General features: G+C 41.7%; 2 protein-coding genes across 8 annotated transcripts; both read left to right on the top strand.

Annotated features, from left to right (window-relative positions):
* The first annotated feature begins 50,721 nt into the window (after positions 1 to 50,721).
* CABCOCO1 (ciliary associated calcium binding coiled-coil 1) lies at positions 50,722 to 98,672 on the top strand. The gene is made up of 8 exons (XM_038141336.1): positions 50,722 to 50,780; positions 57,665 to 57,777; positions 60,657 to 60,844; positions 63,864 to 64,008; positions 68,132 to 68,204; positions 94,625 to 94,684; positions 95,066 to 95,206; positions 97,853 to 98,672. Exons 1-8 carry the CDS (start codon positions 50,763 to 50,765, stop codon positions 97,892 to 97,894), a joined length of 780 nt encoding a protein of 259 aa, XP_037997264.1. The 5' UTR covers positions 50,722 to 50,762; the 3' UTR covers positions 97,895 to 98,672.
* Positions 98,673 to 123,829: 25,157 nt separating this feature from the next.
* Positions 123,830 to 250,898, top strand: ARID5B (AT-rich interaction domain 5B). 7 transcript variants are annotated; one of them, XM_038141725.1, is made up of 10 exons: positions 137,165 to 137,312; positions 137,485 to 137,745; positions 150,587 to 150,812; positions 183,911 to 184,141; positions 215,511 to 215,623; positions 221,855 to 222,059; positions 224,419 to 224,471; positions 231,375 to 231,472; positions 243,780 to 243,978; positions 247,885 to 250,898. In XM_038141725.1, exons 1-10 carry the CDS (start codon positions 137,292 to 137,294, stop codon positions 250,036 to 250,038), a joined length of 3,561 nt encoding a protein of 1,186 aa, XP_037997653.1. In that variant the 5' UTR covers positions 137,165 to 137,291; the 3' UTR covers positions 250,039 to 250,898. The 7 variants fall into 7 exon arrangements, with proteins under 7 accessions (XP_037997655.1, XP_037997653.1, XP_037997657.1 ...); XM_038141727.1 differs by lacking the exons at positions 137,165 to 137,312; positions 137,485 to 137,745 and adding an exon at positions 123,830 to 123,939; XM_038141729.1 differs by lacking the exon at positions 137,485 to 137,745 and having other exon boundaries at positions 137,173 to 137,312.
* The last annotated feature ends 15,223 nt before the right edge of the window (positions 250,899 to 266,121 follow it).

The raw sequence follows: 266,121 nt of genomic DNA, 5'->3' as shown, positions 1-266,121 counted from the left end.
ATGGCTAGTTGCCTTCAGTTCAAGAAACTTTGAAGATGTGATTTACAATATTCATAAAGAAATAATTATAGTTATTAAGCTGGAAGAGACCAGGGATGAGAATGGGTCATAAATTCAATGTGAGTCAGCAGTGTTGTTCTGCTGTGAAGGAGGCACACTGGGATGTATAAACAGACCTGTACCATGCCAAATTTCAGTTATTTCTTCTGCCTTCATTGGTGCTGGGAAAAAACTCACTAAACGACTCTAATTCTAGTGATTTTCCAAGGGAAAGCTGACAGGATAGAATGTCTGGAGATGGACAAGGCTGCTGAGGAAAGAATAAGATACCATCATTCAGTGTAGAGAAAAGAAACTGAGGGGAGATGGAAGTGGCCATGTGTTTAGGAATAGCCTGTTCACCAGTCCCAAAGCAGAGGGAAGGAAATAAAAGGCTTAAAAAGGAAAAAATATATGCAATTAAATGTCTGGAGATGTATCTTGCTAGGAAGGACAGTGAAGCACTGAAACAGATTGTGTAGAGAGATGTCCATGTCGCAGGCTTTTAAGCACAGATTAGGGAAACATCTGTCAGGGATGGCAGCAGTCTAGTTGATCACTTGAGATTAGAAGGCTGACTAGATGATCTCTGGAGGTTTCTTCAAGTCTTACCTCCTAGGGCTCTAAGGTTTGTTTCTTTATTATCCAGCCATTGTCTTGAGTCTCTAAGGAAATTTCTTGCTTAAATTAAATCTGTTTAGTTTTACTTGCATAGGGTTCTTAAAGAAGAGGAAATCGTTCTGCTTTCTCAATGCTTGACTGCAAACTGTGGATAATTATGACAGCCTTATAAAGAGATCACCACAAGTGGCAATTAACATACATGTTGAAAAAATGGGAATGATTTAGTCGTACATGTGAAACAAAAATTTTTTTCCAATTCTGTCTTAAGTGAAAGCCTAACTATTGCTGATCATATTCAAGAGGGGAAAGCCAAATCTTTCAAAATATGATCTGTGAGAGAAGGTACTAGCTATAGCTCAGTAAAGGTGTGAAGGAAATGGATAAAGGAGTGAAAAAAACCAGAGTATAAAAAGATTAGCTCTCTAGTAAAGAGCCAATATGATTGCAGAAGCATTAAAATCCCTGCAGGAGATTTACTGAAGACTCTGCCCTGGATTAGAATTTGATATAAAATAATTTAACTGAAGTCATACAATTTCTATGCCATTTGTAGCTGAGTTAATAGCATATGTTCCTGGAGGATTACAGTCAATGATTAAGGAAATTAGGTTTTGTTTGAATTTAATTTAGTTGTATAAAGCTGCTACAATAATTTACAGCTTTGATATTTAATATTTAATAACCCAGATCTTAAAAGAATCTGAGGTATAGCAATGTCATCATATATTGAAATATTATCCCCATAAGTCATTTATATTTGCTAGTTGAGAGGAATGTTCATCAACTAGATGGGCTAAAACAGCTAAAACAGAGCTACTTGATAAAAAAACCAATGCAGTTTTATAGGTAGTGGTAGTGAAATTTTTCTGTATCTGTTATCCAGTAAATCATAATTCACTTAGAGAACTTCTCAATCTCAGTTTCAGTCTTCATAAGATTATAACCCTGATAGTTTTCTTTTATCTAATTTCCTAGCTTTTGGCTTTATGAACATTACAAATCCTGTCTGTTCTTTCTTATGAGCATGCTTCTGCTGCTCCCTCCTTTCATTTAAAAGTAAAATTCTCAGTCTCCAGCTTAGCAGGGTACCCTGTTTCTGTTCAGAGAAAAGGAGGCATGTAAAAACACCCTCATCTGAAAATCAAGCCCCCAGTATTTTCAGGCACCTTTCTATTTGCCACTAAGCTTCTAAGAGCCACAAGGCATGGTCCAAGTCCCCTCTGTGCTGAGGCCACCAACTGCAGAATCCAGTCACAAAATATTCTTGTGTGAGCTTATCATCCAAAGTGCAAACATGCACCTATGAAGGAACAAAGCAAAAGGCTTCCAACTGCCAGCCTGCTCTCTCCATGCTTCCCTCCTTGTGCTTGCAGCCCTTTGTCTCCTCCTCTATACCCTTTCCTAGGAGGGGAGGACCCATCAAATGGTTGGCTGTTTTGGATAGCTACCACCTGTTGTGGGCCACTGCCTTCCAAGACTCAGATCTAATAAAGGAGGGTGAGTTTAGCACGGACTTCAGCTCATTCTTAGTGCACTGTGAGTCCAGGCTTTCAGAAAGGAAGGTGGAAGCACTGTCTGCTTGGCAGGACAGTTATGAGTGGCCATGGGTCTGCCACAAACACTGGGGCCCTGGCTGGAGTGTGAGGTGCTGTGAGCTGGCAGAGCTCCACTGACATCCATTCTGCTGCCCTGAAATATGGCAAAGAGATGTGTGTTTTCCCCTCTGAGTAAAGCTGGGGGAAAGCATGTCAGCAGTTTATAGCTCCCTACATTTATACATCTCTTCTGCTGGTTTTATAGCTCAAAAAAAAAAAAAAAAAAAAAGCCCTCTGGAAGGACCATCTTTTTCTTGAAGAACAGAAGGAAAAAAATGTTTCAGGTATTTTATTAGGATTTGTAATTTCTCCTTCAGCCTGGGCTCTATTTCTAGGAACACACAGTAGTTCTGCAATTGTGTATACTTCAAAGAAGAACAGAAGCAGCCTTGTTCTGCAGGCACTGTTTCAACCATGACTGAGGTGGAAGACCTAAAGTTACAGTGAAAAACTGTCACATTTGTCCTCAGCAAAGAGAAGAACTTTACATTTTTGGCTAGGAATCCTTGACTTGTCTTCCCAGTCATTCTCTCTCCTGTTTTCCCATGTGATGAACTGACTGGAATAATATTGTTCATGTTTGGGGCACAGACAAATGGAGGCTGGGCACAGGTTTCTGGTACAGCTATTGCCAGCGAAAAGGCCAAGCTCCTCTCACAGATGGAACATAGGCAAAATACCTCAGGCTTTAGACAATGGTTGTCAAGATAAGCTGTAAGCTAAAAACTGGTGGCACTGTTTTTGTTTACCCTCTGCATAGTTTTAACAATTAAGTTTTTCCTCCATGGCCTGAATTTACTGGAATTCCTATGAAAGTGTTTGTTATGGCACCCAGCCTAAGCTAATGAGTCTGAAGTCAAGCCAGTACAACCTGTGTCTCGCTGCAACTTGATTTCTTGGATGTGGTGTCTTGCTAATTACAATTATATGCCTCTGAAAACCTCAATTCATAAGCAGGAGGTATGAAAAAATGTATATAAAAGATATACATAAATCCCCAAACCAGTACTGTTTGGGCTGAGTACCTAGGTACATGTATTGGGCCAGCTCTCACAAAGCCAGGCTGTATCTCATCAGGAGACTCATGAAAGGACACCAGTTCCTCATCTGTACCTGATAAAATGTCTTTTTTTTAATTTGATTTTTTTATTTTCAATGATGTACAGGTTGTGTGTAGGCCTTTGCTATGATCTGTGCTCAGAACAGTTAAACAATGGTGCTTGGCTATGGTCCTAGCAAGCCACTTTCTTCCCTGGTGATATTGGGATCCAGTGATGATCATCTGCATGTATTTTTATGTATATTTTTATATACCTATATAGATTTTTGTCAGTCCCTTGACACACGTTCAGAATTTAATGAAGAAAATAGTCATGAAGCTGTGTGCAAAACTCCATAATATTTTTATGAGCTAATTAGTTAAGCTGACTCTGTACTGGAAGGAGCTGAAAGACAGGACTGTACCACAAAAAAGGTTGGTAGATTGGGAAATTACTTCACAAATGCAGCCAAGGGTAGGGGGAGCACGTAAAAAAAACAACTCTCCCATCTGCAAAAAACCCTGCTAATCATATTCATCATCACTGCAGTAGGAATATAATGGCATGGGTCTTTGTCTGAGAGCACAGCTTTCATAAGCCTGTCAAGATGGTTAATTATGGTCTGTTGCACTGGACTGCCACAACCTGCAAAGAGAAAAAAAAAAAGTAGTTAGATACTCCTTTTGAACTGGAATAGTGTGCTGACTTTCCTGTCCTCTTGTTATCAGTGAAAACTTCCTAAGGACAAAAATTTCCACATTTTTGTTGGTTGCAAAATATATTCGGTTTTACAAACAAGCTTCTTCCTAAAGGCTGCAGTTTCTGAACAAACCATCTGCTCAATCATTTTCTATCCTGGCAAAAAGAGAGGCTGAGTGCCAGAATTTTTTTTTCCTGTGATGTTTACCCATAAGTTATTAATACCTATCAGACACCCACAGCGATCTTCAAACTTTTTTGTTGAGTAAAACAATATTGCTGACTTGTCTGACAATATCCAAAATTGAGTGAGCATTGTTTCTGATCACCCCCACTGTACAGCTCACAGTGCCAGTTTGTTTATAAATAATGTCATCTGTTGTCTTCTCTTGAGTGTTTTATCCCACTGACTATACTTCTCTCATCCTTTATTTGAGACATCTGTCTATGCTGGTCCTGGTATGCATAATGACTTGAGAGATGTGAATAAAGAGAGCTTAGATGGTGTAATAGGCACATCCAAATATCTTCTGGAATTTACACTCCACAGTGTCACAGTGTGGTCCTAATGGTGTTTAAACTGCTTTGAAGTCAGATGTCAATTCTGAGTACTGCTGATGGGAAAAGCCACTTAGGAAAATCCAAAAACCTACCACACACAAAAAAAACCAACTAATGATCCCAGTGAATGGCTACTAATTCTTGTGGATTTGCTAAGCCTGATAAAACAGTGTTTGAAATAGGAAAATTTTACTTGACAGGAGAATCTTCAGCATCTGGCAAGAAATAATGAGAGTTTTTCCACTGAGTTTTGTAACTAGTTGCTGACTTTCCCCTGTTTACTATATACTAGTAACAACATTACAGGGTTCAAATGAGATGGCAAAACAAAGGGTCTGTAGTGATAGGTCTGGCATGTGTTTATGGCAGCTTTATCCTCAGACTCCTTCAGAGAAAAGCTTAGCACTATATCTGAGTATTTACCCTGCTAAACAACAGTCATGGGGCATCAAGCTCAATTTTTTAGAGTTATTTTATGGTAGTGGTGGTGGTTCATTTTTGGGTTGGTTTATTTCAAGAGCAAAAATTAACTATTTTTATCCCACCAAAGTATTTTAGTTACACCATCTTCTGTGAAGTTTCTCAGTGGGGCAAGATAGTCCTGTTACTCTTTGAAAAACCTCGGCTTAATTAATATTCTCCAGTAGTTCTGTGTTCTGGGGGTCTGGTTGGGATCTACTCATCTAGTGTCCTTACTTTAACTTTGTAGGAATCAAAGTTTATATAAATGCAACGTATTTTTAGAAATCCTAATAGTGGATTATTTTTGTCAGCAAGTGAATTGGAAAACAGAGGCTCTTGTAAAACAGGATTCATAAGATCCTTTCAGTTCTTTATTTGAAAGTCCCTTTCAGGGTCTCAAGGACAGACAACGTGGTTTTACTGTGCTTGGAAGAGTGTTGAAAGAACTGAGGGAGGTATCTTCTTCACAAAAGGAACTTTTTTATTATTTTTGACTGCATCAAGTAAAACCAAAATCTTTTAGAATAAGCCCATTACATTGCAGGTCTCAGTGTGTCAGCCCAAAGACAGAGCTGCTACATTCACAAGTGCTACAAAAATGTGCACAATTAGAGTTACATCAAAAAACCTCGTGTTAATAATTGCAGCTAGTCTGAGTGGTTTGAGTTTCAGGGGTTTGTTTTAGGTACATGAGAGGGGGGTTTTGGGTGTCTGTTTATTTGGTGAGAGTAGGAACCAGAGAAAGAGAGGTGAGCAAGGATGGTGGGGGCCTGATCAAGCTGTCCCAAACCACTTTTATTACACAGAGGTAGTATAAATCATAGTAAGGTATGAACAGTGTGAACTGCAGTCCAATATGCCCACAAGCTCAGGATCCTGATTTACAGCACTCTGAGCTGAAGAGATTTTGCCAATTCTTTCATTTCCATGGTGAATCAGGAAACATTTAGTACTCTTTTTGAGCATATTTTGAAATCTTGGGCTTTTCTAAAAGTTTTTATAATACTGGCAGGAGAGGCCTTTGCAAATCAGATGTTCAGAAATCTTTATTCTTTGAATTCACGGACTGTGTGGCTCCCAATTGTTGCAGCAAGGAATGTCACCTTGCATGACTCTGGATTGCCATGGCTGTTGTAGGAGTCAGATAACACTTACTCAGCACTGGTAGATACAGAGAAGTACTGACCAAAGTGACCCAGTGGTGCTCCAGAACTGGAAACTGCCTGCAGTGTGCCAAACCTGGACCACCATTGTGACAGAATGGCACGTGAGCATAAAAATCATAAATTTTAAATCATACTTTGAGGAAATTGTACTTTGAGGAAATGAAATACATGTGAATCCTGTCCATACTGTGAGATACTGATGTTGCAATATAGTAGTTCTGGACTGGGTCCAGTTTCTGCAGAAATTTATAAATATATTTAACTCATTAACTAATCTTTGCCTTGACAGGAGTTCTTTTTCTCTTAATTGTCCCATACATGTTTGATGGCAACAATGAGCTGCAAGTCTGTGAGCTGTCATGCACAAAGGAAATGGATTCTTTCCAAATATGCATTTCTGGAAGAGGAAAAGTTCTACCAGAAAGAGACAGGGTTTTTTAATTTATTGTTGTAATTATGAGCGTGTTTATACATTGATAGGATCGTAGTATGAGGATGCATTTATGATTCTCTTTTTTTGTCATTGTATATTAAGAGCTATCCTGTGGCACCATTTATTTCTGCACAGTATGTTTAATGAAACTTAATCCAAAGGATTGAAAGGTAGTGGGACTGGGATTTGACTGGAAAATAAGATGCAAACTTGAATAAACCTTTTGTGTGTTGCTATGGTCTCCAAGAAGCCAGGGAGAAAGATGGTGTACTAAATGCAGAAGTTAGGTGGTGTTAATGTGTAATGAGAGGTCACCTAGAGATAAATTAGGATAATCAGAATTGGCACAAGTTGAAACAGGCTTCTGTAAAGGAAGAAGTGAGCCTGGACAGCGAGAGCTAGACTTTGAAATCATAGAATGATTTGAGTTGGAAGGGACCTTAAAGATCATCTGGTCACCAGCTCACCACCACAGGCAGGACACCTTCCACTAGACCAGGCTGCTCAATGCCCTGTCCAGCCTGGCCTTGATCACTGCCAGGGATGGGCATCTGCAGTTTCTCTGAGGAACCTGTGCCAGTGCCTCACCACCCTCTCAGGGAAGAATTTCTTCTTAATGTCTAGTCTAAATCTACCTCGCTTCAGTTTTAAGCTGTTCCCTCTTGTCCTATTACAGCATGCTCTCATTAAAAAGTCCCTCTCCAGACTTCCTCATAAAATGACTCATCTGCTGGTGCTCCAAGTTCAAGAATCTTCCAGTGTGCTGACTGGACATGCATTCCTGAACTTGAATAACAGTCAGTTCCTGAGCCTGATGAGCAACCAGAAAGGCAAGATGCAGCTGAGATTTCAGATAAGGCAGAGTTGAAGCTGTGTTGGAGATGTTGAAGGGCAGATTTACAAATGCAGCAGGGACTGAGAGAGGGCAGCATTGTATGGTATGATGTCAGTAGTGAAGCATGAGTTAATACAGCCAGTAATAAATGTAGCACATTGTGCAGTGTCCTAAAGGGACATAGTGCATACTCTGGAGGATGTGGATGAACTGTCCACCCATTCTTGGCAAGCTCTTCAGTTTTGAAGTCCTACACACCAAGGTTACAAAACTGAACATTTAAAAAATGAGGCATTTGGGAACTGAAACCGGAGCCACGTTATGCTGTACATAAATATGATTACAATCAGAGTTGAGTAAAATAGAGTAGAAAGAATTTGTTTCTTATAATCTGCAGTCACTGGCTCTTCCATTTATATTTTGAGGAAGTTACCCAAACAAATTAGAGAAATCATGGGATTACTGATTCAGTGGTGGCAGAGATGTTTTACAAACTCAGCTGGGGTGGCAGGATTGGTATTTGATGGTGGTTTAGTGTTTTGTTGGCTGGTTGTTGTTTGTTAGCAGCTGTGCTGCGGGTTTGTGCAGGCTCTCAAACTCATCCTTTTCCAGCTTTCTTCTCAGAAATATAAATAGCTTTTTTAGTGTCAGCTTTTTAAAAAGAAAGTTACTTTCCTTAGTGCACCTGGCTTCTTCAGTCTGTCACTACCAAAACTTTGTGAGGGGGGAGGAGGTTATGTCCACATTTACCATTGATGCCTTTTAGCTTTTAATTTGCAGGATTATTGCATTCCAAGAACAGGATTTTCTTTGTTTTAAGAATAAGATATTTATACTCTGTTGTCCATATATTGTACACCAATAAAATTTGGAAGAGGAAAAATGTCACAGTAAAGCATATTAAATAAGGGACATTTCATGGAATATGGAAAATATCATAAGTCAAAGTAACTGGTCTTGAAAAACTGGCAACTGCTATTGCTATAAATACAGCTGTACCAAAGAGGTGGAAAAAGACGTCTCCATGGAGGTATTTAAAGGAATTTTAGTACTTCTGTCACTACAGTAACTATATACCATCCACAGGTGCAACTGTAAAATGTTCATGTGGGATAAAATAGCTAGGTAAAAAATACCAAATAATGGCACACAAAAAATATGCATTTTTCTTTCGCAATGTATTTATTGTATAAAACATACTTTAAAATAATCTATGTCTGTGACAAACTTGCAGGGACTTAAATTAGGATTTTGAATGGATTCCTTCCATTTCTTGCATTAGCCTCCAAGAGCCTCCTTTTAATGGACTTTTGACCTGTCTTGTACTTACATGTCAACATGTTTGAGCCCTTGCAGCAGGGTGGGCTGAGCTGACCCTTAAATGTTCTCAGGGATCTCTTCTTGACATGATGTCTAAGTGAGCAAAGCTACCAGCACTGGCAGATCAGCTGTGTGCTAAAGCTTGGGCAGACAAGCCACTGCTGTGCTCTGATGCTGGCTACTGGATTAAAAGCGGCTTGATGCATTGCTGTGTTCCTGTCTGAAGCCAATGCTGAAGGAAGCTAAAGGTCAGACTAAAAATATGTTGATGAATCAAAACCTTCTTCTGGCTCTTGAGGAGATGTCAGCCAGGAAATCCCAGAGAGTGTCTGGAGCAAAAGAAAAAGAGCACCTGGGGTGGCTTTTCTCCTTGCCATGGATGATGCTGTATCCCTCCAGGTCTTCAAGGACAGACCTGTAAGCCAATGTTACATGTAGTGAAGTGATCAGTCACCGTAAAATTATAGGCTGAGCCTGCATTGCTAAGCTAAAGACCAGTTTTCAGACATTTCCTTAAAAAAATACTCCTGGCCAAGTTTTAGATAATGTAATTGAAGTTTCATATTGCAGTTCTAGAAGAACCCTGGACTTTGAGGGGCGCTCTCCAAGCTTAACCAATTCAGCTGGTCTGAGGTGGTCTTGGTGGGCACCGGTGAGAGGCTGTACTTCAAACTAGAGCAAAGTCTTTCCATTCCAGTTCTTGGCCAGCTGCTGCCTGCAGAGGACTGGATGGGGCAGTACTGTGGAGGTGATGAACACTGGTTGTCTCTTCCTCCATGTGACCAAACATGGTGTCCCACTACCCTGCCGTGCCACTGCAGCACGGCACAGTTAGTGGTGAGGGACAATAGATGGGAGAAGGTAAACCAGAGATGGGTGGCAGGGATTCCAATCGACCAGCTGGGGAATTTATAATTTGGAAACTCCAAAGAGCACCGGAGTCTCCTCACCCCAAGAGTTCCCAGAGCACATCAAGCCTATCTTCACTCCGCTGACTTATTACTTAGCATTGAATCAAGTTCAGCCCCTCAATCCTTCTATTCAGAGACCCATGGCTTAGGCTCAGGCCTGCTAGAAGGCAACTGACAGCTCTGGGCTTGACATCTTTCTCTTCAGACCTGATGGAGCATCCTTATGATCAAGAGGTCAGTGCCAGAAAGTAGACTTTGCAAAAGGGGCGCTGTAAGAGCATGTTATAAATTACCCCAAGGGCTAGGGACCTTCAGAGATCTCATCCCCCATTCCACGTGTAAAGTACATCTCCTTGGTCGTGGTTTCCTCTAAGACAAACATGTAGCTGTGTGCAGGTTTTTTTGTTTAAATTTCCTACCAAAACAAAACACTTCACTGCAAATGCTTTCCCCCTTGAGGGATGAGAGTACTAATGACACGTGACAGATGTTAGTCATGGTTGCTTTGTACACTACTGGAAGGCACTTGGGTACCACGGAGATGTTTATAGCATAAGAAGTTTTAGAATTATGCAATTGGAGCTTATGTTGGTATTTAAAGTTAATCACTGGCTTTCAGGTTTTTAGCCACTAAGTTGACAATTATTTTCAAGCCATGTGAAGGACAGGTCTCGGGTAGAAAAATGAGTTATTTTTCTGCCCCATATCAGTGCATTAGTAATAAATCATTTAAGTTCAAGGGAACTTGAAATCCAGTCCATAATGGTGAGGTATGAGAAGTGCGTGCATGTGAAGGGGGAAGAGCAAATTCAGTGATCTACTGATGTCTCTCATGTTCTTCCCTGGCCCACTTGCAGTGTTGATAAAGATGCTAATGGGCCTCTATTGTGCATGTATCTATTTTGATAACCATAATGCAGGGGAAAAAAGCATTAAGTTGAAGTGCTGCTTCTGCAGAAGAGAAGAATATTTATTAAGCTGTTCTACAAAGGACAGATCTGGGCTCCCAACTGAACACTGGTTTCAGATATTAAATTCTAGATATTGCACACATGGCATGACCCTTGTCAGGGAGGAGCTCAGGGCCTGTAATTTTCACCTGATCCTACAGTCATTGGACACTACCTAGGCGAATGCAAATACAGGCAAGTTCCTTAGCATCCCAAAGGGAACTTTCCCTCCTAGTCACAATTCTTGCGTACAATCAAGTCCATAATGCATCTCTCTTTCCCAAAGCCTTGTAAAAGATGATGGCTTAACTACTAGCTAGCAGATTTCAACTGTCACTTTAGTCAAAGACATACAGCACACAGTTTTGCATGCCTCAGCAAGAACATCTGTTTGGCAGCTGCTTCTGGTTTCAAGTCAAACCTCCCCAGTTACTGAGAGATGCAGATGAGAGAAGTTAGCTGTGCTTTGCTTCCACTGGTGTTGTGTGATCAGCTTACCAGTGGGACAACCAGTAATGTAGAGAGCACGCACCAAGCGTGGCTTTTAAGCTGTTAGAAAATGTGCAATTCCACAATGTGGATTTCTATAAGAAAACTGAACGTATGCAGAAAGTGTTTCCAAATGTGTTTGAACTGATCGCTTGTTTTCAGGTTTTGGGGATATAAGACCTCATCCAGTATCATGGAAGAGCCCTGAGTATTTCTGTAGTCCAGGAAATATCAAAGTACTAATTTAAATGCCTTGCAAAAAAGCTATATGTTGCACATAGAATATTACAGTACTTGTTGCTATTTGTATTTGTTCTTTGTAGGAAGAGTTATGTCTGTAAAACGGCATTGGAGATAAGGACTTGTTGCAGTATAAATTTTGATTTTATCTTGTTACTGCATCTACAAGGGCTTGCCACATGATAAAAAGATTTCCTGGATCCTGGCATGCACCACAGTTGCTTGAAAAGCATAGAATTAAATGGTTTGTGGAATAAACGGGGAGCTGAGATGTTTTTAGAAGAATAGGAGTTGATGTAGAGGATTTGCCCAAAGAGCAGCTGGGTAACAAATTCCATTGTTCAGTTCTTTGGCTATTGTAAGAATGTGCTTGTTTTTCTGGTTTTTGCTAACTTGTTCACCCAGTAGCTTGAGCTCATTTACCTCAGTGAGTCTTCTGGGTGCACAACAACAGCAGAAGTGGAAAACAGGTACCTGAATGCAGCATCTCCCACTGATTTTCAGCCTCCAAGAGAAGTACTTGCTGCTAAAAGGAAAGTTCAGAAAAAATGGGGGATATAGATATTGGGATTGGGCTTCAAACTACATGAGATTAGGGTATATGATGTCATTAAAGGTACTTTAAAACAGTTTTCTCTGAAACTAATTAGCAAGGGCTTTTAATTGGTGGGGGCATATTTTTAAGGACCTCTTCTTTAATCTTTTATGGTAATCAGGCTCCCACATTTACAATTCAGCAGTGTTCCTCATACAAATAACCAGATAAAATTCTTAATTAGATTATAGTGACTGCAGGAAAAAGTTGTTCTAAAAGTGAAATTACAGACTGTTATGACTAATGCTGTAAAAATTAGCATAAAGTAGTTCAGACCAAATTATCCCTAAGAGTTTGCAATTAGGAGCACCTGCTATTAGTGCACTTGCTAAACTTTTATCAATTAATCATTACCTCCTCGAATAACAAGAACAAAACTGAATGTTGTGAATATTGTAAGAATGATTAATTGCTAGTTGTAAATTGCTGACTAGCTCCATTATTACTTCTACTTTAAAGACTTTCAGAAACGTGTCTATCAGTTTTATGAATGCATAAATTACACTAATGTACTTGGTATCAGTTGGATTTTTTTTGTCCTACTTGGCTGGTAGCATCTGTTCTCAGATTTAGATAAGTCAGACTTTCAGAGTGTGAACTGTGTAATAGAAAATTGTTTTTACCTTGGATTTCTTTTTTCTTCTTTTCTCTTTCAAAATGGACTCTAAACTCAGACTCCTAAATGCTGGGCAACTAAATCAATGACTCTATTAGTTCTTTTGTGTACTGTGTACAGGGTAATTTCCTCACCTGAGGATACTGACCTTTGACATCTGGAAAGATATTTAGTGTTGTTATCATCATTGCCTGAACTTACCTGTTTGTTCCAGCTTTGTGGTGCAGCATTGTCCTGCTTATTTTTCAATATATAAATTAACACGTGAGGGAGTATTACAACACTGAAGTGTAACTAAGGGGGATGGTTTAGTATTTTGTTTTTCAAGAAGCCTCTGTTTTCATGGGTCCTAGGCATTCTGAAAAGGTCAGTGGAGTAGAATACTAATGAATGGTTCAATAAATGATGTTATTTGAAGCATTTTTCTTTATTTTAACTGGGAGTTAGAATAGATGTTAAATTTTGCCAGTTCAGGAGTGCTTTTCGTCCTGTGTAATCAGAGGCATTGCAGCTTTAATGTGAATTGAAAAAACCTAAACCAGAGACCACAGCATTACTGCTGTTGAGTGAAACAACAGCAGGTTGCCAAAATGCATGGTACTATGTTACCACATTCCTAAGAAATATACAAAAATCTGGAACTGATCAAGAGTTCAAGATCAAAATAGCTAGAATTGTTTATCTTGGCTGTTCTGAGATGAAGTCACTATATGGATGGAATAATTCTAAAGTGCAGCTTGTGAAAACTCTCAGAAATTAAGATTTTACAAAGCTGGAAAAAGATTAGGTTGGAAATCAGCCAGCAGGGGAAGCAAAAATTCAAAAGCTAGATATTTTTGACATGCCTCAGAGATATAAAGGGAGACGGTATGGGTGAAAGACTTTTCTCATTCCCAGATCATCTGAGCTGTAAGGATGAACCACTTTCTAATAACCCTTTAGCTTCCTAGCATAAAGTGTACCTGTCAGTTAAGTCTATGGGTTTCATTATAGTGCTGTTGAACAGGTAGTGCAGGTAAATATTGCTTCAATTACTTAGTACCCAAATGGAGATAACACAGGAGCAGCAGAAAACATGTAGCTGTCGCTTAACTTAGCACCTGAAATGTTCTCAAGCTTAATCACCTAATAAATGAGATAATAATAGCCTTTGTCCAAGATGTTGCAATCAAGCTACTCGACACGGTGATTCCTCCTGGGAGCTCTTGGTGAGCCAGGCTCACTGCCTCTCCACAAAGTGCCCCTCATTCGGAGCACTGGGCTTCCAAGCCCTGCTGAAGTGAATTCTCCTTTGTGATTAATCCTGCATTTCATGAAGGAATGTGAAGGCAAATACCATGCTGATGTGAGGCACTTAGCATGTTTTGATAATATAGATGCACAATTTTGAGTTATTCCATAATACAGTTATAGAAGTTACTCTAAATGAAAGTATTTGACTGAGAGCTTAGACTTGAGGCATGTGAACCGTGGAGGTGCAAAGTGGAGTCCTGTGGGGGAAGCCTGGCAGTCATCAGAGCAGAGGTGGACATGTAATGCAGAAGCACAGTGAGGGAGTCACCAGCAACACCCTCAGGAAATGCAGTAGTCATTAGATCATTTCTTCTATAATTGATAAATGGGCCAAAAGTATAGTTTCAGCCAACAGCAGTGAAAATTACAAAGCATCTAATTATGAACATGCTCAAAATCATAAAGATTTTTGCTGTTTGTCTTGCTGCTGTTTTCTTACTTTCCACCTTAAAGGTCAGGTACTTTTGACAGATGAAAATTTTCTCACCCTATACCTTATCAAGCATAAGACAAACTGAATTTTTGTGTTTTAAATGAGCCATTTGTATAAGGTGGCCGTGTGCCTGCCTTCTTCTTTTCAGTAGCCTCAGGCTCTTGTTTTCTGCCTTCCTCCCCCTGTATGGAGCTCACTTTTTCTCTGCACAGCTTGCACAAATGAAGCTGGTTATGTATGATACCGTGCTCGAGCCTAAGAACAATCCCCTTGTTTCCTTCAGTATACTTTAGATCCCACTCATATTTGCCAATGGCGCAAGTAAGCAATAGCTTTGGTCATGATGGGTGACTATCACCATAATTCTTACTCACCTGTAGCTGCTACCACACTAAAATAAAAGAAATTGGTGCTACTGGCTTTGCTCAAAAGAGGAAAACAAATCCTAAATCCTTGGGACAGGTGCTGAGCATAGCAGCAGTGATTTTAAAGAAGCTGCAGTGATTGACACGAGTGGAGTATGTAACCACATAAGGATATCTAGGTCGCCAGGGAGCTGATGTTTCAAACACTCCTGCTAGGCATCCCCTTTGGCACTTTGGTTGGCCTAGTTGGGGAGCAAATAATGAGGAAAAACAGTGACTCGAGTGACAATTGTGTAGCACTTTTCTCTCTCTGCTTCTCTATATTCACACAAATCATCAAATATTTAGTTTTAGCCCGTTCAGTCCTTTCTCTTCTAAACATAAGGCAGGAGGTGTCACAAGAGTAAATGTCTCTCATGAGAGTTTCAGCATTTCCTCATTCGGACTTGGTTGAAAGTTCTGCTACAAATCCTGTTCTTGTAATACTGCCACTTTACCAAACTTACCAACACTTTACAAAACAATCAAGATTCTTAAATATTTCCCCAACAATTTGTAATACAAGTTCATGTTATTTTAGTTTTTAGACCAAAGAATGCAGCTGCTATCACTTAGGTAAGCTAATTCTCCACATTTTGACTACTGTAGGCTTCTCTTTTTAAACTGTGCTGCCATGTGGCTGCATTTGAATTACACCCATAGCTCATCTGGAAAACTGGGCATGAGAACTGTCCCCACAATGCAGTACTAGAATGTGAGCTGTGATTCACTTTGTGTGCATGTTAGTGTGTGTGATTCATATTTAGGGGAAAAATCAACATAAATGTTGGTGGGCACATATCCAACAAACAACTTTATGTGCCAATGCTTTTCTTGTTCAGTTCTGTTTCCGCTGATCTTGCAGCAAGCAGGTGAGCGACATCTTGTGCTCCCCCAGCAGACCAAGGGATCCCCTCTCCTGATGTTACCCCAGCACCTCCATTTCAAGCTCTGATAGGAATGCAACTGGAATCAGAGGTAGTTATGGTCCTCAGCTAGCTGGCTGTGCATTCACATCAGAGCTGCTTGGCAGAGGTCAGAACAGCCCATCTGTGTGCTAGACTGCTCCAACCCAATCTGCTGAGGAGGATGGGTCCAAACCAGCAAGGACCACAAGCAAACTCTTCTGCTTACTCAGTATCAAGGAAAAATGGTTGTACTTCACTGGTTAGTGGAGAATGTTCCTAATATATGTGTGTGTGTGTGTATATATATATGTGTGTATATATATATATATATGTGTGTGTGTGTGCGCGTATGTGTGTTAACATTTTGTAAATCTAACCTTTGGAATTCTTTCAAAAACTGCATCGCTGTTTGGATCAGCTTTAGATTTATACAAGCAAGTCTTCTGTTTTTTATTGTTCTGTACCAAATAACTGTTAGCTCATTTTGCCTGAATTTAATGTCATCACAGAAGTTGGAGATTATCAAGTTTCTATGTGTTTTGCCAACTAGGATAAAAGCTATTGTGTCACTTGATAGATACTATGGAAAGTCACAGAAAAGTAGGAGAATCTACAACCAAAGTTTGCACATACCCTCCCAGATATTGAAGCCAATCAACTGCAGCACACCAAACCCTAAAGAAATTTGTCTGCTACCCTGCTAATTTTCCTTGGGGCTGAATGAATTAGTCTCACAATACTACCCTTTCTGATCTTTTTCCTGTGATAATTTAATTGTCAAAAAGTTGGTTTTTTGCACAAGGTCTCTTGGAGATTGTCTGTTGCTCAGTTTAACTTTGTCAAAATTTGTGGGAATTTGAGGAGATCTTTGAAATACTGTTATAGCTAGGGTGCATTTCAAAGCCTTTAGTGACACTGCAGAGACTGAAGTACATGACTCACTGAGTAAATGTGGCTCATGCTAATTGTCTGGGGACCTTTGTTCTAGTAATACATTGAGTTTCCTGCTCTGAGATCAGTTTAGTCAATAAAAGTCTGGTTTCTTTGAATGCAGGAAATAAAACCCAAAACTGAATATCGCTATAATGGACATCTTAGGAACCTCACAGAACAAATGAAATTAGGTTACGGGCACAGGACTTGTTACAGGGGACTGACTCTATTCCCTTCTTGAAAAGTTGTTTCAGTTGCACAAATGCAAGTGTTAAGTAATTGCTTTGCATCATTTTTCAGTACAAATTGGTCTCATTAAAATTGGCTGGTGAGAGTCAATATGGCCAACTCTTTTAGAGAAATATGTTGCTGTGTGCAAACAAGCAGTCTCAGATCTGCCTTTGCTGGCTGGCAAGGCAGAAACGGGATACCATGCAACACTACATCATCACTGCCTACAGCTCACTGATACTGCCAGACCTCTGAAAATACCCTGGAAATGGTTAAATTCACAAGGATGAACTTCATCCCAATGTACCCCGCAAGCCATAAACAGCAAGAATGCTGTAATTTCTCAGATGAAAGGTAAACTGTGGGGAGTGCTGGCATGATTTATAGATCTTGATTTGTGTTGGCAAAGGGCAGCATGTCTTTGTGTCATGTATAGGTTGTGCATATCTGCAGAAACAATCACTATTTGAGTTTACCCTGTGTTCCAGAGTAGCTCCGTGCTCCGTGCTGTTTGCCTTCAGCAAACATTCTCCACTGGTTTGCATTAAGTATTTCAGTGATTGATAGTTTTCTTGTTCAAGGATTGATAAATGTGAATCTGCTTTTCATCTTGGCCTAAAGGGACCCTTGATGGAGTGGAGCTTTTGGGGGTGTTTTTTCTATAAGCTTTGAAAAGAGACTGAAAGACTTGATGATGAGTCGCTGGGGAACACGATTTATAATGTGTGGCTTGGTCTGTCACTCGTTATGCAGCATAATCAACTAAGTGACCAGTTCAGATGGGAATAAAATCACTGGCAGTTTTCTCAGAGAACATGAGAGGATGAATATCCTTTGGCAGACTCTTAACCAAGCTCCAATCTGAGAAACAAACGATGCTGTCTTTATGAGTGAAGAGCAGAATCATGGTCGGGTAGAGAAATGGTGAAAAAGAGCAGTGCAGAAGGGGCATCTGTGTGCAGACCAAAGCAACTCTTTTGCCAGGTCTTCAGTGATAGCAGATTTTGACATCTTCACTAGGAATAATGGTTTGAACTGTAGAAGAACATAGCTGCAAGGTTAGATATGTGTGAGATCTGTGAGTCAAACCAGCAGGGACTGTCCCAAAAAACCCCATGAAATATGCAGACCTTGGAAAATCTGAATATAGTTTGGAATCAATGTTCAACATAAGAGGAAACTCTCAACTAAGAAACTATGAAGGCTTAACATATAAGTGCTTATCTACACCAACATATCCAGGAAATTTTTAGCAATGAAAGTGTTAACTGAAAGTGAACAGCATTGAAAGGAAACAAAAACGGCATTTAGTGAAGAGGATTTAAAGAGGGCAAAAATCCATTATGAAGTTACCACAGTAAAAATCAAACCTTTCTGATGCTCATGTAGCTTTTGCATCATAAAAATGTAAATGAGGAGTATTTATTGCTAAGCCACATTAAAGACTCAGCTAAACATTAAGTACACTGCTACACCACAAAATAAAGTTGTTCATGTCACCGGTGGAGAAACAATGGTAATTCTTCAAGCTGAGAGTGGCAGCTCTGCCTAATACTTGTAACCTCTTCCTTTTGCTCTGGTGGATTCTGCTTTCTCTGGTGGCCTAAGAAATCTCATGTCTCCTCTTGTGAATCAGAAGAGAAAAAAGCAAGCAGAGAGGTGAAATAGTTGGTTACACACATGAAACAAACAGTAAATGATGTAGCTGCTGGGGCAGTAGCAAAGTTGGAATATAATGAAATGTTTTGTTTTAATATGCAAATAAGATAAAGCATAAACAAGAGGGCCTGACATGAAAACCTCCCTCTTGAAAGGGAGGTAGGCAGGGGTGGAGAAAGAGGGGAAATGTCTGACAGGTGGTTGTGTGTGGGAATAAAGAATTAGAGCAGCTGAACCAGAAAACATAACATACATGTGTTTCTCACTTCCCAAATGAAGGGACGCCTTTTCAGGTACTGTTTGAATGGCAGTGATTAAAGAGGATTTTCAGGTTAAATGCAACTACTCCAGTGTCCTGCAGACAATGTTGGATATGAATTTGTAGTGGGTATCTTGCCATCTACTAGATAGCACCCTTGTTTGCTGTGGAAGGAAACAGCATCTTTTGAACCCTTTAAAGTTGTTACATAAATGTCACAAGGTAAAAAAAAAATTAAAGAATAAAGTAGTGATAGGAGCTGTAGAAGAAATTATATACAACAGGCTTCTCAAAAGATGCTTTTGTTTTGTATAGCAGTGGTATTTGAATTTTTGAAAAAGCAGTTTGCTTAAAATATCAGATCCAAAAAACCTTTGGTGTGGAATGTTAAAAATGCATTTTTAAAAAAAGTTTCACAGTGAATTTTCATTTGTGGGCCAGAGGTTATTCTGATATTTACTTGATGTGAAACTAAGTGATGAGCTGTTTTTCATTGCAGGAACAAACATTGTGATCAAGGAAAGGAAAACCACATCTGCATTAGAACTAAGTAGTAGCTGCTGTTATTGGCTCTTTAAATCCAACCCAAACAACCAAAAATATTTCACCTATTATGTCTTACTCCAACAGGGGCGCATGTTATATCTGCTATTGTTGGCAAGCTGTGAAATAACATTTGTAGATCAATTTACATTACTTTAAGCAAAGTATTTCCAATAGATGCTTTTAAAGATAATTTCATTCCAATCTGCTTCTTTATCCTCTATAGCAAGTTTTGCTAAGATGTTTTTATGCTGGGATGTGAAGGCAGGCTTTGCTAAATCCAGCATTGCTAAGGACTCCACATACACTGATTATTATCAGAGATAAGTTTAATACTCCAGAAACCAGGGAAGCTATATAAAATGAAACTGGGAGATGCCACCCAACCCTTAAGGCTGTGAAGAGAAGCAAAATAGTAATATGCATGTGAAACACTCAGTTGGATTCTCTGTGGGTTCAGGCAAGAATGGCCAATTTGTTTTGCACACTTTGTGATATCTTTGTTCCCACAGGGGTAGTGCAGGGCTGGACACACTGAGCTGCCTTTGCACATCCCAGCACCTGACCCCGTAACCTGATATTTCCTCTCCCTCCCCTGAGAAGGTGCTGAATTTTTCCCCGCACAGTGGGATCGCTTTTTTAGGGCTTTTTTTTTTTTTTTTTTGAGGTTTGTTTTCTTTTGCTGTTGTCCTACCAACAGTTCAAGCCTGACAGGAGTTTCCATATTAGGTTATTGGCCGTTCCAGATTTGAACCAGTACTGTCCCAGTATTTCAACTGAACTGTGACCTGTATCTTCCCATACGCAGGCTGCTCCTCAAGACTCAAACAGGATGAATGTGGGTTACCTAGTATGCTATCATCCCATTTTTTTCTAGAGAGTGAAATTTTACTATATATAACACAGAAAAGTGGGATGGAAGTCGTGTTTCAGGAATTTCTTTCTGCAGCCTTTTTTTTTCACCCTAGCCTTTACTACTTTCCAGAGAAAAGAAGCTAAAATGACCGAATAGAATCTCTTTAAACCTTTAATCAAAGTATTAGAATGAAAACAGAGAACTTTAAAAGTCAGAAGTCTTATCTGCAGGAAGCAGCTAATATCATCTATTCTTTAAAAAATTATTCATATCAAACTGTTGGAGCAAATTTTCTTTGGGAAAGGAATTGAAACAAAGTAATAGTGTGGAGCATTTTACAGAGAGGCAGAGTGGATGCTAAGCAGCTGAATGATTATAAAAGATATGAGCAGCAGTGGTTCAGATCTGTGACCTGCCATTTCATCTCAAGATCCAGCAAAAGCCTCTTCTTGCTCCCTCAGCTTTGATTTTTTTTCTTTTTTTTTTTTTTTTTTTTTTTTTTTAGCAGGAACTAGGGAGCAGAGCTAGGGGTAAGGATAGCAAGCTGCCCATTTCTCTGGCAGCCTTTCATTGCACAAGCAGCAGATTCTGCTCCTTCCAGACTCTGTGGGCTATTTGAGTCTTGTGCATTGGAGGGGAGTGGGGGCTGCTGCAGGAGGCCAGGCAGAGCACTCGGCACAGGAAACAAGCTGGGAGATACCAAGTCCTAACAAATGCAGAGGAACATGGGGCTGTGTGTGTGCAGGAGGGGAATGTAGGCCAAAGTTACCGATTGTTGCCTCAAGATCTTCAGTAACAGACAAACCAGCTCACGGAAAGGTGGTACTTAAGCAAATACCCCAGTACTTTTGGTTTAATGCAGTCTGTATTTGGGTAGGGAGCACCATGCTGAACTGGTTATTCTAAACTTGTATTTCATGCACTGCAGCTTAGGCAGGCTAGGAAGCAGCTTGGTAATGCCACATGAAATATCTTGGCATATATCTGACAGCTCATTGGGAGAATATCCTGTAAAATTGATCACCTGACTCCATTACTCAAAAATAAAATTGAGTTTGTGTAGTGAGGTAAACATTGGTGAGGGTGCTTGAATGCTGTTACAGGAAATTAAATCCTCTGCATATATGGCAATATTTATTTTACATTTTGTGTGCTTCAATAGGAAATGAGCTCATATTTATCTTCACTCCGTGGCAAGATGAATTAAGCTCCAGAGCAAGTACAGCATCAGTCTCCAATGGTTTTCAACCTAAAAAGCTGTATCCCTGAATCCCTGTTGTCTTGCCTTACATTTATGCTCCTGCATAGGATGGAGAGGGCAGAAGCCCTTTAAGATGCCTTTTCTGCTGGCAGGCTTACTTGCTGCAGTATTGTTGAGGGATGAAAGGGGAAGTAAGAGTAAGTTATTCCTGCATTTAGCTGGAATAACTTGCCCTCTTGACTCTCCTCAGATGTTTGACCAATAGGACTTTTTTGTCTGCATCTTCAATATCATCAGAAGTAAAAGTTGTAATATATTACTCAGACATTGGGTAAACTTGTGACAATTCTGGACATCATCTGGATACATGAATGAAATTGATGTTAGGTCTCACTAATCAATCTAAATAACACAATAATACTAAAGAGAAGAAAGAAAGCCAACTTTTAAAACTTATTTTCTTCCTTTCTACATTAGGATCTTCTTTCTGCATTAGAAATTAATATAATCTGTCTTGATCTGGTCCTGCTTAAGTGAGCAGCAAATTGCAGGGTGGACTGGAATATAAGGTGTGTTTTACTTTGTGTCTTGAACTCATTTATTTACTGCACTTTATTCATCATTCATATGACCACAGTGCCCATGACTTGAAATCAACAAAACACAGTTATCCTGTAGAGCAAAATGTGCTGGAGGAAAGTTTGCAAGTTTAGACCTTGTAAGGGAAAGAAAACAGTGAAATGAGAAGTGTTTCTAGTGATAATTGAGTAATACATATTTGTCATATGTTAGAGTTGAGTGACCTTTTTTTCCTCCTAACTGTAACACTCAGAAATGTGATAGCAGAGAAATTATCTTATCCTGCTTCTTTATTCCTAGCTCAGTAGTTGTTTGGGTTCCACAATTTAAAACTACTTTCTCCCAGAAAACCCTTATCTAACATATGGCATTGTCTCTGCAGTGACTGAATGCCTCATGAGCATAGAGTGACTTTATTTTCACAATAGCAGCACCCTGAGCTGAGAAAATTTTCAACCCTTCTAACTGGGTGGGGTAGAGGGAGAGAGAGGAAATGAAATGCCTTGCTTATTTTTCTCAGCTAACTGCTGCTGAGAAGCCTGTCTTTCCTTCCATTGTCTGTAAAGGGCTGTGATTTTCACAGACACTAGGAGGATCATCTCTCTGTTGGGCGAGGAAAGCTGGTTGGGCCATTGGTGATGTGACGCACAAAGCCAGCAGCACATCAACTTTACTTTGAGAAGTTAATATTGAGCCTGGTGATGGTATGGACAAATAGGGCTGTAAGGTATCTAGAGTTTGAGGCTCAAAATGAAACTGGAACATTCCAGTTTAGCTAAATGTGGTGTTACAATCAAATGCACACCCTTTCTTCCCAGCAGCACCTGCTGACCAGTATTTTTCCTAACATTTTCTTTCTTCTACTCATTGTATTAAAAACATACCTTAATTGACTCTACATCAGAAACCTGCCCTGGTGCTTCAGTAACCACTGTCATCAGCACAAGAGAATGAGTCACCTTGTCCTGGCCATGTGCAAGTGTGCAGAAGTGAGGTTCATGTCCCAGTCACCTTTGGCCAAAATGCTGATGTAGCCATTGCATCCAAGGACACATCTGCAGAGATGAAACAGCCCCAGTGGAATATTCTGCATGCTCTTGAAATTGCTACTGTGAGGTCCTTTGACCTTCCAGAGCAAATAATCTGGCCAAAAGCCTTCCTGTTGCCATTTTAATCAATCTGCTGGGAGAGGCGGCTCACCAGCTCCTTGAGGCCTGTGGTCCAGGACTATTTGACTGCATAGCCAGTGTTTATACACAGAGTCTTTTCTGTATAAAAATGTGAACACTCAGCATCAAATAGGTGTAATTAAGCACTTGGGGTTTTTTCCTGAAAGCTCTAAGTATATTAATAGATATCCAAAATGTATTAGAAGCAGGGTATGCATGTGTTTCTGTTGTGCTAACAACAAATACTTCATTCCTTTAGGCCTCTCTTTCTCTTCAACTTTTCTTTCCTCTTCATAGCAGTTCTGAAGCATAAGGCAACTGTTTTCCAACCTGTCTGTAACCATGGTTTTAGTTTTTTGTTTCCTTTGCTAATGAAAAGAAAAATCAAATCAATTTTATGAAGCTGCTGGTAAAGTACAGAGAGCATTTACTGTAATTAGGACATTGCTTTACAGAAGTGATCTAAAGAATTCTGTTAAATGTCATTGCTCTTAGCAAAGAAACTAAAGAAGTTGAAATGGAATTCTGAAAAGGAGAGTTGAGTGATGTGCTTAGCTGTTCAGTCATGTTGACTGATGTACTCTTGAGCTGTGTTTTAATTTAACAAGTTGGATTTTCTTTCTGCAGTAAAAGATTAGGAGAAGTCTTTGCTCTAAACCAGGTAATTCCACACTTGCCTGCTCTTTGTTTAGCAGCTGTTATGCCACCCTCCATTCATTCTGGCAGTTGGCACAATGCAGATAATAATGAGGTATGTGATGACAAATACTTTCATTGTCTTATTTCTGGCTGATTTCTTATGCCAGATTGTTCAAACCAAAGTAAACACAGTGCTGATTAGAGTCTGATTTTTTTATTCTTTTCAAGTTAATTTTTAAGGAATATAAATTTCCTTCAGAATATGTCTGGTCCTTCAATCTTATCTATAAGGATATAGCCTGTATCATTAATTCATTGGAAGCTGGTGCTTATCCTCTTGCCTTTGTTGATTGGATTTGCAAGATTGGAGCCTTAATAAGAACCTGTGTCTTCTGCAATGAGGAAACATTGTATGGTGAAGATCTGCTCATATATAGCACCATTTGGGAATTAATCTTGCAATCAAAATGAATGCAGGATTAGCTCTGAAACCTTTCTTCTATCTGACACACACTAACCTATGTGTCTAAGAGCCAGGCAGCTGCTTTGGGAAAGTGGAGTCATTGTTCAGTTGCTATGAGCTGGTAAATACACAGTGGTAAAGGCTTGGCCCTGGCTCTACCCTAGATGCAGAAATGGTGAAGGAAAACCTGGGCTGCGATTTGAGACAAAAGTTCACAGTTAATGGACTCATTCAGACAAGGTTTTTTTTCCTGCTTACTCATTCACCATGCCTGTTCTAGGCCTGCTTGAGTTCCTTATACCTTGTCTGCACATGTGAAACCCCTCATTCTGCTGAGAGGAATTTAACTTCCTTCCTTCCCTCCATGAGTGAGATTGTATCCTCTTTTTAGCACAACTGTGTGGTCACAAAGCCCCTGAGCAATGCACAATGTGGAGGTGGTGATTTTGTGTTAAATATGTTATTTTTTTTTCATCCCTTATAGAAACATTTCCTTAGATGGGGAACTGTCTGAATTTTGTGACATCAATTAAATGCTGGTTGGGTTGTGAAGGAACTTATCCCCATAGACAGAGAGTATAATACTGAATATATCAACTCAGTCTCTCCTCGATATGTGCAGAAATTTGAAAGAAAAGGATCAAGCAGTTCTTTAACGTTCAGATCCTGAAATCAATAAATTTTCATCTGCCTCCATCGGCCCTCCCCCACTTGCTACTTAAAGATCTCTAAAATAGCTTTAGACAGAGAACTGCATTGTAGTATTTTGGACTCACCTGGTTTGAGGATAAAGTACACTCTGCAGAAGAAACAGGAAAAGAAAGTGAAAAGAACACAAAGGCAAACATTCAGTGGTGATCAAATGTGCCATATTTGTAGACAGAATGTCAGGGTGAAATAGATTATTATGAAAGCTTGAAAATCTGGCAATTTAAAGGAAAATAAAAAGTATTCTTGAGAGCTAAACATTGAAACTTTTTTAAAAAGGGGCTGGTGTTTTTATGAAAACAACATCTGGCTGTGATTGCTAAAATTTGATTGCAAAAGGAAAAACTGAATGATGTTATCTCACACTGATAGACATTTAGAAAAACTGGAAAAGATGGACATTAAAAAGGAAAGTTAGACAGATGTAGCAAAGCAACAGCTGTTGGAGATGGACAAGCTTTCTCGGGGGACCCATTGCCAAGGAAATATAAGAGCCTTATTCTGATTGCCTGCTGCTATAAATCAGCATTAGCTCCACTGAAGTCAAACTTGTCGTGCCAGTGCAAAACTGGCATAAGATCAGAAATAGGTAAGGAAAACAAAGTAAAATAATAGAATATGGCAAAGTTATATCTGGAATCTAATTGGTTTGGCATTTTTGTCACATGTACCTGGCTTTGTAACCATATTTATTTTTTATGATTGATGAACGCACTCAAATATTAGCAGCATGATCATATTCCAGGTGGTTCACTCAGAGGACTGTTCTGGACACAGGGAAAGGAGAAAAGAGTAGGGACAGGTTCAGGTTCATCCTCTCGTGCAGTATCTCTGTTAGAGAAAACCAGTGCTTACATATTCTGAGGGATAAATAGGGGTAAGATGGGGGCAGAAGGAAGATGACTTGAGCCTGCTGTGCTTCTCACCTTCTTGAAGGTCCTCAATAGCTGTTTCCAGTGATGGAGCATGGGTGTTCCCCAAGCCAGGACTGAGACATACCCGAATCCCCAGCCCTGGAGCACTCTGAGCTCTGCAGCCCCACAGTCTCATGGCAGAGCCATCGGTCTGTGGTGAGCTGCTCGGGCTGGCAGCAGGAATTGCCGCCTCCTGCTGCTGTCAGCAGTTACAGACCCAGTGCTGAGGCTGCTCCACTCAGTGCCCCCAGCGTGAGGAACTCCCTGCAGGCATGAGCTTCATCCCCAGCTGTGGTAAAGTAAATAAAGCCTACAAGGAAGAAAACATGCTTCCCAGCCAGCCTTTCTTATTACATTTTTCCAAACAATTTTTTTTGTTTATAGAGAGGTTTTATTTTTCACTCTAAACTGTGACTGTATGTTAAGGGCGAGCAGTTTCTTCACACCTTTCTTAACGTGCTGTAAAGAGCCTGGGTGGAGGTTGCTGTGTTCTGGTGAATAATCCTCATCCTCTACATCATGGACAAATGCTGGCTGCAAGACAAAGAGCTGGAAGTGAGTGTGAGCAGATTTATAAAGTTGTGGGAGGGGAAGGGGAATATGGCAGAATCAGGAAGGGACAAAGTATTGGAAAATCAAAATACATTTCCAAAATAATTTTTAAGAGGCTGTTGTTAATGACAATGTTTTAACACAGTGTTTTGTTTCTGGGTGAAACAGAAAAGGATATGCTCATAGCCCCTGATGCAGTTCAGGAAAAGGGAGCAGGGATGGAAATGATTAGGAGAGGGTTGATATTGGGAGGACAATTTGCATGATCTGCTTTACACAGAAATCTTGTATTGGTAAAGCTGAAATCAGGACATGTGCACACACGTGCCAATTCAGAACAATTTGCTGTGTCTTTTTTTCTGAGGGCTGTAAAACCATAAGGATCCCAGAGAGAGCAGCCCCCCAGCACAAGCACAGAAACACAGCTGCCCCAAGCAGTGACAGCTCCCTATAACTGGTGTCCACAAGCGTGGTGTACAAGTGTAGAATATAATTTCATTCCCTTTTATCTGCTCTCAGAGAAAACACAAGATTAAATAAGTCTCACCACTGCTAACTACTGGCTAACAGTAGAAAGGATGAATGCTCTGCCTCCCTTTCTCATCAGGCAGTTAACTGCACGCATCCTTTGCCAACCACATGTACTTTGTGCTTCAGTAAATTTCTTTTAGTTGAGAGGAGTAGGAGTAATGTGGTTCATCAATCGGCCTTTTATCCTGTTTCATCAAAATTCTTAAGCTTTCTTTCCCCTGGCTCTTTGATTTGTTTCTGAATCTTCTATCTCTTCCTCTCAGACCTATTCCAAAGAGCATGCTGTACAGTGCTTTTTTTCTACAGTAACCAGATTTATGGGATTTAGAGCATAGGGGGATCTGCTTTGCAGTGACTGTTAGCCCTTGGGTATCAATAGATGGTTTCGATGTGAAGGAAGAAGCAAATCTGTTCACACGTGTATTGTGTGTTATTGTTCAAAGTCTGGTCTCGAGATCAAGGGGGTCACCCAACTGAAATCCCATAGCAGAGCTTTTTTGCTGTACAGCAGAATAGTTTCCAAACAGATTACTGGCCCTGGCAAGAAATAGCAAAAGTGTGTTCCAAACCTTAATAAAAGCATCTTTTTCAGGAAACTAGTGTCTTCCAAGTAGTTCTGAGGTTTTAGTTGGTAAGGCAAAAGCACAAAATTAATGTCCTCCCAGTTTGGATTCATTTATGCTAATTGATTTTAAATCTGTTTTGTGGTATTAGGAGGCCTGGTACCTGGTTAGTTGGTTGTTTAATTCTGTCTGCAAATCTGCCATTCCTGCTTTCTGAATTCAGGGATTTTTGGTTTAATGTTTATCACTTTTACAGAAATGTGCCACAATTGGGGTTTTTTCCAGCATAGGGTATACATGTGGGAATCTCTCTATTGGACATCTCAGTACATGTCCAGTGGCCAGATGTAGATAGCCCAGTGTGCCTCTCCCCCCACCGAAGCTGATGCTTTCCAGTCTGGAAATCCCAGCCAGCCTTCCACTCCATGGCCCTGACACCAAGGCAGATTGCTGGAGCTGGCTGGCATCCAGCAGTTTTCTGTGCAACCAGGACTGCCTCTTTCTGTAGATGTAGCTCTACATGACCTTACATTCACACTGTGATGCAAGTAAGCCATTCTGATAGGAAACATTATTCATACAATGTTTCAAGTCTCTGTATTATTTCTGATATTGCACATTATGTTGTGATGATTTTTTTTTTTGCATTTACAGAAAACTCCTTTTCTCTTTAACTGTATACCAAATGTACCCATTCTCAATGAATTTAAACTTGTAGCTCACTTGGCCTTCATAGGAATATAAAGAAATGGTGTCTGCTCTTGAAGTAAAATTTCAATATTTGGTTGCAATTCCAGTTTATTACAGCGGGTGTCAGTCATAAATCCTCTCAGACTTCCATCCTTAAGTGCAAAGCTCATCAAATGACTGATTTCCATTTGCTGTGTTTATTGTTTAAAAGCATTTAAAATATTCTAGAATATTATTAATAGGTTTTAAGCAAAAATTCAGCTTCATTACATCAGACTCAAAACATGCAGATGAATCTTGCCAGACCTATGGTACATTGTCACTTAATATTTAGAAATAGTTTATCACTTCTTGTGTTCTCTGCCACATACTTGAGATCTCATTCCTTCCAGAAAGCCAAAGATTTCCTGATTTCCTGTCTGCTGCAGTCACAGGGAGTTGGTTTTTTTTATATGAGGGTAGCAATGGATATGATGTCAGATTGCATTGGATACTGCAGATTGAAAGGTTATCATTGGGTAACTCACTTACATGATAATCTAATTAATATTTTTTAAATTTTTTTTTCTTTTTTTTTTGTGGCAGAGCCTACCCCTTTTATTCCTGAGCAATGCATCCTTGAGCTGGACTGGAATCTTGCTCATATTTAAACATTAGCTGATAATAATTTTATGCATCATGTAAACCTTTACATAATGAAGTGCTTTGGCATTCATCTCATGCAGTAATATTTGCTTTTTGATGACAAGCTAAACTGTCACTGGTGTGTGTAGCATTCCAAATGCCCTCTACCATTACAGCCTGATTTGCTTTGAACTGTGTGGTTGCATTTAAAATGAATAATATAATATTAAAGCACTTATAAGAAATGGCAATAGCTATTTCTAATGCTTCTGAATGCTTAGTCCTTCCCAACTGGAATATCTGTGGGTTAAGTGTGGGTTTGATCTAAAGAAGTGCTATTTTCCTATTGTCTCTCAAAGGACTTTCTCCCTGTTATTCCACAAGTGAATTTGACCCTCAGTTTGCAAGTCCCCATTCTTCTTTCCTTCTCATATGCAATGTTCTGTGACAATAGAAATACAATGTTCAACCTTGGTTTGTCTTGTTAACAGCATGTGGTTAGAATATTATGCTGCCATTTCAGTCACATTTTTACACTTGTCCCCTACTGTCTTGGCCGGTTGCCAGCACAGTGATTTATGCTTTGTTTGCCTCCAGATGTGATTATTGCTTTTCTTTCCTGGATGGGCTCTCTGAAAGAGTTCTTCACACATTAAAACGTTGAAGCTCTTAAATCAGGGACTTGCTTAAACTAATTTTCAGTCAAAATGAGTATAAAAATTCCTAGAGGAACAGAAAACACCTGGACGAAATTTTGATTTCAATAAAAATTGAGAAACTAAGATGTCTTGACTTTAAAATGATGATGTAGGCTATTAGAGATTCAATATAACCTCATCTATTTAAGTGCAGCCCTGGGCTACATTTTCTAGTCAAGGGAAACTTTTCTGTGCTGCTTAGTATGTTTAGTGAAAACTCACACTTTTATGGTGAAAAGACAGCTTAAACATAAGATTTAAAAAATTTCCTTCTTCTTTTGCTTTAAAAATTACTTTAATGCCTATTTTAATATATGTTGAACTTCAAGGAAGTTATAATTTAATATTCCCGATCAGTGCTGCATTCAGAGCACTTAACCTTACAAATATATTCTGGTTCAAATAAGACACCCTTTCCTTTACTTCCCCAAGTATCTGCAGAAAATAGTTCACCTAAACAAGTTGAAGGATGAGCACAAAAGTAATAATGCTTTAGAGGCCAAAGCTAAGAATTTTGAATTAAAAAAAGTCCTAGTTTTTATCCTTGGATTCAGCCCCTCCTCCCCACTCCCCATACTCTTGAGTTTCTCGCATTTAAGTGTATGTTGCCTGTAACTTCAGAATGAATGATAGACTAGCATAGTTTTCCATAAGGTGTCTCAAGAAAATGCATTATTAATTTGGAGTAAATGTTGACATCTTTGTAGGAAATGGCTTGGATTCAGACATCTAGCAAATGAAAGCATTATGTATTGACCTACTGTAATTTGCCAGGATGCTGGTAACTTCATATTCATTTGTCTTGGTACCAGTGGAGAGAGTATGCATATAAAACCAAAACTGCTTGTGCTGTATCATTTAGAACAGTACTCCAAAACCAGACAGGAATCACTGCAGCTCTAGCTAATCAAGCAGGATGTGTTCCAGTTCTGCTGCCTTTAAGTACATGGGGTCAACATGTGTTCACTTGAGAAGACTTCTTCACTTGTGTAGCAGCAGGAGGCAGATCACCTGTGCAACCACAAAGAGGTGGTGCAAAACTGCCCCACCAGTGACAGGAATTTGTGCTTTCTGCAGAGCAACTGGACCAGTTAATCTCTGAAAGTCCCTCCCCCAAGGCAAAAAAGGCTTTTAAAAATTAAATAAATAACTGGAGAAAACTATGAAATAACAGTGTGCATGTCTAGCTCAGATTCTATTTATTAACAGCAGAACTGTGCACCACTAATTCTTTACAATGTGTTTGTGCTCCCTTCAATTACTTGCTGAGAGCCACTCAGATCCAGCCCTGTGTCATTGTTTGTATTGCACAGGAACGTGAATCAAGTCTGTCACACTTTTGATGTGGCTGCCAAGTCAAAGCACAGTCATTTTAAGTACTTAGCAAAAACCCCCTCCATGTTTTCTGCCAATGAAGACAGAACAATTTTTGCCCCTTTGCTTGTTTTTATCACTCTGTGGAAGATTCATTTAAAAGTGACATTTATTTGTCAGGTGAAAAAAAAAAATCTTTTCAGGTGTTGTTTTTAATTATAGATTTTGAGATTTACAAAGTTCACATTTTGTTTTTCATTTCAGGACATATTGTCTCAAAAAAGCATAAAGTAAATATTATAGCCAGCATTTCAGTTTTGTATTTTCTTACCTTGGTAGTTCCTTTTAAAATTCCTCTATTTGTAAGGAATCAAATCTAGCAGTTCAAGGAAGCAGAGGACAGGTAGATGTGTACTGAATCCCAAAATACAGTTAAATACAAGCTATCCTAATCTCTTTATGGCAGAATATTAAGCTGACATTGTCAGTTTAATTTCATCAAAGGCATAAATGTCCTTTTGCCTCAGGGACTCCAGGAAAAGGTATTTTCAGTTTTGGTCATTATGCCAGGCATAATAGTCTCTTTTCTGAATTGGTGTTATGGGCTTCACATAGGAAAAGTAGTAGCATGCAGACTGCAGTATATAGAAAAAATCCCTGCACTTTAATTTGGGATGTCTGTAATGGACAAAAGCTCCAAGACAAGATAAATCTATGGTAAAATTCCAGCCCTGGAAATTAGGTGGTCTTTGTTTCTGTATCTAATACTGTTAATCTGGCAGTTTTCTTTGCACCTTGGATTTGGTTTTGCACTCCTTAGAGTTCAAATCAGTCCTAACTGAATAGTTGATGCCAATGTCACAGTTTAAGACCAAATGACAGTGCAGAGACTAAACAGATTTGGGTATCAAAGCACTTCAATCATAGATTTATGTGGTTTTTGAAATGACACGTCTCCCCTGTTCTGTAGAAGAAAAGGCACAATCCAGGAAAGAAATCAGTGAGTTTGCTGAATTGTTCCAGCCCTGCCACACGTCCTCCTTTAGCTGTGACCATCCTCTTCTGCACAGATGTCCCTGGAGATTGAAGCCATGATCCCAAACCCTTCTGCAGGGCCGTGTGTCCCCGGCTGCTCTCTCTGCAGGGCTCCAGGCAGAGTATCCCTGATTTTGGCCTGCCTGGTTCTCGCACTCAGTGCCTGAGAAGTGGTTTGCTGGTGCTCACAATCTGCTCCTCTCCAAGGTAGGTGATTCCTCCACTTTCATAACTAAATTACTGCCTTATGCTGTAGGATTGAACTGCTACAGCAGGTTGTTTTCTTTAAAATATGTCTGCAGTGAATTTCTCAAACCTCTTCACAATCGTTCTTTAAGTGTCAGGTACTAAACCTTGGAATTACTGAACTTAGATTCTCACCTACAGCCCATTTGTCTGATTCCTAATAATAACCATCAACAGTTAATTTTCTATCTCCCTTATTACATTTAAAACAAACAAGAAGTTTACTTCATTGCTGCTGCTGACATTGGCCATAAAGCTCCAGCTGTAAGCTTAGTGCAAAAAATGAAATGAAAATCAACTGCATCAACAACCACCCCCACATCCCCAGCCCCACTGAAACAGCAATAAGAAAACCTGTGGCTTTGGAGAATGCAAAGATTTCTCAATTTGATTTGATACAATTTATTTCCAATAAGTTTCACAGTCAGGAGAAAAATGTAAAAGTTGCTCTGTTTAGACCATAATAAAAAAAAAATAAAATTTAATGGATTCATTTGCATTTTTCTATCAGTTATCCATGATTCATACTTACCTCTTGGAATGCAATACACAGATGAGTCATACAGAGAAACAGCCTCTGCATAGGAAATTACACTGTCGTTTATAAGTAACATTGCTTTCCTGAGCTGAAACAAAGATGGGCCATGGTCATCACAGATAAATCCCCACTGACTTGGAGCACTTGTTTAGAAAACCCACTCCCCTGTGTGTGTGTGAAACCAGAGCCTGACTCGGAGCATATGGAGGAGCATGCAGTGACTAGCTCCCATTAGCTTTGGGCATCCTGGGAACCTTTCAAGATCACCAGTTCAGATAATTTTTTTTTTTTTTTTTTTTTTTTTTTTTTTTGGAACATGATCTATTAAAGGACACCTTGCACTTTGGTGTTCTGACTGAGCCTCCTTGCAGGGCTGTTCTTCCCTTTCTTGGAGCCCTGTGTACACCTGGAGTCGGGCAGTCAGGCCTCAGCCTCCTTGTGTGCTCCTCCCTTAGCACACACTGAGCAAGCTTTGAGAGAGGCTCGGTGAGAGCAGCAAAGCCAGGAGCATGTGCCAGGACAGGGTGCCTCGGGGTGGAGCTGCCCGTGGCACAGCCAGGGGCTGTCATTCCATAAGGCAGGGCAGCCCCAAGAACTGTGGCTCTTGAAGCACCCTGCTGAGGAAGGTGGAATTCCTACTCTTGTAAGACCTTTGATGAAGCCATGTCCCCTGTAAATTAACATGTCCTCCTAAAATTTCTGGAGGCTTGTGCTCTTTTTATGAGATCATCATTCAAGACAGAAGGAATGAAGTCCAAAAGCTTCCTAGTTTTTCCAGGTTGCTCTTGAATATTCCCAAATGATGGAAATAGGAGAGAGAGAGAAAATATCATACCAACAGCATCTGTTGACTGCCAAATGTGTTGTAATTCTCTGGCCTTTTAAATAAATGCTGTTCATAAGCGTTGCAAAGCCTGCAAGGGGAGGAACTAAACATACCAAGATTTGAAGACCCGTACTCAAGAGGCTGAATGTCATTGACTGTGAGCTCTGATTTCAAATTATGAGTAAACCAGAAATTTTCCAAATCTGGAAACACAAGACTGCACACCTTTAATCACTGGTATACAGTGTACCTGATTGGTATTTTCAGAGCATCAGTAAAACTCACAGAGGGAAAACAGACATGAAAACTAGAGTGTATGCATGGAATATCAGTGATTATGTTATATATGCATCTGAGATTTGTACTTAATTCAAGTCAGGATCTAATCCAGCTCCCATTAAGTCAGTGGGAATTTTGCCAGTGAAAACAATAGTAGCAGGATCTGGCCAAAATAATTTAATCCACCCTCTTCAGCTGCTGTGCTCACAGCAAGAATGCTGCCATTAAGAAGTTTATATGGACATAAATATTCACTTTAATTTCCTAGAGTTTGTCTACTTGCTTAAAATTGCATTTGTGATTAAAAAAAGAGCAACACAGTGTACTATGGCAGCATTTTAATCACTCTAGGTTCAGGAATAAATAGAAAAACATCTTAAATATTTTATACAGATTATATTGCAATCTTGAGTTAACAATTTATTTTGGAGTTGTTTATATCTTTTTCATTCTCTGTTGGTTTATTTTTCTTCTGTTGGTTCAGGTTTCCAAGCTACTCTGTAAGAGTGATTGCGATGGGTTTGGAATTTTTCCTCCTATAATCCCATTCTGGAAAATTGTCACAATGCATGTTGTGTCACTGAATTGCATCTTGCCTCCTGCTGTGATTCTGTTTCAGGAGGAGGAAAAGTTTAGGGCTGTATCATACTAATACTATATTTAATGGACTGCTCTAAGCCTTTGAAGGATGCAACATCATCATGGGGAAGTCTTTAGCAGCTGAAGTGTTTTTGAACAGTATCCAAAGGTTATTCCTGCTCATCAGTGCTGCCCTCTCCCCATGAGCTCCATTAGGAGCTGCACTGACTGGGAATTGCTCAGGGGCAGCTCCTTGGCTTAGAACTTCCTGAGGGAGAACAAGATGCCTCTTCTGGCTTGTGCCCCTGTGCATGGCATCTTTTCTGAGCTGACCACCCTTAATACTTCTGCTCTGTGCCCTTCTTTTGCTTCCCACTGCAGGAGCAGCAGAGAGCCCTGAGCTGTGAATGCACTGCAGCTGCAGTCAGCCCTTCTCAGAGAAGGCCAGCGCTGATGTGCTCCAGTACAGACTCCAGGATGGCTCAGGAGTGGGGAGAAAATGCTGTTCTGCTATTGGCAAAGAGCTTGGGAATCCGTAGGAGCTGACCAGGAGTGGTGATGGGGGAGCTGGGGGCTGTGGCAGCTGCTTGTGCTGCTCCCAGGACACTGCCTCTCTTTACAGCCTGCCCCGTGTGCCCCTGCAGCCCTGGTGCAGGGATGGGGTACACTGCTCCTCCCGGCACTGCCACTGAAAGCATTTAGGATTTGAAACAATTGTCTCTGGTTTGTTTCTCTGCCAGCTCGGCACTGAGGGGACAGAAGCCAACCGGACAGAATGCACGTGGTTGTCATTTATGAGTAACCAGGTCTAAAACAGGTCTTAAAAGCACCTTGCACTGAAGGTGGCCATTTCCTGTCCTGGCTAACTTCAGTGTGGATATGCATATTGTCCATGACTCCCAAACTTTTTTCTCCTGATGCCCCCACAGCCTTGGAATATCAGCTTTTCCTTCTGTTACTGTTGTTGTGGTTTGACAGTGGCCCAATGCCAGGCACCCACTAGAGTCACTTGCTTACCCTCTCCTGCTACAGCTGGGCAGAGGAGAAGGGAAAAAACATTAATGAACACTTTATGAGTGAGATAAGGACCAGGAAAAATATTTCAAGGGGCAAAACAGGCTCAACTTAAGTTGCAAAGTGGATTTTATTGCTAAAAAAAATCAGAGGAGGATAATGAGAAGTAAAATAAGGCCTTAAAACACCTTTTTTCCCCCAGCCCCTCCCTCCTTCCCACCGACAGCGGAGGGAGACAGGGCGTGGGGATTTTGGTCAGTTCATCAGAGATCCACGGGGATGCAGAGATCCACCCACAGCCTGTGAGTGTGGTGCCCACGCCAGAGCAGGCTGATGCCTGGAGGAGGCTGTGATCCAGTGGGAGAGAGGGCCCTGCTCCCAGGCTGGAGCAGCCTGTCCTTGGAGGGCTGCACCATAAAGAGTGACCCATGCCACAGCAGATTTGGGAGGACTGCCTGCCCGTGGGTGGGACACACATTGCAGCAGTTTTGGGAGGATTGCTGCTCGTGAGAGTGGATCCATGCTGGAGAAGTTCACTGAGAACTGTCTCCCATGGGAGGGACCCCACGGGCTCACAGGGGAAGGACTCCTGTCCCTGAGCAGCAGAAGAAAATCTCGGTGATGAACTGACCAAAACCCCACACCCTGCCTCCTGCACTGTCCGTGGGAAAGAGGGAGGGGCTGTGGTGGAAAAGGTGTTTTAAGGCCTTATTTTGCTTCTCATTATCCTTCTCTGATTCTGTTGCAATAAAATTCACTTTGCAACTTAAGTTGAGCCTGTTTTGACCTTGAAGTATTTTTCCTTGTCCTTATCTTACTCATGAAGTGCTTGTTAATTTTTTCCCCTCTCCTCTGCCCAGCTGTGGCAGAGGAGGGTGAGTGAGTGACTGGCATTGGGCCAGTGTCAAACCATGAAACAACTCACTAAAATTTCAACTCTTCTCCTGCCCACCCTCTGCTTTTTTTCTCCTAGATGTATTTTCTTCAGTCTCTCAAGCCTTGAAAATCTTTGGGGGTTAAACTAAGGCAAGAACATATTATGCATCCATTTTAATGCCTCCTTAAGGTCCCACAACAATGTCTAATATTGTTGTTCTTCTTGGGCAATGTAAATTTTCTTAGTTTTTAAGACCAAACAAAAGAAATCCATCTGGGCACAGCCTGGTGCAGGCAGAGGAGCCCATGTGGGGCAGTAACTGTGGTTAACACTCTGTGTACTGGCTGTGTGTGGGTGTTCCAGCTCGTGACCCCACTGAGAGATTGACTATCTCCACCTCCTCATAGGACAAACTTTAAATTGGGTTTGCTCTAGGTTTTTTATTCTTTTCAGTCCTTGGATCTGGTCTCAGTGATGGTATCCAAACCCTTCTCTTTGCCAGTCCTGCTGACTTTGGTATTGTGGCTCACTTTTTCTTTCCCTCATTGTCTAGTCTTGCTTCCTAGGACTATCTCTGTACAGCAGTATAGAGATATGTGTATTAGTTTTTGGGTTTTTTTTCTTTGAAATTAATAATATAAGTGCAGAGGCTCAGGAAATGTTTGGATCATTTCACAGTGGATATCTGAATCTTATTAGTGGGTAGTGAAGGTTACAAAATTCTCATACTCTCTCCTAAAAATGTTTAGGAGGATTTTATGAGTGCCTCTGCAAAACTATTTAATTCTGTATTCTGACTATCTGGTTATAAAGTTGATTGTATATTAGATTTGGTTTATGAAATAGACAGCAAAATTCAATGCATTGAATTAAAATCCTGAATAGGAAATATAAAAGCATTCCTCCTGGATATTTTGAGTTCAGTGCTGTGACTGAACATTATTTTATATTTATATTTGGTGAATTATTCATTCCAAATAGATTAATTATAAATATGATTTAAAAAAAACCCCAAGATCTCCCAATGTATAGCTGCTTGATTGTGGGGGTGGGTGGTTTTTTGATTATCTAATCTATTGAGAGAATCCATGTGTCTTTATTATACTACTTAATGGCCTGGAAACACATTACAACAGCATAGTAGTTTATTTATAGCTATATAAAGTTGAATTACTTTTAATGAGACATTTGCATACAATTATTGCAATCACACTGAAATGGAACAGCTACTTCAGCACATTTTTGAGACTTTGGCTCAAGAACTCTGAGGATTTCCCTTTGCAGCTGCTGATAAAAGTAATTTTTTTTTACCCATGCTCCACACTGTGGTACATGCTCTACCACTGTTTCTGGAGGGAGGGAGCCCATGTTGCTCCAAATTAAACTGTTAACACTGATTCCTCAGAGAAGTCCAATAGGCTCAGTGCAAAATATAAGCAACTAATATTTTTATGGATGTCAGTTCTCATAGTAAGTCTGCTTTCTATTTCAATTAATATTTTGCATAAATCAGTGTCTCAGTAAAATAAGCAACACCACACTGAAAAGAACACAAGGCAACTGTAATTAAGCCATATGTTTAGTAATGTGCTGAACAAACAATGGAAAAAATTACTCTTTGGTTACTAAATCAATTGTAATCAACCTCATTCCGCCCACTCATCCACCTCTAGGAGCTGATAATACCTTTGTAGATATCAGGAACAAATCCAGCAACTAAATTAATAAAGCAAAATTGGTAGTTCAGCTACATGTGTCAGCACAAATGCATTGCTCCCTACAGCTTTATCTCTACAAACATCTTTTGCTCCCAGAGGGCACTTAAAAATCCATACTGGTAAAATAAATATAAAGAAATTACTCAGCTTTATAATTACAGCATCATTTAAGAATTTCTCTGCCTTTTGCCAAATGGGTTGAAATATGATGGATTATTGCTAGCAAACTATTTATCTCCAATAGTCGAAGACAACCTATCGGCTAGTACTGCTTTAATTTATACCCCGTGAATAAGGCTGTTGGAATATCTGGTTTGCTGTCAGGCAGCTTGTCAAGCTCACAGTGATGGCCTGAGAGAGGGTATTTGTGGCACTGGGGCTGCCATCACATGGTGCAGGATAGCAGCTCAACGTGCTGCTGCCACTTCAAGGTCAATACTTGATAGCATAGGGTCATCTGTATCAAACCTTCCCTCACAGATGTGGGCAGAGGCATTTCCTGCCTACCAGAGTCAGGGGGAAGATGCAAGGGATGGGTTTAACATTTTCTGGAGCTTGAAGCCAAAAACATTCTTGTTAGCTTGGCAACTGGTCATGGCTGCTGGCTGTTCTGCTGTGGTGTGTCACTGGTTCCTGCCGAGAAAGAGTGGTGTTGATAATTCGGAAAGCATTGGTGTTGATAATTCGGAAAGCATTGCCAAAGTGCCTGCTCCGTGTCCTTGTGGTCTCAGTAAGGAGCAGGGCAGCATCCTGGGCTCAAGGCAGCCCCGCTGTGCCTGTCTGAGAGCCAGTGTGAACAGAACTAGAGCACACAGAGCCCTGATTCATTTTAGTGTGTGTAACACAGGCACGGCTGGAATACATACACGGGCCTTTATAACCCTTGGGAGCTGCAAAAAGGAGATGTCAGCTCGGTTCCCAATGGCTCTGGTTTGGTTATCCTGCAAATTGCAGTATTCATGTATGGCAGGAAGTGTCTGGGAATTCATTTCAGGTGAAGTGCACAAAGGTAATGTGTTTAATGCTTTTATCTTATTAACCTGTGACTATTAGTCAGTGAACTATTTAAAGAGCTAAGTGCTATTTAACAATAAAGGACATTTGCTCACCAGATATTTAATAGCCTTCAAAGAGTAGACATGGCTTATGGGCACAAAAAAGAATGAAAAGAAGAAGCAAAAGTCTCTAATTCCTGGGTTAAAATTCCCTGGAGGTGTTTGTCCAAAGAAGGAAAATCCAGATTCCCGGAGCTCATTCCTAAAGAGAATGTAAAACTGCATTACTTTTCTATATTTCTTATGTAAGATTCCACTAATCAGGATTTCCTGGATTAAGGAATGTCAGCTAAATCTTAATTTTTTCTTCCCACAGAGTAACGATTATTAAATCCAATAAATATCTCCTAAAAAGTATATATATATATGCAATGCTAAAAGTATCATTCTTAATGTAGGAAAAAAAGCTTTACAGCTTTACTTGTAGTTTAGAAATATTAATGAAATAATTTTTAGTAGAACTTTGTGAACTTAAAAAATATTTAGAAAGTGTGTACATTTATTACTTAATTAAATCAAGGGTTTGAAGGAAGTGGAGACAAATCCTGAAAGAAAATTTAAGTTTGCTGGGAAGGTTTCAATACATATCTTCAGTGATTTTTAAAAACATTTTGAGTTCTAAGTTACATTAGTGTCTTAATGATATTGAAAATCTTGAGTGGCTAGTTTTATATGAAAATAATTTTTAAAAGACATTAGTGGTTTGAGCAAAACCACAAAAATTAGTGAGAATTTAAGAGCTGGAAATGAAAGTTCTTATTTTCATTTTTTTAAATTACTCTGCTGTAACCAACCTGTGCTCATTGGACTGACTTTGCTCCAGCTTTATTTACTCCATAAATATACAAATGTCATGATATGTCAGTAGGTCCAGCTTGGAATATTGCACTATAGGGTCCGTGGATGATGATGAGACATCACAGACATCACTGGACCTTATGCATCCAAGTTGGCTGAAAAGCCAAGTGCAGCAGCAAGCTCATGCCTCCTGTTCCTGGTTTGAATGTTTGGGGATAGAAGCTACAGTAGCACCTAGATAAAAACAACATGAAACTACAGAGAAACCGCAGTAGCATGGAAGACTTGTCAGTGGCTGTGGCTGCAGATCTGCAGTGGGAAGTGGAATGGGACAGGTGTCCTACAAAAGCCCAATTACTTCTTTCAATGTTCTATTGTAAGTAGTCAGAATAATAAAGGGTATGCAAATAATTCTGGCATTGGAACATCTTGGAATTCTTTTAGCATACCACTGCTCTTCTAGGGAATTATTTGGGTGCAACAATGTGGATTCTGCTGCACCGAGGTGAGACAGGTTTACTGATGAGAAGCAACTGGAGGACTCTTGATGAGTAAGTATATCTGTCTCTAGTATATTGGCAGTGAAGGCAAGGGTTAAAAAAATCCCAACAGTTCCCAGCAGACCTGAAGTCATTCCAGAGTGAGTAGCAGCCTACTGCTTCTTGCATTCCATCTTTTCTTTATTGGCAGACAGAGAGTATGGGAGATACAGTGACTGCATGAAATAAACCCTGGGGTACCAAACGGACCATGTGGCCGCTTGTTTGAGAGCTCAGTTCTGGGAGCTGGTGGAAGGGGTCACATCTTATCTGGTGTCGTTGGCTGGCACAGGGCCGTGTGTCCTGCAAGCGATCCTGGAGTGTTACAATGACAGAAGCAATGCCAGGGGGGCTCACGCAGCTGAAGGCTGGGAGGATGAAGGGGATGTGTCAGCCCTGAGCCAGCTGCCCTCCAAACAGCCAAAGCTGCTTCAGTGCTGCTGCCACGGCACTTGAGGAGTGTGTGCAGCTCTACAGGGACATGGAGACACTGGCTACTGCTGGAGAGGGATGCTGGAGGAGCTCTTACACCTTGCTCTCTGGCATCTGCTGGTGGCACAGCTCTGCTCAGCTCTCTCAAACTGCGCTTCAACCCATTTAAATCCTTTGTGTCTTACGGTGGTACAGGCACTGTACTGTGCATGAGGGATGCTCAGAGGAATGTCTGAGTTGCCCCATCTGGGCCAGTAGACTGAGATGTGGGGCATTGGTTTCTTCCTAGGAGTGAGTGGAAGCATTGCCCTCCTGAAATTACAAAAAGCTTGGTGGTCTTACAGTGTGTTTACATACATTTAAAATAGAATGAATCAAATGGAAGTAAAAGATAAGGAGAACAAATGTGGACTTCATGAAGATTTATAACATGTCAAAACTAGGGAGAAAAATTCGCTGTAATGATCTAGCAGATGAAAATAAGTTACTTTGCATTACTAATGGACAGTTTATATTGCAAAGCCACTGTCCCATATTGCACACATTATAGAACCTCCTTGCTATCTCAAATAGATAAATAACATTAGTACAAAGCCAAGAAGATTTATAGCATGCATGAATCTCTCTCCATTACTCTTTTCTGACTAAGTTTCTGTAACTCTTTCTGTTGCATATGAATCACTTCACTGACCAAGCTAATTCATGGATTAACTCCCTTGGCTCCAGTGGAAGTACTCCAAAGATGATTTTGAGGTGTACGCTAAAACAGGTCATAGAATGAGTAAATGGATGTTATAAAACAAAGTGCTCGTGCTAATTGGCAATGGCATCATCCCATCAACCCCAAAGCAAGTGGATTGTTCCTAGCCTCTGTTACAGATATCTATTACAGACAAGTCATTTCTTTCTTTTCTTTTTCTATTGCTTGTGTTCTAAAGCAATTAGCTCCTTGGAAACTATTTTTCCTTTCATCTGGAGACAAATGCTATTTCGGCTTATGTTTTTATAGTTACTACCTAATATGACTTTGGTCATTCTGGTAGAAATGTGCTGTTGGACTTGGACTGTCTGTCAACTTCCAACTAAAGATCCCAAAGCACATGGCCCATCTTATGCCTCCCAACACTCAGAAAGTATATAGGTAATTTTATAGATATTTGACAGACAAGAGGATTTCAAATTCTGTCTTGTCTGGAAAATTCTAGTGGGTTTAGAGTGCTTGCCTTTTGGGAATGTTCCTTGCATATTGACATCCCAGATGTTCCTTCTGGTGGAAACCTGAGCGTTGCTTGGTGGACTGTGCATCTAAATGGACTTTCTGTTGTGGGTGGAGGTTACATCAGTGCACTGATGGTTTTGTATGGGCCTTGGTCTGCTGCAACAAGCTGTTATATTTCTCGCTAACATGTGTTTCACATCAATGCAGAATTAGCACATCATCACACAAATGATCAATGCTGGGTTCAGTCCAGGAAGGAACCAAATTTAAAAGGAAACTGCATATGCACGATTTCAGATTTTTAAATGGGAGCTGCTGCTAAAAGGCTCATAGAAAAATCCTGGCACATATTGAGGTAAGAAAAATGTCTTTACAGTTTTAAAATTTCAGATCAAATTTTTCCAGAGTTCTTAGCAGCATTAATCAAGATTTTTAAAAAATGCCTAACTTGTGTTAATTATGCATGTGTAATGGTCTGGGAAATGAGGAAAATCTTAAAGTGATGAGAAAAGAGTTTGATGTCCTATTTAATATTTAAGTTCATTGACACCTCCTGCCCCCAAAATTAACAGAAAGCTAAACTGCGCCTGAGCTTTTTAAAATGCATATGGACTGACACTGAGTATGAACATTTTCAGTCTTAAAGGAACAAAACTGAGAAAATGGCAAGCAATCAGAAACAAAAGTTACATTACATGCCTAACTATTGTATCTATAGTGGCCACTACTACTGCCATTATAATACACAAGAGAATTTGAAAGCATTTAGATTTGCCTTTTCAGCTGACAATCTGCCGCAGGTGCTGTGCCATTATAAATAACCATTCAGCTGTTATGTGTTATTGTCTAAATCACCATTTTGAACCTGAAGTATAAGCTGCACAACCCATAGATCAAATCTAAGAAATTGGCTCTTGTTTGCAATGTAGTTATTCTAAAGGAAGAAAATACCCAGTAAATCAAACTCACAAAGAATTTTAATTACGTTACTTGTTCCTAGGAGCAGTATTACAGTTTTACATTCCAACACTGTGTGCATGGGAAATGTAATACACAACACCTGTTAACAATACATACTCTGATGAATGCTTGGCTAAAAATTGGTGTCTGATTTTTTTTAATTATATAGGGTGGAGAGAAAGAAGATTGAGTCCATTTTTTTCTGTAAGCAGACAAAAAGTGTCTATTTAGTGTAATGATTTATGTTTTACTGTCAGATGAAATCACATGGGGAATTTTTTTTGGTCTAATACAGCAATAATTATGGTTGCTGTATCATTATTGCATGAGTGATAACAGGATTTACGCATAGCAGCAAAAGGTGTAGGTAGCCCTGGAAAAATTGTTTCCATTATAATCCCCTACTTGCAGCCTCTGATTTTAATTCTTATTTGGCACCAAAAATTTACATGGTTGAGTTCAACTTTAAAAAATGCTTTATTTGGACTGTATTTAATTTCCCTATTTACAACCAAACTTTTCACTGTGGCTGTGAGAAAAATATTTCTCTGGTATGTGTATAAAACACCCAGTTACAGTTAATATTTTGAAACACAGCAGAGGCAGTGAAAATTTAAATAGTCATTTATCAAGAGTAATGTCTGGCTTGGGTAACATGCAAAAGGTAGCTACCAAGAAGGAACGTGTGATGCATGTGCTAGTGTAAAAGCAAGAGGTAGAAGAAAGATTACATTGTGTGTGATAAACCCAGGAAATAAAACTTAGAGTCAGTTTTGTGTAGGAAAGCCTATAATCATCTTTTGAAGATTAGTCTGGTTTTGGAGCTGATCTTCTTTTCATCAAAGGGAGTATGAAAATTTACATCAGAAGAAGTGAAGAGGCAGAAATCAGAGGTGAAAGAGCATCCCAATCCTCCATTTTGGGGACTTTCCATTTTTGCTGCCGCTGAGTTTTAACTGCTAATTTTATAAATAAGTAATGGCTCAGTTCTCCCATCCTCGCTCTGGCTGAACTCCTGTGGCTTTGCCTGTGGATTGCTGAGCTGCTGCCCTGCTCAGGTGGCTGCAGTGCTGAGGTAGGGGAGCCCTGACAAAGATGGCAGTGGGCGGGTGCATCGCTGCTTCTGAGCACACGAAAAGGTTGAACAGAACAACTGGAAATATCGCCCAGGCAGCCCACAAAGCTGTGTGCTTCCGAAGACAAATGTTTTCACTGCAGGGTTCCCAGGGAACAAAGGGAGTCGTGGCCTTTACAAAATACACAATTGGTAGAAATACTTGTATACAAAGTCTGACTCACAGCTCATGTAAAGAATATGACAAACTTCTTAGTCTAATTCATTAACTCTAAATAATGTCCTTTCAAATGCCATCCCCAGAAGCAGTTTCTATGGGAGCTATTTTTTATCCTTTTGCCACAGATTGTTTTTAAAGAATTATGGGAAATGACAGCTGTAGAACTAAAGTTCAGTTTTTCACAGATGAAACTACAAAATGCATGGAGTAATGTAATCCAGTCAGACAAGTGAGTAAATTATATCTTGGTTGCAACAATGCACCACTTGCTGAATATCAATAAGGATATGTTTCCTTCTTTAGAGTAAAAATATTTGCTGTTAATGTAAACGGTTCTGAATGTCCCTGGCAGTATAGGCACAGATGCCAAACAGCATTAAAACTGAGCAGAATCTCATATATTTTATTTGCGAGGAAGAGGAAGACGGCGTTCACAGATGTTAAAACAAGGAAGATGATTCCTTTTACATTGCTTTACCATAATGAAACTCCATTAACTTCTATCATCTTCTTTCAAATTTCAAGTAAATGAGAAAAGCATAAGCTCCAGTTCAAGGAACACTGTCAAATAGTGCACTCAGTTTTTTCATTCTCCTTCTAAATTTCCTGGGATAAGTACGTGGGTAACTCTGCTCCCTGTGTACCAAAATACCCCTATTCTCCATAACCCAAGTCACAAGTGTCAGCAGTGTATATATAAGCTGTGCCCCATTTTTCTCTTCCTTTGAATTTTGAGGTCCAAGATACTGAGGAACTCAAGAATGGGTTAGACTAATCAGAATTCCACTCTAAAACAGGCTAATTCTGCCTCACCTAAATCAATAAATTATATTAATAAATACCTTATGGAAGTATTTGACCCCTGTTCTAGAAGAAACCCATAATGTTCCATATGACATCACATGCAGAGCTCGTGTGCAGTTGAAGTGATATTCTTAGCCCAAATATATGTGCTGGCCTTGGGTCCTCTGCTCAATGAGTTTATATTTTTACAAGAAGTAATATACTTAAGCTCTCTAGAGCTCTGCAAATTCATTTTTTACATGCAACTACATAATCTTTTTGGAGTGAATATGGACATTAACTCCTCCTTGCAGCTCTCTATAAACATACGCTTGCACAGCAGATATTTCAAATTCAGAATCCAGGAAGGAAAGTGCTCCCAGGACTGACTACTGAGTTATATACCTTTTTATTTTAATGTACTTTGCCAAGATGAGTCCATAACCTCAAATGAGTCAGGGAAGAAAAGGGGAAGGGCAATAACAAACAGCTTCATCGTAATTTTAACCCTCTTGCCTAGTGATCACAAAATAACCTTTATGCTTACATATTTAAGGAGACTACATGGACACGTTCTTCCTGAGTGTGCTCATCCACTCCTTGGGATTTGTACTCTGTGATTCCACAAGGAGAAGACACGTGACACCAAACCCAATTTATTACTTGGATCTGGTGGCAGGGACACTTAGGATATATTGCCAGACTGCAGAGTGACACTTTTTACTCTCTTGGATAGACCTCTTTCTGTAAAATGGAGATTCATTTGCTATACTGACCCTCCAGGAGTTGCTGCTGTAGTTGGGATCCTACTCCAAGACATCACTTAAACATGATGTTATTATGTCCCAGTAATTCAGGCTTGCCAGTCCTTATTAAATAACTAAAGAAATATTGAGACAACTTGGAAGCTGTTTGTATAGTCCAACAAACAAACAATTCACAAATAAACAAAAAATGCAGTCAGCTTTAGTATACAAGACAACTTTTGTCTTGAGTAACTATAGTCTGTCTATTAAAATCCCCCTGTAATTTCAGCTGGATGTATTTTTTCACTTGCTGCCCTAAATTGTTATATGTTATTCTAAAAGCTGGTTAACATCACATGGAGAAGGTGGCAAAAAATCAATAGAGCTTCACAACAAAGGCCTGAAAGGAGTAAAATATGAAACCTATGAAAGAAATCATGTTCCCATTTGGGGGCAAAAGGGCAAGGACAATGGAATCAGTGAATTTATATTTTTTCTGTAGACTTTGCTGTGTTACTAAGATGTAATACTTCATGCAGTTGTGTCTTTCTATCTTCTTTGGTCTGCCAACAGAACGAAACAGTAGTTCAAACGGAAAAGTCAAGTTTTCTCTATCAAAATGAAATTTCAAGAGAGTTTTCCCAGAAGATTAATGTCTCATCTTTCTCATAGAGTAAAATATACTCCAGTTCCTGTAAACTTTCCAAGATTAACAGTAGTTTATATCTTTAGAAAAGATACAGAGTAGGTGGGAATCTGAGCTCTAGCGGCTGTCTGAAGAGAGAATATATATGTATGTACTTTGTAGTACCAATACTTAGGTATACATTTAATATATAATGTTTTATATAGAATATGAATATACATACTCCTGTATTTTAAAAGTTTTGTTTCTATTTCCAATTATAACTTGTTAAATTATTCTTTCTGGTGGTTTCCATCACTACATTAATTGGCAAATTCTGTAGTGCACAGCATGTCCTCCTGAAGAATGCAGCTCTCTGCCAATGAAACAATTCTCTCAACAAATCCAAAACCCTACAGTAACCTTATGTTAAATTATTTGTCCGTTGTCACCTGTGTACTCATGGCTGTATAAGACTTAGGGGACTTAAGAGTCACTCAATGGTCAGTGCTCTTCTTTTTGTCTCTTGTCTTGAATTTGGGACTTTTGAGTGGATTGTTCTGGTTTGCAGAATAACTTTGAGGAGTACTTGAGTTCTATAGAGATTTTGGGGGTTTTTTTATCAATTGGTGACCTTGAGGGTAGGTAGTTTGAAATAGCTGTGCTCTAAATTATCCATATTGCTTTATCTTATGTATCAGGTCTCATAGTTTAATTTTTTGTACTAAAAGGTATTTAGAGGGGAGAAAAGCCTAAGCTTTCTTAGTTCATACTGATGGTGTACTGCAAGGTTATACACACACTTACATTATTCCTACAATTCAATACACAGTAAGGAGCTGTCTTGAACTACTGGATTAAATAAATTTCTATTTCTGCTTGAAGTTTTTGTGGGCAAGAAAAAGTACAGGTCCCCTGGAGATGGGTTATATGTTCTTTTAAGTAATTTTTAGGATTTCTATGAACCTCAATTCACTTTCTTGGCAGTAGATGTAGCAGTCTTCTGGCTATGATCAAGAAGAGAATCAGTCTAAAATTTGCTTTTATCCTACATTGAGCCACTTCTCTTTATGGTGAGAAGATAATGGAATCATTGATTAAATACATGTTTTACTACTTTCATTTCTTTGTATGCATATTGTTTTGAATAATTGAAAAGTTATGATTTGCTACATTTAACTTGGACTTTGTTATTGCTGGGCAGAGTACTAACATTACAAGTCTCTCAAAATCACTGTCAAATAGCATGGAAGCTTTGCCTACCTATTAATTAAACAGGTGGGGAGAGATACTGAGCTGCATTGTGTTGACAGTGAGCAAAAAAGAAGCAGCATTTCTCCCCAAGTAACTCAGAACTCTGTCTATCCTGCTGATGATACACCAAAGCAGTTATCCTCTTGTACCTGTATCTCATTTTAATTGGACACTGCCTGAGAAATGGCAGAATTATCTTTTTGTTTTAAAAACAAGTTTCCCTGACAACCTGGGATTTATGTTTTTCTTTTCCTAGTGCATAATCATGCCCAGAATTTTTTTTCTGAAGCTGTGGATCTATATATGTAAAACAGAAGAACATTACCTAGAGGGAATGCTGTTCCCTGGACAGAGTATCTGCGAAGAATGTTACAAAGGAGCCAGGAGGGGATGATTAATTACTGTGTTAATGCACTCATGTACAGTAATGCACAGCTCTTTATTAAGAGTCACGTAGCACTAATGTCCTGTTGCTTTCACAAATTACCCATTTGTTACTAGGAGGGTCAAACCCAAATACTGTGTGCAAGTCCTCCACATATGCCCGTGGTTTTTTCTCAATTCTTGTACCACAGGGCATGAGTATAAACAATTTTTTGTCATGAGGGCTGGCAGCCAGGAGAGCTATATGTCCATCTGATGTTGATGTAACAAGTTAGGCTCGGCTAGGAATTTCCGTCTGCTTTTCATCCTGAATTTGCCTATGGCTAATTACTGTGCCTGGTGATGCTTAACTAAAAGTGACTGGAAACGTGTTTGCAATTGAACATTTTTGTAGGATCTCTGTCAATAGGAGGATGTTTCTGTGGGCCTGTTTTGTGTTACAAAACCTTTGCTCTGTAAAAGGCAACTTCTGAAAATTCATTCCTTTTCTTAAATTAATAAGTTTCATTTACTCCTGAAATGCCAGGATGTCTGCAATGAGTAACAAAATCAGACTGAATCACCTTGGTTCCTAAAACTTTGGAAGACTCGTTGGAATATTTTGGAGCACCTGCTGCTGCTGGATGTGTTCCAGTTGCAGGTGGCCTGCACTATCAAAGCTTTGCTTGCAGCTGTGACCTTTATTCCCCTTTTCACATGGACTTGTGTGATGCAGATCCTGCTCCCTGCCCAAAAGATGGAGTATCGTGATGAAAAGTATTTCTGCAAAGACAGCCGTGTAGTTCATTGTGCAGAGAGCAGTGTAGAATTGCTATATTGGTGATGCTTCAGTGCATAATTAGCAAAACGAAAATTTAGCAATTCAAAGAAAATTAAGGGGAACAACCAGCTCTTTGCCCAGCCCCTGTCAGGGCTGAGTGTTAGTGGGCTGTGTGGTGGTTATCTTGTACAGGCTAGAAGTGGCCCAGGCACCAGGAGCCTAAAGAACTTTAATCAAAGAGAGATGATAAAGAAGTGTTCATTCCATGATGCTCATGCGCTGAGCGATACCAGTCTTGGCAGAGCTTCTCCAAAACCTTAGCTCTGGTTGCTTCTCAGACAGATAGAAGAGCACTTACCATGTAAAGCCAGATTTTCAAATATGTTCTGCTTAAATGATATACTTCAAATATTAAACAACAGACACTTTCAGGAAACCTTTACATCTAACAGAACTGCACCAGTGGAGAAAGAGCTCTGCTGTTCTCTAACCTGGGGTCTCTTAGACGATTAGAAATCATAGGAAATCTACCATGGTTACCTGTAGTAGGAAAAGACTACATCAGCATTTTACGTTTAGTATTTCTGTGTTGCACTTAGAAGTTTTGCATTTGAAGGAAATCAAAAAGCCACCTTAAATATTCATGTGCACATGAATGTGGTTTTGTAAACACGAAGGATCCACATGAAATTAGACAGCATGTCTTGATGCGATTCTTAAATCCTTTTTTTTTTTCTATTTCTAAGCCTTCTGACACCAACTATCTAAAAATCTAAATTGAAAAGTAGGAAGTTTAGGAGCTCACAACTGGAAATGTGGTTTGAGCTTCAATCAGTGCTCAGCTTCAATCACCTGCTCAATTCAGGTTTTGTGTAAGAGAGAGAGAATTCAGTTCTTTTATATTGAGCAACAGAAACAGAATTAGCTTTTTCTAAAGGCTTTAAGCCCCCAAGTCTTTTACATTGAAAATGTTCATGGAAGTCAATGGGCATTTTCAGTTCCAGAGGAATGCAGGGTTACTTCTAGAATCTACCTGTTACCAACTAGACAACAGTAATAATGAATGTACACAATGTTACATTGCATCCAAATATCACACTTAATTCCCCAGTTTTAACACCTAACTACGTGCAGTGCTTGCAGCTCTGAATAATTTTCTTATTTGGTTAGATTTATATATACTGTAAAAGGGGCAGTAACACAGCTGTGCAGCTATCAGCCACGGAGCACAGCACAAATTGTAGGAATTCACAGTGTGGGCTCTATTTCTTTAAAATCCTCAGTGTGGGCTCTATTTCTTTAAAATACTATGAATAATTCTACACAACGCTGCAGGATCCAGCTCTCTGAACCTCAAAGATTTCTGACTCCTTTTGGAAGCGTGATTGGTCTACCTGTGTCAGTGAGGGTCAGGGTGTTTGAGCAGGAACAGGAGCTACAGTCGTGTTGAATCTCACACTACACATCACAATCTTAGTGGGTAATGGGCATGTTCTTGTCTCTTGTGCCCCAGCTAGGACACAGGTACTGTACTTTGTGGTTCACACATTTTAAGAAACTGAGAATGACAACCTTCTGAAGGTGGCAAACTGCTCCAAAGCAGTGGCAGAGCTTGAAACAACTGCAGAAAATTCCGGGAGGCCTTTGCTTTATGTAGGGCACTGCAAAGAAGGTGTTTTGTCCTACCAGCTCCCTCAGCACATCCAAAAACTTTGCAAAGTAAGTTACCTCTTTCTTTGTTCTCATTACTGTTCACCTACCAAATGCTTGCATTTTATTTGATATTGCGGGTAATTGCTATTACTCTGAATTACTGCTGCTGCATGCAATACAAAGCTGACAGAGAAAATGTTTCGACGTTGTTTTACTTCACTACAGAGTTCGTTAAACGAAAAGGAGCAGGCGCTGGGCCGGCCGCGGCGGCAACGCGGCCGTGAGGGGCGGGCCGGGCTCTGAGGGGGGCGCGGGCGGGGCGCGCTGAGGGGCGGGCCGGGCCCTGAGGGGAGCGCGGGCCCGGCCCTGAGGGGAGCGCGGGCCCGGCCGTGCCGGCGGCGGGCGGCCATGGCGGACAGCGGGCAGGTAGCGCCGGGTCGGGAGCGGTTTGTGGTAAATTGTCCGTGCAGAGCTGCAGCCAAGGGCCACGAGGATGGCTGAGGGGTCTGGAGCATCTCGCTGGTGACGAGAGACTGCGGCACCTGGGCTTGTTTAGTCTGGAGGAGATTGAGAGGGGCCTTATCAATATATTTAAGTGTCTCAGAGGTTAGGAGGATGGTGCCAGTCTCTTTTCACTAGTGCCCGGTGACAGGAGGAGCAATGGCCATAAACCACAACAGAGAAATTTTCACCTCAATATGAGGAAGAACTTCTTCGTGTGGAGGGTGGCAGAACACTGGAACAGGCTGCCCAATGATGTTGTGGAGTCTCCATCTCTGGAGAGAGGCGTTTGGAGACATTGCAAACCCATCTGGACGCGTTCCTCTGTCACCTGCTCTGGGTGACGGACTGTATTACCTCGAGAGGTCCCTGCCAACCCTAACTAGTCTGTGATTTTATGTAGAAAAGGGTGTGGTGTTAAAAATGCTGTGTGTGCCTGTAAATATATATATATATATATATATATGTACATATAAAAATACACCCGTGTCACTATCATCACCCAGTCAGTTCAATGGAGTGACGCTGCCTGCCCCGGCGAGGCAGCTCCTCCAGCAGAGACTGCGGAGCCTGGGCTAGCACAGCCCAGCCGGGTCTGTCCCTCACCCCTCTCACCTCACCCGGCGCTGCTGCTGGTGTGTGCCTCCTGCACCTCTGAGCTCCCGCTGCCTCGCCAGGTGTCACTCGGTTATGGACTCTCCGTTATAAATGTATGGTTATTTCTTAGTATGTTGGGTTTATGTGGCTTTGGTCGTAGGGAGCTACAGGAGTGGTTTCTATGAGAAGATGCTGGAAGCTTTCCCATGTCCACTAGAGCTACTGCCAGACAGCTCGAGGACACCCACAGCTGGCCAAGGCTGACCTCACCAGAGACAGAGATCTGGGATAATAGATTTAGGAAGGGGAGGAAGGAAGCCATACAACAGCAGCTGGAAGAGGGGGATGAGAATATAGGAGAGTGAGAGTCCTGTAAAACACCAAGGCCAGCAGAGAAGGAGAGGCAGGAGGTGCTCCAGGTGCCAGGGCAGATTCCACTGCCCCCCATGGTGACACAGCTGTGCCCCTGGGGCCCATGTAGGTCACAGTGGAGGAGACACCCATGTTGGAGCAGTTCATGGAAGACTCCCTGGTAGGAAGCACTCTATGCTGGAGCAGGGTTAGAATATGAGGAGTCTTCCCCATGAGGAGGCAGCAGGGCCAGATGCAACACGTGATGACATGACTACAGGCACCCTACCCCATCCCCCTGTACTCCTGGGGGCAGGTGGCAGAGAAAATTGGGAGTGAAGTTGAGCCTGGGAAGAGAGGAGGGGTGTTTTGAAATGTAGTTTTTATTTTGCATTATTCTACTCTGATTTCATCGCTAATGAATTATTTTTCTGCCCAAGCCAAGACCCTTTTGCTCATGACAGTAATTGGTCAGTGACCTTTCCCTGTCCTCATCTTTTCCCACTAGCCTTTTGTTATGTTTCCTCTCCCCTGTTCAGCTGAGGAGGGGGCTGACAGAGAGGCTGTGGTCAGCTCCTGGGCATCCAGCCTGGGTCAAACCACCATAGTGGGCTTTTTTGTGGTGGTAGGAATCTCCTGATTTTTGATTGTTGAGGAAAAGACTTGTGGTTTCCTTTTAAAAAGCACTGGGGGGGCGGAAGCAAGCTTACACTTTCCTTCCAGCAATATCACAGTTGTATTTCTCACCTTTCATTGCTTTAGGTAGCTGAAGTGCTCTGGAGGATTTTACAAATCCACAGTTTGCATTAATATTTGCTTTATTTGCTTGTCTTTGGCCTCCTCCCTGTATTTTTCCCGTTTCCTTTTTTGACTTGGTTGACAGAGGTGTGGTTTCTGACAGGCAACTCATTTCATGCTGCTTGTCAAGAGATATAAGAATAAAATTCATTGCTCCCAAGAATGTATGGGGTGTTGCATCAGCTCAGAATTTCTCCCTCCAGCCTGTCTATGTAGTTGTAGCTACTACAAGATAATTTTCTTCTGCTTGAGCTGCTTTGTCGTCTCCACTGGCCAAGAAGTTGCCGTGACTGTTGTGGGAGTGATTAAGCGCCTTCAGCCCGTGTCATGGTTGTGTCTTTGTCAGTACAAAAGCTTACCATTTAGGTTTCCTTAAATAAATAAACCCTCTTCCAAGTGAAATGTGTTGCTAAGTATTCTAAATGCTTTATGAAAAATATATGCATCCTTCACAGTGCGCTCCGTTCGCGCTCTCTGTAAATATTTTGGCAGTTGGAGCAGCGTAACACTGGGGTAATGCAGTCAGATCACAGTAAAAGGATACAGGGTGTGCTCTATGGGACACGACAGGCTGTCAAAAATATATTGTACATCTGTTTGAAATGTACCATTGAAATTTTTGTCGTTTCTACTTCATGGCTCTATAAAAAGAATCTTTAGAGGAATTCAGTGAACTTTTTTTTTACGTGTTTTCTGTTCCATGTGTATTGAAGTTTATTCTACACACAGTAGCTTACCTTTGTGATATTTCTGTCTATCCTTTATGATTTATTTTTATTGGAAGCTATGTGGAATTGTGTGTTTTTATGAATCACTTTCTATAGTCTCTACTTTTAGCTGAAGGTAGCTTAGCATGGTCCATATATAAGGTGTAGGAAACACTGTATTCCGGTGCTGTTTCTTTATATAATTTCTTACATTTTGAGACAATTCCTTTTTATTTAAATTGAATATTTTTATAAGTGTTACAGCTTGTAATGACTTTCAGCAGAAGGTCTGTTAGAAAATCTCAATACTGATCTTATCAAGTCTTGGTGCTGCTTTATTTTTAACCACATTTTTCTCATAAGTGGTCTGCAGCTGTGAAAACATCAGTAAAATTTATTGTCATCATACATTTGGTCAGCCATAAATCATGATATATGGACTGTGACATTCTTGAAACATATTTTGTTATTAAAAGGACACTATCATGTTTATAGTGTTCCTTGAAAGCTTTCTTTGCCTATAGGTTTTGTCTTTTGCATTTGACACATCTGCATATTTCCATTTTGAAGGTAGTTGGAATGGGTGCTGCTATTTTTATTTCCTCATTTGTTTGATGACAAAAGAAATGTTTATGACTAAAAATAGCAACTATTGATCTTAACTTCCCTTCGTGGGAGCGGACAAGTGGGGCCTTTTACAAACAAACAGGAACAGTGAATGTGTTTCTGTCTCTGCTTTAACTATTTGTGTAGAAAGCTCCAGGATTTTCTGCTGCTACTGAAGCATTTGACAACTTGATAACAAAATGTGTATAATAATACAAATAACAGCCTGTGTTGCTGGTGTAGTTTGGTTGGGTTTTTTCCATTCCCATTTTGATTAAAGTTGTAACTGAGACATAACGTTCTTCCAGGGTACATCTGCTCTGCTGTCAGCCCAGGCAGCGCAGCTGAGCTTGCTTCACTTGAGCTACTGGAAAGTTGAGTCCAGTCTGATTTCCCTTGTAGGGTGAGGACAGCAGGATCTTGGGTTCCTTATGCTTTGAGTATTTGCTACGCTTGATGAGATTTGCTGTTCCCTGTGTGTGTGTTTTTGGAAGTCATGATTTTGCAAAGTGTGGTGGAGTATTGTCAAACAAATGCAAATGCTATCTTCAACCACTGCAGAAGGCTCATCCCTAAGGACAAGCTGATTTTTCTTCAGGAACGCTGGTGCTCCTTTCAATTGCTGTGTTTCAGGGTTTGGCCATTCTGGAAAGGCCCTCACCAAACCTGTAGGTAGTGGGGCATTTTTCCTAGCCAGGGGAGACTCAGTACAGGTTTGGGGTTTTGAGAGTTCTTTCCCACCCCTGTAAACACAAAGGTTTTTTGCAATTTGCTGTTTAACTTTATCACTCTGCTGCTGCTATTTCGTACTTCATGGTAGTTTGTGAATGTTGACTGAGAGATTTAGGAAGATCTTACTCTTTTGTTTTAGAATGTCTGGTTTGGTGTTTTGATTTGATGCTGTTAGCAAGGGATGCCCACAGCATTTGGAGTAATGTGCTGAACAGCCAGAACCACATTATGCATTCAGAACAGCTAAAAAGCCTTCAAAGGAAAATTGAACTGTAAAAAATAATTCTCTAGTAGCGGCCTGTATTTAAATAGGCAGTCTGCTGCTGGGAGTGGACGTTGGTAGGATTGGTTTCAGGAGGTTTTTTCCTGACACATGAAGACAGCATTGCTAGAATTAACTCACCTTGGATTACCTCGGTCAGTCACTGCATTTAACCCTAAAATGAACAGTAAATTCTTTGACACCAGTGAACGCATATAAAAATAATCTCCCAGTATTTTCAGTAATGATTCAAGAGACAAAAGTAATCAATCAAAATAACTGTAAGCTTTTAGTCAGGTGTGTGTGTGTGTAGGTTCAGCCCAAACAGAAACTGTCTATAAACACAGGATTGTTTAAATGATTTATGGACCTTCAATACTTTCTTAAATTATAGAAACATTGTTGTTGATTTAAAAAAAAAATTAATCATGTGCTTTCACTCCCATAGTTCCTCATCTGTCATTTGTAACAGTATTTCTTCTTATCTGATACTTGTGCTTGTTATAGTGGACATTGGTGCCCAAACCCTGTCCTTATCATGTGCATTAACAGAACCAGTAATACATTGGTGGGAATGTTGCTGCCGGGAATGTTGTTCCAGCCTCAAGGTGATGAAATTGTTCTTGGGAATCATTCACCTTGCCCTGTAAACTGTTGTGGTTTGATGTGCAGATTAGAGAGCCTTATCTGCAATACTGAGTTAAGCAGCTGCCAATCTCTTCAGTTTAAACTGCAGCTTGTAAAATATTAGCATTTGCCTTACTAACAATTACGCCCAGTAAGATGTTGACTGACTGACCAGTCATATGTAATTTATATAGTGGTGGTCACTGTGAATACTAAAGTATTCTATGTATGGAACATCCTAAGGGAAAGTGAGGGAGGAGCATGAATTCAGTTTCCAAAGCATTAATATCAGTTACTCATTTAATTCAGCCCCCACAGTGCCACTATAGGACAGCTTCTAAAGAATCTCATGTTCAACAGGTTTCTAACACCACTGCAGAAAAGAGTTTATTTTTTTTTCTTACTGAAATATGTCTTTCAATGATTGTATATTAGCAGGTAGTGCTATTGTTTTTTCCCTGCAGCTTCAATTATAGCAGCATTACTGATTGTAGGAGTATTTTTTATGCTGTTTAAATTACTGCTAATAAAAGCAAACTAACATCATGCTTTTAACTATGTGAAGGAAGCCTTCATTTATTTCATTCCTGTTCTTATGAGATATTGTATCTGAGATTGACTTGTTTACAGCTGGGAACAATAATTTTTTTTATTAAAGTAAATGTGAAAGTACTCAAGTACTTAATTAGAGAAGAGAAAATTGTCTGTCCACTGAATGAATGTTCTTTGTTGCTCAGTCTTGTTTTGTCCCTCGTGTCTGTGGTGGTTCTTCAGCTAGTCCCAGGATTTCAGTACATCTTGTAGCTCGGCAGCAGCAGGGGGAGTAGTGTAGCTTTATTTGGGGGCTCTCCTTGACTGGCGCTGGCGTGAGTTGGTATCAGCTCAGAGCAGTGCTGGTCAGGCTCTAAAATCAGTGTGGCAGGAGTTCTGCTTTGCTCTCCCTGTACGAGCTGGAAGCAGGATTCTGCAGGCTTTGCCTTGCTGCACTTGTCTGAACCCCGGGTCCTGCACACGTACAAGTGTACCTGCTACGAGCAAATGGTGACAGGGGTTTGTGTGGTCAGGCCCAGCAGACTCCCAGCAGGAGGCTGGAAGGCATTTTGGGACTGGTTCAGCTGCTTGATCAGAGCTGGGCCAGCACCCAGCAGGGCTTTGTCCAGTTTGGTCTGGAAAGCCTGCAAGGATGGAGATTCCTCTGCCTTTCTGGGTTAGCTATTCTAATGCTTAAGTATTTTCATACTGAAATATTTTTCCTTTTGCTGCCCCATTGTGGATCCCTTTCAACAGGAGCACGGTCCCATGACCATTGTCGCTTTTCCCCCTGCAGTGCACCTCTCTGAAGGGGCTGCTTCATTTCACTCCTCACTTTGTCATCTGCATATTCTACTGTGAAACAGTTTAAGGGGATTTTTTTTCTACTGTTTTTTGCATTTCATAGATTTCTCACTGAAATTTATTTTTTTTTGTCAATGACAACACAAAATATCATCAAATATTCCTATTTTTTCGAAGGCCATTGCATTGTTAGTTCATTCTCAGTTTGTTATTCCCTGAAACGTGTGCATCTTTCCTAGGAACAGTAGTGTCAGATCCTTGTGTATTATTCTGTTGCAGAAAACATCTTGGACTTTTGTTTGGCTAGGAGAAGGAGAGAGCGTAGACAGTAAATTTGAAAATGCAATCAAGTACATGGTGGAGAGCAAATAACATAGTAATATTCATGTATTCTCATAATATGTTTAGGAGAAAGTTAATTTTAAAATTTAATTACTGTGCAATGCAGTATCGTGTTGGTCAAATTTAGATTCATGGATTCTTTTGCACCTTTAAATCTCTGTTGTTTTTACTTGGAAGTTAATGTAATCTTGTGCAGCACATAATATGTCAATGTGTTCCCATATGAATTTATGATAAAAATACTATATTCCATGTATCTGCCCAGCTTTTCTCTGGTGAGAATGTGTTAAGGTATTGTGTTCCTGCTGTATAATTACAGCTCTCTTGCATTTTTGGCATTTATTGAATTAATCCCTTGCATAGCTCCTCAATATAAAAATGTTATTTAAATAAGTTACTGACATAATAAAATACACATTTTTAAAATTACATTCCTGTGTATATGTGTGCAGGATGAAGTCCGAGATCAGGATGATGGAGGTGGAGAAAAGACTGCTCCTAGGACATTTCTTTCTCTTTCCCAAATAGCTGCCTTGTCAGAAGAAGATCTGGAAGGAGTTGAAAAGTAAGTAGCAGTGACAGCAATGCTGGAACCCATATAATAACAAAATAAAAATTGCAGACTGTTTGTTAGATTTCTTTTGTGATGGTTATGTCATTGGTCTTTAATTGTTCAGTGAAATCATTGATATTTAATATTATTCGCAAAAGATGGCAGAAACACATTTGATCTCAGATCCAGTCTGGTTTACTGTTTTTCCTGTATCTTTTAATTTTGCTTAGACTCCTTTTTTTCACTTATATTTCACCTTGTTGTGGTTTCTGAATTTACAATAGCTTTAAATACACTGCAAACAAAATACTAAGATGTAAGTAAGAACAGACTGATACTGAGCTTTTTTTTGTGAGTCTCACTGGGTAACTTTTTTTGCTAAAACATTCAAGATTCTGTATTGTAACATGAGTTACCGAAAAATCAGAAAGGTCTTGAAAGTTCAGCAAGGGATGGAAAGCTTAAGAAGGCATTAGTAGGTCACCATTATGGTGCTCTGGGGAAATTGGAGGCAGCCAAAGACTGCTGATGTCAGGCTGCCTTTGTCTTTCCTGTACCAACACTCTGCCTTGTTATTAGTGTTTAATAGCAGCTAAATTTAGGAGGCCAGGAGTTCAACCTGAGACTCCAGATTTATATTTGAAAGATGGGACTTTTCAGAAGTGCAAAAATCATTTCGGAGAGTTTGTGTCTGCTAGCGGATTCTTAGGGAATTGAAAGCCAAAGGGCTGGGCCGCTGGTCTAGTTTGGGAAGGAAGAGGTGGGGGGTATATAAAATCCAGCTTTGTTCCTCTGAATAGGTAACCATTTAGTAGAGATTAAAATATTCCTGAAACATATTCTGTTCTTCCTATTTGTCACTATTCTAGGGAGAAAAGGCTTTTCTTGGATTTTTTTTAAAGAAAACTGGAAAGAAAGTTTGCCACCATCAAATAATAATAGAAAAAATTCTCTGCTTTCCTGTTTTCTCTTGCACAATAGCCCTCTTTAAATTTAAAGGAGACTGAAGTGTACAACTCATGGAGACTAAAATGTGCTTAATGTGCACAATTCTTTGTGCAACTTTCTCATCAAGATTAAAAAGAAAAGCACTGAAAGATCGTATGCTCTTTTAGTCTCAGCTGATCACATATGTATTTATATATACACGCTGTACAAGGGGAATGTAAAGTATATACTGCATCTGACTGGAAGGAGCATAGTTACAGGGTATTTTATGCACACTAAGCAGTTTAACAGCAGCACTAAAATTTTGTTTAGCACAGTGCATTGTGTCCGTTTACAAGAGCAGTTTGAAGGCCACAGCTAGGGTTAGAAAATCAGAATAGATCTGACTGAGTCTGAGAGTTTTGATGTCCTGCATTCCCATCTGTTAGGGAGTTCTGTACTGCTGTCCATCTTGGTAAGACTTGAGCCCTAGGAAGAAAGAAAAAGCAGGGAGGGTAACTCTGGGGTCTGTAACTGCCCCATCATTTCGCAGGCATGTACAGATACTGTTGTCAGTGACATGCCTTACAGAATATTGGAAAGATGAGCACTGGCATTGTTAGCAGAATCAGAGAAAATCTAAATCCCTGAGAAGCTCTGATTATGAAAACACAGAGTTGGCAGAAGCTTCAGAGAGAGAGGATATGGACTGTTTCAAACCTTGGAAAGTTCAGCTGGCCATGTTCCACTTCTATTCCAGGACACAAGTTAAGTGTTTTTAACCGACTTGCATGTGTGCAGCCGTACAAATTTGTCATGCAGAACAAAGGAATACATGTTTTAAACAAAACTGATTGGATTATATGCTTTACTCTGTTACCTATTGAGGTTTTAATTAAAGAAAGAAACTCATCTCTTTTGACAGCGTATCTGTACTGTGTCGGGTAAAGCCCTGAAAATCTAATGGCTGCAATCAGTAGGTCTGGGATTAATGTCCTTCTTAGGAAGGAATGAGAAGGCAGCAGGGCTTGGGAAGACCTTGCTTTTTCACGGGGGAGTAGAAACTCTGATCACTGGCACCTGTGTCCTCAGCTGTAGTTAAGAAGCCAAGGATTGCTTTAATGTAAAACTTAACTACCTGAGACATGGCCAAAGTTACACTGGCAGAATTGAAACCAAGTCCTAGCCCCAGTCCCCTCTCTTCATGTGAAAAAAGCACACAGTTATAAAAGATGTAGCTAATTCTGTGTTTGGATAGGGTAGACATAAATGTGTCAGCAACAGTATGGCCTCCTACAAGGGAGTGTATTTTTTTATAAATTTTGCAAGTTAAAGTAAGTGGAAAAGTTTTTATTGCGTGCCAGTAAAATGGGATAAGGCTCTTTTTAAATGTTTTGACCATTATGGAAGTGCAATTTAAACTTCTAAATATTTTAGCTACTTTCAGTAACTATGTATTATATTATTTACATGAATTTTCAAATGTAATTTTTCATCAGAGGCCATATGAAAGATAGTCTTGAAATGTAAACGAGACCTTATTACTACTGTAAAACTATCTAAATCAGAGTGAAAGCATGATAGTGGAAAGTGGAAATGAATTGTGTCATTTCATCCCACAAACCAGTTCCTGATTAAACACTTTTTTTCCCTGGAATTTTCAATGTGTTTCTCTTTGGTTTTATAATGCTCTAATTTTTGTTCTTTTGTCAGTCATATCTTAACACTTCAATAGTTTTTAGTGAAACCTGCAGGTAATTGTTTACTTTTTGATATGTCCTCTGATCATTAATGCAGTCTAGGAATTGATGTAGCTAAATTCAAGAAATTATGTACATATGCACGTATGAATAGTACAGCTACTAAACAAATGTTATGGATATAATTGCATGCAGACCAACTAAGACTTTGGAATCTGTAATTTATTTATTTAATTTCATTATTTTACTCTGCAACTTTTTTAGGAAGATGATAGAATTTCTGAATCTTACACAACTAAAGACATCTTTGAAAGAAACTATTTTGCTGAAAGAAACTATTTTGCTAGATTATTATGCTGCAGGATTTTGGTGGGCTAGAGAAAGGAACTTCAGTCTTATCCAGATCTCAAGATTCATGGAACTATTAAATTTCGCCTTGGAGAACCTCAGCAGTAAGTATAATTAAGAATTGTAAAATAAATATCTGAAGTGGAAGGTAAGAATGTTTCCCAGTCATTTTAATAAAGTGATATTTAATTACATGTAATTGTGGAATGATTTATTTATCTTGAATGTTGCTATGTTAGACCTTGTGCCTGAAAATAATTCTTACTGTCAGATCTCAAGTCTTTTGAGTAGAATATTCTTCATTCTTTGTTTGTTCAATATGTTGTTCAAATGGTCCAAGTCCTGAAGAGACCTTTTCTTTGCAGTGGTAAAATAAATAATAATTACTGTAGAGTGAGAGCAAGGAGCTCTTGAATTCCAATTCCAGCTTTCTCAGTGACTGACTCACTGTAGCCTTGGGCACATTTCTCTGCTGTTTGAGATATTCAGTACATCCTGTAGCATTACAGCAGGTGAATTACATTTTTTTTATCCTCGGAGGTCAACTCTCAGCTTCCTGTATGGCAAATGCTGCACTTCTGGCATGGAATCTATGTTAACTAAGGACTGGTGATGGAAATAAACTGGCATTGCTGCTGAAGATGAAAAATGGCAGTGAAAGGACTGTAGCTCCTGTGGCTAGGAGGAAATTTGCCACAAAGCATGAAGCTTGGTCTAGTGGGAATGAAATAGCCAGAAAAAAAAAATTGGTAGCACTGTCCTCTAAAACCTTCTTTGTCAGAGATTCTAATGCTTGTTTAACATTCACTTTGAAGGTGATTATGTGGAGAAAAGTCCCTCCCAGAGGAAGAGTGAAAGGACTCAGCAGTTTCCTTCAAAAGAGAAGACGAATATTTTAAAATCAAACTCATAACAGTTATTGTACTCTCACTGTAATTTAGTTCAAGGGCCTTTCTGACTTGGAATTTTGACAGAATATGTACGTGCTTTATGATCATTGGAATTCCAGTTGTCCTTCCTGTCTCCAATGAGAAAGTATCTTAACATATGCTAACTATATTACTATAACAATGGAGCACAATGGAAACCCGTCAGAAATTAGCTTTATGAGACCTTGTAATACATGTGTACACAACAGGCTGGTAGCACAACCACTTACTAAAACTGACTGACATTTTTCAGGAATGTCATCGTAGTTGCATTAAGCTTTGCCAAACTTTTAACTCTTTAAGCTTAAGAAATTTTCCATGGCCCTGTCTGCTTTTGGTGAATTTTTATGTATAAAGTTGCAAGTGAACCAGTTCAGTGGAGACAGAGGCTGTGGAAAAAAAAACAACCAAACTATTTTGTGTCTTTTTTAACAGGTCAAATGCCCCGGTGCTTTGAAGTAAAGATAAAGATTTGGCAAGCAAATGTTGTGAATTTGCGTTTTGCTGTCCCGTGAAAATCCATTTAGATTTGGCTAAGATATACATGGTTTTTAGAGAAAGAAAATGTAGTTTTTAAATGCTTGCAGGAAACTTCTTATATTTGCGTCACAGCCCAGGGCTGAGATGAATTTTCTTGTAATTACCAAACATTTCAACTAAAAGCAAAATTCTGATGTCTTCTCTATTAATGACCCTTTCTTTTCCTTTCCCTGCGCTGGACGCAGTCAGCCTGGAGAGTTAAGCTGACTTAGCCATCATAATAGCAAGAGTAGCGTTGATCAGGAAGAATGGATTTAGAGAAGGAGGGTAGTGGAAATGCATTTAAGTCAGGTAAAACAGCAAGGAAAACTGGAAGCCTTGCTAGATGGGAAGTCAGAATGAGTTACATGATTTGATTCTCTTCTATCCATTCAGGGTAAAGTACTCCTTACCTCGCAGAAGTGCTGCATGGGTCTTCCTAAGACAGGTGGTTGGGACTGAAAATCAGGTGTGCAGAGGAAAGAGAAAATTTGGATGAGTTGGCAACAGACTCAGGGTCTGGGTGATCCTGTTCTGTGCCTTCACTTTCCTACAAAGGGTGATATTTCTGGTTCTGTTGCTTTTCCTCATTTCCTATGGCCTCTATTTCCTCTGCATTCTCTGAGTTTCTGTCTTGTCCCTTCCCATACGGTTATTTATATTGTGCTGCCTCTCTTACTGAAAAGTGAGGTAGAATTTTCAAGCCTTTGATTACTGTACCACTAAAGGGCAAAACAATAAAAGAAAAGAAGTATTTTAAGTATTTTAATTTGTTTTCTGTACAAAAAAACCCAAGGAGTGTATCAGTAGAAACATAAAACAATGAGGAAAATAAATCTATTTCACCACTGGTGGATATTTCCCCATTTTTTTCTGTAGATTTTTTTAGCCATAAAATTAAAAATAAATTGTATTTGAAGCCCTTTCTTTTTTTAACTTCCGATGGTTCTAGTGATGGCAGACACTGTGTGCAAATCATAAAGATGAATTCTTTCTTTTTATAGGTTCAGCAAGCACTGGTACATTTCAGATTGACCTCTTTGTAAGGACAGTTATCAAACAGAATTTAAATTCTAATTCCAACCTGTTGTGGCATTTGGTTTTGATTTCCAGGGTAAAAATGTAAAGTAATTATCTGGTTTGGAAGGATGCAAAAATGTCTCCAAGTTTGATGATACATGCAGGGTCTTATGCATATTCATGTTTAATCTATTATGACTGTAAGCACTTTAAAATATTCTTCACCCTTTTTAATATCTGTTCCTGTACTAATGGCTTATGTTGCAAGAGGCATGGTCAGAAGAATAATCTTTTACAATTCATAAGGAGTAGGCTATTCTAAAGAAAAACATTCTCTGCCTCTCAAATTTGGATATTATTCTGCCTGTGGTTCTCTCAGCATAGGTAAGAGGTGAAGCTGTAGTGTCTTGAACACCCATTATTATGGTCCTTCCATTGTGAAGGCAGAGCAGTGGTTTTGCAGTGAATTTTAATGGACACTTTAGTGGTGACAATAATGGCAATAGAAGCATTTGACTGCTGTTGGCTTTTAAATTTTTAAGTGGTAGGTCGTAACTAAAACTTCAAGAAGTCTTATAATAAAAATGGGCCAAAAACCCCCATCCCACCTTGTCATGTTTATATATGGTTTTTGTTCTTTGGGATTACTTTGCAGGCAGACATATGACCTTGGGAGATAATTTAAAACAACTTGAAAAAGCAGTGACTGGATTAAGCGAAACTGAGTCAAAAGAAGGAGGTGACGTGAATTTATTCAGCATTGACCAAGCCAAAGCAGTCACTGATTTCTTGTTTGCCAGGTATTTATTTCTACTGAATCTGTTTTTATTTCATTAATCTAATATAGTGGGGAAATGACTGATAACAGCAACAATAAGAACAACAACATCAACAATTTAAAAATTATTATGTTTTTTACACTACTACTACTACTAGTATTTTGCTGTTATTTTACTGGATACCTTCCTACTGTGCCAATATACTGCAAACACCAAACTTTAAATAATGAAAAAGAAGAGACAATATGCAAGGAGCATTAAAGATCTGGCCTCAGATGTGAAAGCCCAAAAAGTAAATTTAGACTGGAGGTTTATGAAAATATAAGATTATGCTGAAAATATTCCTTTTGGGTTTTGTTTTAAGTGATAAAAGAAAACAGAGTGATGCATGGGCAATAATCTTGTTTTGCTTTTAAAAGCTACTTTTAGATTCCATCTGAATAAAATTGTAGCTCTTATTTATCTTATTTAGATCTTATCTTGACTCTGTTACTCTAAGTATTTGTATGGCCTTGACAGTTATTGTGGACTGAAGTGATTTAAAGTTTTGTACTTACAGAATTAAGTACTGATCATATAGGAGTCATAAAAACGTTGCATTTCAAAATCAGCAAAAGTCCAGTATGTGCGTGAAAAGGTTTTGTGGCAGGTCTCAGCTTTTAAACAGAGACTCAGAAAGAGATGCAAACAGCCGTACATTCATTATTTATTTGAGAAAAATACTGAGTCTGATAGCAACAGTATAAAGTTCTGACTGTGTAGTCATGTGTGCACCCCATACACCCCATTTCCACTGGGCTGCTGTGGTTAAGGCAGTGGCTGTACTGACGTACCCCTGTTTGCAGTACATGATGGGCAGAATGGTTCTCGAGCTGTTTAACCATCCATGAATGTCAGGGGCAAGGAGATGGAAAATTAACAAGTTACTCCTGTAGTCTATGCTCATCCACTGCAGCTGTAGCCCTTCAGCCCATTTTCTGACCCAAATGGGGATGGGGGGATTTGTGGCAGATGGGCATAAAAATTGAGGAAGGTCATGGCTGATCCATATGTAGATTTGCTTGGAATTTTCTGACTTTGCTGTAGGAAAAGTGTAACACAGCAAAGTGGGAGTTTTTAGAGTGTTCTCCTGAGTGCAGAGAAGTATTTTCTCTTGAGGAAAGGCAAAATACTAGGGTAGCTATTGGCCTTCCAGTTTAGAGTACTTGGATTCAAATGGGGATTTAAACCCATTGCGGGCAATTTCTCTTACGATCGGGCTATAAAATATGTCTCTTTCTCCTACTGTCTGATTTTTTTCTTTCGTTTCTTTTTCATGGAAAATATAAAACACTTAAGATTTTTCCCATAAGAAATGGGAACATCTCTTTAAATCTCAAATTTCTGTAGTCAAGGCAAAATAATGTCCTGCCAAGTACTAGCCCTAAACTAAAAGGAAACTTGGCATTTAAGATGTCTCAACTCCTTTTAGTTCTGCCTTCCTGTCTGTCTTTTGTATATTTATATGGAACAAATGTTCTTTCCCAATAGCATGTCTATAACTCTTGTGTAAATTATCCATTGAGAGATATCTTGTCCATGAAGTAATTCCTTCACAGTCGGAAGAATTTCATCCAAGAGATTAGGTGCTCCATCCTACTTTGAACCAAAGTATTAGCTGGGCAGGAATACAATCAAGCTGCAAAACCTTTGCAGCAGAATGGTATTTTGGCCACCAGATATGTGGTTGTGTGTCCAAACTGCTCAATTTTTTACAAATGGGTGCTGTGGCGCTGTCATCGAAGTGCACACATACACTGAAATGTATCATATGTGTCCAGTTTATGCAATCCATTATTTCAGTCACTGGAATATTTTTTTTCTAAATAAGAATGGAATTGGCACACTTAAATAGGTGTGTTTTAAACTTTATAAACTCAGAAATAGTTTGAGTTTTATTACAATTCAAATTAATGTATTAGTTCAGTACATTTTTTCTTGTTTAATTTTAAATGATAAGCCTGTAGCTCTTTTTCTACTCAAGACAATATGACATGTTGTAGTTCAGATCACATTTTTACAGATGAGCTGTAAGCCCACGGGATTTATAGTGGAAACAGGGACAAATACTTAACCACGTTGGCACAAACTGTGCAGCAGCTATAATGACACCTTCAGGTTTGGTGGAAGGTGACAGTTATCATCTTTTTATCTTGTCTCCTTGGGCAAACACACATCAACATAGCTCCTGACATTTTCTTTTCAGGAAGCAGTGGAGCTGGGGAAATATGTCGTTGTTAATCACCTTCAGATTCTCATATGACATCATAAGAGGGCCTATTCTTAACAATATTACTTACGCAAGTAAAATTATTTCTGTGTAATTGCCAGAAACACTGGTATGGAATTTTTTTAATTCCTCACATCAAATTGAAACAAAAAGGGGCATTTTTATAATGCCTGATCAAAGAAAGAAAATGACACTGTTTTTTCTAAATAAATGCTGATGTCTGATTTATGTCATTTGATTTCAAGACCATTAAATGGAGAATTGTTTTCCTTCATACAGGATTAGGGGTGCCAGGTTGAACAGAGATATTTTTAAAAATAAAGACATAAAATTCAGAAATGTCAAAAATAATTACTTATATTTGTGGGTATATATTTTAAATTACACATCCCTGTAACATAGTCCATGAAGAATATCAACACATTTGGAGGGGAGGAGAAAGAAAAGACTTGACTTTCAGGTACTGTAAATCTGGCTTATTTCAAAAGCACTAGGATAAGAGAAAAAATTTGAAATATTAATTTCTGCCAATCCAGGTAGAAGGATATATGTCTTATTTCCTGTGTGTCTGTGATATTCATAAAATATTTTTGTCTTTTTTCAAATAATCCATGTTTGAATTTTACCAAATTACAGGTGTGTGTGAAAGGGGACATATATTTCCATAAATCAGTGAGTCATTTCCAGGTTAAGTCCTGAACTCTCCTTAAACATGATTTCTGTGTTTCCACTGAAACATGTCAGGAATTCTTCGGTGAAGTGCTGCAATAAAAATGTACTTAAATGAAATTGCAAATACCGTGAGAATTTAATTAATTGCCTGTGTGCTTTGGGTTTGGGGGAAAGCAGCCTCTGGCTGATGGCAGCCAGACTTCTTACGTGGGCCTTGCCAGTACCAAGCTGAAGGTATTGCTGACCCAGCTGATGGTCTCCCAAGAAAAGAGCCTGGGTCCTGTCCCCAGGCAGAAAGCACAGGAACCAGTTACAGATGTTCTGTGCAAATATCGCTGTACCTTTCACAGATACAGCAGGCAGGACAGCTATAAATTCTTGGAATCATTCTTCAGCCTGAACTTGCTATGAAATCACAGAGCAGTGTTTTAAATCATATGTCAGAATGATGTGACAGAAGCCAGGAGTTCTGTATCATAATTGTAAGAGAAGAACTAATTGTAATGGACTATGACAAAACTTTTGGTTAAACAAATGCTATATCATTGATCATTAGAAAAGAAAACAAAGAAAATTATTTGAAACATGTGAAATGGAAAGCCATACATGTTTAAGGAAGATAAATATTTTAGTCCATTGACAAAGTCTATTTAAAGTTACTTTTGTTGTAGTACACAAAATTGCTGTGTGTTAATCTAGTTTTTTAGTTTTTCTTTGAGGAAATACTACACTGATTTTGCAAAGTGACCTTGAGAGAATAAATACTTCTATTCTTTATTGTTTTGGTGTTCCAAGATCAAACTTTCTCCCTGTACTGGCAGCCCGTCCCAGAATCTGAAAGCTGATTTGGCTTTGTTTCCTTCTTGTCTGCTATTGCTGATAATAAAGGCATAAGTATCCTGGTGATTAGTGTTTCAGGAATTACTTTTTTCAGAGGAGAACTTTGTCTTCTTGGAGTTCAATTTCATAAGGACTAAGTGGATGTATTTTTAAGTGTCACAGTGTATTTTCTACAGCCATCTGATAATAAATCCTGCAAATTAAATATGCTGCTTATTGTTTTTGAAGTTAAACAACTGTTTCTTTTTAAAATTTGGACTGTTACCATGCGGGAGGGTACCTCTTAGTTTAACAAAACTTGTAATATTGTTACCTTTCCAAAAAACTTACAGCTGTGATAGTCTATGTTTTGTTGTTTTTCAGCTTATTTAAACACTATAAAGCATTTGAATACCTCTTCCATGGTCGTAGAGAAGAGCCTGTGATAAGTAATGAGGTGAGTCATTTATATAGATGGAAGTCATTATGCAGAGTTCCTTAACGAGTGCACCATGGCATATGTTTTATATTGCTCAAAGCGACTTCACGTCAACATCCCTGCATTACTAACGTAAAACGGCTGATTAAAGAGCGCCAGTTAGGGTGTTTTGATCCTCATATTCAAAATTAATTTGGGATCTGAAGAAAGTGTAAGTGCATTGCTTGCTTAAGTCGTTAGTTGTGTTAAATCAGGAACACTTTTGTGTAGGTATTTGTAAGTTGATGCATGTAATTTGAATTTGCAACGTGAGTCTGACTCTGCTTTAAAATCAGCAATCAAAATTGGAAAATGTTGTGTGCCATGCTAGTCTGACCACAGCCCTAATAGACATGTATGCATGTGCATGTACAGAGTTCTGTTTCTACTGTATCCACCAAGACTTAATTATACTGACTCTAAAGAAAGAAGCAAGCCAGACACTGAGCATTTTGAAAGAATTCAGTTAACAATAGTGAGTGTGCATCACAGTGAACTTTGTCATGTGTTCTAACTTACATGTGAAAAATACATAAGAAAATGTGTTGATGCAGAACGTGGCCTTTAATCAAATGGACAGGTTAAATTAATCAAATAAACCTTCCTTTAGCCTGACTGTGCTTTTTGAGGATATTTGTTATTATACATTAAAAAATATTTCCATTTTAAATTTGTATTAGGAGCCAACTGATTGCCTGGAGGGGCACAGTAGTGTAATATTTTTGATGGTACTTATATTTTAGCTTATCAGTACACAATGAAGTTAAAATTAGCGCACTGGAAAAATTCCTTTACACTTTCAGCTGGTATTTTGACTCTGGTGATGTGGGATAATTGCTTTCCATGTTGCTTTTAAGTAGCCATATTATAAAATTACTTTTCTTGACATGGTTGCAAATATTTGGAAATTATTCTTGTCATTTACAAGGTGGGTTAAAATTCCAACTGTGATGAAATAGGTGACAAAACTGTCAATACAAAGGTAGAGCAGAACTTCAGCATTACTGTGTTAGGGTGGGGTAACTATGTTTTGTGGGCATTACTATGTTTTGTGTTAGGTAATCAGACCAATGGGTGGTTAGCGCTCCTAAATTGGTAAAATCGATTTTAATGAGGCTTTGATTAAGTAATTCTTGTGTAAACTTGAAGGTTTCAGACTAGCTTTAAGGAAATGTGTTTGTGTTTCCTGAAGACTCCTTTCTCGGTGGGTGGGATCATTATGCACTGTCCCAGCTGCAGGACAGGGATTGCCCTGGGCCGGCTCTGGAGGGAGCACCACCTCTGCTGAGGGTACCAGCACCTCTGGGCAGCGGTAGGAATGGATTTCAGGGAATGACTTCGGTGATGATCCATTCAAGCAACAAGTGCTATCTACAACTGTCACAAAACCCTGCAGGGCAATCTTTAGCTGTAACTTTTTTACGGCCTTTTCTTACCTATGCTGCCACTACACTTTAATCCATCTCTTTTGTATTCTGAGCTACATGGCAGAGAGCTTTTAATTTGTCCAACTACACTCCAACACCCAAGAAAATCAATACTTATATTCTGTTAGAGTTCATTTTGATAGGGTGATGCATTGTTCTTCAATAAGTAAAAGTTTAAGGTATTGAAGCTGCACATACAAATTTATGGCATTATTTGCACTTGCTTTATGTGTTAAAATGTGAGGAGAGATGAACTCAGCACAGACTTCAAGTTCTTTTGCTGTAACTTTATTTAGTAATTCTTATGCATAAAAGAGATCATTACTTCTATTTTGCAGTCCCTTAGATGAACAGGTTTTTGGGCTGCCGTGGTTTGGTGTGTGTGGGTGTGGCAGGGACACACCTGGGGTCACTTGCTCTGTAGTGCATCTGCTCAGGGAACATGAGATCAACTGGGAAGTCCATGTGCTGAAAGTTGATAGTAAATTTGTGCTGAAAGTTTGGCTGCTGTCCTGTTATGTAGACCAGTGTCTTACTAAAAAAAAAAAAAAAGGCCAGTGCAGACACTCCACAGCCCAAAGCTGGATCTGATCCTGACTCTAAGCTGAGTGCAGCTAATGCCTAAGAAGTTTTCCTTTAGCTCCAGCAATAAAAGCCTGCTCTTTTGGAACAGGACACTCTAAATTGTAATGGCCAGATTTGTCCAAATAACAAGAACCACAGTGTTCCAAGAGCTTAATTACAGCATTATCTCCTTTTGCAAATGAACACTTCGAGACGAGTCAGTGAAATGACTTGCTTCAACAGAATTGATTTGCTTCTACTGAAATGGCTTTAGCTCAGCGAGGATGTGTGCCGAAAAAATTACCTATGGCATAAAAGCCCAACACCCCCAGGAGAAGATCTGCTTCTTTAAAAGAGATACAGCTATAGCAAATAAAAGCTGTACTCAGTGTTGGAATGGATATCCTTTTAGGGAAAGCACAGTGTGTGGTTTCCAGAGAAATCTTACAGTGATGGGTTGTAAAGTCGTTGGAATTTTTTTTTTCTCTAGCACAGGCAATTATACAGTGTTCTCAATCAAGTTTCCTTTTTGATCTTTCACTGCAGTTATTTCCAAATGACCCTGTCATTTCCTGTGTAGAATAAAATCAGACAAGAAAAGGGAAATGACTCAAAACTCAGATTATGCATACAATATCTGTGGTCGTGCCACTTAACAAAATGTAAGTTATTTAAGTGTAGCACATAATTAGTGCGGCTTCACAGTCTGATTAATATTCTGCATTTGATGCAGCTAGCATAATAAAGCCACTTCTGTAAAACACAGGCAGTGTTCAAGTCTTAAAAAAAAGGTAACAAATGCCAGAGTAATTTAAATATATATTTTTTTTTGCATGGGCTAAAGCCTTTAAACCTCAAACTGCCTAAGGTGATCATATTGCCTAGGAAAAAAAAGGTTAAAACAGAAAGACATGAATGCTTGGTTAGATGATAAAACACACATCACACTTCTAACCTACTTTGACAGTATTTAAAATTTAAAACTTGCCTTTCTAGCTATCAAATCCCTTACTTCTCCTTCATTCCAGATCTACAAAGACCTATATATTATGTATGCATGAATACCTGTTAGAAAACATGACGGTACAAGGAATTGCTGAGGAGTGTTAAGATTGCCAAGTAAATTCATTGCTTTTTTTTCCCTGTTACTATTACGAGCAGTTCCCCCCATTTAGAATGATTACAGAAGAAGCTGTGCTTTAGCTGTTCTGTGGCTGTGATCCAAAATAAAATGCAAGCAGTGCTACCATACCAGAGTTCTTCAGGAATATTGCTGTTAAAGATACTGTTTTTTCCCTTCTGCCTGTTCTGGACATTTTGCTCTCTAGCTGTGATTTAGTACACCTATATTAGCTTGCAATTTCAAGGAAAGCAAAAGGAGTACAGACTAAATATTGATGTTCAGGGAGTCAATGGAGCAATTCCTATTAACACGTCAGATCTCAGAATAAAGGTTTAAATTGTTAATACATGAATTTTATTCTTTTCTATTTCTGCATTTAGTTAATTTATTTTGCTTTGGTAGGATGATATATTACACAATATCCTGGAAATTTTTTTCTCTCATTTACAAATTGTGCCTTATACTGCAGTTCATGGTTTTTGCTGCTCTCTGTTGTGTATTTTTGGATGGTATGAGGCTAAGGTCTTTTGGGATTATGTCTGCTTTGAAACATTTCCTAATAAAAATAATGTGGTTGGTAAATCTAGTTTTATTCCTAGTTGCTTTAGCCAGCCTGATGGAGTAATCTGCTATTTTATGGCCCAGATGACTAGCTACATTCTACATTTCACTTCTTGAAATAGTAGTGTACAATGTAATTTTCTTTAGAGATGTCATAGTGGGTCAGGTTGCAATAAAAATATCAAAGATTAAATTTAATGGCAGTGCAGATTCAGTATTATAGCAGTCACTAGATATCATCCTCTGTACTTAGAGTTCCAAACTAGTTTCCATTAATGCTTTCATTCTATGTATTCCCTACTTTCTGAAGCATTAAGCATTTGGGCTGTGTCTGGTCCTTATCCAGTTATGGGTTGGGTTGTTTTGTTTTTTTTTTACCTTTGAACAAAATCCCTTCTTTGTTTGAATTTAAGGAGATGGATAGGAAGAATATGCTTTTTGAAAGCTAATAAAGCTTTTTTTTTTTTCTGATGGCAAAAGCTCTAAATCTGGGACTTGACTTTGATACGTAATCCTTATTAGGTGTTGCATGTTTAGATTGGTTAATCAATCATTGTTTAAATGAATTTGCTCTGTGACTTTTTGAGAACTGCATTTTAGAGATGTATGAAACCAGAACATTTCCATAGGCATATCAGTTCACACTACAGAAACTCATTCCCCAGCTAATGGAGTGCTTTTCAAAGCCTGCAGGTTTCAGATATTTTTAGTGCCTAAAAACCAGTGAGTTGATGTTTGTAGCTTTGTTTTCTAAATATCACCATGGCAAAGACATCAAGAGGAACATAGGACTGGAAGGGATGTCTTCAATTGTCAGCTCTCATGCTACTTTCTCTTAGGGAAACATTCATAATCCTCTTCAGAAACCTGTCAAACTCCAGTTTAAAAAGTTAACTTTTTTTTTTGTCTTTTCTCCTTCAGTTAGGAAGTGCCCTGATGCCTGGTTTCTGTTATTGTTATAAAACTTCAATTTCTGATCTGGGTGTATTCATGACAAGCTTATGTGCATTTGTCCTTGTGACAATTTGTGCTGGTATTGACCTTTAGCTCTTGTTCCATCCCCAGTGTTTATTTTTCTAGTGCATAAAGAGACAGCAATCTTATTGTCAGCCTTCATTCAGCTAGACTAGAAAAGCCAGCCTTCTCTAATCTTTGCTTTAAAGGTAGACTTTGACACACATATGCTTACATCAATACCAGCTTCTTGTCATCCTGTTGGCCTTCTTCTGTAATTGTTCCACTTTAAATCAGTTTTGTTAGAACATAAGTGACCAAACTGACATAATATTGTTGCTGAGATAAAAGCAAGGCCTTGTAAAATATCAATAGTGCTTTCTTTTCCTCTGCTGGGAATAGCCTATATGATAGGTCCCAGAAGCATTTTATACCTGTATCGTGTGCCTATCTCACTGTACATCTGCTGTTCTAGTTCTCCTTTGTTACTGGATTTTCTGGCTGAGGTACTCCCAGTGCACTATAGGCTTTAAAAAAAAAGATGTCCCCACAATGTCACTTCCCAATTTGTCATTGAATACAAGAGTGAATAAACTTCAAGGGCGTTCAGTCCCATCTGTGTGATATTCCTGCCTACTCATAAATTGATCATGTCTCTCACATTGCTTTTGTCTAGAAAATTATTTATTTAATAAACTATGAAATTAGTCTGGCATCATTTATCTTTGATAAATTGATGTTGTGTTACATTCCATTTCTCTTTAATTTCCATGCTTTTATTTAGTTTTTCCTTCAAAACATGTTCTTCAAGCCTTTGCTGCTATGAAGATCAAAACTACAGCTTCAGGAGTAGGTTCATTATTTTCTGATTGGGGATGTTTAAAACTGGTACTTGGTCTTTTGATGTCTGAGGGGAAATTTTTGATGTCCATTACAGAAGGGTGCCATACCCAAGTCCAGATTACTGAAGTAAGCAGCTGGAGAGCCAGTGGGTTTTTGACAAAATTCACAGATATCCAGTCCTTTGATCTTGGGGCTTGCTATGGCTGTAACCAGACATCTTGAAGGACTTGTGATTAGTCTAAATGAAAAGTGGAGTCTGTGGGGATTGTATGCAGTGCTACTTCAAATATTTAAGCATCTGTTGTCTAGTAGAAACAGCCTTTGTTTTCCAAAGATGGTGTTGGTATACTCATTTGTCAGTAGGGGAGCTACACTGATGCTTAGCAGTCCCATTTCCATGTAGGTCACATGCTGATGGTCTTCTAATGAACTTTTAACATTCCTGAGTTTTGGTAGCTGAACTGCTCTGCCCTAAGAGCTGGTGAGAGCTCCAGAGAGCTGGTGGAATTCATAAGCCAGTGCTGAGTACTTTTACAAGGCTTTAGAGAATGATTAACAAAACGTTTTTTAAATTATTTTCTTAGGAAACATCAAATACAAACCAAGCCTGCTTCTTAACTCGGTAACATGCGTGAAGTCACGAAAGAAAAGAATTCAGGCAGGACAAGTGCCAAATAGCTGACATGGGCTGTGCCTTCAGTGTGCTGAGCACCATGGTTCTGACCCAGCCAGCATCTCAACAAGCGCCTCTTCTTAACAAACTGGGAACTTTAATTATTCCATGGACCTATTCACACACACAGAATTAAACTGAGAGGTGACTGGGGTCACATTGCTCAGCACCCTGGAGGATGAAAAACTAAACATGCTTGAGAAAAAACATTGAGGCTCATGATCACTTTAGTTCAGTTTTAAAACTGACAAAGCATCACATTTTTGACTGTATGATGTTAGAGGGAAAAAAACTTAAATTCTTGGCAGGAAGACAATTCTGGAACTCTGCAGGAATTAATATATACACAGATGTGCTCTGTGAGTTTTTTAATTATTTATTTAGAAAGTGACTCGATTTCCATATGTATGGAATCATGTGTGTGTTTGTGTGTATGTGTTTGAATGTGTGTAAGCATACACAGTTGTGATAAGAGCAGTAATGACTTGTTTATTTGCTGGAATGCAGGTCAGCTAGGAATTGTAGGCTTTGATTGGAAGGATAGTCAGTACATTGATGACAGCCTGTTTCTGCTATTCATCAGAATGTTCTATGTCCCAAATGATGAAGTGCTCTATCAGAAGACTACAGCACATTTAAAAATGGTTATCAATCAAGATGTAAATTTTAATAGAAGACATTGGGTTTGGCAGAAATGTATTGACTTGGAGGAATTTTTAAGTGGTTAAGCAAAGTAGCTGAAGACAGACTATTAGGATATGAATTTTGTTTTACTTTTCTAGTATTCCAGAATAGCTCACTCTGTTGATGCCCTTTGCAAATTCTACTTGTTTAACTTGACCAGCATGAAAAAAGGTACTTGGAGCTGAGCAGAGATTGGTAATTTTGTTTCATAGGACAATCTGAGAATTTTGCAGTTTGATTTTATTCCAGTTTAAAACAAAAAAATAAACACTTAAGAGAATTGATATTCTTACATGTCTGTGTTTAAACTCTGACACAAAAGCAGTGCTTTTGAAGATCATTTCAGAGCCCCAGCTCCATCATGGCACCATATGGTATAGTTGGCTCTGCTGGAGCAAGACCCTCACAATCTAGGGATCCTCAGCTTGCCCTAGGGCATGTTGCTGGGGAGACAGGAATCTAGAAAACAGGATTCTTTATCAGCCAGTGTGGCAAGCCATTGGAAGGGCTTTGTACATAAGCTGGTGAGAGCCAGGTAGGTCGCTGCTGGCACATTGGCAGAAAGTTATTCGCACAATAGCTCATCTCTGGGAAGTTCAAAGAACGTAACTTGAAAGGAATCTGCTGAAAAAAAAGTAGAGAAACATGTTATTTTGAGCCCTATGCATTATGTCTGCTGCAGTACAGTGCTATTTTCAGTGTTAAAGTCTTCCATGTAATGTAGCAGGGATCAAGGAGTTATTCAAGAATGTGCCACATTTTGTTTATGTTTTGGTGGTTCAAATTTAGCTGCCCTTTTTTTAGAGTTGTTTGCCAGAAGGTACCATTTTGGTGCCTGTACAGTTTGACTTACTGGAGATTGGTTTTCCAGAGCAATTGCCCTATTTCCAAGATTTCCTGCATCATTTTTGGTAATTGGCAGACAGATGCATGACTTTAAAGTACAATTAACAACTGTTTTGTACCCATTACCTTTATCTGCAGCTTTTTATCATCTTGAAAATCAAATTGTTTTCATAAAAGTGTCAGTGGAATGGGCAAGTGATGTAATATTTCCTGGGAATGTATCCCCCCGGGTGAATATTTAAGTATCAAATTCATACATCTTGTGACCTTATGTTATGAATAACATGTTGACCTTATTCATATAAATAAATAGCATGACATTTCTTTACCATGATGATTTATAATCAATATACGTTTTAATAAATTTTCATCCGTTTAGTTGATGTTATGAGGACAAATGTAATCCAAGTCTAAATAACAGACAAGTTTTACAATCCTTTAAAGTTCCTTTTTAAAATGCACCAGAAAGTTTGTGTCTTCTAATTCCACCTTGAATTTTACAACTTGTCATAAGTTTCAACATAAAGTATTTTTACTGAACATCGAATCTGATGTATTTGAATATTAATTCATAAAACATTATTTTGATTTCCTAGAAATATACTAAGCTCAGCAAAATGTTGTGTTACTTATTACAAAGCTAAGTTTTATAGGATGTCTTGTTGGTATTTGAGGTAACTTATATTGCTACTTAGGTTTACATTTAATAAACCTTAGCTAAGAAAATTGTTTAAATTTCCAAGGAAAGATAATAAATAAAATGAGGGCATCGAATATTAATGTGAACCGTGCCTTTATTTTGTTAAAGCATTCAAAATTAAATAGTGGTGGTCTGTTAACAATCTAGGGCTATTTGGCAAGTCTCTAAACTTACTCAATAATCAAAACATAAAAGGACAATGGAAACTTTTCACAATAAAAGAAAAAGGAGTTGAGTACAGAAACCAAACAAATTATTCTCTGCTTTTTCTTGGTAAGGAGGTGAACTTTATAGGAAGGGCAGCAAGCTCTGTGTTAGTGTTGCCTTTTCCTGCCTTTGTTATAAATTACATCTGTCTGTGAAGAATCCTCTCCAGTAACTTCGTGGTTCATGGCTACGGGGGAGGTGTGCATGTCTATCTGGAATGGGGCAGAGAGAGACAGATTGTGGGGGAGCCTTTTCATTTTACTGGTTTGTTTTTCACTGAGGAAATGGCAATTCTAAGCATTAATTTGCCTTGCTTACTAAATATACAGATGGATAAAATTCCTAAGGATCCAGCTGTGTAAATAGAATATTAACAAAACAACTGTTTTCTTCAGCATTTGTATTATTTGTTCTTTGAAGCTTGCTAGACTTTTGGAAGACTTCAGCACCGTTTAGGTTCAGTGTAGTCATTCAAAATGTTTTTATTAGGGATTAAATGAGGAAAACATTTGGCAAAGGGATGGAGTTTATCCAAAGCATAATGTTTGATTCTTTCATGGGAGTCTGAATACACTGCAACAATATTGTAAGGCACCAGAAATACGGGAATAAGCTGCCAAATGGTACTGGAAGAAGAGCCATATACATACCCAATATGTTGGGTGTAGTGTGCTCTCCATGCCCTCCTCCCCGGCACCTGGTGAGCAAAGAGACCAGGCTAAGGTAGGCCAGATGTGGCAGTGCAGGGTTCTGGCCCCTTTGTCTCCTGTCTGCATGGTTTCCTTCACCATTTGATCCCGAGGCTGGAGTCATTTGCAGGCTGCTAGCGACAGAGCAAGGTGGAAATTCTGTCCTTCCAATCCCTTCTTCAGTGTGGGCTGATAGCCAGCTCCCACCAGCTCCAGCCCCCTGAGCCTCACTCTTTCCTCTTCTGATTTGGGAAATAGGCTCCCATCTGCCTCTTCCATCAGCCTTAGCTAACCTCGTGCTGCCTGAGTCTCTCACAAATCCACTGTGTTTCTGTGGAAGCTGGGACTTCATTATGTGTTTCAAGCACTCAGAAAACATCAAATAGTTCGACTATCTCCTCAGGGCAGGCTTTAAAACACAGCAGCTGGAGCCTTTTGGTGTTCTTCACAATTAAGATTATTATCTAAAATATTTTTTGGTTTGGCTTTCCACGTGTGCTGTTGAAAATTTGATAGTGAACTCATCCTGAATATCCTCTTCGCCAACTTGAAGCAAAGAGAAGAAATACTTTATTGTTTATACTTAATGTTTGCTCTTTCCTACTTGTTAGAGTGGGCAGACTATTTGGCTGACCTTGGGAAGCTTATATGGTGAGTGTTCAGCCTAATTTTTTTTTTTTGGGCTGATTTCATTCTTAATTTTTGTCCTGTGACTGCAAAGCCTATGTTAGAGCCCGTGTACATTCTGCAGGGTTACATTGCAGATGGTGTTGTGTCCAGGATAAAACCTAAACAAATTCAGATGGTTTTGGCTGAAATACCTCAACATTCTGCTTTCTGCTTTTATGACAAGTGGTCCTTTTGACTTTTTTGGTTGGTTCTACAAGAATCCCACAATATTTTAAATACATATTGCAGAAAATATTGTTACTACTCCCACAGAACAGGTCATTCTGCATGAATTACCAGCTGATACACATATGACTATTTTCTCAGTATTAGAATTCCTGTGTTTGATGTGTTATTTCTGTTCTATTCAAATAACACTAGGTAAGGAAAAATATCTCCTGTGCACTTGCACTGCCATTTATTTTGACTGTGCATATCAAATTTGGCTTGTGAACACAATCTAAGGAAATGACATAGATTTTAAGTGATAAAGATGAATGTTGCATGCTTCATTTATAGGAAGGCCATCCAAATATGGTCGCAGAGTAGTGAGAACATCCTGTGCTTGACATGGCTTGAATTTTGCATTGATCAAGGCTGTGGAAAAGTTTCAGGCATTAACAGGCTGGAATTCAGGTCTGTTTCTAGATTTACTGGACAGCGTGTGTTGTGAAAAGATGGCAATACATTGCAAGCAATGCATATATCTTATATAATAAAATGAAAGAGTGCTAGGGGTGTTCCTTAGAGATTATTCTGCTTTGAATATCTGCTTTACATTCTCTCAGCGTTTTTCTTAGCATTCATTTTGTATTCATGGTGCCCATTTATCACTTTTGTCTCTATCTGTTATACATTTAAGATCTTAATGATTTTCTTTTGTTCTAAGAAAGATATTGTGCCAGCTTTTTGTATTCCTCAGGAATTAGGATGTAGTTGAAGACTTACATTTGGAGAAATGTTAAATTACCTATAATGGTCAGATTTCCAATGAAGTATTGAAAAGTTTTACTCTCACAATAGACTGTTTTCAGTTTTTAGTGTTACTGTTGTCCTGGCAGCTCTAGATTAAAAGAAAGTGAGGGCTAGAGCCCAGGTAGCTGACTTTGGGGTGGGGAGGGGGGCGGGAGGGGATGGTTGATTTTTTATGTGGCTTTTTTTTTTTTTTTTAATAATCCTACCATTGGTCCATTGTGGTGCCCTGCAGTGGAATTTCTAAAAATGTCATTATGTTTCTGTCAATTTTGAGAATGACCCCTTGAGTCTGTTGATATTGCATGCATAGAACTGTGCACTGAACCATTAATTTCTCTTTAATAATCATGTTTTGTTTAAGAAATCAAGAAATTGTCAAGGTGGAAGTAAGGAGCCAAATGTTGCTTATTTTGCCATGACAGAGATTTTATCTTTTGTCCTTCCTCTTTGCTTGCAAACAGAGCTCTCTGAATTACTGAATGTAAAATTAATATCCTTTTCTTTGCAACCCTAACACGGCCAAACACAATAGATGTAGTTAAAGACAGGATTTCAGTCTTATCTCTGTGTTTCTGAACTACTGCTGGTTTGTCTTCAGTTCCTACTCTTGTTATTCATACTGGTTTTATTGCAGTATATTTAATTGTCTCTTTGTTCTGATCAATCCTCAGTTAAATGGGTAAATAATAAAAGAAAGGGGGTACATAATCAAATTACCAGCAGTAATTGGTCAGTCCAAGCATTACTGGAACTTTATAGTGGGCAGAAAGAACAGGGCTTTGGTATCAGAGTCAAAAAGGCCAAGCCTTTAAAACTGACAACATAAATACATTGCTACATTGGCACATCTTTGTGAATTTAAATTACAAATTATTGTGCATAATCAGAATCAGAGCAACTGGAAAATCATGCAGCATGGATAGACTTTATTAATTTTGAATACAAATGAAAGATATTAGACAAGCTTAGAAATCTGACAGACTAGGAGAATCTTAATATTCGACAAGTGTAAGATAAAATGAGACTTTGTCTCCTGGATTGCTGGGGTTTTTTCTTTCTTTCATAGTAGTGGAAACATTACAAAAACTAACAAGCAGCAAACCATATGCATTAGAATGAAATGTAGAAGTCTCTGGTAAGGGAGCTTATTTGGGTAATGGGAAAGTTTAAAGGTTATACATTAAATGATCAACAGGGCATTGTGTGTTACACAGGGGACTGAGTTGCTCTGGGAATTGGGAATTAAGCCCTAAAGTTTTGCAGAGCTTGATTACCATTTTAATACATTTATGGCTTTGCAGACCATAACGTGAGTTGGTTTTGCTTCATTTTGTAGTAAACCAATACAATTAAGAAGATAAATCTGCTTTCTTCCTTAACATTTATCTGTTAACATACTAGCAATTTTAGTAGCGAAATAAATTGCTTAGTCAGATAGATACCAATAACTCTAACCTACACAGACATACAGAATTTTATTTTTTTAATTTTCATTTTCTCCTTCCACCAAATCAGTTGGAGAAGAATGGACAAAGAGTAAAGAAAAGGTAGCATGACTTAACAAACGAAACCCTGCTCTGTGGAATTCAGTTACATAAAAGGTCATTTTTATAGATTTGTGCTACTTAGAGGATTCTGCCTGTCAAATCTGATAAGATCAGTATGGTGGGGAAAAATTAAAGCTGCTCATGAAGAGTACACTAAACTTGACCAATGCTACAATAAATAGTTGTGTGTCAGCAGGGTGTTGCAGCTTTGTGTTTTAGCTGGCTTTCAGGTTGACTCTGTCAACTACTTCCCAGTTAAGATCCAGTTTACTCAGGCTGCGTAAAATCTTTGACGTGACGCTAATGTGCTCCAGAACGCTGTCTTCAGGGAACAGTAATTTCTATTCATCAAAAACATCTTGAATTTAAAAATTAAGGAATTTGGGATGGTGACTATTGGACAAATTTTTCATGCAATAATGCATGAGAAGGCTTGTATAGTCTGTCCTTCTGTTACTGTTGTCAGGTATAAATTTTGAGTGAGCTGCTAAGATTTACTGTTCAATTCATCTTTCCTCAATCCACTGTGCCCCAAGTAATTTCAGAGGAACTGCTAGGATTGTATCAAAAATAAACACTATATTATCATGGTGTGTGAGGTGCAAAGTTTGGCCTCAAACTGAAAACTATTACATCAAAAATACTCTCTAAAATGAAAACATCCCGTATTTACAGCTGTAGAAAATACTGCTACAGCTTTGTGATGTGTGGGTGTATGTGTAAGTAGAGTAGAAAGTGCTGTGTTGATTATCTTGCGGGTCATTCCCAAATAAGACTTAATTTGAAAACATTTTAACTTACTGTGCTTTGTGTTTTCTGTGGCGATTTAAGGAACCTAGTTAGTTTTCAGCATTAAGAGAAGGTTGCTGCAGTACATCTGCAATATAACGGGAATTATATTTGTTAATGTACTTTGGGAGCATTTAAATTCTAATCACGCGGACGAAAGGAAATTTCAAGTGATGGCAAGTAAATTTAAATTACACAACAGTAAAGACTTTCATACCTTTGAAAATATTTCAGCACTGGCTTTTTTTTTCGCTTGCTTTGATTATCCATGATCACAGCAGCAGAATTCTATTGCTGTTGCCATAATTTCTGAAGCATAACTGTGCTGACATGAAATATGTATATATAGGTACATTTGCCAACTTGTTTTAATTTTGTCGTTGGCTTTCCACCTCATATGTTGGGAGGGGCTGCTGATCAGCGCGGTGGCTGAAGGAGAAGGCAGAATTGTTGCAGGAGAAAATGAAGATAAGCAGGCAACATTTGCAGAAAAAGTAGGCACTTTTTCTGTGGTTTCAGAATCAAGAAAATAAGATTTCCATCCCATAAAACCTGTCTCTGTGACCTCTGGGAGCCCTCTGTGGCCATGCAGGTGCGAGTGGCTTACAAGCACTGTGTAAGGCAGGATTTTTATGCCACATGAAATTGTCAGCCTTGCCCTTGTTGAGCAATCCTCTGGATCAGGTCTCACAAGCTATGTATGTCCAGTAATCTAATGGATATAGCTTGGCTTCTCCTGCAAGCTGCATCTTGACTAAGGTAGGAAAATGCAGTACAAGATATGTAGTGACTGTGGAAGGGGAGGACAATTCTTTCCAAGGAAGAATTTTCCTACCCTTCTCAAGCTCAATGTCCTCCTACCGTGAGTCTTTTCACCTCTTCAGCAGCACCTGCTTATTGTAAAAAAAAGAGAGGAAAGAACTAAGCACCACTGTGACCAAAAATAAATTCCCCTTTTTTTTTTTTTTCATTTCTGTGTTTAACCTCTGTTTTTTTAATCATATGCACAGCTAGAAAAAGGGGATGTGCTCTAGGAACTTCTCAGCTATAAAGCAGTGCAAATTTTTAGCTAGAATCATGCTATCAGTTGGAAGTAAACAAGAAGTCTGCTTATATATTTAATTATTTACTAAATTTTGAATTATGCTATTTTAATTATGTTAATCAGGCAGGCTCCAACATTGCAAGCCTTAGGGCTTGAAGTGCAATTTCAATTCTTTGTAATAAATTTGCTGAACTTTGGAAAAAGATGAAATGGCTCAGTATTAAACATTTGCTTGATTTAAATTTTACTAAGCCATGCACTTTATAACTCATATTATTTCAGTGCAATGTACAGCCCCAGCAGGACAACCATAATAGTAATTGTGAGTAAGTGTTCCTTTTGTACACAGGTTTTGCTTATAAACTTCATGAACAAAGGCTTGGCTATTAAGGGAATGGTGAAGATCTATTGTGCCTTGCACTTCAAGGTCATTGGTTCCAGCACACATCATTAAAGACAGAAAGTTAACATCTGACTGGTGCTTCATAACATACATTAAATGAGTCAGTGGTGTCAGTGGAGACAGGGAAAGGAAACAACCAGTTCAATTACAAGAAAAAGGGTAGGATTAGTGCACACCTCCAAAAACGGGGAGGAATCAGGAGATGCCCGAAGTACTCCTGTCTTCCCCTGCATGCAGTCCCAAGGGCTTTAGTCTTTCTTCAGTCTGGAAAGGTTGTAGCCACCCTGCTTGTTCTCATTTGATGGCATGAGCTTAATTGAGTTGAGCTGGGTAAATACTTAGGTGGAAAAAGATCCAAGGAAAATGCAGGTAGAAGATGGTTTGATGATGAAGTGAACCTGGTTTGGTGCTGCACAACAGGCTCTTTGAAGGGAGCTGCCACACTGATATTCTGGCCACTGGTCATTACCTCAGGCATATAAATCACAGGCAGAGAACAGTTGGGCATGGTGTCCTCATGACTGCCTTCGAGTGAGTAATTACAGCCTGCCAATGGTAATTCCCCAGAAAAGTTAATCACATGAGGTGCTCTCTCTTTGATCAGTTGTGCAGTGTGATTGTTGCTTAAGGCTCTTTTAAAGAAGTAGTTGCTTTTCAGTGATGTGATTCCTTTATGTGAGACGTTTATGAACGTTAGGTGTGTTTAGAGGAAGGAGTTTGTGGAACATGGCAGTGATTTTTTTTATTGGACATTTAATATTTAGTTGTCAAAAATGAAGTAAATCACTTCTGTCTACTATAAAAAGTGCATTCTTCTTCCTGCAGCTTTTTCCCTTCCTTTGGTCTTGTTGTTGTTATTGTTTGCTTTGAAATCTGGGTTGACCCTGGACCCAGGACGTCTTTACTTAATGTAAATAGGACTTAGTGAAAGAAATTATTTCAGCCATTATAAAAGAGCCCTGTGACATTTCCTCGGTGGTACCTTTATTCAGGAACAGACCAAAGGCAGGGGAGGGGTTAAACAAAAAACTTCCTATAAGTAGTTCCTTTATTAATAAGCCCCCTTTAGAAAACTTTGTGAGTAAGAAAGAAAATAAGGTGAGAAAAAACAGAGAAGGAGAAACTCAACCTTCTAGACAAATGAACGTCCAGAAAAAGAATAGGGACATATGCAACCCTGGCTTGGTTTGGTTTGTTTCTTTTACCCTTTAGCCCTTGTTACTTGTGTAACATAAAGTTTTTATACCTTTGGAAGATTTTTTAGTCACAGGTTTTTTTTATAGTTTTAATATGAATATATATTGGAAATACTCAGTAATATTTTACATGTAATGTGGGACTTTCTTTTTATTCTCAACACTTCACTGAAGCAGAAAGCATTTTTGGAAGAGCTCTTACCCATCTGAGCCACTGAATTAGTCTAATGTCACAGTTGTTAATTGATAAGTGGTTTCACTTAATTGTAATGGGGAAAAGCCAGTGGAAGATTTTGCTATGGAATTTTATGAATGAAATTGTGGTTTACTTTTAAATAAGTATGCAGTGTTTAATGAAGTGATCTCTGGAACTTTTTGTGAATATTTTATTCAATAACCTTAGCCCATGGTTTTTTTATGCAGAAAGTGAAGTTCCAACTGTCTTTTTTTATATTTAAAATGTCAAAAGCTTCTGTATAAAAATATATTTCAACCTCTAGGTATTCAAGCATTGCAAGATTATTATTTATTTTCATAAATGATTCTATCTAAATCCACATAATAACTTTTTTTTTTAAAGTAGACTGGGGGGGGAAACATGCATAGAATATGTCAGCTCTTTCCTGAAAGAAAACACCTTGTTTATTTTGCTTCCAAATTCGAATAGAAAACTTTTTTGACATAAAAAGCAATTAGGTTTTAAACTTCTTGTCATCTCTGTTAGAAAATTACACAACTTCTAAGTAACTAAAAAAAATAAATCTTCAATCTCAAGTTATGGCAACCTGTGATGTTTAGTTGGAGGATTTTTAGGATTTAAAAGAAAAACAGCAGAACATTTATATTTCAAAATATTAGTGCATTAGCTTTATTGGGAAAAGCTGAAATTGTTCAGATGATGTCAGTAAAACAATTTGGACTACAATTCCCGGAATGCTCATGAAGCTGACATATCTACATGTTCTCAAAAAGTCATAATCCATCACTCTGATGCTAGATCGATGGATTATGACTTTCTGATGTCAGATCTGTGAATTAAGGCTTTTTTGAGTACAGCCTGCTATCCAATTATTGCCCCTGTTCATATATTATAAATCATTATTCCTTCACCAGGTAGTCAGCAGTTTCTATTTCCTGAAGTTTCAGAGCCTTCTTTTTTTAGCCATTGTGGCACTCCCATTGAGCAATCAAAAATGGAGAGCGCTGACCTGAAAAATAAAGCTTCTATCACAGCAAATTGTTGAGGGAGCAACAGTCGTTTCTAATTCTTCTAGTTTCTGTTGAAACCAATCTCATCCCCTTCCTGCACAAACAAGCAATGTAATAAATTAGTACAAAAGTCAGCAGTTGGCACATACTGACTTCATTTTTAAGTGCTCATGCCTGAGTTTCTTAAAACTGATGCTTTCTTCTGAGAAGTTTCCATTTTTTTATGTGAAGAAAGATCAGCTTTTGATTTAAAGCTGGAATTTGCCAGTGTGCTGCCTTAAGTGACTGTGTCTATTAGGTGCTGTTAAACTCAAGCTCCTTTGAATGAATTATTTATAGAGTAATAAACTTACCTCTAATGTAACAAAATGTATGATAAAAATAAAAAATGCTTTACTGTAACCAGTTTAGGTGTCAAATCAAAACACATTTAGAACAATTTTATTAAAAGATACTCAGAAAAACAAGGGGAGTTGTTTCAGGACCTATCGTGCATTCAGAAAAGTCATTAAATGAAATGTAATCATGCTATCGTGGAGAGTTATCTCAACAGATTTCTCAAGCTTAGGGAATTTAGGTCTGGTCTGTGTGGATGGAGAAAATCAATAGTATGATCTTGTTGGGTTTTATTTCATTTTGCTGTACTGATATTCTTCATTAGGATGCAGTTTTCACCGTAGATGGCTGTGCATAAAATATGCCCAGTCAGTACATTGCTGGTGGAGTAGTTGTCAAAAAGGATGGTAATCGATGAAAAGGAGCGTGGTGTAATGAGTGTAGTAAAATTCATCTTTATTAACTATTTGTTCTAGTCCTGTGACTGTTGTGAGAGAGCTGTTATAGTGCTGGCTCGTGCCTCAGTTTCTCCTTTGGGTGGCCACATGGATTCTAAAATCTACGTTCCAAGGACGGTTTCCTTGGCACTCTCCTGATAAACAGGTTTGTGTGCCTTGTGTTACCGCTGTTGCTCTTCAGTCAAGGATGTTATCAGAAACTATATGAGAGAGTTTACAGATATTTTGCATGTCCTGCCATTAAGTAGTTGGGGGGGGCAGTTTGTAATATTTTAGTATAAGGGGAAACATTGTCTTGGCATATTCATCTCATTCCTTATTGTTTATTTCAGGAGCTCTGGTCATTAATGGCATCCTTGCTCTCACCTTCCTTTTCCTGTTACCTCTTTTACATTTCAGATTTTGGCCACCAAGACTTCCAGGGTGCTGCAGAGCACTGGAAAGAGGTGTTTTGTTGTGAGAACAGAAATAGTTGTTCTGTGAATGCCTCTGCAGAAAACATTATTTCAAGGACAAGTGCCAGCGCAGGGATGGAACTGGGGCGGGGCTCCAAAGCCCTCCTTTTTTCAGATAGCCCAGTTCTGCTGGTGGGGAGTCATGAAGCTCCTTCTGCCACCCACGGAAGTCTGCTCCAACCCATTTTCAAATTTCCTGTAAACTGCAGATGCCCACTAGATGGAGACATAATATTTTGTACACCGGTGGCTATACAGATGGTAATCAAACCCACCAGCTGCTGCCTGCGCGTTCCGGGCACCGCGCCAATTTACTGGCAGTATGTCGACTGGGAAGCAGACAGTGACACACTTTGATCGAAAAGCTTGTATGATGATTTTTTTTTTGTTGTAATATTATTGTTTTTTTAAAAAATGATAAAAGAGATCAAGATGTGTATCTTGATCAAAGGGTACTGCTGTCTGCTTTCCCATCAGCAACTTCTAATTTATAGAAATCAGATTGCATGGAAGGCAATCAGCAAAGGTTTGAGGTCTTTCTTGTTCTCACTGCCAAGGCACGCTGACAAGTGAGAAAATTAAAATCAGAGAAGGTAGGGAGAGAACTAGTAAAACACTGGTTGAAATATAATTATTTAAAGTTCACCATTTTAATAATTTTAGGGCTGTTTAAAAATCCAGTTAAAGTGCTCCATTTGTCATTCACTTGTATTATAAGAACACCTCAGTGGAGAAAACTCTGATTTCAGAGGAAGTGGGTAGGAAGGGAAGGCTGTCCAAGAGCAGTGGCAGACAAAGGCAGGAGGTGGGACCTCTTTCCAGCGTCAGGCAGTGACTGCTCTTTACTGTACCAACAGCAAAGTGCTATTTTTCTGTTGTCAGACTTTCTCTGCGGGCGCCTCTGGGCTCTTCTCGTGCCCTTTTTGTTCTAAAAGGTGGGGGGGGGGGGGGGGTAAGTTCCCCTTGGTTTTTGGAATCTTGGTGCCTTTTTTTCCTGTTTAGGTAAAGCCTGAAGTCTGTGCTTGCTGAACTAAGAGAAATTTGGTGGGGCTCCACTCTAGGGGCACACAGGCTGCTCTGAACTGGTGTGTGCAGAGCAGGAGACACACTGGAGATTCACACATGCTGGAAACAGGCATGTCTACATTAGAAGGCTTTTTTTGGAAGTCTTAGGGCTGACCTAAAGCCCTGTGGAACAGTAAGAGATATTGCTGCATCTTGGACGTAACACCTGGAAATAACAGTCCAGGATAGTGCCAGCAGCCGTCTGACTCTTCCCCTAGACACTCAGGGGTGCAGGAGGAGCACGTGGTGCTGGTAATCGTCTCTGAGTTCCTACAGTGACCATTTGAATAAAAAGGGAATATTTCATACTTCTCAGCACCAGGCAAGCCAGGGACCCTGAGTGAGGAAGCCAGCTCTCCTAGGTTCCCCTTGGGAAAAGGCCAGAGAGCAGGCTGTGCTTGCTGCAGTCCAGGGCAGGTACATTAAGAAATTTTTAGGTTCTTAATTTATCTTAGTTGACTTAGTTGACTGTCTCTCAGGAGAGGCAATTGTCTTTGCACTTCCTGCAAGCAGGGGTTTAGGGGGTTGACAGAGCCCCTAAAGCAGGTGTGATAAATACCAGCCCCCCAAGCAATTTAATTCTTATAGGCCATTTTGTTGCCAAAGGCACATGCTCTCGTGCAAATTGGTTTTCTGAGAGTAAGGAATTGCAGTAAGTATTTATAAAATGTTTGAAGCGTGGTCCCAGAAAGAGGTACAAAGATGCACCTGGCCAAGTTTTGTTTCACATTTTTATCATAATGTTTTCAGCATTCATATTGGTTCTTTACTGATAAAATAATGTAGGAGAAAGATGCACAACAAGTGTAAAGCTCCAGCCTGATAAAGGCGGATGCCACTGCCTGTTGTTCATTGGGTTCAACAGGACTTACTTTTATGGTTTTCAGATGTGATCATATGAGTAATAAAAGGGCCTTCATTTTTTAAAAACATTTGTAGTTTGAGATAGGTGGTTCCTGTGGGAAAGGTGGAAAGGTGCTTGTGGGGTTTTTTTTGTTTGTTTTTTAAATGACTTTAGATCAGTGTTGATTATGATTGTACAGCCAAAATAGGAGCTGGCTGTTCTTTGCTTGCTCCATAGCCCCTTGAAGTGGAAAGGGGGGAGTTGATACTTTGAAGAGTCCAGACATGCAAGAGTTGCACTTACAAGAACAAATAAACCAAATTCATTCGCCCCTCCTGAAAATATCTATGTATTTTTTAAAGGGTTACATTAGCCTTGAGTATTTAAAATGATGACACATATCCCAAAAATAATGAGTTGCTTAAAAATAATTGTTTGGTTCTTTTTCCTTGCAGTCTAGTTTTTGAGCTTTCAAGATTCATGTTTTCAGTCTTCCCTCTGCAACCATAAGAGCTAACTTTATTTTTAAATGAAAGCTGAGATTCTCTTGTAATCCCATAACTCTAGGAGATTTGGCAATGCTAAATGCAATGTGAATTTAGAGTGACCATTCCAAGGTGAATCATTTAGTGATGTGTCCTCAGCACTGAAGCCAGCTGGGGATTTTTTTATGTCTTTTATTTTGTCTTTCTAAATAATCTGCAAATTGGCAGCAATAATTGGAAGCTTGGTGAAAGCAGTAGAAGACAATTGCAGCCTAGTAAAATCAGGGGGTTTTGTTGTTGGTTTTTTTTTTCCTGGTATGTTAAGATAGATTCTTACAGAATCTAGGTATTAAGGGCACTCTGCATTAAGATATCTCTAGAGAGGAAGGCTTTGGTTGTTTTTGTAGAAGCACCCTTTTCTACTCAGTCAAGCATTAAAATTGGCAGCAGCTCCTGGAGTAGCAAGAAAATCCTGGTTGTCCTCTTGTAGTTACTGAAAACAGTAAGAGGATATGTAAAAGCTTTAACTCCAAGGAAAAATATTTATAACTGTGACATTGTGTTTCCTTACAGTAATTTATGGGCAAAATGTAGGAAAGGAGGAACAGAAGCTATAAATAATATTTCTTATGTAAACATAATGGCAGTAGCAAATTCTTTTTATTTAAAAATTAATATTGATGTTCATTAATATAAATTACCACATTTCAGATGACTCTGATGTCCTTGAGGCCAGATGTCACTGACTGATTTACAGTTTCCTGGCGGGAGGAGGAGATCCTGTTTTGTCAATGTAGGCACCAAATTGCTTCAAATAGCTATTTTAGACTAGATTCTTTACTAATGTATTGTCAGCAAAGTCGATTCCCATCACAGATCAGAAACATGGAAAACTCTTTTAAAACATACTGACTTGGATTTTGAAATGCAGGAAGAAGAGCATAAATCCTACCATAAAGTCTACCTTCTGTCTCTTTTAGGAATAGTGGTTTGAAAGCTCCTGCCCAGGAACATGCATAAAGAATTTCCATGTGCATCATTAGCAACCGGGGAACATCCTTCGGAGGCAGAGTTTTAGGCCCTCATTGATCTTAATTCTACTTTTAATATTAATAAAAATGCGTGTAGCAAGGGGCGTGCAAAGGAAGCTCTGCTACCTTAGTCACACCACAGAGATCAGATATCTGGATTAAGTTTTTGAGTGCTTCGTAAAATCCTTTGGTCCTTTGGACCTCATGTATTCCATTGCTGCAGAAGAGGATGGCAGATGCATTTGTAGAGCTATCAGCAGCCTCCCAGGAGCCTCCTGTGGGAACGCTCATGGGCGATGCCTCCACAGGCAGCTGGGGTGGATTTGTTGTGTTTGCATGTGCTGGCAGGTAAAAGGGGAGGGATTAAAAAAAGCAGGCTGGTTTGAGTCAGTGCATCTCTGTCCATTAGGTATTCATTCAAATTCAACCACATGAAATACAGGCATCCAACAAAACACCTCTTGTAAGTGCCTTTTATTGCAGCAGCTGAAATTCAGCGCATTTGTAGGTGTGTGGCCCGCCATGCTTAGCATGAATAGCAAACTAATGTAAATCCTGTATTACAGAGTTTGTTTGATAGCAAAGCTCGCATATATATGAGAGAAATCTGTGCAGGCCTCTGGTAGGATAAGGTCCCATGACATACAAGTAAAAACTGCACAGGTGATATGAATATAGAGAATAATGCACAAAGAACTCCCTTTTTGAAACTCGTCTGCCGTTCGTATAAATCAAACCTGTATCCATTGAAAGGCTTGGAAAGATGTTACAAGGCTTTAGAAATGGTCCATGGTAAATGTGGGAGCTTTTTTCCAATCCTTATAAATAATTATTTTCCTGGTAAGGTAAGTTTAGCTGCAGAGAATTTATGTTAAGACTGTGTAGAAAGGAGTACAGAATTTCAAGTAATATCAAGCTGAGAAGGTGGTTTTAAAATATTTCTGTGATACAAAAGCCTTCTATCAAGGAGGCAAATGCATCACCCCCTTAGTCTTTTCTCTCTGTTTATGAAATAAGTAAACATAAAGTCTGAATTCTCATTTTCATCAAGTACGTTAGTAAAGCCAAACTGACCTTGACCTTAGCTTTGCTAATTCCCAAACTCTGATATTTATTCCTGGAGTAGATTGTTCCCCTTCATACCACATACATAAATACTGCAAACCTTTCCAGTGCCTTGAATTAGATTGTAAGTAAATAGCTAGTTTTAATCTACATAATATTTTGAGAGCAGACATTCTGTGCTATGACTATTAAGATATTCCTAGCAGCCATTTCTATAATACTAAAACCTCTTATATCTATTATTAAAAGTAACACTATCAACCAGGGCTTATTATAAGCCACAGAAACTTTAAATAATAAAATACAGCATGGATAAAATCTGCAATAATAGTAACTTCAGCAAAATTAATTTAAGTAACAGATAACATCTGGGAGAAAATGCAATGGTATATTGGTAAGTTATGCAAAGCTAATTTTATAATAACTACCACATCTGTGAAACTCATCTATTAGAACGCTTTACCAATCTTCTTTCCTGTTATTATTCTGTTTTAGAAATTTCCCCGTGTACTATTTTACTGTCTTTTCTCTGCCTATATTTGTAAAAAGGCAATTTGCTACCTCTCAACAAGAAAAGTGTGTGAGTTCATGTACAGAACAACACAGGGCTTTTTATACGAACCTGTCTTTATGCAGACTCGTACCAGAAAGAATTCCAGAGCAGGGCTGTGGCACGGGGCTGTGCTCTGAGAGCAGTGTCTGCTCCAGCTGCCCTTCTCAGCCGAGCCGGTGCCCCTGGGCTGGGGAGGTGGTGCTCACCCATCAGTCCCATGGCAAGCTGTGCTGACTTCCCCGGCCAAGCGGCCTCCTGGCACCCCACCTCACCTCAGAATTGATAAGAACAGTGCACCTAATTGTCCCTTCAGTCTCTTTCAGAGCAGCTGACACTGATATGCCAGCTACATTTGTGCAACTGCCTCACAATGTCTTGATGTTTGAATTCCCGTGGACCCGCTGGACCGCAGTGTGCAGGAAAATATTGCCAATTAATTTTTAAGGCATTATCATCTTGCCGAACTGTTTCTCACATTTCCATAGTTATATTGATTCAAGAGGACACTTTGAGTAATGCGTCTTTGTCATAGTGAATTATGCTCACATAATGACAAATCTTCAGGAATTAAAAAAAGGAGAGTGAAGTTTTTAATGTAGGTCAGTGGAAGTAATTCACCATAAATTTACTCAGTCTTCAGAAACTAGCAACATTTTTTTTTAAAGCCTCTGTAACTGTATAAAACTTACTGTGCCTCCTCCTCTGTTTTTAAATAGATTTTACTACAGAGCCATTGGTGCTATTAAACATGAGGTTTTGTTCAAAGGAAACACAAAGACTTAATTGTATTTTTTAAAGGAAAGTATTGCATCAGAAGGATTCATTTAAATACGTTTGTTGGCTTCGGGCTCTCACCACAATTCATTCGTTCTAATTTTCCCCTGGACTTGTTAAGGACACAATGTATAGAAAGGAGCAATGCAGAATGGCATTTTTAGGTCACTATATTTTGGCTGTAAACTGTAGTCCTGCTCATAAACTTGTTATTACTAAACAAAAAGCTTCATATTCTACACTGAAGTTTCACAGTCTTTAAAAAAAAAACTTTTGGCTGAATGTTGGGACTATTATGGCTCATTAAAGAGACTAGTTCTGCTGTAATTTAGTTATTTCTTAATGATCCAAGGGTTATTATTAGACATGGAACAGATGAGTAAAGAATGGCTCTCTGTAAAAAGACGCAGTGAAGTAAAAATATTATTCAGAAAAACAGAACCTCTGAAAATCTTATCCATGCAACAAAAGTGTATTTGATTGGCTTGGAATTGGTTCTAAAAACATGGTCTATTTTTATTACATAATTTGACTTTGTTTTTTTTTTTAGTTTGGACTGGAGAGAATAAATGGAATGATAATTTAATCTAAATCAAAAATACATTTTTACTGAATAGGTTACTAAGCAAAAAAATATTATTTTAAGGAAACAGAAAGTAAGTTTGAATTGTCATCCACTTCAGCTAATATTTTAAATAAGAAAATATAAGGTAAGAAAATTGAGATAGTTGCTAAATTTAAAAAGCTCCATTTTTTTTAAAAAATAGAATTTGAAAACAAAGTGTCTTTGTTTTTGAAATAAATATAATTTGAGTCAATTTTTTCATTTTGATTCCAAGCACAAACTTTCTGACTATTTCTTTTGTGAGTATGTAGGCACTGACAAAGTGCTGAAAATTTGAATTACAAGTGATAAAGGAAAATGCTTCTATAACTCTGTTTTTGTCCTCAGTTATAATCTGCAAATCTTTTGTCGGCCTGTTAGGTTCTTATAAACATGGGCTAATGCTATCTACCTACTTTACTGAGCTCACACGTAACAGGGAACTTGGAGGTAGTGACAGAGTCCAAACAGAAGTTCTGAATAGCTTTTAGGGCTACAAAAGAGATTTTTATTGTAATGAAGTGGCTAGGTCTAACTTTGTATTTTCAGTTCACTTCTGCAGATGTATAGAAGCTTTAATGTTTTCAGCATGTTAACTGTAGCAAGTAACTAAATGACCCAAATATCAAGCTAGCTAGAATTTCAAAAGTATGAGGAAATTAATTTATGGGAATTGCAATTACCCTGATGTGAATTAATGTCGTTTACTTACACCATCCAAGCAAAATCCTGTTTGTAATCGCTGACTCAGAACTGGAACATCTGCCTCGTATTCTCGATGGGCACTTCCCCTGTAGAGGCCCCAAACACACCATTTCAGTGCTGTACCCTGCTCCTTGCTTGCTTTAAATGCCTTTTTTCGCCCTATTTGGCACAGATGTTTTCTGTCATCCATTTTTTTAAAGTAGGACACAAAGCCTCGTCCCTTTCGAGGACACAGGGCTGTCTTCTGCATCACTCCTGAGAACCTGAGCATGGACTTGGTGCTTCATGCAGCTGCTCCAAGTGGGAAAAGCCATGCCCTTGTCAGAGCATTCCTGGAGCTGCAGGTCCCATGGTCCCCCTCTCTGCAGTGAGGTTCCCACGGTCACAGCAAAGGAACAAGAAGAAGCAGCAAAACTTGGACCATTAGCAACTCTTAAATTATAGTTACATATTAAAATAGTTTCCTTAGGGCCTTATTTGATTTAGTGTCACTGCAACTTCACTCCAACTGATTCCTTTGATACTCCCCTGCAATTCTAAACTGCAAGAGTGTCCCTGTTCAGAAGTGACAAATTTGCAGTGGGAAGACAGAATGTTACCTAAGCACTGTGTTTTCTAAACGTAATTATCCACATGAGTAAGAAGCTGTAGTGTTATGAAATTATGAAAATCATCTGTTCTTTCCAAGCATTATAAAGAGGGCCCCTTGAGATGCAACTAGAAATTAAAGCTGATCTAGAATAATTTTCAGAATGCTTTCCAGTTCTGAGCACCTGGATAGTAACAGAAAAGATATTGTTTTTTGCTGTTTGCCAACCATGTCATTTCCATTAAAAAAAAAACCTGCAAGAAACCTCTGAGCAATAATTAAACATAAATTACTTTCTTCTTTTTTCTTTTTTTCTATTTAATACTACCAGAATGAGACTGAACTTGACCAACCTGCAGTTTCCCCCTCAGCTTCAGCAATAGGATCTCAGGTACAGTTTTGTTCCTTTTAGTTTATTGGGGGGGAGGGGGCTTTAAGCTATTTTTCTATGAATTTCCATTGGATCTCAGTCACTGATGGCATTTATTCTCTAGAACATAGCGTGCATTCTCTTCTAAGATTGAATGAAAAGGCTTTTAATGCATTAATCAGTCAGCAGAGGACATTTATTTGAGTGAGCCCATCTGGGCTCTCGCCCTGTGGGAGGATGTGGCCTGGGCAGTGTGAGACACCCACGATGGTCTCTGTCAAGGCAGTGCTTCCCAAAAGCAGCTTTGTGTGTTGTTGCCTCTCTTTGTGCTGGTGCTGCTGGGTCTCAGAGAGGGCTGGAGTGGGTTCTAACTCAGTGTTTCCTCTGGCTGGTTTCTGCTAGAGGTCTGACCAGGGGGATTGCCTGCAAGAGCCCTGTCCAGAGGCAGTGTCTTCCGAGGCGGATGCTGTAGCTGGAGTCACTGCTGAAGATGAGAAGTCTGCAGTGTGTGAAATCCCAAATGAAATTATTGGCAACCTTGAGGTACTATTACTAGAAAGCTATTCACTAATTCTGTCTATGGTTAATTAGCTAGCTCAGACTTAATGAATATAAACTGTGTTTGTGCTAAAGCTGGCAAAAAGCGCATCCATATGCTGTAAAAATGTGAATTAGCCTCTATAAATAACTCCTAGTTTAGTCAGCTTACATATGATAAGATAAAAAATACTCAGTAATATGACAACATATATCTTCAGCCTTGCTATGTGTCAAAAACACAGGCCAAATCCTGCTCTCAGTGATGTCAGTGATAAAATTCCTTCTTAGGAGTTCAGGACCAGCTGCTGTGCTGGAGTATATGCAATGTGTGCTTAATATAAATTGTTAGATGCATCTATGTCACACATCCTTCAATTTGTGTAAGAAATGACTCACTTAATGCCAATTTTAGGCTTTGTCTGGTAGGTGTGTGACTACACAAGAGCTGCCTTAATGAAACAGATCAGCTGTCAGTGTGTAGTCTTCAGACTCGGAGGGGTCCATGATTTCTTTCTGTGAGGTTCGTGGTGGGGAAGGAAGCTGCTGTCACTGGAATTAACAGGAAATGATTGAAAGCCTAAGAACAGATTTGCTAGAACTGATTTGTACCAAGGAGCTGCTGGAATTTGGTCTTACTGGCGACAACCAGGTGGCATTAAGCACTTTGAACTTCAGATACAGCATGTTAGACACTATTGACTAAGCAGCAGTTTAATAAATACCTAATATTATCTGAAAATACTATGGTATTGGTAAATTGCTTTACTTGGACTATGCATTGGTAAGGAATATGAATTAGAATTATTAAATTAATTCTTATATGAATTAGAATAGATTAGCTCATTAGATCAATCTATTTGAGTTCATATTCCATTTCATTATGTCTTTAGAAATGGGAGGGAATCTCTGGCCTGTGTTATCTCATTCCTCTCCCTATCAATAAAAAAGAGTAAATACCTGTTTTTCACTTGACCTTCATGCCATTAACATCAGTGCTAAGAGGTTTTTTCAAGACTGCACAGATGAGGAAAATGTGCTTTTTTTTTTTTTTTTTTGTAACTCTGGTTGTATACAAAGAAAATAATTTCCCCAGAGGTTTTAATTCTTTCACCAGTGTATCATTTTCACCTGTTTTCTCAGCTTCTTGACCGTCCCAAGAAATCTTATAATTGGATTTTTACCTGATTCATGCTCAAACTCATACCATTTTTTGTTACTTGTGAAATATGGTTTCACAATCTGCATTATGTCTCAACATATGCATTAACAAGGCAGCTGTTGCTCTAATTGAGTCTAGAAAATAACTTTTAGTCAGGTATCACGGTGCTGACTCTCAGTGTCTCAGCAGCCACCACAGCAAAGTGGTGGCAGATGATTTTCAGTGGAGGTAGGACCAGAGACAGAGGTGTGTAAAAACTGGAGAAGAAAAGGCATCTGGAGAGGCTGGGAGTTGATTAGCCTAGAGGATCACTGTTCCAGCAACCGAGTATACCCATCACATAAAGGGATGAAGACATATTTGTTGATACTTGGATTGAATATGGTAAAGACCATCTCCAAAGATGAAAAGTTGAGAGAGAAATTCCAGCCTTTTGGTTCTAATCTGAGCTACTGAGAACTCTGAAAACATTTCAGCTGTGGTTACCCATTGATATATTAATAGGGATTTCTAGGACTGGCAAGCCACAAAGTTCCTACAATGTCAAGTTACTGAAGTGCTTCTGGTGCAAATCCATTTGCTTTATCAAAATTACCTGAATTCCATTAAGAGTGTAACTCAGAGTTTTGGAACAGTTAATGTAGAGTCTGTAAAAGACCCGTGAGCCTGTCCCAGTTGTTTGAACAAAACTTTATGACTCTTAGAAATACTGTCATTGCACTCCTTCCATTTCTCTTGTATTTTTGCAGTGATCAATGCTCATACTGAAAAATATACATAGATTACACATAAAACACCAGTGTTTGTGGCCTTTTTTCCAGTGATCCCACATTTCCAAATGCCATACAATCAGAGATTGCAATGCATTAGCACTGCCAAAGATTTCATTAGAATACATCACAACCCCTGTACCTTCCCCACAAACGTTACATTGCAAATTAAACACTCAATGTCTACAGCAGTTTGGATTTCCAGAATGAGATGCATATTCATAATTGTGTTTGTAATTAAGACAGACAAGCAGCATCACAGAAATACGGTTTTTTATTGTTCATTCTCAGTAATGCTTTTTAATTCCAGCACTGCTTCAATAAAACACATTACACTAGAGAACAAACATCTGCAGCAAAGGCAAACAGTAGCAACAACCAGGTCCCAAAGCAATTTTTCTGATTTGGTGTCTATTGGTAAAGGCTGTCTGAGAATACAGGAGAATTAGCCTATCTCCCAAGACGAGGTTACGTGAGGAATGGCTGTCCCAGATCACTTCCTGCTCGCGGCAGCCGTGCCATCCATCGGAATCGTGCGCGGCAATGTGATAACGCGTTATCGCGTAAGGACAGACGGCAACACCGTTCTGTCTGCAAAACAGGAAGGTGTGGAGGATAATGTCTGCCTTGCTGCTCCATGCTGTGTCAAAACCACAAAGACAATGTGCAGCCTAAGATAGCTCCATCATAACCACTTCTTTCTTCTGATTTTCTTTACAGGCGGACTTAAATGAAAAGCTGCAAATACAGGAAGACGCTTAGACTTGGAGAAGAGAAAAATTGAAAAGTCCTAAATAGCCAGATAAGAAGGGTGATGCTGGGTTTTGCAGGAATTGGGCAGTAGGGGATGGCACATACAGAGGCTAGCTCACTACCTGAACCAAATTTTTTTTGTTACAGAGGAAAATGGTTCTGTTAACATTTACCTGGAAGTATTTCATCCCAGTTCCTCAAATTAACGGTGTTCTGCCAGCGTTGTTGTTTAGTTTAGACTGAAGTTGAAGATAGGACACAGTAAAACATATTGAAGTTCAGTTTATTTCTGAATACAGTTCTAAATTCTAACTTTAAAAAAAAAAAAAAGCTGCAGTTTCATTCTCCCAGTTGTGAAATACTTAACAGTTTCTGCTTTACACCTATGGTTTTTTTCAGGAAATGTTGCTACAAGGAAAATACATAGAGGGAAAACATTATTTTGAGGCACTGTAGCTATAACAAGGAGAGAATTTAATTAACATGTAATTACGCACCTTGCACTGTAGCTATTCATTAATAATACGTATGTTATTTTGTTTTAATTTGCTTCCTAAGCTTTTAAAAAAATTTAATAGCTTACACTTCTTTCTTTCCACTGTATTAAAATTGCATAACTGAAGAGTTTGCACTTAAGTATTCCAAGAAGAGTTTCTTTAGATTTCAGTGGTTTATTTTCTGGAATGCATGTATCCTTTCATCTGAGAATGTTTCCATATTTTGTCAGACATTATAGAAATGTTACATGCTCAAAAGGAATCCAACCAAATAAACGACCTCAGAAGAACCGGTTGAACATCTATGTTTCAGACTTGCAGCCTGTATTTGTTGTGTCACAGAACTCTGTGCCCTAGAAAGCATGTGAAATACAAGTCCTGCTTTGGAGCATAAAGGCTGGGTTGGATTGCATGTTTAGTGGAATACATGAGAAACAGAGTATTTTATTCATTGCATTTCCATATTTGTTTACCACTAAGCAGAAAGTTAGATTTTGTTTCATTTCATACTCATTTTTTGGTGGTGGTAAATGAATAAAATTTGCAAGCCTGACTCAGCCAGTCCAAAGAAGAAAACAGCTTGTAGCAGTTCTCCTAAAAGGCCTGATTTGATGCTGCCTGACTTTCAGGGGCTGCTCCTGGTGGGCACAGCGCTGAGCGTGCAGCCGGAAGGGTCATTCCCATGGGCCCAGCAGGATGTGGTCCCACAGCTGACACCCAGTAGCTGTGCCTGGGCACCAGGAGCCTGGGTGTGCTCTGCAAAGTGCGTGCCCAGCGTGGGCACGGAGCTCCTGCAAAACAATGGTTCGCTGGTTGAAGGGACAGGGCATTTTACTTGGTCTCGTGCACTGAGAAAAATTCTTCCCCTGGTACATGATAAGGAGAAGTAAGGCCTGTAATGATTTGCTTCCAAGTTCTCTTGATTGCTGTTTCCGGTGCTGGCCAGAAAACTATTGAGAGCTTCCTTTCAGCCATTAAAAACTGACTGTACTGCTTTGAGAAATGAAGGAATTATTGAGGCATTATTAGTTTTACCTTTAAAAAAATATTTTGGTTCCTGGTTATGTTCTTTGTTGTTTTATTCCCATGAAATATGATTTTTTTGTTAACAAAACTTTCTGAAATCAGAATGTCCTTTATTTTGATACATAAATCCATCTCCCAAGACATTATGCTAATGTCACCATTTCCCTGGTTTTGAACTAAAGGTGAGAACAGAACTTTTGGAGAGAGCTGTCCATATGACAAAGAGTATTTAAAATACTTCTTAGTGAAAATGTGTCATTGGCAATTTAGCATTGTTTAGCACTTCAGACCTAAATCTGAGGGCTGCAACATTCCTGCTGTAGTGCTAAACTGAAAGGGACTAACTATGGTTTATATTAAGACCAATGCTAAACAAAGACTTTTGCCCATAGCTCTTTCTCCCTCTCCCAGATTTTGTCAAACCTCTGGGAAATTTTGAAGTGCTTTGAAGATGAGAAATAGTACATGAACCTCAAGTATTACTGTGATGATTTGTTAGCAGTCAATCTTAGTACATATGCATAACAGCTGAGGTAGTGCAGAAATCCAGAGTGAAGTCCAAATCCCACAAACTGTTTTCGTAACCAACTTTCTGCTGAGCTAAATAATGCTACCAATAAAGAATAGACCCTGGAATTTTTTGAGAGTGGGAAGGAGGATGGTTAGGAGCCTGAGGGAGGGAAGATGAGTAAAAGGTAGACATAGCATCTCTCTAAGCAGTCGGAGTGTGAGTTCTGACACAGCATATGAACATCAAATTGAAGAATTCTTTAATGTCTTCAGAATGTTAATATGAAATGCAAAACATCATGCTTTGGATAGATGGGTAGGAACAAAATGTTCAGATGCAATATGGTGCATTAGGAACAGTCTCCATTCTGTATTCCTGGCTTTCCCATTGGTTTAAATCAAGCTTGCTGTTTCTCCAGTCTCTCATGTCATGTTGAGTTACTGCTGTAGTCATCTCTAAAAATAATTATGCTGTCATTCCTTGGACCTACACTTGAGGCTTTGCTATTACTATCTTTGAGCTTTTTGGGGTTTTTTTGCCACACTGTTGATCTAACAAAGTTCTTTACAATGCACATACATAGCATAGCTCTTATCAGGTTCCCACCCTACAGAGCTCTCAATTTAAAGCAGATAGATCTTGTAGAAATTAAGGGAAGAGATGTTGTGTTCTACCTTGTCTGCCAGAGAAGTTGTGGTTTTCCAGGGGCAGAGGACAGGTGAAACAGGATAGTTTCTCCTATATAAGGTATAATATTGATGCTTTTTAGCATCTTCATGGCAAAATCCTGGTCTGTGCTAGCATTTTATAATGAGACAGTGCACAACTAGTAATTATCCTCTGGTAAAAGAAAAGCTCTATTTTCAGGCAGTGCTTTTCTGCATTACACTGACAGTGTGATGGAAGTTTAGATAGGAAGCAGCTTTTCTAGTAAGAAGCTGGCTTGAAAGTGATGGGAGAGGAGACAAAAAGAGAAGACAGTTTTTTACCTGTTTTATAGTTTTTTGTCATGACCTTTTCTGCTCAAGCCTTTCTTCTCCTCTTTTGCACCGAATTTTGATTTGAATTTGAAAATTGCCACACTGTTTCTTTCCTAAAATTGTAACTGGCATTCCTAGAAAAATTGTTTTCCTAGAAAAGCCACTGTGCCTAGGCTTCAAATTCAGCTTTTTGTAAGTGAGAATAAGACATTTTCTTCAATAACCTACACTGCCAACCTGACCACAAAACATGGGCAAAGTCAGCGCTGGCCTGTTTCAGTCAGGCTCTTCAGCACATGATCCAGCTGACCACTCAAACATGTTCATCCAGATGGGCGTGTTGTACTTACCTGAAAAGCCTCTGGAGCACAGGTTTGGTCTTGGGCTGACCCAAAATGGGTAGAAGAGAGACCAACAAAGTTCTGTCAGCTGGCAGTCTAGGGAGGGCTGTGTTCAAGGTGAAATCCCCTCTCCTTCTCCACCACCCTTCACAAGGAAGTGACAGCAGTGACAAAACACTGTGCTGCTTGCCGCGAGCAGCTCCAAATTGAACGTTTGGAATGAGCGTTTCAGCCCATTTTGTGTGGCGCTTTGAGTGTGCAGAGCAAGCTTTGGGCTCCAGCAGTTGTGGATTCAGATCACATGTACCAAAAAAAAAAAATCATCAAAGGATAGTTGCAGTGACTCATATAATTGCGAGTCCCATTCAGATGCAGAGCCTTAATGAGGACATGGAATTAGTAATGCTGCAGAAAGAATGGAATGTAAAATATTTCCAGAGTAGAAACAACCTGACATTTTACACAGTGGACTGCTTTAAATGCAGTAGTGCTGCTCTAAAGCCTGTGCTGTCCTTGACTCAACAGAGGCTGCACTAAACGGGAGGTTTGTTCATGCACAGTTCTTCACTCACCAGGCCTGCTGGGAGTTGTGTTTATTTTTAATGTGTTTGTGAATGTTTCTGCAGCTGACTCAAAGAACAGAAAAGGAAAAGGTGAGTTGTTGTAAGCACACCACCCAGATAGGGTAGAGAGAACAAGAGGGGAGACCTGTGGCCTTGACATTAGGAGGGCTTGAGGAAGAATGGTCCAAGAAAGTTGTTCTCCTAAATGAGCATGGTACTTCTGTGTTCCTGGAGAAAGGCTGGTGGAGCTGTATCACTTCAGGATGCTGATGTGCATGATCATTCATGGTGGGAGCCTCTGGAGGTTGCTTTCAGCAGCTTTTAAGGTGAGCCTGTTCCTCTGGTGACTGCAAAGGTGGCATCAGGATTTTGCCTCCCTTCACTGAGGTTGGTCTACATGAGTATCTCAAAAGTTTTCATTTCTCTCTTTCCAGCCATTTCTGAAGATCTTTCATACAACATTTTCTTGACATTTGAATCTTACATCTTTTAAACTTCAGCCAAGACAATTTTCATGTCTATTTTTATGATTGCATTGACTGTAGCATAAAAAATGTCTTATCTAGGTAGAGGAGGATCCAATTATCCCAAGTATCATCCAGCCTTTGGCATTGGCTGTGGGAGATGCTTAGCAAAGAGCATCGGAACAGGGCATCCTAAGGGCATACCCCTTCCATGGACTGGTGCTTTAGGAACTTGTGGAGCCAGAGTATACACCCATGGATTGAAATCAGAGTTTGTCTAGTCCTTTTTTGACCTCAGCTGTGCTCCTGCCCACCATACTGTTCAATGGCAATAATGAGTTCCTCACTGTCATTTTTGTGTTGTCAATGAGCTCCAGCTGCAGTGGATACTGAAGGCTCAAATTTCCTCAGCTCGGTGGCTTTCAAGATCCTCAGCTGTATTGGTGGCTTGTGTGTCTTGGGAGTGGATATCCAGGAAGACACTGACTTTTTGTGTACAGCAGGAGCAGCTGAGACCTAGGTAAGAGAAAGCATCTGTCAGTCTCTACAAGACTCAGCCAGCATTTATGCCCTGTTACTGTTTGTCACTTCTTTTTGTGCCATATCTAACTTGGATTAATCCTCCTGAGCAGAGATGCATCATTCAGTCTTCATCTGTGTGTCAAGGGACACACAAGTGGCCCTGCCTGGACAGAAAGATACTGACAAAGGGAGGAAAAATGACCATCTTTGGTCAGTCAGGCAGACAGCAAATAGTTTGCTATTCTAATCATCAAAGCAGCAAGTTTCCTTGGAGCATGTAAGTCGTGAATTACCACACAGCTCTGAGAGGAAACTTTGCCCTTTGATTGTTTTCCAAAGAAATGTTCTCAATTTCTTTACTGCCAAATTCATATTACAGATCATGCTAACAAATTTTCCCAAGCCTTCTTGACCTTCTCCCTCCTTTCCAGTAGTAAAAGAAATTTCACTCATGGCAGGGAGATGTTGAAGATTGCTAAATTTTGCTGATTTAGGAACAGAGTGAATGAAACAAGCTTAAAAATATGTAGATAGCACATTTCAGAATGCAGTTAGCTCTGCTGGTAAGGAAAGTGAAACTTGTGGTAATTCTGCTGTTTGGCAGTGTGTTAGAAAATTGCCTGCTAATGGGTAGGTGGGGAGGCTGCACATGCTCCCTTATGATGATGGCAGAAGTGTGTGTATGTCCCTGGGAAGCCCTGATTTGGGAGGATACTGGTTTTGGTTTATTTTTCTCTTTATTTTTCCAGTAAATCTGTGCCTGTTCTCACCGAAGTAAGACAAGGTCTCAACAGCAATGCTTTGCTTCAAACAAGGTGTTTTACGTTGATTGGAGCCTGGGGGGCTCAGTAGCAGCACTTCCTCTGTTACTGACTCGTTTGTAAACAGCAGAGTGAGCCTGAGAGGCCTCCAGCCTGAGTTAGGATTTTGGGGTGTTTTCTGAATGATCAAGGTGAGAGGAAGACACCCCTTTGCTGTGCTTCCCTGCTGTTGGCAGTTTTGGTATGCAGCTGTCACAGGGCACTTTCGCCACTAACCCCAGTTTTTCATTAGAGTTTTCTTACCCGGCATCTGTCTGGATAAAAGAGGGATGCAGATTTTTGTGTTGGTTTTGCTCTGAGACCATTCCAGCCTCTTTTTGAAATTTCACATTTCAACTTAACAAATTGCTGGATCATGCAGTTCCGATGCCCCAGAAGCCATTTTCAGTGACATACTACAAAAGCAGGACTGATACAGATCTCCTGACTGCATTTCAAAGACATAACTTTGAATGACAGGGTTGCAGATGAGATTTTAATTCTGTAGAACTCAGTGGAAATATGTTCATTTGCTACCAAAGCCTCTCACTTTAATTTTTTTTTTTAATCTTCTACTCTAATTTTCTGTGAGTAATATAGATATGGGGGCTGATCTTCTATTGAAGTAGGGGGATCAATTATTCAAGTGAATTCTGCTACTATCAATGCCAATATTTCTGTGAAATTATTATTATGTAGGGCTACATGAAGGTATGTCTTTGTTATATATGTCAGCTTTCAATACTGTCTCCCAAATATAAATTATGAGGATGAGTTTTAAGCCTGTGATCTCAGTTTTACTAACTCCCTACTCAGACAAAATGCTTCTTGATCTCACTAGGCATATTTACTGTGGTGTGACTCGGGTGTGCTGGGGCTGGGGCAGCAGCAGCAGCAGCCAGTGAGGAGCTGGGCAGGAGCCAGGACAGCCAGGATGAGCCCCGCTACTCCCACATGCTGAAAGGTGGCTGCCACACCACGGGGGAGCCTCACTTCTGCTGGGGGTCTTCTCTGAGCAAAAACAGAGTTTTAAGCATGAATCCATCAGGCTCAAAGCAAGAATTGGGATCTGTTTGCATATCCCTGCATTGCGTTCTGAGCAGGTTAAACGTGTGCCTGTGATGGTGTTGAGAAACAGAGTGATTTAGATGGATGCACATTATTCCTCAGCTCTCTGTCAACAATCAAAAATGAGCTTTTGGATTTATTAGTTCCCAATCCTGCACCTATCTTAAATCATTACCATATAATAAGGACTCTATATGGTGCATTGTCAATAAAACCTAATATTGAGAAGATTACCAATCGTCTAGTGCAAATGGAGAGCACTGTAAATGATTTAGAGAATACGTGTCAAACGTTAAAGCTGTCTAATACCTTCTAAAGTAGGTTGATACTCATAAATCTAAGATAAACGACCTGTAAAACCACTTAAGAAGAAATAATACTCATTTAATCAGGCTTCCAGTGGAAAGACTGGGTAGGAGAGCAATTCATAAGGAATTATGAAATCTCTTCTAATTCAGGACTTTGTTGATACAGAATGCATTTGAAACATACATTTGATAAGCAATTTTGGTTACTTGAAACTTCTGTTGTAATAGCACGAAATTATGGCCCCACTGAAAAAAGAAAAGATCAAAGGGCATTTCTTTTATGGTTTATTGAGCTCTTATTTTTCCAGATTCAGCACTGTGTGTATCAGATGGAGATATAAAAAGTATTCATTGGAATTACTATTTTGCTTAATTACAGAGATGTGGTGTTGGGGTGGCTTGTGTCGGTGTGGCTGTCCATACTCACTGATAACAGTAGATTCATTATGGCATTTCCCTGGGAGGAGCAAGTCATCATTTACTGGGACAAGCCTGGTAACAAATATAGTGAAACAATCTCCATGTTTTCACAGAGCTGAATGGTAACTTGCACAAAATTGGTCTGTTGAGTTTAGTGGTTCTTTTTTACTTCTTTTTTTCTGCCAGACCCACTCAAAGAATGGCTAAATGTATGTGGTGGAAAAATTAGGTCATGATTTTCACTACCAAAAGTCTGATCCTCCAGTTCTTGCGCAGACAAAACTTCCATTCCCTTCAATATGTTTTTAAGGCCACTTGTTAATTCCTGTTCATTCTTTTGGCTCTGTGAGTGCCCAGAGCTCAGCGTCACCGCCAGCATTTATTAGAAGTTGACGCAGAGCTTTTCCTGAAGCGACTGTAGGGGTATATTTAGCCATGGAGCAATCTTTCCAAAGAGCACTGTGCTGTGACTCATGTGACTCTGCTGCTCTGCTGACCCTAGCAGACTTACTCATCGTTTACATAGTGGCAAACAAGATCGGGTTTTGGCTTGATGCCATATTTCCCTTGATGCAATAAATGTGCTGCTTGCACATGCAATTTTACTTCAGTTCACGTTTTTGAAGATAAACTGGGAATCCGACTTCTTTTGTCTTACTGTGAAAAATAAGGGTGCTTAACTGCTTCTCTGAGTGGAATTGGTGAATGACGTGCAAATGCAGCTCAACCCTACATAACTTGTTTGTACTGCAGAAATAGCCATGGGATGGCATAGTTATGGTTAAAATGCATTATCCGTCACTTCTTTCCTCGCTCTCACAGAGGGCAAAGCATAGAAGCGAGCACACCTATGCAACGGCTGTAGTGTCACCCACTCATAGCAGTGGTGTTTGGATTGGCTGGGTTTGTAATGAGCAGGGGGGGCAACCTTGGCAGCACATTCCCACTGGTGAATTTTTGAGATACTGAAGTCTATCTGAAAAACAGCTTGTTGATTTACTTTCTACTTTCTTCTCAGCTGGCATACAGAGTCATTTTACTAAAATACCTGTTCAACCGAGCATACATTAAAGATCATTTCAGAAATCTGTCAGCCTCAAGAATATTGCTTTTCCATTTTCTGAGAATACCTTGGAGTAACTGGCTTTGCTACTCTGAAGCAGAACAGCTGTTGCATGTATGTGTTGTATTTGCGTTGTGTGGGGCAGGGTATTTGTTATTAGTTCAAAAAGAAGAAAAAACAGAGGCAACAGCTGGACTGACTTTTACCTGGTGGTTACAGGATCTGTTGTGTTTTGCTGTTGACAGAGAGCAGAAGAAAATTCACACATGATTGAGAGCAGGAGAAGCCTCTGAGAGCTGGGAGCTGAAGCCTTCCATCATGTAAAATGGCTTGTGAAGGGTGAAATTGCTTGGAGCTGATCAATTTTTATTTAGGTGTCAGTGCTTTTTAAAATCTATGGGTTTTTTTAAACAAACTCCAAGGGACGATAGAAGGAGGGTGATGCTAGATAACTGGCTATTAGTTATTTTATGGCAGTCCAGTAATAGTTATTTTATGGCAGCCAGGTAACCAGTTAACCAGCTATTGGATGGCAGTTAACCTGGGAGATGCAGATGGGATTGGATGAGGTATCAGTAGTCTGTGTTGTTGAATCATGAAGAGCACTCGAGAGGCAGTCGGGCTGGGGGCATCATGCACCAGCTGCAAACCCAGCCCCAAGGGGGCCTTAGCAGGGCTGAGGACCTGCCCCTCCTCTGCCACATGTGGGAGACCCCCATTCCTCACTCACAAGCGGGCAAATCACACATGCACTCCTCAGTTATAATTAAATTAAAATCTTGCTAATTTGACAGCATACCTATCGTGTTCTATCCTAGCAAGAAACTATTATTTCTGCTTTTATTCTTTTTTTTGCTTGAATCCCAAGCTATCAATGGCTTTCAAAGAAAAAGGAGGGTTTTTTTCTTCAGAAAAAAATCTATTCAAATTATTCATGATTTCTATCAAGAAGGAACCTTTCCTCTTTCAACTAGCAAAAAAAAAAAAGGGGGAGTTTGATCTTCCTGGAAATCATTTGAGAACCTTGTACATTTCTTTCCAGAACTAAAACTTTCTTACAAAGCTTTGGATATTCAGTGGAATAATGCCTATTACATAATTGAAGCTCAATACAATACCTTGGGGCTAATAAAGGGTCTCCTGGTTCCATAGAAAATGTAATAAATCATAATAGTTCTTACTAGGACTAGGCCAGGCACAAATTACAAAGTTGCTTTTGAAAGTGACTTTTGGCCAGAAATACTCTTGGACCAAAATCATTCTCTTGACTGTCAGGGGGACATTTTCTTCCTTTAATTTTCAGCCTAGATTTTTATGTTGATCCTGCACACTGAATAAAATCAAGCCCAACAGAGCTGCTACTGCAGCTGTTACAGCTGCAAATGTGAAGAAGGCCATTTAAGACAACTCTGTTTCACTGACTATGTTAATAGGAAAGTATGCAGATTGTATTAAAAATGGCTTGATATGTCTTTATTGTGTGGTTTGTTTGATTTTTTTTTTAAGGAAGCAAAAGATTCTGCAGTATTGAGTAGTTTATTAACATTTCTGATCACAGCTCTTTTACTTGGAAAATAATTGTTCTATTGTGTGCTATGAAGCTGCCTGTAAACAACTGGCAGAGGAGTACACTGGTTTGTATTCTCCATGAAGAAAAAATCAAATTCAATTGATTTATCAAAGGGGACATTCTTTGATGGAAGGGAACCTTTTCAAACTTTATTAAAAATATTGAATAAACCATGAGTGATCAAAGTTCATAATCTGAACTCCTGCTTGAATACAGTAAACCTTCAAAATAACTCATAAAGCAGGAGATGAGATGTCTAATAAAAAGAAATGCTCAGAATAGCCTATTTCCAGACCTCTGTCGTGCTATGGATCTTGGCTACGCCATTGCAGTCCCACTGATTTCACTGGAGTCACCCTGTGTTTCCACTGGAGAGGCTGGTAATAAGAATTGAGCCCTGAACCTTTTTTCTGTGACCAATTCAGAAGTATCTGTGAAAAGACTGCCTGTCTCTTCGTTGAGGGTTTTTCCCTCATTCTGAAAGAAGAAATGAGATTGCAGTCAGCAAAGCTGCACAGTGATTAAAGATAATCTAGGTATGACCTGCAGGCTGAGTGACTGTCCCCTCTGTTCTAGGAGGAAAGCAATCATATGGCCAAATGCAGGATGGCTGGTGGCAGTGAAGACGAGTGAAATGGAAATTCCCAGAGCTACAGAGAAAACAGAACTCAAACAGGTGGGATAGCATGGCTCTGTCTTGCAGTCAGCACTGAAATCATGGGCCCTGTGTGAAATACTGTGTGTAAAGCTCAAGTGTGTTAGAAAATAAAATGCTCATATTCAGCAGCAAGAAAAAGTTGCTGGTATTTTGATGTAAAGAATAAAACAATTGAGGATAATAGGATAACAATAACTGAAGGTATACAGGCAGTGAGTGAGGGAAAGGAAGCAAACACACTGATGGATCAGGACACAGTAACCTGATGTCATTTCAGCTGGGTCGCAAGGAAGAGCACACTCAGCATGTCCATATTCCAGGCAGAGGTGGGAGGCTGGGCTGCACCTCACAGGGGGATTTTCACAGCCACACCTGACAGGGAGGTGGAGGTGGGTACTTGCTGCCCGGGCTACCCTCTGGCTGGAAGGTGGGAAGGAGAGCTGGGAGAAGACGCCTGCGGGTGCCCAGCACAGCCTGTCAAAGACCTTTGCTCTGAAGGGAGCAATTCATAATGTTTTTTTGAAGTAGCACCTCAGGCCAAATAGAAGTGAAAAAACCCAAACCAACAAAAAACCCAAACCAACTCCCACCCTGAGAGCTTTTGCGGGGGGTCTATCAGGAAAACCTCTGTCCCTTGTGGATTCTTTGCTCTGGAAATTAAGCAGAGAGATTTGCAGTGAAGACCCTTTGTCAGTCCCCAACCAGGGTAAATATAAAACCTCTAAAACTCTGATTAGTTGTTTGGGTCAAAAGAGATCATATGCTATAAAAAATCTGCCTTCCTACATGTCATCCCATCCTGTGCAGCACTGCTGTGGAAAGGGCTTATCCTAAATACTCCATTCTGATATAGCAGCACATGAAAAAAAAAAAAAGACACTTTATTAAAAAAAAGAAGCTCTTTCAAAGAGTGACAGATGAATGTAGTGACAGATTAATATAAATTTTAAAACCTGAACATTATCCTCTAAGGGGAAAAAGTTCATAAATACAGGTGCAAAACAAAAATTGCAGAGCAAAACCTCGGACAATACCTTGCACAGAATCATTTATTAGGTCTCTGTAAGTGATCATTAACATGAAACTTGCATTTAAATCTAGTATTCAACCATTCCCTTTTATCTGCTGGCTCCGTGTGTTTGTGGGAGACAGTGGTCCTTCAAGCTGCTTTTTTCTCACTGGAGTGAATGTGCAGGGGGCATAGGTCAGAGAAGGGAATTTGAATAGCCCTGTTTCAAGCTCATCTCTCTGATTCTAGCTTAGACCAAAAGAGGAAAATTATTACCTCTTCTGTAGAGCTGAGCAAATTCTTTCCAAACCAAATAAACCCTCGGCTGTCCCGTCAGCAGTACAGCCCTTTGGGTCAAAGCACAGGGGAGCAGTGTGTGAGCTGGAGTGGGCTCAGGGGTGCACAGAAATATTACCTTCATTTTCCCGTGTGGACGCGCTCTTTCTGGGATGTTGGCAACAGCATGTGGGCTGGCTGCATCAATTATTTACTTGTGCTGCTATTGCCAAAGCACCCGAGCAAGGGATTTCTAAACTAGCCCCTTGTATCTGCTGCACGGTGGTGTGTGGCCATCACTGACATGGTTACACTGGGAACTCAGCTCGGTATCCTGGATTTCTGATGAAAACTGTTGCACACCTGGAGTAACATCTAAAGCCATCTCCTTGACCTAGCTCAGGGAGGTTGGTAAGATATGAAATTGCCTCCTCTCTCACAAGAATGTGGCTCACTGCTTCTCTAGGCCATGTTGACACCTCTTGACAAGTGTGGGTTGATGGCACAAGTATAATATTCATTTCGGAGGCATCCAAAACTCTGAGTGCTTTTTTCCATGTATATCCCTTTGTGGTGCATGCCCAGCTGCCCTGCAAGTCTGCACTGCTGATTTCAGTGAGAGACAAAAGAGATTTCAAACTGAAAGGAGATATTTTAAATACAGTCAGGAACAACATATAAAATGACCTCAAACAATCCCACATAAAGTCCTTTGTTATTTTCAAAGCACTTTCCCAGCTTGACACCTTTGCTTTTTTATATCCAATATAAAATTCAAAATGTTATATTCCAGGGCAGTACATGGATCTAAAATATAAATGTATTGAAACCCAAACTACCTACCTTTTCTGCTACTGCTTCGAAACAGGACCTGAAATAAACTCAGTGTAAAGATCCAGAAAATTATCAAGAAAATGCTGCTTATCAAACTTTTGCTCCCTGCGGTCTTGTAAATAAAGAACTTCCCTGAAGCAAGGATGAGGAGCTCTGATAGCAGTGAGGAGCAGCCTGGCTGTGGGCAGCAGCTCCGGACTGCTTGGGGATGAGTGTGCTGGGATGCCTCAGGTGTCCCTTGCATGGCTCAGAACAAGTCAGCCCTGCTCCTGAGGAGCAGGGCAGAGAGCTGGAGTGAGGAAGCTCAGTCCCATCTCCCAGGAGAACATCCAGGTTTGCACAGTGAAGGCCAACACAGCCCTGCAGGGCCTGGCAACCCCTTCTGTTTCCTGACACCTTTTTCTACAATGCAAAAGGTCAGTGGAAATGGTCTGTTGTGGTTCTGTGCCCAAAAGGTTGATGTCTGGTTGCTGCTTTCCCTACTGCTAATTGCTGCTTTTAAATGGCTTTGGAATTACCTCACAGTAACTGCGTGTAGGTTTGGGGCCTGTGTGTACACAGAAGTTGAAGTGAATCAGCTCAGAGATGTTTGGAATAGGCATAGCTGGCAGCACACAGCAAAGCAAATGGCTGGGTGAATTTGCATCTTGTTTAATACATCAAAAAAAGTTTTAAGCTGTGACTTGTAGAAGTCAAGCCAGGAACAATAAGCTTGTCTGGAGAATTCTGGTCTTAGAAACGAAAGGATATGGAGCCCCGTCCAAGGTAAATATTGACATGACTCAGGATGAACTAGTAAAACGTTTAATGAAGCTGAAAATAAGGCATCTGGGATAGATGTTTATTGTTAAAAATGAAACATTCAAGCAAAAGTAGCATAGTGATGATGGAGGTTATTCATAGGGAAGCCAAGTCGGGGAAACAGCATCATCTGAAAAAAACTGACTCCAGCTATTTGTGAAACATGGAAAAATGTTAGAATTATAAGAGAGCTAAAAATGTAGGTGAATGGCAAACAGTTATTAAGGATATTCAGAGTGGATTTTGGAGACTGAATCATACCAAGGGAGAAATTACTAAGGTGTCCAGAATAACTCTATTGGCTTTGACAGATTTCTTGGTATTTGCCTTTGTGTAATTGAGAGTTTACTCCCTTATGCCATATGAGGACGGAATATTAAGAAACCTGGAGGGAAAAAAAGCACTTTCCTTCGTTCCAGTATCATTCTCTTGATGATAGAGAATAGGTCACATTAACTTCACAAGGCGTTTCAGGAACACATTAGGAGCTTTTCCGTTTCATGCAGCAGGAAAAGAAACAGCCCTTGCAGAATGCTGCGAAAATAATCAAAAAAGTTCCATTGGACTGGGCATGGGAATGAATTGCACCGCTATTTTGGAAGTCTTACACCTGAGTCTATGGTGTTACTGGAATGCTCTGTGGAAAAATCTGTGGCTGGGTGAGGCAACACTACCTTCCCATGCTCACCAGGGGTGGAGATACTGGGGAAGAGATGCCAGGAGTTGGAATTGTACCAATTGTACCAATTGTACCCATGTACCATGCCTGTAGTTGCAGTGGCACAAATGTCAGTTCAGAACTATCTGGTGATGATGCACATGCAGCTGCAGTCCCCCAGATGGCTTCCTAGTACAGTACAAGGGCACACATCCTTCCAGCCCCAAGGCACAGGATAATCCACACAGCTGACCATGTGGCAGAAGGAGAGGCAGGGACACAGGAGAGGCAGGGAGGGATGCCAGGGAAGACAGCAACTGGGAGAGACTGCTGTGCTGAGGCAGTGCAAGTGCCCTTGCTCCTTGGCTGCTTCTGATGGATTCAGGAAAACTGTAATTGTGTTTGGCTCTGCACCATCTCTCAAAGCCTTTATCCAGGGACAAAGTGAATGCTACAATCTCTCTTAGTCCTCCAAGCAGTCTTTTGGGAAGCTGGGGTCTAAAATAATTGAAAACTTAAAGCATAACCATCAACTTCTTGGACTAGATTTAGAAAATCCACAGTCAACCCATCCGCTTCCTTCATCTCCTGTTCACTGAGGAGGTTTCCTTTGGCCAGGCTTCTTGTCAAGGCCACAATCAAATAGTAGTTGATGGTAGATTTTATTACTAACATAAACAAATAGCAGGTTATTTTGTTATCGTCCCAAGCTTCAAAGCTGGAGCTGATCCTTACATCAGTGGGCTCTACCAGTACTGACATGCAATTGGAATGCAAAGGGGATGTTGGTAATATAAAACATATGTTGCTTATGCAGATCACTGAGCGTCACATCAGTGCTCTCTGCAAAGCACCTCGGCCTGTTGATCCTCCGGCAGCCTCAGCCAAAATAACCCAAGAGCTGCACATTCTCTGAGCCACTGCACAGCAGCACAGCGGCATCCCAAAGGATGCACAGCCTGGAAAAGGATGTTGACACAAGCAGCAGATATGTAGGATCATGTGCTGGCATTGCTGTTTGAAACTCAGTGCAGAAATGTCTTCTCTGGGCGGAGCAAAGAGGATTTAGTGGGTATAAAAGCACATCTAAAGCAAATAAGGGATTTTTATTGTCATTTTCCCCCACACCATTTTATTGGTTTTGTGCTCATAAAAACATTAGCTGATTAACTCACTATCAGAAAGGCAAAGCTGCTAACCAGAAGCTGTGTGCAATATACATGCAGTGCCTTGGTAGTGGTAGGGTGAGATTTTTCTTTTCTGGCTTCCTTACTTTTAAACCCTGGCCAATATAACTCTTTTCTGTCATCATAACGTTTGGCACTATTCCCATATGTACAGACTGCAACATCTGCAAGTTTTAAAAATTAATATAAAGTTCTGTAATTGTATAAGCCTTGCTCATTTTAATGGTCCTGAATGAGCAGCTCTGATGCGGCCGAGACGCAGGCAGCAGATGAAGTGCTCTGCCTGTACTGAGCAAGCTGCTCCAATGGGGCAGGATGTCTGTGTAATTGGTGCTCGTGTGGGTGACGATCACAGTGTAGGATTGTGCTGTGGAGGAACACAGGATGGACTTGAGTTTCTGGCAGACAGAAATTCAGTAAGTTACCGGTAAGTGCAGTCATGGGTGCCAAATTGCAAACTAATCACATTAGGTGGAGCTCACTTCTGTCACCTGCAGTCCATGGGGATCCAGCATGAAGGTGTGAGGTTTCACTTTGTCCATTTTAAAACCACGTTGTACATGGACATGTAGGTGACCTTTCATGGATCTTATTGAAAGCCATAAAATGACTTAGTCATTACCTACTCGGGGTATGTTGGATGTTTGGTTCAGTATTTCCAGGTTTATTGAAATACAAGCACTCAGCAAGCAGTTTTAGGAATGCTTTACTTTTCCTGTGTGTATATAAAACCTTAGAGAACTCTCTGATTGTGGCATATTTCAGCATAAAGGAAGCAGAAATAAAATCAGGCCCTATAATTCATGTATTCAGTAATGGAGAACCAAAGCAGGAAGAGACAGGTGCTTTTCTGAAAAGAACGAAAGATCTGAGCAGCTGATTCATGGTGAAGTAATATGCTTTTAGTTGAGAACGTTTATTGTAGCTGAACCTCGTGCCATCCCTTAAAGCCAATATCTTAGATGAATCAGCAACTTGCAAGCTTTATCTCAGCTGTACCAATAGAGTTTATAATATTGTTCTGTCAGTGCTATTTATACATCATCACATGGCTGACTACTCCAGGCTGTGCTTTTTTTACACAGCCTTGGATGATGTCACTGTGGAGTAGGCAATTGTACTGAACAAAGGCTTTCTTCAGAGCCGCAACAATTAAAGCTGACTGATGGCAGAGTGCAACACCGGAGCCATGGAAATACAGAAACAAGCTCCCCAGTGTTAAGGTAGCTCTAGAAGGGCTTTCAGTCCTTCAGGAGCTGGTCCCACTGGGAAGTTACTTGAAGTGATGTCCTACAGCTGTCAGTGCCCACCTGGCCTTGGAAATGGGTAGGGAGCGGTGTGGTCTGAAGCCTGGAGCTGCCAGGGAGAGCACTCACTAACCCTGTAATTGTTTGGGGAGGAAAGAAAGCGAGCTCCTCCAAGAAGGAAGATCTATGGATCCATTCTGCATCATTCACTAAGAGAAATAGTGTCAGCCTGGAAGCCTGCAGCCTTGCCAAGAGTGTCTTCCAAAAGCCAGGGGACTGGTATCCATTGTAGTAAGAAGCAGTGAAAGGATCTACAAATTATTTGTAAAGGAAGAATTCAGCACCCTCAGTTGATTGCCCTTTCATCTGTGATGTTCCAGTGAGCCTGAAATTCTTCACTAGATCCCTATTCCCCAGTGCATGGTGTGCGTTTCCAGCTGTTTATCTTCATTCCATAAGGCCAGCAACATGTCAACATCAACAGCTGTGTTCTTCTCATCTGCTACTTGTACTGGAGCTCTGAGTTTAACCACCACCGCTGCTGAGCAGCGCTGTTCGGACACGGTGTGTGTGTAACTCTGCCCTCGAAGCTGCTTCTCAGGAGCTCTCTCTCTCTGTATGTCCCCCAGGCAAGCTGTGACAAGCACGTCACTGGGTCACAGGAAAAGAGAATGTTACCCCCCACCCCTGCCTGTGCTTTGCAGAATGACTGCAGTAATGAAGTGGTTTATTTCAGAAGTGCTTATAAATTGGACACAATTACTGGCTGCCTCAGAGCTGCAACATGCTTATGCTGCAGGTTTTGACCTCTCTTGCTTTGCAGACCTCTCCCTCCATTTTCTACTGCAGGTTTGGACTCAGGTGTGGAAAACTGCTGTCAGCAAGGTTGGTTTTTCCCCATTAAGTTTCACAGACTCTCCAAGTACATTCCACAAACCCTCAGAGACCTGCATTTCCAGGCAGGAGAGCAATGGCCTACTCCTAGGGACTGGTCTAGTTGCCTTTTGGCAGTTACAGTGGTCACCCCTCTCTAGGCAACGGCCCTTCCCAGCTCTGACAATTTTTTATCCTCCCCTTACAAATTGCTTCTTTCCAAAGCCTCCTTCCAAAGTTTGGCTCTGCGCAAAGCATGCCAGCATCTGATAAAGGCTCAAAACAGAAACAGAATGGCATAAATAGAAATTAAGTAAATTAGGAAGATGTGCCAAAGCAGCAAAACTCTAATGATAGCTGTGGCTGCATGTGCTTTGCAGCTTCCAGTCCCTGCTAGAGTGCCAGGCTGCCCCTCAGTATTCCTGGGAACATATGCAATCCACTGTGTCACTGGCATTGCCTGCTCCACCTTGGACTGCATCTTCTCCCAGACTCTCTAGAAAGCTGGGGTTCGTGCAGAGAGTTGGTGCCAGAGCCCCAACCAAGCCAGCAGCAGCCCTCTGTGGCTGGATGATTTTTCCTCACTTGCTAAACGGTGCTTGTGCCATCTGGTCAATGCAAACAGCCTTATCCTGTCTCCAGCCACATTTTGTGGAAATTGTGGTCTACCTGCGTCGTCAGCTCAGCCATGATACTATATGGTTTATTTCCCTCAGGAACCAGAGGAAACCTGGGCCAGATTCCCAGCTGGTGAAAATCAACATGACTAAGGTGAAGTAATTTTGGGCCATCTGATAGTCTTTGTTAATGGCCAGGGCTGGAAAGGTAGAGCACATCTTTTGCTGCTTACTCATTATTGATGCTGTTTTTCCATGAGACCATTGATCGCAAGTGAACAGGAGATAGATATGTGAGATCTGTTCTCCTAAGCAGCAGAACAACAGAGGGTTCCAGGCTGAGATCCTTCCAGAAATGGCTGTGTGTGGTGCTGGCTCTGCTCAGGTAGCCCCGAGTCCCTCAGCTGGGCTCCCACCACTCTTTCCCACAGAGCACAGCTTGGTCCCTCAGAGCTATGCTGGAGATAACCTAACCCAGCTTATGTTGGTCTTGTTTTTGAACCCTGGTTCTCTTTATTCCACAAATTTGGACATTCTTAGTTTAAAAATACAGGTAAAGTTTTAGAAGACTTTTGGGATGAGAAGAAAATGTTGAGCTAGTTGAGAAGGGATATAATGCCTATGCATATGCTTTTGGCCTTGCTGAGTATTGCATTCTGGGGACCTATGCTTTTGAGGGAGAAAACCTAGAAAGGGATGTTTATTAGATCTTGGGCAGGATCTTTCTTGCCTTTTGCTGCCTCCTGATGCCCTTCCTCGCCAGCTTGGCTTGCTGGTCTGTAGGAGGGCTGGCTCAGGGGCAAGGGAGGGATAAAATTTGCACTTCTGTGAACAGCTGTTGGTCTGAAGCTCACAGGAACTGCCAAGTATGAGCACAGTCAAACTGGAGTTGTTCTTCTGTGACACAAAACAAATGGTGAAGATCTAGAGTGGTGGTTTAGAGAGAGATAATGTCTCCTGTCAGACCAGCTGACACGCTCAGGAGAGAGGGGACGAGGTTTTCAGCACATGGGTCTGTGTAATCAAAAGGAGTGCACTGAATGAATGGGCCTGGAGTAAGGGAGGCAAAAATAGAACCAGCCATCTGTCAGTACACTACAGGATGGCTAATTGGGAAGCCTCAGTGCTCAGCTGCTGAACGTCCTGCCTGGTTTTGTCACAGAATCGAGGCGGCCGTAGCAATCTCTCCTCGTGGGCTGGGCACAGCTCAGAGCCATGGGGCATCGGGGTGAGCTCCCCCAGTGCACTTCTGCAACACAAGGGGCCCTGTTGTGTGTGCCAGAGGCATCTCTGTCCTGAGGACCATCATCTTCCTGTGGTCAGGCAACAGGAGAAGTCCTCAGGACAGAAAAAGTAGGGAAGGACTTGAGGCAGGTTCATAGCTGTTGTCTCCTGCATGGGCAGGAGAATTTTCTTCACAGCCAACAGCCCAGCTGCAAAGGCTGGAACAGAGAGGAGGCAGCCCAGCTGGATCTGTTGCATTTATCCAGAGGAGATCCTAATGTTACTTTGAGATGTTACCTCTGCAAATGGTTGTCAAACATTATAAATATATATGTAGCATGTATGTATGCAATGATTGATTTCATAGTCACCACACAAGTTGGAAACATTGCTAATGTGATGCTTATAGACAGGAGTTAGTCCAAATTAAAGGCAGGAAATTCCAAGGTATTGTTCTTATGGAAGCTGTGACAGCTGAATTATATAGGCTTGTTAAGGAACTAAAAATAACCTCATTCAGAGTAGATAAAAGCATTATGTATGAGCAAGGAAACTGAATTACAATTGCACTGGGAGCCATAAGTCTGAATATCTTGACTGTTGTGTGCAGTTAAATGGAAACTCTACCATGCTGTTATATTAATTTGGTACTTTTTTTTTTAGGGACAAATATTCAAATTCTTTACCTTAAAACCCAGTGAAGGCAATGGAGAATTTCAAATACAGAAAGATTCAGACATGGGGATTCAATGTCTGATTTGTAAAGGTAGGATAAACTTCCATCTTGGTTGTTTCTGCTGTCATGATTTGGTGGTCTGTGTAACTGTGGGAAGCATCCTGTATTGCCTTCAGACTCACCAGGACAAGACTGCAGAAAGTAAACAAATCTGGAATTAATTTCTCGCTGATCCCAGCCTTTTCTGGGACAAAAACCATGGCAGGATCTCGGAGAATAGAAGCCTGATCTGGTACCATCCACAGCACCCCTCAAGGCCACGGTACCCCTTCCCACCACAGCACGTGTCTGCTTGCCAGCAGGGGCACTGCCAGGCTGTGTCCCACCTCCCACAGCTCTCCCTCGGGGTGACCCCTGGGATGAAGGAGCGAGGTGTGTGGCTGCCATCAGCCATGCCGCTGCACCCTTGCAGATGCCAGGCAGTTGGCTTGGCAGGAGATCCCGGGGAGCCCTTTGGGCTGAGGAGAGCATCCTCAGCCGAGGTCACTGCTGCCTTTGTTTGGGGAGCACTGAAAGACACCCTGGGGTTCTGGGCCTGCTGTCTCTGCTTAGTCCCCATCCTGAGGGAGCATCCTGGCAGACACTAACCTGTGCTCCAGGCAGGCAGAGGGAAAGCACGCCTCTGCTGGCAGATCTGGGATGGGATGCTCTCCATTTAGCATCAAGCTGAAATTTTACAACATGAAAATCTGATTAAAACACATATTTCAGCTGGCCTTTCTTCATCCAGTATTTGAAACCTGGCATCTGTGTGCTGGCTGCACTTCTGAGACCCAGTGGAGCAGCTTTTGGAGGTGGGCTGGGGCTGGACTGGGGCTCTGCCCCAGATCTGGCAGAAGACAGTGGCTGGGTTTTCCACAGTGGCTATCAGAGTTTTTCTGTAATTTTATTGCAACATCTCTACCTTGCCATTAGTTTTCCTACTCTGAGACAGTAATTGGTCTACATTTTGTTGCCACAACATTACTCACCTGGAATTTGAGACATTTTGCTTCTGCTTTGCTTTGTTTTAATCAGACTTGCTTGAAATGTCATATTGAAATGAGAAAAGCAGCAAGGCTGTAGAAATCTCAGCCGTAGGCTGCAAGGCAGTAACTGCATACAGAGCTTGGCAGGAGGCACTGGGACTACCTGAGAGTACCTCTAATTGCCACCTATAAATATCAAATATCAGTATGTGTAGAGAAGGCGAGTGCAGAGGACAGAAAATAGTTTTACTCTATGCTGTAGTATGATTCATGCTTTTAAGATCAAGATTAAAAGTCTCTGTTAGGTTCCAGACTATGATTTTATTTTCATTTACATCAAAGGATTTAAGAGCCTTCAAACCCCAGCATTTTTAAAAATAACTTTTAAGCATACTGTCTGGCAATGTGAGTCCCAGTTAGCATGGAAGAAGCCAGGTTCTCCTCATATAAAGCAAATAACTGAAAAATCTGAATTAAAGAAATACCTTGTCCTCAATTTAACTCTGACAGCTTGTATTATATTTTTGTTTCAGGAAAACGACTTTATGAAATGTGGGCCCTTGTAGCCAGGACACAGCCCTGGCTGATTAGCCCTACAGATCAGCAGAAACCATGCGCCATAAAAGCCTGTGCTTTTATGCAGGGTTCAGAGCCTTAATTTGAATTTTTGGGCTTGTTTATATTTCAAAAGCAAAAGCTACTGAATTGCATATTGAAAACCACATTTCAGGGCAAGTATCCTCAAAACACAGCCCAGGTTTGATCAAAAGGTTCTCAAGTCTGCAAACCTTTTGACAAACCCAGTGAATGTTTACACTTTCTAAGTAAACTCCAAATTATAGGCTGGCATCTTGCTATCGAGTTTTTTCAGATTTTCTCTCTCTTCCTCTCCCCCACACCCCCTTACCCTCCCCATTCCCCCAGATTTTACAAAAATCCAATCTGTCCTTTGGAACTGGACTTTCAAGATGGGAATTTTAATTTTTTTATTAATAAACACATGAGCAGGCACAATAAATAAATATCTACGTGCAAGCAAAATATTGAGCTGTATTTGTAAAATGCCAAATAAAAAACAGTTTTGTATTTTGGCTTTATTTAACGTCCATTCCTGTGGATCAGACTGCACAGAGTTCACTTGTCCAAACCACTAAGATAAACCTTACCACATATAGAAATAGATTTTAATTACAGAGCAATAAATACTGTATCTTTTTTTGCCGTATGCATTTTTCTATCAGCAGACAAAAGCTGACATTTATTTTACTGATAGCCCTATATTTCCCCTCCCGCTACCACCGCAGCAGAATTTCCCTTGCCTAAGGAAATTGAGAGGATCAGAGCACATCTGATGTTCCATTAATTTAAAACGGCTGCCAGGACTTGCATATTGTAGCAGCTTTAAAGTGATTGAATTTGGATTATTTCAAACTCTGGAAAGTCCTGCCTTGCCTGACAGAGGTGTCTTGAGTGACAAAATAAAATATGAATATGTCGTGTCTGTACGTCCTCATCCTCGCATGCAGCATTGCAACAAGCACAATAGAAGCCATGGAAAGAACAGCCCTAATTTTTCTTTTTTCTTTTTTTTTTTTTTTTTTGGTAGCAGGCCCCTTTTTTAAGCTGTAGCCCAGCTAAGTGGAGACACCTGGTGTTTGCTGCAGCAAGTTCACTAAAAATACGTGAAAGGGGAGGAGGAGACTGGGGGTGTCTGGGGTGCCCTGCCTGGGACACGGCCAAAAAATCCCTCTCCCACAGCAGGGGCTCCCCTTGTGAATGCAGCCCTGCCCTGACCACAGAGGGGCTGCTACAGCCCGGCTCTTGTCCTGGGGGGAAGCTTCACCCTGTCAGGTGTTAAATAAAACACCAGCTTTTGGGCAATATCTGTTTTGTAATGCTTAGTGGGTAGCTTATGCAGCATAATTCCAAAAGCAGAAAAAGTTTATGCACGGCCAAAGGAATATTAAAGTTTCACTACAAAAGAAATATTGTGGCTGCCAAGGCCTGATTACTCATAAACCCCACAGCATTATCACCATCCATCACTGCCGAGCTTTAATGGCCAAACTAAAAGGAGAAACATCAAAGTGGGGGGGTGGTGTCGTTGTCGTTTTTCAAGAGTAAGATTCCCTAAATATAGGACCAATAGTAGAGCTCGGCATATTTTTTGACCAAAAAACTTGAAAAATCATTCAAATGAATCACAAAACATATGTTATGTTTTGCTGTAAAAGCCATGAAGTTTGTGCAGTGCTCTATTATGGTGACTGCTTGGCTTTTCATGCATTCCTAAATTACCATGTAATCTAAAACCTTGTTTTCAGCTGCTCTATATTGGAAAGTCCCTTGCAATAATCAGGATGATTACAGGCTAGTGCAGAGAACAAAACTTGTTTGTATTATTGCAAATAAAAATGTCGTTTATCAGAAATTTTACCTTTCAAGGGAAAAATAAAAATAATAATAATAAACTTTCTCTTTTCCCTGGCTGGAAGTATTTTAAGCATGGGATTAATTTTGGCCACTCTACGACTTAAAAACACATGGATACTTGGTATAAAAATATGTTTCTTTCCTGTAGGGACTTGACTCTAATTGGTCTGCCAAAACTATCTCACAGAGATTTCATTGTCTTATCTACTTACATCATCTTAATGCGATTTTATTTTACTTTGTCAAAGTCATATTAATGTAAATGTGTTCTTGATAGCAAACAGAGTTCTTTTTTATGCTAAACAGGATTCAGCTGACTCTAATAAAACAGCTTGCAATCCATTAGACTATAACTGTAATATAGTTATTTTGTTTCCCAAATAAAGACCGTGTCAGAAAGCTGTATAAGGATTTTTGTCTTGTTTTTCCACAATAATTGCTTGGGTGGGGTTACATTCTGATCTTTAAATGAACAGTATCGCTTGGAACAAACACTTCATATATCTTTTATCTTCCTCTTGCAATACAGTTCTGAGTTTTCTTTGAAAATGCAAAGCTACTTTTCCAGATAAGTCATCAAAATGTTTCCAAAGTATTTTAACTGCCAGATTAACTATATCTTGAATACAAAGATAGATGGCTTACATTCTTTATGCAGAAATCCTGCCAATGCATAGCAACTAGCAACAAATTAATTTCTTTTGCAACAGTGGGAAGGAAATAAAAAAAAAAGAAACCCTGCTTTGCTATGCAAAGCTCAAAAAGGTAAATAGATATTTAAAAAGAAAATAAGGTTACCCGTTCTGAAAGGGTAATCTGTAAGCAAAGAACAGAGGATTAAACATACATTTGCTCTCTTTACAGAATCTGTGTTCCAGCCTTCTCTTAATATATTCAGCTAATTAAGGACTGCGGTGACCTTGTGGCAGATTCTGAAATCTAGGAATGTCTATTTTTTTTTAATTTTATTTTTATTTCTTTTAATGCTCCCTCTCCCACAGAGCTTAATACAATCTGTTTCAGGTCAAAGTCTGTTTATGTCAGCAATGTTCATACTACACAACTAAAATGTTTTAATGCATTTATCAACTGAAAATATTGCAAACATTTCATTTCCTTTGATACAGACACAAAAAACCCTCTGCCTTCATTGCAAATTCTTGTTCATATGAATCACTCTGAGTAATATTTGCTTTAACTTTCGTGTGGTTCTACAAACAGCCTTTATATGGCTGGACTTCAAAGCTGGTAGAAATAAAGGTTAGAAATGTGATAGGAGTAATCTATTATTAGGCATGAAACATTAAACCACTTTTAGTTATAAGCCTTAAAACCTGAATAATATAGATTTTTAACTTGCTGCATATTTATTGTGTTTTCAGTTAGTTAAGTCATTTAGCATGGAGGGACTGTTTGGAAGAGAAATATTTTCCATAGGAACACAGACCACAATTGGGTTTAATTCTTCCTAATATTTAATTTAGAAAAACTGCAATATGGTAACAGACATCTCATATGTCAAAGCTGAAATACTCTGCTTGGTGTTCCTTGCAGTGTAAAATTAATCTCTTACCAGCACTCTGACCCGAAAGGCGGGTTTTAGCGAAACAGGCATGGGGTGATGGGAGGGGTGTGGGAAGGGAAGATAAAATCTCCTTCAAATAGCAGGGAAAGGGAAAAAAATGAACACGGAGGAATGTCACAAAGTTTGCCATTGACATCCAATGACATGAGCTGATCCAGTCGTGCGTGTGTGAGGGTTTTCTTTGACCAACATGCCCCACACCATTCGCATTCATCCCTGTCACCCCACAGGGATTTGTGAGGTATCAGATCTGCAGGGGGACGTTGCTGAGGAGGGATGTGCCCATGAGCCCTCGCCTTCACCCCTTCACTTCCCTTGAGGAATTCACGTGGTCCAAGAGGAGCTGGACAGGGAGATTGCCATGGCTTTGGGGGACTTCAGCCTGTGCAGCCAGTGGAGGCTGAACAGTGTTGTTCTTGTTCTTGGTTAGGTTTGTGTACTAACACAGGAGCATAAAAATAAGCTAAAAACATGTAACAGTTCAAGCCAAACAGGTCAGCCAGAAATAAACTACCATTTTAAATCCAGAATTTTAAATCTTCATGAGCCTGGGAAAGAACAGGGAGGCAGCCTGGGCCCAATCCTGTTCCCAGTCCTAGCAGTGGGAATTTTAACATTGACAATACAAGACACATTGCCCTTTTCTAAAAATCTAATTTTGTTTCCTTAGGTCCAGCTCTGCCAGCTTGCCATGGCTGGTAGAGCCCTTTCCTGGTGGGTTCAGCGACAGCACAGGGACGTCGGCCACCTCTGTTCGTATGGCCAGGGACACCTCGGCAGTGTGGAGAAGGAACCCGCCGCATCCTGTGGAGGGGGTAACACCCAGATTTACAGCATGTGTCTGGGGCAGGGGGATCTCTGAGCTGCCCTGCTCTCCCCTCGGTGTCACAGGGGTTTGAGGGCTTTGGTGGCTTCCCTTGCAGCTGCCCGCAGGCCAGGCACAGTGGGAGAGACTAGGTCCCACCTGGGCCAGTTCTAAAGGTTTTGGGACCTTTAGAGCAGCAGAGCAATGTTGTGAAATGTGTGAAACAGGAGAAGACAAGCAAGACCCCTCCAGCGAGGAGTGGGGAATGGCTCACTCAGCGTCAGGGAGTGGAAAACTCTCACTGTTTATGTTTTGGTCAGTGGAAGAAAGGGTCACACCCATCCATCTCATTAGTATAAAAAAGCATTAACACCATAGTCCCCACCTTTTCTTCTCCCATGCTTCTCCAGAGCACCTGGTCCTGTGCCAGAGGGTTTAATAGGTTACCCTGCAAAGCCTGGGACCATGGTGTCACACAAGGTTGCGCATTCCCAGGAAGTGTATGTGCACAGAGCTGTAACAGACGCAGACTGAGGAGCGATGGCCCCGGCTGGCAGTGCCGAGAGGTGCTAATATTGCTGGGGAAAGTGAAAACATAATTGAAACCGTTTATTTTGGGGGGCATGCAGGACACAATGAGGTAATATCTTCTGAGCAACAGATACCTGTAATTCACCTATCCTGCTCTTACAGACTTTTAATTTGCTCTACAAATTTGGCTAGTTGCAGAACATGTAAACACCCAGAACTGTACATGGCAAACCATTAAACATTAACTTACTGTCAACTTAAAAAAAAAACCCACTCATGATATTAAAAACATAAGGGGAGAGAGATGCCAAGCTAGTGAATGAAGCCAGCTGACTGCTGAGAAGAGGCTACGGGGTTTGCTCCTTAGCTTTGCTGTTTTCAGTAATCTGACTCACTGAGATATTTTTAGACACAGTAACAAGTTCCATTGTTAAGTAATTTTTCATTTGAATTTTTCTCAAATTATGCTGTCCTCTTGGCCTGCAAATCCCTTTCTTCAGCAAGGCAGTGCTGCTCTCCACCCCCCAAGGAGGAAGGGGAGCTATGGAGGACTCTGATGATTTGGACCACATGGTGGAACAAGATAGATCTCAGCGTCAGGTTGGCAGGATATTTGCCTTTCTTCAAAGGTCTCCAAACCCTGCAAGATTTTCTTTGATATCTCTCCAAAGGGATTTATCAGCATTGGGGCATACATTTGTTTAGATTGTTCCTGAAGGGTGGGACTTTCAAAGGAGCAAAAGGATGCCAAGTGCCAAATTCTCACCAAGTTCTCCATAAAGATTTCCTTAGCTTCCTTTGAAAATGCTAGCTGTGCTCCCCATTGCTCTGTGCATCCCTGCTGGAAAGGTGCCCAACAGTACCCTCACAACGTGGGCACAAGGGATACAGGAAAGATTGTGACATTTTAAAAAACAGGAGGAAGAACTGGCCTGAGAGAGAGGAAATGCATGAAAATGTGCAGGTTGGGGAGGAAACAAGGAGGGAAATGGAGACCAAATTCCCTAGACCCATCATTGTTTGGGTTTTTTTAATTCTTCCTCTCTGCTTATTACTTCTCTCAGGTTTTCCCTGACATGTTTTAGTTAAAACAAGAGATGAGCGTCTATTGAGATCATGGGCAGAACTCGGGCCCTGCGACCAACTTGTGCTTGTGCTCTGGGCTTGAGACACGTCAGAACACACACAGGTGACCTGACGGCGCCAGGCATTAGGCTGGTCCCCCTCAGGGCTCCCGTAGGAAAAGCAGAGGCTGTGCCCTAGGACAGAGCCACAGGGAAGTTAGAGGTTTGGCTACTGGTTGTCTTATGTACTTTTCATGAAGCAGGGGCCAAGTCCTCCCTGATGGTAATGCACTGCCTCAGAAGTAAGCAGGAGATCTGCAGGGAGCTGCATAGAGACATTCAGGCCAGTAGCCCCCAAATAACAAATGCACTGATGTCCAGGCGAGGACTTCCAGAGCAATTTGTTCTCCTGCCCTGGGGAAAGGGCCTGATGAGTGCTGTTTGGAGTGGATGTCAGAGAAGGAATTTTTATTTTACAAGTTAGGAGATACAGAGGCTCTTTCTGATCTGTTATAGGTGTGTTAATGATTTGTGAGCTGCAGCAGAGCTTGTGGTCCTCTGGTTATTTTGCAGGCTGAGGAGATCCTTCCAAGTTCTCTAATACTGGATTTGTGGTCATGTACCTGGCTGTTTTTTAAAAATGATAAGTACCTAGAGATTGCTGAGAGCCACAACATGTCTTAAACCTAGTTTCTCCTTAGTGCTTGTTGGTTTCCAGATACAATTTAAGATGTTGATTTTGCCCCCAAGCCCCCCATGACTTAGTGTTGCAAAGAAAAGTGGTTCTGTTAAAATTTGTCTTATATAATGAGCTAAATAAACCTCAGCACATCCCTTCTCATCCCATGTTGATCCAAGGATTAGATGTCAGCTCCCTAATTCAATGAGGACAGGCACAGACCTGCTGCAGTAGCTCTGCCCAGTGCTTTTGAGGGGGTGAGGGCAGCAGGGTGCAGAGGCAGAGAGGGGGCAGGAGCCCTTGAGTCCTTGTCTCTTGCAGAGAGCTGGAGGGCAGAGGGAAGAGCCTGGAGAGACTCCCAGTTTGTCACTGGGGCATTGAACAGGGCCAGCAGCCAGCTTGGGAAGTCCTCGGATCTCAGCCAGCAATGGCTGTTGAAAGGAGCTTCATTAGGCACTCCTGACTGTAAGTTTTGGGAAATCAGAGTTTCACTTTGATTTATTTCAAAAATTCAGCTACCAAGAATAAAATAAGGACCTCTCATATGTGTTTTGGAGAGCTAATAAAACTTATTTACGTCTCTGCGAAGTCCTTTGCCATGCGCGCTTAAATCAGCATTGCAAATCTATCCGAACGTGGCGCTCTGGCATCAGCCTCCAGATGACATGTAACATGTCTGCGGTTTGATGGCCTTCACTCAAAAGGCTGGCTACAATATTTTTATATTTAGATTTATTTTTGGAGTTTATGGTTGAAAGATTTCGGCTCTGGGCAGCGTTTCCCATGGCTTTTAGCAGCGGCACTTGCAGTTGTGTTTCACGTAATTAAACAGCCAACAATACTTAATGAAGAAATAAATAACATCAATAAAGTAGTAAATAATTATATGCAGGCAAACACCAAAGACATTATCCATCAGGCAACAGCTGTGAGCATTAGTTTTGATTAATCAATAATGTTGTACAATAGGAGCAGGAATGCTGGCCAGGCCTCTGGGGGAATCACCAACGCTTTTCTAAGCAGCGAGCATTGTGATTTTAAGCAGAACTTTCAGCAGAATCTTTAATTAAATGTAACAACCAAGATCTCCTCCAGCAGCATTGCTGCACTTCTTGTAGCCCACCAAACAGCTGGAGTTTAACCAAGACTGTTTCAGGAATTTTCTATATCTGGGAAGGTTTCTTGGTACGTCTGTGTTGGGAGATGCCAGTAGGGTACCATGTCCATCAGTGAAGGCACTGTTGGGCCAAGGGTACTTTGGTGGGATTTGGTGAACCTCCAGGCAAGGGACCAGCAGTGCCTGGCTTGTGCCACCTGGGATAAATGAGCTGGAACTTTTGGCTCTGCCTTCAGCAAGGTGGCAGAGGGCATGCTAACAAAATCAGCAAAGTCTGGTTCATCTTTATCTATACCTCCTGGAAGAGGAGCCTTAATGAAGCTTCCAGGAGGAACAGAGCTCCTCCCAGGCATACCCCTCTCGCTGAGCATTCTTGCCACCAGCCCACTGAATTCTGTGGCACCTCTGTCTACTCAGGCAGCATCCCTGGCTTGTGCTGAGAGGTTCCACTGCAATCAGCCATCCTATATATTTTTCCCCCTTTAGTATATAAGAGCTTTAAAAGAAAGTAAACTATAGAGAAAGGCTGATCACAGCACCAGATCCCAACTTAGATAAAAGGCACGAGGTTTTATAGCTATTAAAAGAGAAAGAGTAGAAGGGACAGGAAGGGTTTCTGGCATGTCAGGGACAGGTTTCCAGAGTCTGCACTTACATCTTGATCGTTTGTCCTCATGAAACCAAGTGCTGATGACTTCTTGGAAACTGAATAAGCAACAGCACCACATTGCTTCCACCATGAGTCCAATGCTGGGGCCATCTCCCCACCAGCGGAGATAGGAGCACGAGAAGGGAGTGAAGCAAAGGCTGTAGCTTGGCTTGACTTGAACAAAACAGATGTGCAGACCCATTCCTGAAGGGTTACTTTTATTCTCTGAGATGGCAGATGCACGTAGGAATTTTGCAAGCATAAGGCACGTGGGTTTGTTGAGCTAAAAATGGCAAATCTCCAGAGAGAGATGGACAGGGAAAGCCCTTGGCTCTTGTTTGAGAAATGGAGGTTTGCAGAAGGCAATGGGGGAAACATCCACGTGACTTAAAAACTCAAACAGTGCCCAAAGACCAATCTTGAAGCCTTTTTTCCCAAGCCTTCTCAGCAGGAAAACCAGGAACAGAAATCTCACATGGTAATTGCTGATAGTGCAACAAACCCCAGAGGATTTCCTTACCCACTTCTCAACATGCAGGCACTAATAAACTCCTGTGTTAACATTAATATTCCTGATAGTCTCTGTAGGCTCCTTCTCCCAAACGTGAATCTCATTAACATCTGCGAACCCAGAGTAAATTGGTGGGTGTTTAAAGGTGTATCCTGTAAACTGGGGGGCTGCTGCCTGCTCACAGCCCCTCAGAGCACCTGCCAGCTAGGTATGGTAGCACTGACTGCACTTCTGGAGTCTGGCATGGCAAGTGGGTACTGCCAAATCTACACAAATCTGGTAACGTCTCAGATAATGCCAAGTGAAAACCGCTCACATTTCTCCTTCAAAATCAGCAGATATGATTATGGTCTCCTCCCTCCCCTGTGAAGGATATGTGGGGTGTTCCCAGGGGCACAGAGCACACATGTACATTTCTCTGTGGATGCTAAGGCTGGTGAGGACAAATTGACTGTGTTTCCTGCAAAATAAAACCTCGGTTTCATGTTTTGAAATAATTAACGCAGTGTCGGTAGCCTATAAAACTCATGGCTTTTCCTTTCCTTAGAGGACAGGAAAGCATATCAATAAGCCACAGGTAAGGGTGGGGTTTGAAGGTTTTTTTAGTTATATTTCACATTCTTTCACAGAGTAACCCTATTGGCTTCTTCAGGAGCAGTATTTATGGCATATATTAATTTGTTCAATGAGATAAATTAAAAAATTACAGATACAGAATAAGTTTTTGGTACAATATGGATCTCTTTCCAGGAAAGCAGCATCTTAATAACAGATAGGGTATGGACACAACTTCAGAATAAAGACTTATTCTAGGTCCAGGTTTAAAGTACCTGAAATACTACTTTTTCCTAACTGGAATAAGGCTTCTGCAGACCTTTTCTTCCCAAGCAGACAATATTTGGCATCTTATGCAGTGCATCAGATAAGATAAGTGGATGATCTTCAGGTATTTCTCTGCAGTCCTGTTATTCCTGCTTAGTTTTATTGAGATGAAGCTCTGGATTCCTAAACTTGGGAAGGGCAGATCTCATCAGGCCTCCTCCTTTCTTGCTGTCCTGAGCCTGTGCTTGCCACTGACTCTGCTCAGAATGAATTTTCCCTTGGGTTGCTGTTTTCTGGTAATTTTGGTAGGGGTGGAAGCGCTGCCACCAGGCACGGTGCCCAGCAGCCAGCTCTGGCCTCCCTGTGGCTGTCACCAAGGATCACGCTGTCCTCTGGTTTCACCAAAATTCAGGGCTTGGGAGTGAGATCTTTTTGAAGGACTGCAATTTTTAGATCCCTTTTTATTTCTAAGCTAGGTAAAGCACCTCTCTAAGTCATTATTCAAATGTGGCATATGTTTTGCTGTGAATTTTCAGTGGAAATCTTTCCAGTGATTTTCAAAATAAATGAGACTTTGCATAGTACCTTTTCCATATTTAACATTGCCTTCCTGGCTTTGCAGCCAAGGCTTCCTTTTAAAGGCATGTGCATGAGATTATGCAATCGTAGTATTCCGGATACCCAGAGCAATTAAAATAAATCAGGCTAGGTATAATGAAGATGAGCCAAAGCATCTGTTTCTCAAGAGGATTTAAAAAAACCCCACCAACACTATCATCCCCAGGGGCCTGAATCCATGGTGGTTAGACCTCAGAGATTCTTGTACTTCAGAAATGTGTCCAGCACTCACTTGGACAAGAAAAGGAGGAGCTGCAAAGGAGGAGAGGACTCTGGTATGGCAACAATTCCTGCTCCCTGGAAACAGTGGATGGACAACCCCGTGTGTTTGGCAAAGCTGGACTTGAAGATTAATTCCATTTCCCTTCTAGTGTTTTAGTTTGACGTGTGTACCTGGATGGAGAGGAGGAGGAATGATTTCTGCATCCTCTTCAGTGTTTACCACTTACATTTTGTGTTTATAACCTGTAGTTATTGACAATGGTGCCTCAGCAGGAGGTGCAGAAATGTCCACCCCCCCTGGGCAAGGGACCACAGTGACCTGGGACACTGTAAGACAAGGATGCTTCAGGCCATAGAGTTGAGGTACCAGGAGCTATTCTGATTTGTTTTCCCCTCCACTGCCACTTGGCACCAGATGCCAAAAGCTGTTTTCAGGCAAAACCAGGAAGAGGGCAAAGTGTGGGGCAGTCTGCAGCAGGTTGTCTGCTGAGCTGCCTTGCTTAGGTGGGATGGCTCAAAGACAGCTTAGCTAAAGGTTAGATGTTGCTGAACTGTACCAGATGATTAACTCATTATTGTTGTGACATTTGTAGCTCAGGTAAAGGATGAAGATGTGGGAATAACTGCAGAAGAGACTGCTAGTGCTCACCAGGAAAAAATCTGCATGCAAAGGAAAGAGCAAGTTGGTGGTGGTGGACACTCCAGCCCTGCAGGTAGTCAGGGGACCTCAGGAAGGCTTTCTCTGTGTCAGTGCATCTCATTCTAGTGCTGGCAAGAAAGATCTCAATAACTAGGAGATCAACATCCTTGCACAAACCAAACTGGGGAAAATGGAAAAACTCAATCCCAAAACAGATGAGCAAGAGTCATCATAAGCACTTGGGCATTAGGAAGGCAGTCAAAGTCAGTAAGGAGGTGAAATCCCTTGCTTTCATATGATGGCAGGGCAGAACAAAGCAAAATTTGAGTTTGGCTGGTGCAAAGCCCACTTTGCCCTGACTTGCTCCCCACCAGCACTGACTGCTCCTTCTGAGACAACTGCTCACTGTCCTCTGGGGCCTACCAAATTTCTTTTTAAAAAGGATTTTTCTCAGAGGAAAAAAAAAAGAGAAACCAAAACCAAAAACCACCCAAAAAAACCCAGCCACAACAGCTCAGACCTGCAAAGTGGAAAGAGGTCAGCTTGTTTACTTAAACCGATTTAAATCTGGCACACTGAGAATAGCAACTTGCTTTGACCACTGACTTGGGTAAATATGGCCTGGCATTCTTACGGCGATATTTCCAGCCCCAGCCATCCCAATCATACAGGGAGATATATATATATATATATAGATATATATATATACACACACACACACATATATGTATATTTTCACTAAAAACAGTGGAGGTAAATTATTTGACAGGAGCTGGATGTGAAATGGCTGGTGAGCATTTCCTGTGCGTTGTTTGGAAAGTGAAGCCCATCTAAAGTCCTGCCACGCAACATCCCCTTCCAAGCTTTATGACTATAAAAGAAATCTTTTGGTCACATTTAGGAACATTTCCAGTGTAGATTTTTTTTTCAGGATTTGGTGAGAAGGAAGCTATCTTTAGCAGATAAATTAGCATGTTTTCTGGAGTGATCCACACAAGAAAGGATAGCCAGGGATTGCTTGCTGGACAGTATCGGCATTCCAGCTTTGAAATGACAATTCAGCCCTTGTAACATGAGATGAAATGATCTCCGTGGCCTCGGCTCCCTCTTTCTTCCACAGCCATCCACGCTACACCACACGTAACAAGACATAATTTTACATAAGTAGAAGGCTGTGCTCTGAGCCAATATACGAGTCGTGCCTGATTGAATATTGCCATTTCAGAGCCACCATCTAATCACATTTTTCAGGCCGCGTGAACAAAATAATGTTGTTATAATTACACAGAGTGTTTGTGTGTATGCGCGCATGTGTTTTATACATGTATAATGACATTAGGATGATAATATAGCTGTTTCTATTAGCTCAGTGGTATTAATAAGGTATGACAGAAAGTTATTTGATACCATTTGAAATCCCACTTGCATTTTCATATTGCTCTCAGATGTAATTCAGGGACTTGATTTTTATGAGTTATGGCTCTGATGTCACTTGTATTTTTGCCCGTAATAGGTCCCACTGGAGCAAAATTCATCAGACTCAATTAACAGCATCTGAAAAGTGTATTTGGTTAGCAACCAATCAGGCAGAAATGGTGTGGGCTCTGTTTTAGCTGACCCATCACTCTGTGCCACTAGATGAAACCAGCTTTGCAGGCAGCAGTTAGCAGCCGCTGCAGCTCAGTTACTGTGAGAGTAAAATGACTATTTTTGGGGCTGGTCAGCTGCTGGTTCTTCCTGTCCCATGGCTGCACCCCTTTTATGGGTCTCAGAATACTCTGCAGCCATCCGGGCACCCTTCTCCTTTCTGCATATGCAGGTGATGTGTCTCACCAGTCACTATTTTTGGTGACTGGTGAATATCTTGATACTCAGTGATGGTTATTTTCTTTAAGCAGCCTGGTCTGGGAGCCCTGGGGCGATGGGGCGCTTGTTCCAGGTGAGCTGCTAGCAGTGCTATGGGGGAATTAAAAACACAATGCCAGGGCAACAAAAAGAAATGCAGGGTAAATGAAAATAATTCCAAATGCACCTACGAATTGAAGACTGGGGTTTGAAAGCTGAACTCATTTTGGGTTTTCTGCTCGGTTTGGTCACTTATTGGGGCTGGTGGATCTTCTGAAGGGAAGATAAATGCTCTGACTCCTGGTATTATTAATGGTTTGAGCTGGTGATTCGTACATCTGATCTAGAGGGCTCCCAAAGTGAGAGACTGATCCCAAAACCTGCTGAAGTGAACATGGGGCCTTACACCAATTTCACAGAGCTTTGCATCCCATCCCGTGTGCCGAGCGGGAGCAGGGGCTGGCATCACCCTCACAGCCCCTGCTCCCGCTGTGACTCTGTCTCCCACCCTGAACACTCCCCATAAAACTCCTCCATGTCTTAAAAGCCTGGAAGGGAAAAGCTGTGAGCTGTGAGAGAATCAGTAAGTGGCCCGGAGCCCCCCAGCACTGCTGGCTGCCCCCCCGTGCAGGCACAGCCCCATCCCAGCATGGATCAGGCTGTGTTCCCTTCCAAGCACAAAGCCGGGCTTCAAGGCTCCAATTGCTTCCTGTCTCCCAACATGCCTGACCACAACTATTTTTAATTGTAAGGCATGAAAATAAGGTTATTTAATGAATTAACGCTTCAAATGCTTTTGGGTTCAACTTTGGCTGTTTATTAGGAGCAGCCTTATTTTGGCTTCCATGCAGTCATTTCCAGCTACCACTCTGTTTGATCCCCATCTTATTTCCTTTGTAATCTACTGATCTTCTGTTGGTATCGTTGCTGTGTTTTATGGTTTTGCATTACTTTATTGACTCAGTATACTGTAGACTGCTTTTTTTTTTTTTTTTTTTTGTCCCCTCTTCACTGAAAATAGCCTTTTATGAGAAGCTTAAGCAAAAGCCTGGAATGTCCAAAAGAAGGCACAGAAACATTACAACATTTTGCACATTTCTTTTGGCCAGAGAAAGTTACAAAATATTCATATGAAGAAACTTATTCAGTGCCTGCAGGACAAAATCCAACTTTTGATAATATGTGGAATTTCAATTTCTGCTATAAACAGGCTCTGTATTTTTTGTATTTATTATTTTGAAGTATAAAGAATTTTCTGGGGGGGAGGGGGAAGGCTCCTATAAAATTGATGTCAGAGCAAGGATGAGTATGCATGCCCTCACTGCTGGGAATATGTACTCTTCTGCACTGCCACAGCCTCTGCTGCTATCCTATTCCAAATGGTACCGACATTAGCAATTTAAACAGGATGCTGAGGGTCCTACCAGCAGCACCGGATGAAGTGACACCAAAGGCTGGGGGCTGGAGCCATGGGGATAGAGGGTGAACCCTCCTTTTGTTCATGCTGGGCCCTTTCTCCTGCCCCATAGACAACGAGCTCCTCTGCAGCTGAAGGTTGGGAGGGGATCCTGCAGGAGCTCAGTACATGGAGCAGTGACTTGAGCCATCCTGCATAACCCCAGCCTCCCAGCGTGCTGCAGGGATGGATAATCATCCCTCTGCTGAGAGGACCAAGCATGCTCTTAGCTGGCTGTTCAGCCTCACCACCTTCTTCACAGAGGTTATAACGCCATGGCTTGGAGGGATGCTTGGAGGGAGACTGTGGCTGGAGGGAAGGATGGGACCCGGCAACCATCAGAGCTGTGGGTGATGCTTCATGCAGCGGGGAGGAGCTCAGGGCTGGCACAGAGGCTGCCAACAGTGCCTGGGCCCCAGCTGCGGGGGTAGAAGCAGAGGGATTTGGGCACAAATGAAGATGGGAAGTTCTCTTTGCTACTTGATTATATATTGTGGGAAAGGAGCAGTCCTACCTGCCTGAGATAAAGAAAACGAACAAACAAATACAAACCTGTTTGTGCCCAAAATATTGTAACAATGGTTTGAGAACTGTTTTATCTGTGTCAGAATATAACCCTGATTAAACATGCCAAGGTCAATGAAAACAAAGGTGAATCGCAGAAGAAGCGAATGTAATTCTGGCCAGGAATTCACTGGGGGTGAAATGGAGCAGCACTCCGTGTTTTGCAGGGACGTGTCAAGATGTGGGTCTCACTTGCGTCACCTCCCATACCCTGACAAACATCCTCCAGGGGACTGAGCTCCCAAGCACAAGACTTTATTGGCCAAAAAGGCTGCTATTTGCAGCTCTCCTGAGCTGTTCTGCTGAGTTTGCCCACCCAAGCCATGCTGCTGCTGGGTGGAAGCCCAAGCAGCAGCACCCACTGGCTTCCTGCTGTCCTCAACAACATCCCAGCCTGCCCCCAGCGTTCTCACCGCCGTGCCAGCCGTGAGGCCACAGGCCGGACAGGCACTCGGGGCATCTCCAAAGGATGAAAGGCAGGAAAGGTGAAACCTCTTACAAACTGTAAGGATTTGGTAATTGCTCCAGAGGAGCCACCAGAAAATCAGCCTGCCCCTGGAAAAGCACCAAGCATCCCAGCCAGGCTTGGGCGCTGAGGTTGTCAAGATGAATCCCTCACCTTCACGGCACCGGTGCGAACCTTGCCCAAATTCCCGTGCCTTCTCCGTTCCTGCTACCCGGGGCCAAGCAAGCCTTACGCCTCACGTAGGGGTTCCCGTCACCGAACATCACGGCTTGCAGCGGGGAGGGCCCCTCGGTGCCAGCGGGATCTGCGCTCCGAGCGTGTCCCGCAGTCCGGCACCGCTGTCCCTCTGTCCTGCCCCGCAGTCCGGCACCGCTGTCCCTCTGTCCTGTCCCGCCGTCGGGCACCGCTGTCCCTCTGTCCTGTCCCGCCGTCGGGCACCGCTGTCCCTCTGTCCTGCCCCGCCGCCCGCGTTTCGACCGGGGCAGCGGCTCCCGCTAGGGGGCGCCCCGCCCGCGGCGCCGCCGCCCGCACTTGTTGCTGCCCCCCGCGGCGCGCGCTGTGTCGTGATGCACGCGGCGCTGACGTCACCGCTGGCGTCATTATTAACGATCTCGTTCATTTATTTATTTATTTGCTCGTTTGTTTATTTGCTTATTTAATTATTTATTTGTTTCCGCATCGCGGCGCTCCGCCGGGGCGGCTCCGAGCCTGTGCCCGCCCTTGCCCCCCTCCCCCTGCGATCAGGGCCTGCGGAGGGGGCTTGGGAGGGGAACGAGCCAAAAATTGGGAAGAAAGTGCCACTGCTGAGGAAAGCGCGGGGGGACACGCTCCCTGCGGAGCCACTCTGTAGTGCTACCTCCCCCCCTTGCCCCGCGGAGCCGGGGCTGGCTGCTCTGGCGCGCAGTGATGGAGTCCCGAGGAAAAGGGGGAGAAGGACAGAGCTCCCCCAAAATGACCCGCCCGTCCCCGTCCACCCTGGGGGTGAGCGAATGGGGGCTCCGCGGGCGCGGGGGGCCGCGCAGCCCGCCCGCCGCGGCAGCATCTACCTGCGGGGATGCAGCTCCCGGAGCCCCCATGAGAACTTTCCGTGCCCGGCGCTGCGGGGCGGCCCTTGCGCCGCTCCGGGCACCGAGTGCGAAGCCCGCGGTGCCGGCCGAGGCTCCCGGCGGCGCCCCGAGCTGCCCGCCTCAGGATAGCGGAGGGTGCGCGGGACGCGCAGAGCCGGCGGCTCTCCCCGACACGGGGCGCCGCCGCAGGGGGCGGGCGGGGCGCAGGTAAGGGGCCGCCCCTCTTGGCGGGGGGTGCAGCCACCTGTCCGCCGCCCCGCGCCCCTCCGCGCCCGCGGAGCCATCGCCTCGGGCCCCGCGGCGGCAGCCCCGGCACGTGCCGCTGCGCGCCCGCGCCCGCTCTCTGCGCGCATCGCCGCCGCCGCGCCCCCCCTCCCCCTGCGCTGTCTGTTCCGGCCGAGCCGCGTCCCTCCGCGCAGCGCCATGAATATTGATGTGTTTATATAATCGATAACCCACTTTCCATCCCTTCCCGGGGAACGGCGATAAATAAATTAGGGACGCGCCGCCCGCCCTCCGCGGCCGCCGGGGGGGGCGGCAGGGGGGGCGCAGCCCCCGCCGTGCGCTCCGCGGCTGCCGGGGGTGGGAGCGGGATCGGGCGGTGGGAGCGGGCGGTCCCGCCGGGCGCGCGCGGACGAGCAGCGCCCCTCGCGCCGCAGGAAATGGTCTTTATATTAGACATATACGGGCAGGTCCTGTCAGATCCGCAGCGCGCCCGCCCGCCCTTTCGGCCCCCCAAAAATCGCCGAGCGCGGACAGGGGCCCCGCCGCCGCCCCGCCGCCTCCGCGCCGCCCCCCCGAGGCCCGCCGCCGCCCCGCGGCATTTTTGCCGGGCCCGGGCGGGCGTCGGGGGCCCGGCCGGCGTCGGGTGGCGCCGGCGGCGGGACGCGGCGGGGCGGCGGCGGGGCGGCGGAGCGGGGGGCGGGCGGCGGGGGGGGGCGTCGCCGCGCGCGGCGGGGCGGGAGGCGGCGGCGGCGGCGGGGCGGCGCGGGGGCGGCGGCGGCGGGGGGCGGCGGGCGGCGGGGCCGGCTTCGCCCTGCCAGGACCTGCCGGGCTCCATTCACGCCAACAAGTTTGGGAGAATGTTGAGTTCAATCGCGCCGGAGCCGCGATGGAGCGCAGCGCACTGCAGGTACCGCGCCGCCCCGCGCCCCCGCCCCGCCCCGCGCCCCCCGCCGCCGCGGAGCCCCCTCCCTCCCTCCCGCGCTCCCCTCCCGCCGCCCTCTTCCTCCTCCTGCCCCTGCGCGGCGCGGCGCGGCGCGGAGCCGGCGCTGATGCCGCTGCCGTGTTGTTGTTCCCCGCAGTGGGTCGGCGCCCCGTGCGGCTCGCACGGCCCCTACGTCTTCTACAGGGCGTTCCGCTTCCAGCGCCGCGGCGGCGGCCGGGCGCGGGTCCTCTCCCTCGGCGACTTCTTCTTCGTGCGGTGCCGCGCGGAGGAGCCCGCCTGCATCGCGGAGCTGCAGCTGCTCTGGGAGGAGCGCACCAGCCGGCAACTTCTCTCCAGCGCCAAACTTTATTTTCTCCCCGAGGACACCCCCCAGGGCAGGACCAGTGACCATGGCGAGGTGGTAAACGCGGCGCCGGCCCCCCCCTTCCCCCGCGCCCGTCCCCACCTGCATGCCCGGGCTCGGCTCCCCCCTCTCCTGGCTCCCCCCACCCGCGTCCCCCTCCCCGCCGTGCGTGGCGGGGCAGCGCGGAGGGGCCGCGCCGTCGGGGCGCACCGGTGCGCGCTGACCGGGAACTTGTGCGGGCGGGGGGAAGGAGGGAGGGGGTCGGGGTGCGGGGCGGCCCCGGCCCGGCGGGCAGCGGAGTGTGTGCGGGACTCGCCCTGTCCTTCTGCTTCCTTAACAAAAAAAAAAAAAAAAAATAAAACCAACAAAGCAAAAAAAAAAACAAAACAAAAAAACAAAAAAAAAACAAACCCGAAAGCAAAACACAGGGAAAAGCGGGGAAAAAAAAAAACACGTTGGGGGGATTTTGATATTGTTCGGGGCTTTTTTTAAGTATTCGATATGTTTAAGAGGGCGGAAATTACGAAATGGAGGCAGAGGGAGATCAAACGCTCTCTTGCTGGCAGGGACGTGTTGAATAAAGTGATAAATGACAGGTACGGGAATAATACATTCAAATAACTTGCAGATATGCCTGGGCGTATTTCGGAGCCGCCGCGCTCCCGGCGCAAACGCGCTGCGCGCCGGCACCCTCCGCCGGCGGCCGCGCAGCCCGGGATGGGGCCGCGCAGCCCCGCACCGCCCCGCCCCAGCCCCGAGCCCTCCCGTTATCTGCTTTTCAAATTCGCTGCTTCAGTCTGTGGTCTGGGGCGGGGGACGGGTGCGGGGATGGCGAGGGTCCCCGAGAGGGGCTGGAGACCAGGCGGGAGGGGGACGAGATGTTTTGGGGGAACTTCTGTTGGAGATGCCGGGGGGGTGGGTCCGAGGGGGGGCTGTCCGCAGGGGCTGTTTTCGGAGGCACGCGTGGCTGTAGGTGCCGGCGTAGCCGTGTACCCGCACACACGCGTACGCAGCCGAAACGCGTCTCAGAGCCGCCTTCGCTCGCTGCCACCTCTTCACTTTAATTTTCTGTGCGTGCCGCTGAGATAAGGGAGCCTTTTCCTAAGAATCAGGGAGATGACAGTGAGCAATGGATGCTCTGAAATTGCCCGTGGTGACTATTTAAAACTGCGCCTCTGCGTGTCTCGTGTGTGTGTAAAATGAAAGATATTTGGAAGGGAGGGGGGTGGGGAAAGGGACACAAATCATTTTAATACGCCTTAATGATCAGCTCATGTTACTGTGGTAGGAACATCAGAGAAAATTAATCCTACCATTACGAGTAAAACACTGCTCCGGTACGAGAGTTCTCAGCTGCATGTACCTTCCTAATAATACGCACGATTTTATTTATTTTTACATGCAAACACCGCTAGTAATTAGCCGTGTGATTATACTTGTGCATTTCATTGCAGCTTTAACTGATGTCATTCTGCATTATTCAACCATATGAAAACAATTTTCAATTAAGATAATGGCACGCCTTGAAATTATGCAAATGCCGGCCGTATTGTGTAGAATAATTATGACAAATGTAAAGCAGGTAAAAAGTTTCCTAATGCAGTTGTGTTTTACACCCCGGTGATGTCATTTCCCCTCTGGCCTAAGTTAGTCATTCATTAGCAGAGTAGCAGCAGCAGCAACAGCAACAGCTCTGAGTGATACTTCTCTGGCAGGGAGCCTACAGAAACCGGCACTGAGAGCCAGGGCCTAGAGAGGGCAACATAACACTCCCATTAAGAAATGTACTTTGTTTTCACTTACTCCATTAACTTGTTTATAGACATAGGAATGATTTTTTAGGATCGATTTTTAATAGTTTGGAACAATCCGAGCAGTGCTTGGGGATGTGCAGGCAGCAGAGAGACAAAAGGCTGGGTGCTGGCTGGCTGGGGGTAACTCTCTCTTTGAGGGGCAGGGGCAGCCGTTTCCCTTTGGCACCCCGAGGTGCCAGTCCCTTTGGTAAATGCCATCCATCTTGGTCCCCAAAGGGGCAGCAGGGCCGCCTCTGGGGTCGTGGGGCTTCCTACTCTGGCCTGGGCCCCTTCTGCAAGAGGAGATGCGGCTCTCGAGTCAGATGCGGCTTAGAGCCATCAGAGGGGACCTTATTTGTGGTGCGGGATTGCTGATGGGGTAAAATACCTCGTTGTGCATTCAGGGAGTAGGGATGGAGTGAGCCGGTGGTTAAGCACGTATTGCAAACCTGTGGTGTCCGAGGCAAAGGGTGACGGGACGCTCGCTGCCACTGAAATTGCTGGGGAGGGGAGCAAGTGGCTGAATTGCAGGCTTGTGATCGAGCCCAGCAGAGATTTAGGCACGGTCTCCAGCAGCTACCTGCGCTAGCGGCGTGATTAATAGAAGCAGCTGGCTGCCTGTTTTCCGTAACAGCAGCGCTGACACTATGACAATATTCAGCTAGTGGCTGTAAGGAGGGAGGAGAAGCGAGGAGGGATGTAATGCTTCTGTTACTCAGAAATTTCTGATGGCGTATTTTATCTGATTGCCAAATGTTTGAGCTAATCAGCAATAAGTGTAAATATAAGTCTTTTTATAGCTAGCTGAATTCATCATCCAGATTCAAATATAACCCTGACTGCTGCTAAAACCGGATGTTTCCATGCACTGCCCAGATCCAGGGAAGGTTCAAGCCCAGGTGTGCCTCCGCTTCAGTACCCTTCTTTCCACCTAAGGCTCAGCATCCCCATCACCACAGTGGAGAAACTCCCTTTCGATGCCAGGAGCTGACAGAGATTGTTTCCCGGGGGCTCTCAATGAATGTGAACATGGGATGGGGCTGCTCATATGCAGCAAGTATGGGTGCTTCTGACCCTGATGCTCATTGCATGCCAAGGAGACATGCGTGGAGAGGCTGGGACCAGCTCTGGCATTACGCTCAGACCAGGGGTCTTGCTGTAGAGACACTTTTTTAAGAGCCACAGGGCCTTTGAGGCCACTGCTAGGTGAACTAGAAGAGTTCATGCTACTTCACTGAAAACTTTGTTGCTGCGTTCAAAACACAGCGGTCTGGGCACGCTGCTTCCCACCTCACCATCAAGCCTGGACACAGCAGCAGGTGCAACACTGGCCGGAGAGCAAGAGCAGCCTTCTCTCTTTTCCCTCCAGTAGGGAAGAAGTGATTCTCTTCCGTCCCTACGGGGCCATTGCCAAAACGGAGTCTTTTGGTGGAGGAAGTCACCACCTTGCCTTGATTTTCTCATTCACTCTGGTCTGGTGCGTTCCCGTGTCACCTTCTGCATGGGCTGGGAAGATTTCCTTGGTGGCAGGTGCCTCACACAGGAGTCAGAACAGGATGCTTGGAGGCCTGTGAAGATCCAGAGGGAGCACCTTTAAGGGCACCCCATTGTGTTTGAAACAGTTTCATGGGGTGCATGTGTAAAGCAGGCCCCCAGCTTTGCTGGCGCCCAAGTGTGAGAAGCTGTGTGCTGTCAGAAAGCGCCTGCCCGGGCCCCTTGTGCCTGGTCCTGTGGCATTCAGGGGGCACGAGGTGGGCTCGCCCTCCAGCTCACAAGGTCTTGGCAAACCCTCCTCCAGCTCATTTACTGTTCTGTGCTCCGAGGGGTGGTGTGGGGTTGTGAAATGACTGACCTTTGCAAAAGCAGTTGTAGAGCAAAATGCTTGTTAGTGCCTTGTGCTTTCATGTTTTTAAAGGTGTTGGCATTAGTTAGACTAGGCTTAAAAATACATTTCAAAGTTAGCATCATCAAGTCCAGGGATGGTATTTGATGTGATGCATACAATTCCTAAAAAACCCTAAACAAGCAGCTGATTCATTTTGCATGGTATGACATTCCCTGCGTTGCCCTGCATCGTGGTGAATGCTGCTTCACTTGAGGCTGGACTGGCAGTGGGGATCTGCCTTTGCTTCATTCATCAGCAGCAAAGTTTACTACGAACTCATGTTGATTTCATCTCTTCTCCCAAACTGGGGATCTGATGCAATGCCTTTCGCCTTGCAAATAATCCTTACTCATGCAAGTAATTTACATGAGTAAGCGTTGTTCATACAGAGGAGAGGAGAGAGCTAGTTTCCTGTAATTATTTCCCTAGAAGTATTTTGCATTTTCAGACTAATTGGGGTAAAGGAAAAAAAAAAGAAGTCGCTCCATAAATGTGTGTCATTTATAACCGCAGAAGAGATTCTTCCAGAAACTTAAGGGAGTCAGTGGTTTTGTTCCCTCTTCATTTCGGGATAGATGCTGACAGCATCCCTCGAAAGCCTGGTTCATTTTGTAGGGGCTCTTCACTTGCAGGGGTCCTACCCCAGTGCCTAAAGGTAGCATAGGTTGGCCTGGGTATGGTGTCTTATATCAGCAATGCTTTATTGCCACCCCCCCAGAAAAATGTGCTACTCCCTTTTCACAGTAATGGATTTTGGGTCTTTTTACAGACGTAGGAATCTGTACACTCTTATTTGAAATGAGAATAGCCTCGTTTTAGTCTCCACGGTGTGTGCCTTATGCTCATATCTGTCAACACTGGTAATGGCAACACGTTTCAAACATGCAGATTATGATTATTAAAGGGTGCTTTAAAAATCATGCTAATAGCATCAATCTCCAATGTACACTTGTTCAAATTAATTCAGCTTTGGAAATCAGGCACACTGTAATAGCAGTGTTAGAGAAATGGCATTTGTCATAAAATATCGTGGGTTTGGTAATTGCATATCCACTCTGTATATTTTTATCTCTCTCGCCACCAGTAGCGTAAGCTGGCAAAGGAAGGACAGGGCAATGGTATTACTCAGAGAAGCCACATGTTGCTAGCCATTAGCCAGCAATCTGGAATATCTGGTCATTTAAGGCAGATTCCTTTAAAAAAAAAAACAAAAACAAAACAACTCAACTTTTTATTTTATTTCCTTTCTTCTTTCCCTCCCCTTCCCTGTGCATTCAGACTGTAAAATACACCCACTGCTTTCCAGAGTTGCTGTTCCCAGTCTGATCAGTGGCACTAAACATTAAACTCTTGTCTTTGGAGAATAATAGGCCTCACATGGTACACCCTCAAGCATGTTGAGATACTGTGCAGGCTGGAAAATAAAAATGTTCTAATTGTGTCTTTTAAATAAGCATAGGAGTGAATTAATTAGACTATATTTTGTCTTTAGTTGCTTAGTTACACAATAGTATTCCTAAGCGCAAGTAAGATAAATTGGCTCTTTTTGTGCTGCTTGTCCCTTAATCATAATTACTGTATTGCTCAGGAGAGTAACCCATACATAGATTTTGCATTTTTAATAATATTCAAACAATATGCGAATGATATAGAAAGTATGTTCTGATTCAAGCTCTCGTATGCTTTTATTCGGGAAGAAGTTCTACTGCTATGGGAGCAATATTTGCATTAGTTGCTCAGAGATGTAGTTCTGGGAAATACATAATTGAAATATTCTTGCAATGCTTGTTCTGGCCCTTTCATTCGCATTCAAAATAACAATGCCTTAAGTCTCTGAACAGTCATCCACTCTTGATTTAAGAGCTTTTTTTTTCTTTGTGTGCGTGTGTGTGTTTGTGCGTGTGCGGTGTGGGCTCACACCCAGCGTTAACCCTGCACAGCCTAGACACTCGCGTGATTCATGGTGTTGTATCAAGTTGAGCTTTTTATTTGTAGCTAAAATGCAGTCAGAAGGTCAGATGAACATCGGCATTTTATGGCATTAATCCAATGACCTTAATGCTTGGCAGGCATCCATGTTTCTATGCGAAGGTGCCAGGGTTATAGATAATAAAAGAGTTTGTTTTCATTTTCTGGATATTTTAATCTTTCTTTGCAAAGCCTAGCCTCGGATTTAGGGGGCTTGGGGCTACTCCCGGGGGCCAAAACTTTAATGTCTTACTGGGATGTTGAACGTTAGCTGCTAATGATGGGCAGATTGATACAGATACTGAACAATGGAAGGTTCTGGCAAGAAACCCCCTAGACATGCTCAGTGGATGTATGTGAAAATTGGCTCCATTGTTCTGCTGTATGAAAAGCAAGTAAATTATTTACAGATATTTGCTAATTAAAGCACATATTGTTTTACCAGCACAATAGAACACAATATAACAAAAGACAAAAGAATAAGCTTGCATAATTTAAACCTGCTAATGCCATGTACTCCTTGTTAAGAAAAAATATAATTATGTAATCTATGAGGAAAGCTTCTCGTACTGTAACTGTAGTAGGCAAAATTAGGAATGAATTGCTTGTCAACTTGCCTAAACTAAAACAGCTCTTTGGGATCTGTGAGCTATCTGAAGGCAAGACATTTTGACTGAAGCCTATTTTCTATTTGGTCAGAACTTCTATCTGCAATGACAGATATAAATTCAATTTGAACCTCTGGCTGGGAGTGGGAGGAGGGAGGAAAAAACACCCCGGTCACAAAGGAGGAGGCTCGCAGTAGAAATGTCATGTCTAACTGCTCACAGCCATGGCTCTGTGCACCCCATCTCCACCCCACTTCTGGCCCTGAGGTACCGGGACCCCAAAAAGCATCCCGCAGAGACATGGTGGTGTTCTGCCCCAGGTCATTTTGCGTGTCTCGCTTTGGAATTACTGAGTCATGTGGAAAATGCTGCTTGCTAATCCAAGGGAAAGCAAAAACCATAGGACTTCACATGCTTCAGCCATGTCCTTTTAACTCGGTGTTTTCTGTCGGTTTTGGACCCTGGAAGAAGGGATGAACACATCAGTGTGAGTTTCAGACAGCTCTGTGCAGCTGTGCTTAGGCTGGGGAAATACCTGTCACCTGAACTTAACAAGATCATTGTAGCCCTTTAAAGTAATTAGGAAAGGATTAACAGATGAAAGCTTCTGCCTTGGCCTCTTTAAAATTCTCTGGTGGGCCAGGTAAATTCCTGATCTGTGCATGTTTCCCTTCTCAAGGCTCTCCCCATAGGTTCTTGGGTGGAAAGCAGTGGTCTCTGTAGGTCCCTGTATGTAGGCACCTCCAGGGAGCAGGTCAACACCCCAGCAGTCCGTTGTGCTCCACAAATCCTTTGGGACACCTCTGTCTGCCCTGGGCTAGGGGGTGCATGAGGAGATGGCACCAAATGAGGCACTCTGAGCAGGGTCAGGGGAAGGAAAGCTGCCCCTGCCTGTGCCAAGCTCTGCAGCCTCTTGTGAGGCTTCCCTGTCATTCAGTGATCCCACCTGCGGAACAGGAGGAGCAGTTCCCACTTGGCAGAGCTGTGCCCTGGTCCCCAGGTCTGCAGCATGCTCACAAGGATGAACAGGGGAGTGTATGGCAGGAGAGTCCTGCCCGTGTGCCCTGTAAGGGAGGCTGAGCAGGGCACATCCCAGAGCCCTGGAATGCCAGGGCACAGCCAGTTCTTTAGCTAGTTTGTGGTCCTGCGGTCTTAAAAACTTTGTGTATATTCCCAGCCCACTGCTGGCAGTAGGGAGACAGGACTTTGTACTCTAGGGGAAGTCTCTGAGAGCAAATCAGCCCGGTACAAGTGTTCTCTGCCTCTTTAGAGCTGGGTATGGTCCCTGAAAGAAGTGCTGCTTTTAGGAGATGCTTCTGGAGACCTGGGTTCAGGTTCCTGAGTGACTTTGGGTGGGTGGTTAGGGCTGAATTGAGATGACCTGGTTTCTGCTGCTGTCCCAGAGCCCTGATAGTATCTGGATGGCTGAGAAAAGTTCTGGACTAAAGACTGTGATCAGGACCTTTTGTTTTGACTGGGCTGTCAAACAAAGCTGATGGTACTTCCCTCAAACATCCAGGTAAATGCCTTCCTCCAGGAGAGGTGCTTTTATTGGCAACAAGCTGCCTCCTTCCCTTCTGCATGTCTGCACCATGACCTCCTGCTCCTCAAAGGGGTCTCGAGCAGGGAATGGGATTCCTGAGTCAAGAGCTGCCCTGTTACGTACACATGGTATTGGAAGGTCCTTTTCACTTAAATTGCAAAAGCCGTAAAATATATGTGGGGTGTAAATAGAAGGATAAGGGAGGCCTTTATGCCCAAATGAAATAACAGTTCTGTTATCCCTGGTGAATGCAGTCCGTAAGAGTCACACTGTATTTTTTGCTCCTGTGGATGAATGTGTTTTCATCAGCAGTGTACTGGGTTGTAAAATACGCATCCCCAGCTATCTACTGCGCTAAAGATTTCACAGAAAAGGCTTGAAGATGTTTTCTAATGCAAATCATACTGATCAGATAAATGACATGCAGTGTCTCCTGTAATTATCAGCAAGAGTTTTTTACAGTACATCTCCTGTTTCTCTCTAGGCCACACATATTTGATGTTAGGAGACAGCCAAGCAGGTGTTTGACTCGCTCATGCCCTCCAGAATTCCTTAAATGACCTCTGGAAGTACTGGAGTGAAAACAGTCTCAGCACGTCAAAATTTTGAGATATCTCAGTTGCTGTAATTCTTTTAAGGCTGCCTCAATGTCTCTAAAATATAAATCTTTCCTAGTTATTGGCAATGAGTAAGGAGTTGTGATGTACCGTATGTGGGTGTGCAATCAAGATGTGTGACCTCTCTGTGCTGCCCTGTGAGTCCCTGCCTTGTAAGAGTTAATTGTAAAAAATAATTATCTGCTTTAAGCTATTATAACTACCTGACCTGTTTCCCTGAATATAAGCATTTCAGCCATCTGCTGAGTCAGGCAATATAGCATTCTGTGCTTTCACGAGGCTGTGATGGTTGCTTAGACAACAGTGACATAATATTTAAGCATAATGGTTCTCGAGAAGATGCTGTCCTCTTCTCCCTGGATGACTTCTCTGGAAATGCAAATCCAGTTTGCTCCTAAAAAAACAGGAGTTGGATGAGAAGGGTTTGTGTCACCATCTTTCTTAACCATCTCCCCATTTTCTACTTGATAGGTGAAAGAATTGTACTGTGCTCAGAAGTCTTATAAGACATGCTAAAATTACAGGCTGACTCAATAACCATTTTTATAGAAGCAGCTAAAAAAGTGCCTTTTCTATAGTCAGTGCTTATTTAGAGATTTAGACAACATTGTGGCTGAGACCATTGGTCCATTGGGCCACTGACCAACTGGTCAGGTCCACCAGATAAATCTCATTCCTGAGCAGAGCTGAAATCTCTGCTGGTTGTTTTCTCTTCTTGCTGTAGCAGGAAAAAATGGTAATTAAAGACTTAACTGTGCAATGGAGACCTCATAAACATATCACTTCAGAGCACAGCTAATACATGATGAGTTGATTTTGTATAGATAGAGATATATATGCACTGTTTGCAACGTGGGTGGTTTTTCATGTTTACACAGAGATATAATTATGAGTGACATGAAGGTTATACAGCGGATTTCTTTAATCTTCTAAAGGTTTGTTAGTCATGTGTCACCGTGTACCTGGTTTTTATTTTTTCAACATCTGTATTCCTTTGTCATCTCGTTGAAGGGGTTTCTTTAGAAGGGCTGTGGCAGCAGGTAGTGGTTGATACCACAGGGGTACAGGAGCTCCTGTGGCTGGCAGAACTCTGCAGGTCCCAGAGCAACTTTTGTAGTGACACGAAGCTTAACCAAAAAGGAGAAGGACCCTTTTGTCACCTACTGCTCTAAAAAACCCCGCAAACACCACAGCAGTTTGGGGCTGAGCGCTTGGAAAGGTTGCTGGGGAATGTGCGAAAGCGTGAGGAGGCACACTGAAATGGCAGAGCTGGTGAGGTAGTTGGGTGACCTCTGGGTGCTGTGGCGGAAGGGCAGATGACCTCTTGTGTCAGCAAACTGCCAAGATGTGGGCAAGACAGCCCCGCTGGAGCTGCCTGTGGCTCGGGCTCCTCCGAAAGCAGAGGCTGGAGCCACCTGCCGTGCCTGGCTGGGTGACAGTGTTTGCACGATGAGGCACCGGGGTAGAAGTGCCCCTGGAGATGCTGTCCCACGCTGGTGAGATCCGCACTGGCACAGAGGCCTGCGGGCTGAGCTGCAGCGCTCGAGGAGTATTTGAGGAGTTGGGAAGAATGTGGACAATTCTGCGTGAACTGGGTCAAAAGCGAGCGGTGAGGGGAGGGAGCAGGTCTGTCCGGTCCTGCTGTGTGACGGGCGGGGCGACCCAAGGCCGGCTCTGGAGGGGTTCAGGACATTTTTCATTTCCCGCCTAAAAGTGAACTAGGCCGCGTTTCCCTCACGCCGCTGTGGGGATCGCTGGCAGTACCAGGGGGGGACAGGGATTTGGGGGCCAGCCTGGTGCCCTGGGGACAGGGCTTTGGGGGCCAGCCTGGGGCCCTTGGGGACGTAGCTGCTGCAGGGGTGACCAGCTGTCCTTGGGGACAAGGCTGGTGTGGAGGTGGCCGGGTGGCCCTGACAAGGGGCCGGCAGCTGTGGAGGAAGGTTTAGCCCAGAGCCCTTGTCACAGCACAGGGACAGCGTGGACTCCTTCTGTATTTTGTATTTGTGCAGGGCTGCTCCCTGGTGCCATCCTGGGCACCCCTTTGCACTCTGTGCCTGTATTTGGATGCTTGGTGGCACTTTGCAGAGGGCTGAGGGGTGGCAGAGTGGCGTTTTTGCAGTGTCTTTGTTTCCCTGGCCCCTCACATCCGTGTGGGGATGCTGAACACCCCAGATTCCTGTGGTTAGATGTGCTGCTGCCACGGGAAACTCATGGCTGAGGTGTGCTTTCCCCAAAAGGTCCCCAAAAGGTCCCCAAAAGGTCCTCTGCTCCTGCCTCTGCACTTCTCCCTCCATGGCAGCCTGGACAGAGTGCACCAGTATCGTTTCACCCTTGATCCAGTAGGGCTTTTTGGGTGGTTTATTTTGTTTTTGTTGTTGTTTGTTTGTTTTGTTGTTGTTTTTTTTTTAAATTCGGTTTCTTTTTCCTCCTGTGTGCAAATCATGTGCGTGTGTGCGAAGGTTATATTCTCAAAAACAAGTTTATTCATTGATGATGTAATAGTGATTGTACTTTTCTTTTGGTTAATAAATTGTCTGCTCGGCTTACTTTGTATGCCAGCCAAAATTAGTCATACCAGTTCTTGGAAAGGATATGAAGAAACTAGTAATTGAAATCATAATCATTTGATCATGAGAGCTATTTGGAAAATAATATTTTAACCAGAAGCATGTCTGGTCTCCAAGTCAGGTTTTTGTTGGTTTTCTGGTTTTTTTTTTTCAAACTGCTGCTAAGTAGATTTCTCTGGTATGGAATATTAGAAATTGTGTAGTAGCTGGTGATGGTATTCGACACCCTAAGAGAGGACTTCTTCCAGAAATTGCTGAGACTGTCTGCAGGCAGGCTGATATTTATATATATGTATTATTTTTTTTCCGTCCTGACATTTAATAATCACTATGTAATAGCTATAAAATGCATAGCAACTACAGCTTTTTTATTTCAAGTGGATGGTGTAATGAAATTGGGTGAAACCATCCATTGAAATTGTACTTTGTAGTACCCAGTTCTTGTTTACAAAGTATTGACGTTTGTCATAAACAGAGATTTAAAGCATCGCTGTTATTGTTTGTTGTTTGGTGGAGGCTCTTATGCTGTGCAGCGATAAAGGAAAAGATTTTATTACAAGCTTGCTTAGCATATAAACATGCTGTTCACTTCTGACCAAATATTTGTTACTGCACTAAATGTAATGAAGGTGCCTGCTTATAAAACAGTTCTGTATTATATAAGGAAGAGTGGAATATCAGATCTGGTTTTTTACTAGAATTGCTTCAGGTTTTGTATTGTATGCGACTTGTCACAATAAAGCTTTTTTCTTTTTTTTTTTTTCCATTGAGCAGTATTTTATTTCCTGAGGAATGTGTTCAGTGGACAAAAAAAAAAACACACAGAGAGAATCAATCGTGCTTTTCCCTGTGTTTAATAACTCAAAGAATTTCTCTCCCCTTTGTAAATACCTTTGTTTATTTGAGAGAAAAATTGGATTCTGGTTTATTTATTTCAAGAACCTGTAACCTTATTTAGTGTTAGAAATGTGTGGTGGGCAAAGTGTGGTGTACAGCCAGCTCCCGTTACAACATAAATTATTTCTGCTGTTTTAACAAAAAAATCTAGAGTGTATCTTGCTGGATATGTATGTTTGTTTGTTTATTTTTGAGGCTTTCTTGATCCCTTGCTCAGTGGAGTCAGCTGTAAAATATTCTGCTTATTCATCATGACTGAGAGGAGTTGATTGTTTCCTGGAAGGTTAAAATCCACCAATTAGGACTGTTTAATTTGAGTGTATGTTCTGGAGGCTAAACTGAGTTTAAGTGCTCTTCTTAGAATGTATGTTTTAGAAGGGGGAAAAAAAAATTACAGTCCTGATCTTGAAAAAGGTTTTAAGAAACATGAGAATGTGCAAGTTTCTTTTGGTGGGAAGCACATTTATGTAGTATTTCTTTTGGGATTACATCACAGTTTTATTTAATTTTAAGGACAAAAGTTAAATTCAATATTTGTGTATAAGCCAAGGGAAAATGTACCATAAACATAGGAATTTTCTGGTGAGTCAGAGTTCCAAGAATCTGAGATTTACTTAGTCCATTTATTTCAGGACTAACTATAACCATTAGTCATCCAGCCATGAATTTTTACATTTGCAGCTAATTGCACCTAAAAAGCAAACTTTCCCTCAAGGCTTTGGGTTATACAGAATGTGATTTGGCAACCTGCATCTCAAATGCCTTTTAGGATCATTGCCCTGGTCCTAGAAATTGTCTTTAGATGGTGTATATTTGCTTCAAGTAAACAACTAATATTTTTACTAAGGTGGCAAGAGAAATAAATTAAGCACTAGCTATTCTGTGATACAGAAAAATTACTCAGCCTGCAGCAAGATGGGCTTTTGCAGGAGTCAGTGCAGGATGATATTACTGGTTTCTCAGTCATCGGGGAGCCCAGAGTGACATGTTGTATTCTCATCTGATCACTTCTTGCAGGATGAAGTTATTGCTGTTTCAGAAAAAGTTACTGTGAAGCTTGAGGACTTGGCAAAATGGGCGCAGTCCGATTTCTCCAAGTGGAAGTGTGGTTTCCGGGCTGAGCCGGTCCAGCCCATGGATGTGGGGAAGAATGGGCAGAAAGAGGCCTTGACGAGATACAGACAATCCACACTGAACAGTGGCTTGAACTTCAAAGATATTCTGAAGGAAAAGGCTGACCTTGGTGAGTATCCCTTACTTTCTCTTGTGGGAAGGGGCCTGTGGGAGAGTGTCTTTTGGGAACAGATGAGCCTGATCCTGCCATGCCATTGCAGATTCCCAAGGTATGTCTGAGCCTGGGGCAGAGGTGTGGCGATGAGATACCTGTGTGGGATGAGTGGTGGTAGTGAGCTCATCTGAAGCTCCTTGCAGACTGGTGTGGGGTAACACGGTGATACCTGTCTGTATGGCCCCGAGCGCTACGGCTCAAACCCTGCCGATGTGCGTGCAAATAATTGGCACAGGCTCTCCCTGGGGCTCTGCAGGCTGGGTGATCAGGTCAGAGCTGTACACTGTGGGGAGAGGAGGCTGACATGTCTTCCTGAGGCCTCCTGTGACAGGCAGGGTTGAGCAAAGGCCTTTCACTTCTCATGTCCCATCTTCCAGACGCTCATAGGTGCTCCTGGTGCTTGCCCTGACTGTACGGTTGGCTCTGTGTCGCGTTCCGTAGGGATGTGTCCCTTCCATGGTGTTTCCCTGTCAGCTTTATGTTGCTGTAGGGCTCTGCGAGCACCCCACTGTTGTCTCCCCACACAGACCTGTGCTTTCTTCCCCTGTTTGTTTTCAGAAAGGGAGTTGGTAGCTCTGCTGCTTTGGATGGCTTGCAGCTGTGGGACTGCTTTGTTGCACAGGCGCTCACACCTATAATACCTGTGGCGGGTTCCCAGGTCCAAGGGAGATCAGTCTCCTGTTGGTAGATGTGCCTGTTTGTGGTATTAGGACCTTGGATGTGTAACAGCTGTCAGAGATGGCACTTTGAAGTGCCTACCAGGGACATTTCTCTCTTCTGCCAAGTTTTTAGAATGTACCATGTTTGAAGAGCATCAAGTTTTAGACCATAATATATGAAAAGGCTGAGAAATTAAGAGCTAATGCATTTGATGACATGCTTTTGTATCTATGTGAACAGGAGTGCAGGGCCAAGTTCAGTTTTATAGTGTCATGACTAGGTTGGCATCGAAGCCAAGTTACATGAAGCTGAAGATCTGTCTTGGAAGATTTATCTTCTGCATCTCATTTTTCTGATCTTATCAAATGGTGAAGTGATTTTGTCAATTTCACATGTTGCCATTAGCTATGTAGGTTGGAAGATTAAAGTACAATTGGAAGTCGATCTTGTTTTTCATTGCATGTCCAAGGAAAAATTAAGCCATGCAATTCTTTCTCTCTTTGCTTTTCTCTGTGGTTTCTCCTAGTTCATAATTACATGCAGTAATTTTCTCTGCTATTGCCCTGGTATCTTTACGCACTGCATTTATTTGCATTTGTTTGTTGTGTCAGAAGAATCTTAATGTTTTTCAGACAGAACTTTTGTGTGCTAATGTTTTCTTGTTTTTGTTTTCAACAAACAAAAAACTCCTTGTGGTAAGTTATGAAATTGCTATTATCTACCCTAGGAGCCAGAGAAAATTATCTTTAAGCCCAAGGCTTATAGTTGCATGTTAAGCCTTTCAAAGTAGGGGTTATACTGAAAACGCTCATGGAATGCAAACTATATGGTGTAATTTTGATAACCCCACATTCTGATGTTGCTCATTTTCAGTTGGTGGCTCTGGCTTTGTTGTTGCATTGGATTGGTTGGGGTTTTTTTCAGTAGAAAAGGGAATTTCGGCTAATGTTTGGTTATGACTGCCTTTATCTTGATAATGACTGGTTGACAGGAGCGAAACCAAAGGTTCACAAAGACCTATAGCCGACTGGATACATTGATATAGACAATTGATTCAGCCTATTAAGGGAATCAAAGAAATTTCTTAAATCTGGTATTGAGATGACTTTTTTTTTTTTTTTTTTTACCATTTGAAAGAGCCAAGAATTTAGTCCTGTTTTGCTTCCTGGATCTGACACAAAAACTCAGAAGAGTGGTGATCTTTGAAGCTGGTGGAGCAGTCCTAGTCGGTGTCCTGTAGGCAATCCATGAGCTCAGGTGTTTGTGTCATCCATGGCCTTCAGTGCCCATGAGAGGAAGAGGATTTACTTCTCTCGTTCTGAGTGGTTGCTCAAGGTTGACATTGCTCTGGGAGTTGTCATGTCCCTGGTTGGAGGCAGGGGCATGATGTGGGGTGTCTGAGGTGTTTGAGCTGCTGGTGTTGTCTCTTCTCTGCTGCCAAAGGGCAGCTTTACTGCCTGTTAGGACATGTGCCCACAGACCTTTTCCAATACTCAGCGTCTTGCCAACAGAGCAGCGCTCAGCTGCGGTGACCAAAAGATTTATTAGCAGTCACTTCTGCAGCAGGTCTCCAGCACAATGGGATGGGGCAGTGCTTTAAAATAGAGCTGTATACTGTAAAAGGAGCACAGTGCACTGTCACGCAAAGGCCCCTCGCGTGATGCTGGTGTTTAACCCTGGCTGTAGATGAGGAAGTTGCTGAACCAGGTGTTGAAAAGGCCTAGATAAACAACACGATCTTCTGGACCCCTTTTTTTCCCTATCAAATGGCATGTTTCCATTACAGAAAAATCCCATGAAAGTGAGTAGATTCTGTAGCTTTTTCTACTAGATGTTTTTGAATCGAGCTCTAGAAGGTAATAGGAAATTATATCCCTAGCAAAGAGCTCAAAAAAGCTTTACAGAAGAAACAAAATCAGTTTTCACACATTATCCAGGTGTGGTGAGGAGTGGAATAACCTGGATGAAATGAAAACATGGCTGATACAGAACCAGAAAAGTGTCACTGTGCAAACATACTTAATTAAACACGTTACTGCTGGGAGAAGGGCAGCTTCAAACAACAACCAAGCCAAGTGAGGCCTCGTGTGAGCAGTGTCCCTGTGCCTTGTGTTCAGTGGCACTTGCTTAGCCAAAACTAAGGCAACACCTGGTTAATCCACAGCCTGTAGAAACCATGAACCTATAATTGAAAGTCGACCCTAATCCAAACAAGCTAGTTCTGTCTCCTTTTTTGTTCTCTCTTCCCTCGTTTTTGTTGTCTTCCCCCTCTTTCCCCTCTTTTCTCTTTTTTTTTTTTTTTCCTTCTTTCTTTTCTCTTTGCCATTCTTTTCTGCAGAAACTGTTGGGTTGGGTTTTTTTCCTGTAAAATACTGTTGCTTTTATCACTAGTGAATTATGCAGAACTTTTCCTTAGGACTGTATTAAATAAAGGATCGTGCAACAGCATTTTTTTTGTGTGAGCTTCAAGATTTCAGCCTGAAAAATGATTTTAAAGAATTATTTCTTTCTGCCTGTTGAGATATTTATGTTATACATTCTGTCCCTTTCTACAAATATGTCAATACTGAATGCTAGCAGTTTATGTCTTAAGACTATTTATAGCTTTCTGAATATTTCTTTCAAATGTTGAGGAAAAATAAAGAGCAACAACAATGCAGCATATAAAAATAGAGTTGCTCAGGAATGTATTATTCATAATGAACATAAGAACCTGTTTTTCCAGAAGAATTGGTCTGATAAAATCATTCACTACTGAGGCCGCTAGTTATTTATTTTTGTCTTTAGAATTATTTAGGGAATTTTTCTTTGTAATAAATGGACTTGTATACCCATATTTGGTAAACCAGTGGGAAGTCACCAAATGAGGAATTATTTCATTTTACAAAATGTTTAACAACTAAGCAATGTAAACACTATCGGTTAAATATGGCAAAGTTGCATATTTGTATTCCTTGGGCTATAGTTCAAAAAAAATTCAAATTATTTTATATAACATTGCTTCTTACAGACTTCCTTTAAGTGAAGTATGAAAGCTGCAGTGTAAGCTTTATTGGCCTATAAATATGTCATTATAGTTGGACTACATTTATATGCTTTGGATTGTTGTTTAAGCCAAGAAAATATGTCTCTACAGGTTGACTTTTTATTGAAACCCTTTGAGGCATACAAGAGAATGTATTTTAGGCCAAGGTTATTAAAACAGCATTTTCATTTTTGCAGCAGACTCATTGTCAATTATGCTGCCACAAACTGTCTGTGGATAGGCAGTTATGAATGGTTTCATCTCTAAATGTGTCTTTAGAAAAAGAAATAAAAGATAGAGGAGTCAGAGCTGAAATTGAGAGAAGAGACTGAGGGAAAAATGACTGAATTTAGTGCTCGCCAGCTCTGCTGGTTTGGGTTAGGCTGGGCTGCAGAGCTGCCTGGGTTTAGCCGTGGAACAAATGGTCGCTGTGCCTGTGCTGGCCAGGGAGGTGGGAGCTGCTGCCACAGCCAGGCAGTCTGCAACCCTCTGGATCTGTCATGACAGAGGTCTGCGTTTGGTCCCCAAGCTGGCATTGCCACTCTTTTCATCCATCCTCTGTGAGTGCCATGCCAAAATGGGCGGTTAAGGTTCCTGCACTGGCAGTGTTAGTAATGGGATAAGCGAGTTCTGGTGAACTGAAGGGGTTTTGCTGCACTTACTTCTTGTTTGTTCAGGTCCATCGAGGGGAAACCCAAAGAAAATTTAGCAATCAGTCCTGTGCTGTCTTTCATTCCCCACAGTCATGCATTTGAGGGAATAAAATCTGAATCTTTGTTCCCTGTGAAACCCAGGGAAATCAACTACTGCTCCTAGCTGAGGTGTATATTCTAGCAGTCACACTTTTCTCGTCCGTAGGTGGTTTTCCAGCAGTTGTTTCCTACTTCTCATGAAGTAGCTCCTTTGAACTCTCCAGAGGAGCTTGCTGGGCAGAGCTGGGTGCTGCAGGACTGGGTCACCCTCTCGTTTTCTCATCTTTACCAGTCTCATAATTTGCCTGTCTTCACTTGGAAGATTGTGCGTTGCCACACAAATTGGCCGATGCCCAGCAGATTGCAGTGAGTTTGGAAGGATGGGATGAGCTGTCTTTCTGGAAGGTGCAGCCACACAGTTACCAGCACCAGTGGGCACTGGGCTGTTGCATCGCCCTTCCAATTACTCTTGCCAGTGCCCTTCCAGCAGGTGACTTCACCAGATGAAGATTGTCAAGTTATAATGTAGTCAAATGTGCCATTATCAAAACTGATAATCTGCAGCTGTAGCATGTTCAGACGCTTGCGGTGACTTCTGATCTGACGCTGACTCTCCTTTTTCATTGTTTGTCGCGTGCTGCCCAGTTCATGCTCACCTGGCTTAACTTGATGCAATAATTTTCTGACCAACTAATCATTAGCTATTTAGAGTACAGCCACTCTGCATACTTTGCGTCTAAATCATGCCTCTCTTCCCCTCCCACTCTTCTCTGTCTGCACTCTTTGCCTCTTCTTGCGCCTTCCTATCCTCGTTGCCCTAGCTGAATGCCATTCTGATCTTGATAAAGTTCCTGTAAGTGTCCCATTATCCCATTTTCCCCTCTCTACCCTTGTGCACCGTATGTTGTTTTTTGTCTTGTGGGTCAGAGCGACCTCTCTAACTCATTTTCCCAGCCCAATTGATACAGTTCTTTTGCCATAGATGAGGCTATTACATGACTCGTCTGTTGTGCTCCATGGAGCCTGAATAGAGAAGGACGACTCCCTTGGGAAAAAAAGAGGCTGTGGTCTGGCTTTTTCTTCTGTGTTTGTGCAGCTTATAGCACATGCCAGCACTACTGCAGCAGGACAAGAACACCTTGCTGGCTGTGGAGCAGGAAGCTCTGCTGGGGTGACTGTTCAGAGAGGGTGTGAAGCAGGAAGGCTTCATTTGGTTCAACACCTTCTTTTGGTTTAATTACTGCTTACCTTTGGTGTTAACATGTTTGGGATCAGAGATAACCTGAGGTGCTGAGCAGACAGACAGAGATAAATATTTGTTTTATTACTGGTCAACCAGTTACTTTAACAAATACTTGTTTGCTTCAGTTGTTGGCTGCCTTTTAAGTGCTGAAAGGTGATGCAGTTGTTAAGTCCAGTGTACTTCCAATAATTCAGTCCTGGAGATGACCCTATCTTCAGTAACATTTTGGGGTTCTCCCTCCTCAGTTGCCCCTCTCTCTTGAGCCACTGCTGCTCTCCTCTGCACCTTCCTTCACCTCCCTGGAAGGAGGTTGTTGGGGTCCTTCTTACGGCCACCTGTTTGCCTGAGTAGTGCTGGGATGTTTTCAGTGCTGTTGTTTTCTTCCTTACTCTGTGGAGAGCCTGTTTCATTGCAAAGAAAGTGTATGAGGGTGAGGTTGAAAACATTTTAATATGCAGCACTGGCTCTGGAAGCCTTTCAGTCACCACTGGGTTGTGTTGGGCCTCATCTATTTGTGATTCTTGAAAGGAGTTTTGACACCGCACACCTCAAACTTCAAGCATGCCTTATCAAAGAGTTTTGGATTTCTTATCAAGCTTTGACCTACCTTTAGGCTTTTATAAAAAGGGGGTGAGAGCATCACCCCTGGAAACTGAGGATGAGAGTATTTTGTTCTCTGAAATGTGGAAGTTATGCCAAGAAATGTAAACAAAATCCCAGGTAACTTCTCTCTTGGTAGCCCCTAACTCACAGTGGCTGTTCACCACCCACCCTGTTCCTGCAGCAGGAGCAAGCTAACATGATTGTTAGAATTGTGCTGATAACCACTGTCACTGTGTCAGCATTTTCAATTATGTATCGGTATGACAGGGCACTTTGCCGTTCACGTAGAGCACAGCCATTTGCATTTGCAGTTCTGGTCTGTTCAGAAACATCAGAGAAGGAATCACTGCTGCAAACCAAGAGGAGGAAGAGTTAAATTTTACTCTCCAGCCCGTGAAGCTAGAGACCTGCCCCACGTTCTCTTAAAGTCAAAGTTGCAGCAGTTTGCACCATCAATAAGAGTTTTGTTGCAGCCTCTGGCTGCAACAGGATAGCCTACATAATTACAAAATAAGTAGATAAAAAAATAAGGACCATTCACAGACAGTGTCAAGGCAACCAGTGTGGGACAGTGTCCCTTTAAAAATGTTTGATGGCTTTTTTTATTTTTGTCTGGTTTTAGCACCAGGGTTGACCTTGCCAGGCTGTGTAATAACCCACATGTGTCTGCTCTCCAGGATTTTTTCCCTTCTAGTCACTGCTGGATCTTGCATTTAATTCTTACTGACCATGGGTTTTTGTTCCAGTAACTGGAAACGTGTGTGTCCTGGTGCAGTGCTGCTGTGCTCTGAATCTGACTTTATCTCAGTGTTTGGTTTTTTTGTTTGTTTTTTTGGCTTTTTTTTTTTTTTTTGGTTTTTTGTGGGTTTTTTTATTTTTAACCATTGGTTTAGATGGTGCTGTTTTACTCTCCATCCTTCCCTCTACCTTCCATTCCTACCCATATTGTGTCTGGGTCCCACAGGGACCCAGTTTGGGACAACTGTTGTTTTGTGTTGCTGGCTTCCCTTGCCCAGCGCCATGGAGGGAGGTGATCAGTGGTCTCCTCTGTGTGCCATGGTTGCTGGTTAGATGTGGTGATCCCTCATAGATCACTGATGCCTTTTTCCTGCATTATATCCTTTCCACACAGCCAGCCAAAAATTCGCTGAGTACCGAGATCTGTAAACCCAACACCTATGTAATGTTGTGGTATAGTTGGGTGGGCCCCAAGGACATCCTCTTTTTCCTGCCTGGCTGCTTTCCTGTGCTGCTGGAGCCCAGAGTTAGAGTCGTGCAGCCATCTTTGGCTCCAAGTGCTCCGTTAATCAAGTCGGAGCTGTCTTCATACCAGCCCCTGAGTCATGCTGGCCTGTGACCTGTGTGGCTGTGCTCAGATGCTCAGGATCTTCTGTGGGTGCTGTTGATACCATGGGCAGATCTGGGTGTCATTTCCCATGTAGGGATAAGGAGAAAAGCCAGAACAAATTTATTCACCACCTCCCTTCATGCCTCCTGGAGTTGTTCTTTATTGCTCCCATGCTCAGAAAGGCAACTGGCCCTTTGTTTATAGGCACAGTATGATGTGTTTGGGTTTTCATCATCTGTTTTCCTAAGTATCCTAGTCTGGTTCTGACTGTGTTGGTGCAGCAAGGCCACTGCTTTCTCTCTGGGATATAATATTCATCTTCTTATAGATGACATGTCTTGTGTCATGAGAGATTGTCAGAGAGAGCATCCTTTGTGCATCTGAACTTGAAGGTGGAGACTTGCTTTTTATTCCTTTTCTCTTCTTTTTGAGAAATCTTTTGGTAGGACAGACACACACAGGAGTAAAAGCTGTCAGTGAGTGGCCATGTCAGCATTTATGGAGATCTCAGCTTGGCAAGGTGGACCTTTGTTTGGGCAAGCAAGGGAAAGTGGGAGGTGGGAACACTAGAAAGAAAAGGAAGTTGTTGGACAAGATTGTGGGAAGGGGCTTGGCTACAGCAGCTGAGTGGGCAGTAGCAAATGTGCTTTCCCAGCCCAGGGATCTCCTCCAGCACTGTGTATCACCTCTGTGAGCACCAAGAGGGGTCTGTGGGTACACAGGAGCAGACTGTGGTTCTGGCAGCTTGGCCTTTGCGGACCGAGTTTTGAGTCTCGGTATCAATGCTGACTGCTTCATCCCTTTTGGTTATTTTGGGTCCTGCTTGTCTTTGCTGGCTTGGTGATCCTTGCGTGATGAGAGCATTGATGGGTGACGGTTGTTTGGGAAGGGAATGGTTAAACCTAGCGTGTGTATAAATTGGAGTGTGGTTTGTGGGAGTGGGTGATAAAGAAAGCATATATTTAAAATCTGTAACAGCATGAATTGTAACTTACTGGGCAGGTTTTGTATTAAAGAACCTTGTGGCATAACCTTTATTTACTTCATTTAATAAAATCTGTACCATGTAAAGTAAGTTCCTCCTTAATTTTACTGCTAATAATCATTTGCTTGTAAAAATGAATCCTCAGCACTGTAAACCTTCAGCTTCGGTCTGTCTTGCTCTGTAACATTGTGAAGGGCAAATAATTAATGGCATAAAGAGGCTTTTGTTAGTGATAGGTAATGTGTATGATTTTAGCAGGAGTATATTTTAGCAGATTGTGAAAAATCAAGGTGAATTTTTACATCTGTGCACTGCTGCGTAGTTGATATATGGAGAAGCTAAATTCAAAATAAGCTTCTAGGAGAGCCCACATTTGATTTTCCTAAACATTTAAATGTATGTATCACACCCTCATTTTAAGATGCCGGTTAATGACTTTATGAGCATGTTGGCAGCCAGAGCATTACATGTGGTTTGAGAAATGTGTCTGGATATGCTTGGTAAGCAGTATTGTTCTGACAGTGTACTAAAGGCCATCTTCAATTTGACTGTGCTCTACTTTGTTATGCTGTGAAAGAAAAAGATAATTCAGCAGAGCTGAATTGTGCTGTCGGCTGGAGACGCCACACTTCAGAATACAAATATTACTAGGGATAAATGAATCATTAAAAGAACAGTAGCATAAAATATCTGATGAATGAACTCCAGGAGTCTGTGCTGGAATAAATTTAGCATTCACGGACAGTACCATAATATGTGAAATAATAGTATCAGTTCTACATTCAGATGCCAAAAACATTTATGGACCCAGAATAATTGTGAATTACAAGGCTATAAATACATGGAGGGGATTTGGTGATATCATAATAAACCATGAGAAATTTGCTGGGCTGGTTTCTAGTGTTACCAGAACCTTGAGATATATTTACAACCTTGTTCACACTCCTGCAGTTTTAGGGGGCAATTCTCCTCTCACAACACGTTCGTCATTCCCATTAGTGCCAAGGGGAGTTATGCATGTGTGTCATGAGAGGAATAGATCCCCACACAATTCAAGGATCCTATAACCAATATCTCATTTAAGAAAAAGTGGGAAACCTTTGCTCTTGTCCTCCTCCAAGTTCCCCCACATCCCGTTCTGCTCCTGTGATCGAAGCTAGTGAATATAGGTAGAGGATGACAGAGTTGCTGCTGTGTTCCTGAACATGTTATCCACAGCTGCCTCATTTTTTTCACTTTTTATTACTGAGAAACAAAACAACCAAAGCCCAGATGTTCTCGTCCCCCCCAGTTTCTTTAAAGTGCAGGCTAGTGCATTTTAAAAGGCTGTTGTGAATACCCAGGGGAGGCTGGCATTGTCAGCCTGTCCTCCACAAGGAAGCTTCATTGTTGTGATACCAGATCCATACCCGATAAGAGCAGTTAATTAGGAACTGGGGCTGAACCTGACGGGATATTCAAGAGCATGTTCAGCTTTCAGCATGTCCCAGGTCACCTGTTTGTAATTGAGCCTGGTGTCCCCTGCCTTGCTGAGTTGGGGTGGTGACAGTCTCTGCAGGTACTTAGTGTCATTCACACATCCCAATATTATTAGGTGGATTACAGCCCGGTGCTGCAGGACCCCTTCCCCTCCTGGCATGTCCCCCCAGCCAGCTGTGCCATGTTACCTCATCCTTCCATAAGTCATTGGCAAAATACACACGTTCAGTGTGGTGCAGAGCAAGCCTGCTCAGTAATTCCACATTCCTTAGAGTTGGAAGTCTCTTGACTGACCAAGCTGCAGTCTTTCTGCTCATCCCTCTCCTGGCTGTACATCCAGGCCTGCCAGGGGAGCCCTTTTGGTATTCACAGTGGGAAGGGTCTGTGGTTTCATTTATGTCCTTCCACATGGTTCCTGTTTTACCTTTTGGGTCTTGATAGACTCACCCTCTATCGGTAGATGAATCATATCTCTGAGATACATCCTGGACCTTCCATCCTTGTCAGCTGATGAAACAAAGAGAAGATAACTACAGGATCAAAAAAATGACAGCAGTGGAGTGGTCATCAGCAAGAGGGGTGTCCTTGGTGGCCTTGTAGTGATCTGTAAGGCTTTGGTGTATCAGTGATAGTCACTGAACCTCGCTTTGCTTTGTTCACTGCCAGTTTATTTCATTGTTTTTCTCTCTTAAGTTCAACCATGTTTTTGCCATGGCAAGGTCATGGGATTATTGATTATTTGTTTTTGTTAATTACTAGTAACTTTAACTTGATATTCTTTGCAATATCTGTGTGGGCTCTTGTGGCAAACCCGGTTGACAGGGTATAATGCAATCCTAATGCATGATTTTCTCCTTAATTATTGTGAAACCACAGTCTCCACTTGTCTTTCACACTGAGTATTTCCAAATTAAAAGCTTTGTGGGATGAAAAATTAAATGAGAAGTTACTATAAAAATATATTTCAAGGATCTCAAGTGCTTCAGCTCCATCTTTATTTTTAGTTTTCTTACTGCCTGAATGACCCTTACTTGTGACAGTCTTTGTCACTATACACTTCCAGTCTTGTTGCACAGAGAAAATAGATTGAACACTCCTTTTACGCTTGTGTTTTTAATCCTCTGTTCAGATACATAAAAATGTGGCCCTGTAAGTTCTGTGGTACAGTAAAAAAAAAAAAAAAAAAAACTAACCCAAATAATTTTGGCAGTTCAAACGCAGAAACTAAAAATAATTTAATCTGCAGTGTGAACATAGTTTCATATTTATACTAGCATCTGGCCTCAGGAATTGAATACTCCATTCTTTAAATAGCTTCACTCTGGCTCTTGAATGCTTTGTGACTAGAACATTACCCTACAGTCATACACCTTGTTTACATATTTCTGTTAAAAGGCAAAAGAACTTACAGTACTTCAAAACATTGGTACAAGTTCCATCCCCCCCTCGTGCCTTGGAAAAGAGAAGTTAAAAAGAAAAAGTGCGAGTGGTCTGAAAGTGCATCTTAAATTTAGTTCTCTCAGTTTGCTACTGGGTACATATTTTACTGTCATTTGTATGAAAAACTGGAAGAAAAATTTTCCAAAGAAAATGTATGCCTTTCCAAATGCCCAGCAGTAGTCAAACACAAATTTATGTACCCTTCGTCAGTTTGTTTTTAATCTGGCAAGTGTCTTTGTCTTTAGAAACACTTTGCCTGGAGACAGTGGGTGTTTTTTTGTTACCTGTGTGGTAGAAATAAGGATCCAGGTCCCTGCAAGGAAAAATAGATCAGGATAATGATCAATTCAGAAAAAAAATCATAATAATGTAATAAAAAGGTAACCACTATAAACAGAAGGCTAATGATTAGCTTCTTACAATCTTTAGGGACAAAGTATCTTTTTATAGTTTTATGATCCTTGCCCAGCCTGACTTTAGGAGGAATTGCATTTTCAGAATTATGTATTTGTAACTTCAGCTAGCTTTACAAATTTAGTAGATCCCTATTTAGTGTCTGTTGGTGAATGTAAGTCCAGCCTAATATTCTTACTGCTATTTTTTCATTCACATGTCTTGAGGTGAACCTAGGAGCAGAAGAGAAAATGTCCCATTTTTAAACCTTAATCCAGAATCCATTCGTATGAGTCACTAAAACAAAATCATAGTGGTTTGGCTAAAAAAGGCTTTGTGTCCAAAGGGAACGTTCCTTAAAATGCTGGCGCATTTCCCCCAGTGTTTCTTGAATGTGTTTTATATGTTGCCTTTGTGCTATTGTAAAACACCAGAGGTTAGATGCTGCAGTTTGGTGTGTGGGAGGCTCCTGGTTTTTCAGTGGACTGGTCAGTTTGAATGAAGGCAGTGGGCTTGTCCCGTGGGAGGTGCTCAGCCCCCTCAGCTGCTCTTCCTGTGGAGGAGCCTTCCAGCTCAGGTAGGGAGAGCATTTCTCTTTCTTGTGGTAACTCTTCCCTGCCGCAGCGCTGGCTTAGGCTTGCTGCTGTGGTGTTCAGAAACACCCTGCAGCAGCGTGAGAAGCAGGGAAATCAGGCCCTGTCTGCCTTGGTGAAAAACTTTGAGAGTAAGTTGTTTTGTTTTTCCTGCCCAGCTATTAGAGCCCTCAACAGGAAGGAGCCTCTAGGATAATCATCCCACTTGGGTTTTGGGAGGTCAGTGCTCGTTTCTGTAGGTTTCAGACCAGCCTGGGCCGCTCAGAATGTGAGTGCCGAGGCTGTACTCCGCCATGACTTCCAGCTTTGATCCTCTCGTGATGGAGTGGGAAAGAGGTGGTGCAAAGCTGGATAGGAGCAGGGGTGAGGATAGTTGGAGACAGCAGTAAGGGCAGCTTCTCTGCCTTGCCACTGCGATTTTTGTTAGCCTTCTCTGCAGGGAGGGTTTGTGCTTATGTTTTACTTTTTTTTTCTGACATGGGTCCCCTGACTTGCATGTAGTGAATGAGAATGGTGCAGGATTTAGGCTTTGGTGACTTCAGATACCATGTGACTCTAAGGCACAAAACATTTGATTTATTGGGTAAAGCCTATTTAATATCTTAAAAGCATAGAGTAAGAGATCAGATGTGAGCATAGCAGCCTTAAAATATATTCTCTGACAACATACTTAAGAATGTTTAGGTCTATATGAAATATACAGGAAATGAGGCCAATTTTTTCCCTGCTGTTTTGATGGCAGGGTCTGCTGGGGAGATGGAGAGTGTGTGGATAGGAATTCATGCGTTTGATAATGTGAGCCCAGCATATTTGCACAAATGGAATAGGAGCGTTTTTCACCCTCTGCAGAAGAAACTATCAGTAGTTTTTCTGCCTATTTCAGAGACTGTGGTCAGAAATATCAGCAAATCCTCGTAAGTAAACCTGAAAAGTGATTCCCTCATCTCTGGCCAGTTGTGTAGGGTGTTTGCACAAAGCAGTACCTCTTTGCCATTTCTGGTGGCTTAGGGAAGCACAGAGAGCAAATTCTTAACAACCAGAGATGAGGAGAGGCTGCTGTCCCCTATCAGACCCTTTTTCCCTCATCACCTTGTAGATCAAGTTAGTATACCAACAAGAAAAGGTTTATGTATGTTTACTCTGAGAACACTTGTTAAGTGTTCTAAAACAGGCTTTTCATGGACAGTGAAGCAGAAAAGCAGTTACCAGAAGGACTTGTAATGATTTCTGATCATGCTAATGTCTGACCATTGTCTTCGGCTGCAAAATTACATTTTTTCTTTTTTCCTAAGAATATCAGACTGCTTAGTGTATGACTGGTTTTCTTAAGGAAACACTTAATTTTCTACTTTTTAGGAGAACAATGCAATTAGAGTTCTTACATGAAGAGGAAGATTGGGCCAACAGTGCTTGGAAATTATATTGTCCAGGCTATAAAAACATACTGAAAGCATTGTTGATACCTCGCTGGACATGTGGCAGATTTCCTACTTAGTCATGTAACATGTCTTGAGCAGCAGATGTTCTTAGTTGGGCAAGTTACAGAAGTTTTGCAAATCTTTGTTTGGGTGGGTAGAAACTTGGAAAATAAATTGTGGTTCAGTTTTCTCTAGTTATTACAGTGGTTTTGTCACTTATTCTTCTTATGGTTGTCGCACCTCCAGCTGCAGCACAAGCTCTCAGGAAACAAGCCCTTGTTACAGGTGGTGCAAGGAGTGCCCTAAGCTCAGTGGGGCTGGCAGGGCACTTTGCCTTCATCACTGAAAGTTATTAAGACATGACAGAATGGGATGGCAGTCATAGAAAAAAACAGGAACTCAGTTTCCATTGTGCTCCTTTTCCCTCAGAGCATGTCTGTATGCATTGCATGTGGGACAATTCTGTGTGTGCTTCCTTGAGATCTTTGTCCCAACTATCCATAAGAATTTCTCATTCTGTCCATTTCCAGTTCACCAGCCAGGTTACCCAAATCAAAATAGAAAAAGGCTCCTTGGAGGAGCACTCCCTTTCATCTGATGAAGTGACTCCAGGTCCATGCCAGTGATTACTGACTCCAAAGGCAGGAAACCCTCCTGCGTGTGATAGCCTGAACATGGAGACCAAATTTATACCAGAGTGGATCCTCAGTTTTTGTTTGGTGCTAAAACTTCAGCCAGAATCTGTCTTCAGAATGGCTTCAAGCTTTTCTTTTCAATTAGTTTACCTTCATAGCTGGTATCAGAAGTGCAGTTGCACGTAATAGAGTTGATTTTTCCTTTCCAGGATCAAAATGTTGAGGTGACAGTCGCTGCTAGGCACTCTGAAGTTCAGGCCTTCCTGCCACAGTGTCTCAGAACTAATGTCCTGGTCTGTGTGGCTGGCTAAGTGCTGTGTAATTCTCGTTGGGCTTGGAGACCCAGTGCAGCAGAGCTCAGGTGATGTGCTCTTCCAGTGTCAGGAATCCACAGAGCAGCAAAAAGAGCAGCTTCTCCGGTGCTGTTGCTAGACTTGACTGTAAGGTTGGGAGTTTGGGAGAGCATTATTTCAGTTATTGTTTGACTGCCAGAGGTAGTCACACTGAAGACTTCGCTGTCTTTGTTTGTCACTCTGGCTTTAGTGAGAAGGATTGGTTATTTGCTCTTTCCCTACTAATTGTGACTTTTCCAGATTTTGCTTTCTGGATACCATCCCTTCCTGTTTTCAAACCCTCTGATATTGTAGTCTTGAATTGCAAGGGGTGTTTAGCATCCTCAGGCTTGTCCTCATGCTGGTGCAGGAGGAGGCAGCTCATGGGCCAGGAACAAAATGCTTGGCATCTCTCAGAAATTCCCATCTCACTTGCATCTGGTAGAAGTGCACCCTGCAGTTTGTTCCGTCGCTCATCATGAGCACTGTGGCTACTGTGCAGTAACTATTCTTTTGCATGTTCTGTTCTTCCTGGCTATTGTAGGAATTACTGCATCAGTTGAGTACTGATGAGAATGATTAGATGAGAGTGAAATGTTATGGGTCGTTAAACAAACAAACAACCCCACCTCCATTTTATTGAAGGTACCTATAAATCTCATCAGTTTTCTGCTTTACAGCCAGTTGATCAAGGATCTGTGTGAAAGGGCGGGCTGTTAGCTTAAGGCAACTCAGACTGCTTTAAGTGGCTGTGAACTACTTTTATAGTGCTACCAGTCTATTTCATTTCCAGAAAGTGAAAGTTTGAAGTAGGTCCTGAATCTGGTTTCTCACATGTGAGATCATTTTGCTACCCATGACCTAGAAACCAACAATGAATGTGTAAATTACAGACAAGAAGAAAATTCAGAATTGACTGTAAGGTGAATGGAAGTTGAATAATTCCCTGAACTTCCACTGTGAAAAGAAGAAAAGATCGCCGAATTCTAAAACAGACTTCAATATGGACAAAGAAAATGTTATTTTAGTATAGATTAAACTCATGACTAAGATATAGATGGATTATTGTATCTCTTTCAGATGTAATTTCATGCCTGAGAATTTACATTGAAGGGAAGCTGGTCTGGATCACATTAGCAAAGGCCCTGTTTTGCTGTCAGTTTAATTAAATGGAAACTGCTGGCAAGGTGACCTGAGTAGGTTTATAGAAGCAATACTATTTTGTATGTTGGAGCAGGAAACTGTTAGGTCTTCCAGTTTGAAAGGGACACAGAAATGAAATCTGTGATTCATTCTTGTTTACAAACTCCCAGATAGTATGTGCAATGACCTTAGTGATAAATTAGCTGCAATTACACATTATATGAGGTGGGCTTTACAATAGCTGCAGACTTCGTGGTTATGAGAACCATGACCTTTGACAGGGAGGTTAGAACATGAAGTTTTTCCAAACAGTGCCTAGATCTTCAAAAGTATTTGCATTTCCTTCCCTGTTTCATGTGAGTAGATTGACAAGATGTGTGGTGGGTGTTCTGTTTGCTCACCACAAGATTGTTGTCAGGCAGAAACCCCCCAAAACAAAAAAGCCCGCCCTTCAGGAACATTGATTTATCTGTTAACTGTGTCTGGCATGCTGCCTTTTGGCTTTGATTTCAGAGAGAAACATATTTGGTTACTTTAATAGGCAAAAGCACTGAACCTGACTTGTAGGGGAAAAAAATGGTTTTCTTTCCCTTTTTCAGTTCTGTTTATCAGATCCTGATGTACTGTATCGTAATTGTGCAACAGTTCCAAGTTGGAGTAAAGAAAAGTAGAACTGGATGTCAGGCTCCATCAGCCTCATTATTTGAGAGCCAGCTTTTCTGGGTGACTCAGTGGGACTGAAAATGCATGTTTATGCCAGTTAATAACCACCCTGTGACACCAACTTAGATGATATCAAATGCTTTTTTTGTTCTCAAGAATTGTTCACATCACCTATTTTTATCTCCTCTTTTTATTTATGTTGGTTTTTTTTATCTTAGAAATTTTTGCTGAGCTGGATTTGAGTTGCCTTTCCCCCCCCAGATCTGTTTGTTCACCCTTTTTTGCTTCTTTCAGATATACTGAAAGAGAAGGATTTTTTTTCCCCTGTATTCTTTGACCAAGGAACTCTAGGTCTTACCTGTTTTTGGCTACTTCTCTCCAATTTGATGATACAGTGTGTAAGAGTAAAAGTTGAGAATTTGAGAAAGCAAGGGTTTTAATCATGCTACAGTAATTGTATAATTTATTCTGTGTGTGCACACAAACAGAAGGTGATTACACAGACATATGCTGATGGCTACTTAGTCATCTCTCATATGTGAAACTGCACATACCTCTTTGTGTGTGTACATGCCACTGTATATGCTGCTGAGCTCCAATACCCATAAAGCACTTGGCCAAAAGAGTATATTTTTGAAAGGCTTAACATTCTTCACATAAGCATCAGAAGTAATGAAATATATAGCTTGAGACCTACAAAGATCAAAAGAGAAAGGAGGAAGAAAAAGAGTTTTTAGAAAATTGTAATAGCAGCAAGAAAAACAGAACAGGGAGATTGTTGGGAGACCTCCGTCCCTGTGAATGCGATGTTTTTTCAGGGCAGCTGTAGGAGGAATCCTTGTTTTAATATTGACTTCAGTCATGCTGTAGCCCAGTGCCTCCAGTAAGCATGAAGCTCTGCATGGCTGGAAGGTAGGTGGAGATGAGATTTGGAAAATGGTTGCGTAACTGTAGGTGAGGGGAGGGAAGAAACTCTCCAGCCACCATCAGTGCTTTTGCCTCTCCCAATAACGCAATGCAGTCCATCCCAAAGCATCTCCTGGTGTTTTCCTACATGGTGCTCACACCTGCTTGGTCTTCTGCCTTAGCTGGGCAGTGATCTCCCGAGGCCCAGCTCCCAGTGGCAGTTGCTTAGCAGCGATTAAAAATGAACCAACCAGCAACAAACTCTCTTCACATCCAGGGGCCGTCCATGAAAGCTGCTTCCCAGCTCTTGCTTGTGTGTGCTAGGGGTAGAAAGAGAGAAGAAAGAGTTGGTTAGTTTTGATTCTGACGGTGGTGAGGTAAGAAGTACAGAGAGATTGGGGAGGAGTTAGTAAATTACTTTGTGTGCATAAGTAGCAAAATGCCTAACACGGTGGGACAAAAAATGCTCAGTTCTCTTTGCTTCCACTGCAAGGAGGGACTGCAGCTGTCTCCCCCTAGAGCTTCTAGCAGGACAGACTGCCCTAGCAGTGATGGTCCCTGTCCCACCAGGCATTTGGCTGGCTGTGGAGAGCTCAGGTTGCTTTGTCTCTCTCAGCCTGGCTCCCTGTTACCCCGGTCCCACTGGCTGCATTGTAGGCGCATCCTTCCTACGGTGGCACTGCGGGATTCCTCAGTGGAGCTCTGCCAGTTGTGTTGGGAAGCCGTAAGAAAGCGAAATCTTTGTGGAGGAGGTGCCTTTCAAGGCAACTGGAAAGGAGAAAAGACTTTCCCAGTTGTAGTGGTGGTAAGACTCAAAGCCGGTAAAAAATTTCAGTCTCAGGAAAGTAAAATGAAATTCTTTAGCAGCTAGTTTATTTTAGTTTTTCTTTTCCTGTTCTGCTTCGTGACAGAACTTCAAATAATTATGTTGATTTATGATTACAGGTATTTTAAATCTGTAGTATGCTGAAACAAAGCAATGCCAGCTTATTGTTTCTGGCCCTATCCAATTATACAATTGAATTTAGGCATGTAATAATGTTACAACAGAAATATCCATCATGATGGATTGAATTTCATGAAGTACAACACAAGAATATTTATAGCTCCATTCTTAAAGCCACTTTTGAGTCAAAATGTGCCTCCTTGGTATGGCCTTTACAAACAGGAGAAAATCTGAAACTTTTTTTAGTCTAGCCCCAAACATACCACAACCCTTTGCCTACACAGGAAGGGGGTGTAGGTTGATGATAAGCAGAAAATGATAGAATGGAGTAATTATTTCCGCTAGAAAATGAGGATCCGGCATTATTTGTACAGTAACACAAAGTCATTATTTGGCTATGCCACTGTAATGAAACAATAAAGATCATACTTAATTCAAGTATCAATTCTGAAGAGACTTCTTACTCTCCCTCTACCGTTTTAACTATTAAAGCAAATTTGAATTGCTAGTCTGGTTTCCCACTGTTTTTTAGCAAGTGGAGTGGGCAAAACCTCCCCTCCTCCCATCTCTGTTTAAATGTAGACCTTTGGCATTCCAGAAATCTGACCTTGTTTGTAGGGAATGGCTCATTTTTCTATAATGTAATATGAAGCACTCTTGTGTTTTGATTCCATGAACTAGAGAGTCTAATGTTCCAGCTTGCCATGATAAGGATATGATCTGGTTAGAGATAGAAACACTAAAGGAAATTAGCTATTGTACTATTCTTTAACATAATTGTTTGCCTAGCAGTTTCATTTAGAATCGTTTGGAATAATCTTGGAGTACCTTTTTAAAGGATTGGCTTTTTTTTTCTTTTTCTTTTTTTTTATTTTCTTTTTTCTTTTTTTTTTTTTTATTTTTTTGTTGTTGGCCTGGATAAAAAGTGAGGCTTTAAGATATTTCTCCTAAAATAAATGTGAGGCCGCCTCATTTATAGTCAGCATGCCTTGATTACTTGCAGACATGCTGGAAATTTACATGCGCTTTTCTCCATTATAAAACACTGATCTGTTCAGATCATTAGCTCCCTCATGACTAGAGTTTGGCAGCAAGCCAAGGCAGGCTAAATCTGTAGCTGTAAATCGTGAGTTGAAATAGCAGAAAGTGGATTTGTAACTTAAAAAGTGTAAACAGTTTGGAAAATGAAGTAATTTTAGAGTATGATTGATTGCCTTAAGATTGCACTTTAAATTAGCCCAGGGTCTCCACTGCAGATATATGTACTAACTGCTCATTATATATTTTCACTTTTCTTTGGAACAATAGCATTGTTGGTAGGCTTCGAAACAATGTATGTTTCTCCTGGAGTGACCTTTGAGGAAATGAATAGTTTTATTGTGTGTCCATTACTTTGCCTGGAACAACATTTTTGAGTTATTAATTTGCTGTGGTCTATAAATAAAGGAATCAAAATGCAAAGCAGCTGTATTATGCTGCATATAGTTCATCAAACTTGTGTTTAAACATCACCATTTGAGATTTGTAATGCACTGTATAAATAATTTTTTTTTTTCTCCTCTGAAAAAGAAGAAGTAATGTTTTGCCTAGCCTGGAGATTGGTCCTGTAATCTCACAGAAGCAAAATTATTATTTTTAGCACAAACAATTGGTGAATGTTCTGAGGGACTGCTGCGCTGTATTTCCTCTTTCAAGGACCCTGCTTCATTTAATTGTGTGTCCGTGGGCTATGGGGCTGTGGGCTGAAAGGGAAGGAGTCATTGAAGGGCACATTCAGGAATGCGGAAAACATTTGCTGGAGTCGGAGTGTTAATATTTTAGGGCACTGTCTGCCCAGCTCTGCCTGTGCTGGTCGAGGGCAGTTAAGTAGAGGGTGATGCAGCAGTCTGGTGATGGAAGAATGTAATGCCCGTGTAATATCTGGTGTCATGTGAGCTCTGGCTGTTTGCAAATGGTGGCTGAACCATTGCTGCGCTTTCCCAAAGAGACACAAAGCCTTGTTTTGTGATTGTTGTGTTCCATTGATAATGTTCTTGCCTACCCAGGATGTCTGAAGTCACAGAGGTTTCCAGCGTGGAGCAACATCTCGGTGTAACTTTGTGGGTGTGGGCACGTAACTTACAAGTCTGTGCTAAGCATCTAGCCTGTGTGCAGCGAGGACTGTAGGCTCTGACCCTTCGAGAAATTAGGAATGTAAAGCTAATAAACTGCTGTTAGTGGTGGTTACGAACCACAATAAATAGCTCTGACTGCTCGAATAGATTATATAATAAAAACTTTCACAGTTTTGTATCAGTGTGTTTTTCATGTCTTTCTTTGTTCTAGATTTGGTATCTAGCATTCAGTAGATACATAACTCTGTTTTGTTGTTCTTCTGGAAGGTCCTTTCCCAGAGAAAATTCTTTCCCAGTGTTATTACCCCTCCTTGATCTTTCCTTTCTCCCTCCACGTTTGAAATGAAGATTTGCACTTGTGAAAGAGGTATGGCTGAGAGGTCTGGGAGCCAGGACCTGCTGGGTGCTAAGCTCAGTGACTCATTCAGTGGCCTTAAGCAAGTCAGAACATCTCTGATGAGGTTATTTCATATGTAAAACAGGGGAAATAATACTTATCTGTCTACCTGCCTCATAGGAATGCCCTGAGGACTAATTAGCGTTCATTAAGTGCTTTGAAATAGGCAGTGCTATCTATTATTAGAGCAGGTTCCAGACTAGCAGATAGTGTGTTAGGATTGTTTCTTACTTGGGAGTCTTTCTGCTGGATGTGGGACCACAGCCCATAGGGAACAGAGCACAAGCTCTAGTGTTTCTGGAAGATTGGCCGGGCTCTGCCGAGCCCTTCCTAGGCAGGTTCACTGGAGACTCAACACTCGCACTGAAAACTTGGAAAGAGAGTTTGCCTAGAGAAAAGAGTGGGAGGATACTTGCTTGTTCTCCTCAGCTCATAGGCATAACTTGTCCTGAAATCCTTTCTCACCCTGCCCCCACCTGAGGCCTTTTCCGATAATTCAGGTAGCACAGCTTCTCCTCTTTTCCAGGGATGTTTTCCTGGTCCTGCAGAAGAGGAAGAGAAATCTAGTATTAGTTCTCAGGAGGAGTGTGGGGCTGGGTTGGTATGTTCCCATCACAGGGAGCCCTTTCTTATTCAAAAAGCCATTCCTCTTTCTTGAAGAGCAAATACTTACATTCTTTCCCTCCACTGCATAACAGACTCCTTTGCAAAGTCCTTAGAAGGCAAAATCTAATTTTGGGTATAGGATCCTAAACTCTGCAGGTGTGTGTCTGCTGAAGTCTGGGAGTCTTTTCATCATCATAACAAGGAGGGTTGTCATCTGACCGGCAGCTTCTTTTGTTCTCTGATGCATCTTCTCTCACCGTATACTTCTGTACCTCTCTTAGAGATGCCATAATAATCTAGTTCAAAGAACCCAGCCCTGTTCTCACTGAAGCCCACATGCCTGTTCTCTCTACCAGTGAGACTAGGACTCGGTCCAAATTACCTGGAGAGAAGCTTTATTTCTCTCCATTTGCTCCTCGCGCGTCTCTCAGGCCATGAGTAATTTGCAATGAGACGGGAAAGCCTGTGTGAAATTTTCCAAGGGAACTTTCTCCATTTTAATAATGTTAATGACATTGCTTAACACTTCATCAGTTTTTTCAGCGTATGTTGCTGGGATTTTGGTGCTTTCTGATTTTTCTTCAGTACCAGAAGGCCCTTATCTTAAAAATGGGACTAGAGGCTCATCTGAGCATTAGGACCCACTGTTGGACCTCTGTCCTGCAGAAATGTTTTTGCACAGATATTGGTAGATACCATTTTGGGGAGGTTCTCTGCCTTTCCTCTTGTGCCTGCAGGAAGGGGAGGGGATCAGTAGCAATTGTCCCACAAGCTCTCACATGCCTGCAACTAATTCTTTTTCCATCAAAATGAGGCTTTGCCCCAGGAATACCTAATGATATGACCTTGGTCACCCAAGAAGGCCCTGGCAGTGCTGAATTTCAGCCCAGTTGCTTTATTTGTCTTATACTGGGTATCACTCAGTTTTTGGTCCTTGTATCGTAGACAGGGGTGTAAGTTAGGTCCCTTTTCTTTCAGACCTTTTTCCTATTACACCTTTTCAGCTCCAGTCTGCTTTGTTGTGATGCAGAATAGGATTAAATGAGCAACCACAGTCTTATGAGCAACCACAGACTTACTCATATGCCCGTAACAGCTTTTAAGGCTACATTAAAAGGCTACATGAGGAACAGTTTGGGGGCTATTTGGTGCAACCTAAGTTCAGTTAGGAGGTGTGGGTTTCCAAGTAGCTGGGGAAGTGTGGTGCAGGGCAGTTGGGTCAGTGGCCTGGAGTTTGGCAATTCCTGTCTGGCCTTTCCTCATAGTCTTCATATTGAGTTTGATCTCTTCACTGCGAAGGAGGGGAACCTGAGTAAAGGTTCTTATGGAGAACAGGTATGTGCTCCATTAGGATGAGATAGAGGACAGCAAATTCTTGGAAAAGTATATATGACATTTTTGTAATTGCTCTTTTTAGAAAAAAATAAATGGCATCATGTTTGTAATTCCAATTTTGTGCCACTCCTGGGTTTAAGCATTATTACACTGCAGATGATAACACGAGTTTATCTGTAAAATTCTTAAACTGTGGTTTTTGTTTCCCAGCTTGACTTCTTTTTCTCTTCTTGTCTTTGATTGGCTTCCAAAAAAGTTATTAACATGTTGCAAAACAAATACAAGGGGCCACTGAAGCTTATTAAAAATGGTTTCTTTTGTTCATATCTGGCAGTTGACAAATTGTGTTGTGCTCTATCTTATCTGCTCCCGTGTGAAAGGTTACATGAGAAAATGGCTGCAAATAAATTGCTATTGAATATTGTTGAAGACTAAGCATACAGCTTCTCTATTAAGGACCTCTTTTAAAGCTCTCTATTCAGACTCCCCCCTGCATGTCTCTCTAACACTTGTCTGTTATATTATGTTTGGCACAGAAGGAAACATTAAACAGAAAAGCAACATCTGACTGTGGTGTTTCTAGACCCTATTATCCCTCTGTCAAATGTCCACATGAGCAGGGTACAATTTTTGTCTATATTGATGATGATTTTTGAAGGCTTTACGAACTGTCTTCATAGTGAGATGCTAGAAACAAATGAAATTGAAAAGCATATTTTTACAGCTTTGGAAATCTTACTTAAATCAGTGTAATGAGACGCACTCAGTAAAATGTAATTATTCTCACTTCTCCATGTGTCAAAGAAATCAGCAGTATGGTTAGGGAGGGGAGGGTTACAGTGAGCTTGTTATTTTTATACAGAGCCAGATACTGCTTGTGTGTAGTAAATTGTAAATAGTAGATAATGCAGTTTTTATGTGTATTAAATACCCTGCCAGAATTAACAGGGTTGTTACTTCATTAAGGGTTTCAAAGAGGGCATAAACGTCAAAAGCGGGGCTTGAATGTTTAAATCACTGGACCGTTTCCACCCTCCACCCCTCGTGTTGCAGCTCTGGGACCGGCAGCTTCTGCCGCTGCTATTTCGAGGAGGGCGCAGTTCCTCCGAAATTTCAGAATGATAATGAAAGAGCCCCGTGTGAGACACCAAAATAAGGCTTTTGACTCATACTTCTGGGTGCAGTGGAAAATGAAGGCGGTTGATTCTGCCGCAAGGAAGAGGTGATGAATCAGTCCCTTATAAGTAGGGCTTGCGTTTCCTTGTCTGTCATTTATGTTTCAATGGTGTGCAGAGGTGAAAGAGAGAGGAGATGACAGAAGACCTGGTTAGTCTGATATTAAACCCAGTAACTCAGTTTAACTCCCAGCGACCTTCCACTTCTTTGCAGTTTTTCATGCCATACAAATATGGATTTGTCGTGGGCCTCTTCAGCACAGGAGACAAATAACAGACCATGAGAATAAAATTCATCAGTCCACAGAATATCTTCAGGTTCAGTCCTGAGCACTGGGGTGGGGAGTCTGTTACATCTTTGAGCTCATTGTTCCAAGGGTTAATTATCACTGCTGTAAAAATGTGTGCTCCTCTCTTGCCAGGGGCTCTAGTTGCATGTTTCTCCACCAGAGTAGGGTTTTTCATTCTCCAGGATTTTCTCTCTACAGTGCTACACATCAGAAAGGGGGACCAAGACACATGATCATAGAAATAGTAATAATAACAGAGAGGATGAGAAGGTGTTGTAGGGAAAGTTAGTGGATGTGAGGATGTGACCCCCCCTCACAAAGGTGCTGTAGGGAATGTATGACTTCAACCTCAGCTGTAGTACTTGTGTTCATAGCATAATGCCCGTGCTCAAGTATTTGCAGGATCAGGCTTTATGTGTAAGTACTGAAGTGTAGTTCAGTGGTATGTTGGATGGTGTTCAGAGATTGCAGAAAACAGTGCATTAAATAGCACTTTGAATTGCAAAGTGCTGGTTCAGTTTTGTCTGTGAGAATGATAACGCTTATTATCTGATTGTTCCCTGTGCAAATCTCACCTCAGGAAAAATTAAATTATGTTTGAATTCAGCTAAAGCAAAGTATATCATTATTTTCTTTCGTTATTAAAAGGGATTTTTACTGTTTGTTTGTTAAAACTGAAGCAGCTGCCATGTTAGAGCCTTAGATGATTTAAAAGCAAATACAGAGGTAGAGCCATTTACAGTACAATTGGCTTGTTTAATGTGATTTAATTCCTCTTGTTGGCTTCGTCATATTACCAAATTATGTTTTCAGCTCCCCTCCCCTTTTTAATTCTTTCTTCTTTTTGTTATCAGCAGAATTGAAGCTGCTTATCAGTAACCACGACAACCGGGATAAATACTTGTTTTAAAGCTGATGCACATTCAACCTGAATGGTCCGCATGACCCAGAACATTCAAGAGGACAGGCAGCATGTGCTCCCTTCTACAATCAGTCTCCCCCTTCCCCCCATCTCCATCTGCTTTAGAAAGCTAATAGGGCACTTTAAAAACCTTTCATATCAGAGCGGTTTTCTGTAGCCATCCATGGCCGTTTGGACATGGGCTGGCCCATGCTTGCGTCCTGAGGAGTAAGGAGAGAAGGAAATTTTGGGAGGCAGGGAGGCGATTTTGCAGCCACATCTGCAGTGTCAGCTTGCTTTTTTGGGGTTCCTCCAGCTGTTGTCCCAGCAGTCACCTGCCTTGGGCGGGAGAGTGAAGTGCTGCTCCACAGACCCTTCCGGAAGGGGGAGATAATCCCGGCTGGGCAGCAGCTGAATAGAATGAAGGAGTGACTGGAATTGGGCAGGACACGGAAGATGGTTGTGGAAAGAGAGAAGCCTCAGCACAGAGCCAGCCACCTGGTCCATACCCCCCCATCTCTGGTGGTGGCAGGCAGGCTGGCAGGGGTGACCAGAGACAGTCACTTCCCTTTTGAGGAAACTTAGGGAATTTCCCACTTACCCAGAAATTTCCCAACAAGAATTTCTGCCTGGCCTCTTTGCTCTCTCCGTTGCACTCTAAATTGCTTGATGCTGTAGAATAAATCCTTTAAGCTCTCTCTGTCTCAGTTTCTCTCTCTGTGTAATGGGGATAATAATTTTTACTCATCTCCATAAAGCAGTTTGAGGCCTGTGGATGGAAGGGTTATATAAAAGCTGGAAATGACGAGTGTCAGTCACTCTTCTTTTGAGTCTAGAAACACCTCATAAGGTTTATGAGGCACTTCCTAATGTGCAGGAAGATCCTGGGAGTGCAAGGTTGGAGCCGCAGTTATGAGGAGCTGAATATAGGATTAAGGTCTGAAAAGGATGTGGAAACTGTTGGAAACTTTTTCATATTAAATTTCTTTTCAAAAATTGGACTTAGGATTTGAATTTCGAGTGATTTAGTGAGATAAATATTTTAGAATATTTGATTATATGGACATACTGTCAGTCATCGATCAACACACTTGGGTTTGACCCCATTAAGTAGGAGTAGAACAACTCTGATCCAAATAGCAGAGTGAAAAATATTTTTCAACCATGTACTTTAAATAAGTATTAGATTATGCTGTCTTTTTTTAATGACTGTATTGCTGTTCAGTCGAACAGTAGTTTCAATCTCCAGTAGATTTGTAAGTATTCTCTTTCTTTCAAATGTTAAACTAAGCTTAGGAATTCTTTGAAAGGCTGATGCTCTGCTGGCACTGTGACAGAAAACAGAGGGCTGTGGAAGTGGCATGAAATTCTGAGAAATAGCTCTGTCTCCTCCTTAAAAGGGGAGAAATATCTGACACATGCAGAAAGGCTGTACATTTTATTCTCACTATTGGCAGAAATGACTTTTGCCTTTTGATCAATTTAAAAGCAGAATCAGGCAGGCAAACGTCCATGTCAGAATTACAGGCAACTTGTTAACACCATCATTATCTGGTAAACATAAATGTAATCACTGTGTTCGTATCCTGCAACACATTGCCTTTGTTCTTGATTGCATTAGCATTCAAATAGAGGGGGGTTCTCAAAGCAAGGATGAGTAGCATGAGTCCTGCCGACAAAGAGGTATCCCTGTTGTGTCAATAATTTACCCAAATTTATTTAAAACCAAAACCACAGATTTCCTGCCCCATCTCATGTGGCTAAATCATTACTGTATTTGCATTTATCTGTGAGAGAAATACCATTCTTAGATTAATATTTTTGGGTCTTGTGATTAATTAGCCAGCTGAGGCACACCGAGTGTCTTTACTAGTGTGAATAAAGACCATGGGAATGAAAAGGCAGAGTGGATTGGAAGAGCTGTGTTTGAGAAGTCTTTCCTAACCACTGGGGAGAGGGTGGATTAGTGTGCTAGAGCCTGCCTTGTGACCATGATGCAGCTACCTGAACTCCTCAGCTGTTGCTCCTAGTCCACAGCAGATTCCTACTGTGGGGCGTGGATTCCTGCTGTGGTTCTTAGCCTTGTGTCTGTGCAAAGGGTTCAGTGTGAGAAGTGGTCAGGCAGGAGCCAGGCGTGATCCTCCCATGAAGGTTATTTCACTGGGAGAGCTGTCCTAGCCCACACAGGAATCCCCAGAGGTGCAGGCGATGACTGCCATTGCTGCTTGGCCACCTGCAGTTATTTTGGGAGTTTGGAGGTGTTTGGCAGGTTATAGCTGGACTATGATATGGGAAGGTGTTCTCATTGCATCATTCCTCTTAAAGATTTCTCTTTAAGATTCTGAGGTCATAAAGACTCAGTTTCTTATTCCTCTTTGTAGTTATTCCTTCATCGTTCTGCTGTTACTGTTGCTTTTGGACCTTTTGAGAGATTCAGGGGTTTTGGGTAGCTGTGTGGTAAGTTCATTTTCATCTGCTGAAAACTGTGCTCTTTTTTTGGATTTTTATTAGAACAGGCAGCTCTGATATATGTAGAGCCTGTCTGACCTGCAGGTACTGGTTTTGAAGGGTGAGCTACACATCTTTGCTTCATCTACAGCTGTGTTCTCTTGCCTATACTGCAGAAAGTCATTGCCAGAGGAGTAGAGCAAGAGAAGGAGACCTAAATCTTAACAGCTGGAGGGTCTTGGGAGGTGAGTGAACACACTGCCCTGCAACAGTCAGGAGACCTCCCATCACAGGGGTCAGAGCCGTGTTCATTCAGCACTGCACCAGTCCCTCAGACACCCAGGTGCATCCTCCATTACCTCTGTATCCCTGCATATTGATGATAATGGTCAAAGCCATGCATAGAAGCAATGATAAGCTAATTGTGATATGTGAATCCTCTGGGAGACCCCCTTAGTAACAGAGGGTTATGAAAGAAGGCAGAGAGGAGCGAGGGCACCGTGTGGGAGAGGAGCCTGATGGACAGAACCGTGCAGCTTCCTTCATTTTCTCTCTATATTCCAGATAGCTCCCTTGCTCAATTTGCTACCCACACACCAAAGCGTTGTCCCATTTTATCTGGTTCCCCTGGTACTTCCATTGCTTATCTTACGAAGATCTGTGTCAACATTTATCAAAACAAATGGCAAGCCTGGGACCTTTTAAGTAGTTTTTTTAGTTAATAAAACCAATCTTCTACTTCTGTTATGTTAAAAGTACATTATCTTTTTATTACAAACTCTCTACAGCTCTGTCTGTTTTCCTTCTTGGCAATTTCATGACTGCTCCAGTTGATTGCTGTATGGAGAATTACAAAATCATTAAGGGTGGGGTTTTACCAGCTGACTTACAGTACAAGCCATTTCTCAAAATAACCACAACAGTGCAATACTGATGTGTAATTTACGTCACAGTATGTTTTTATGAAATAGTTTGTGGCTTATTCATTTAGATCTAGAACTGAATATCTCTTCTTTTGCTTTTTAATCAAGCCTGCTGCTTTTTTTTTAAACTTTTTAATATTTTCCACTCTGAGGCTTGGCTTCCCTCCAACTTACCAGCTTCATGGAAAAGGAAAAAAATTGATTTTTTTTTTCCTTTGCCTGCAGTTTAACTGCAAGTGTTCTTTCCCCTTTGATGTATACATTTGTGTTAACTGCCTCAGAAGAAATGGTAGATGTGTGGTATAATATATTGTACAAAGGTAGAGTAGAGAATTGATAAGAAATGTAAAAGTTTGCAATTTCAAACCACACCAAGCAAGTGTTTCTGTTTAGCCTCCTGTGCTGGTACATTTCCTTTTTAAAAATGACTTTCTGTATAATGTCTTGTAATTAGAACAGGAAATCATTGAGCAACTGCAAGAAGAAAAAGAGCACTTAAACTGAAAAGAAATTTACCTTCTGAGAAATTATATTCAGCTTTTTTTTCCCCTTTTTTTTTTCTTCCCTTCACATTACTGAGTTGTTAATGATAGTAACAGATGTACAGACCCTTATCTGTATCATTGTTCTGCTTGTGTTTTCACGGAGGGGAGGGGGGGATTGGGCCGAAAAAGTCATTTTCAGTAATGCAAAAAATGAATGGACAGAAAATGGGAAAAGCCTAATTACAAAAAATATTCTGTGTCACAACAGAGTAGCAATTAAATTGAAACTTCAATATAATTATCAATAACAGTCGAGCCTGGAAGGGTGCCAGGCATGTAAAGTTGGTACTCAGCCTTTATGTGGTTGCTAGGAGGACGGCAAAAAGTATAAAGCTTAGAGAAAGGAATGTCTAATGTAATAAAGTAACAGAAGGTAGCATAAATCATTGTGAGAGCAGTTCATATTGACATTATTTTACTTAAATTGGGTCGAAACTAGACATTTAGTCTTACAAGAGGCACAAATTCATATTTCTTCTGCAAGAATAACTCTGTGCTTTCTGGGAAGACGTGGAGTGTGCTTTCATAGCACCAGCCTCATACATATTTGGAATCTTTTAAGCAAAAATCTTAAAATGTTTGTTTCTGTTGGCATCCAAATGCATTTGCACTAATACGATTAAAAGAACTAAAGGGCAAAATACTTGGCAGCTTTTTCAGTTGAGGTAATTAGGTACAGGAAGGAACATGCATAGTTTTTCCATCAAGCTCTATAAAATCCTGGTGTGAAGGTCTTTTTAAAGAGAAATAATGCTTACTGATGTTGAGTGTAGATTATGGCAGTTAGCAATAACATAATAGGCTGATGTTTCTGAAACAAGCAAACAAAAAGCATGTTACAGGGGTTTTTTTCTCTGCTCTCTCTGTAAATAGTTCTGGCTCTAGATGGATTTGTTAGGAATTCGTCCTTTTAACAGGCTTTTTTTTTTTTTTTCTTTTGGGCCTTTTAATTGTCTTGCCTTACATATTAAAAATGGTTGTGCTGATTTGAAAAGTCAGTTCTTGCATAGATTCATTGTGTTTGGCATTTCATGCATCTCTTACTTACAAAGACAACTTGAAGAACATGTAATCCAACATAAATGCCAGGCTCTGCCAAATCCCAGCTCTCTTTACCCCTGACAGAGGGAACTGTTGGATTATATCTCTGCAGATACAGGCATTGCTTGGAAGGCAGGGGTGGAACTTTGCTTCCTAATTACAGTTTCTCTGTTTTCAGCCCTGAAATATAAAAATAAATGAAAAGTTGACGTTGGAGGGTGTTATTAAACCACACAATTATGATATAAGCATAGGATTAGAGTAATTTCAGTTGAGCCTCACAAGCAGAATACTGTAGGTATTATCTTTTACCATGTTCTGTCTGTTGAATCTAAAATAAAACTCAGAAAATACAGCATCTTGGTTTCCTAATATCTCAGTTGTATGTTTATAGAAGTCATGTTGTTTTTCTTAATTTTAATGGAATGTGATCCACATTTTGGGCTTCGCTTCTCCTGAGAGTAAACTCTTTTCTGATCATATTTCTGAAAAATACTTGCAATATTCACGAAGTCCACCATTAAAAGGCACGTGTGAGATTTTGATAAAAGCAAATAATAGTTAGTCTTCAGGCTTGCATTTTATTAGGGATTGGTCTGCTTTGATTTCTCTTTTCTCATGTGGGCGTGGTTGAGGAAAAAATCTTTGTTCCAGGAACACTGTGTTTGTCTTTCACTAAGCAAATTTTCAGTTTATTCAGCCTTTGTTCATTCTTCGATGTATCTATTGAACCTGGAGTAAAAAAGGAAAGGAAACAAATGCATCACAAAGTACTCACTGGAATTGCACAAGCATGTGTGAAAGTGATCCTGTAAAAATTGCTTGGTTTTTAATTTATGCCAGGGGGTTTAAGTGAAGTCGTCAGTTGTCAGGGGTACAAAGTTTGTGTAATTCTGTGCAGGGACTTGCAGCACATTTGTCTAGAAACTAATGGTTTACTACAAAGGCATGTGGGACATACATTTATATACACCCTGTTTAAAAAGCTGACCACATCCTGGCATGAGAAAAGTGCTGTCAGATCGACAGATTCAGCTCTCTGCTATCTGCACAAAGGTATAAAGTAGTAATAACCGTCAAGCAGGCGTACGTGCAACTCTCGAAGGAGTTAAAGGACGGATCATGTGCTTCTTAATTCCTAGAACAGTTTTCCTGATCTGATTTTTAGAGTTTCCTAATAAAGAAGAGAGAGCCTTATTCCCAGGAGCAGTTGGCTCAATCGTGCTGTTGTGTAGGCTTATGGGATACTTGTTGAAACAAAGAAAAGCATGACCACATCCTTATTGGCCAAAAGAGGTTTTAGGGCCATCAATTTTATTTTCTTAGAAAATTCCAGTGCTGTTTACCAAAATGTATTACCCTTACTTCCATTTTTTTCTTTTTTCTTTTTTTTTTTTTAACACAAACAGTTTTATCTCCTCACCTGTGTCAGGATAGTGGTGAGAGTTCTGAGTTTTTAGAAGTGATGACTTTCAGGAGCTGTGCTAGTAAAGACGGTGCTTTGCAAGTCCGTCTGTCGTGTTGATTTTTTTTTACAGCATTGCATTCCTCTGCAGTGATGACATTCTAGGTGATATATCTGCTTCCAGAGACTTCTTAAAATTTAGCCTTTTATGTGTCAACATTTTCATTGCCTCGCTTGAATCTAGATGAGTTGTGCCGTAATATTTAGTTGGGGAGAACTGATCTGACTTTTCTTTCAATGTCTGAAGTGATTTTTACTTTAGGAGTAAGAATGATGATTTCAGTATTGGTAATGGGATTAAATAGTAGACCTTTTGTCTCTGGCAGAAGAAATAGCTGAGTTATTCAGTAATCAGAGTAGAACAGAAAACATAAAGTGAATGCTGTTGCTTTGTCTTCACTGGCATGCCTGGAAAGCCATGTTCAGTTACGTACCTGAGGAGATAAATGAGCATAAAAAGAAGCGATGTTGAGTACTGGCCGCATACCTGCAAATGAGTAATTTCTCATGTTTGTATCCCTAGTTGAGATTTTTTTTCCTCTTAGGTTTCCTTCTGGTTATATGATGACACTTGATTGTGTTATTTCAAAATCTGCCGCCTTCATATGTGATACCGTCTAAACCATGGAGGAATGGAAAGCTCTGAGGTCTAGATTGCTTTATATTTTGAGCCCAGCAGCATAAGCTGTTTGAAAATTCATTTGCTTGTTGTGCTCTGTAGGAATTTTATTGAGTCCTGCTGCATTTGCAGTTCATGTGAGGAAAGTTGCTTCCACCTCTTGGGGTTTGGCAGCAATGACCAGGTCGGATCAGCCCACCTCCCTGGCCCAGAGGTCCTTTGGCAGTTGGCAGTATCAGGGACCTGAAAGGAGAGGTAATAGCTGTATGCTCTGAGGCTTGTATATTATTGTTCTTAAAAGATGTTAACTGATGTCAACATGAGTGTAGTAAAGCTATATGGGGAACTGATGAAAATCACAGATTATATTTCTATTGAAGCAGCCAAATTTGAGAACACTTTGATTAAGGCCCTTGGCCAGCTTCAGCAGAGCAGTGTTTTCTTGCTCATCCAGGTAGTCCTTGTGAGTAAGTATGGGAAAACTGAACAGAAAGGCAGAAAATAACCTATTTTAATAAACTTTCTTTAAATTACTGGGTTTTAACATTTCTTTCCTGACCCACTGTGCTATAAAAGTCGTGTCTTGAGAAAAGACGAACTTTAGAAAAATGAATTTTTTGGAAATACTTGAGTTACAGCTCATGTTTTGTATTTTTCTGATGTACTAAGTATTTTTTCCTGTTCTTCCAGGTGAGGATGATGAAGATTCAAACCTTCTAATTCTCAGCTACCCACAGTACTGTCGCTACCGTTCCATGTTAAAGCGCATTCAGGACAAGCCCTCATCAATACTAACAGACCAGTTCGTTTTAGCCCTTGGAGGCATTGCAGTAACAAGCAAGAACCCCCAAATCTTCTACTGTCGGGATACATTTGATCATCCTACCCTAATAGAAAATGAAAGTATATGCGATGAGTTTGGTAAGTCCCATTACAGCTATTTTCTTTTTCTCACAAGACATTTTTCTTCTTTTAAGTATCCACTGATTTCCAAAGGGAAGATGTGATTCCTTTGAAGTGAACCATGAATGCTATTTATTATTGAAATGATCAGTACCAAATATGCTCTTTCTTCTCTGTGACTGAAGGCTTCTGGCCACTGGTGATCTCAGTATTGCAACTTGACTTCACAATCAAAGATAATGTTACACGGGTGGAGTGTAGCACAGTGACTGGGTCTGAGTGAAACAATACCTTTCCTGGGTTTGAAGTTCATCTACCTTAGCCTGTCTTCCAGAAACATTACAGTGTATGATAGTTTTTTGAAGTCGTTGTTGGTGCAGTATGCTAAAAGATGCACAATAGGAGAGAGTCCTGGCACACCCCATTGCTGTTGCAGAGCACTTGTCAGCCGTGCTCCCCGGGCCCTGTAAGAGTGTCACCTGTGGCTGGTGTGTTTCTGGTCATCTTGGAATGTGGGCTTGTTCAGCATGGGCTTTGCCACTGCTAGGAGCTTGATTTTATGAGTGCAGAGATAATTCTGGGAGGTGACCTCTTAATTCAAGAGGCATAGGGAATACTCTGCAGCTCTAAAGGAGTATGCAGCTCCTCACAGCTGGGGGAAAAGAATGCAAGATTTGACACCTGATAGCAACCAGGTGATTTCACACAGGGTTTGTTTGGTGTCAGATCATCCCAAGGACAGCAGGTGTGCTTCGAATATGTGGCAGAATGCATGTTTTGTAGACACCCAGTAATGGGTCCAGTGTAGTTTCTTTAGCAGTGTACAGAGTGAAGTTTTATGCCCCCTGTCACCAGATGGATGAGTTCTGTGGCTAATGCTTGCAAAGTCTGCATGGTGGTGAGTACACCTTTGCTTGCAAGATCCCCACCTCTCTGCAAGGAAGTTCCTGTGGTCTCTTAAGAGAAAAAAAGTCTGCTGATGCCCTTAAACATTTAATAATGAGAGTGAGAGGGAATATTTCTGATGGGAGAGTCATCTGCCTGTTTTTCTGGATGCAAGCACACTGGCTTTGAGCTTGGTGCCCAGCTCAGGCATTGGGCAGCAGAGAAACCCTGACTCATCCAGTGGCATTGGGGCATTTTGTAAGGTAGTGCTGCTCTGCCACTCCATTCCCAAAAGGCAGAGGAGATCCCTCCTCACGTGGTGTTGTCACTGGAGCACATGACTGCTGAGAGGAGTTTTAGTTTTCTGCTGTCAAGATTTTCCAGAATCTGGCCCAAACTGTCAAGTCTGCTCACACTCACACAAAACATGGCAGGTTTTGAATGAACTATGAATAAAAGTGTTGGTTGCTCTTGGGGGTGGGGGTGGTGAAAAAAATGAATTAAATGCCCTGGAAGTTTGGTCCAATGACACAATAGTATCGTGTTGGTTTTTATTTACTCTGAGCTCAAGCTCAGAATATAAAGTTCAGTTGTAATTGACTCTCCTTTTTATGTGAGAAAGGTTATTTTAGGCTTGAAGGCGTTTGATGAGCCTACCATCTGCTTTCTGTGGAGTATTTTATTCAGGGTCATTCCTTGATTACAGGTTTGTTGAAATAGTTGGATCCATAATGCAAGTGTATCATGGAATATTAGTAATAGATGAATCAAAGAGATGTGGAATGATGCAGAAACTACGCTTAGTGAACCATAGCAAGTGCTTTGTTCAGCCTCTGAAAGCAAACTATGCCATTCTCTTGACCTTTGCGAGGCAATTATCTCATTATCAACCAGAGCCACAGAAATCTTAGCCGTAGAAATTAATAATGTGTACTTAAAATTTAGTTTGGTTTAAGAAGCAGATTTTTTTTAAATCCCTGTTAAAAAAAAGCCACAAAATAATCCCCAAAAAACACTGTTTAAAAGTATTTATTATGAAAATAATGATGTAAAACTTGCAAGCCCTGCTGTTTTAAGAAGGAAAAACTGGCCCGTGTGTGGTTTCATATCTGCATTGCGAAATGTATGGTGTCAATTATGCTACCTTTGTTGAAGACAGCAGGCAAAGTACTAGTTTATCCTTTTCTTTGCTGGCAGGACAATAAAATGTACAACGCTTCATTATACAAACAGTTTACTTTGACACCATGTAGACTGATGTCACATGTGGAAGGTGATGACTGCTAAGGCTAAACAGAGGCAGGGTGGTACAGCAGATAAATAGATTACTCTAAGGCACTGGTATTTATCAGTCAAATCTGAGAGGATACCAGATTACAAAAATGGTGACTAAAATTCTGAAAAAGTGTCGATAAGGAGACCCAGACACGTAGTTTGACGGTTTTGTCCCTCTCTTACCTTGCAAATGAAATAAGTGTGCAGAAGGAACAAGACGGGGTGTGTATTTCACCATTTTTACCTTCAATTCTCCCAACTCTAAAGGAAGTACAAAATTTGGGAAATACATTCTGCTGATGTCTTTATGTGGGAAACACTGGAGCACTCATTCCCAACCTGGATGCCAAGTCTTCTTTAGAAGCACTGCTTTTGAGGCAAGTTTTACACGTTCTCTGTATGTTGGAGTATTTTGCAACAGATACAGCATGTCACAAATGAGACACCAGAAACACCTTTACAGAGAACCGTCAGCATGTAAGCTGTTGTTCTTGTTAGGCAGTTTTAATAGACCAAAATGTTTTTCCTGGAAATATTCTCTCTACTTTCATTATAAATGTATAGCAAAAAAAAAAATTGTTGAGCTCTGACTTGTTCTCCTTGCCTATTTTTCCCTCTTTTGTAGGGTTTAATAAAAATAGATAAAGATGGAAATGAGGAAGAAGAATTCAGTTTTGTTGACAATAAATAATTGTTTTGGTGTGGGACTTTTTAAAGCAGGTGTATGTAGATGCTGTCTGTGAGCTCCCACAGGTATGGCTGGAAGGGATGCAGCAAGGCTTTGGGCAGTCCTGTGGGCATGTTCTGTGTTTCCATAGAGCCTCTGTGAGGCTCAGGCTGTGCTGAGCTTCCCCTCCAGCTCCAGGGCTGCCACAGGTGTTCCCAAGAGCACAGCTTGCCTCCGCCCTGCGTGCCCACTGCTGGATGGCATGTGCCCAAGTGCTCTGGACAGGAATATTTAGGATCTGTTGTCTTGCATGGTCCTCTTGTAATTCTGCTCTGGTTGGTTCAGTGTGCCACAGCATCCCATCTAGGAGGCTGCTGGAGGAGCAGGCTGCTGAGGAATGGGCTCAGCAGCTGGAAGGCTCAAACATTTGCATGTGTTTCTTTGCACCCTGCCACAGAAGGACTTGCTCTACATTTACAGAGGAAAGACTGCTGTGAGTGGGAAGCCTCCTGCTCCCATTCTTGTTGATTTAACTACTGATTAGTTAATCCAACTGCCTTGGAGGGTTCCCCTCCAGAATGCAAATAGGCTCAAGAGCTTGCTTCTGTTCAGAAAGCAGAAGACATAAACCATGCTTGGAAATCTTGATAGCCCACGTTCCTGGCTATGACTGCAGTCCAACTGCACACATATCCCTCTCCTGAAATAAGAGCAATTTGAGGTCCTCACCAGCGTGAAGCAGTCCAGGTGGATAAGGAAATGAACATGAGCAATGAAAAGGAACAATTCATTTCTCTTCAACTCAAGACATTTTTCAGAATCTTTTTAATTTATGAGCCTCTGGGGTTACTGTTCCTGAATAACTTTCATAAATGCATATCATTTACTGGCATCTGCTGTGTGGTCATATGGGCTGCAGGAGAGAAGGAATGAAAAAAATTAGGTTTCTAATAATTTTCATTATAGAAACGGATCTAGCTGGAGGCAGAGCTGCCTGTGAGTGTTCAGAAGGTGTATCTGAAGGTCACTGGGCATAAATCAGTGTGCACTTGTTGCTAGAGCAGCACATGTCCTCTGTGTTTGCTTGTCCAAAAAGGTGACTTCAGTTGCCAGGCTTGTGCCAGCTCCATGGCATGGAGTGGCTTCCAGGGCTCATCAATGAGCCAGGATCTTTCTGTGATCCAGCTGTGGTCTGGGTGATTGTGAGTTTCAGCTCCATCAGCTTCACCAGGTGAAAATCTCACACAGAAGGATTTTTCATGGTGCTTTGCTAGATAAATGTTATAAATCCTGTCTGCTAAAGATGAATCCAAAGACTGTCTTTCATTGTGTGAGGATGGGCTTGCTTTTTCTATAAACAAGAGTGTGAGAAAATGGATTACCTTATTTCTTCTCAATTTTCAAAATGTGTTTGGCAAATTTTAAATAATTCTGGATTATTTTTACAGCATGCTGGGTCCAGTATGCCATTTAACAATATGCTTGGTCCCTGGAGTACTCTAAACACATGTTCAAGCCCAAAAGAAGGGTTTGGGTTTGCATGTAAAACCCAGTATTTTAATGAAACATTTAATACCAAAACATGAGAGAGCTACAACTTCCTGTGGTATAAATACAATTCTTTCTCTGAAAACATAACCATCTTCATTTGGCCATAACATGAGCAATGCAGAGGGAAACTGCTCATTTTAAAAAAACCATGTGCAAAAGGGCATTGCAGGTCCCTCTTATCTCCTCCCCATCCCCCAAACCAAACTTAACAATATATTGCTTGCTAGGGGAAAAGTTATCTACATTAAAATGCAAACCTCAAAACCTTCAGCAGCTCATCTCTCCCTGTAAAACAATGAGGAAGGCAGTTTGTCTCACTTCCAGGGCTGGCAGGGAGTGGTTGGGAATGAGGGGTGACTTACCAGTCCTCCCAGCTGCTGGGAGTTTCGGAGCCAACAATTTCAGAAAGACTTACCCTTGTTGTCATTGGCCAGGGAAGCCATGGAAGAGCAGCATTGTGAAGAAGAAAGGACTTTTTAGGGATGGGTCATGTGCCAGAAAAATTCTGTGGCGTGAAAGCTGGTGACTCCAGGGTATAGAATGGTGCTCTTGGTATAGCTGAAATTTGGTCTTTGCTCTCATTATCCATCTTAGTTTACAGAAGTTTGCGACTCACAGATAAAATCAGTTGTTTGGGGGAAAAACATAACAAAATAAAACCTTGGCAGGGAATGAGTCTTTAAAACAAACAAAAAAAAGGACGGAAGAATGTTTTCAGTCTAAATGAAATACAGTTTTCCTGTTGGTGACTTATTTTATTTGTGTGAGTCAAAGTTGGCTTTTTTTAAACTAGCTCCAGTACAAAAATTGTACTTCAGCTGACTGGGTGTTTTTTTGAAGTTTTTCAGCTGATGTAAAGTATCAGCATTGTTGCTGTTGTCTGTTTTGGCTACCTGCAGGATAATTTATATCAGTGAAATTCAGAAAAACCTGAAATTTCTATATAGATACTTTGGGCTTCATTGTTTTAATACAGATGTGATACTAGAGTGGGATTGGTGGTAGTGGTCCTCTGCAAAGACTGGAATGTTTAAAACATTGAGAACAGCAGTAGGAGGAGTATGGAGACTTTTTATTAACATGAATACTGGGAGTTCCTTAGATAGAGCTTTACGGTGGCATCTCCAGCAGTCTGAAAAATATTCAAATTTTTTCCAAGGTCTTGGGCAGGGTGGCTTAGCTAAATATTTCAAATTTTAGGCCTCTCAAAACAAAAACAGGACATAGCTGGAGGGGAAGTAGTGATTAATGCATAATAGTGCTATATACAATATAGATAAATGTACATTTCCTCTTCCCTCCCACCCCAGCTCTGCAAACACAAGCTTTTAGCTTGAGAAAGAGAATCTGGAAATGTTCGGAATTCTGGTCAGATTTCTGTCTTATTTTGTTAATTCAACTGTAGAGCAAGATATTAATGATCCCCAGATGTTGTTTATAATGATTGATTTTTCAGTTGTGAAAAAATATTTGGAGGGTTTTTTTTTAACAATTGATATTTTCTAGTGTGCTCTGCAGTATTTGAATAAAATGTCTGAAGGCAGAGCTGTTTATGTGCCCAACATAATTGCTTCTGTTAAGTGATTTCTTCATTCTTAACATTTTTAGCTCTAATTGCTTTTTCCCCATAGAGCTAAAAATAAATATTTGCAAGTTTTGCATTCTGTCACTCATTGAAATGCATAAAATATTTGTATACTCAAAGCAAGAAGGCACTGATAAGGGGTCACATTCTGCCTTCCTTGGTGGCGTAAATCCAGCATAACTCGATGCACTTCTGTGGCTGTTACTCAAGATTTTCACCAGTTAACCAAAGACAGAATCTCACCCAATGTTAACAGCAAGCTGTTAAGTGAACGTAAGTAATATGTAGTAAAGTAAGATAAAATACCTTCCTGTCTGCAAGAACTTCAATGGAAACAAATTCTGTTAGCTTCCACTCCTTTCTGGTTTTTTAGTGCATTTTCACTAGCAACCGTAGTTGTAACCAGGATAAATAGTAAGGTAGATTATTTTTCACTATATAATCAAAGCTCCTTGATGGAGAACACTGATTTTATTTGGGTTGCGTGTTCCTGCTGCCCTCAGGAAGGCAGCAGATGCTGAGTAGAAGGGCAGGTACTGCTTGAACGCTGCTTCTGCCCATTCCCTCCGTGTCCCTTCTCTGCCGGGGCTGGTTGTGGCTGTCAGCCCTGCACAGGGGAGCAGGGGAGCTGCAGCGTCCACCTGTGTCACTGCCAGAGAGCTGCTCCCTGGGGAGGGCACTAGGCAGTTTGGTGCCCTTGGGCAGCAGGGGGCTTCCACCCTGTGCCTGCAGTGACTGCATGGGGCTGTGACTCAGGTGCTTGAGAAACATCAGGGCTGTGAGCCATGGGGTGCCCAGTATGGCCTGGGCTGGGATAGCTCTGGATCTGGGGCTCTCGCTGGATAGGAGGTGACAGAGCCTCTTTCGAGAGTGCCCGTGGCAGTGTCAAGGGCCTGGGTGTGCCCAGAACTTCAGTTTATTTTTGAGCTTAGTGACTGTGTGATGGTATTGCGGGGTTTACATGTTTTACCAGACAGAGTTCAGCAAAGAATTAATGTGTAGTTCCAGCAAAAGAGGGTTTGCAAGTGAGCTGTTCTTCAGTGCCTGATGAATGTAACCCATAGCACGCGTTTTTGTCATGTCCTACAGGCGCATCCTCTTTATTGGTGTCCATTCAATAAATTACTGTGGCTGTACATGACTAATTCCTTCTTTTTAAGATTTCCCCTTGATGGCTGGTTTTACAATTCAGCTGTCAAAATCATGTTTTGTGATCATAGCAAAAAGTAAGATGGGCTGTGTTCACCATATTTGTGAGCCATGTCCATCATAGTCTGGAGCCATGTCTTTCGCCTCATATGCCTTCATTAGTGCATCCTTGTTTGACTGTTCCCCTGGTTTCTGTGCCTCCCTTGGACCGCCAGGCTGCTCAGACTCTGGAGCTGTGTCTCAGAACTCTGGGCCCGCTGGCGACCCAAGCCTTGTGAGCAGCATCCCTGAGGTGTTGGGGCTCAGCAGTGGCAGTGAGCAAGGGAAACCTTTATGGCCAGGGAAGGGCCCCCATTCCTGTACAATGGAAAAGTGGAGTGGTTTGTGTCAGGATATGGTCACATTCTTCTGATTAAACCCACTCAAAAAAGACAACATTGTAATATTTTCCAATGACTGTTTATCATGAATTACGTCAGCCTTAGTTTAAATTGCTATTATTTCTCCTTAATGCTTCTTGGTGCCTGCATAATTTACAGCATTGGCAGCTGCGGGACTATGAAATAACCTTTCACAACCACCATACAATAGTAAAGAACATGAAGTTTTTGTTGTTAATTATTATGGGACTCCTTTAACTTTTTTACAAAGTGACATAAAATATTGTTGAGGTATTTACAGTTAAAGCTACTTTTACGTGGATCTATTTTCTTTCTGGCTAGTTCTTAACTAAAGCAGTCATTTGTGGTTATTATGCCTAGGGAAATATTATGTCAGAACTGGTTTAACAGTATTATTATGTATCCCATGTCATATATTACATGTCAGCACTTGAGGCTGTCTTTCAATAAAAACAAATGCAATTTTAGCTAATGGTCTTTTAGGTATAGACCATTTGTAAACTTACCTGAGTTCATTTGAAGGTATACTAAAAAGCTTTGTTCTCAGAGAGTGCACTCGGGTAATTTCATTTTGGCTTGAGATGGAATTTCCAAAATATTTAGCATTATTTCAGTCAGAGGGTGCTGCCTCTAAAAAGCAAATAGTTTCCCAATAGCGAGGTTAATGTACACATTTTAAGGAGCTGTAACTGTTACTCATTACTTTGTTTACTTTTTCCCCCCTCGGAGCTCACGCTTCCCAGGTTCCCTACTGGTCAGGCTGATAGGAGTATCCCAGGCAACTAAGCCACCTAATGATGATACTTCACTGTGCTGCTTAAATGAATAGCTTATACCTTCTGCATAATCCGTGGGTGGAGGGGGAGAGAAATCAGAGGTTGAAGGTGAGTGTTAGGTTTCCTTGAAGTTGCATTTCAAATTTGAAAACGCAAACTCACACAAAGTAAACTTTGAATTAATGTGTCATTCCCCTTGGTTCCAAATACTATGCATATTTTCCAGTACTTACTTATTTAAAGCAAGAAATGAAGCATATAGGGTGTGCCAGAAAGTTTACACAAAGAATGAAAACACATAAATGACTCATGAGAACTTTTTCTGTGGTTCTTTTTTTTTTTTTTTGGTTGTTGTTGTTGTTCTTAATGTGTAATTATTTAATTACTGGTAGGCAAATAAAGGGAAAAAAGTCATGAGTTCTCTCTCCTCCCTCCAAATCTATGCTTGAGCACCATAAAAATGATCAAAGCCTCTATTTGTCTCTAGTTGCATTTTCCTCCATGGGATTACTGGTTTTGGTGACTCTGTTGTAAGAAACTGAAACTGCTGGACAAAAAAAATTCAGTTTCTGTCCCCCCTTAAATGCTTGGACCAAGGAAGTAAAGATGCAAACATGAAACTGAAAAAGCGAGCAAAGAGCGGGGTGAGGATTTTGTGTGTTGCTAAGGTGAAATTTAATAAGGGGAACATAAAACGGAGCTAAACTTGCCTGGATGCCATGAGATTTTTTTAATATTGGGCAGCATGCTTGATTTCCCTGGAAGTGAGTGAGCATTCTGAATTTAGAGTTGTTTGGCAGGGGGAGGGGGTGTTTCGTTCTCCTTTTCAATCAAAGGCATTTCACAAGCCGATTGCATGTGAAAGGGGAATCGATCATTATGTAAGAATGTAACAAACTTTTCCCTTTAATGAATGAATATTAGGTATTTCAGGAGCCCATAAAAGATGGTAAAAGAGAGAGACAGAGCTGACGTCGGAGAGATTTTAATAAAGATTGAAGTTAGTAGTGAAAAGGTCAAAGTGCCATTTGTTGAGCCCCTGCTTCTGGCACGGTTTCAAAGCTTGCAGTGCTGACTGGGGGGCTGTGATGTGTGTTAATGAACAGTTGTGGCACTTAACTGAGATCATGGGTTGGTCACATGAATATATATAAAAGATATGAGTGAACATTTTCCCCCTTTTTGCGGCAGTTTGGCTCTTGGAAGGACTAAACAATTAAAAGAAATGTTTGAAATGCTTGAACACCACATTAAGTCCCCTAGTCTGTAAGGAAAATGAGCTATGAATAATAGAATACTGCTCCAGTTAAATATAGTTATTCAGAATTGTTTTTAGCCACAGATGTTATGCCATTTTAGAAACTTAGACTAAATAATGTCAGATCTTGTTTGCTTTTTTAGTATGTTATTCATTTATTGGGAAATTCAAAATTTAAAACAGCTGGGAAAGGGTTTGGTGTTCACTAAGTAATCTTTAAAATGTGTACATTTCAGACTTACTCTTACAGGGCTGTTTAGAAATGACTGAATTGTATATTATAGTTGTAAAGTTCTGTAAACATGCTCTACAATGTAGATGACAGGGAAACATGAAATGGGAAAATGAGATCATTTTGGAGCCAAATTTTGTGTATTACAGACTTGATAAAACAGCAAATGGCTTTCTCAATTTAAATAATTTGTTACTTTCCAGGAACGTTCATGGATGTTATGAACAGTAGGTCTAAAATAGCAGCAGAAAATAATGTTCATTCTCCTTTAATTCTCCCTTTGATGTTTATGTCAAAACGAAGGAGTTAATTTATCTAAGAGTTTCACTGCATGAGTTGGACTGTACAAAACCAATCATGTAGAAATAATAGACTACCATTGGAAGTGCTGTACTATTGCAGTTTTAATAGCTCTTCAGTTCTGCTCAACAATTAGTCCATACATTTTATAGCTGTGTATTTAAGAAACTGGCACACTCAGCAAAATCATAGTAATTGGGAGATGATGCAATGTGGAGAGAAATCAGAGTAAGAAAATTAATTGAAAAATAATGTTTTGTTCAGGTTTTGGGTTTGTTTTCTTCTAAAATTTTAAACACTGCAGTAGTAATTGCTGGTGGGTGAGACTTCTGCAGAATGTAAATTCCACGTGGCTGGGATTTTGTGAATTTGCTTTTAAATCAAATTACAAAAGAGGGAAAATAGGTCATTAAAATTCTTGCTATAGTTTTCTCTCTCTGAAATCAAGTGAGGGCATTGAGGGGGATCCAGAGTAGGGCTTTTTTCTCTCTATTGACAATAGTGCTGTTTAAATTCTCATTATCTGTCAGCATCTTTGTAAACCTGATCAAACGGATCATGGGCAATTAGTTCATCATTTACACAAATAGCTTAAGAGACCTCAGCAACCCTTTTTGCATGTGTCCATAGCCAGTGGATGCTGGTAGTTTCTTCCTAGGACCTTGTTTTTATATATAAATCCTGAAAGTGAAGGCAAATTTTAATAAAAGAAGTAGTGTGGATTTTTTTTTTTTTTTTTTTGTGTAGGTTTATCATTGGCAACTATGACTTTTTAGTGATTTTTTGTAGTTGATACATTGTCCATGATGGGCCAAAGGTGAGCGAAGTGGTGATAGTTTACATTTCAGCTAAGTTTGGGCCTCAGTATTAGATACAGATGTATCTTGGTCTTTCTGGATCTTGATCAGGCAGCATTTCCATATGCTTCAGGGCTGTTGTGTTGGTCTTAATGGCATAAATTACTTGGGGCAATGATAGATAACCAGTTGACTGGAATAGAACAGCAGACTTGCTTCTTGGATTAGTAAGCAGGGAATAGAAAGAAGAAATAGAGAGGTATTACTACTCCTGCCTCTAATGCTAGAGGAAATCATTATCAGCCCCCTAAGAGCTAAAATTTTTGGTTAGTCAGTCAAATGATGATGGCTTGCTGCAAAAAGGGTGGTACAATTTCATTGAATAACTGCACTACTAATACTCAAATGTATTACTCTTAACTATGGGCTTGTAGAGGAACATGGAAGAGCAGGAAATGTTTTAGAAGAGAGGTTTTTCCCTACTTTTATCTTTGTACCTGATTCTGATGTGTGCCCTTTGCATATTCAAATACTGGTCAGGGTTAAGGAAGGGCCCAAAAAGCAGTTCATGGGACAGAAGACTTGCTTCTAAGCGAAAGACTAAAGAATGTTGCTCCAGTTAGTGCACAGAGGAGAAGACTAAGAAGGGGCCCAATCATTCTGTTATTGTTCCATAAAGAGGAGACCTGTGGCAGTAGAGGTCTCTGTAGTTTGGCAGACACATAGCAAGACCCCATGCTTCAAAGTGGAAGCAGATAAATTAATGCTGAAATGAAGGCACAGTTATGTAGCAGCCAGGTGTAATTAACCGTGGTAACAACTTGGCTAGGAGTAGCATAGATTCTTTATTACTTAAATCCTTTAAATCAAGACTGCTTTGTAAAGACAGGACCCTTACTCAAAGAAGTGATACTGTAGTCCAGTGCTCTTCATCCAGTAGTCACTCAGCTGTATAGCCATATCTGCAGAAGGTAAACAAGGTGCTAATATCCTCCTAATTCCTTCTGGCCTCAAAAACTGTGCCTTTATTAATACGTGTAGTTTATAGCATCCAGGCCAGTAAAGGCTAGGCTGTGCTGGATCTTGTGTCCATTATACAATAAAACAAACCTTTAAAAAATTTGCTTGCACTCTTAATTAAACAAGGCAGATCTTAGTGTCTGTTCTGTGGACAGGAGAATGAGGAGCAGGATTATGGAGGGAATGTGGTATATTAGGAGCTAAACATCAGTGTCTTCACTGATCCATGCAGAGGGCTGTTCATAGCCTATCTTCTCTTTCTTCTCCTTCCCTCTCTCCATCCACCATGAGCAGTTGCCTGCCTCAGAGCACTGATCAGGCAGTGTGCTCCTCTGCTCTGCTCTCTGGGGTCTAATCAATCCCTGGCCTGTCCTCTTTTCAGGAGATCGGCTCAGGGAGAATCTTAGGTCCATTTTAGGCCACTTTCAGTAACATCTGCAAAGGGTTGTCTCCTCAGGTGAAGAATTGAAAACACAACTCAGTAGCATGTCATTTAAATGTGTGGCAACACGCTGCAAGATTATCTGCAGTCTTAGAGTATCTACTTCATGAGTCTTCCCCGATGGGTCTTTGACAAACATCTCTGGTCACCTTAACATTGCAATAGCTTTAAAGAGATGTTAATTAAAAAGAAGGTGTTAGAAACAAATGGATAGTAGAAGAGAATGAATTTTTTTGAAATTAGCATCTTCAGGTCACAGAAAGGGTAAGAGAAAACGCTAATGGTGATCATCCTGCTGACATAAGCGATGTTCACAGACCCTGCTGCTGCTTCAACAGAGAGGTGTGGTGGGATCTTCCAGCTCTGTCATCACCCTCCTGTGTTTCTCTCTGGATTTGCAGCTGTAGTGGAAGTTGAACTCCCAGTGAAAAACAGCTGTTTGCTGTGGGGTGGCATGTTTACTTTAAGTAGGTGGTGATGATTCTACTTCTCTCTTCCCTGATTAAATAAGTCCCTTCACCTTCAAGTCTTACAAACCTCAGCTGAGCTGTGATGAGCTAAGCCTGTGTCCCTTTACGAACTTTCACAGAGGTAGAGCACAATTTTGAAAAATGGAAAAGGTTGTTCCCAGGGTCTTGAGCAGCTCTTAGCTCAGAATACCATGTTTAAAATTAGCAGTATAGTTGCCCTCATTCTTTTATAGCATCCCGATTTTGCAATGAACCATAATCGTTGTACTCATTTGCCAAAAAGATGGTTCTTCAGGGGGTTTTTGGTGCTGGTTGTTTTGAAAGGCAGCCTGTAATTAAGATGAATATGTGTACGTTGTGAATGTTTAGTTATGGTAGAGATGGTTTTTTATAAAACAACCCCCCTAAAAATTACCTAGTTGCAAATCCTTGTAGTTACTTAGTTTAGAAGTTTAAGTCAATTTATGGAAGTCTGTGTTTACTGTCTTTAGAGCTTGATCATGACATTGGAATGTATTTTGGAAAAAAAGACCCTATAAAATGAAATCCACATTTATGGGTAAGAAGCACAGAGCACTTAGGATCAGCAGTGAGACTACAGCATCTCTTTGAAGTGTAGCAAAGAGGAGTACTTGCTGGTGCCATGTTTGGTTTAGAAGGTACTGAATTGATACACTCCCTACCTTCTAACACTGTAACAGCAGCTGGACCCAATGCAATTAATTTCATGAAAATGTGGACTGTGATATCCCAATGACAGCAGTCAGAAGATAAAACTAGATCTGAAGCACTTAATTTAAAATAAAACTTTATAATAAAGCCAGGTCTGCTGAGATGCTGCTTTTGTGCTGCGCTGCATGTGAGTAATCTGAGTGACTCATCTGGCCTCTGACATACTGAAGCCTTCAACATTCCCAGCCACGAGTGTTGCCCTTCATAAAAGAAATATCCTATTTTTGGTATAGCAATGTCCTCAGTTTTAAAGAATTTTCCTCTTTTAAAGTGCTCATACAATTAATGCCTCATGCATGTATTCAACAATAGTTGCCTAGCAACCATCAGAAATATTCGGGAGAGCAAAGGCAGCCAAGATGAATGAGCAGTAACATCAGCTCCCATTTCAGGTGAGCTGGAGAAGGCATCAGGGCTGTCCTGACTGGGTCTAAGCGTGCAGAGCCTCAAAAATCGGACAGTCCCAAAGTAGCAAATACAAGCTGGCACGTCAGTCAAAGGCAGAGATGAGGTGGGTCATGCAGCCAGAAGCAGTTGCCGGAGGCTGCAGTTGGATGGACTTTTGCAGTTTCAGAAGCCTAGACCAAAGCAAGGTAGCAATGGTTAAATAGGTTACAGGACGTGAACACACACTCCTTGGTGGCTGAAGAGGGTTTTGCCACCTTGTCTTGCATTCCTGCAGCTAGAGAATGGGTGAGGTTCCTGCTTCCTTGGGTAGGAGCATTTGGCCATGGGTCTGAGCTCCAGGCAAACCCCTTGGTAGGGCTTGGCTCCACCCCTTCATCACCCCTGGTCCCCACTTCTTGCTGCATCTTAATTCTGGCATAACTTTTACCTCACACGAAGTCATCTCATTCTACTGAGTCAACTCCTTCATGCTGTTTTTTAGCCCTTGAAGATGCCATTTAAATGAAATGGAAATCTTTTCCACAGTAACAGCCCACAGCTGCTATATGTCTGTATTTTGGTCTTTTTTCCCCTTTTTTTTTTGCTTTTTTTTTTTTTTTTTTTTTTTATCAGAAAGGTTGAAATTAAATGCTTGGTCTAGAATTGGAAGGATTGGGTTTTATCATGGGTTGACATGTTCTCCGGGCCAGTGCTGTCACAGCTGGTGCTAGTGTGGCCGTGTCCTGTACCCATCCCTTTCTCTGGATGAGTTTTGGTGCTGTTCCACGGTGGTTGTACCATTGTAGCTCAGGGAACTCAACACTCTCTGTTTAAGCACAGGGCTTTGAGCATTCAGTAGAATGCACTGTCTTGTCAAAACCATTTGAGATGAGAGTTTTAATCTGTATAAGTATTTCCAGTTGTTTTCTTTTCATTAGACACGTTAAAATTAAAAAGCCTGTTAGTGTTGCTCAGAACATTTTTGACTGCCTGCCTGATTTGAAGAAAGTTATGAAATTCTGACATTTTCCTATTGGATAGGAAAACCTAATTTATGATCATCTCTACTTCAAAGGTAAAGGTTAAGAACAAGATTAGGATCTCCTTTCCACTCATGTAAATCCACAGGAGTCAATTACTTTGAATTGACAGTGCTGTGATTTAGATCAGAATCTGGCATTAAAGCTTTTTGGGGGTTTGCTCCTATACCCATGGCTTCAGTGCCACTTGAGTGCCGACTCTTTGCTTTTGGTATGTGGTGGTGGTATTTGCATGTGGAAGTGCCTCAGGGGCCCCACATAAAGCATTGCTTCACTAGCTTTAATGGGATTTTTTTTAGATTAGATGTTAAAATGTTGAAATCAAAATATGTTCAGGGTGGTCGGGAAGTATCAGGCACACAATGGCAATCAGAATGTGATTTTTGAGTTGGGATATCTCATGACTTAGCTGACAAGCTCATGTATCTTGGAGCTCTGAGGCTTTCACTCTTTCTGATTATAACAGACATTTTATTTCTGGCCTTGATAGTTGATGAGATATCAAACTTAAAATATGCCATGATCCTATAGTCTGGTAGTGCTTTCTGGCACTGGTCAGTGACTAAATATAGCCAGTTTTGAACTGCTGTGATAAACCTGGAAGTAATGTTGAGCAGAAAATTCTCAGACAATTCCACAGACAAATGTGGAATATGAAATTACTTTTCTGGATTGGATCTCGTTTGCAGTGTATATGTTTTTGTGTCCTGTGTCTCTCATCCCCAAGTTTTCCAACTGCTATCCTACTAATGTTTTGTGGTACAGCTAAATCTTAACTAAGGCATCTCAGTGGTTCATGTTGGTTCATGCTAAAGCGAAAAATAACATGGTTTTTAAACCCCAGCTATTTCATGCATTCCTTTTGGCTTTGTAAACCATTTTGCTTTGTTTTTACAAAAATAAAGTGTATTTTAAAAAACCCCATGCATTTCCAAAAATCACTGATTGTCTTCCAGTGAGCATAGTCCAGAAACATGCAGATTCTTGAATTGTATTATGGGATATAATACAATGCAAGAATGAGTGGTATTCATCTGTCATGCATAATGTGGAGGTGATAGGGGAGGAAAGGAACCTTTTAGAACGGATTTATTTGTTTGTTTGGGGTTTTAAAATTATTTGTTTGCATACATTTGTTTCCTTTTCCTTTAATTTTTCATTTATTTTCTTTTTGGTTGTTGTTGTTGTTTGGGTTTTTTCTTGGGTTTTGGTTTGTTTTTGTTTTTTTTACTTTTAAACTTCTGCCAGGCTATGTTTAATTTCAAGATGGTGTCTTTGCTAGAAACATAATCAAATGTAATGTCTTCCACAACCTCTTCATATGCATGACTGCATAAAGCTTGTATAACAGTTTATTATTGTAAAATTAGTATAGAATAGCATAGAGAAACGGGGCCCCTGGCCAGATGAACTAGACAATGAATAGTTATATAAGGTTTTGAGGCACATGTATTAGAACACAAGCGCCCTGTATTTTCTTCTCAATTGTCTGCTGTTTGTTAATGTTTCCCTTTCAGTGTGATTGCATCTCAATTTAATAGCACTTGCCATTTCAGGGTTTACTGTGCCAGCGCTTGCAGAGTTACATCCCCTGTGTGCTGCAAAGCCTGCATGTATATTAAAACTGAACTAGGCACGGTTGGCTAATGGGTACTTCAAGAGATATGCACTTATAGAATTAAGTGATGTATGTAATTGTTAATTTTGTGTTAACAAGTTTGAAAAACGTGTTTCACCAATAATTGTAATGCTCCATTCTGTGCAAAGTGTGACATTTTAATTCTTGTTGAACAGTTTCCTACCTCTGCTCTATGTTTCATGGCAGGGTATTATTTTGCAATCAAGATAAAAGCATTATTTATTAAAGTTCTAAAATATTACATTACTGGAAGTTACAAGCTGCAGATCAATCTTCTCTTTCATAAAAGCATTTCATTGATTTTATTTTTTTAATTGGCCTTTGAATTTTAACTTAAGTTCCATATTATGGATTGCATATGATTCCAGAAGCAGAGAAATGTTTTAGTGGAGGCTTGATGGTGTTTTAAAGGCAGCAGTGTACCTGTCACAGAGCTGTGGGAAAGGCTTGCATTTGGCTTACGCAGCTTTGGGACTGTCAGATCCCAGCCTGCTGCATTTTTTGGCACAGGGAGCCCATTGACTTGGGCTGTGGGAAACCTACATTCAGCACTATCGGTCCTTGTGTCTTTCTTTGCGCCTCCAAAGGAATTTCTGTTAGAGACTTCACTTGGGAGTCAATTAACAACTCCTTCATGCTTTCAGTGAGCCTTTCCATGGTGAGAGGGTGCTCAGCGTCTGGCTGCAATAGCCCAGGTGTCTCTTGGCGACACTTTCACCTGCCTTGGGAGTGCTGGATTTAACTGCTTTCTGTATGTAATCCAGTCAGTCCAGAAGTGCGGATCCCCCTAGTACCTATTGCTTCAGTCCTCCTGTTCTTCAGTTCCTCACCTTTGCCCCCCTTGCCCCATGGTCCCATCCCCATCCTGCCACGCCAGGGCTGTTTCTCCCGCGCCAGCCCTTGGTGGTTCATTTGTGTCATTGCACGTGTGAGACCAAACCCTGCCTATCACTCTCCTGTGCAGTGAGTATATTAATTCTTCCAACCCTAGCAGGCCTAACTATGAAGCTGCACAAAGCAAGGTTCACATTTTTCTTCCGATTAGCAGCCATTTACTTCATCTGGCCCTGCTGTGTCATCTCATCAGTGTAGTCTGACCTTGTGCAGACTCACTGGTTGGCAACAGTGAGGAAAGGCAGTTGGGAAGGGGAGACCATTGCTGTCCTCCACGGAGTTCAGGAGTGGCTGTGTCTAGGATTTGACTTCCCAGTGAAGCCAGTTTTTCTTATTTGCCAGTAAGATAAGGAAAGGGCAGGGTGAGATGAGCATAATAGGCTCAAAACACAATAAAAATAGCAAAGGAAACAAACAGTTTGTGCCTAATTTGAAATCAACAGATCTCCATGGTGATTGCAACAAATCCGCTACGTTTGACTGTTTAGTGAAGACAAAAGGTTAGAAACAGGAGTTCACCAGCTGTGCTGGACTGTTTGAATGAACATAGGAGTGTTAAAACCTTCTCAGTGACTGAGTGGCTGTGTGAAGGTGCTAAGGGGAATTCTGGGAATAACTTCATTGAAAATCCAGAGGATGCAAGTGTCTCCCTTCATAATGCATCTTCAGAAAAATCAGCTTCTACAAATTTCCTGGAATTTTTGCTTTCAACAGTGCTGTTGTGTGGAAAAGAGTCCATAGCACTGTGGCTTCAGACAAAAATAACATGGTAGAAAACCTTCAGAAAGCAGGCAGTCAGCTTGAGACCTTAGATAAATAATAGGACTAATACACTTGCCACAGTGAATAATAGGACTATAACCCCTCCAAATCTCTTCTTTAGCATTGTACCAAGGTAAATCTTTATGTGAATAGAAGCCAGAGATAAAATTTCAATCCTAAATTACAGATACTTGAGACAGAAGAAGAAGGAACTGCACTAGTCCTCACCAAAGAAGAAGTTCTGTTCATGGTAGTCTGAAATATTGCCATGCGATGAGTCAGAAAGTTTTTGTTGTTCACGTCTTCAGAGTTCAGGGCTACTGAGTTTTGGCATGCAGACCGGGCAGATAGCATTTGCAAATCAGCGCGTCCTTTTGCTGAGGCCATTGGCACAGAAAGCTTCCTATTTGTAGTTGGTGTGTTTGAGTTTCTGAGGTTTTTTTGCATTTGAATTTTGGAGGGGAGAAGATACTTTTGTAGTATTTAGTGATAATGAAAAGATCTTCAGAGACAGCTGATCAAGACATTCTGAGTGTATGTTACACTGCATCAAGATTTAGAGTTTCTTGAATAAATATTGACCAATTTGACCTTTGCTTTTCCTCAGTCAATATTTATCTCCTGGGACAATGAATCTTCATATTCACCTTAGCTGAAGTCCAAGTCTTACTTAATAGTGTACTTGGAATTCCTGAAGAGGTGATGATTTGTCTTGGTGCTAGTTTTATCTGTTTAAAATCAGATATGTAGGTTTGGCCACCCATGTCACTTTGTCAGATTTCCTAAACAAAGTAGCTTCAGGTCACGGCCGATGGGGAGGCTTCTAGGAAAAACTTGAATCCAAGAGATTTAAGAGACCAGTCTGCAGACAAAGGGGACAGTGGATTTGCAGGGGTCCCACTCTGTCCCTGAGGGACAGGACTGGGAGCAGGTGATCACTGACATTGCCAGGTAGTGCTAGGACTGTACTACCCCCTTTATTATTTTAGTGGCAATTCCAGTATTTTGGGGCTCTGGCATAAGTTGAAGCTGAGACACAGCCTTCCTCTGAAAAGTGGGGGTGCTGCAGCAGCACGTACGGCTGGAACCACTGGGTCAGGGTTCCTGCACTGGGTCAGGGTTCCTGCACAGGTCCTGCCAGGATGCTCAGTGTCACCTCTTCAGAGTTCCGCAGCATCGCTGGCTGCTGTTGGAAAAAACCTCCTCTTACCAATTGGGGCAACACTTTGGAGTGGAAAGTGAAATTACTGTGCTTGTGAACTATGCTGTGGAAGTGAGAGCAAGAGAAATGGAAAGTGCTGTTCAGGCAGTAGAGAAAGGCAGAGCCTTACAAATATCTGCTTATGCAAATCAAATCATTTGTCTTCTGAAATGTTCATTTCGCCTTTTCCCTGATTATATTTTCTGAATTGCCATATGTACTTCTTGTGATATTTCAGTCTTGTCAAATTAAGGAGAGAAGGCCTTATAATTAACTGAGGATATGCACCAAATAAAGTAGTGTTTGTCATTTTTACTGTGTGATCAGTCAATAATATTACAGGTGGCCTGTAAGTTTAAAAAAAAAAAGTCTAAACTGTTTTTGTAACCTTATAACTATCAAAGGTATTTGTTTGGGGAGAAGGCATTGAGAAAGAAGAGAATTTTAAAATTGCACAATTACAGTTAAAAAAACAGAGCAAGCAACGTCATGTGTTTCTGAAGAGCACACTGTTTAATTTTATAGTAACAGTATTTTAAGAATGCTGACAGTACACAGGAAGGCAGTGAATAATTCTTGTTGCAAAACCCTGATGGTTTGCTGTTTTCAAAATGTTAAGACTTAGTCAGCCCTGGATTTCTCTAAGGAAGAACAGGACATTTAGGGTGGGAAAAAAAAAGCCAGTAGTAATGTATCAAAGCAGCATTCAAATAAAATAGAGGTTTGGTATCCTTACTTAGAATAGACTGGAAAATGCATTTGTTTTCATGTACCTTTTTTTTTTTTGTGATGTGCCTGATTGACTTGTTTTAATACCGGTGTTATTTACATTTCAGGGATGGGCCTCTATTAAGCAGGAAATTGTCCAAACCCCTCAGCTGTATTTTAAATTGAAATTATTTATTTTATGAAGTGATTGTGCAGACTTAATTTAGTAATCTATTATTAAATCTATAGTTTCAGGCTGTATAAAGTCTTTATATAGCATGAAAATGGGCACATATGAAGATCTAGGCTATATATACACCTGGTTCTGTATATTAAATCTTTTACATATGTTGTCCATTTTCAGAAACAAATAAACTGCTGCTTTTGAAAACTCAGCTTCTCTTCCATATTAGGGAATTCTGCAGACTCCCTGTGTTCCTTAGCTTCAGTATAGTGCTAAATCAGTTTGTACATTAGTCTATTTTTAGTTATGAATGAACTTTATGGAGTGCAGCACACAGAGCGATTTCAGAGATTCTCACTCATAAAACCCGTGTGTCATGCGCCTCAGTACAGCTGTAAACATTATGCAAGCTCTGGGCTTCCTGGGCCGGAGCCCTGAGATTTCCAGGGGGGGAAAAGCATCCCCCCCACCTCGCCCTTTTGTGCGAAATATTAGGCAAACAGTAAATCTGCCGTCGTGAAATCAGGTTAAATTGTGTGACCTTGGCTGTGGCAGGCAGGCTGCCTGGCGTGGCAGCAGGGGGACACTAGAGGGCAACTGAGAGTTTTCTTTAAACCAGCCGAGCTGGAGATGGTTTTAATATCAACTGTTTAAACTCAGTGAGGATTTATTTTCCTCTCTGCAGATTTCGCATAAGTAACCTCGGAGTTTCCATTGACAGCAGATAATAATCCAACTGAAGTTCTTCTGGGGGAAAATGCGGCGGGAGCGGGTCCGGAGCCTGCTCTTGCCCAAATAAGGCTTTTTTTGCAGACCCCATGTGTTAGATAATGATCAACTGACAGTCGGTCATGAGTTAATAATGCTGGATGCTGAAATATGCATACCATGTGGTATACAACAGTTCTGCGGGGAGAGACAAACACAGCTATAATTAGACATCTGAAACACAAGGAAGTGTGTAAATTGTTTAATAGTCTTCCACTTAATTCACTCAGATAATTTCCTAAGAACCAGTATTGACTGCGGAAGAATATTGCACAACTGACTGCATATTTAGTTTAAACCCTGCCCTGCTCAGATAAATTTATGGATACAGCTCAGTTTTATTTGGATTTTTCTGAGTGCTAGAGATTTGCTGGGGCCAAAATGAAGAGATGGGTTCAGTTTTGTTTGTGTTGATTTTTGGGATGATTACACCAAGTCCATGGGCTTTGCACTCATTTAAACCGGGCACATGATCTTACAATCATGTAAGATCAGGACTTTAAAACCACCATTTTTGGGGTGTTTTGGGACTTGTACAGATTCCCTGGCTGCCTGTACACAACCTGACAAAATTGCCAGAGTTCCACTTCTGTGTTTTATGGGTGAAAAAGTGCAGATCCCTTCCTGTGCTCAGCAGTGCTGGGCAGCATCCCCTCTGCACCTCAGCAATAACAGCCCACGTCAGGTGTATGCAGATCTCCCAGGGTGCCAAGGCTTTGTTCCCAAGCTCTCTGCAGAAGTGGGGTTGTCTCTGAACCCTTTGCTGACTCTGTGCACTGTGGTGGGGGGCCTGGCAAGCCAAGTGCTGCAAGTGAAGTTGGTGATGACCCAGAGATGTGAATGGGCACAGGGCTTAGGCTGTGGCTGCTGTTCCTGCCTCCACCTAATGCCTTGTGTAGTTGTTGTGGTGGCAGCTGAATGTAGGCATCAAAGGGGAGAGCTTACTCTGTAGTTTCTGCTTGTCACTTTACTGGTATCTTCATGCAGGTTGATTATGCCTAACAAATTTTGATTACTTTACAGTACAATGATCAAAAAAAAAATTAGGAAATTATAATATTCCTACACCAAAAAAAAAGAATCTTATATAATCAGTTACAAATCAGAAATGCGAGAGATTATTTAAATAATATATTTGTCACTTTCACATTGTGCACAATTTGATGATCATTGCTTCCTACCTGGCGTTGTCATTCCCAAAAGCAAGGTCTTGGAAACTGTCCATTTTATCCTTCTGGCATGAATTTCTGCCTGTTTATATTCATGCACAATGTCCATCAGTCAATTAGCCCATCTCATCCATCTACCTACGTGGATACGACTGGTTACGTTCCTGTTGTATTTCTGAGGTATGTAGGTCATGTCTCCATTGGGTACTGCTGACTCTGCTAGACAGCAATTACACAAACGCTGGCTTTTACTGGAGAGAAAAAGAAACGTTGTTAGGAAAGCTGCCCTAAGATTTGCCTATTTTCTACAGCCCTCTAATGGAAGGTCTGCCCTGGGTGTTCTGATGAGTTTCGATCAGACAGGCTGACTTAGATGGCTTTGCTGTGCGTTTCCACTTCTTGTTGCCATGTTTGCATTGCTTTTGTCTTGGCTATTACATAATCTGTTAGAACCTGCTCATTTGCTCACTCTCCTTTCTTTGCTTTTTTTTTTTTTTCAATAAATTAACCAAGACTATTTTGAGAAGTCAGGCCTACACTTCTAGAGTGTTGCTCTGACCCTCCAAGAGAAACTGAAGCCCCTGTCTGCTGGCTGCAGCCTCCCAGGAGGTGACCTTTGGGGATGGAGGGCTTTGGGGCTGGAGATCGACTGCAGATTTCTGAGGGAAAGGGAAATCTGATGAACCCATGTCTGATGCTGTGATGCTGCCCAAGCGCAGGGTGTTTCATGATGAGATAGGAAGATTTCTTTGCTCGAGGCTTGAATGCTTCTTTCCCATTAGTGGCAGAGAGAGCCATGCTGGCTTGGTTGCATTCAATGCTTGACACAGGCTCAGAGATGTGAATAGCCCCGGTTAGGTCATCAGACGTCCCTGCATGCTCCAGGTCTTTATGAGTTAGGCATGTACTTTGCTGAATCAAGTCTGCAGCTCTTCGTGTTCCTTGTCCTGCACTGCTCAGTACTTCACTGTTTGATCCTATATTCATGCAGTTTCTCACCAGAAGAACCACTGAGTCATCTAATCTGGTATGAACCCCAAGTAGTGGCTCATCAGCCAAAATTGCTGGCAAACTCTTTCATCCAGTTCACCACCTTTTTTCTAAAGGAGAAGGGAAACAGCTGTTTGGGCAAGGACCAGAGCCAGACAGCTGGACGCCTGGTCGTGCAGCCAGCCAGGCTGCTGCAGCCGCCCGCAGCGGCCAGGCTCTCCTGGCAGCAGCGTGGGCCCTCGCCGTGCCTGAGGCGGGACACCCAGCTCCAGTCTCATACCTCAACCCTCCAGACCCTCAGATGCATCTGTTACTTCCTGCCCTGTGCACACCAGCTTGTGTCTGGCTCAGGCTTTTCCCAAAGGCCTTGAGAAAGCTGGTTATACGCATGCCTCCATATTCTGGCACTGGATCAGGTATGGGGACTGCAGTGCCTGGGCGAGCCTGGTTATCCCTCCTCGCTCCTGCGTACCAGCTTTTTCTCACCTTTGAGGTGCTCCTGTTACCTGGTAAAGTTGAATTCTCTGTCATTTTTGCTCAAACCCAGCACAGTTTTAGTTATTCAGACCTCCCTGAAGGCAGATATCCCGTTGGCCACAGCATCTTCCTATCAGTGCATGTTGAATTTCCAGTGGGGAGTGGCCTATGAGCAGTCACCCTTGGCTTGGTCAATAGGACCCGTAATCCCTGTTTGCAGGTTTCATGCTGGAGCTGTATTGAGGAGCATTGTGTTTTCCTGGTCTGTTTTCCTTCTGATTACTCATTTGTATGAGTCAGTCTTAGCACTGTGCCAGTCCTCGTGTCAGTGTGAATGTAACTGTCAGGGGCTTTATATTTATTTCACTGATGAAAATTTGTAGAACTTACAAGGTTAGAAGCAGCCCCTGTGGAATCCCACCAGAAATCTTTTCATTTGGTAGAAATTCCCCACTGATGCCTACATTTAGCCAGTTCTTAATCCATTCAATATACGCTTGAATAAAATTATGTAGTGCTGTTTTTTAATCAAATTATTATCTAATATTAAATCAGCTGTCTTACTGAATGCAGGTAAGTTCCATGTGTGCAGCTAGTTTCTCTAACCAAGCTTATAGTTTCAAAGTGTAAAATAAGGTACTTTGTTTGTTTTTCTTTTCTGTTGTTTTAAGATCTGGTTTCTGTAAAACCAAGTCAATTGACTGGCTTTAATTATACTCTTTTGCAAGCATATCATCTGGCTTCTTTGCAAGTATGGAACAAATATTTACCAAACACCTCTGCCTCTTTTTGAATCATTAGTTATAGTCCTGTCATCTGTAGCCAGTAATAGGCCTACACCGAATTTTTTGTTACTATTATTTTCATTTGCTCTAAGGTCTACTTGAATGTCATGTATTTGTCAAGCATAGATTTTTCTCTGAAATCTTCAGCTTTCCATTTCAATTTACTGCACTTCATAATTTTCGGCACATATATAGGTTTTGTCCAGGAAAAAAAAAAAAACCAAAACAAAAAAAAACCTTTTTTCCTTTTTTTAAAATCCACATTAGTCAGCAGGACATAAAAAAGTCCAGATCAAGGAAAAGTCTTAATATCCAACCACGCTGAAATGAAGAAAAAGAGACTCCAAACCTCATCCTGAACCTTATCTCTGTCTTCCACGGAAAAAAGAAACATTTGTTTTTTGGCAAAAATTTGCCAACCTGATGTTTGCAGTGCCTCTAAATTTTCTGTTATAAGCAATGCTGAACTGTAATTCATGAAAAATACCAGCATTTTGCTTTCTTCAGAGATTGTCTGGTCAGGAAGGGGGTCAAAACAACAGTCTGCAGCAAGTCATATGTCTCCACATTAATCCACACAAGGAAGTGTCTGTTTCACTTATTTCCAAATGGGGAATGTTTTCTTTAGAGAGGTAGCAAATTGATTTTCCCCACATGGAGCATGGGATATCTCATTTCCAAAACAAAACTTTCAGAAATGGCTACACAAGTCCACTCTTTCTCCATGTGGGTTAGAAAGCAGCATGACTCCTTAATGTTTCCTGCAAGGTTGTTCACTGCTGTGCTCTGGACTTTCCAGGTCAGGCCTGGCATGTTCAGTTATAAAGAAAGGAATAAACAAGTGTTTCCATTTAGAAAAAGCCTAGTAAAAATAATTTTGATATTCAAGTTGTTTCGTGTCAGCTTGAGCAAGCATGAGGGATGTGTGTGTGTGCACAGAGAGGCTGTGTGACCTCCACAGCTTGGTGAGAGCCCAAGTTTTTGGTGGGTGCTCATCATTGACTTCCATAGGTGTACTTAGGATCCTGTTGAGACCTTCCCCAAATTGAATTGATGCTGTTGTTTCCTAAACACAGGTCTGGGTTTTTTTTAGCATAGACTGATATTTTGCTTTCTTTTCCAGGCACTTTAATTTCTACCTTTTCGATGCAATATTAGGTTACTTACAGCTTGCTGCTTCTCTTCATCAGCTCAGCATGCCTGGGCAATAAATGCCCCAAGCCCTCATTTTTGCACCCTGTTTCCTGGAGGCAAAAGCTTTTAAATAAACTTTCAGGGGTGAAAGGAAAATAAATTAAATGTGAAGGCCCGAAGTCAAAATGCGGAAAAGGGAATGAGGGGATGGAGATAAAATAAGGAGATGATGGTGACAGAGAAATCAAGGAAGCAGCTGGCACTCCACAAAATATGCACGATTAACTAAGCTTTGAATAGTTTTTGAGACCATACTTAAATACAGCAATATGCTTTTCTTAACTTCCAGATATTGCAGAATGCGGGAAGCCCCCTAGAGGGGTAAGTGTTAAAGCCATTAAACCTGTTAACTTTCTATTCATTACATTTTAAAAGGTGCAACATGTAACCATGGTTTTCAGCCAAGAGCTGACTTTTGCCAGGCTGCATTAGGGATGTCCTCAGCAACCAGCTGTTTGCCACCTGCTAACAGGCATGGTCAGTTCATGGATTTTGTGGAGATCTGGGGCCATTCTTCTCACCCTGACTTTGATGGCCAGGCACCTCCATATGCCACCTCCAGCTTCTCTTTGGCACCTGACTCATGAATAGCTCTGGGATCTGACACATCCTGCCATTTCCACCTGCCTCAGAGGGGAGATCTCCTAATCTGTTCTATAGATACTGATGGTTTTGCAGCTTAGGGCCAAGGATTCTGGTATCACAGCTTTTGTGCAGAAGACATGTGAAGGACTGGCACAGCGCAGGAGGATTCTGTGAGGGGACACTGTGCAAGGTGTCCTTCAGGAAAGAATGGCTGTGGATGCATTTGGCAGCTGTGCTGCCACTGCCTTGTGTCTCTTCTGAATCCAGCACCACTGTTCATCCCTGTTCATTCACTTTTGCAACTTCCACTGCTCCACCTAAATCCTGGTTTGTGATTACCTCCCTCTGGTACACTCCCAGCTCTACATTTCGAGCTCACCTGACTCTGTGAGCCCACCCTAAATGTAGACCCAGATCTTCTGCTGGCCATTCTTTGTTGAGGCCATGGAGATTTTTAGAAGCTCAGTCAAATATTCTGTTCTTCCTTCATCTTTCCACAAAACATGGTCACAGAAAACAGCAGGCAGCCAGAAGAATCTGGTTGGCAGTGTAAGTTGTAAGTCTATTAGCTGAGTACATTCCTCTGCAAAATATGGCAATGGCCTTCATTTCCTTTTTTTTTTTTTTTCTTTTTTTTCTCCTACTTTTGAAGTATGTCTGAGAAACTGGAGAATCAGCAGGCCAGAATCAAAAATTGTGTCAGGAAAAAGTTACCCAGGTCAGAGAGGCCTGGAAAGACAAGAACTTTGATCACGGGCATTACAATTGCTTAGATGTGCTCTAGAGTAAGAAACGTGGAGCAAGCAATTAAAAGATACATGTTTTAGGCATGAGTACAGTACTTGTTTACTTACATGGTTTGCTGAGCAGCCAGCAAGGTCCAAGGTTATTTTGGGCTCAACATGAGTAAGTGATCCAGGTATGAAAAATGAGGTAATGCATTCCAGGCTCATTAAAAACTCTTGGCTACACCACTGATTTTGACAAAGTGCCAACATAGCTTGACCTCAGCTCTGTGAAGGCCACTATTTTTTTTAACACCCTCCCTATAACAACAAATCTTCTGCATCAGCCAAAATACGTGAATGTAGGGAACAGTGTTATTGGGAGGGTTGAACTCACTGGACTTCCAGTGATAAACTCGTAAAAAATAGGTAATTTTACAGTAAATGGTCTGCTAAATTCAGGTACTCCAAAACAACAGCCATTATTTTGTGACTTATTCATGGCATTATCAATGTGGATGTAGCTCAGGTGAGGCTGACCCAATAACAGGGAGATGGTAAGCCCTGTGATCACTTCCCCATCCTGGACACATAGGAAAAGAAAGTGGCAGTTGAATGTGCTGTCTTGTTGTGGCAGCCCGTGTTTTTCCATTGTAAATAGTGATAATGGTCATGGTTGATTTTGGCAGCTCCCACTTTTGGGTATTTATCTTTCCCCTGTATAGAACTTGCCTTTCTTGGGGTAAAACCAGAGCTGGGAGTTCTTCTAGGCAGTGAGGCTTGGAAATTGTCCTTTTTCTCCTGTCCTGCTGAGCAGGCAGTGTCTGTGGAAGTTGAACAGCTGAGGGTGGTAGTGACTGGAGAACAGTAGCCACAACCTTATGAATTTTCTGAGCAAGTGAGCGGGGTAGCTGCCCTCTCCCTCTCCTTCTGACCTATCCCACCCACAGTTTGGGGACTCCTCCGGGCCCAAGGAGTGTTCACTCGTACTCGTGTGAGTTTTGCTGCTGGCTGTGTTTTACCTGGCCGTACATGAAAGGTTTGCCAGCACACAGCAGGTAATGGAGTGGGAAAACACCGCACATTGGTAAAGGGCAATCACGTTTTCAATTACACAGGAAAGAAAGTGTTTTAACTGGTACTGTGTTGTCTCTCTCATACTCCTGTTACAAGCACTCACACCGAAGAGGTGGCGAATAATGCAAACTTTTTTCTGTACTTATTTGTTCATTTTTTAATTTCAATTTTCTTTGCTTATGCTCTCGCCTTCTGGGAATGTGCAAATTATCAGGCCTCAATGCCACAAATGCTTTCAGAAAATGAATTTGAAAGCCATATGCACAAACACATGAAGAAAGTGAATAATTTTGTATATTCTTAGGTAGTCATGCCAGAAGTCCTTCTCCACTAGAAAACAGAAGAAAACCCATAGGATACTCATTTAGCTGTCCAGTACATACTGAACATCCAACATCATCAGGAAAACTGAATGTGACTAAGCCACAAACTGTGTAAAATTGCCTTAAAATAATTATGAATAACAAATTCAAGACACTTGCAGTGTGCTCATGAATATGTCAAAAATTAAACAAAAGATGACAAAATTGAAACATGAATGTGACTTGTAAATTCTTTCTTCTGTCCTAGTCATATTTCCTCTCTCACACGAACAAAACTAATGTCACTGAAATGCAATAATCTTCAAATAATGTGTTTATTTATAATGGTTTAGGGAGCAAATATTAATGGCTTTGTTTCAAGTGTGACTTGGGACTATGTCATACGTTTTCTTTTACAGAGTAGATGTTAGATGCCAGGACCTTCTCTTCTGATAATAATTCCTGTTGCTACTTTCTTGTTAATCTTGTGTCAGATCTGGAGTGGCTTTAGGTGATTTAAAATCATACCATGGGCGTGTGAGATGGTCCTTGTGTGTGCTGCAGACAGACCTTCCCTGCTGCTGCTCCTGAGCCACAGGGAGAATGCAAATACCCCATTTCATAGTGGGTTTGTGCCAGTTCTGCCGTGGAAAGCTCCAATTCAAACAGTGTTTATATGCAAGCTCAATATACCTGGAATTTAGGAACAAATGCCTTCTTGCTTTTAAAGCTTTTAGCAAAACATTAGCAGTGCTTTATAGTGTGATGCAAAGTACAGTGCCAAAACTCAGGATAACAAGTGTTTTTGAAAAACATTGAGCCTTGAACTAGTTTCTTTATTTGTTAAAAAGTAAGAACGGATTGAAGGAACAAAAGAAAGGACAAATAACTAGCACACAAGTATATTTGATGGTAGCTCAGCCACATCCCTCTTTGGCCATTGGTTGGGCCAGGCCTGGGGATCTTGTCATTCAAAGGTTAATCTTTTAATACGTATGCCAAAGTGTAGTGAATTGAGGGAACATTTCTGTTTCCTTCAGTACCTTTTTAAAGAACTCAGCGACTGCTGAGGCAGACCGTGGCTAAGGGGACCTCTCCATCCCATCCAGGTCGTGTGCCAAAAAATCCCCGTAGGCATCAGGAAGACATCAAAGGTTGAGCGGGGTTTATAAATAAGGCAGGGCGGCGTGGCCAGAGCTGGCAGCCGGCGCTGGAGCCCTCGCAGCTCATCCCACGCTCCCGCCGAGGCGCTCATCTCTGTTGATATGAGTAATGGAGCGCCGGGGGGAGGGGATTTGTAAGCGCGGCGCAAACACTCTTAGTGTTCATTTTGTGTAAGACTGACATCCACACCACGTCGAGACTCCCAGCGACGTGGTGTGCAGTCACATGCTGTAGCATTCATGAGTACAGATATAAATCAGGCAGATGTTTGTCGACTGGAATGGGTAATAATTTCTTTCTCTCTTTGTTTGATTTTGCATGTTAGCCTCAGATGACAATTTCAGAATTGCTTTCTGCGGTACTTTTCAATAAGCAGAATGAGCTTCGCTGGAGATGGATGGAGATATTTCCGTAGGGAGATAAATGTATTTTTACATAGACACAAATATGGACTTACTCCCATATGCACATGCATATATATATATACTCATACACATATTGATTTTATTTTTTTTTACCTTACACGAGTGTTGGGAGAAGAAAAAGGATCTGACTTTTTATTTTAAACCCAAAGCTTTTCTTTTTCTCTAAACAGACCAACTATGACAGTGCTACTCAAACTATAAAATCAAATTAGCGCCCTTTATTGTGTTTGCAAACTAATTAAAATGTAAAATGTCCTGAAACCACTGGCTTACTGTGCAACAAATGTAAGATTAGAAACAATTAGAAGACACTCAAGAGGTTTGTGATGTTTAGATTTCTGACATTGCTCTAATCATCCCTTTAAGTAAGGAAAACAATGGTTACCTAAAAATTACAGGTTTAAAGGAAGTTATATTATTCGGTATACAGTCATTAGTTAATGATTGTTTGTCATTTTGAATGTTTCCATAGTGGTCAGAGGCTGATTTTTAAATCTGAAAGCAGAGGGGACATGTAATAATGAGCAAACATCTGCTTCATCTATTATTTCTATATATGATCATAATTTATGTTGTAATAGCACTATTGAAAGATGAGTGTGTTATTTTTTACGATGATCCATATCCCATTCCTCGTATGGCTCAGCACAGCTAGGATTTAGTCACTGTGTTATTTCAGAGCTGTTTTATCTTAAGAATTGGACAAAACTGAAAGTGATTCACATTACTTTGTATGTGTGGTATGTAACCCTTATGAAACAATCAATCACTTATTTCAGTACTTGTCAACTTCCAGAACTAGTTGTTAAGGGGGTTTTTTTTTGATCCCTTTCAGGACTCAGGAGTAATTTTTTTATTTTTTTCTTAAACTTTTTTAGAAAAACTTTGACAAGACTGACAGAATATATAAACATTTCTTGGAGCTGTAAGGAATTTCAATATTTCAGAACATTTCCAATGCCAGATGTTTCCCAAAGTTGGAAATAGCAGTTAGTACTCTTGCTTGAAGATTAGAAATAAAGGCAGCAGAGTGATTAATGCAAAGTTGCCTATTAATATTAAATTTTCTTCTTTTCTGTACCAGGGAGAAATATTTGTGCTTTCTCTCTGATTCCTTGGGAGACCAATGTTTGACTTAATATTAATTAGTTATGTGAAAGTAGAATAGATTAGCCTTGGGGGATATTCTATAGAAATGTATAGTGTGTCAAGATGTAACCCGTAGAGGATGGGAATCTGGTAATAAGCATTTTCTGTAGACAGATGTGTACGTTTCTGTGAGTGATTGTAGTGGAATTATTTATTATGCTTTCGGCTGTTAAGAATCCAGTATAAGACAATGTGCTCAAAGTGTTCTCCATTAATTTTCAGCGCCAAATCTTAAAGGCAGACCGCGCAAAAAGAAGCCATGCCCACAGAGAAGAGATTCATTAAATGGCATTAAGGATTCCAACAATAATTCTGAAAGCAAAGCTGTTGCCAAGGTAAATCACTTAATAATACTCTTTTCGGCACTCTCTTCTTTTTTAGGTACAACCCTGCCTTTGTTTCCCAGCATGCGGTTTCACATTTAGAGTGTAACTTATTTTCTTGGGGAGGTAAACTTCATTTTTTTCAGTAGTTTCATTTTTCACTTTAAATCATGCCTGTGTTCAAAGTTACCAGCAATTATAATCACCTAACAACCTAATGCTATCAGCTTGTTGGTAACTGGTAGTGCTTAAGCTTTCTTGGCATCTAGTGTTAGTTTTCACATTCTGTGACACACAAACATAGTGTGTGACAGTATCTAGGAATTAAAAATAAACCTGGGAGCAGCTCACCCTGTTACAATGTACTTCTAAATATAAGTTTGAAGATAAACAGACTATGAAACAAGAGCTGCCTCAGTAATGGTTTCTAAGAAGCAAACACAAAAGTCATTACCCTGATGTTAAGATCTCAACATTTTTTAATTGGGGAAAAAAAATTATAAAGGCAGAAACTCAGTATGAAATCTTAAAAAAATCTGGGCTGTTTCTTTAATACTTACTGATGAGCTGCATGTTCCATGGTTTGCTGAATAGTGCATGGTTTTACAGAGTCTTCTGTATGTGCTGCAGTGCTTAGCCCATACTGCAAGTAAAAATTGGATCACTGATTAGTGTTTATAGACTTAATCTCTTAAGATATTTATGGATTTGTGTCTTTGCCTTAAAATATTTTAAAATGGAGTTTCTGTAGTATAAATTGCATCCCATTTTGTATGTTGTCTGAGTGGTTTTAGACAGGAATTTGGTTTTCTCTTAAAAAAAAGAGCAGCACAAATGGCTCCTTTCAAGATGATTTAATTAGAAACTCTAAGGTGCAAAGATGGAAAATTACTTAAAGCAATAGTTGATTTTTATCTGAGACAGAACTTTGTCGCTTATACTTTTAAGCTAAACAGCTAAAGAGATTTGCATGTACTGAATTTTTACACCAACTCCTCCCAAATCTATTGTTTCAATAAATTAAATGGATGTGTATCTGAAAAACACTTCCACTGTTGTGACCATCTCTTTAGGAAATACAGTGGATCTATAGATCCATTTGCGTTGGTATTGTTGTACACAGTGAATGTCCTGGGAGATTAGGAGGTTAAAGAGGTCAAGTAGGAGTGTTCTGCTCTCAGTTTCTCACAGGAAGGCAAATTAAATTCCACCTCCTCCTCCTCCTCCCTAGGAGTTCAGTTAAAATTGTGCCTTCTGTTGATGACGATAAAAGAGGCTGAAGTTCATGATGAAACTCTGCCCTTAAGTCATTGTTTCTCTTCTTTTTGTGCCCTATTGTGCTCAGTTGGAGTCTGTACTATCGTATTAGACAGGCATGGTAAGAGGTGATGGAGCCTGGTGTGTTGAGTTGCGGGGTCCTGCCAGATACTATGGAGTTTGTCTGAATGTTTTCTCTGTGAAAGAATGCGCAGATTCCGTTGTGTGAAAATGTCTCAATTTGCCTCAATTCCCCCTTCCCCCAAGCCGTTTTTAGTGTCAAAATATTGCCAGTGCACTGTGGCATGGACCATATTGTCAGAGCACCTCAGACAGTTGCACAAGGAGCTCTGCCTCTTCAGCATCTGATATATAGGTATTAGATAATTAAAAACAACAGTAACACTTCATACCAAATTGTTTATCCTCTCTGTTTATCTTTGGGTTCACAATACTAGTCAGATGGGAGGATATTTCAGATAAGAAGTAATTCCACCTATTTATCTAGTCATACTGTGCTCATCATTGTGCAGATATTAATAGCATTAATTATCTTTGCCAGCTTAATTTCATTATAAATAATAGACATGCTCATGGTATAATGTCCTTGCATGTAGTCACACTGACTTCACTGTGGCTCTTCACATCAATCTGTGTCTCAGGGCTGTGGACACTTTCCTGAGAGGAGGACAGCGAATCAAACCCTCCATAACAGATGTACTGCACTTTTTGCAGACCCTGCCTCTGCCTTACTGGGGAGGGAGGAGGAGGGTGTTTGGGGAAGGGGAGAAATAGAGATCCACCTACCATCTTCTGATTGCTGGGACCTCTTGGGATGTGATCATCTGAAGCTCCATGCTGGAGTTCACCATTGGTTTTCCTCCTCTGTGAGTGCTCCACATCTGACTAATGCTGACAATGGGTCCATGGAGAGCAGGATTGAACACTGCTCATGTAAATGGGATTAATCCACTTGCATCAGATGCTGAAGCATTTAGCAGTCCTGGCCATATTCTTGTCGCAGATAAAATCCCTTCTGACCAGTTGTGCTGCTTGCATTCTCAGATCCTGTCACTTCAGTGTCTGGCAGCAGCCTCATTTCTCAGTGGTGGGGCGATGGCTATGGTGGAGTTGCAGTGTCTGTATGGTTTGGGTTGGGAAACAGCAGAAGGGGCATTCCAGAGGCTGTGGTTTTGAGCCTGTCAAGACCAATGCAAGCTGCATAGTTGTCATGACTTGCTGGATTTTGTGTTCTCAACTGCCAGTGACTAGAAAGCTTAATTCTTAAAACCTAATTCTCATCAGGCATGTTTGTCTTGAGCTATCAGCAGATTGTTTTGAGGGTTTCACAGTTAACCTGAGAAGGAAAAGTGTCTGGTTGGGTAGGAGCATTTCTGGGTCAATTCCAGTATAGGTGACTTGTTAGAAATCGAGTGATGGCATCACAGGTAGTGTGGACCTGCAGGTGCTGCCAGGGAAGGTGGATCTTTTGTGTCCCACTTCTTGCTTTTGCTCTCTTGATCTCTTTGGTGGTCACTGCATCAATTCTAGTGCCTTCTAGGGAAGATGCCAGGGGACTTCCCTCAACAGCTGGGAAAGGAATACAAAGGCATCTACTCCAGCAGGATCAGCTCTCCTGGAGAGGGATATATCAAGATCTTCTCTTGAAACACTCCTAGGACTCTGAAGGCTTTCATACTTGATGTGTCATCAGCACTGGACAGGCTTTTGGAACTTGCAGGCTCCAGCAGATGAACCTCATTTTACCTGCTTCATCTTCCCAGAGAGTGTTCCCAATTCAAAGTGTGTTCTAATGCTTTTTAAAAGTGGCTGATATGACCATTCTGAGGAACTGAAAGGATTAACTTGTTAAACATGGAAATTGTCCCAAAATGAATCTATTAATTGCATCTCCTAGTGCAATTGCTGAAGTAAACCTCTCACTTCATTTGTATGGCAAGATCTGGGAAATCAGTTTAAAAGTTGCCAGGATATGCTTTTCCTGTGGCCACAGGTGACCTGGCATGCTCTCAGACCTGGAGATTTCTTCCGAGTGCCTCAGCCAGTATCTGATGGAAATTGTAAAGTGCAGATCTGTTATGCTCTGTTTTGTGTGTGACCTCTGGCAGGAGAAGATAAACACACAGTTGTACCCATGAGTGCTCACTGGCCATTTGGTCATGGATCATCCACCTCTGATGGAGCACACAGCAGGAGATGGTCAGATGTTCCACACCCCATCTCAGTGCACCTCCATCTTATCCAGCTTAACGCAGCTGTGGCACTGGGTTTGTGTTTTGAAAGAGAAGGGCAGTTTGTGGTGCTTGGAGCAAATCTGGTATCATTCTCACTGATTTTGATATGTTTATGCTGGATTTACACTGGTGTTACCCAGAATGGCATTTGGCCCTTTTTGTTCTCATTAATCATTGGTCATGGCATTCGTCCATATTGCCTGTCAGATGGTGGGGAGGTTCCAGAAGTGAGGTTTGGGCCTCAAATGCTGGGCAGATGAAGCATTGTAGCCTTCACCAAAGCTTTGTTGAACCTGGTACTGCTTGGAGTCAGCCCATTGGATTTTGACACCTCTGAGTTCCTTCCACAGGGGCTTTGACCTTGCTTCTACATAGACAAAGAGAAGGAGGTTGTGTGTACCACGGGTTTTTCCCATTCCTGGCAGCATTCTTAACGTTACTTTGCCTTTGGCTCCTTTAGGGTAGTATCCCTTGCCATTGGTTTGCTTGCACAGCTGTGAGCTTTGATTTCACTTAGAGTTCATGCCCAGGTTGTCTTTGTAAACATAGTTCTGAATTGTGTGGTTTGAAAAAGAGAATCCAAGCAAGTGGGTGACAAAACTGAAATATTGTTCTCAAGTCCAGCGAATTTGTTCCAAATTTGTAGCTCCACTTAAAAGTCCTAGAATTTTTGAAGTCATGCATTCCTTTTGGCAGTGTTAACCCAGTCTTTGGTGAAGCATTGAAACCTATGACAGTGTAATCTAAACTTTGGAAGCTGCTAAATAATTTTTGTGAGATGCCGAAGTAAAAAAAATCAAGGAATTACAGTGCTGACCTGAAAAGTGGATGAGGAAGTCCAAAGTTCATTTAACAGGGGAAAAAAAAAACCGTAACAGTTAGCTCCTCTGAGTTTTGGATGAAACCTGTGATCTTTACAAAAGTTTAATCAACAACATCTCTTTGAACGGTGCAATTGGAGAATATCAAGCAGTGCACTGAACATACTTGAGCAGCAAGTGATCAAGAAAAATCCCGCAGGAAGTCCATTTCCCAGTCCCTGCTGCATTGCCTGGGAGGATTGAGCCTGTACCCTCCAGTGGCCCATATTGGAGGTTTCTCAGCAGCATCAGTTGCCATGGAAAATCATGACCACTTGTCCACTCTGCTTAGGAGCTACCATTGCTTTGTCCAGCATCTGTGTAAAACTGTGGAGCAGATCACCTGAACTCAGTACTCTCTGCGAAGCTAACACCTGGAGCAGTATAAAGATTTTGCTTTCCCTGAGCCTGAAATGCCAGAGTATCTTTTATTAAGATAAAATAACCATGTTGTGGTCTTTCCAGTGATATGTTTCTTGTTTGTTTACAAGCACTTACATAATGCTCTTCATAGCAGTTGCTTCCAAATTGTCAACAAGTATCCAGAAAGCGCCTGGCTTAGAAGTGACAGTTCTGAAGGAGGATCCATGGTGAAGGAGGATCCATGGGTTGCTTGACCAAGAACTCCTGCCCTCCTGCACAGCAGGATACTCTACTCTCCTCTGGTATCCTCCTAAAATACAAGTGATGGCTCTTAGAGCCTCCCTGCTCCCTCTGGGAGCACAAAGGAAGGGATGGGGTATGGAACTACTAGAAGGCTCCTAACAGCACTCAGAAGCATTGAAGGGACAGTGCAAATCCAAAATACTTGTAACCATCTCCACTACCTTGTATTAGAGAACTTCCAGTATTTCACTGGAAATTTATTGATCCCATGGTCCCAATGTCTTGGTCATGTACAGCTTTTAAACATCATGTTTCTGCTGGGGTTTTTGTTGTTGTTGTTGTTTTTGGTTTTGTTTTTTGGGTTTTTGTTTTTTGTTTGTTTGTGGGGTTTTTTTGTGTACATACCTTAAGTGAACACTTGATTTGTAATTTGCTTCATTTGATGAGAGGATTATCTTCAAGAGGGACTGCAGGATTAAGCCAGTCTCACTGGCCATTTTTCCTCATGTATGAATACTGAGGAGAGGTGAAGTGGTTCCAATTTATTGATTTCCTGACTGGCACACATCTGCTGGGCAGTCCAGTGGGACACCTGGAGCTCTGGGACTTAGGTGCATTGGGGATGCCAGGGTCTACCAGGAAAGTGTCCAGCTACCAGCCTCTCCCTTCTGCTAAATGCTTAGGGCTGTGCTCAAGTTTAAGCAGATGCTCAAATACACTTGACTTGAGTCCGTGCTGCAGCAGAACCTCCACTCGTGTGCTGAGGGCTCTGCCTGGATAAAGCTTGCCATGGTTTGCAACTGTTTTGGTGGGCCAAAGGAGAGAAAAATGTGTCATTTCAGAGCTGGCTGCTGAGCATTCCTGGAAGGGACTGAGCACTCTGAGCTCCAAGGGTTGTCTACGGGAGTTGACAATGCTCAGTGTCAATCCTGGAACAAGGGTTATTATTAGACTTGCTAATGGCAAGTGTATGTGAGAGATAGAAGCTGTGACATAGCAATGTATAGTCATAAAAATGCAGATCTGGAGAGCATTACCAGTGAGTTATAATGATTTAAAGATGTGGCTGTTTAAAAATGTTGTGACTAAGATTCAGAACAAGACATTTAGCTCTATAAATAGCATCCTTTGTTTCCCCTCAAACACAGTCGCATGGTTTGGCCTTCATTTTTTTAAACAATCCATTCTGCTAGGAGAGGGTATTTATTCCTTAAGTGAAAATTAAAGGTTACCCAGATCTGATATGACATCTTTTCTTTTCCCAGGTAAAATGTGAGGCTAAGTCAGCTTTGCCCAAACCCAAGAGTAACAACAGCAACTGTAAGAAAGGCTCAAGTGAGGATAAATCAAAGATTGCCATAGGTGAAGAATGCAGAGCTGATGAGCAGGCTTTCCTTGTGGCTCTTTATAAATATATGAAAGAAAGGAAAACACCAATTGAACGAATACCCTATTTAGGTTTTAAGCAGAGTAAGTATCCTTTTTCTCACTTTCTTGTTGACATTTTAGAATGGTTTGGCTTCTCTGGAGAAAGCAATTGCACACAAAGCCTATTTTAAAGCCTTATGGATGGGGAGGGACCATGTTTATCTCTACACATTTTCCAGTCCAGGCATTTCACTGTCTTATGCCTAGATTTGCATCTCTTCCTTCTGGGGTAGTTGCTGCCGGATATTTATAGGTTTAAATCCGCTGATTATGACTAGAAATAGGCATGTTGAAAACTCTCTAGTTTTCTGTTTTGTAAATCTGCAGCGTCTGTAATGCCTTTCTTCTGAGTTAATAATATGACGTCTCTTTATTGTGCCCAGATGTTCTTTATGAAAGGACAAATATTAAAGGAAGACATTTAAAGGTGGTCAAGAAAGGCATAAAAGGGATCATATTTTTAAGCCCCAAAATATGTTACTAGTTAATAAATTACTGACTTTGGAGAATAAAACCAGACTGTATCTGCTTAATACAGAATGCAGTCTTGAGAATTGCTTTGACATGTACAGCTTGTAGTGCCACAATCTGCAAATTAATTGTATGTGGAGAAGATACAGTTGAAACTGAATTTTGCATAAATATTGCAGAACAATGTAGATCTTTCACAGTTTCCAACAAAAGCTCTAAATGGGGGAATTTCTCCTCCTTATCTATAGATTAAATGATACTTTATTTCCTTAAAGGGAAAACGCCATGGATTGAAATATTATTTACTCTAATTTATCTCCTAGATTAAAACCATGTGTTATTTTGATGAAGAATGTCAAACCTGTATGTTTTACATAACAATTTACATACCTAATAGCAATTGGCACTGATTGCAACAGGCCTCCAGCAGCCATTATAAACTTATATAACTCAGAATGATTACAGTGTTTGTCTGAAAACTGGCTGCTTGAAATGGGAGTAAAATTAATGTACTATGAACAGCTTCGTTGCATTATGCATTGATTCAGATTAAATCAAGGCCTAAGCAAAGCTCTTGATAGCTTTGAAGCAGTACAAGGTTCAATGAGGCTTTCAGAACATTTTGTGTTGAAGAAATTTTTTTTTTCTTCCCCCACCCCCCCATATTATTCTGCATTCCATCAAGCATGGAGACAGGGTGGGCTCAAAAGACAAGCTGAAGTATTATTTCTAAAGTTGCCCACTTGCAGTAGGGCCTGCTGCTAACATTTAGCTGAAATACATTGAAACTTGCCTGACATTCATTATGAAGTAGGGGCCTGATCCGGCAAATACTTAAATACCAAAAGTATTCCGAGAAGAGCAGAAATGTTTGCAGGATGGGGCTCTGTATTTGTCCAGCAAGGCTTGTGCAAACATTGCCAATATAAATAGGTTGTTGGGAAGAGGCAGTACCTGCAGTACAGCAGAGCATCCCCCCATGGAGAAGGAGATCCCATTCTCCATGGTCCACAGCGTTACAGCTGACCTCAAGTATTTGTAGTGTTTCTGTGGGGAATCACTGTTGGTGGAATTGTGCATACACCTTTGATAGGACTGAACTGGATTTTTCTTCTAACAATTAAATGAGCTAAAATTTAAAAAAAATAAAATAAAATAAAATAAAATAAAATAAAATAAAATAGACACTAGCAAGCAGTGACCCCATGGGACATGGGGCTGGGATGAAAAGCACGTGAAAGGAGAGAAGTTCTGCAGGAAATAACAACTCTCTCCCAACACATCTTTTGAATTGAGTTGCCTCGGTGATCTGACCCCAGAGCCACAGGCAAGGCACAACCAGCCACAGCACAATTATTCCAGTGGTGCTCATTCGTGCTCCATCTGGGTTCATTCACGCAGGGCCCGCTAGAACGCGGCTTATTGTTCATTGATTATGGAGCCCATTATCTGAGCCGCAGTAAATATTGGATATTGTCTAATCGATAGGCCTGCTCTGTGATTCAGTGTGTGGGGCTTGCTTGCTTGCTAATGAAACCAGTATTAAACAAATAATTAAAAGTAACATTCTTCCCAGCGAGTAATTTTTATTATCAAAGTTATGGAAGCATGCTGCAGTCATTATACCGTGTCTCTTATCAGCAAAGTCAAATGAGCCCATTACCTTTGTCTCAGTGTATTTTTCCAGTCCTGTTAAGGAATTTCTAAGTGTGTTCTCTTATATGTAATTAAAAATATATATAGTATGGGCTAATATTTACTCTTCAGATTATGTAAATACCTCTTTGGAAAATGTTTCGCAGGAGCTTTTTCAGGGACTGTGAGCTTTTTTTCCTCTATTTTTCTTTTTTTAAAACTGTTTAATTTACATTTCTTTGAAATATGTTGGCTAATGCAATGCTTATCTAAATACTTATTGTCCCTCTAACAGTTAACCTTTGGACTATGTTTCAAGCTGCTCAAAAACTGGGAGGATATGAAACAGTAAGTGTTTAAGTAACTTTAATGAAATAATTGTGCAATCTAACTTTTCCCTGTTAGAAAAAAAAATGTAAAAGCAAACAATCATTTGCTGCATTTTAGACTAGCTGTACTCATTGTGGGTTTATTGGGCCATTTTTGGAAATGATCCCAATTAGTTCCAGATCTGGCAAAATTGTAAACTTGTCGTAAAAACTCCAAGTGGAAAACATATGTAACTCTTCTCTGTCAAGGAAATTAGTTAGGTCTGTAATTTTTTCCCATGTTGAGAAAGGGCTATTATTGTACAACAAGCCAAGATTGCATAAAAGAAATTTCACTTGGCAACATCCCTGACATCTGTTCATGTCTAATATGGGAAATGTATTAAAGGCTTTCAAAAGTAATCAGCATTGTCCATTAAGGAATAGTATGCTGCAGAATCTTCTCTTATTCCAAGTGTAAAAGATCTTTATTAGACAAGGGTCAGTACCACATAAACAGGAAGTTATCAAAGTAATTCAGAAAAGTCTCTGACACTTTTTATCAGCTAACCATATCTGACGAGAGCGGTTTATTTTTAGCTCACAGGAAAATGTGATGGCCACGGATTTTACAGCATGTATTTTGAACCAATAAAATATTAGAGCAACAAACTCAGATTAAAATCTTGAAATGAGAAGAAAGAGCCACATTAATATGGCACATCGAGATGACATCTGTAATAAAAAAACAATTGACATAGGAAGATGTCGTCACTGGAAATATTTTCTTCGCACACAATGATCAGATTAAGTTGTTCAGTTCCTGCCACAGTTAGATGAAAGAAATTATTTTTGCTTTGTTTATGAAGTAATCTGGGACATATCTGTTCTGTAGAGAAATGACAAGAAGAAATGCACTATCAAGAAACTGAAAGTAATTTGAACCAAAATGCAAAACTCACTGTTTTCCACCCATGCAATAAAGCACATTGCTCTGTGCATCAGCAGCCTGGGCTGGTTAGCATGGGTGTGCCTGGGATTTTGTGAAACGTGAAATCTAACATTCTTTAAAAAAATACCTACTTGATTTGGCTTTTACTGTTGCTCTATCTTTCATTAATCAGCACATACCATGCTTATGTACAGGGGTGTGTGTAGGCGTGCTCATGGGTATGTATGAATGAATAGCTACCATGGATAGATCGTTACAGCAATTATGAGCAGTAATTGCTTGAGTTGTAAAGTGCAACGAAAATGAGGGCTGAAATCTTGAACTTGATCCAGAGCACCAGGGAAGGCCAGGAGGGAGATTGAAGGGAGAGTGGCGTGTTCAGAGTGCTCAGGAAGGCGAGCAATTTTCACAGCAATGTTTCAGGTTTGCTTGAGGGGACCGAGTAGAGAAGCAGGGATGCCAAAGTGGTGGCTTGCTGGAGAGGCCTGAGTTTTAGTGCCAGAGGGAGAGGGGTGGATTTAGACGAGCTGGAGCAGGTGAGCCTCTATACCTGAGGGAGAGCAAGAACAGGATTGTGAATTTGTGACCACAAGGCCACAGAGCCAGGTTTGAGAAAGGTAACAGGAAGGATCACATACATGGGGATGTCAGCCAGAGTAGCTTCAGTCCACACTTGCCTCAAAGCTCTTGTCCTTTTCTCGGTGACAGATGTTCTCTGTTGTTTAGGGGCATTTGTCACCTTGAATGAAAATGTACCAGCAGTGCTTATTCTTCCTAGAGAGTAAACGAAGCAATTGCTCCCTGTTCAGTAAATGGCAAGGCAAGCACAGCTCACACCCTCTGACACAGCCATGAGCCCAGCTTTCGATGGAGAGACTGTGGCTGAAATGATGGGCCTGATCCTGTTTCTATGATGTGAGTGGCATCTGTGCTCTTTGCAGGCAAGCTGAAGTTAGGAGGACTGTCGTGATGCAATTTAAGTTGTATATGGAGCATGAGGTTTCCTGACCTCATTCTCTTCTGTTAACAGTCTCATCCTTGATATGGATCTGCCTTTGCTTTAAATTCCCTGAGTATCATGTTGATAGCTGTTGCAATACTTTGACCTGTGCACACCCTGGGATTTATTATTTTATAGCCAGTTGATATGCTTGATATGATTGAGTTTGCCAACTGCATTAGTTTGTATGTATTTTATAATGGCAAACACTGCCGAGAAGCTTTTGTGTTTTATTTGTTTCATTTTTCCCAAGGCAGTGGATGGTTGGGGTGACATGGACCTCAGTTATCAGTGGTAGGATCTTAGGCATGTCTGCTTAGGTGCAGAAGTTTCAAGTGGGTGCTTTAATTCAATGTTGAGCAGAATCCACCACTCTCATACATGGTGCCACCATCTGTTGATGAGGAGAAGTTGTAGAGTGCAAGTGTGGCTTTGTCAAGCCCTGTTTAATATGCTTTTATCTCTGTGGCCCCTTCCATCTGACTTGAGCAAACCATTACAAGGGCTTAATCATCTTTAATTAGTTTTAAAATTTCAGAAGTTTCTGGTTTGATCATTGAGACAGAAGTAGGTCTTTTCTCTTGGAAATACTGCAAAGAAAATGATATTTAAAAGTAGATATTTGACTTCAACCTGTGACAGCCATTTTATGAACAGGAAATAGATAAAAGATTGCTTAAAATGACATATGGAAACTTAAAGTAGTCAGATGACAATTTTTTAAGCAGCATACAAACCTTCCCAGTTAAAACAGTTGCAAACTTTATATCTTTTACTTGGCAGAACAATTATAGTCTGCCCATTTTTAATTTTATCCACTGCCTTGTCCACTTTGTTCATATATAGGGGTTTTGATGCAGTCTAAAAAACATTATTGAGAAACAAGCATGGATCATGTGTGGAGTTTTTCAGCTTCTGCACAGATTCACAGAAGATTTTTGTGATATTTTTGAGTCCAGTCCTGTCAGTTAAGGATCTAAAAGTGACTGAGAACAGACAGGAATTGGATTTGAGATGCAGAGAACAACTTTCTTAGCCATCTGACTTTCCCCCTGGGGGAATGGATCCAGTGAGGCTTGACAGAGAGCATTACTTTTGTATATGGGATATGCATACAGGATATCTGATAGTGTCAAGTCATGATCGTGTGTCATATTTAAGTGCTCTCCATTTCAAATACTTAAGAGAGTAATTTCTCCTCCATTTGATTACTAATTCTTAGTTAGTTGTCATCTATAACTGTGTAATACCACACTCCCTTGTGCTTGTTGTTGAACAAGGCTTAATAAAAACAGCAATCCATACAAACTAGTTTAAGACTTTAACAGATGAAGCTGTCTCTTTGGAGTTGGTGAGATCATATTTCTCCTAAACAAAGATATGTGAGATGAGCATCTTTGTTACTAATAATAGGAGAGTGCATTGGAAAGCACTCTCTATAGCAGACCTTCACAGTATGAATGATTTAAAATGTCCCCAAATCACTGGATGAAATATGAAACAATGCCATGTTGTAGGGGGCTCAGCTGCAGTGGCATTTAACAGCCGTTGCCTGGAATTTTCTCAGTCACCCTAAGTCAAGTGAGTAGAAGGTGCAGAAGTTCATAGATAGGAAATTTCCAGGACTTTCCTAAAGAGTTGTTCTTGGCAAATTATGAAGTAGCATTTTTTCTTCTGAGCCAACATAAAAGGAGTGCCTTGGCATGTTTGCAGAAGGCTGTGCTGCTGAATGGACTCTACCTGCAGATGTCTTAGAAAGATAAAGGATGAAAAGAAAATTAGGTGGAGCTTAACCTTCATTATGTAGGAGCTTAGATTTTGCCAAAGGTCAGTGGGATCCTATTTAGCTGCTGCCTCCTGGCAGCAACAATGAAGTGCTTTAGTTTTTAAAAATCGGTGATTGACGCATCCATCAGTCCTGTGTCTGGGCAGGCCCAATGAAACTGGGATATTAGTGGAATGCAAAGCTAACTGGGTTTGTTTCATACAGAACTAATTCCCAGAGCTCTGAAGAGAGCTGTGAACATCATGTACCATGACCAGAAAATCCCCCGTTATGTTTGCAGCAGGAAATAAGCAGGAAGCCCTTCACAAGGAAGGGAGCTGGGAGGTAGGATTGCAGTGCAGAAGACCTTAAGGTTTCTCAAAGCAGAAGACACCATTAAAAGCATGTTGGTAAACAGTCTTCTGTTTTAATAGATAAGATCATTGCTTTTATTTGTTTTTTCTTGACTACCAGTCACAGCATAATACTGTGCTTATAGGAACCAGATCAGATCTGCTCTTACGTCCCCAGACAGGCCAGTCTCTTTGCTTAACTCAGATTTCTCTTGGTTGGGGAAGATTTCACAGAGGTTTTCAAATGTACTGGCTTCCAATGAGCCCAGCACAAGGATTTTGAACTGGGAAGAACTTGAATGAGAAAGGTCCTCAGTTTGCGTATGGTCAGTAGGAACATCCAGCTTGAGCACTCCTGCCCTGCACGACAAGAGTGCAGTTTCCTCAGTGAAGCACTTTGTTCAGATTGTTTAAGGATGTAATTAATCAGTTCCTTTAGTCCTTTGAAGTTTATTAAGCATAAAAAATAAACTTTCCAGAGCAGGGGAAAACTCAACCCCAGGCTTTGTTAGAATAACAATTGTTTCAGGGAATGTCAAATTTAAACTCCCTCTGTGGGAGGGCACAACTCAGTTAATTGCCAAGGAGCTCTGGTCCATTGCAGATGTAGAATTGGATAGAACTGGGCAAATGTTTGTGAAAATACTATTATTCTAACCAGCTTAGAAGAAAGAGACACAAAAAAATGATCCATGGATTCCAAAGGGATTCACTTTTCCCCTTAGTTATGTTTACTAGTGTTCCAGTTTAAGTATCAACTCTTGAGTCATCTCATGGTAAATGAGACTAAGGCTCTAAAGTTCTCCTTTTAAAAATGGAGACCGTGCTTCTTAGTCACATCAGGATGATTATAAGGGGAACTTACAGTCGTCTTCCTGCTAACTAATCCTTGGCCTTCATTTAAAGTTTCTGCTCAGCATCACTGTTCTTAGCCAAGGTTTCAGGTCCTGGACAGGCTTGCAAGCCCAGCCAGGTAGTGCTTGTAAGAGGGCCAGAGCACAGACCCCAGAGCAGCTTTGTTCACCTTCATTCCCCCATCCATGATCCTACCAGGGGTTTGATTGCAGCAGTCCTCAAGGGATCTGTGATTTTTTGGGAGCTCCAAGAAGGCGAGGGCTATCTGGCCACACCTCTGTCCTGTCTGTCCTGAGGACTGGTGGAATGTGGGAGGCAGGACCAGAGGTAGCTTCCCATCCAGGCATTCCTCCACAACAGGATACCTGGTCCAACTCTCATTTGACTTTTTGGGTTGCACAAGGAGCATCCATTCATATTCTCAGGATGTGATATTCTTTATGGCTCAGTAGGACTCTGGTTCTTCAAGCACTTTAGTAGTAATAATAGTAAGTGTGGGTACCCTGGGGAAGAGAAAGCATAGGAACTGAAACAAAACAGACTTAGTATGAACCTTATCATCAGTAAGTGTTTGATTTGTATTTAAATAATTTGCTTGTGTGGCATTTATCCTTGAATTGCTTGAATCCTTGTGCTAGTAGTCTTTGGGTTTATTATAAAAGACAGAAAATAAAATTAGTGAATGAAGTCAGTTCATTTAGCTTTATATAACATTTAGATATAACACTTTTTTTTTTTCCCCAAAGTATCTATAGGTGCAAACTATGCTTAGGTGCTAATAGTGAGTTAAAGCTACTGCTGTTTTCTGGAGAACTCTGCAAACAATAAATTTGAAGAAATTGTGACATTATCAAGTGATAAGACTCCAGCCATGCTTTTGGCTTTGGAGAATAATTTCTGCAAAGGAAGGATTTTCCCTTTATATTGAGCGAAACAGAAACATCTCTTCCTCTGTAATATTTAATGATGGTAGCTATCTCCTCTTGTTTAGATTAAAATTACAGGCCTCAGATTGCAAGTTGTAATATTTGTTCTCTTCTGATTGCTGCCTTTAGCTCCTCAGTAAATGCCATTGACTGCTCTGTGGGTAACTCCAAAGAAGCCTCCAGGGCTGAATATATTAAAATCCACAGCATTCCACAGCAAATGACAAAATTCTCCCCAAATTGCCCCCACCAGTTTTCTACCGGCTTTCTTTATGAGCTGCAGGCAAACAAGGGTGATGTTGTGCTTGTCCTATTCCTGTTTCTCTTCCTGTTTTAAATATAGCAGAATATATAAAATAATGAAGTGGTATTCAGAAACAATCCTTTTGCCAGGTCTTCCATCTGTTATTCTGTATAATCCTAATTTCTGTACAAAAAAAAACCCAGAACCATGGTATGCAACTCAATATGTTACAAGATGTTTATTTTCATCAGCATGGTCCAATAAAGTACACAGCTCAAATATTAACATTGGAGTACATTAAGATTTCAGTACTATTTGATCTGTATATTTTACAGATCTAAATGGATAAAAATAAACAGCTTGTAACATACGTAGTTACGGACTATGGTTTTGTGGATTTACAGAATTCTGTGGTGGATTTGGGTTTTGCAGCACATTTATTTTCTCTTAATTCAGTTAAAATAACTATGTAATCATTATTTGTGCTGAATATGGTTTGAGCTTCATTTTCATAATTCACCGTGGGATTTGTCTGCATAACTTCTGATAGTTAATGACCCTGTATTGATTGAGATTCTTTTGTGAGTCTGTATTGCTTGTGACTGGATAATGAATCAGTCAGGTCACTCCATTTTAGAGAGAAAGAAAATACACAGTGTTATCTTACCCAAAAAAAAAAAATGTATACACCCAAAGCTCTGTGTACTCTATATTTTCTGTAGGGGCTTTTATAATGCTCATAGTACATGCTGTTCTGAAAGTGTCATATGTGCATTTGTTGTTGTGAAGTCAAATGCTGTAGAATCTGTAAAGATGCAAGATTAAATTTTCCATTGCCATTTTTACAGATAACAGCCCGTCGACAATGGAAACATATTTATGATGAATTAGGTGGTAACCCTGGAAGCACAAGTGCTGCTACATGTACTCGCAGACATTATGAAAGGTAAGATAACAAATCTGAAATGCTTGTTTAATAATGAAAAAATTAATTTGGAGAGCCTTCAAAGCATTTTATAAGGAACTAGAGAAAAAGAGAGTCATCTTAAAGATTTAGTAAATAGTTCCCCAACATTTTAGTCAGATAATCCATTGTGATTTAAACCAGAGTGTCTGCCTCCAGTGACTAAGTAAATAAAAAAAAAGCATCTGATTTTTCTTTGGTATAGATCTTAATTTTTGCAACAGCTTTCCAGTTAAAGAAGCTGAAAAATTGAGGAAAACATACTCAAGGAAAAATAAGAAACAGCAGCTAATTGATGAAAACACTTGTCTTCTATCATTTTTTAAGAATACCAATTAAACAGATTGTGGTTTTGATCAAAATAATGGGGTGGCCCATAGTGCAGGGTGCTGTTAGTGTTGTAGGTCATGCTGAGCGTTGCATTCCTCTTCTTCATGGCATTCCTTCCCTCCTCCCTGCCTGTGAGCTGCTGCCAAACACTCTTTCTCTGCAGCCATTGTTGCTGGTCAGAACTGTTGAATTCTTATTCTTCCCATGTAGATAATAACTTCCAGGGCTTGTGAAGCCAGCACACATTGAATAAAATACTGGAGCTGGAATGTTGTTTTGATTTGTTTTTTAGAAACAACTGTTGGGGCTTTTTCTTTTCTTTTTTCTTTTATTTTTTTTTTTCTTCTGATTTTTTTTTTTTTCTTAGACAAGCAAATGTGAATAAAAGCTCAGCAATTTTCGGCTCACATAAGTAAAATTCAGTCTCTTGTTCCTGGGCATAAACAAGTCACTTTGCTGGGCTCAGGAAGAGATTGTACTTGCCCGTGCAGAAGGTGGCACAGCAGAGCTGTTCAGTGGGCACCTTCTCTGCTTATCTTAGTGCCTAATGTGTCGGCCTCTCAAAGAGACATACTGCTGTCCTCATGGAGGGTGGGGCATTTGATCATGCTCATTTACACGGGACATCTCCAGCAGAAGGGCTTGGGTGCTCAGGGGAGCTGCACGTAATGATTGCCATTATAAATGCTAGAAACGTTCTGGAGATTGAGCCAAGCAGCAGAGTGAAGTGAGTGAGTTGCTGTGCACGTCAGATGGGGCTTTTCCCTGCCTTCATGTTGCAGACAAATGTTATAGATTGTTTTATTGACTCATCAGATTGTGGGTATTCAGCTCTTCCACCCCCATCATTACACTCCTGAGAGTCTCAGAGCTTCCTCTTGCACCCAAGCCAGCTGATGAGTTTCCAACTGGCAGTGTGGCTTTTCCCTTGCCAGATGTTCTGTGGGGGATGTTATTTGACAGAAGAGACCCGGGCACACATAAGCATTAGGTCTCTGTGGGTTTGGGTTGCAGAGGGAGCCTTGCTGAAACCCTAGAGTCACTGAGGGAGCACATCTCTTGTAGTTGTGGAAACCTAAATGAGCCATTCACAAATATTCCATGAACCCCTGTCTCTCTCTTCTGCTTTCCTGACGATGTTCAGTGCTAGTGGTTTGGGTGTTTTTTAATATGTAGAAGCCTTGCATTGCACTGCCATGCATAGAGACTCGTGTGTGACTGACTCAGCAGTTACTTGGGTATGCTCTGAAGTGCCACAAAACCCATTGTGCTGTCTGGAAAACCTGAACAGTCCTGATGCCTTCCAAATTGAAAAGCCTTTACAGGCTACCCAAAAGCAGTTCTGCTTGACTTGACCTGGTCTGAGGAAAGTGTCTTTTAGTTTATGGTTAGATTGGTCTTAAATACACTGAAGAACTCAAACCTGAGTTCATGGATGCCAGTCTATCATGTAGTTCTGTATAAGGTCTGACATGAGGCAGCACCTAATTTTCCACATCCCTGGCAGGCTATCAAAAGATGGCATTTGGAGAAAAAAAATCTTGCAGGACTTTTAGGTTAGCCCCGAGCTTATCTAAAATGTTCTTCACTAAATTTGTGCTGAAAAACCAAAACATGTATACAAATAATTGCAGTAACTCATCCAGTCTCTACTTTTCTAGTGTTAGATGCTCTTTTTCCACTACAGGAAAGCTGTACGAAGCCTCAGACTTGAAAAAACAAATTAAATTGTCATGGTTTGTTTCAGCTGGTAATTCTAACTGCAGCACCTGTAAATGTAATGCTCATTTATAGGCAAAGTGCTCAGATGACATTTAATCTAAAACTAGAACTGTAGCGCAGGAATACACACGCTCATGATTCTGGACACACATACATTTTCAAACTTGAAACTGTACAGATGTACAGCTAAACTGGAAATTGAATTATCTGGAAAGCAAATGCTGAGGAAATCTCCTGATTTTTCCTTTCTGAATCCCACTGGCCCTTCCTTGCTTACTGGAGGCAGAACAGGCAGTTCCCTGACTTCACTGGCCCTGCTGCTGTTTGACTTAGTCTTGCCATTCATCTCTACAACTGGATCTCAAGAGCATCCATACTGTGTTAACCACCTCTCTCCCAAGAGTAGCTACTGGCTGTTTGCATCAGCTTTGGCATATCAAGGCTGTTCAGGTGGCAGCCACCTTTCCGTGACATCCTTGGGATGTTGAGGAGTGGAATGGTGTATATATGCCCCAATTCAGGCATTGCTGTCCCTCCTTCCTGCCCTCCCCTGTTCCCCTTTGCAAGGTGGAGTTTCACACACTATTTCAAAAGCTGAAAAGAGAGAGAGGAAAAAAAAAACATTAACACCAACAAACAAAACCCAAACACAAAATACAAGCAGTGGAGAGGGCAAAATTGTCTCTCTGTCTACCAAATCCAAAGAAGAAATACTGCTTTCTCTAAAGGTGTTTATAAGCTCTGCAAAGCAGCAACGTGGCTGCAGATTCATGGTACAGGGGGATGGCAAAAGCTGGAACAAAGCCAGATTTAAAGGTTTTGGGGAATGTGTTGCTCTGCACCCTGCTGTTTGGAGCAGGGTTTGTGGTGGTAGCTGCTGGTGTGCTATAGGTAGGTAGAGTGCTTCAGTTGGGCGGTGTTTTCTTTGTTTCTCTGGTAAAGGGGAAAGAAAGGTTTTGTGTGCATTTTTAACTGATTCATTTATCATTAATACAGTTCCTGTTTCCAGTAACTGTTTTCATTTTAAAATAAGGCAAGGCTGCCAGTGTTTCAGTAGGTGTTATATTATATATTAGTTAGACAACTTCTGTTTTATTAATGAGTATAATAATGAAAGTGCAGGTTTCTGAGTAGAAGCAATGGGTGTTTTTATTTAAAGCATAGCAGGCATCATATAATGCCAATGAATGCATTATTGTCACTGTAGGCATGGCTGGTCTGGACCTGCCTCTGATTGGGTTATTCCAAATAGGCCCAAGCACTTCATAAAAATGTCTTTGTCAGCCTAGTTTTCCTTCCAAACCTATTCATCTCTGTCAGTTTTTAATATTAGTACCAGGCTCTTGGCTATAGTCCATTAGTACTGTATTTAATTGCTCATGTTACAGATGATTACCAATATAAAAAGCATTAATGTTTTCCCATCATGGGACTGTTGCTCTGTGCACGACTTGGACCGTACAGAGCTTATAAGGTGTTGTTTTGGTCGTTACTGTCTTCATTAATGTTCCTCTAATGCTCTTTCCCGATCACAGAAAGCCAGAGGTGCGTGTGGTTGGTACGAGCTGATTCAGTCTACAGCGTTCCCTTGAAACTCTCACAGCCCTTGTCAGTACCCTACATCTCTCTCTCGCTTATCGAGAAAGCCTCAGAAACGGCTGCTTTTCTGCGAAGCACTCTGCCCCATGCTGTCTTCCCCTAATAATGCAGATGTGGTTTTCACATGCAGGGTTTGAGGTTTCTTTTCGCTTTTACACAAAACACATGATCGGCAGCTTTAACTTTCTGGCGTGAGCAGTAGGCTGTGTTTCTGCAGTGCTGATGATGTTGTTGTCAGGGATTTTTTGCAAGCACTACACCACTGCTCCCCCCTTCCCCCCTTTCCCCCAAAAAGGAACCAAACCAAAAAAACCCAGCCTGCTTGTTGGCAAGGTATAAAAAGTTCCCAATAAAATACATTTAACAAAACAGAAATACTAGTAATTACCTGTTGAGGCCTTTTTCTGTCTCCAAGTCTGGCTGTGATTCATCTTGGTTTCCTCCAGAGCAAGTCCCATGCACGAGCTGTGCACAAACACACATGGGCTGGGGAATTGTGCTGTGCAGGGGCGTGCAGTGGCTCTCCTTGGCTTCTCTGGTGGACATACCTGTCTCTGTTGGAGAGTGTCATGGCAGGCAGCTGCATGGTACCATACACCTGTAGCTTCCTGGCCTCTTCGGGTGCTGCAGGAGGCTGGGCTCCCTTGGCATCTTGAGCAAGGATGGACCCAGAGAACCCCGTGGCCCAAGTCCTGCTCTTCAGCAGCATGTCTCCTGTGCTGGCCCTCACAAGTTACTAGCATTTCTAAAACCAGTCTGTCCTGGGCACACACAGCTGGAGAGGGATTTATTAGGCCTTGCGCTCTCACGAAATTAAGGCAGCTGAGTGGGAAGGTGTTCTGCAGAGACACAGCCACCTGGAACTTGAGGAGGAGCAGATAGGTGAGATGGGTTGTATTTCTTCACAATGGGGCGGCAGGTGGCTGTGCCCACACTTTGGACGCTGACCTGCAGAGGGTTTTATTCTGGCTGTGAGTGTGGCCCCTGGGTACTTGCCCATCTACCAGAGGACTGAACTTCAGGAGATGCAGTGCCTTGTACAGTTCAGACCCCATTCTGCCATTTTTCTTTCTAAATCTCTCACATAAAAATTATATATGATCACAAACACAAGGCAGGTCAAAATAGGTCCCTTACACGGTTTCCCTTTAACAGCCATAAAGTCTGTCTACCCTGAGGATATTGTGCAGTAATTCAATATGCAGGAGAGCCCTGTGTTCCATGCAAATGCTGTTTGGTTTTCTAAAGCATTTGGATAACTTTCATAACGTGTAAGCATTTCAGTGGAATTTTGCAGGAAATAACAGCCAGTCGTTAGAGGAAACAAAAAGTAGGGGGCTAGTATAGCATCTGCATGAAATTGCTTATGGTTATCTTTTTATACACGTGGTAATTAATAGAAGGTTTTGATTTACACTGTTAAGTGTGAAAACATCCCCAGGCAAAAATTAATCAAATGTTATGTCATGCTGTAAACTACAACTAGCTCTTTGTTTGACTCAAAAAAAAAACTTGCCAAGCAACAGTTTTCTCTCCTTGTTTTATTTTTGTCTTCACCCCACTTCCCTGCCCCCCTCACACTTCAGCTGGTCCCAGACTCCCAGAAAACTTCACAAGTTGCAAATTGTCTCCATAGTTTTCCATCAAGCACAAATTTAAGCCTGAAGATAGATGAGGTGTCTCAGTTCTCTCTTTATTTTCCTAGGTTTTTGGTTTGGGTTTTTTTTTTCCTTTTTGATAAATAACAAGAGGTTTCTACTTATGATTTTCTGCCCTCAGGGCTTTATCATTAAGATTAAATAACTGTACTCTCAAGCATACCACTGAACAAACATCTTTTCAATTATGTGAGTAACAGATGCTTTAACAAAGGAACTATTGAAAATTCAGAAAGCTTCCCCCCTCCTCAAAATTTAAAAAGTATCAGATGACAGAGGAATGTAATTGTTTACCATTAAAACAGATCCCTAGCTGTCCTTTTAAAACATCTGAGAACATGGGGTTTTTTTCAAAATTTCTGGGGTTTCAGCCTCAGCAACTTACTGGCCAGTGCTAGAGTCAGTGGGAGTCCTTGAGTGCCAAGTGCTGGACAGTCGGGCGCTGCCTTTAAGTGCCTGCAAGCAGATGATCTCTCTCCTTGTGGGGAATTGTTTTCCCACCTACGTCCTTCCTTTCACCCAGGAGTTTGTCCCAGCAGAGCTGAGGCATGCTGAGTGCTGCCCAGTGCTGCTGGGTGCGTTGTCACCCGAGCAGAGAGGCCCTTGCCAGGCCACGCACATGTGCCTTGGCCCTTACTGGGTGCTGGGGCCCCGCAGTGCCCAGAGCTTGGGGGTGCCAGCAGTCCAGCTTGGAGTCAGTGTCACACACGGCAGTCCCATTCCTTGACACGCAGGGGTAGGAGCAGACTCGGCACAGGGGACAAGCCCCTTTTCCCTGCTGGGAGCTGCGCAGCCCCAGGAGAGTGCTGCACAAGGAGAGGTGTGCCATTCTCTTTTGCAGGAGCAGCACTGATGAGTAAGCACCAACATCTTTTCCCTCGGACTACCCAGAGATGCTGGGAATCTCCACCTTGTGCTTTAGGAGTTTATTAACATGAAAGAGAATGCCCATAGTTGGTTCAGCTTTCTGCAATATTGATGTAATTCAGAGCTCCCAGGGAGGGATTTTGGAGTCCTGCCAGGAGACCTGCACCCCACAGGCAATGCAAATGGCACCTATAAGCTTGTTCTGAGCCTAGGGACCAAGCATTGCAGGGACTCCGTGGACCTACCAAACAAAATGCATGTCTGCCTTTAGATGCAGAAATGGTGACTGTGGCCAAAACAGAGTCTTGTAGTGGCTTTAGTAGAGTGATCTGGGGAAGCTGCTTTGTGCCCACCACCCTTCCTTTGACTCTTTTCCATGCTGTAAATCTGCGCCAGAGGCAGAAGACTGGAGTTGTTCATCCTCCCCTGCTGAGCCCTAGGATCAGGAGTGCCTGAGCTTGCCTCACTGGGCTGTGCAGTTAAATCAACAGCTGTGTTTGTAATGTCACTAATTTCCAGTTTACTTAAAACTAAGTGTCTTTGAATTCTCTTAGAGCAGCGCTGTTCCCACCTTTCAGCAGTAAGCCATTCTCATTACCCACCAGCACTCCCAGTGGGCTGTGAGGAAAGTTGTTGCTGAAAGGATGAAAGAGAGATCTCTTTAAGGAAGGAAAGTTCTTTGGAAAGAAAATTGAACTCCAGCATATTTTGTCTTTGCTGATATAATACGTGCCAGTTTTGTACTTCAGACAAATGCAAATAAAGCCATTGCTATTGTGTTCTGCACAAAAGCACGTGAGGCTTGCTTTCATAACCCCTGCATTGTACAATGCAATCCAGGGAAATCAGACTTCAGGAACACACTGCTTCATTTCCTGAATGTATTTTATATTCCCATTTTGGAAAACAAGCTGAGACCTTAAAGTTTGGGTTATTCCTCTCCCCTCTTTGCTGGGAATCTGTCATTGGTGCCCAGGAGAGCTGCCTGGCTATCTCCACCAACTGATTGTTGTTGAAGGTTTCCCTTGTTGTTTCCCTTGCCTGCACTGGACCAGTGCTCTAAGATTCATTCTTTTGAAAAACAACAGTGTAAAAAAGACAAGACTTCTCTTGGGATCAGGGCTCAGGCATTCCTGCTGGTCCCTTAAAACAGCTGAATGTTTTGCCACTGACTTTCTAGGGGGAAAGAATCGGGTTTCCCTTACTGAGGTTACTGATAGGGGCCCGTTTTCACCACAGGGGCTGTCCCAGCCCGGCACTCAGACCCTCTGGCTGCAGGGGCTGCAGGCAGCTCTGTCCGGCTGCTGTGAGGACATCCTGGAGCAGATGGGTGCCCTCTTGGACTGAAAAAACTGGTTGTCTTGCCCCCCAGCTCTGGTTGTGCCTGCAGAGGAAGGAGCTGGAGCCACCATAGCCTTATGTGCTCAGGAGGAAAGCGTTTTCCAAATTCCTACCACTAAAGAGACCTATTGCCTGTCCCTTTTCAGCATTTTTGAAGCTCTAACAGCTTAATGTTCTCATGATTTACATTAGCATCTAATCCTTGCATAATCTCACTAATCCCTTGGCCCCAAGATATCCATTGGCAGTGAGTTCCACGGGTTAACTGGTTGCTGTATTCTTTTGGTGGAGCAAATTTAAATAATTTTCCATTTCTGTTGCAATTAGCTTCCTTAACCTGGCCAAGCATGCGAATGGGGCAACATCTCCCAAGGAGTGGACTTTGGTATTTTAAGGCCTTCCAAAATTATTCTGGTGGCTGAAAAGCTCCAATGCATCCTATTTTGTGTTGGGCTTGGATCCCTGGAGAAAGTACAATGATCTCAATGGGAGACATGCTGAAATATTTTATTCTGCCAGAAAGAAAACAAAAATAAACACTGAAACAGCGATACAAAAAAAAAATATTGTAGGGGTTGTGCTGAGTTGCCTCCTTCCCTCCATCACCCTGTGTGTCCTGGGCATATGGTTCCTCCCCAGCCCAGAGCCCCGTCATATCCATACACAGTAGGGAGAATTAAAGAGGAAACTGGCAGCCTTAACATTTAATTTCCTTCCTCTTTCTGGGCTGGTCAGATCCTTTGCATTATTGTAACTATTTTTTTTATCATGCCTATAAATAGATGTGCTCTCATGTGTCCTGTGAAGCGGAGTCAGGCCAAAAAAGTCATTCATTCTGCATAATCAATACATGTAGTGGTTACTGGCTCAGATGAGAACTTGTACTGTTAGTTCTGTAGCTGGGAAAAAAAAAAGTTGACTAATAAAGATTAAGGGCTTTTTTTTTTCTTTTTATGAAATGCTAATGATGAAGACATGTTTGATATACTGTGAAATACATTTCTCTAATGTGAAGTTTCTGCTTTTTGTTGGGAAAGAGGTTTAGTCCCTGGAGGATTTTAGAATTTGTAAATATAAAATTATCTGCTTCAGTGTTTTTTAAAAAAAGGTTGGCAGAAAGCCAGCTTACTTACATTACTGTAATAGATTTGCTGACCTCTGACATCTGCTGCAGAGAAGTACATTGAATTTTTCATAATATCAGATGATGCAGATCTAAAAACTCGGTACACTGCACCATTATTTAATTCAGGACTTACTAAAGGAAAATCTTTTTTTAATAGCAGTTTATACGTGATTAAACTTAATATTGCCGATTGTAATAAATCAGGATTAGTATAGTACTGATTTGTTAATCTAACTTGTATTGATTTTAAGTTGTCTTTATTTAAAAAAAAAAAAAGAAAAAGAAAAAAAGGAAAAAGACTGGCTTTTCACAGTGACTGAATTTAATAAGAAGCCCTGTGATAGCAAAGACTCCCCTACTGTTTCTGCTCTTGGCTGGAAAATGTTATTCTTGTATTATTCCAGGAAAAAAAAAAAAAAACCTCATGCTGCTAAAAATCTGCTGCCTGTGGAAAGATTTTTTTAATACACTAGTGCTTACATATTCTATTTATGTTAATTGACTTATAAATAATACATTTTATTAATGTTAATATTGGAATCTTGATCATGATAAAGACCCTTTTATTTGGTCTTCTCGCAGGCTTTACAAGTAAATATTCTTTAGACCACAAAATATTCCCCCTCTTTTCCTTTTTTATGAATACTTTTATACTTCCCCCCCTGTCGGGAAGTACAGCCACAGTTCAAAGCGACTGAAAACATAATTGTTGTTTCCAACATGCGATACATTTGAGGGATCTGGATCCAGTTTTTTGGACGTTGTCTTTACCTCTCCTTGCGCAAAGATTGATTAAATCTTACCTGCACTGCAAATATTTGACCAAGAAAAAAAAATATCTTGTGCTGGTTTCAGACATGTCACATTCTGCTAAACTATTTGGCTAACAGCAGATCGCATTCTTCCGGTGTTGGGCAATATTGACCTTAAATTGGCTAAGCCGGCTGCTTTCATGGCATGTGAGCCGGCTGCTTACATGTTGAGAGAGCTGTATTAGCTTTATTACTCCTGCGCTATAAAAACTTCTAATAATCAAATGATAAGATCATATCCTGTGGGTAATTGTGTTGTACCATGACAGGATAACTGAAAAAACATTCAGTGAAAATTGCAACCGACGGAAATCTCTACGTGAAGAGGCAATTGCTGGTGTTGCTCGGCTCGGTGCTGCTCCCTGGGGTCTCGCAGCCCCGCGTTCCTGCCCGGCTCCTCGCCAGCCGCCCCCAAAAGCCACCTCGGCCGGCACTCCTTTGAAACGAGCAGGGGAAAATCCTAGAACAAGCCATCCTTGTGTTTTGACTCAGTTTTACCTTAGTCATGCCGCCTCCCCGATACACGAAACATTTAATTCCAGATTTCCTGCCACTGGCTCCAGGCCACTGACCGGCTATGTGAAATGTATTTTTACTGCTGTCGGCCTGCCAACTGCTGAGCTCAGTGAAAAATAACTAAAATGAAAACCTTGTACTCCCACATGAACCCTTAAGATCAGAAAAGGAAATTTAAGCCACGGTTACTAATTAGCACCCAAGCTAATGAGTTCTGGTGAGGTGCAGAGGCAGGAGGAGGAGGAGGAGTTTGGGTCCCGCGTTGCCCTACAAGGCTCAGCGGAGAGCACGCGAGCACTGATGAATCGTGTTGGCCCGGGCCTTGCTCCTGGCCCGGCCGTAGCCACTGGGTTAATGCCTCGGCATCTTCCAGGGACAGGCTCGTTCCTGAGGCTGGGAGCATCTCTGTCCCCCACGAGGCACCGGACAGCGGCTGAAACCTTTATGGATGGAATATGTAGATTTTTAATGGGCGATGCGTTCCCATGGAAACAAAACAAAGTCAAACACTCCCCTCGCAGTGCTAACAATTACTGTAATAAAATGTGTTTTTATTAAAAGCGACTTTAAATACTTAACACATGGCAGAGCAGCCTCGGCACTGCCCTGTGTGAAACCCAACCTTGCCTGTAAGTGAAGTCCAAAGTGCTTTGTGCAGCGCGGGGAGGAATTTGGTGTTTTCACCAATATTTGTGCTTTGCAAATGAAATGTAGCAGCCTCAAGTATGAACAGGATTATTTTTTTCTTCTTCTGCTTAGTTATGCTTTTTTTTTATATAAACATTACCTGTAATATTACAGTGGGAAGCAGGTATTTGGCAACTACGTATTATTTTGCTAAGTTTGCATAGAGGGAGCAGTTTCCAGTTTTAGCAGCTGTAACATGTTTAAACTCAGTTTGTAATGGGATCTGAAGATGAATATTCCCTGTGGGCTCTGCTTAGCTTCATTACTGGAGCCCTGCCAAATTCAGGGCTAGAAAGTATTATTCACGCCTCTTTGCACATACCATGTCAGAGCATGCTCAGTTAATGAATTTTGTTTCTAATATAGCATAAATTAGGTTTATATTTTAACATAATTTATGTTGTATTTTATTAAAATGTAAAATATTATGATCACGAGCAATCTAATTCCGCTCTCTTAAGCCCAAACTGTGTTTGAACATCTGAGTATGTAAATCAAAATTGTATGCTTAGAAACTGATTCTGGGATAACAAACGAATATCTGAACCAAAGAGGTTTCTGCCTTGGAGTCTTAGATTAAAGATAATTAAGGATTCCTGGTATTTGAGTAGATCTATGTTGTTTATAAGCAAAGTACATTTTCTTCACAGAGTCAACTTGTCTTTTTTTTTTTAACAGATTATGTTTGCTGTATTAATGTTCATATTTTTAAAGTCTGAGTCTTATATTAATCCCACAGTGAGTCATTAATCATACTAAAATGCATTATAAAACTTTAATCACTGAAGTTGAAACTGAGATTGTAATGCAATCCATCCCTTTTAATTATATCAGTTATTTTTCCTTTCAGATCAAGAATTGCAAAGGGAAAACAGAGAGATTAAAACTCAGTGTGTTTGATGCTTTCAGTGGAAGATATTTTTTGTTTGTGTTTCTTCCTTGTGTTTTTAAAGCAATTTTGTGCACTTTGTGGCAGACAGCTCCACAGTGAAGAATCCCTTCATATTTAACTCTTCTCCTCTCCCCTTCTTCCTTAAGAAAGGCTCTGGTGACTGTCACTGCACGGGTGCCTTGCACGGATGAGGCTGGGCTGTTGCTGGTGAAGGCCAGGTGGGTGCTGTGCCCACCTCGTATGGTTTCTGCAGCCCAGCTCTCCTGGCCCCTGCCACGCTCCTGGCACTCGCCCTTGCAGTCAAGGGAACCAGCAGCCTGGAAGTTGTGTAGCTGTTACCAAGTTGGCTATGGCTTTGTAGGTGTTTTCCTGTTAGAGTCAAGGAGGGAAAACAAAAATAAATGGTGGATTTTTTTTTTTTTTTTTAAGCAGTCTAAAACATAATGGCTGATATTCTCATCTGGTACAAATTGGTGTAGCCACACAAACCACTGTGAAGTTACTGAGTAACTGACAACTAATCCACACGAACTCTTAACTGCACTGAATTTATTCCACGTTATAATCTTGCCAAATAAATTGATTTCTTATACTTGGATTTATAGATGTAGAGTTTAAACTGTTGCTTTTATGGCACGGAAGAAAATGGATTTATTAAGTAAACTGCTCACAGTAGATACATTTTTTTCTTTGCTAGAACAGCAAAACCTGATCAATTATTTGTTCCTTAATCCCCTAGATTAATCCTGCCATATGAAAGATTTATTAAAGGAGAGGAAGATAAGCCACTGCCTCCAGTGAAACCTCGAAAACAGGATAACAGTTCCCAGGAGAGTGAAGCAAAAACAAAAGTGTCTGCAACAAAACGCATCAAAAATGAAAACCAAAAGAGCAAGAAGGAAAAAGATAATTCACAGAAACCCCAAGATGCATCTGAGGTCTGTTGCTTCCCTGCTTTTCAGTTTTTCAATTAAAAATGCACAGCTTTAATCACATGAAATCCAGTGATAAAATATATAATTTAAACTAGAGAATTCCAACCAGTTGGCCTTTTAGTTTGCTCAGCAATGGAAATTCAGCTGTTGTGATTCTATCTGCGCTGGGATTTTGCTGGGCTGCGAGTGGCAGCCGATTTGCTCCATATTGCACAGTGGGGATGGCAGGGGACCAAGCTCTGGATCTGACTAGTACCAGTTCTGCTCATTGTCTTATGCAGTGGTCACCATTAACAGATCAGCAGCTGCCAAAGGGAAACCACACAACTACCACAGTTATTTCCTAATCTAAGGAACCTCTAATATTGTTGATAATACTGTGGTAACTGTTGGACACAGCTGATTTTTATAATGGTAACCTCTGGATCAGCCCTTCTGTGTTCACAGATGTATGCATGACTGTGAAAAAACATATTGCTCCCTGGGATTTTTATTATATTATACCAAGTTTCTTTTTGAACTGAAAGGTCACATTTTGAGGGAACCACCTTCCAAGCCCTGAGATAGACTTCCCTCTCCGGAGCAGTAGATGGCTTTCAGCTGAGGTTCCTATTCAGACATAATAGGTTCCTGTTGTGTCACTCTGCTTCACATGGGCAGGCCCCAGTTTCCATAAACAGCCATGTTACTTGCAGGCATAGGACAGCCCTGTAAAAGAGAGTTTGTGTTCACAGCACAGGGTAAGATTGATGGTAGAACTCGTATTTGTCTGCAAATGAGAGTAAATTTCAAGTGTTTTTAAGTGATGCAAAATCAATGGGGTTTTAGCTCCAGTGTTATTTAAGCACCTTCCTTTGCACATCTGCCCACTCTCTCCTGTGCCCCGCTCGCACCGCATGTGAAGGAGGTGGTGAAGCTCCTCACACACAACCCCTGCAAAACATGTTGCTTTTCCTGTCTCAGTCTGCCAGATCACAGCAGCCTTCAAGGCGTTGCAGTGAAAGTAAGTATTTAAAGAATGTTGAAACACATGACGTGCCCGGCAGACTATGGCTGCTCCTTTGACTTCATTGCGTCTGGCAGGTACACAAGTCCTGGTTCTAAACTTGTTTGGAAATTGTATTGAGTCAGCTATCAACAATCCTCCTCTTCATTGTTTTAAAAAAAGCAATGCAGGTCCTGTAAACGCAGATGCCTCTGAGACTCCATGTACCCAGTTTTGAGAACAGAAAATTTGGGGTTTCATGTCCCACTACCTCTTTAAGTTCTGCTTACAATTTAATCTCCCATCCAAAGAAGAATTTGTGTTTTAAATAACAGTACCATTAATATCTGATTTAAGAGCAATCCCCAGAAAGACTTATTCTTTTTACTTACATTGTAACTTTAAATTAGGGAGAGCCCGTTTGGGTAAAACTAAAAAAAAAAAAAAAAAGAAACACATCAAGAGGAGAGTGTGCACAAATGTGCTTCAGTCACTGGAAGGTTGCAAGACGAGTTGCCCAAAGCAAGGAGAAGTGAAGTGAAAGCTTGTGCTCCCTTTCCTTGTCATTCCTTCATCCCCGATTATTTATCGAGGGTTTTGGATCAGGAAGACACATTACACACTATCAGTATTACTGCTGCTATGCCCAGCATAATAAGTCAGCAACAGAGCAACAGCCTTCACTTTGAATTTCCTTGCTTTTGTTGTTCCCTATCTCAAACTTCCTGCTGTTTAAACTGAAGTTATTTTTGTGTGGATTGCAGGAAGAGTTCCTAAGCTGCGCTTATCGGAAACGTAGGGAGCCTGGACGAGACAATAAAAATGTACAATTATGTCAGTTCCCTATTGTAAAATGGAACCTTTTATAGCAGAATTAGTGTCTCCTCCCTGACTGGGGTGGAAGACTTGTCCTGCCCCTATTTGATGAGGGCAGGCTATTTAGGACCTTGACCTCCATGTCAGTCACCATGCAGGTCAGTGATCACACAAAGCCCAAGCAGTGGAGGGGCTGCAGGGTGGATGCTTCACCCCTGGGTGGGCATAGGGCTCCAGAACTCATCTGTGCTTTGCCATGTGGAGGGTTTCATGCCCAGGATGTGGCACTTAATGGGAATAACAGGCTGGAGACGTTCAGCTCCTTAGGGTGGAGCAAAATCCAGGTGTGCTGGAGCCAGGCAGAAGGTTGCTTGTCTCTCGCATTGCAGCCATGCCCTGGCAGTGGAGCCCCATTCCTGGGGCCTCATCCAGGCACAGCAGTGATGGGGTATTGCTCTGAGGGAGAGCCCAGTAGCCACCACATAAATGTGTAGGCACGTCCCCAACCAAGCCACCACTTAAGCCATTTCTGCATGTGGCCTGGAAACTGTGAGATGGAAAAGCATAATCCAGTTACAGATGTGTGGTCCACTCAAGTGCATGTTCAACTCATGCACCATTAGAAGTATGCAGGGAGAGAATATAACTTTAATTTATTAGGATTGCATTTGCCTTTGTGCTCTTCACTGTTTTCCTGCCATCTCAATGACATTGTCAGTGTAACAAGACACCAGACAAAATGCTATTAGCCTTAGACTGCACATTTCCTCACAATAGCTGAAACTTCAATCACAGTATTGCTTAACAGAAACAAAGAGCAGAATGTACAGTTATTAAGTATGATTCTCTTTTTTTTTCTCCTCCTTGCTTTGCTCATCTGTCTGGTATTTGCCTGTAATTTTATAAGCTCAAGAGACTAGCGATGGTACTTTGTAAAGGACCTAATGATGGTATTTGGCTGCAAAAGTCAGCTACGAGTTTAAAAAGAAGAAGTTAGGATGACTAACAGACACTGTAACTAATAGGCCAACCAAACAGACAGGAATATTTAAAAGCAGCTGTGAAGAAATAAGTCTCTGAGAGGGTTAGATTCGTTAGGACCGTCTCCAATTCCCTGCTCCTGCGACAGACCATAAAGCAGCATTTAGATGATAACTTTCTCGGTGCGTCTTATCTTTACAATGAAGGAAGAAAGAAAACAATAATAATAAAGGAGTCGCACAATGCTGCTGTTTTATGACTGTCTTCTACCATGACATGTCAGAGGAGAGTGACAGCAGTTTTGAAAAGGGCTGTCAGTCAGCTGGATCGCAGATGGGATGCTCTGGTGACCTCTGCGGGTCACAGTTCAGCCGGCGACATAATGGGATGAATAGTGTGAATTGTGCACACACGCTGTATTAATGGGGGAGCAGAACGAGCCACGGTCCCATTGACGAGAACGTATAAAAGCCATGTTTGTAATAGCAGGCACACACACACTTACTGAATGTTGACAACTTCATTTTAATCCGTTAATAAAAAAATGTGTGTCCTAGTTAAGCTGTGGCAGTGATTTGCTGCCTACAATAGGGATTTCTAGTATGCCATTTCTATCATTTTCACACTTTAATGCAGAACTGGGTGTGAATGATCTCCTGTGTGATCACTGAATTTTAAGATAGCTATGCTGGAGAGACTTTAGGGAAGGAAAAGCGTAGGAATAGTGTGGTTTTCTTGGGTGACATTGGCTGGTAGGAGAAATTTCTATAGCCTTATTGTTTGTGTCATGAAATCTGCTCTTCTGCATTTGCCTAATTAATTTTAAAAGAGTATATAACCTCAGCATTTAGCTATCTGATCAAGCCACCAGTGCCTCTCATCAGGTTACAACCATCTGCTGTTTGGAAATGCTTTATTGTAACTCTGACAGGGATGGTTATTTTTTAATATTTCCTGGAGATACTTCTCTTTGAGTCCAGTACCTGATGTTAGAGCCTTCACATGCCAGCAAGGTGGTTGGCAAGTCCTTCTCTAAAAGTAGCCAACAGCGTACTGTGTATAACCGTACAAACAGGCTGCCAGAATATACTGCATTCTTACTGTTGTCTCTTGAATCATTTCATTAGGTTTCATCAGAACAAGAGAAGGATCAAGAATCAGCAGACCAGAAGAACTTCCCTGAACATCCTACAGTGGAAGAGATGAAACAACCCGTGCAAGGCCCTCCATCTCTTTTACCAGAGACAGCTCGGACACTGCCTCTGGAGAAGACAGACACGACAGAAAACAGCACCAACAGTGAGAAAGCCAAGGAGGAGGTTCAGCACTCATCCTCTTTTTCGAGTGTTTCTGTGCCAGCAGAAGAAGACGCTGTGCTAGATGCCACTGTCACAAAGCGATTACACCCCTCAGCAGATGCCCTGGAAGACACAAAGCCTGAACAAAGACTACACAAAGCTTTTACTGACAGCCTGGAAAGTGAACCTCCAGAAATGCCCTTCACAGCTGCTTTCCCAGTCCATCTGCCCACTCAGAGCGACGTGGAAGATGAGAAACTGCCAGGGATGGCCGATTACATCGCAAACTGCACGGTGAAAGTGGACCAGCTGGGAAACGAAGATATCCACAATGCACTAAAGCAAACACCCAAAGTCCTGGTGGTGCAGAACTTCGACATGTTTAAGGAAAAGGAGCTGCCCGGGTCCGTGAACGATGACTCCACTTTCAGTTACACACCACTGCTGTACTCAAAAGGTAATCCAGGCATCATGTCACCCCTGGCAAAGAAGAAGCTGCTGTCGCAGGTCAGTGGGGCCACGCTCTCGTGTAACTATCCTTATGGTTCTCCTCCACCTTTGATCAGCAAAAAGAAACTCAGCAGCAGAGATGAACTGTCCTCAGGCATATCGCAAGGTCCCCATGCCCCTAATTCTGATCCCGTAGCAATTAATAGGCCCTCAGTCATACAACATGTACAGAGTTTTAAAACCAAGGAAGAAAGGAAGTCAATTAATAATGTTTTTAAACATGACATGCTCAGTAAACCGGATCCTCAGCGCTGTGATTTTTCAAAACATCACCTCAGTTCTCTTACCGAGTCATACCTACCGAAGTTGGATATCCAGGACTGCAAAGATAAAATGAGTGAGAAAAGGGCACTGCAGCACTCCCATGTGCCCACTTTCTTGGCAGATTTCTATTCATCACCTCATCTGCACAGCCTTTATAGGCACACAGAACACCACCTTAATAATGAACAGACATCAAAGTACCTCCCCCGGGACATGTTCAGAGAGTCTGAAAATATTTCTACTTTTACTCAACACAAACACCAAGAAAAACTAAATTTAAATTATCGGCCGTCTTTGCATCAGCAAGAAAAAAAGGCAACAGTGGAGGCTTCTTCAGATGATCAGCCAACAGATTTGAGTCTTCCAAAGAGCATACACAAACAGACTGCAAAGGTTCCAGGCTCCAGTCTCCCTCACTCATCCACAGCCCAGCAAGAATGCAAAGGGATCTCCCCGTTCCAGGCTGGAGGCAGCCAGACAGTGAGCCTAGACTGTAACCCCAAAGCTTGCCGCGTGTCCCCTATGGCATTGACAGCCCCAAAAAAACACAGCGAGTTGCTCCACAGGTCTGGGAAGCAGCAGGCCCAGAGGCTGGAGAACCTGAGGAAGATGGAGGGGATGGTGCATCCTATCATCAGTCGCAGAACGAGCCCTCAAAATGTGGGGGCTGCCCGGCCTCTGAAACGGAGCCTGGAGGATTTGGACAAAGTTATTTCTGAAAAAAAAATCCGAGCTGTCTCTCCTATTCATTTACCAAAGGAGACCCCGGCAAAAGACAAGGTTCCCGACCAAGAGGGGGAAGGTAGCAAGTCAGTGCATGGCCTTCATTCTGGCAGCATGCTGGAAAGCCACAAATTTCCCCTGTCAGCCCCCATCTTCCCAGGCTTGTATCCGGGAAGCCTGTGCACGGGGCTGAACAATCGCCTCCCACCCGGGTATTCTCATCCCCTGCAGTACTTGAAAAATCAGACCGTGCTATCCCCACTAATGCAGCCTTTGGCTCTTCACTCCTTCATGGTGCAGAGACAATTCCTCACGTCCCCTGCAAACTCCCAGCAACTGTACAGACACTTAGCTGCAGCAACACCTGTAGGAAGTTCCTATGGTGACCTTTTGCATAACAGCATTTATCCTTTAGCTGCTATAAACCCTCAAGCTGCGTTCCCACCTTCCCAGCTATCCTCTGTACATCCCAGCACAAAACTGTAATCCCCCTTGTTCACAAAGAAAGGTCTGAGGAGAAAGTTCAGTTAGCGACATTCCTCCCCTTGTGACGATGTCTTGCAGATTTAGCAATCTGTATTTTTGTCAACCAGGATGCAGTCGTATCCCTCCTAGAGGAGCGTCTTGGAGTTTGATGGAGACGGGACCGCTTCGTTAATTCTGGCTCCCACATCAGCCCCCCTCACCCTTTATCCCTGCCCTTGCAAAAAAGAAAACCAAACCAAAAAAAAAAAAAAAAAAAGCCAACAAAACAAAAAAAAAAAAAAAAACAAACCACACAAAAAAAAAAAAAGAGAGAAACAAAAACACAGAAAAAAAGAATTTTTTTTTGATTTTGCGTATGTTTTTTCTGAAAGGACTTGAACATGGTAAGAGCAGATGTTCAAAGGGAGCCGTGGAAACGCAGGCCCAGTCCTGAGCTCACTGAAACCCCAGTGAGGGCTGTGTTTGCCTTTCACTGAGCCGAGGACCGGAGGCTGTGCATTGTTGCAAATGAGTCAAGGACTTCAGATGAACCTGGAAAGGAGAAGTGGGCCGAGAATCTGTACAATCAGTGGATGTGCTTTTTTGGGTAACTTTTCCTGACTTTTAAAGATTCAATCAATGCAATGTATAGTAAAACGGCAATAGATTTTTTCATTTTAACACTATTAGAACAGAATGGTAAACACTGTTTAATTTGACTGTACATATCCACTTCATAAACTACCAGTGTCACATTTGGTCACAATAATTTATATAGTTTCGTTTGTCCAGTATATTCTGTGCTCTTTATGTTTGGTTTTTTTTTTTTTGTTCTGGGTTCTTATTTTTTTTTAAATTAAACAGTATCATATTATCAGCAACTTTTTTAAAGGCTGTGGCTGTCCTAATTTTTTTTATTACATGTTTGTAATTTTTCCAGTTTCTTTATACTTTTGAGCAGCGTTTTTGTTTTGTTTTTGTCGTAACGTTTACTGTTTACAAACTGAAGCAACTGGTTCAGATTAATCTTAATGGTTATGAACATACTGTAGGTGATGTTATGGTGCAAGGATGCGAACAAGGTTCCTTTCCCCACGGCCCACCCCTGTGAGGTGCTGAGCACCTCTCGCCCTCCTCCTGTTGTTTCGATGGCTCCTACGCTGCTTCTCCCCTCCCACCGAGCTTTGCTTTCCTGTATCGTGGTCTGTGAATTTGTCGAGCGTTGTACTTAATCTTACCTAGGCTGTGAAACCCTCCTGCCTACCAGAGAAACGGTCTAGACTACAAAATCTCCCTGGCTCAAGCTGCTGAATGACAAAGGAGTGCAGAAAACAGATTTGTGGTTTTTGAGAATGTTGAGAATTTCAGAAGTTGTGAGAGGAGCCAGTGTGGATCTGAATCAGAGGCTTGCAGGTTGTTTCTGTGCCTCGCAATGGGTAAGGGGGTTCTGTGCAGTGGTCGGATGGTCCTTCCACGCTCCCACGGGGATCTCGGCCTCTCCCTGCACATCCTTTTGCAGGGGGAAAGCCCAGGCATGGAGAGGCTGGATTTTCCTGATGAAAGAGCTTCTCTGTGGATGTATACTCACTTTGCAGGACATCACCACTATGTAGCTGAGCACAGACATTGATAAAGCAAAGTGTCACTTGGAGGCTTTATACAGTGTGAAAATTGGTTGTGATTCAAACCATCTCAGTTACTGTTCAAAGACAGTGTACTTGATATGAAAAGATAAAACAAACTACTAAGAAACACTTTGCATGCTAGGCATGTCATTAAATTTTCCCGTGATATGAAGCCAAATACAATATATAATGTATCATACTTAATATCCAAAGGTGGAAACCAGAATAATATACTCGTCTACTGTTACAAATCCAGCTTCTTCAATTAAATACTTTATATTCCTGTGGTAAAACTATATTTAATTGATTGATAAACAGACTAGTAGAACTTGGAACATTGATGTGCCAGTGCAGGGTATCCTGCTGCTCCACAAGTCATACAGGAAACAGAACCGCAGGCTCATCCAGGCAGAGGTCGCAGTGTGGAGGACATCTCTAGTAAAGTTGCACTAGATCTGAATCACGTAAGAGTCAGGGGTTTGGGGATGGGGGGAGGAGGGTGGGGGAAAAGGGGGTAGAGAATATAAAAACCTACAGCAAACGCGAACAGAAGCTTGTTGTGTGTTTGGCAAAGCAAATGCTTCTCCTTGTTTTGGTTGTGTGTTCTGGAGTTGTGCATTTGTTTACGCAAAGTGTCCAACGTCCCTTTTGGTTACATCCTGTTGGAGTTTGCTGGTAGGCTTTTTGGAGCCATGCTGAGGCAGCAGAGGGCTGGGGGACAGGGAGTGGGGAAGAAGGCTCCTCGCTTGTCCCTTGAGGAGACTGGCCACTGCTGGGTGGGGAAGCTCATACTGGGCAAAACGTCAGGGCTAAGGAAAAGAAATGGTGGCATAAACCCCCAACAGAAGCGATGCATTATTTGTTTAAGAACTCTTCTAGCAGAAATCTTGGAAATCTTTCAGCAGACTATTGAATTCTTCATTGGCTGAAAAGTCTTTTTTTTCCCCTCAATGTCTTAAATGGGGCTTTGTTTGCATTGTTTGAGTTCAAGGGGCCTTATTATTGAATGAAATTGCACAAGCCTTTCTTTGTGCAATCAGACCATTGTTATTGGTAGGTTTGTAAAGGAAACTGCAGAATCTAATTGGCAATAGAGTCATAAATCTATTTAGTAGGAGCCAGTTCCAAGAAATGTTGCAATTCAAACGCACTATGTCCAGGATGCATTAGGGATGCTAAAGGTTGTGAGATCCAAAGGAAGAGGCCCAGCAGCAAACGGCTCGTGTGTAGCTTCTGGCCACGTTCTGAGCCAGGCTTCGTGAAGCACATGGGAAGTAGGGCCTGATTCCCAGTGTGACTGTGCCCCTGGCCAGGCAGGGTGGGAGTAGGGTAGCAGTTTGTGGCAGGTCTTTTGTGGCTGTGAGCTGGCCTGGTGTGAAGAGCTTGCCCAGTGGGCTCAAGCCCGGGAAGTAGTTTGTCCTAACAGCAAAGAAGTTGGCTTGGCAGCAGCTGGAGCTCAAGCAGGGCACAAGTGCTGTGCTGCCTCTGCCAGCAGCTCTGCCCCTTCTGGGGAGACGTGGGGCTGCCGCCTCCAGAGACCACCACGGGGGTCCCTTGCGCCCACCGCCTGCTCGCTTCCTTTTTGGTGATCAGTGAGTTCTCATCTGGGCCAGTTTTGCCATCGTGCTGATTTTGATGAGCAGTGGGACTTCCTGCACTGGTGTGAGGCGGGTGCCATTGGCAGTGCTGCCATGAGTGCTGTTTGCTGTACATGTGGTTGATATTTCGCTCGTTCTCTTCCTCTTCCTCCCCTCTCCCCCCAGCCCCGCAGTTTTAAATATGTTCTAATAATGGCAGCATAATCTACTAGCTGTTTATACTTTTTTAACTTTCTTTTGTTGTAAATATTGTATACTTTTTGTGATTCAAGTTATGTAGCCTATATGCTCTGTAAGGTGATGATTTGTATATATAAAAATGGCCCAGTAATATTATATAGTTTCCCATTTAAAAGGTTATTGAGTAACCTTTGCATTAGTTTAAACACTACCAGAAATAAAGCTGAGCCAACTATAAACACTCAATTTTTGTATGTTTTCCAAATTGTACTTATTAATGCTTTTGATACTGTATTATGTGCCAATAGTTTCCCAATCACATAGCAGGCAAAAGATATTTTGTACTTTTTGATCCACTGTAATATTTAATAAAAAATGTTACTATCTGTTCCCTTTTGTGTTTGATTAATAATTCTGTAAACAGCCCTTATCACATTGGATTACATATTATCCCATCCGACCTTTCAGCCCTCTTATATTGGCTTTTCTAGAGAAAGTATCTCCTCCTGCAAATGATTAGATTAAAGAAATGGAAGTTTGCAATTTCCTCAAGGAGGGAGAGACAAGATCTTCAGTCAGTGCCCTACTATTTTTGCAATGTACTTGCTTTAAAGAGTGGCTATGATCATGCTGGCTATAGGAATAGCTTTTGAGAGGATAACTTCCATGCTTAGCCAGTGGCTCCAGGAGCAACTTTGCTCCATTCGCATCTCAGACTAGAATGGTTTTATACCAGTACTGCAGGCTTGAGCTGGGATCTGAAAATTGCCCCCTCTTCTTCCCACCTCAAACACGGGTAAGGTTCCGGAGTTCTGGAGTCCGCTGCTAACTACTAATTCTGCTGATGATGCTGAACACAGTTAATTTTTACTGTGTTCCTTGGTGGGTCTGAGAAGCCCCCATAAACCTCGGGCCCCTTTGAGAGCCCATAAGCACAGCAAATGCTGTTACACTCCTCATCTCCATAGGTGGGAGCATCATTTGGTGTGTGTAGGTCAGGCCTGGGTGCTGCCCTTGTCCAGCGCAGCTCGGCAGCAGGACAGGAATGCCCAGTAGCCTCCTGCTGGTTCCACATTGCTTCTTAGCTCTGTGGTTCTGGGCCAGGTATGCAGCAGGGAGGTTTCCCTCCCCCATCCCTGGGCAGTCCAGGAACTGAGGCCATGGGTGATCCTGGAGGCTGTTACTGCTTCGTGCGTTCTCCCTGGCTGGATGAGCTGACCAGTTTTATAGCACTGTTAGATGAGGCTTCCAAATACATGCTGCAGTCTCAAAAACAACCATTTCTTCCTCTGTGTGCTGGGAAATACCAGCTTGAGGAGGAGAGCCAGCCGCTGGACATGTGTAAATAATGCAGCACTGTTGAATCATAGAATCATGGAATATGCTGAGTTGGAAGGGACCCATCAGCATCTTCAAGTCCAGCTCCTAGCCCTGTGCAGGGCACCCCAGGAGTCACACCCTGTGCCTGCCAGTGTTGTCCAAACACTTCTTCAACTCAGGCTTGGTGCTGTGATCACTTCCCGTATGTGAAGCTATGGGAGAAGATGGGGCTTTCTAGCAAACCTTTTCCCCTGTCCAGTTCTGTCTTTGCCAAGCTGAGGCATTTTCTTCTTTTTATGTTGAAAATGCAGCCAACTGGTGAAAGAGGTGCAGGAAATGTGAACATGTGGATGCTGGCCCTTGCAGGAGATGGCCAAGGCAACTTGATTTCCAGCACCATGCTTGCTTCCTTGCTTTTTTTTTTAGCCCTTCCTAGTTTGTGGGTTAATGTAAGCCAGCAGTGCCTGTTTTTCCAGTGCAGGGGGTGCCTGTTGGGCTGCCTTACCCACTCCTCAGAATGTGGCTGAGAAGAAGACCCCAGGAGCAGCACCCTGGAGCTTTTCGTAGCCAGACCAGCCTGGTCTGTGAGGGGCACTGAGGCACAGCATCCTCCCTTGGCTGGGCTGGGCACTTCCCAGTGAGTTTGCTGGGGGTCATTTGGGGGTCAGAGCACCCACACCTGGGCAAGCAGCAGAGCAAAGTAGTCTGTGTTGACAGCACCCAAAGTATTTGCAGGGAAACAGAGGCACCTCTGCAGGACCCAGTGCACCCCCACCAGTGGCTGGTGGGGTCTGCAGGAGAGCCGAGCTCCATACAGGAGGAATTTGTGACCGTATTGGGGACTCCAAAGTGCTTCTGTGTTTGAGAGTGAAATGTCCAGTGGTCTGAGAGAGGACAAGGGATGCTTTACCACTGGCTTGCTGCAGACAAAGAATTTGTCACCTTGTCACACCAGTTTTTCAATTCAGCTGCTGCAGCAGGGAATTAACAGTTTTGAGGGTCTGAAGAAATGTAGAGACGCACAATCTGGTGTTGCTGGCTGCAGTTTAGTTCCCCTGGCTGACGGCTCTTGGTCCTCTGCTTTGCTGCCTCGCTTTTCCACAATTGCATGGCAGTACCCTGTGCCGGGCTCCTTTCAGAATAAAGAATGTCATTGAACCTGGTTTCCTGATTCCTGGGCCATGGCACACACCCCTTGAGGACCTCACAGAACTTTCGCAAGCCTTGCACCCCAGCAGGTAAGGAACAGAGGGCACAGAGAGCTAAAAGCTAGTGGAGGTCCTGGGGCAGGATTCCCCTGCACTGGATGGATCACAGGGAAATTGGCTCAGCAGCAGCTGCACTGCCTGGCAGCCTTTTTGGGCCAATGATAATCCCATGGTGATGCCAACCTGTTGGGAATGGACCCCTTCCTCTGTCTCTGCCTCACCAGCAGTGTCTCTGCTCCAGAATATTTCAGGAACATTTTCTGCAAAGTTTCCGCTGCTGGGAGGAGCTGATTACACACAGACATCAGTGCTAATCCTCACTGGCACCCCTAATTGCTCTTGGAAATTCAGCACTCACCCACAGGCTTTCCAGGAATACCTTTTGCTCTTCCCAAAGCAAAAACAATAGAGCCTGTATGTTTGCCTTCCCAAATTTGAGCACACTCACAACTGAAGTGCTATGGGTATGTATTGCCTCTGCAACTGAAGAGAAACATGAGAGGATTGGGTGGTCTTGAGGAAAGCACAAGGAGTGGCCCCCAAAGCATCCCCAGTCTGCCTGGAGCCGTGGCTGCTAGAGGTTTGCATTCCTGCAGGAGAAAGCCGTGGCTGTGGCCAGGCAGCATCCCCTGCTGCCCTCTGTGCAGGCGCTGCGTGTCCAGCGAGCAGGCAGGGATACAGCTTAATCTGTGCTTTCATTTAGCTTTTCAGTTTGTCCTTTACGGGATTAAAAAAAGAGTATTCGCGATGTCAGATGCTCCATCTAGTGCTCACCTTCGGAACGAGCCCCCCAGGTCACAGGCCAAGCCTGCGGCCAGAGCTGCCCTGTCCTGGTAGTTGGGGCAGTAGGGACAGGACCCTCCACGAGAGCCAGCAGACTGGGGACGAATATGCCCAAAAGTGGGTTAAACAAATTCATGAAGACTTTCGTGGCTGCTGAAAGAGCTGTGATTTGGGTAAAAGTGCCACATTCAGGAGACCCACAAGTTCTGTATGGTGGCGGCTGTGAAGACCTCCGATGCTCATAAGGGTGAGGGGTCCCTGCAGGGCTAGCATGTGTGCCCTGTCCTTGATTTTTGTGCACATGGGCACAAAAATCCTCCTAGCTCCCTCCTCCTCCTCCTCCTCCTCCTGGTGCTGCTCCTGGGGACAGAGCGGCTCCACAGCTGCTTGGTTTTGGTGATGAGCATCAAAGCGTTTAAGGAATTGCCTTGGGTGTGGGGGCTGCTCTCCTGGGAAATGAGGGGGCTGAGGATGCCGGGCCCATGAGGGGCGTCTCTAATAACAGAAGCAAGAGGGGGGAAACCCGCTGAACTCGCAAGTGTTGCTCAGTTTGTCACGCAATTTAGTCGGGAAAGGAAATAAAAGGCACAGCTATCCCCTCCGCTGCACAGGCCATGCCCCGAGGCACGGGAGGGGCTGCCATGCTGAGAGGGGCTGCCTGCCATGAGGGGATCCCGTGAGGGGCTGCCATATCGTGAGGGAATCCCGTGAGGGGCTGCCATGTCGTGAGGGAATCCCATGAGGGGCTGCCATGTCGTGAGGGAATCCCATGAGGGGCTGCCACGCCGTGTGGGGCTGCTGTGAGGGGTTGCCATGATGTGAGGAACTGCAGTGTCATGAGGTGATCCTGTGGGAGGCTGCCATGTTGTGAGGGGCTGCCATGCCGTGAGCAGCTGCTGTGAGGACATGCCATTCTGTGAGGTGATCCATGAGCGGCTGCCATGCTGTAAGGGGCTGCCATGCCGTAAGGGGGTTGCTGTGAGGGGCTGCCATGCTGTGAGGAACTGCAGTGTCATGAGATGATCCCGTGGTGGACAGCCGTGTTGTAAGGGGCTGCCATGATGTGAAGGAGTTGCTGTGAGGGGATGTCATTCTGTGAGGTGATCCATGAGCAGCTGCCGTGTTGTAAGGGGCTGCCATGATGTGAAGGAGTTGCTGTGAGGGGCTGCCATTCTGTGATGTAATCCATGAGCGGATGCCATGCTGTAAGGGGCTGCCATGCCATGAGGGGGTTGCTGTGAGGGGCTGCCATGTTTTGAGGGGGTTGCTGTGAGGGGATGCCATGCTGTGAGGAACTGCAGTGTCATGAGATGATCCCGTGGTGGACAGCCGTGTTGTAAGGGGCTGCCATGATGTGAAGGAGTTGCTGTGAGGGGATGTCATTCTGTGAGGTGATCCATGAGCGGCTGCCATGTTGTAAGAGGCTGCCATGCTGTGAGGGGATGCCATGCTGTGAGGAACTGCAGTGTCATGAGGTGATCCTGTGAGGGGCTGCCATGACGTGAGGGGGCTGCTGTGAGGGGCTGCCATGCCATGAAGGGCTGCCATGCCATGAGGGACTGCCATGCTGTGAGGGACTGCCATGCTGTGAGGAACTGCAGTGTCATGAGGTGATCCTGTGGGGGGCTGCCATGCTGTGAGGGGGCTGCTGAGGGGCTGCCATTCTGTGATGTAGTCCATGAGTGGATGCCATGCTGTGAGGGGCTGCCATGCTGTGAGGGGCTGCTGTGAGGCATTGCTGTGCCATGGGGGTATGCTAGGCTGCGATGCAATGCAGCAAAACTTCCCATCTTACACAAGTTAGGGAGAGCTGCTTTTTTAGCCATTTTGATGGCAAAACTGTTTGTGTATTGAAATAGATGTCTTGCAACCTCCAGGGGCTTGGGCAAACTCAAATGCCCCCTCATGCTGGGAGACACCAGAAGGGTGAACAATGGCCCCATTTTATTTCAGGGCCACCACACAGAGGTGTGGTAGCTGCAGTGCCATTGGGCAATGCCCAATGTCCCTTCCATGAGGCAGGTGCCATGATGAGGCAAAGCTGTGGAAGTGCTGGGATGGGGAACAGGAGGCAGAGATGAGGGGCAGCCATGCTGCACTCCCAGCACACGTTCCAAGTACTAAAGGATACACAATGGACACAATGGTGTCCCACACCATGAGGATGAAACTACTGCACCTCTGTCATTCTGCAGATGGCTCACGGATACACCTAAATAGAGGTAAGTAGAATTTGCAGGCAGCCCAGGTATGTGTAAGCAGGGAAACAATGGATATCTGTGGTGAGAGCTGCTGGCTGGTGTTGCTTGGAGCAGAATTCAGTTCCTGTGAACTAAACACTATGCATGCACCCAGTGGGGGTTCAGCCACTGCTAGTCTGGGGAGGGAAGCCCAGGGAGTCCTAAACCCCTCGAATGCTCTGCATGTGGGTGTGTACTCCCCACTCAGGTCCCATTGGGGTGGCCTGGACCTTGACATGATCAGCTTGTGTGGTGACATGAACAGGTGATGGCCATGTGGCTCCCCTGGGCTGGTACCCTGCTCCAGCCCTCCAGTGTCCAGTACCAGTGGGAGGAATTACCAAGCTGCCGGCACAGGAGGCACACACAGGGGCCTTGTCCTCCCCTGGCCCTGCCTCCTGCACCTCTGCCCAAACCCTCCGTCCTCTGCAGGGCTCTCTCATGTTTTTTGGCAGTGGTTTTTTCTGCAAGCTCCCCAAAAAACAGCCAGGCAAACCAAGCTCTCTCCCTCTGCCCCCTGCCAGTGTCTGTGGAGCTCTCAAATGAAGAATAAAGCCATTTGTTTCTAATTATATTTGGCAGCCACTCAGAGAATTTAGGATTAAAGCACGCAATTTTTTTTTTGCTCCTGATTAAAGTACTTGACCTCATAAGCAAAAAGCAAAGATTTCAACACACCCCCACAAGTAGGCTAGGAACAAACTGCAGAGAAAAGACCAAAAAAGAAAACTCCCTTTGCTCTAGATACACAGAATAATTCATTATGAAACAAAAGGCAGAATATTCAGTGCATCGCCCGAGCTCGCCTAGGGCTCAGCTAACCACCCAATTACTGCTTTTAGAGTTCTTACACCAAGCACAGGCACACACAGTGAAGGCCCCTATGCCCCACTGAGCCCCTGGCATGCACATGGCCAAGTCCCATTTGCTGCCTGCAGGAAGAAAGTGCCTTTCACGGGACCATGCCAGCTTGCCTGGCCCCCGTGCCCAGCTGGCAGGACACTGGAATAGGGAATAGTGACAGCAGGCACGTGCGTCATCATCATCTTTTTCCCCGATATTCCCAGGCTGAAATACTTTTTACCCCTCAGGTGCAGCATGCTTGGTGCCTAATTTCAAGGGTGGCCAGGGGTGGCAGACCCTTCTTCCTGCCTTCCACACAGCAGCATCCAACTCCCATGTTTGCTATTTTCCCCATCTTTAATACAGCACAAGGATGTGTCGCAACTGCAGAAGAGTCGGTTGGCTCCCAACCAAGAGAAATAGCAATGATCTTGATGGCATCCTTTAAAATAGCAGAGAAGCCAGCTCAGACAGAAATTAACTACTCTGTGAGATTCCGTGGTCCATAAAATACTTCCCCCGGCTCCATGGTTTTAAAATAACATGAAAGAAATGCTTTCCATAAAAAGTATTTAACTAGCATACAGATTTTTTTTTAGTCGTAACTCTGAGAGTCATACCCAAACAAAATAGCTATACAAGCATTAAATTATACATTAAAGAAGGCTGATAAAGACAGTGAATTACAGAGCTACCACTTAATATTTCAGATATACAGATAACAGCATTATTAACATTTCTATTAAAGGTGACCTACAAAAAAGGGACTAAAATAATCTGTGATGATTCTGATTCCTCATGATGCAGGAGAAATGGGTCCAGCCCAACTGCCACCTAGTCTCTGCTGTTATTCCTGCTTTTTCTGCCATCATCCTTGCTTCCCCTCCCCAGCCTCTCCTCCAAAAATTAATGGGAAACAGAGGGTTGCTTTCTGCAGAGTTAAGCTAATGTTTCACCTGCAAAACTTCCTTGGAGGACATAAAATGGATGTTTTTCTCAGTGCCTGTCCAAAACAGTGAGATAATGAATTTTTAGGAGAGAGATACTTTTTCTCTCTGTTTGACAGGTACCAGGGTTTGACCGTGGCAAACAAAGGCAGCAGTGGCTACAGGTGGCTGCAGTGGGGCTGTAGGGTGGCTCCTCATGGAGGGCTTGTGGGTCTTCCCCTGGGGGTTTCCCAGCGCCTGTGAGGCTGATCCTGTGCTCCAGCTCTCCCCGGGGTGGGGGATGCTGTCTGCCCCTCCAGCCACCTGCAGGATTTCATAATGCCTGTGGGGATTTCATATATGCCTGTGGGCAATATAAAAGAGGTAATTAGAAAGATATGTAATGATGTGTTAAATCTATGTTTATATAGGTAGATATAAATACATAATTATAAATAAAATATTAAAATAATTTCTATATTTGTATAAATACTTTTTTCTCTGTAGGTTTATATACTTATATTTATACAGATAAACTATCTACACTTTCATTATATAAATATGTAATGTAAACATATAATTACCTCTGAGCCTGCTGCTCCTCTGTCCCTGGTGGCTGGGATTGTTTATCAGGTTATTTGGTTGCTCTTAGTTTCAAAATTTACATGTAAGTAATTGATGAACAAATTGCCATACACAGGTACGCACAGAAACACACCAGCAGCACATCCATAGGTGATCAGGCTCACAAAATGGTGATGCCCAATGTATTTGCTTTTTCCTGCCACTGCTGGGCTCGGCTCCTGGGGCACTGCCACCACCCTGTCGGGGTCCCGCTCGCCACCCTTGCCATTTGGCTAGATGGGAGCTGAATTGCTGGTGCAGAAAAATGGTTGTTAAGGACTAGAAAATACTGATTTATATAAAATACCAATATGCAGAGAAGGGGAGAGAGAGATCATATGTGCATGCCCTGAAGTACTGAGAACTCAGCATTTGCCATGAGAGCAGTGGGGTTAACAAGGACCGCTGGCAGTTTTGTAACAGAGTGGTTTTCCACGAGGAGCTGGTGGTGGTTTCTTGTGGCAATACTACTCAGAGAATAAGAATATGGCTCCATTTTTCCTGATTTTTCAGTACAGTTTTGGCAGGCTTGACAGAAAGCAGATGAGGAGGACCGGGTAGAGGTGGTTTACTGTGTAGGGCAGCTGTCAACAGTGCCCACCCAGCTCCTGCTCTTGCCATGCGCTAGGACTGAACACCACCAGCACTTTGGAGTAACACGAGTGGTGTCCACCCTGCTGTGTTGCTGCAATCTGAGCACCTCTTCCAGCTTGAAGCTGGAATCCCATTCTGGAGCTTGGTCACTGATGATCCTGCCGCCATAGCCGGGGTTAGGGGGATTGCTGAAGTGTGAGGGCTGGGTGATTTTGTAGAAGCTTCTCTGTGCATTTGGGCTTTGTGTACCTGTGGGAGTCATTGTAAATTAACCACTCAGTTTGTGGTAATTGGGGTGGGGCTGGGCTGAGCCTCATCCCCAGTGGCTACAGCTGTGAGAAGCAGGTGAGCAGCATTAAAGTTAATGAGCCACGGAGTGCCCAGGGGCACTGACCAACCACCAAAGGGAACACAGGGCACACAGGTGCAATGCATCAACCATGAGGGGATAAAAGGTTGGGCTAAAGAAGAAGAGGGGTAGATGCTCGAAGCCTTCTGAAGTGGAATGATGTTACTCTGTATGAGCAGACCCCTGATGTCTTCTGGAGTATTAAGATGTTACTGTGTTGAAGCTTTCTGAAATTGTACGATGATGCTCTGTGTATCATGGGCATCTCAACTGCGACATATGCTGTGCCACATGGTGACCTCAAGGTGACTTGGGATTGGGCTGTAGGGTGAGGTACAGCCAGAGACAGAGCCCAACATAGCACTGAGAGCAGCGGGGAGATGCTGCCTGGTCTGGACCAGACTGATTTTGACACCTGAGGTACAGGTGAGTTGCTGGGGACATAATGGGGGCTTACCAAGTGATAAACAGAGTGTTTTATACACACAGAAAGCTTTGTGGAAAAAAGAAGGCATTAAGACTACTAATTATGCCCTTTGTAGTGTTTTACCATGGGCAAAGTCATAAGATTTTAAGGCTGAAGCAAGTACTGCTTTTAGTGTTTGGAAAGAAGTTAGGGAAAGGCTATGGGACCTGGACAGAGCTGACAAAGGACAAGCTGGAAAATGTAGCACACCTCCAGCTATTTACAAGTGCAGAGCTTCTTGTTCTTCCTCTTGCAAGAAAACAAGGTGGTACTGGGGAATATAAATTCATGGAATTTCTGTCTCTTGAATGTCTCTCCAACAATCACCTGGCTTAATGGCAGTGGACAAGCCCCCCTCCCAGTTTGCCTGGTGGCCTGTATGGCATCAGAAGAAGACATGGTCAGAAACAGTATCGAACTGAAATTGATTGAATAAACCAAGCTGTACGCTACATTGGGTAACTATATTGAATTCCAGTGTCAACTGGGATATTTGAAAGACCCAAGTACTCGCAACTTCAGAGTACAGTGTGTGGAGGGGACATTGAAATACCCACAGTGCACACCAGGAAGAAACTGTTCTCTGAACAGGAACATGATGGAAAAGAACAATATTCATTTGCAGTCATCCAGTCAGCTGAGCCCTTACTATTGCTCAGGGGAGCCTGCTGTCTTTGAGTGCAAGCGCTGGTACCAGCAGGTTTCCCAGAGGGAGAAATCCAGAACGCAGTGCCTGGATGGAGTGACTCCATATCCTGTGCGTGAATGATCATCGTCGTTTGGGTAAGTGGAAATGGCATGAGGGAGCCCAGCTGTGAAAATGACAGAGCCCTCAACCAACCAGGTGACTTGAGCTCAACTTTTCCTGGTGTTTCCCATTTTGCTGTTCTCTGTTTTCAGCTTAGCCCATGTTCTGTCTTGGAATTTTTTCTTGCTTTTATTACTGGTTGGTTGTCTTTGCATATTATTCACATTGGATCTAGTTTTGTAAATGTATTTACATTTCATGTAGACAAAGGATTGTGCTTGCATTTTATTCATTCTATACTGATCTCACTGTTATTTTATTAACAACTGTAAAAGGATTATAACTTGGAGTTATATAGCTGCATAATTATTGATATTGTAAAATTGTATAGCTATTGATGGAATTGTGTAGCTGTTGATTTTGTTGATATCCTGGTGCTTGGCCTTTGGCTTATTCTTGTATGTTGCTATTGATATTGTCAATATTCTATAAATGTAAGTATAAAGATTTTAATGAAATGTAAATTTAGAGAATGAATCAAGGTCAGTACACAGATGCATTCCAGATTTAGTAGAACCTACAAAAGAGATACTTGTACCATGTTTAGTATTTCTTCTGCAAAGGCCCTGTAGAGAAATAGTAGGCATAGCATTTATTTAAAAAAAAAAGAGGGAATTGTAGGTAGAGTTTGTGGTTAGTGGGAGTGGGGCTGCAGCCCAGCCTTATCCATAATGGGCTACAGCTGTGAAAAGCAGGTGAACAGCATTGAAAGCAATGAGACATGGAGTGTCTCATTGTGCTGAGGTGTACTGACCAAACCAGATCTCCTACAAGGCACTTGCAGATGGTCCTGTCCTCCAAATTAGTACAGAACACGTGCAAATGGTGCATGAGAAGAGTCTGAACTGCAGCAAAGGAGCTGGCCTCTGACGCAAGAATCAGAATACAGGAGGCAAATTCATTAAGGTGTTTGTCAATGAGAAGGGGATTTTGCTCCTAATAACTTAGAGTGTGACAGGAAAGGCATTCAGGTTTCAGTCCTTAGAGTACTGCTGTCCTGTGCAGCAGCAGAGTGACCCCACCAGTCTCCATCCACTATGGCACCAGCTGCCATGGTCATGGCAGGACTGTGAGAAGGCAGCCGTTATCCCCATCATCTCTCCTTCTTCCCCTGCATGTCCTGCTTTCAGCTGCTAATGGAGATGGAGGAGTAACAGCAAGAGTGGAGCCACCAGTTGTGTTTTTTCTCTGGCTGCAGTTGCAGTGCATGTTTGTTTATCCCCTTCTCTCTTCACTGGTGCACAATAGCTCTGCTCAGAAGAAGCATCTGTTCTTCATTTACAGCCAGTGTTAAGCTACTTTGCTACAGGACTAATGGAGCCAGAAGGAGGTCAAACTTGATTTATCCAAGTTTGGAGAAAGTCCCATTAAATAGCTTGTGTATGGCACCTATTGATTATTGGCCCTCCTCCCTTCAGAAGAATTGTGTGGATCAAAGAACTGAAGTCCAAATGATAGGGAACAGCAATTCCCTACTCAGTCCACATCTGGCTTTTCAGAGGAGCCCTTATAAGGCTGTGGACTGAAAAGGCCAAAAGAGCTGTATGCTCTTAGAAAAAGGCTACATCTCCCTGTGGATCAGGCACAAAGAAATTACAGCTATGTGCTGGGTACTTCAAACAAAGCAACAAGGTGACCTGGACTAGAAATCCAGTGGCCCCTCTCTATCTGGTGGGCTGGATGGGGGTCACCCAAGTGTAGAACACTCTTGCTGCCATCACCACTCTTCAGTGATGCTCTTCTCTCTCTGATGGAGCAGGGTTTGGATGTATTATTAATGGTCATTATTTTTTCCAAAACTAACTTCTTAAAAAAAAAAAAAGCTCTGCCGGTGTTAATTAGGCCTCCTGAAAGCAAGCTGTATTTGCTGAAACATTGCAATATGGTGCATGATGCCATGATGGCTGCACTGCTTCTGTCCAGGCTGGTGGCTCCACAGGGCTGTGGTTATCACCCTGTGCCAGATCATGCAGAGCTGGACAGCACAGCCCTGTGCAGCTCCCTGCTGCAGAGTGTGGGCACTGCCTCGTTTGACCAGCACAGAAGATGCAGCCAGCAAATTAACACCACTGGCCTTCAGCCCTGTGAGAATTGCTCCATCAACGCAGCCATCCTCATGACTGAGCAGCACTGCTTTGGCATTGGTAGAACTGAGATAGAGGGTGGTGCAAAAAATGGAAAAGATGTGCTTGTATCAGTTTATTTTCCTTATCTAATTAAGAAAGGAGGAAGAGAAGAAAGAAGGAACATGTCACTTCTTAGATTCGGCCAGCTTAGAAGCAATGGGCAGATGCAGAAGTTGGGTGTCACATTTTACAAGCCCTGCTGTCTGGGCTCTCACTGTGTGTGCCTTAATAGGTGGCTGGTGTGCACACTAGTATGCATAAAACTTATGCATACTAGTGTGCACACAATAGACAGAAATGCTTTAACATTTCAAGTTAATGGTATGATTATTACCTGGAAGGAGTATGAATGCAATCTATTCCTTCACGCCTCCTGTCCATAGCCCCTGTGGGGCTCGAACACTCTCTTTGAGA

The sequence above is a fragment of the Motacilla alba genome, chromosome 6, assembly GCF_015832195.1.
Source record: "Motacilla alba alba isolate MOTALB_02 chromosome 6, Motacilla_alba_V1.0_pri, whole genome shotgun sequence".
Classification (NCBI taxonomy): Eukaryota; Metazoa; Chordata; class Aves; order Passeriformes; family Motacillidae; genus Motacilla; species Motacilla alba.
Note: the sequence above shows the minus strand (reverse complement) of the source record. Positions and strands in the feature narration are given on the sequence as shown.

Bases quoted from the DNA above. Each gene is read 5' to 3' on its own strand.
- ARID5B (XM_038141724.1), top strand. From the start codon at position 137,455: ATGCCGCTGCCGTGTTGTTGTTCCCCGCAGTGGGTCGGCGCCCCGTGC. The intron at 137,746-150,586 runs GTGGTAAACGCG...CACTTCTTGCAG, and splicing joins GGACCAGTGACCATGGCGAG to GATGAAGTTATTGCTGTTTC. The intron at 215,624-221,854 runs GTAAATCACTTA...TTCTTTTCCCAG, and splicing joins AAAGCAAAGCTGTTGCCAAG to GTAAAATGTGAGGCTAAGTC.
- CABCOCO1 (XM_038141336.1), top strand. The intron at 60,845-63,863 runs GTAAGTATAATT...ATTACTTTGCAG, and splicing joins CGCCTTGGAGAACCTCAGCA to GCAGACATATGACCTTGGGA. The intron at 64,009-68,131 runs GTATTTATTTCT...GTTGTTTTTCAG, and splicing joins ACTGATTTCTTGTTTGCCAG to CTTATTTAAACACTATAAAG.